The sequence below is a fragment of the Brassica napus genome, chromosome A6 (assembly GCF_020379485.1).
Source record: "Brassica napus cultivar Da-Ae chromosome A6, Da-Ae, whole genome shotgun sequence".
Classification (NCBI taxonomy): Eukaryota; Viridiplantae; Streptophyta; class Magnoliopsida; order Brassicales; family Brassicaceae; genus Brassica; species Brassica napus.
The window spans coordinates 20,787,184-21,060,707 of record NC_063439.1 but is presented as its reverse complement, the minus strand read 5'-3'; the positions used below and the strand labels follow the sequence as shown (position 1 = coordinate 21,060,707).

At 34.0% G+C, this 273,524-nt stretch overlaps 42 protein-coding genes, 6 long non-coding RNA genes, 1 other non-coding gene and 3 pseudogenes across 67 annotated transcripts; 30 read left to right on the top strand and 22 right to left on the bottom strand.

The window, feature by feature from the left end:
- Positions 1-4,497: 4,497 nt before the first annotated feature.
- On the bottom strand, positions 4,498-7,453 carry LOC125575881 (ankyrin repeat-containing protein BDA1-like). The gene is made up of 2 exons (XM_048735054.1): positions 7,301-7,453; positions 4,498-6,867 (listed from the first exon to the last, which is right to left on the bottom strand). The coding sequence occupies exon 2, from the start codon at positions 5,402-5,404 to the stop codon at positions 4,703-4,705; it is 702 nt and encodes a 233-aa protein (XP_048591011.1). The 5' UTR covers positions 5,405-6,867; positions 7,301-7,453; the 3' UTR covers positions 4,498-4,702.
- Positions 7,454-9,601: 2,148 nt separating this feature from the next.
- On the top strand, positions 9,602-13,911 carry LOC111197846 (sphingoid long-chain bases kinase 1-like). 2 transcript variants are annotated; one of them, XM_022687640.2, is made up of 9 exons: positions 9,602-9,853; positions 10,005-10,599; positions 10,702-11,076; positions 11,262-11,355; positions 11,461-11,498; positions 11,916-12,062; positions 12,177-12,276; positions 12,451-13,382; positions 13,468-13,911. In XM_022687640.2, the coding sequence occupies exons 2-9, from the start codon at positions 10,138-10,140 to the stop codon at positions 13,615-13,617; spliced, it is 2,298 nt and encodes a 765-aa protein (XP_022543361.1). In that variant the 5' UTR covers positions 9,602-9,853; positions 10,005-10,137; the 3' UTR covers positions 13,618-13,911. The 2 variants fall into 2 exon arrangements, with proteins under 2 accessions (XP_022543361.1, XP_022543360.1); XM_022687639.2 differs by having other exon boundaries at positions 9,635-10,599.
- Positions 13,912-14,125: 214 nt separating this feature from the next.
- LOC125575880 (ferredoxin-thioredoxin reductase, variable chain, chloroplastic-like) lies at positions 14,126-18,026 on the top strand. The gene has a single exon (XM_048735053.1). The coding sequence runs from the start codon at positions 15,297-15,299 to the stop codon at positions 15,843-15,845; it is 549 nt and encodes a 182-aa protein (XP_048591010.1). The 5' UTR covers positions 14,126-15,296; the 3' UTR covers positions 15,846-18,026.
- A 338-nt stretch (positions 18,027-18,364) lies between these two features.
- LOC125575879 lies at positions 18,365-22,709 on the top strand. Its single transcript, XR_007314424.1, has 3 exons — positions 18,365-21,930; positions 22,054-22,194; positions 22,286-22,709. It is a non-coding gene; the product is annotated as an uncharacterized LOC125575879 (long non-coding RNA).
- A 2,945-nt stretch (positions 22,710-25,654) lies between these two features.
- On the top strand, positions 25,655-31,158 carry LOC106348331 (katanin p80 WD40 repeat-containing subunit B1 homolog KTN80.4). Its single transcript, XM_013788053.3, has 20 exons — positions 25,655-25,809; positions 25,907-26,036; positions 26,119-26,226; positions 26,493-26,623; positions 26,768-26,885; positions 26,968-27,194; positions 27,336-27,438; positions 27,584-27,654; positions 27,738-27,812; positions 27,976-28,119; positions 28,197-28,530; positions 28,606-29,103; positions 29,180-29,239; positions 29,321-29,445; positions 29,653-29,787; positions 29,902-29,976; positions 30,071-30,183; positions 30,320-30,436; positions 30,527-30,595; positions 30,680-31,158. The coding sequence occupies exons 3-20, from the start codon at positions 26,196-26,198 to the stop codon at positions 30,744-30,746; spliced, it is 2,493 nt and encodes an 830-aa protein (XP_013643507.2). The 5' UTR covers positions 25,655-25,809; positions 25,907-26,036; positions 26,119-26,195; the 3' UTR covers positions 30,747-31,158.
- Positions 31,159-34,308: 3,150 nt separating this feature from the next.
- On the top strand, positions 34,309-36,895 carry LOC106352016 (high mobility group B protein 7). Of its 3 annotated transcripts, none has more exons than XM_048735052.1 (7): positions 34,309-35,777; positions 35,865-35,938; positions 36,017-36,062; positions 36,146-36,200; positions 36,299-36,343; positions 36,438-36,521; positions 36,614-36,895. In XM_048735052.1, exons 1-7 carry the CDS (start codon positions 35,722-35,724, stop codon positions 36,737-36,739), a joined length of 486 nt encoding a protein of 161 aa, XP_048591009.1. In that variant the 5' UTR covers positions 34,309-35,721; the 3' UTR covers positions 36,740-36,895. The 3 variants fall into 3 exon arrangements, with proteins under 3 accessions (XP_048591009.1, XP_048591008.1, XP_013647162.2); XM_048735051.1 differs by having other exon boundaries at positions 36,611-36,895; XM_013791708.3 differs by having other exon boundaries at positions 36,608-36,895.
- A 90-nt stretch (positions 36,896-36,985) lies between these two features.
- Positions 36,986-39,225, bottom strand: LOC106348332 (LRR receptor-like serine/threonine-protein kinase FLS2). Its single transcript, XM_013788055.3, has one exon. The coding sequence runs from the start codon at positions 38,952-38,954 to the stop codon at positions 37,191-37,193; it is 1,764 nt and encodes a 587-aa protein (XP_013643509.2). The 5' UTR covers positions 38,955-39,225; the 3' UTR covers positions 36,986-37,190.
- A 2,027-nt stretch (positions 39,226-41,252) lies between these two features.
- LOC125575878 lies at positions 41,253-42,601 on the top strand. The gene is made up of 3 exons (XR_007314423.1): positions 41,253-41,823; positions 41,916-42,199; positions 42,299-42,601. It is a non-coding gene; the product is annotated as an uncharacterized LOC125575878 (long non-coding RNA).
- Positions 42,602-44,398: 1,797 nt separating this feature from the next.
- On the top strand, positions 44,399-45,576 carry LOC106348334 (mitochondrial intermembrane space import and assembly protein 40 homolog). Its single transcript, XM_013788057.3, has 4 exons — positions 44,399-44,620; positions 44,820-44,857; positions 44,945-45,070; positions 45,142-45,576. The coding sequence occupies exons 1-4, from the start codon at positions 44,491-44,493 to the stop codon at positions 45,340-45,342; spliced, it is 495 nt and encodes a 164-aa protein (XP_013643511.1). The 5' UTR covers positions 44,399-44,490; the 3' UTR covers positions 45,343-45,576.
- A 53-nt stretch (positions 45,577-45,629) lies between these two features.
- BNAA06G26130D lies at positions 45,630-49,445 on the top strand. The gene is made up of 10 exons (XM_013788056.3): positions 45,630-45,979; positions 46,097-46,331; positions 46,437-46,523; positions 46,628-46,797; positions 47,227-47,366; positions 47,530-47,701; positions 47,808-48,399; positions 48,482-48,594; positions 48,733-48,976; positions 49,074-49,445. Exons 1-10 carry the CDS (start codon positions 45,777-45,779, stop codon positions 49,299-49,301), a joined length of 2,184 nt encoding a protein of 727 aa, XP_013643510.1. The 5' UTR covers positions 45,630-45,776; the 3' UTR covers positions 49,302-49,445.
- Positions 49,446-53,636: 4,191 nt separating this feature from the next.
- Positions 53,637-55,126, top strand: LOC106352018 (putative GEM-like protein 8). Its single transcript, XM_013791709.3, has one exon. The coding sequence runs from the start codon at positions 54,309-54,311 to the stop codon at positions 54,948-54,950; it is 642 nt and encodes a 213-aa protein (XP_013647163.2). The 5' UTR covers positions 53,637-54,308; the 3' UTR covers positions 54,951-55,126.
- Positions 55,127-56,338: 1,212 nt separating this feature from the next.
- LOC125610002 lies at positions 56,339-58,782 on the bottom strand. Its single transcript, XM_048781643.1, has 9 exons — positions 58,456-58,782; positions 58,094-58,361; positions 57,786-57,900; positions 57,585-57,709; positions 57,356-57,437; positions 57,146-57,257; positions 56,895-57,058; positions 56,706-56,826; positions 56,339-56,629 (listed from the first exon to the last, which is right to left on the bottom strand). Exons 1-9 carry the CDS (start codon positions 58,780-58,782, stop codon positions 56,339-56,341), a joined length of 1,605 nt encoding a protein of 534 aa, XP_048637600.1.
- A 13,879-nt stretch (positions 58,783-72,661) lies between these two features.
- Positions 72,662-73,782, top strand: LOC106348340 (GEM-like protein 7). The gene has a single exon (XM_013788060.3). The coding sequence runs from the start codon at positions 72,952-72,954 to the stop codon at positions 73,591-73,593; it is 642 nt and encodes a 213-aa protein (XP_013643514.2). The 5' UTR covers positions 72,662-72,951; the 3' UTR covers positions 73,594-73,782.
- Positions 73,783-78,056: 4,274 nt separating this feature from the next.
- Positions 78,057-80,040, top strand: LOC106348341 (annotated as a pseudogene).
- A 3,353-nt stretch (positions 80,041-83,393) lies between these two features.
- On the top strand, positions 83,394-84,575 carry LOC106348337 (putative GEM-like protein 8). The gene has a single exon (XM_022687637.2). The coding sequence runs from the start codon at positions 83,842-83,844 to the stop codon at positions 84,478-84,480; it is 639 nt and encodes a 212-aa protein (XP_022543358.2). The 5' UTR covers positions 83,394-83,841; the 3' UTR covers positions 84,481-84,575.
- A 35-nt stretch (positions 84,576-84,610) lies between these two features.
- LOC106348336 (F-box/LRR-repeat protein 2) lies at positions 84,611-86,702 on the bottom strand. Its single transcript, XM_013788058.3, has 2 exons — positions 86,172-86,702; positions 84,611-85,844 (listed from the first exon to the last, which is right to left on the bottom strand). Exons 1-2 carry the CDS (start codon positions 86,497-86,499, stop codon positions 84,955-84,957), a joined length of 1,218 nt encoding a protein of 405 aa, XP_013643512.2. The 5' UTR covers positions 86,500-86,702; the 3' UTR covers positions 84,611-84,954.
- A 238-nt stretch (positions 86,703-86,940) lies between these two features.
- LOC125575504 lies at positions 86,941-88,179 on the bottom strand (annotated as a pseudogene).
- A 191-nt stretch (positions 88,180-88,370) lies between these two features.
- On the bottom strand, positions 88,371-90,200 carry LOC106348338 (superoxide dismutase [Fe] 3, chloroplastic-like). 3 transcript variants are annotated; one of them, NM_001315781.1, is given in 8 exon segments: positions 88,401-88,767; positions 88,868-88,891; positions 88,983-89,009; positions 89,097-89,170; positions 89,265-89,436; positions 89,504-89,695; positions 89,784-89,873; positions 89,975-90,061. In NM_001315781.1, coding segments are annotated over 8 exon segments (792 nt in total). In that variant the 3' UTR covers positions 88,401-88,641.
- A 41-nt stretch (positions 90,201-90,241) lies between these two features.
- On the top strand, positions 90,242-92,973 carry LOC106348342 (dihydroorotate dehydrogenase (quinone), mitochondrial-like). The gene is made up of 10 exons (XM_022687636.2): positions 90,242-90,535; positions 90,702-90,784; positions 90,865-91,188; positions 91,274-91,529; positions 91,607-91,795; positions 91,885-91,914; positions 92,055-92,192; positions 92,302-92,339; positions 92,420-92,519; positions 92,706-92,973. Exons 1-10 carry the CDS (start codon positions 90,389-90,391, stop codon positions 92,778-92,780), a joined length of 1,380 nt encoding a protein of 459 aa, XP_022543357.2. The 5' UTR covers positions 90,242-90,388; the 3' UTR covers positions 92,781-92,973.
- LOC106348343 (probable prefoldin subunit 5) lies at positions 92,951-94,224 on the bottom strand. The gene is made up of 3 exons (XM_013788064.3): positions 93,870-94,224; positions 93,713-93,790; positions 92,951-93,208 (listed from the first exon to the last, which is right to left on the bottom strand). The coding sequence occupies exons 1-3, from the start codon at positions 94,155-94,157 to the stop codon at positions 93,119-93,121; spliced, it is 456 nt and encodes a 151-aa protein (XP_013643518.2). The 5' UTR covers positions 94,158-94,224; the 3' UTR covers positions 92,951-93,118.
- A 2,170-nt stretch (positions 94,225-96,394) lies between these two features.
- Positions 96,395-97,855, bottom strand: LOC106348344 (transcription factor TCP7-like). The gene has a single exon (XM_013788065.3). It carries the CDS (start codon positions 97,680-97,682, stop codon positions 96,921-96,923), a length of 762 nt encoding a protein of 253 aa, XP_013643519.2. The 5' UTR covers positions 97,683-97,855; the 3' UTR covers positions 96,395-96,920.
- A 4,782-nt stretch (positions 97,856-102,637) lies between these two features.
- Positions 102,638-105,117, top strand: LOC106352019 (putative cysteine-rich repeat secretory protein 61). The gene is made up of 2 exons (XM_013791710.3): positions 102,638-103,847; positions 104,561-105,117. Exons 1-2 carry the CDS (start codon positions 103,521-103,523, stop codon positions 105,011-105,013), a joined length of 780 nt encoding a protein of 259 aa, XP_013647164.2. The 5' UTR covers positions 102,638-103,520; the 3' UTR covers positions 105,014-105,117.
- Positions 105,118-106,657: 1,540 nt separating this feature from the next.
- LOC106348345 (protein ROLLING AND ERECT LEAF 2-like) lies at positions 106,658-109,824 on the bottom strand. 2 transcript variants are annotated; one of them, XM_048735050.1, is made up of 4 exons: positions 108,744-109,824; positions 108,219-108,445; positions 107,911-108,134; positions 106,658-107,839 (listed from the first exon to the last, which is right to left on the bottom strand). In XM_048735050.1, exons 1-4 carry the CDS (start codon positions 109,765-109,767, stop codon positions 107,155-107,157), a joined length of 2,160 nt encoding a protein of 719 aa, XP_048591007.1. In that variant the 5' UTR covers positions 109,768-109,824; the 3' UTR covers positions 106,658-107,154. The 2 variants fall into 2 exon arrangements, with proteins under 2 accessions (XP_048591007.1, XP_013643520.2); XM_013788066.3 differs by having other exon boundaries at positions 108,738-109,822.
- A 5,312-nt stretch (positions 109,825-115,136) lies between these two features.
- On the bottom strand, positions 115,137-116,059 carry LOC106442086. The gene is made up of 2 exons (XM_013883817.3): positions 115,817-116,059; positions 115,137-115,500 (listed from the first exon to the last, which is right to left on the bottom strand). The coding sequence occupies exons 1-2, from the start codon at positions 116,042-116,044 to the stop codon at positions 115,201-115,203; spliced, it is 528 nt and encodes a 175-aa protein (XP_013739271.2). The 5' UTR covers positions 116,045-116,059; the 3' UTR covers positions 115,137-115,200.
- A 6,065-nt stretch (positions 116,060-122,124) lies between these two features.
- Positions 122,125-123,619, top strand: LOC125575875 (NEP1-interacting protein-like 1). The gene is made up of 5 exons (XM_048735049.1): positions 122,125-122,430; positions 122,585-122,763; positions 122,857-122,940; positions 123,019-123,177; positions 123,294-123,619. Exons 1-5 carry the CDS (start codon positions 122,304-122,306, stop codon positions 123,414-123,416), a joined length of 672 nt encoding a protein of 223 aa, XP_048591006.1. The 5' UTR covers positions 122,125-122,303; the 3' UTR covers positions 123,417-123,619.
- A 1,241-nt stretch (positions 123,620-124,860) lies between these two features.
- Positions 124,861-125,747, top strand: LOC125575874 (heavy metal-associated isoprenylated plant protein 27-like). The gene is made up of 2 exons (XM_048735048.1): positions 124,861-125,145; positions 125,254-125,747. The coding sequence occupies exons 1-2, from the start codon at positions 125,086-125,088 to the stop codon at positions 125,638-125,640; spliced, it is 447 nt and encodes a 148-aa protein (XP_048591005.1). The 5' UTR covers positions 124,861-125,085; the 3' UTR covers positions 125,641-125,747.
- Positions 125,748-128,247: 2,500 nt separating this feature from the next.
- Positions 128,248-130,201, top strand: LOC106348346 (lysM domain-containing GPI-anchored protein 2-like). The gene is made up of 4 exons (XM_013788067.3): positions 128,248-129,060; positions 129,461-129,584; positions 129,689-129,876; positions 129,961-130,201. Exons 1-4 carry the CDS (start codon positions 128,394-128,396, stop codon positions 130,068-130,070), a joined length of 1,089 nt encoding a protein of 362 aa, XP_013643521.2. The 5' UTR covers positions 128,248-128,393; the 3' UTR covers positions 130,071-130,201.
- A 2,049-nt stretch (positions 130,202-132,250) lies between these two features.
- LOC106450481 (protein NLP1-like) lies at positions 132,251-136,992 on the bottom strand. Of its 4 annotated transcripts, XR_007314419.1 has the most exons (6): positions 136,768-136,985; positions 135,417-136,412; positions 134,760-134,807; positions 133,703-134,666; positions 132,610-133,521; positions 132,251-132,510 (listed from the first exon to the last, which is right to left on the bottom strand). XR_007314419.1 is itself a non-coding variant. In XM_048735046.1 (5 exons), exons 2-5 carry the CDS (start codon positions 136,269-136,271, stop codon positions 132,770-132,772), a joined length of 2,619 nt encoding a protein of 872 aa, XP_048591003.1. In that variant the 5' UTR covers positions 136,272-136,412; positions 136,764-136,992; the 3' UTR covers positions 132,507-132,769. The 4 variants fall into 4 exon arrangements, 3 of the variants coding, with proteins under 3 accessions (XP_048591003.1, XP_048591002.1, XP_048591004.1); XM_048735046.1 differs by having other exon boundaries at positions 132,507-133,521; positions 136,764-136,992; XM_048735045.1 differs by having other exon boundaries at positions 132,507-133,521.
- Positions 136,993-137,616: 624 nt separating this feature from the next.
- Positions 137,617-140,155, bottom strand: LOC125610001 (zinc finger BED domain-containing protein RICESLEEPER 2-like). Its single transcript, XM_048781642.1, has 2 exons — positions 139,690-140,155; positions 137,617-139,286 (listed from the first exon to the last, which is right to left on the bottom strand). Exon 2 carries the CDS (start codon positions 139,282-139,284, stop codon positions 137,617-137,619), a length of 1,668 nt encoding a protein of 555 aa, XP_048637599.1. The 5' UTR covers positions 139,285-139,286; positions 139,690-140,155.
- Positions 140,156-143,413: 3,258 nt separating this feature from the next.
- LOC106348348 (ubiquitin domain-containing protein DSK2b) lies at positions 143,414-146,588 on the bottom strand. Its single transcript, XM_013788068.3, has 8 exons — positions 146,188-146,588; positions 145,011-145,748; positions 144,677-144,891; positions 144,487-144,600; positions 144,305-144,360; positions 144,048-144,079; positions 143,821-143,910; positions 143,414-143,720 (listed from the first exon to the last, which is right to left on the bottom strand). Exons 1-8 carry the CDS (start codon positions 146,420-146,422, stop codon positions 143,572-143,574), a joined length of 1,629 nt encoding a protein of 542 aa, XP_013643522.1. The 5' UTR covers positions 146,423-146,588; the 3' UTR covers positions 143,414-143,571.
- Positions 146,589-149,918: 3,330 nt separating this feature from the next.
- On the top strand, positions 149,919-151,216 carry LOC106348349 (probable serine/threonine-protein kinase DDB_G0281745). Its single transcript, XM_013788071.3, has 2 exons — positions 149,919-150,240; positions 150,836-151,216. The coding sequence occupies exons 1-2, from the start codon at positions 149,989-149,991 to the stop codon at positions 151,025-151,027; spliced, it is 444 nt and encodes a 147-aa protein (XP_013643525.1). The 5' UTR covers positions 149,919-149,988; the 3' UTR covers positions 151,028-151,216.
- Positions 151,217-152,800: 1,584 nt separating this feature from the next.
- Positions 152,801-154,344, top strand: LOC106348350 (homoserine kinase-like). Its single transcript, XM_048735044.1, has one exon. The coding sequence runs from the start codon at positions 152,927-152,929 to the stop codon at positions 154,046-154,048; it is 1,122 nt and encodes a 373-aa protein (XP_048591001.1). The 5' UTR covers positions 152,801-152,926; the 3' UTR covers positions 154,049-154,344.
- A 1,696-nt stretch (positions 154,345-156,040) lies between these two features.
- LOC106348351 (mitochondrial phosphate carrier protein 1, mitochondrial) lies at positions 156,041-158,783 on the top strand. 2 transcript variants are annotated; one of them, XM_013788074.3, is made up of 7 exons: positions 156,041-156,253; positions 156,379-156,522; positions 156,839-157,188; positions 157,275-157,318; positions 157,975-158,189; positions 158,289-158,413; positions 158,497-158,783. In XM_013788074.3, the coding sequence occupies exons 2-7, from the start codon at positions 156,382-156,384 to the stop codon at positions 158,549-158,551; spliced, it is 930 nt and encodes a 309-aa protein (XP_013643528.2). In that variant the 5' UTR covers positions 156,041-156,253; positions 156,379-156,381; the 3' UTR covers positions 158,552-158,783. The 2 variants fall into 2 exon arrangements, with proteins under 2 accessions (XP_013643528.2, XP_048591000.1); XM_048735043.1 differs by having other exon boundaries at positions 156,041-156,522.
- Positions 158,784-159,553: 770 nt separating this feature from the next.
- Positions 159,554-162,764, top strand: LOC106348352 (calcium-dependent protein kinase 6). The gene is made up of 8 exons (XM_048735040.1): positions 159,554-159,803; positions 160,035-160,792; positions 160,907-161,050; positions 161,264-161,416; positions 161,502-161,617; positions 161,691-161,858; positions 161,943-162,167; positions 162,244-162,764. The coding sequence occupies exons 2-8, from the start codon at positions 160,090-160,092 to the stop codon at positions 162,352-162,354; spliced, it is 1,620 nt and encodes a 539-aa protein (XP_048590997.1). The 5' UTR covers positions 159,554-159,803; positions 160,035-160,089; the 3' UTR covers positions 162,355-162,764.
- A 2,438-nt stretch (positions 162,765-165,202) lies between these two features.
- On the bottom strand, positions 165,203-168,065 carry BNAA06G25860D (damage-control phosphatase At2g17340). Of its 3 annotated transcripts, XM_013788078.3 has the most exons (12): positions 167,521-168,065; positions 167,198-167,263; positions 166,903-166,969; positions 166,759-166,827; positions 166,529-166,669; positions 166,324-166,452; positions 166,140-166,226; positions 165,987-166,061; positions 165,828-165,905; positions 165,671-165,748; positions 165,514-165,576; positions 165,203-165,427 (listed from the first exon to the last, which is right to left on the bottom strand). In XM_013788078.3, exons 1-12 carry the CDS (start codon positions 167,676-167,678, stop codon positions 165,347-165,349), a joined length of 1,092 nt encoding a protein of 363 aa, XP_013643532.2. In that variant the 5' UTR covers positions 167,679-168,065; the 3' UTR covers positions 165,203-165,346. The 3 variants fall into 3 exon arrangements, with proteins under 3 accessions (XP_013643532.2, XP_048590998.1, XP_048590999.1); XM_048735041.1 differs by having other exon boundaries at positions 166,759-166,969; XM_048735042.1 differs by having other exon boundaries at positions 165,828-165,854; positions 166,759-166,969.
- A 229-nt stretch (positions 168,066-168,294) lies between these two features.
- On the bottom strand, positions 168,295-169,241 carry BNAA06G25850D. The gene is made up of 2 exons (XM_013788080.3): positions 168,825-169,241; positions 168,295-168,759 (listed from the first exon to the last, which is right to left on the bottom strand). The coding sequence occupies exons 1-2, from the start codon at positions 169,002-169,004 to the stop codon at positions 168,586-168,588; spliced, it is 354 nt and encodes a 117-aa protein (XP_013643534.1). The 5' UTR covers positions 169,005-169,241; the 3' UTR covers positions 168,295-168,585.
- Positions 169,242-176,062: 6,821 nt separating this feature from the next.
- TRNAI-AAU lies at positions 176,063-176,136 on the top strand. Its single transcript has one exon. It is a non-coding gene; the product is annotated as a tRNA-Ile (tRNA).
- A 4,880-nt stretch (positions 176,137-181,016) lies between these two features.
- On the bottom strand, positions 181,017-182,603 carry LOC106350558. Its single transcript, XM_013790428.2, has one exon. The coding sequence runs from the start codon at positions 182,601-182,603 to the stop codon at positions 181,017-181,019; it is 1,587 nt and encodes a 528-aa protein (XP_013645882.2).
- A 53-nt stretch (positions 182,604-182,656) lies between these two features.
- Positions 182,657-185,741, top strand: LOC111198921. 2 transcript variants are annotated; one of them, XM_022688261.2, is made up of 3 exons: positions 182,657-183,395; positions 184,021-184,085; positions 184,190-185,741. In XM_022688261.2, the coding sequence occupies exons 1-3, from the start codon at positions 183,113-183,115 to the stop codon at positions 184,190-184,192; spliced, it is 351 nt and encodes a 116-aa protein (XP_022543982.1). In that variant the 5' UTR covers positions 182,657-183,112; the 3' UTR covers positions 184,193-185,741. The 2 variants fall into 2 exon arrangements, with proteins under 2 accessions (XP_022543982.1, XP_048590996.1); XM_048735039.1 differs by having other exon boundaries at positions 184,021-185,741.
- A 4,946-nt stretch (positions 185,742-190,687) lies between these two features.
- On the bottom strand, positions 190,688-192,505 carry LOC111198920. The gene is made up of 2 exons (XR_002653045.2): positions 191,076-192,505; positions 190,688-190,954 (listed from the first exon to the last, which is right to left on the bottom strand). It is a non-coding gene; the product is annotated as an uncharacterized LOC111198920 (long non-coding RNA).
- An 8,337-nt stretch (positions 192,506-200,842) lies between these two features.
- Positions 200,843-209,524, bottom strand: LOC106352024 (glutathione S-transferase F4). Its single transcript, XM_022687631.2, is given in 5 exon segments — positions 200,843-201,561; positions 201,563-201,585; positions 201,697-201,745; positions 209,082-209,224; positions 209,382-209,524. Coding segments are annotated over 5 exon segments (831 nt in total). The 5' UTR covers positions 209,476-209,524; the 3' UTR covers positions 200,843-201,039.
- On the top strand, positions 203,250-206,655 carry LOC125575872. Its single transcript, XR_007314418.1, has 2 exons — positions 203,250-205,408; positions 205,482-206,655. It is a non-coding gene; the product is annotated as an uncharacterized LOC125575872 (long non-coding RNA).
- Positions 209,525-209,678: 154 nt separating the features above from the next.
- On the top strand, positions 209,679-217,001 carry LOC106447043. 4 transcript variants are annotated; one of them, XR_007314415.1, is made up of 9 exons: positions 209,679-209,890; positions 209,956-210,039; positions 210,166-210,285; positions 210,377-210,507; positions 211,084-211,317; positions 211,414-215,441; positions 215,541-215,652; positions 215,768-215,910; positions 216,060-217,001. XR_007314415.1 is itself a non-coding variant. In XM_013788081.2 (6 exons), exons 4-6 carry the CDS (start codon positions 210,409-210,411, stop codon positions 211,655-211,657), a joined length of 480 nt encoding a protein of 159 aa, XP_013643535.2. In that variant the 5' UTR covers positions 209,679-209,890; positions 209,956-210,039; positions 210,166-210,285; positions 210,377-210,408; the 3' UTR covers positions 211,658-212,231. The 4 variants fall into 4 exon arrangements, 2 of the variants coding, with proteins under 2 accessions (XP_013643535.2, XP_022543355.2); XR_007314414.1 differs by having other exon boundaries at positions 209,798-210,039; positions 211,084-215,441; XM_013788081.2 differs by lacking the exons at positions 215,541-215,652; positions 215,768-215,910; positions 216,060-217,001 and having other exon boundaries at positions 211,084-211,220; positions 211,414-212,231.
- A 2,268-nt stretch (positions 217,002-219,269) lies between these two features.
- LOC106401158 lies at positions 219,270-220,719 on the top strand. 2 transcript variants are annotated; one of them, XR_007314417.1, is made up of 4 exons: positions 219,270-219,816; positions 219,894-220,019; positions 220,139-220,227; positions 220,320-220,719. It is a non-coding gene; the product is annotated as an uncharacterized LOC106401158 (long non-coding RNA). The 2 variants fall into 2 exon arrangements; XR_007314416.1 differs by having other exon boundaries at positions 219,280-219,816; positions 219,903-220,019.
- A 3,402-nt stretch (positions 220,720-224,121) lies between these two features.
- LOC125575871 (thioredoxin reductase 2-like) lies at positions 224,122-226,946 on the top strand. Its single transcript, XM_048735038.1, has 2 exons — positions 224,122-225,805; positions 226,651-226,946. The coding sequence occupies exons 1-2, from the start codon at positions 224,755-224,757 to the stop codon at positions 226,719-226,721; spliced, it is 1,122 nt and encodes a 373-aa protein (XP_048590995.1). The 5' UTR covers positions 224,122-224,754; the 3' UTR covers positions 226,722-226,946.
- A 794-nt stretch (positions 226,947-227,740) lies between these two features.
- Positions 227,741-229,043, bottom strand: LOC111198822. The gene is made up of 2 exons (XR_007314413.1): positions 228,824-229,043; positions 227,741-228,730 (listed from the first exon to the last, which is right to left on the bottom strand). It is a non-coding gene; the product is annotated as an uncharacterized LOC111198822 (long non-coding RNA).
- A 3,130-nt stretch (positions 229,044-232,173) lies between these two features.
- On the top strand, positions 232,174-234,436 carry LOC125575869 (plant intracellular Ras-group-related LRR protein 5-like). The gene is made up of 3 exons (XM_048735035.1): positions 232,174-232,916; positions 232,997-233,910; positions 233,994-234,436. The coding sequence occupies exons 1-3, from the start codon at positions 232,355-232,357 to the stop codon at positions 234,108-234,110; spliced, it is 1,593 nt and encodes a 530-aa protein (XP_048590992.1). The 5' UTR covers positions 232,174-232,354; the 3' UTR covers positions 234,111-234,436.
- Positions 234,361-236,158, bottom strand: LOC125575870. Of its 2 annotated transcripts, none has more exons than XM_048735037.1 (7): positions 235,605-236,158; positions 235,283-235,324; positions 235,143-235,209; positions 234,989-235,038; positions 234,885-234,914; positions 234,749-234,811; positions 234,361-234,642 (listed from the first exon to the last, which is right to left on the bottom strand). In XM_048735037.1, the coding sequence occupies exons 2-7, from the start codon at positions 235,307-235,309 to the stop codon at positions 234,520-234,522; spliced, it is 360 nt and encodes a 119-aa protein (XP_048590994.1). In that variant the 5' UTR covers positions 235,310-235,324; positions 235,605-236,158; the 3' UTR covers positions 234,361-234,519. The 2 variants fall into 2 exon arrangements, with proteins under 2 accessions (XP_048590994.1, XP_048590993.1); XM_048735036.1 differs by having other exon boundaries at positions 235,556-236,134.
- Positions 236,159-237,390: 1,232 nt separating this feature from the next.
- LOC106447046 (probable E3 ubiquitin-protein ligase ATL44) lies at positions 237,391-238,322 on the bottom strand. The gene has a single exon (XM_013888892.3). The coding sequence runs from the start codon at positions 238,223-238,225 to the stop codon at positions 237,548-237,550; it is 678 nt and encodes a 225-aa protein (XP_013744346.2). The 5' UTR covers positions 238,226-238,322; the 3' UTR covers positions 237,391-237,547.
- A 13,623-nt stretch (positions 238,323-251,945) lies between these two features.
- LOC106447048 (serine/threonine-protein kinase/endoribonuclease IRE1a) lies at positions 251,946-255,541 on the top strand. Its single transcript, XM_013888894.3, has 7 exons — positions 251,946-252,319; positions 252,396-252,636; positions 252,827-254,022; positions 254,164-254,336; positions 254,479-254,725; positions 254,810-255,113; positions 255,199-255,541. The coding sequence occupies exons 1-7, from the start codon at positions 252,180-252,182 to the stop codon at positions 255,343-255,345; spliced, it is 2,448 nt and encodes an 815-aa protein (XP_013744348.2). The 5' UTR covers positions 251,946-252,179; the 3' UTR covers positions 255,346-255,541.
- Positions 255,542-262,313: 6,772 nt separating this feature from the next.
- Positions 262,314-263,936, bottom strand: LOC106447050. Its single transcript, XM_013888897.3, has 2 exons — positions 263,705-263,936; positions 262,314-263,428 (listed from the first exon to the last, which is right to left on the bottom strand). The coding sequence occupies exon 2, from the start codon at positions 263,391-263,393 to the stop codon at positions 262,593-262,595; it is 801 nt and encodes a 266-aa protein (XP_013744351.2). The 5' UTR covers positions 263,394-263,428; positions 263,705-263,936; the 3' UTR covers positions 262,314-262,592.
- A 3,090-nt stretch (positions 263,937-267,026) lies between these two features.
- LOC106447051 lies at positions 267,027-271,653 on the top strand (annotated as a pseudogene).
- Positions 271,654-273,524: the final 1,871 nt, after the last annotated feature.

Sequence of the window (273,524 nt, the reverse complement as noted above, 5' to 3'; positions counted from 1 at the left end):
GAACCTTGCTGACAGCTTGTGACACAATCTTCTGCTCACTGATTGTTGTCTATAAGGTCGCAGTTTCAAATAAACTTTCATACCCACTTCAAACTCCAAGTCACGCCTTCTCTTATCAGCGTTATTTTTCATAACCTCCTGCGCCCTTAACAAGTGTTGTTTAACATCCTGCAACATCAAATCTCTGTCACGTAACATTGCTTCCAGCTCAAAATTCTTCGTAGATCCTTCCTCAAACCGTAATAAAGCCGGAGGGTCACGACCATAAACCATCTTAAATGGAGTGCACCGCGTCGCCGTATGATAAGAAGTATTATACCAAAGTTCAGCCCACATCAAATACTTGGACCACGTCTTCGGATGCGCAGAAGCAAAACATCGCAGGTAAGTTTCTAGGCAGCGATTCAGTGCCTCGGTTTGGCCGTCTGATTGAGGATGAAAAGCTGTACTGAAGCGTAGAGTAGTACCTGCAGCTTTGAAACAATCTTTCCAAAAATTACTAAGGAAGACCTTATCTCTATCAGAGATGATCGACCGTGGAAACCCATGAAGTTTCACCACCCCATCAACGAATTTTTGAGCAACATCAGCTGCCGTGAACGGATGTTTCAATGTAATAAAATGGCTGTACTTACTCAATCGATCAACCACCACAAAGATTACGTTCATCCCTCGAGATACCGGCAATCCCTCTATAAAATCCATAGATATGTCTTCCCATATCTGCTCTGGAATCTCAATAGGCTGCAACAATCCGGCTGGTGAAAGCGTCGAGTACTTGTGGGTCTGGCAAATCTCACATGCTGCTACGTAATCCTGAACGTGCTTCCTCATTTTAGGCCAGTAGAACGTCGCCTTAATCCTCTGCAACGTCTTTAACACTCCTGAATGACCCCCTAACAGACTATCGTGACACTCACGTAATATCATCAGGATATGCTTCGAATTTCCCGGTAAGAACAAACGCCCTTTGTAGAATAACCTTCCTTGTACCAACGTAAAGCCCGCTTTAGGTGCTTGCCCACTGCTTACTTTCGCAATTATCTCCTGAATGTCGACATCTTGATCAACCTCTGCATATATATCCTGAGCCTGTAAAGACGTAGGTACCGTTAGTGACAAGCAACGAGGTAACACTTCTGCTGCAGAGTAGTGAACAATGCGAGATAACCCATCTGCTACACGATTCTCTGATCCCACTTTTACTCGATATCGAAGTCATAACCCAATATCCGCGTCAACCATCTCTGGTAGTCTAAAGTTACTTCACGCTGCTCTAGCAAGTACTTGAGGCTCTGTTGATCTGTTCTGACTATGAACCTTCGTCCCAACAAATAATGCCTCCATTTCTGAATCGACAACACAATAGCCATTAACTCCCGCTCATAGATTGGTTTCTGCATTTCTTTCTCGGTTAAAGCGTGACTGAAATAGGCTATAGGGTGCTTCTCTTGCATTAGCACTGCACCTAACCCATAACCCGACGTATCTGACTCAATTATGAACACTTTAGAGAAGTCAGGAAGCGCTAAAACTGGTGTAGATGTCATCGCCTTCTTCAGCTTCTCAAACGCTATCAGTGCGTCATGTAACCACACAAACTTGTCCTTCTTTAACAACTATGTTAGTGGCCTGGCCAACATCCCATGGCTTTGTACAAACTTGCGATAGTACCCAGTTAAACCCAAAAATCCTCTAACATCCTTCACTGTTCGTGGAATTGGCCATTTCACCACTGCTTTTATCTTCTCTGGATCTGTTGATACCCCTTTCGCAGAGATACAATGCCCCAAATACTCAATCTGTTCTTGACCGAAAGCACACTTCTTTCTGTTCGCAAATAACTTGTGCTTTTCAAATACCATCAACACTTCCCTCAGATGCTCCACATGCTCTTCCAATGACGAACTATATACCAATATATCATCAAAGAACACCAACACAAACTTTCTCAAGTACGGTTGAAATAACTCGTTCATGAGAGACTGAAACGTAGCCGGAGCGTTCATTAAACCAAATGGCATGACAGTGAACTCGTAATGACCCTCATGTGTTCTAAACGCTGTCTTCTCAATGTCTTCTTCCTTCATCCTTATTTGATGATATCCTGATCTCAAATCCAGTTTTGAGAAACACTTCGCACCATGAAGTTCGTCTAATAGTTGATCGATCATGGGAATTGGATACTTATCTGAGATCGTGGCTTGATTCAACATTCTATAATCCACACAAAATCTCCAGCTGTTGTCCTTCTTCTTTACTAATAAAACAGGACTAGAATATGGGCTGTGGCTTCGTCGGATTGTTCCCGTAGCTAGCATTTCTGTAACACTCTTCTCCATTATCTCCTTATGGACTTGAGGATATCGATACGGTCTTACTGAAATAGGACCACAACCTTGTTGTAAGATAATGCCATGTTCTCTGCCACGTACTAGAGGAAGCTCAGTCGGTTCCCTAAAGACATGCTCAAACTCATTCAACAATTCTCTGAGTTGTACTGGTACCTCAGACGCAGGTTGTATTGTCTTCAATGTTTTCTCCTTTGGTGGTAACGACTGATCCCCAATCAAAGTCACCTGTTGCCCTTGGTAGTTAAAGGTATACTCATGTTTCTCCCAATCTACTTGACATTTCCCCAAAGTTCTCAGCCAATACATCCCCAAAATGACATCAATATTACCTAACTCCAATACAATGAAGTCCGTAGTGAAAGACCAACCTTGGAGAGTTATTTGCACATTTCGACAAACTCCCACTCCACTGACGGAAACTCCTGTACCCAACAACACTTCTAACCCTTTGCCCTCCTCTGTAACCAACTTCAGTTGAGCTGCTACCTTTGGCGAAATGAAGTTATGTGTAGCTCCACTATCCAACATTACCAACATTACTCGTTTCTTGATACTCCCTATCAGCTTTGTTGTTGTTGGTGACCCCTTACCCAAAAAGGATTGCAAAGACAGCGTCTTTAGCTGAGGTTCCCAAATGATTTCTTCGGTCTCTCCTTCCTTATCTTCCTGATTAATCAACTCCATCTCCAATCCGTTCCACACCGTCAAAACTCGTAGTGAAGCATTTGGACATACCCCGTTCACCAAATGTTGTCTACTCCACTTAGCATCACATTTGAAACAGAGCCCCAGTCGCCTTTTTTCAGTAATCTGCTCTTCCGACAATCGAACTGCCTGCTTCACATTACTCTGCTGCGTTGGAGTTGTAGTTGTAGTTGTAGTCGATGGCATCGCTTGCTTCTGTCTCCAACTACTCGTAGGAACATAACTTGAATACGACTTCGAGTTTGTATTCACTGCTCCACTTCCCTTTACTTTCCTCAATTTCACCTCTTTTTGTATAACACTGAACAACGAGCTATCTTCCATCTGATATGCTGTTGCAATCATATCAGGCAGGTCTACTGGTTTACACATTGTGACGACTTCCCTCATCTCTTCTGTAAGACCATTCATAAAGATCCCTTCACGTTGTGTATCAGAAACTCCCGAAGCTTGCGTTGATAAATCCTCAAATTGATGAATATACTCTGAAACTGATCCTGTTTGACGAACCGCGAAGAAAGGTTGACTAGGATCTCGCAGCTTCACTCGACTAAATCGAGCAATCAATCTCTGTTTGAATTCAATCCAAGTCTCAAAAGGTCGCCTCAAGATCTCACTGTTAAACCAGCTCAGAACATCACCTTTCAGACTAACTGAAACCAATCTCATCTTCGTCATCTCATCGTACTCCCCCATGCGAAAGAATCTTTCCGCTACTGCGATCCAACCATACGCATCCTCTCCATCGAAAATCGGCAGCTCAACGAGTTTCATCATCTCACGGTAATCACTTAACGCGTTCGGAATCCTAACTTCTTCAATTCTAATACTACGGCCAGGTTCCGAAGTTGATGTATGTACCTGATCGGTGCTGGTCACCGGAATCTGATTGGGATCTGCAATCGTCGGAGCCACCGTGTTCTTCGTCAACAGATTGAACAATTCGGTGAACTTATCTTCCAACCCCGTCATCGAAGCTCGTAACTGCATCGTTGACTCTTGTTGTTCGGCGTAGTTCGACGCCACCGTCTGTGATAACGATTCCAACGTCGTCGCTCTCGTCATCTCTGGTTTCGCGATTCGTTCGTTCCAGAACGCTCCTCACGCACCAATTTGATAAGAACTTGTATGTATTATAACCAAGAACCTCCCAACCTCCCTCTCTTAGTCTCTACACACAGAGTCTAAGCCTCTTCTTGAATCTCACAAATCGAGATCTCAAGCCACAACTGATTCTAACTGAATGAATAACAGAAACAACTAACGAACCCCTTATATAGTGAGACTCGTGTACAATCTGTTAACTAACTAACTAACTTGCCAGCTCATCACTCCTATGAGCCATTCCCTCGTTGATACGTCTCTGCCTCCTCGAGATATAAACCCTTGTTGGCATATCAGAAGCCCACATTGATACTGCCAACACAGCAGTGATGAAACTAGATGAGAGCAGATCTTATCCATTTTCATGTACAAAGAGAAATATGTATGATGGCCGGCCTTGAGATTTCGAAGGTTATAGACGGTTCAACAAGGATTTCAATAATTTAAGGGCCTAAATTTATTTTTTACATATTTAGAAACCTATTTATATATAATTTTTTTTTCAAAAATTCTGGGTGGAGAGACTTGAGACCAATGTTTCATCCTGCTTGGCCCATGATCAACGATGTGTTTGAACAAGAATTTTTGATAAAAGGAGAGAGACATGTTACCTCAGTTTGATTTGTTAATGCAGCAATATGGAAGATTGTGTTACCATCTTCATCCTTCCAGTCCAAGATGTCCTCCCTGTTCACTCTCTGAACCCATCCCAATAAAACCTTAAATGCCTCAAAGTGGTGATTCTTCACAGCAATGTGCAAGGCTGTCTCGCACTTAATCGTCAAATCTTCTACGGAAGAAGGACAAGCAAACAACAACTCACTCAACAACTCTGCATCACCTATTTGAGCCACGTGATGCAAAGGGGTGATCCTTCCTCTTCCCTTGATGCTGACTAAGCTACTGTCAATTGCTATAAACCCTCTCACCATCCGAATATGGTTGGCTTGTAGTGCTAAATGCATTGGGCTATAACCTGACACGTTTAGCTTCAGAGCAAGAGAAGGCTTAAGGGTCATCAGTTCCATGGCGAAATGAGTTTGCCCTTTCTCAGCTGCAATGTGTAGTGGCGTCTCACAAAAAGGCACTTTATCGAAATGTCCTAGAATTTCTGGATCTTCAGCGATAAACCCGTACAGTCTCTCGATATCCCCGTCTTGAGCTACCTTCTTCAACCTCTCATAGACATTCTCATCTTGAGAAACATCTGATACTCTATTAACGTCCACAACAATCGACATGACTTTGACCCAAGCTTCTGCCTCCACAGTTTTTTTTTCAGAGATCCTGCAAGACAGATTTGAAAACAAAACACAAAGTCTCCAATCAACTACCTGTGTATATCAAAAGACTTTGTCAATTTCTAGTACCAGACCACTCATCATGTATGAGGACTTTGATTATATTTTTTTTTTATTTGAGGTCAACTTATATACACAAACCATTTCTTTTATTTTGAATAATATTTTGATTATCAAATTTCTTTTTGACATGTTTGTCCAAGTCTTGGTCTGGTTTGCTTGAGTGTACTCGGCTTGTTGGAACAAGGATGGGCAATGATCCTGATACCTTTCGCTCTCTGTGGCTCTTGGATTGGATGTCCTCATCATACCCTTGTCCTTGAATTTTGTATATGCATTTAGATGGACTGACTACTTTTGGTTTGCATGTTTGCAAGTTAAAGCGTTCAACAGCAGAGTGGTTGAAACAACCATTAACTAGAGTTTGACCCGCGCACCCGCGCGGGTTTCGATTCGATTCAGGTTGGTTTTCGGATATTGGGTAAAATGGCTAATTGTTCTTGTGCCTTGTTCGATTCGCAATTGAAATATATAGTTTGTTGTTGGTGACTGTTTTCAACATGTCCGGTAGAAAGAAGAAAGAGTTCCATCAGTTCTGGATTTGCCATTGGCATTTAGAAACATGATAGCCTTTTGTTGCTGGTAGCTTCCGTGTGTATAGCCAGTGCCACCGGAGAGGAGAAAAGAGAATTCATCCTTTCTCTCTTTTGTTGAGCTTGCTTCTTATCAACAGATTTGCGAAGATGAAAAATATGATAAGACTATGATTTAAATGAATATACATCTTTCACACCATTTCTACTTGTTTACATGTTTTTTATCAATTCACAAATAAATGACCAGACACCCATTTAATTGCCTATCTCAGTAGAAAAACATAACATAGGCCTTCATAGCAAAACGATTCAAGAAAAACAGCAAATCATAAGCACTATAGGGCTCTGCCGTCAATCTCTTCAAAGAGAAACATGATATCACTTTGCTCATAGGGGTACACGTGAGAAAGAGATGAAGCATCTCTAGCCTCCATTCACCCATTGCGCCTCTCACTCTTGTTTCTTCCTTTTCGCTGCTTCCGCTTACGTAAAGATGTAAAGATGTTATTCTCTTCCAGAAGCTCATTTTGTAACCTTGCATGATACTACATTACTATTTCAATATATATATATATATATATATATATATATATGTGTGTGTGTGTGTTCTTTCCAATGCAAGAGTCTTCTCTTCTTTCTCAACTCAAAGTCCTGTAAGCTCTAACTTTTCTTCTTCAGCCAATTTTACCACTGCATCTACTATTTCTTGTTCTCGTAAAACCTCTTTGTCAAAGCTAGCGTTGATAATCTTCTCGACCTTAGGAACCAGCGTGTTATGGGCAGAAACCACATATTCAGCCATCGCTTCTGCTTTAATCATAAGTGACCTATTAAGGTCAGACCTTGCTTATGGGAAACAATATGCTAATGAGATAACGATACGATTCTCAGACCACCACACAAAACTACCAATGATGATTGAAAATCTTAGTGTATTAGATCTTTTAACAATCGCAATGGGATCTGATCTATTCATATGATCACACCAAATATCAACTTTTTAAGGAATAATCAGAGGAAGGCCATTCGTGAGACAAATTGGTGGAGAGTGATTCTTCGTTGGTTAACGGATTGGAGGCCATCGATTGAAATCCCAAAATCAGATGCTTAGGGTTTTTTTTTTTTTAAAAAGATGCTTAGAGTTCATAACAACATGTATTTTTGCATCACAAAATTTTCCCATTCCAAAATCAAAATTAGTTTATTATATAAATATGAAAAAGCAGATAGATAGACATACCTTGAATCCTCTCTTCGTCGCCTTCGTATTCAACCAAATCTTCTGCCATGAGGGATGAGTGAAGAAGAAAATATTACGGTAAATAAAAATACATAGAGCATTAACAGATCTAAAATAAAGCATTTTCTGATTCGTTACACGTTATAAATATGAAAAAGCAGATGTCCTCATCATACCCTTGTCCTTGAATTTTGTATATGCATTTAGATGGACTGACTACTTTTGGTTTGCATGTTTGCAAGTTAAAGCGTTCAACAGCATAGTGGTTGAAACAACCATTAATTCTTTTGTCACTGATGTTTAGTCTTGTTAAGTACTAAATAATTGAAACTAAATAATTTCAAAAGTAGGGAATTGGGATCAACGGCTGAAATGCTCCTCTTCCATAAGATAGTGAGAAGCCCCAAAACTAACATATACTGTTGATATTGGGTCCCGGAGTTCATATACCTCTGGGCTCTGGCACTGCAATCATAGCTGAAAATGGAAACAAAATACCTTACCAGGTACCAAAAATGACGATCGCTGTTGTTAATTATCTTCCGAGCTGTCGATACACCTGATTCTCAACGTAATGCTTGGCAACAAGACCAGGGAGTTTGACTATGTTTTCTACATTTTGCTCCTAAATAAGGATGTTCTTCTGGTTCAATGGGAAAGGTTTACCGAATTGAGGTTGTGAAGCCCAGTGATTAAGAACTGGACAAGAGTAATAAGGCCCAACTGATTATGAGATAATGTTCTGCACATAATGAAATTCAAATGATACCTGCAATCCGTATTAAATTTGATTTTATAATATATAGATTTTTTTGTTCTTTCTCCCAAAACAACACGATCTAAATATGTTTCCAGACATTAAACAGCCTTTTACGGATTAATCAAAAGTATTGGCTACATTAGCAAATCGCAACTAACCAACTATGGTTCATGATTACTTACAAACAAAAACTTATTCTCTTCATACTAACTTTCTTATAAAGAGGCGTGTGTTTTCTTTTTTGGGTCAAATAATTTGCACAAGACGTGTTACAATGTATTAAGAACCTGCAATGAATATTCCATACCCATTGATTGTAGTATCATTTATCTAAATATAATTTCAGAGTTTATTTAAGTAATACAAAAACAATAACAAAGCAATAATGGCTTTTTGATGTCCCAGCTTTTATAATGTAGAAGATGCTCTCTTTAACAATTCTTATACACGAAGCATCACTTGTCTGTTGGTCGAATTCTAAATTAAATGAACCAAACTAATTTTCCACTTCAATTATTTTTATAAATTCTTTACGGCAATAGTCCTTTTCGACGAGGGACCATCTTCCGTCTACCAACTTCTTCCACTAATCCTTCTCTAATCATCCTTTTAAATTATATTAAGGTTATTACCAAGCTAAACCATGATCAACTAAACATAGCATCATCGTCGTTTCTCTAACAGCTAGCTATTTTTAATCAAGAAAGGTTATAGTATATTGACAGCTAAGCTAAATCCATGTAAGAGTTTTGTTTGTTTGTTATATCATGCAGTCAGCATATTCGATGGCATCTAATAGTAACACGACATGGTAAACCGTAGTAGTTCAGCACCATTCACTTGGAATTATGATATCATTTCTAAATTTGGTATAACGGTGTTGACTTTCTTAGTGATTTACAGCTTTTTCTTTTTAAAATATTAGTTGTTTTGTGTCTCGTGATTTATTTCATAAAGGATAAAAATATATTATATCAATAAATGATTTATCAAGAAAATATAAAGTGAAAGTCGGTGATTTAGGTGTTGATTTTTTCAAAAGATCTAAATGGTTACACATATACATATGGAGATTGCATGTTTAACGTAGAAAATAAGAATGATAGGTTATGGTTTATGTTCTAAGTTATTTTCAAATCGCATTTATGTTATACGAATTCCATAACATTAGAAGATGATTTAGATTTTTGTTTCTCATTGCGGTATGAATGTATTTTCCTATCATAAAATAATTCCCATATAGCAAGAGTTTACTAAAGTTACACTAACTTTGGATAGTGTGATAAAACAAGTTTAAAGCTATCTTAGATAACATTGATATTTAATGGCTTTATAAAAGGGTCTCCCATTTACAAATATATTCCACAAATTAGTATATAGTTTTAATCAGTAACTCAAATCTAACCACTAAACATGAATGCATTAATAACGGGAATTTAAAATTTTATCTTGCGAATAAAGCAATTGGGAGGATAAAATATAAAAATAATAAAACGAGTTAAAGAAAGAAAGAAATAAAAATAAAATTAAAATATAAATTTGGAAAAAAGAAGTCCAAAAAAAGGTTGTGTAGTGGAAATAAATCCGAAAGGAGGGGGCCATAGGTTTCTGCTGTCAAGTCGAAATCCAATCCGAATCGAATCGACTCGACTCGACTCACCATCTCCGCCATTCTCGTCTCTCTCGTCTCTCTCTTCAATTCTGACAGTTTGATCTGAGATCCTCCGATCCGGCGCCGTTTCTCTGCTAACACTTCCCTCTCTCTCTCTCTCCTCACCGAGCGAGCGACTAAGGTAAAAGACCCCGAAAATAGCTGAAAACAACAGCTCACAAATCTCATCCTTATTCGTTTTCATTTCTCATGATCTGTCGCCTAGTGTTGTTATCCCGATTTGAATTTCCGATCAAATGCGTGTATATGAATCGATCCCTATTCTCTTTCAGGAACGGATCTCATAATCATCTCTCTGAATCCGTGTGTTGACCAGCTCGAAACGCAGATCGCTTTTTCTTTTTCTTTTTCTTTTTTTGGTGTATGCCTCTCCCCATCGCAGAGAGATTTAGGTAGGTCACGGATATGCCGAAGAGCGGCGTGAATCGGAACCCTTCTTTAAGAGTATCCATCCCTCAGGCGCAACAGTCTCTCAGGCGTTTAGGTTTATGCTCTACTGGCGGAGCTGCTCAGCAGCAGTCGTCCCCCGTGGTGTTCCCCGAGAAGCGGAGCAAGAAAGCTAAGAAGATTAGTGGTAACGATGATTCACAGGTGAAACCGAAAGCAGCAGCTGATGAGCATCGGATTGATATTGTTGGTGGAGGAGGAGGAGGGGATGAGAAATCTGATTTGTTAGGTAGTCTTGTTTACGCCGGGAAGCTTGTGTTGGATAAGAGGAAGTCTGCTAGTGGCAAAGACGCCGCGACGGAGGTACAGCAGCCGTCTTCCGCTGACGTGTTTAACAAGAAAGCTGTTGATGCGAGGCTTACGAGTAAGGCTTTGGTTTGGGGTGGTTCTCACTTGCTACAGCTTGACGATGTTGTTTCGGTAAATAAATTAAATAAAAAAGTTCATATCTCTTGTAGTAGTATTTAGCCTTGAAACAGAGTCAACTAACTTTTTTTTTTGTTTTTGTTTTTGTTTTGGCAGTTGACGTACAATGTTGGTCTCAGGCATTTCACCGTGCATGCTTATCCGATTGGAAAGGGCTCTTGTGCTCTTTCTTGCTTCACGAAACCGAAGAGACGCCGCAAAGATTTTCGTTTTATTGCACCTACTGTAGAGGAAGCGGTCCAATGGGTGGCTAGTTTTGCAGATCAACAGTGTTTTATCAACTGTTTGCCACATCCTTTAGTCTCAAAGAAACAGGCTTCTTCCGAGTTGTTTTCGGTCCCCATCGATACTCCTCCTGAGTTGGTCTTCAGGTGTAAGAGTGCACCCAAAATGCTTGTCATATTGAACCCTAGGTCTGGCCATGGACGATCGATCAAAGTTTTCCACGACGTAGTGGAACCGATTTTCAAGGTACCTTATCCATCTACCTTGTTTTATCATTTCTTAGGTACTAATAGAACATAGGTTTCAAATGAAGCTGTCAACATCTTCACTACCCTAAAAACATTTTCATTTCTCTAATTGCGTCATGCAAGTTTTATTAAATAAGTATGTTTTTTCTTGTATCTTGTATGTGAATTTGTAAAATCTCACAGCTGGCCGGGATTAAGATGGAGGTTGTCAAAACAACTAAAGCAGGTCATGCCAGAGAGTTGGCTTCCACTGTCGACATTAGCTTATGTTCAGACGGTACGAATGCTTGATCGATCGCCGCTTTACACATTTCAGCTTCTAATATGCGCATTTTATCGTACATATCTACTATTACTTATGAGATCTCAATCATTTTTCCAGGTATAATTTGTGTTGGTGGTGACGGAATCATCAATGAGGTGTGATAATTAGATTTCATCAATTTGCTGATTACTTTTCTCTTTTCTGTAGGAGTTAAGTTTGAGAAGTACTTCATGCTATACCATACTTCTTTTTTCTTATGTGCTCTATTGCTTGCGCACTACCGACCTCCTGAACCAATTTTTAAAAGTGAAACGAACTTTATTGACTTGTTTCAGCGTGCTCAGGCCACTTTGCAAGCATGCTGAACTATTTTAAGAGGCCTTTGAGTGTAGGGAATTACTTTCTCGAGTGAAACACATGCAAATTTTCACTGTTAATTTTTCTTTCGAAGTAGAACTCTTTAGATAGATTAAGATGCATGGAAAATGCAGTCTCTGATGCTAAACTATCCTACATTCCATTTAGTTGGAATGAACTCTCATCTCATGCTTTGCCCCTTTCCAATGTTGCAGGTTCTTAATGGTCTATTTACTCGAAGCAATCAGAAAGAAAGGGTTACTATCCCAATTGGGATAGTACCTGCTGGATCGGATAACTCGTTAGTTTGGACTGTTCTTGGTGTTAGAGATCCTATTTCTGCAGCACTCTCTATAGTGAAGGTAGTTTGAGATAATATCCTATTGGACCCTGATGTGGTTTATCCGGCCACCAACATTATTTAGTCTCCCACTTAATTTTACGTGTTCTTAGCGCAATTTTTTTTTTGGGATTAGGGTGGCCTAACAGCTACTGATGTCTTTGCTGTTGAATGGATTCGTACGGGTGTTATGCACTTTGGAATGACTGTCTCCTACTATGGTTTTGTTAGCGATGGTAAGTGAGAAGACCTGCGTGCTTTATCTTGTGAGAGGTTCCACTGGGTATTTCTGCTGAGAAGTATTCATTTTGTACATATCTGTAGTTTTCATGCATATAACATTCGTCGGCTTCACTTGCTATATCTAAAATTCATGGGTTATAAACTGCGGTGTCATTATTTATTTGCAGTTTTGGAGCTCTCTGAGAAATACCAAAAACGTTTCGGTCCTATGCGTTACTTAGTTGCTGGATTCCTCAAGTTCATGTGTTTGCCAAAGTATAGCTACGAAGTGGAGTATCTTCCGGCGCAAAAAGAGGATGCAGAAGGGAACACTGGACTTGAAAAGGAAGTTGTTGATGTGCAAGACCTTTATATGGATGTAATGAGGAGATCAAGCAGAGAAGGAATGCCTAGAGCCTCCAGTTTATCAAGTATTGACTCTATAATGACCCCAAGCCTAGGCGAGCTAGACACATGTAGCAGCACACATGCCAGCAACGAGCCATCTGAGTATGTTCGTGGAATAGATCCTAAAATGAAACGCATGTCCTCTGGCAGAAGAGATGTCGGAGCTGAGCCAGAGGTTATTCATCCTCAAGGACAGTCAACAACCCCTAATTGGCCAAGGACAAGGTCGAAGACGAGAGGATGGATGGGTTTAACATCCGTGCAGGATCCACCTCCTTCAACTCGATGTTCATGGGGAAACACCGGTGCTCATGACAGAGAAGATATTTCATCTACTGTATCCGACCCGGGTCCAATCTGGGATGCGGGACCCAAATGGGACAGTGAACCGTCTGCTTGGGATGTAGAAAACCCGATCGAGCTGCCAGGTCCTCCTGAGGATATAGAGACAGGACTGAGGAGGCAAACCATCACACCAATATATGAAGATAAATGGGTTGCTAGAAAGGGACATTTCCTCGGCATCATGGTCTGTAACCATGCTTGTCGGACTGTGCAGAGCTCTCAAGTGGTAGCTCCCAATTCAGAGCATGACGATGGTACAATGGACATGATTTTGGTTCATGGGTGTGGAAGACTGAGGTTACTGAGGTTTTTTATCCTTCTGCAAACCGGTCGACACCTTTCTCTTCCGTATGTCGAGTGTGTAAAGGTAATTGTTTTTCTTCTCTATGGTTTAAAAAAAAAAAATGCTGAAGTATAGACTAAAGAGTGTGGTTGATCAAAAAATGAATCAGGTGAAGTCGGTTAAGGTAAAGGCGGGAAAACAGACGCATGACAGTTGTGGTATAGACGGAGAGCTGTTTGCATTGAACGGAGAAGTGATATCGACTATGCTACCGGAACAGTGCAGATTGATCGGTAATGCTCCTGAACGACATTCATAGGTAAATTAAATCTCATCAAAGTTATATGTGGATGGAGGGAGAGAAGAGAGAGTTTGGGTGTTTATATATATATCTGGAATTCTTTTTGGGATTTTGTTCTGGTTCGGCGTCAATAGCTATGTATGCGGTAAGAGAAATAATGACACACTGTTGTGATCACAATCCTTCCTTGAGTTCCCTAAAACACTGAACCCTTTGTATATTCTTTTGCTCTTTTTTTGTTTCATGTGTGTGTTTGAGTTATATATATGTACTATATAATGTGTTTTCCGACAATAATTTGTGTGTTTCCTATGTTTTCGCTTGAATTCGTTAACTCACATAGGTTTGTTATGGAGTTCCACTGGTTTGGTTTAAATATTACTTTGGGTTCTATGTAGATGATTTTAAAAGATTCGTAAATTTTGGTCACAACAACATATGCACAAGTTTAATTGTTTGAACTTCCCTATGGCTTATTTAAAACATATACAAGGAAGTGATCTCATATGTGGGCATGTGTACGCCACACTTGTCTTACATACGCAGATGATGGTAGTAATAAAGTATTGAAAGATATTTAAGTTGCAGATAGATAGATTCTGTGTGTCTGACTCGAAACTCTAAAAGCATACTTGGAGCCGCACGTTCGTCATCCCGTGTGTCCCTCTTGTTGGTCCTTTTCTCCTTTCCTTTTCACTACTTATATTTCACTCTTATCCTTAGTTCAGCTATCTTCTTTCACGTTTGTTTATCCGTCTCATTCACACGTACGTTTCTTTGTCTTCAGATTTGATTGCCACACGTCTTACTTCAGATCATACTTAAATAGCATCCAATAAAATGCATTTATTAGCAGCAGCACTATAACATAACAAAACCGAGAACCAGTATCCGAAATTATAAGTTTATATCCAATTGTTAACAAAAACGATTTAGGTGTTCTATAACTTTGTACCAAAAATCATACTATTTGATTTTAAATATTGCAAACTTTCATCTTTCAGCATAGGGCTGGGTATTCAAGTACTCTTTGGGGTATAGATAATATCCATTTGGATATTGGTTTTTTTGAATTTTAAAAAATGATCTTATCCAGGTATTACAAAAAACCGAGTCAAATTATATAAATATCTAAAATAGGTTTATAATTTTAATTTAAATATTAATATTATATATATATATATATATTTATATGTTTGGATATTTTGGATACTCGCTGGGTTCTCTCTGCGGATCTGGTTCGGTTTCGGTTTTTCAGGTTTTGAGAAATGATCCCATTCGGATATTTAAATAGGATCCTACCAGGTCGGATACCCCATTTTTCGGGTCTGTTCGGGTAAATAATTGGGGTATGGGTATTATGCCCAACCCTATTTCAGCTCGTAAACAGGTAAATCATCTCCATTTCAAAAGTTTAGTACGAGCGGTAAAAGAACACAATTATTTACAATATAATAAAAGAGACTGAAGAAGAAAAAGGAAACAGTTGTTAATCTCCTCTCGGACTCAGATGAGTAGCTCCGTCACTTTTGTCACCGGCGTTCACTGCCACCGTTCGCCTTCCGACGTCTCACGACTATCTCTCCGTCTCCGCCACTAAACCAATGGTGCTCAAATCTCGTATCGTCTCACAACATCTCGCGCTCATCTCCTCTCAACCTCGCATCAAACGCGCGAGCTGAAGAAGAGATTCTACGATGACGATTCGTTGCAAAGCAGGCGTAAAATCCGCAGATTCCGATCCTTCGTCGTCTCCGTCATCTGAGGAGGAGGTCGAAGCTGAAGCGAAGGCGAGCGTAGGATCATCTAGGGTTAAGGTAACGGCGCCGTTGAAGGTTTATCATCTAAACCGCGTCCCTGAGGTTGATTTGGAAGGTACACTGAAAGATTACGTCGCCGTGTGGAAAGGGAAACGAATATCAGCTAATCTTGAGTTCTTTAAAGAGGTTGAAGGTCGTGGTCTTGTCAAGTTCGTCTCTCATCTCAAGGAAGACGAGTTTGAGTTCGAGTTCCTTGATGATGATGGAACAACAATAAAGGCTATTTCTTTTTCTCTTTTAAAGAGATGTATGTATACTTCTAGCCATCATATACATAATAGTGCTGTTCATTTGGTTGCCGCAGCATCTCTGAGCTCGATCATAATAGTGCTGCATTGGCGTCTGCGTCTGCAAAACGAACAACAACCAAACAAAAACAAACAGACGCAGCTGCAAACGCATGCCAAACGAACAGAACAGCACTAGTAACCTCCATTTGTTACTATTAATTCATCGATTGCCTTAGTCCCGTTAATGAGTTCTCACTGTTAGTGATAGATACATGTATAGGAGACTCTTTGAGGATTTAGAAGAAACGAAAAGTTTTGATCTTGATAAAAGATTCTTGGTTCATAACGAGAATGCAAGCTGTGTTTGTTTTAAACCTCTTCCATGTCAAGGCCAAGTTTTAACAATGGGGGAGTTTACTAGATTTGGAGCCTGCAAAAACTCTTTCATGTGACTTTGTGATTGCGAAACTTTGTTCTCTCTGTTGGATTCAGGTGTCTTTTTAGCATTTGAGTGTTTTGTTTCTAATGTTTGTAGAAGACAGGTCAGCCACGTGATCGTGGTGCTGGTCATTAATGATATTTAATCCTGCTGCGTATTGTGGTTGCATTTGATCTTCTAGTGAAATTTGTGGACAAATGCAATCTATCTACATTGTTCTTGAGTATGTCGTCATCAATCGCGTTTGATCTTGGAGATGATCGATATTTGTTAGTCTTCGAAACCTCATGGATTCTCAGATAAACGTCTGAAACATGTTTATCCTTCAAATAACCATCCATTAGTTATCCAAACCATTTCAGATTCCAAATCATAACCAGTAAAAATGTGTGATCGATAGTGTAGGAGGAGAAGCTATCAACACCAAAATAAATATTCTACCTACACTAATGTTAACATCCCGACTGTTTCCGTTCGTGAGTCCCACTCTTGGTATGCAAAAGACTTGTACGAAAACAATATAGTTTAGGTAGAGAGCATCGTCACATATCGTTAGGTAGACAAACTTCATCATCGAATTTTCTAATAATTAATTATATCATGACTTTGTCGTTAATTATTATCCAATGGAGAAAAAAAAACTTAGTATCTAATACATTACGTTGAATTTGCCAGAAATGTTATTGTTGCTCTCGACTCTAACGTTTTAACTACATCCATGTAACACGTCTTCCAACCTCCTAACACATTCAACGTTTATTTAAAATTGGAGTGGATGGAGATTCGAGGTTCAAAACATTATAACTATATTAAAATATGAAAAGAATTATTGGATTGCAAAACTCAGATTTAGTGACAGCACATCTAGGCCATGCCAGGGTATACCATGGTGGCAATGATTGATTTTAACTTTTTAATGATCAAGAGTGCACTTTGAAAAGCAGGCATAATTATATTAGAAGGGACATGTAATTTAAAGTCAAAACGCTTATATCCGTAATTTTAGGTTTATGTTTCAAATTTTGAGTAATCATTCTATATTTTTCAGTGGTAGTGTGATATTGAATCGATCGAAAGGGATTTGAACTGCTGGTGTTATAATTACGTGAAGTTGCTAAAGAGAACATATAGTGAAAAGTAAGTTATATTATACTAGAATGGATATATATAGCTAATAGTTTGTGGTGCTTGCTCAATATTCGTTTTCACCTGAGTTCATTACTTGCATAATATATTGCGAGATCAAAGTTATATCACTTAGGAACCCTTAGGAATAACTCTTGTTAGATCTATCAATATTCATGTTTTTTATAAACATGGAATTTCCAGTCCTTGTACTTATAATCTTTCACAAATCCTAAGTCAGCTTATATATATTGATTAAAAAAAACTTTCGGATAATAAAAAAAATTGCTTAAAAGAATTTGAACTATTTCACAATTTCTATGTGTCATCTTTGCAGAGGAACCATGCTAATCTAAATTTAAATTTAGGACACCAAAAAAAACGAATCTCCTTATACTACCACTAAGTTACCAACATTTAAGTATATCAATATTCATTTATCAGTCAATATTCTTGTTTTGAATATAGTTTGAGCAAATATCTTAATAATTGTTTGCAAAATTTCATGGTTAATCTTAACATGTTTACCAAAAAATGCATGGTTAATAGTCATTTGGAAGCTAATAAACGTGTTTCAATCATCTTCCACATCAAAAACATTTCTTATACATAGTGACTAGGTGATAACCCGCGCCTTGCGCGGAATAAAATTATTAATTTTAATATTTATAAGTTAAGAAGATATTAGATCTGTTTAGTGTGGACATCGATTTGATTTTAGGTTGGATTTTTTTAGATTTAACTCTTTTAAAATATAACAACCATTCGGAAGCTGTATTTATTTGGGTTTGTTCGATTAAACTGATTTTCGTTTTTCTTTCTTCCGGTGATAGATTGCAGTTGGAATATATATCGATTATAGCAAACTTTATGTAAAAAACTTGATATCTTACCTGATACAATCAGTTAGATTTAATGTGATCATCTTCATTTTTTAAATAAATATATAATAAATATCTTAAGCAATCATTAATTGAAAGATACATCATTCTTCTATAGAATTCGGTGTAGATAATCCTCCATCGAAAATTCATAGACTTCAGTATATGAGTGTTTCAAACTTATTATATTATCAATGGCTAATAAATAAGGGCGACATACTATAAGTTATAAAAATAGAAAATTCAAAGTTTTTATTAACTGATCAGAAAAATTCACCAGCATCATCGTAAATATTGTCAAAAATTTAAAATAATTTTGATTATTATTTAAGTCAACCTCGGAGTGGTATTGCCAGCTTTTGTATCTTTTAGTGTGACCATGTTGACATTAACAACCATAATAAACGTTAGCATGACCTTCTTTCTCATTATGTTAAAAAGACTTACCGGGTTGATGGGTCACTGGGTCGACCGCGGGTGAATCTTGGGTTAATAAATAAATTAATTTTATTATATAATAATATATTTGCTATAAAAATAAAAATAGAAAAACTAAAGTTTAATATTTTCTAAATATTTTTTTAAACATAAAATAATAGTTTGGATATGTATATATTTTATGTTTAAAAATATTTAGAAAATACTTAACTTTAGTTTTTCTATTTTTATTTTCATTTTACATACAAAATATCAAAAAATAGTTTAGACTATTTAAAATTTTCTGTAACAAAGTAAAAGTTATGACATCTAAAAAAATTTAAGATATAAAATTCATAAATATTTAAATTTCTTATTTGAATAATAAATTAAACTTCAAATTCAAAATAAACTCAAAGTGAGAGATCATTGTAATAAATTGTCAATAACGGAAATAAACTAACATCAAATCACATTAACTAATTTTGGTTTTCTCTACCATCGTTCACTTCATTTTCTTCAGGTGACATAATGAAATCTTCATCAAAATCTAAAAATCACAAATATAAAACTGAAAAGGAAAAACCTAACTTTTTTTTTTGTCAGCACCTAACTTTTTAATTGGAAACTTAGAATACAAACATAATCTGAAAACTTAATAAAAAGTAAAAGTTATTTATTGGTTCAACCGACGGTTCAATTGGTATCGGGTTTCGGGTTTTAGTGATTTTTTGCGGATTTTTGTGGGTTTCTTAATATTGAGTTTTTCACAAAACCCAAATCGGATTTTTTTCTGGGTCACCGGGTTTACTGGTTCAACCGCGGATCCGGATCGGGTTTCAAAACACTGGTTAAAAGTGTTATTTTAGAGTTCTTTGTTTTGTTTCAAAAAAGAATCGGTTACGTACGTTTCAAACTTTCAACGTATTATCACACTCAATTCCAATATATCGAGTTAGCTGTAACATGAATATATTTGGGAGTATGAAACAATTTATCTTCAAAATATGTAAAATATCACTCTTTCAAAACATAGCTACGGGCTAACAAACTCTCACATTTAATATGATATTTACATTTCAATCAAACTCAAGGTTTTTGAAATATCAGAAATCTTTTGTATATATGTTATTAGATTATTCCTTCGTAACTTACACATAAACACCTTAAATTATTATATATTCAAATAATTTTACAGAACTAAACCAAAATTGAAAGAAACACTTAACATAAGCAAAAAAAAGCACTAAGTCGAAAACAAATTAAACCTAAATCAAAATCCAAATTTCATCGTCATCATCACTCGCACCACAATTAAGCTTTGTCTTCACTTTCCGGTGAGCAGATGCGTAAGCACCACCACCGTACCACCACCACAACGCAACCCTTTCCGTACGCTTAAAAATACAAAACCATAGAGAGAGAGAGATTGACAGGCGAGTTCATGGGAAAGAGAGGCTGAGAAGAAATTGATGACCGTAGACGTCGTTGTCTCTGCCACGCCACTTCCGCCGAGTTTCCGCTTCACCCTCTCCGTTTCCATTGAAGTCAAAGAACGAAACATAGTCTTTATAATTAAAGTATCTTATGTGTTGCGTTTTTGTAACTTCTCTAAAAAGTTAACAGAGACGCAGTTTTTGGTATTGCATTATTTTTATCTCGTGTGTTTTAGAATTGAAGCATATAAAGAAACAAATTGTGAGAAGGGCTATCTAATCGACACGTGGCAAATGTAGTGTAAACGCATTAAATGCAATGCATCCCTTTTAATATATAAGGGATAGTATTATCTCAACCTGTATGCAGAAATATATTGCCTTTGTTTTTACGTAGTTGGTTTCTACCAACTTGTGATTTTCTTTCTTATTTTTAAAATATTGATAGAGTATAATTAACTATGTTATAAAAACAAAAATATTATTTTGTGTACCCAAAGGAGATGTTACGAGATTTAGAGTCGGTGTACTTTGTGTGTCATGTGTGAGATGATGGGAACTGTCATGGCCCCCATGCAATTAGTTCGTCCGTTATTATCAAAGCCAAACCTTCTACCATTATTATTGTTGCGATTCAATCCAACGTTGGTCTATATCTAATGTCGCTGTTATTTATATTTTCATATTGGATCGCTTATTCATCCTCACACTTCGTTATCAGTACCTCTTTTAGACACTTTATAAAAACAAAACAGTAGTCAAAGAATTTACATAAACCTACTATACTAGCGGTAGACGGTAGTTTTATTTTTGATTTTGAAGAATTATACTAATTGTTTATTAATGAGATGGGCAAAAGAAATATATATATATAAAGTTAAGTTTAATCTCTCTTTAGGGCCTCCACGTTGGATTACACCTCACTAATTCGGATGCTGTCAAGCTGACACGTGTCCTCTTTAACAAAACACAGCGTTTTATTAAGGCGCTTTTAAACTCTGCTTTCTATAGACAGCGAGATCAGCCGCAAAATTTTTTAAGGGTTTATTGTTTTTCCACGACGAATCGAAGAGTCATTTTCTTCTTTGATCTCTTGAGTGTCTATATTTCTCTAAAATGGCTAATTCATCAATCCTTTTACTTTGATTAATTTTGTCGAAATTAGACATTCTGTAAACAACGTCTCTTTTTGGAGACTCCGCCATACAAACTCACCGATAGAAAATTCTGGAAACGTAACGTTTCCAATCGTCACCTTCGATGGGCTCATTAACAAGATCAGTGATAACAATGATTTCGATTTTGGTTTCTGGAAAATGATTTCAATTTTGGTTTTGTTTGTTAACTTAGCTTACATTTGTTCATGTATAGATTATCATTTTTTATTCCAGAGTTTTTGTGTATCGATGAAGATTTAGATTTGTTTGTTGATCTCTTTGATTGTTCCTTTTGATTTCATCAGTTTCGTCACCGGAAATCAAGTAAGCAAATCATGAACAGGGAGAGATGGGTTTGGGTTTGATCTTGGACTCGGGGAAGGATGATGAACCAGATCCATATACTCGCGGATATGGTAGTTACTTAGTCTCGGACCCGATATGCTTCTTTTTTGAAGAAAGGCTCTTACTTGGCTTAGACCATTGTGGAATAAAGATCACTTTCGCCTGATTTTTTTTTTTAAATGTCCTCAACTTCTCCATCTTTAATGCTGTATTTCCTGTACTCTCCAGTCTCTTTGTTATGTAGCTAAGTGCTGGTCTTCTCATCATCAGATGTTGTGGTCACTTCTTGGAAGGTATGTAAGAGTTGTTTCTCTTTCCCAAGTTTATATTAATGTCTCAACTGATACTTAGATTCATGCCTTTTTTGTTCCCATGATTATATTAAAGGGAATGCTCATGATTCAGTGCTGTACAGTTATGGACATGGCTTCTCAAGGTTTTGCAGCGAAACTTACCAAGTCCCAAGCCAAACAAATAACAAGTACTTTGTCTCATATTCTTGGCTTTCTTGGAAACAAACACCTAAGTCATACATTTACATGACGTTTCATTTCTCTCAAACACATACGATGTGTTTCTCATTGCTAATGCTCTGTGCCAACAGATTTACCAGAAGTTGTTCATGTCACACTTGATAGTTTATATGAACTGACAACCCCACTCAGATTTGGGCGTAGGCCTTTCTGCTGCCAATCCGAAAAATCTTAATATGGTGAAGAAGTTATCATTGGCAATGTTAACACAGGTACGTCTGTTTATTTTTACATACCTGTCATATCGCTTATGGTTCCTCTACCTTAGATCTCAATCAATAAAAAAATATTCTGATATTCCAGGAGTGTGGCCAAAATCTGAAGTCTTTAACGACAATGGGATCGGAGGGCTGCCAAAACGCTGGGAAGGAGGTTGTGAATCACGAGAGGATTTCAACTCCTGCAACGAAAAGCTCATAAGAGCCAAATATTTAATCAATGGGTTCCACCCATTCCTGGAACACAGTGTTTGCACTTTGCATATTTTCTTAAGTTTTTTCGAGAGGTATCTTTTCCAAGTACTATCTCCATCTAAACGTTTTCTTTGTTTTTCAAAGGGCACTGACCATGTTATAGTTATTTTGGTCCTCATGATTTGTGAAATTACCAATTAGGTTTACCCATTATGAGATGCCTTTACATTTTTGTAAAAGATTTTGCTGGAAATGAATTTTAAAGGAAAGACACGAGACCATGTTAACATTTAAAGGATTCTTTTGTTCTTTAAGGTCAGCCCATGTTATATTTACTTCAGTTTTGTGCTTAAAAATCTGCAAAGGGAGAAAACAGTTTGTTGATGATCGTTTGCGTCTCTGTCAGTCCCTAGGTCAAAGCAAATCTTAAATCTCCTATTTTTTATTTGATTTGTTGTTTCATGGATGCTTATTTTAAATTTAAAGTGAATTCCAAGTGAAACTATGTACCGCCAAAAAGTATAGGTAACCTAAGCATTATATTTGTTTTCGTCCCTGTTCTAAGGTCTATGTTTCATTGATTTTGAGGCATATTGGATCACTTATGTTGCTTTGTAAAACTATGTTCTGTCCAATGGAATAAGGCGTGTCCAATGGAATAAGGCGTCTCTCTTGAAAATATATTGGATCAAAGTAATTATATTTCCGTTGGTCTGCTAGAAATTTGGTGTAACAAAACAAATCCACATTTAAATTTTCGTAACTATACAATTTCTATGTGCATCCCCTTCCGAAATGTAAAACATAATATTCTATTATTTCAAAGTCTTTCTAAAGAAAAAAAAGAATAATATAAGGTTATACAATACGTCTATGTAAAAAAGTAATATAGTTTCATATATATATATATATTCAAATTTTAGTTATTTTTGATAATCGTAAAATCATTGATGTGTGAGTGAAATAAAATTAATATATTTATAAATCTACTCTTCAAAAATTTCATAGAAAATATCCTAAATTTATAAAACTCGCTTAAGAAACATATTAGTAGTAAAACCATGTATTTAAGCAAATTAAACAAATTTATGATCTTTAGAAAATAACAAAATAAAATTAAAATATATTTATAATTACAGATGCTCTTTCATATATAAAATGTTTCTATATTATTTTTAATTTATTGTCCCGCCCGTAGGGCGGGTTTACCCTAGTACTACATATTACTGAAACATTATTTAACATTTAAAGTACATAAGAACTTATTGACAGGGGTCCATGATAAAATAAGATGAAATTTAACATCTAAGCAATAATCACATATTAATGATTACATGTCCATTACCATTATAGCACCGACAGTAGTTTCATATAATTCAAAAAAAATAAAATTCCTTAAGAATCTAATTTGCAAAACCGGGAGCTCAAAATGCGTAATGTAACCCCTTCTTTTTATGATTGAATTAAAAAAACTATGATTTGAAATGAAACAACATAACCTTGTTTCCTACAGTCAGAATCTATATTTGTCTATATTGATGATAATCTTTGAATACCAAATGGGATATCTTATATATTAAAACAGAAGTCACAACCTTAATTCATGTGTGATATTTTAAAAAATGGACTATTTACTAGAATTGGTCACATTATATTTTTCAATCATTAGTAATCTTGGTATTAAATAAGAAACGTTACTAATATAATCTGTTTTATTCCCCTAAAGATCGGAACCAACTTATCTCACAGTTATGTTTTAAGAAAACTACTATTCCTTTTGGTTTAACGCCAATTTGAATGATTAACATATATTACTCTTTCTTTTTTCTTGGACGACACATATATTACTTTTATCATACCCATATCAATGATAAAATAAAATCATTCTACGAAAACATATGAAAAAATCAAGATTACTTTTGTTTTTCAGTATGAATACTTTTGTTTTTTCAGTCAAAGACTATATAACTCTTTAACTCGTATTTGGACCGGGTTTATGATTGTAAGCGACACAAACAAAGATTATATGATTGTAAGCTTTGACCTTCTCAAATGTTTCCTATATTTTTCGAAACAGAATCAACTATAAGCGAATGAGGCATGAGGAGGTATGTGATTTAAATAAATACCTTAACGTATATTACTAAATGCTATGATTGTTTTTTGAAAAGTTCTAAAACGTCAGAAGTATTTTCATTTTCCAGAAACTCTAACCGATATTCACTTCTGGAGGAGAGGAGAATTGGTTATTATGGTACCTGAATTTCGTCAAGCTGTTTTTTTTTTTGCTTACTTATGGATTGGAGTTATTTTTATAAGTTCTTATGTTAATTTTGGACTTACCAGAAATTTTTATTAGGCTATCATAATTGGATTTAAATAATAGATGATCTATTGGATTTATAGATTGTATAAATTAAATAGATATAATTTAATGTTGTAATAGTATACCTTCATATGTTAATTATTTAAATATTTCTCGATGTTAACTTTTAAAATTATAAAGATTTTTTTTAAATAACAAAAATCATCATTATCTAACAATAATTAATCTATACTACCTTAAACTAATGAAAACAAATTTAAAACAATATAGTTTATTTTAAAAATTAACAAAAACTAAATGTTTAATTATTTACTCGATAATATAAATCTATGAAGCTAAAAGTTTAATTTTTAAAAAAGTTTCTAAATTTATAAAATGTTACAATATCTTTGAAGATGACAATAAAACAATATTTTACCAATCTTTATATATATAGTTATGATTTCAATAATGAAATAATAATCCAAAAAATATATATATAAGAAGATACAAATACATGTGAAAGTTTCAAACAATCTATTCAATAAAAAATATACAGTAAAATTATTATATTTTAAAAATTGATAGACAACTTTATATATATCATAATATATACCAATTTAGAATTAAAAACAAAATGTTTATAAAAAAAATAAATGAAAAATAAATCCGCGCTATTGCGCGGATCGAGATCTAGTATTCATTAATGCTGCTAGTAACAGAATTTGTATTCAAGGTTGGCGTCACTGGTGATTAATGGTAAAAAACGGAACGATTACATTTGTTATTCTTTATAGTAAATGTAAATGCGAATGTAAGTAAATACGATACTAACGAGAGAGGCATGAAACAATTGAGGATAGCCTAAAAAGAATTAAAATTTTTGGAATTTGAAATAGAGAGAGGGAGTAGGAGAAAAGGAAATAAAAAGAAAAAGATTTGACCAAAAACAAAAAAGAAAAGAAGAAGAGACTCTCTTTCTCTCTACTGCGCCTCCTTTTCGCTTCTCTTCTCTCTTCTTCCTCCTCCTCCCTTGGTGCTGTGCTCTCTGTCATTCTCTCTCTCCGTCTCTCTTGGCCATTGGAGAAAGATAAATCACTTTAAATAAAGTTAAACTCTTTCTAATTCAACTACTACTACAAACAAACAAACGACGTTTTTTTTCGATTTAGATATTTAAAAAAAAACTGTTCCTTTTGTTTAAAGACTTCTGCTTTCAGTTTGCGAACCCCATTTCATCACTCACCAACCAATTCGATTCATTCGAGGAGGAATCAGATTTGCGTTATCTTTGGGTTCAGTAGAAGAAGCATAACAAGTTTAGCCCTTTGAGACGGTACCGTGTCTTGTCCTTCTTTAGTGCTTTCTCTCTTTCTGGGTTTTTGATCTATTTCTTTTTTTCACTTTTGAGATTTCAGATTGGGTTGAGAGATCTTGGAGAAAGTTTAGTGCTTTCTTTGGATTTGAATGTCCCCTACTACATTGCAAGGGCTCCATGACTTCTACCAAGCGAGCCTACAAGCTACGTATCCTTTTCTCTCGGTATTCTCTTTTAGGGTTTGCTCTAAGAGTCTCTTGATTAGCTTAGTCTTTTTAGTACTCTACTCACGAGATCTGTTATCATCTTTTGTTTTTTTACCCGTGGAGTCATTTAAGACCCTCTCGAGATTTATGTGTTTAAATTTAAGACTGTGTCTGTCAAGTCAAGTCAAGTTTGAACTTTGACTAGAGAGTAGAGAGTCTCATCTCTGGTAGCATTTTGCTTTAGCCTTGACTTTTGTGTTGTACAAAGAGGAATTTGTGGCGCATTCTGCTGCTGTTAACTGTCTCAAGATCGGAAGGAAGTCATCTAGGGTTCTGGTTACTGGTGGGGAAGATCATAAAGTCAATCTCTGGGCTATTGGTAAGCCCAACGCCATTCTGGTTAGTTCTCCCCGTCCTATCCTCGCTTGCCTTGGTGCACTATATGTTCGGTTTTAGGATAAGTTTCTTCTTGCATATAATCTAGTAGAGTGGTCTCTCTCTCTTTTTGAGTGTTTTATAATTTCTTATCTATTTTGTGGTCAGAGCTTGTATGGGCACTCGAGCGGAATCGATTCAGTGACATTTGATGCTTCGGAAGTCTTAGTTGCAGCAGGAGCTGCTAGTGGTACCATCAAACTTTGGGATCTGGAGGAGGCAAAACGTAAGTTCAGCAGTTTATAACAAATCCTTATTGTTTGGCTCAGTTTTGACTTATGCCTTCTTTCACTTGCTTCGGTGTCTAGTTGTCAGGACTCTCACTGGCCACAGGTCGAATTGCATATCGGTGGATTTTCACCCTTTTGGTGAGTTCTTTGCGTCTGGCTCACTAGACACAAACCTTAAGATATGGGATCTACGGAAAAAGGGTCCCATCCATACTTACAAGGGTCACACTCGGGGAGTCAATGTACTCAGATTTACCCCGGATGGTCGATGGGTTGTATCTGGAGGAGAGGACAACATTGTGAAGGTTGGTTACCTCTCTGCATTTGAGCTGAATAGCTTTTAGGACCACTGTATTGTTGTTCTGAAAAGCAATTAACTTGGAACCTTTTTTTTTTGTAAATCTTTCTGTGTTTAATGGATCTGATATGCAGTTTGTCTGTACCAGGTTTGGGATTTAACAGCTGGAAAGTTATTGACCGAGTTCAAGTGTCATGAAGGACAGATTCAAAGCCTAGATTTTCATCCTCATGAATTTCTTCTGGCAACAGGTTTGTATTATTCTTTGAGATTTTGTAACACTGATAACAATACACAGAGCTTATAGGCTAAAAAGTAAATGATCACAAATGTGGTAACCAGCCCAGCCCAGCCAAAGCTTGTTAGTCATATACCTGTTTTTGCCTATGGTAACAGGTTCAGCTGATAGGACTGTAAAATTCTGGGATCTTGAAACATTCGAGCTAATTGGTTCTGGTGGACCTGAGGTACAGCTTCTTTTATGTTAGACTCAAAATTGGTGGCATTTTATTTATCAGTCTTACCTTTTAATATTCCCATTTTTCGCTAGACGTCTGGCGTCCGTTGCCTGAGCTTTAATCCAGATGGGAAGACGGTGCTTTGTGGATTGCAAGAAAGCCTGAAGGTAAATTCTTTCATACTTTGATACAACAGTGTGGCTACTACTAATTTTTTGCATAAATGTTAAATCAAAAATCATCTCTTGAGGATTCATTATTTAGCTTTTACTCTCCTTTTGAATTCTCTCCTTACGTTACTTTTGTGGTCTAATCCACTGCAAATTGTAGATTTTCTCGTGGGAGCCAATTAGGTGTCATGATGGAGTGGATGTTGGATGGTCAAGATTGTCAGATATGAATGTTCATGAGGGAAAGCTTCTTGGTTGCTCATACAATCAAAATTGTGTAGGCGTTTGGGTTGTAGATCTCTCGGTATTGCTCTCTCCCTACCCTATTTTCAATTCTTTTATTCCTTACTCCCCCCAACTCATTTTCGGATACATTGCCAGCGCACTGAGCCGTGCAATACTGGAGATGCTGCTCAGTCAAATGGACAGCCAGAGAAAAAGTCTGGCTCAGGAAGAGATTCAGTAGTTCTCAATGATAATAACTCAAAGACTACTATTCCAGGCAAGCTGTCTGTTTCTCAGAACGTAGATCCTTTGTTGAAGGAAACAAAGTCTCTTGGACGACTATCTGTTACTCAGAACTCTGATCCTTCGACAAAAGAAACAAAGGCCGTTGGAAGGTCGTCAACATCCCACAGCTCGGAATCAAAGCCTCTAGGAAGGTTGTCAGTTTCTCAAAACTCAGACGTTGCTAAAGAGTCGAGGACATTATCATGTATGCTTCTTGTCTCTCTTTACTATTTATATCAGCGCTGGTTAAATGATATGCCATTGTTTTGTCTGTTTGAAGCTACGGGAAGTGTACCTAACACTCCTCATAGGGTCAGTTTAACCAGTGTTTCAAAAGCTGCCGTCTCTAATGCTGCAACGTCAAGGAGGAATTTCACAAAAGCTAACCCAAAGGGGAATCCTGTTAATAAGGCTGCAGATTTTATTCAGGTGTTTGTCCCCAGAGAAGACCCTAGAGTAGAGCAGGCGACTGAATCCAGGGCAGAACTTGACATTATTTCAAGAACAATGCCTTATTCGTTGCAGGCTGCTGATTCTAGAAGGTCGCCTCCTAGCAGCAAAAATAACCAAGATCTGCCAAACGCTCCGGTTCTTGAAATGTCAGAGTCTCAGCCAGTTGAACCAAGTAACATACCGGATAAAAGTACATTTCCCGGTGGCAAGGGTGGCATGCGGGGTGCAGCTGAGCGAAGCATCAACGATTTTAGATACAAGAGATATGGCAGGAGTAATTCAAGGTCACGGATGGGATCGCCTCCAAGAAACCACGATGAAAACTGTAAGTTGCTGTGTCTGTTGAGTTTTTAAATAGATGATGATGTTCTCTGTCCTTAAGCTTTTAGTCTTTGTTTCAGATGACCTGGTAAGCCACAAATCAAGTAGAGAACCAAGTCCAACTGAAAGTCGAAAAGGAGGTAAATATTCCGATCCAGCTTTCACCTTCTTATTGAAAATGAGTTGTGGTCCCCTTACTCATGTGTCTCTTACCATATCAGGAAGATTCCAGTCACTCGTCATAAATAGGGAGAGAAGAGGAAGATTTTCCAACTACGAGGGACCTGTTTCTAATTTTCCGGGTGGAGGAAATGCGGCGGCTCCTAACATCCACCCTTCAAATATGGTAATAGCCTTAAAACTCTTTGTGCTTTCAGGTTGAGATCTTTGATGCTATAACACACTTAACTGTAAAGTAATGAACAAAGACGTAGCTACGTTTTCTGCTTTATTCAATCTCACATGTTACTTACTGCCTTCAGAGCATCTTAATAGACATACATATTCCTCTGAGATCCAGGCATAATAGATAATTGTATTTCCTTCCATGTAGTTCAAGCAGAGAGGAAACCATATGCCAGTTGAACAAGGGATCGAGTCTCCTTCTGAAGATAATATTGTTGAAGACATAATGGGGAAACACGATCAATTTGTCAGCTCTACGCAGTCTCGTTTGGCTAAGTTACAGGTAACATGATGAAAGCAATCAAGTTGTGATAAAATGTTGTTGGCTCCATCCTAACCAGGGATTGTATAGACCTCTAGTTCTTTCTTTACTCAATTTCTTTTGGCCAATTTGCAGGTAGTTCGTAGATACTGGGAAAGAAATGATGTTAAGAACACGATAGGTTCGATGGAGAAGATGGCTGATAATGCTGTAAGTTTCCCTCTATTTCTACTAATAGAGTGTTATTATCTGAGAAAAAGATTAGCAGCTCAAGCAACTCTTCTTATTCTTTTTTTTTTTACAGGTTACCGCGGATGTGCTGAGTATAATAATCGCGACAAATGAGATTATGACACTGGATACTTGTACCTCCCTTCTTCCCATTCTGGCAGCTCTTCTAGCAAGTGACATGGATCAGTAAGTATTCACTTCTCTTAAGAAATAATGGCAGAGTCTTCGTCTGAACAGAGTTGAATCTTTGCGAACATAGATACAATACATTTGCGGTTTGCATTCTTAAATTTTTCTAACGATACAATATTTTATATTTTAGGCATTTGAGCGTTTCCTTGGATATGCTGCTTAAGCTGGTTAGAATGTACGGGTCACCAATTTACTCATCACTGTCCGCTCCAGCATCTGTTGGTGTAGATATCGAAGCCGAGCAAAGGTTGGCTTGTTTTTTCAACCTTATCTCTGCCATCATGTATCTTAATATCGATAGCATACTCTCATGGAAACATGTTTGACTGCTATGTAGGATCGAGCGCTACAGCCGTTGCTTTGTGGAGCTAGAGAAAGTTAAAGCCTGCCTTCCCTCGCTGTCAAGGTAAAAACCTCATAATCTAGTAAACGTGAAGGTTTCATAGGTTTCTCATTAATGATGTAACCATCTATGTTGGGCTTTGTGTAGAAGAGGAGGTTTGGTGGCCAAGTCTGTGCTTGAACTCAACTTGGCATTTCAGGAAGTTTCATCATAATCACTCCGAATCCCAGAAAAGCACAGAGCCAAAGCCCATCTTCTTAGTGGCATCATCCCAAGTCCTGTGCTTGTTTTTTTTTTTAAATGTGGATTTGGTTCCAAAGGGGAGTCTAACAAAAAAAAAACTAAAGCTGATGATACTCTTACTAAGTTAACCAAAAGAGTTTGGAAGGCTAGATTCACTCCCGAGTTGGCTGCGTCTGGTGGCCACTAATCTTTGTCTTTGCTTTGGGGAAGTGTATTGCTCTAACTATGGTGTGTGTAGAGAGAGCCGTATGGGCTGTGTATTGCTCTCCTAGTTCTTATATGAATACTAAAAATATTTGCTCTTTAGAAATAGACATGTTCAGTGTTCTTCTCTCAACTCAGCAATAGTATTTTTTTTATTTTTAATGGTTTCTTGGATTTTATCTCCCGTCATCAATCTTATGTTCTACGTTCTTAATTTATGAGCCTACCATCAGTTTGTGACCAATCAAAGGGATTTAATTTAAATCCTAAATGAGTGACTAAAACTTCTTCAATTTTGAAGAGAGAGATCTTAACTGTAACCACCATTAATGCACTCTGTTACATTTGATGATCACTAAGAAATATTTGACTGTAACTAAGGTAGGTGAAGAGGCAAAATAAAAATGTACATCATCTATAGATAAGATGAAGAAGAAAGAATAACTTATGGAAACTTAAAGACATAATAAAACAAAACATGGAAGAGAAAGGACAGACTCTAGAAACTGCAATGAACCAAACAGACTAGAGATTACTTGAGGAAACGAAATTGCCAAAACGATGTAACGGAATTGTCACCAACTACCTAATAAAAACAAAACAATTTATTTGAACATTTTTTTTTGTTCTGATATAGTTAGAAAAAAATGGAGAAAATGAAAATGACAGTGAAGAAGAGTAGTAGCAAATCCCATGCCTCTGCTCTGCGCTACGTTAAGAGACAACGACCATACAGTCTTTTTTGCTGTACAACTTACTCTTCTTCACCTTCTAAAGATCCTCCCATTATTTTCCGAGACCAAAACTAGTCACTTTCTTTTGTCTCTTTTGTAGATTTAGATTCTCTTCTTGGATCTTTATTCTTATATATCGACCAGAAAATCTAAGCTTGGTTAATTATCTCGTATGTACTTCTCCTGATTATTAACACATACGATTGGTGAGACCAAAACTACATCCATTTAATTAGTCTTTCTTTCGGTCAAGACGTAAATTATCTTTCACAGCGAGGCAGCGACTCAAGATGCATGTAAATATGTAATGGATGAGATATGTAATAACTCAAGGTTTACATTATGGTGAACAGTATTATATGTCAATAATAATGTAAACAAATTAATGACATGATATGTAGGCATGAAGTAAATACTAAATACTGAAGAAACAAATTTACAACAATATAATGCCACAAATTAAATAACAAAAAGTTGCAACTTTAAATGCAAAACAACATTTTGTAATTTCAGGTTGATGTGAAAGTCAGTTGGTTAAAAGTAAATAAATATGGTGTTTTTTAGATATCAAGAGAGTATTGTAGCCGCAATAAAAACAAAGTTAAATCATCTCTCCACAAACTCTCTCGACCCTTTGTTTCTCCGGTGAAGCTCCGGTGTCTGGCCACTTCCGCCGGCGCCGGAGGCGCGTTCTTTTCTCTTATTGTACTTTTCCTTTTGCTGCTCCACCACCTCTTCTCCTCTTCGTCTCTTTGCTGTTGGATCTGGGTTTCTGGCTATTTGCTGGGTTAAGGCTTCGTTCGCGAGGATCTCGGCCTGTCAGGTGGATTGGGTCTCTCTGGTTTCACGGCGAGACAAGAGGTGAGATTTTGTGGTGGTTTGTGGTCGGATTTTAGGGTTTCAGGCGCGGATCTGTTTTCCCCCTTTGGGTCCGTCGTGGTTCTTGTTGTGCGTATGGCTCCGGTTCTGCAGGTTCTGGATCTGTGGTTGGTCGGTTTCGGTGATTGGTTTCCCGCATCTTTGCGGTTAGCGGTTCGGTTCTTCCTCACTGCAGCCATGGGAGCACCGAAGGATATCATTACCTCGGTTGCTAAGAACAGACTCTTTCTGGATCATAGGAAGGGGTTTGTGTTCTTTGGGGTTAAAAGTTCATCAATGTTGTTGTCGAGTTCTTATATCTTTGGACTTGAGAGTTTTGATCGATATGCACCAAGGGAGTAAGGTTTTGGTGGGTGTGACTTAGCAGTCTTTTTTCTAGGGGTAAGGGTTCTAGTGGTTGCTTGTCGTTTGGTTCCTCTCATATGAATGTCTATGGAGAGGTTTGGTTGGCAAGGCTTCATATATATGGTGTTTGGGCGAGCTTCTTTCTTTGGTTTTCAGTAGTAGATGCATTCAAGGCGTGTGGACTGAGCAGCGGTTCCCCTTGTCGAGATATGAAGCCTCCGGTTCTTGGTCTTATCGTTTGGCGTGCGAGGCAGCAACGATAAAGTGTGGTTGGGTGCGGAAGTGGAGGTTATCGGGTGGTGGGCTATAGGCAGCAACGGTAACTCCCGATCATTTGGCCCTTTCTTAGTTAAAGTCTGCTAGGTTTTCTGTTTTGGCTCCTGCATAGATGTTAACCTATTATGTGTTTCTACTGTCCTTTAGATCTTATGTTTATTTCTCGAGTCATCCCGGTGTGGATTCAAGTCGCCCGTGTGTGGGTTCTAGTTGCCGCTTTCTATGGGCTCTTGGTTATGGGGATATTTCGTTTTGGTGTCAACTTTTGTATGAATTTTGGTATTTCGATTATGAATGAATTTCAACTTGACGGAAAAAAAAAAAAGAGAGTATTGTAGTCTGAGATGGTGGTTCAGCTAATAAAAGTTGGTTTGGTCGCATGGAACTATTTAACTACAAGCAAATTTTACCCACTCTTCTATATGATTGCCTACTTCTTATCGCCGATTTTTACTGTTTGGTGGATTACTGTTAGACGGTTAAAAATAAATACAAACATCAGAAGATTATTTATAGATAAAGGTGTACACGTGTAAATGTATAATCATAAAATATATCTAAAATTAAAAAGTGAGAGGTCAACATCAATGCTTCTCCTTGGTACAACTCTACAAACAAAGACAGAGATACTGCTTTTATAAGTAGTCTTCCTTCTCCACAATTGACTTTATTCACTTCACACTTTTTTAACTTTGCAGCTCTCTTTCTCTCTCTCTCATTTCTCACTTTCGACCAAAAAAGAGGAAAGCAGAAGAAAAATGGGATGCATAATGGTAATGGAGCTAGGGAAGAAGGAGAAGAAGCTAATGAGAAGTATTTTATGGAGAATCAGAAGAGAGATTAAGAAGATGAAGAAGAAGATGAGATCCCCAAGAGACAAGAACAAGAAGCAGACAAGTTTCAACTACGATCCTCTTAGCTATTCTCTTAACTTTGATTCTCTTTAAACCTAAAATATGTCTTGTTGCTGTTTGTTTATTTCAAAATCAGTTTGTGCGATATAATGTATGTTTCTAATGCCATGTCTGTTGTCTATGCTATGTATTAGCAGCCTATTGGGTTATTATTAACAGCTTTTTAAGTTGATTATGTTCCACAAAGCTAATCTTTAACGTGAGATATCACTAATATCTATCGTTTTAAAAAGAAGAGAATAGTTTTGTAGTTTGAATTTAGTTAATAGAGGTAAAAAGTTAGTCTATAATCTCCCAATGATATCATACACTGTAGAAAACACAGAAGAGAGAGAGACTACAACTAATCACCTATCTAATCATTTTGACGCAAGATTCTTTTAATCAGTAGATAATATATATATATATATATACTGTGGAAATGAAGAGAAAGTTAAGATGATTAAACCTTTAGATATTCCGCAAACCCAATCATAACTTGGATTTATAAATTTTTACTATAATCGGCTTCCTAGTCTAAAGTATTTAAATGTGTATATATTTGTTTTACTATAAAGTTTTAAAACTATACACAAAAAGAAAAGGAAGATTTGAAAGATAGAGAGAGAAGGATGTGAGATTCTCTGAGAGGGAGGGGCACAGTAAGCAAGAAGTGAGTGAGGGTAAATTCACCTTCCCATCACCCTAAAACCCTAAAAGTCTTTTCAGCTCTGCAACACCCCCACATGCCTATATATCTCTCTCTCTATTCCCTAGCCTTTCTGATCTCTTAACTTTTACCGTTAGGCACCCACTGTCCCGTAATTTTACTATTATCTTAATCACAATTACTTTGGATGAGTCCTTGCATAAAAAAAAAAAACTCCTAGTGTATTTGGGGTCTTTCACCTGACCACTTAAGACCATGATTAACCCAGATTTTTAAGGTAGGACTTTTAGCTTAGGCTAAGAACCGTTTCTTAGTTTTTAATTAAAAAAAAGTTAAGAACTGTCTCTTAAATAAAAGATATAAGAATTGGCTCTTAGCCGAAAAATATATATAAATAAAAATAAAAAGTATCAAATTATAAATTAAGAATCCCAAATTAAGAGTCCGAGTTAATCATGCTCTAAGGTATCAAATGAAAATCATATTCCTCTCTATATATTTTGTTGGGAGTTTAACTTATATACACTCTATATTGGGCCGGACCATTATTTTGTTTCATGTAAATTAGTCAAGGACCATTTGAATATACTGTATTATTGGGGCATAGTGGAATATCTAGCTATAAATGGGCCATACGGCCCAAATACCTTAAACCCGAAAAACCCTAATAAATAAAGAAAGAAATTGAGGCCGCGAAGATATATATATCACATCGAATGACAGTACAAAGCGAAGCTAGACCGTTTATTATCATCGCGTATGCGAAACGAACGGTGGATTAGATCGACAGCTAATAAATAAAAAAAGCAGCGAAAAAAAAAAGGAAATCGCGGGAGGAGTATATAAGCGCCACAAAACAAGTTTCGTCTTTCCCTCTCACAGCTTCTCTGAAACTTTCTCATCGAGAGATTTGTTAACCTAACTTCCGATCGAGATAAGAAAGAGATGACCAACAGCAACACCTTACTCCGCCCCAAATTCGTCAGCGCTTTCGCTATATGGTACTCACTCATTCGATCGAAGATTTTGTTGTTCTAGTTTAGGGTTTAGGTTTCTCACAATTTAGTTTAATAATTAAACGATTTCAGTGAAGGATGCAACGAGAAAGTAACTGTTAAGTATAGACGTTTGCACAAGTGCAGCCTCCACGCCGCCAAAATCGGTAATCTAATCTCGCGTTTGCGTTTCTCATCGATCGTCTCTTTAATCTCTTTTTTTTTTTGCGTTTCTAATGAATCAGGAACTGAGGCTAAGAAGAAACCTCCTACTGCCTTTTATTTTTTCATGTAAATATTCATCTTTTGATCACTTTTGTCTATACTGAATAGGGAAGAAAAAAAGCTGATTTATTCTTTTCCCTTTTTTGCAGGAATGATTTCCGCGAAACTTACGAAGAAAAGAATCAATATGTTAACCTTAAGGATGTAAGACTGTACAACCCGAGCTTGTTGTTACATTCACTTGACTAGCTATCTGATGGTTTTACAACATGACTATGCTGTTGTTTTATATGGTGTTGTAGGTTCCAAAGCTTGGTGGTGAAATGTGGAAGTCTTTCACTGAGGACGTGAGTCCTTTCCTGAGGAGTTTCATGTTGCCTATTTTCTTATTTTTTATCTTCTTACTCTCTGTTTTGTTCTGTTCCTTGATCCTTTTTTTAGGAGAAGAATGTTTATAGGGATAAAGCTGCTCAACTTATGGAAGAATATAACAAGTCGCTTGAGAGCAACGATGCTGATGATGTAGTATGTGTTTCTTTGTTTAAATGGTTTTGTCTTTCCTTTTTGCTCATTATTTACATGGACTCTCGATGATATTGTGACTTTTCCAGGAGGAGGATGAGGAGAAGGAAGTTGATAACAAAACCGATGCGCCAAATGGTTGTCAAAACGGTAGAGGTAGAGGTAGAGGTAGAGGAAGACTTGTTCGGGGAGGTCGTGGTCGGCGAAGTGCGTTTGGCTAGTAAGCACACATTGTCGATCAGGTCTTACCAAATACTTTTAATTCGGGCTGTTTCTATGCTTTTAATCAGAAGCTGATTCAGTCTTCTCGCTTTATCTCGATGTATGATCTTTCATGCCACTCAGTAACAGACTTTCATAAATGATAATTTCTATTTTTTTTTTAAAAAGGGGTAAAGAACAAGAATGGGAGATTTTTGATGACTACTAGAACTGGAAGTTATTATTTGGTTTACATGTTCTGCTGGTTGAATCAAAGTGATAATAATTTTATTTAGATTAAAACAGAATCAAAGATGTATAGAAGTACAGATTAAAACAATGGAATAGGAAGTGAAAGAGTAAAAGACAAATAGAAGATATCATCTATTTTTTTTGAAGAAAATGCGTAAAGTGATGGGATTAAGATCAAGTCAGCGGTTGGACTGGCCACTTCAAAACGTGTGTTTGCTTTCACTTCTCAGTCTTCCTGCAAGGTGGTAACGGCTTGCCACACAAGCAAAGGTTATGCAGATAAGCAGCTGCAGGAAAGATGTTGAATGGTCTTCCTTGTGGAATCAGTCCGCACAGTTTGTTGGCCCTGAAACTCGCATGTTTCACTGCCTTGATGTTCAACAAGCTGTCTGGGATTCTTCCTGTAAGTGCATTGATCGAGAGGTCAAGCCAGTTCAGCTGGGCGAGCTGTCCTAAAGCTTGAGGTATGACTCCTGTGATGTGATTCCTTGAGATGTCTAGTCTCACAAGTTCAACAAGGTTTGATATTGAACTCGGGATTTGTCCACCGATTTTGTTGCTCCCTATGTTGAGTACTTTGAGGTTCGAGCTCTCTGCGAAGTCAGGGATCCTCCCTGAGATTTGGTTGTTGGTGAGATGTACCTCTTCCAAGAACCGGCTTGTCTTGTTGTTTAACAGGCTTGAAAGCGACCCTGTCACGAGATTTGAACTTAGATCAACGGAAGACACCCCTTCCGGCAACTTGAGCTCGGAGAGATCGAACTTGAGCTGGTTCTTTGAGAGCTTTAGTTTCTGAAGACTGCTCATGTTGGTGAGAAGAGCTGAAACATCACCTGTGAGAAAGTTATCAGACAAGTCTAGCGAGGTCACGTCGTGCGGTCTTGTTAGCTTCGGAAAATCCCCTCTCAGTTTGCAACCAGCTAAGTTGATCTCTGTGAGTGGCTTGTCTCTGATCCAGCTTGGAACTTCTCCAAGATTAAGGTTGTTGTAGGAAAGATCTATCGACAGTAAAGAAGGAAATCCTCTGCCTACAACAACAGGCAGAGGATCAGAGAAATGGTTTCTGGAGAGATTGAGAGACCAGAGATTCTGCAGCCTTGTAATGGATGCTGGTATGTGACCAACGAACTTGTTGCTGCTCAAGTCAAGGATAGAAAGCGACTTCAAATTGCTGATTCGGTCAGAGAGTGGCCCGGTCAGATCATTTCGCTCCAACGACATGTCTTGAAGCTTCCCCAAGTTATAAACAGAAACTGGTATTCCCCCGGATAGTCTGTTGCTAGAGAGATGAAGAGTGGTTAGATCCCGAAACTGGCCTATGAAATCCGGGATTGGTCCAGACAACAAATTGAAGCTGAGATCAAGAATCTGAAGCTTGAGGAGGTTCTTGAACGCCACAGGGACTGGACCTGACAGAGAGTTTCGAGCCAAACTCATCGTGGTAAGGCTTCTTAAGCTCCCCAAACTAGCCGGGACAACACCTGAGAAGCGGTTTCCAGCCAATGAAAGAGATTCCAGCATTGGAAGGTGGCCTAAGCCAGTAGGAACACTGCCACGGAGAGAATTATCTTCTAGCGCGAGCTGGGTAAGACTAGTTAAGTTTGAGAAGCTGTTGGGAATCGAACCAGTGATGAATTTGTTACCACTAATGACCAAAACCTGGAGAGATCCGAGACTCCCCAGTGAAGGTGATAATGTGCCTTTCATGTAAAGAGTAGGTTCGGTCAAGGAGCTTTGCAGCACCAAGCTTGTGACTTTCCCTGTGGCTGGGTTGCATAGAACGCCTTCCCAGTCTCCATTGCAACAATCTTGGCCGACCCATGAAGACAGAACTCCAGTTGTGTCCTCGACGATGCTTGATTTGAAAGCGAGAAGTGCTGCTCTGTCTTGGCTTGAGCAGATTACTTGTGATGAGGAGTGAACAAGATTATGAAGAAGAGATGAAACAAACAAGAGATTCAAAACCCATCTCAGGTTTTGCATTTTGGGAAAAATGGGTTTTGGTGATCAGCTTAACGCAAAAGTGGTTAAAAATAAAGATTTTTGCTCGGACAAAAGAAACTGACAGGAGTTAACTTTGACTTGAATTTGGATAATTAAAAAAAAAAAACTCTTTATTATTGTTCCTTCACTTAGACAAGAAGGTATAATGATCCATCCACAAAAAAAATAAATAAAGAAAAAAACGAATGAGCTGCAAAAAGTATTTTCTTTTTCACTTTAATCAAACAATTGATGGATTAAGTCTGGTTGGATCTAGAAAAATGATCCACCTTTACTTATAGCCTTGGTGAAAAAGAGTATAATATTTGTTTTTTGAAAATTTACAAAACAAGTCTTGAAGAGATTCACATGGAGAATTGTGACCGTTGGATGAATCACGAGGATCCTAGTTTCATTTCGAACGTTGGAGCGCAGATCAGTTTGAAAATTGTTTACACTCCTTTGTTTTTTACATTAGAAGTATTCTTCTTCTTCTTTGTGTCCAAGCTCTCAAGAGGACATCATTAAATAAATTCATGTGAATTCGTGATATAGGCCACTGTTTGTCTCATGATAAAGTTATAATAAATCAACCATACAGTATAATTTTTCAAATAATGCTGTTAAATCAGGATTATATACCATCGGTTGAACGTAAAGTATTTGATCTATATGTTTATGTTCATAACCATGTCTTAATGATATTGATAAAACCCAACACACGAAGATTCTTTTTGTCTGAAAGAGGAAATTAATAGACGATAACCAGATGACCATAGTTTAAATATCTTGTTGTATATAGAGATGTCAAATGGGCTGTCCATGTCCAATGGGCATGTCCAAATGGACAAAGCAGTTTATTGGACATTATTTTTTTTAAGTCCAAATTATACCAAGTCCAAATTGTCCATACCAAATTGGACCATTCCAAATGGGTCTTCCGCAGAGTCCAATTAAAGAACCAGTGTTAACATACAAAAATTCATATTTAATATATTATTATGTGTTGTAGAATTCAAAAGCATAGATACGATTTTGGCGGGAAATCTCGATTTACGGTTTTGGAGAAAAATCTCGATTTTACGGTTTTGGCCGGAAATCTCGATTTTATAGTTTCGGTGGGAAATCTTGATTTTACGGTTTTGGCGGAAAAACTTGATTTTACGGTTTTGATAGAAAACTAGATCTACGGTTTTGGCGGAAAATCTCGATTTTACGGTTTTGGCGGGAAAATCTCGATTTATGGATTTGGCGGGAAAACTCGATTTACGGTTTTGGCGAAAAAAACTTGAAAATTCGATTTTACGGTTTTGGCGGAAAAACTAAATTTACAGTTTTGGTGGAAAATTTCGATTTTACGGTTTTAGCGGAAAACAAGATTTTACGGGTTTAACGTGAAAATGTAATTTTACGGTTTTGGCGAGAAAACGTTATTTCACGGTTTTAACGGGAAAATATAATTTTTACTCAAATACATTAACCCTAGATATTTTAAAATTTTGGGCCGCCCATGTCCATTTGGTTTTGTCCATTTGGATATGAGTGTATTTGGGCCTCGCCCATTTGCACAAAACAAAATTATGGTCAAATATGGGCATGTCCATATTGGTTTGGACATGGGCTACCCATGGACAGCATGCCCATTTGACATCCCTAGTTGTATATGTTGGTTGTAACAATCAATTCCTATTCTTATTTTAAATTTATTAAGAAAATAAACGAGACTTGATTACCCATTGAACACCAAACTTTTTTTAGCACTTGAGGATATAACTCTTTGATCGTTGAATATTCATAGCGATGTTACTTCTGCCAACCTGTTGATTTGTGATAAATGTACTTCATCACATCATAAGACAATTTAAGATGGAAATTAGATATGGGTCGCTGAACTTACAAGTCAAAATCATTTTGAATAGTTATAGGCAATACTAGTTTTGGCAGCTTGTTGAATTGATATACATCTACTTTTATATGACAAATGAAGATGGAAATTAAAACATTAGATGTGGGTCGTCCAAACTTTAATATCAAAACCATCATTAAAGTAACACAAATCTCCACTACAATAACAGTTTTGGTCGAAGCTACAAAATTTATTTTTGTAATGACAATAACACAACTCCCAATCCCATCCATTATGTGGTCACCAGAGGCAGCTTTTCATTCACCAATAAAAATGCTAGAAAGTAATAACTCACTGTAAATCATTCAATAACAACTTGCTACATTAGACCATCATTAACGCAGGTTTTAATGACGCCTCTTAAGGCAAATAAAATAAAAAAATTAATAAAAAAAGAAGAAAAGCATAGACTCGCCTCTTCCGTAAGGCGTAGAAGGCCCGCCTCTTCGTTGCCACGCGTCAAGCATAGAGACGCTCTCTCTTTGGTCTCTCTCTCTTTCTCTCGAAATCTCTCTCGACGAAAGGGATTCGGTTCTCCTTCACGAATCCCATCCTCTTGATCTCTCCAGTATCCCATGGTTCCATCTTATCTTCTTCAAATCTTCTCATCTCTCTGTTTTCCTCGTAGATCCCTCTGTTTTCCTTTCTATCCTTCACGACACGGCTGAGGATCAGGGTTTGGGGCTTTTGCGTGTGAGTGATTGGAAGATGGCTTTGATTTAAAGGTTGGGGCTGGAGGTGAAGGAAGGGTTGTTGTTGTGGTGGCTTTCGAGAGGGATGACGGAGAACTTGTTTCGGTGGAAGTGATGAGGACGACACTTGTTGCAGTAGTGTGTTGACTGATAAAGATTTGTTTTTTTTTTCTCTATTGGTTGGGGCAAAGAAGGGTCAGTGATTAAGCAGAAGACAAGTGCTTGTCTCTAGTTATTGATCCAAGTTCACTCAGCTCTCTTGGACTCCTAGGTTGGTTTGTTTGTTGCATTTTGCTATTAAAAAAAGAAAGAACTTTGTGGTTTGATTGTTTTGAAGATCTAAGTATGTGATATCTTCTGCAGGGTGTTTTTTTACAAAGGACTTCTTACAGATGAGGAATGTGATCATTTCATCAACTTGGCACTATCAATCAATCAATCATCTTCTTGATTATGCTTTTTGTTTGTTTGAGAACTTAGTGATGATGATCATGGAATGTTTTGAGACTGTGTGACTAACGTCAACTACTTTGTTTTTTTAGGCGAAAAGGAAACTTGAGAAGTCAATGGTTGCGGATAATGATTCAGGTGAGAGCGTGGCAAGTGGAGTGCACACTAGTTCTGGAATGTTTCTTTCCAAAAGACAGGTGAGAGCTTCTGTTCTGTAAAGGTTTCAAAATTTTGTTATTTCTTAATTTACATGGAGAATTCATTGAAAAGCTGAGTTTGTTATTTCTTTACAACAGAAGATGAGTTTTGCAGAGAGATAGAGCTTCTCGCCAGGCTGCATCACCGCCATCTAGTTGCTTTGAAAGGCTTTTGTGCTAAGAAGAACGAGAGGTGAACTATTATTACACTTTTGCCTCCTTTCTTTCTCCTCTGCTCATCAAACCTGAGAGTTTCCAGGTTCCTTATCTACAAATATATGGCAAATGAGAACTTGACGGATCATCTACATTTTATGCTCATGACTCCTAAGTTTTCTTGCTATATTGTAGATTTGACTTCAGAATTTTTGACTTTTTATTTAAGAACCTTTAGTTTAGTTCTTGCATTGGAGCACTAAAATTAATTGTCTCTTAACAAAAGTTTTTAGCTTAACTTTATTATTTAAATATTCATTAAGAGATCCTAATGGGTTTCATGGTTAATGATGCTCTTATTGTTAATCTTTACTTACTTTCAAATATGAAAAGTTACTCTATTCAAATCCTGTTACATATGATATTAGTATTATCCGTGATCAGTCTACTATGGTTAACTTTTAACCAAAAATATGAATTCTTAATCATTTGGTGTATATATACTGTTTTTATATTCTTAAATAATATTACATCATCAGTTTCGTCAAGGCGAGAATAATACTAAATATGATTCTGTCGATAGCGAATCTAGAGAACACAAGCAAAATGAAAATATATGAATTTAATATTTTGAGAGTTTGATTTTGAACTTTATTTGCTGTTCTTCGCTGTAAGGCTTTTGAGTTCATATTGTTTTTAATTATCTTTCTCTCAAGTGTATTTCAAAAGCGTCAATTGCGGCTTGATAACGGTCCGTGTAGGACATTACCAAGCATTATATAAATATATACACACATTAAAATAATTTGTTGTGATTAATTTGAAAAAAAAACTATTCATAACCTGCCGCATAGACATCGTAATCAACAACACAACATGTATATACGACAGTATGAGCCTCAAATGTGGTGGACGTCCACTGTTTTAGATACTGCATGGACGTAACGAGCAACGGTTCGCTCTGCTTAGGAGTTGATAAACCGGGTTTGGGAAACCGGTTCCAAGTTCTCTAAATCATTCAATTCCACATAATGAAATGGTTAAAGTTATTAATGGTGTACTGGGATATTGGTTTCGCGCAAAAAAATAGTTTTGTTTAGTTCAATTTTAGTTGGGAGGAAGCCAAAGTTCAAAAAAAAAAAATTAGTTGGGAGGAATAATTTACGTCATATCATATTAGTTATTTATTAGTAACGGCTGGTTTCAGATTTAGAAAAAAATTTAAGAAACAGTTTCTTAATTAATAAAAGTGGTTAAAATTATATTATTAGAATTGAAAAATGTTTCGTCTTATAAAATGGATAAACATTTCATACTAACCCAAAATAATTGGGCAAATCTCCAAAATAGCACATTTCTAAGTTTATATCATAAAAATAGCACTCAAAAACTAAAATGACCAAAATAGCATTTTATCTTTGGAAAAATTTAAAATTTAAAATTTTTCAAAATTTGAAATCTTATTCCCAAAACCTCACTTCTCAACTCTAAACCCTAAAACCTAAATTCTAAACCCTAAATTCTAAACCCTAAACCCCACCCCTTGAATGCTATTTTTGTGATTTTTGGCCTTGAATGCTAGTTTGGGAACAAAAATTTAATTTAGTGCTATTTTGGTCTTTTTCTCAAAATTAATTAACGTAGAGAATTTTGAAACGCAGAGTAAAGTGTATGGACTTTGACAGCTAGAATCGACCATAGTGGGAGTCGTTACTCGTTAATAAGCCAAAAGAGTTGACAAAAAAAAAAAAAAGAAATCAAAATGGAGTGTTTCTGGGTTTTATATTAAAAAGTGTTTTGACCCTACTTCATGCCCGTTTGACAGCCTAAGCAAAGATTTAGAATCATTGTACTTCTGTTTCGCAGTTGTTTCTTGTTGGATGAAATTGAACTTTTCTCTCTTTCTTAGGGGGACCCTTTGGAAAATTAACAAGAGAAATTGATTCTTTCTTTCTTCTGCCCGCTCGCTCATACAAAAGAGCAGAGCTTTCGAACGCAAGCCCAATAGATCATAAAGCCCATATAATGATAATCTGGGCCATGTATAGATTCCATTTCATTTTTGCGGGATCTGATTCTCGTCGTCGGCTGGCTAACTTGGGAGGTTTTTGGTCAGACGGAGGAGAAAGGAAGAGATGGGTCAAGCTCAGAGCAACGACAACTCTGCCTCATCCACAACGCCGACGAGTAATACTCCTCCTCCTTCCACGAATTCGCCGCGGGATTCTAATGGCGATGATACTTCGATGGGGTCTCTCCTTGCAGGTTCGGCTTTCTATATCTCCATCGAAAGGAATGGCCTGAAAAGTCAATTTTTTTTTTCGTTTTAGTCTATGCTTGACTGTTGGGTATGATTTTTGAAATTGCCTTTGTAGTTTCTTTCTGTACCATTTATTTATAAGCTCTTTGTAGTTTTTGTGTTTATTTTGACATCCTTGTCCTCTCCATTAATATAATATTACAGAAGCTGCAGCATTTGGTGAAGGTGACAATGAGAACGAGGTTATTCCTCCAACTCTCTCTCTCTTACTCTGTTTATTCGCAAAGCTCTTTTCTGAGTTTATCTGACAAAGCACCAATTTCCATCAGTCGCTTGAAGCCAAGGCACAGAAGGCTCTCGATTGTCCTTGCATAGCTGATCTCCGTAATGGATCTTGCGGGTCTCAGTTCACTGAGGCCTTCCGTTGCTTTCTCATCAGCACTGCTGAAGAAAAGGTAAACTTTGCTACTAGATTGTTTAGGCTGATGGAACCAAGCAAGTGCTGACAAAACATTTGTTGTTGCAGGGATCAGACTGTGTGCATCCATTCGTGGCATTGCAAAAATGTGTCAAAGCCCATCCAAACGCATTCTCTAAAGAGGTTCTAGAGGGCGAGAAAGAAACCGAGAAAAAGGAAGAGCAGCAGCAGCCTGTGCAGCAAGACCATAGAATCATCCCTCCTCTCTGGGCAAAGGACCCTCCTCGCAGTGCCAAATCCAAGCTTTAGAACCTCAACAACAGCACAAGAAGCTTATTCTTTTCTCTCTTCTTTTGATCTCTTACGAACAACAAATCTGAAGAAAGTAAAAGAATACATTGTGTGGCCGTCCGTTTGCTTCTTAGTAGTTTACATTCTCATGTATCGCGTATTCAGAAGCTTAACCGTTTGGTTTAATCCACAGAGCAAGTTCCGTATCATAATAATATAACCGTCCGGTTTAATTCGGTTTGATTTGAGACTTTAATTAGAAGTTAATAATAATAAATGCTTTCTAATTTTTCGTTAAAACTGCAAAAGCGTGGATAAGGATCTCTCACAGTACTCTCAATAGAGATAGATAGTTGCGTGACTAACGAATCTGCGAAGCTTGCACTCGAAGGAAGAAAGGAGTAATCTGAGAGGCGTTCTAGGTTAACGATCCTTATCCGATTGATTCCGCGATGGAAGAAGACGGCGGCGATGCGAAAGTCGGAATGCTGGAGAGTTTCATGAGAAACCAGCAGAACTCTCTGAAATCTCTATTCCACCGCAAGAAATCCTCCGCCGGTCGTGACGGAGATGGTTCTCCGTCGCCTATCGCTTCCCCGAAACCAATCCCTCAGCTCTCGCTTCTCGCCAATTCCGTCGTCTCCCGCTGTTCAATGTATTTTCCTCGAACACATTCCATCCATATGATCTCTCCTAGGTTTGTTTATACTGGCGATTGCATCTTTTAACTGATTGATTTAGGATTTGTTTTCGTGCTGGCGATTGTTCACAGTATCCTCAAGATTCCAACGCAAGATTTGCAGCACCGATTTGATGTAGAGTTGCCTGAGAGTGTTAAGCAGCTCTTGACGTACGCGAGGAACTTTCTCGAGTTCTGCTCGTTTCAGGCTCTACATCAAGTAATGAAGCAGCCTAATTACTTAAGCGATCAAGAGTTTCGTCAGCTCATGTTTGATATGATGCTTGCTTGGGAGACTCCCAGTGTCACTAGTGAGAATGAGAGCAAAGTGAGAAGAAAGAACTCTATCTTGTTGATTTTTCCTTCTTCTTCTTTAAATATTAGAGATATTTGGAATGATGATGCTTTATTATATCTTATTTTCCAATTTTAGGATGCAGTGTCTCCCTCCACGCAGGACTCTGAGGATGAGGACGGGTGGTCTCTGTTCTATTCAAGTCCCACATCTATGGCAATGCAGGTTATTTCCATCTTTAGACTTCTTTTGTTTATGCGTTAGTCAAAATTGGAAGGAACTAACAGGCTTTTTTCTTTTTCTTCCTGGAAATATGCTATGCTTAATAGGTTGATGAGAAAAAGTCTGTTGGACAGGAGGCGTTTGCAAGAATCGCTCCGGTTTGTCCTGCCATTGCAGATGCAATCACCGTACATAATCTTTTTGATGCACTGACTAGCTCTTCAGGCCACAGGCTTCATTTTCTCGTTTATGACAAGTACATCCGCACACTTGACAAGTATGAACAAACCACCTTCTTTAGTTCCTCAATTTGTTTTTCTGCATTTGTTGACTTGTTGCACCATCTGACAGTGTTATCAAACGTATTTTTCATGTCATTTTTTGTACTTAACTTCGCTTTACTTCTCTAGCATCGCTTTTACTCTATTCTTACATCAAGCACACTCATGATTCCTTAGCTGGCAACATATAATGTCAATACTGTGTTGTTGCTTGTTAACTAATATTGAGTTGAAGTTGAATTATACCGGTGGTTCAATCAGTGATATCAGAACAAGTATGAATCTTTTTGGATATCACGGGTCTGATTTAGAATGAGATCGATCCACAGAGAAACCATGTTTTTTTACATTTGATTGCGGATGTTTATTTCCTCCAAATATCTAGTTTCTCTTTTATTTTTCCTCACCCGTTTTCTATTTTGCAGAATTTTCAAGGCGGCTAAAAGCTCTCTTGGACCTTCAGCTGCCAGTCTTCAGCTTGCCAAGGGGGAAATAGTTCTTGATATAGATGGTGGCAATCCTGTTTTACCAGTTTTCAAACACGTGGGCATCTCAGCATGGCCTGGTAAACTTCTGGAGATATCTCTGCATATATCACATTTTATTTATGCTGACCTTCTGAATTGGCAATAAAATCTACATTAAGAAAAAGGAGAACCCGAAAATCGTGGTTTAAGTTGGTTTATTTTGTTTCCGTTTTAACAAGTATCAAGCATTTCCTTTTGTAGGAAAACTGACACTTACCAACTGTGCCCTGTATTTTGATTCAATGGGTGGTGGTGATAAGCCCATGCGATATGATCTCACTGAAGACACAAAACAGGTCATCAAACCGGAGTTGACAGGCCCGTTGGGTGCTCGTATCTTCGATAAAGCCATCATGTACAAATCGATTATAGTGTACGTGTGCTGGTGAAATACAATGTTTTTGATCTCTTGTTTAATGACCATTCACAATATCTTGGATATATTATTCCTTTTGCGTTATCTTCTTTTGTATGTACAGGCCAGAGCCGGTATATTTTGAATTTACGGAGTTTAAAGGAAATGCTCGTCGAGACTACTGGTTGGGTATATGTCTGGAGATCCTTCGTGTGCAATGGTTCATTCGAAAATACAACTTTAAAGGGATTCAAAGATCAGAAATACTTGCAAGGGCAATCCTTGGCATATTCCGTTACCGTGCAATAAAGGAAGCTTTCCAAGTCTTCGCTTCTCAATACAAAACATTGCTTATATTCAACCTAGCAGAAAGCCTTCCTGGTGGAGACATGGTCTTAGAAGCTCTATACAGACGAGTTTCTCGCATAACCACCGATGTTCTGTCTGATGTCAGTTCTGTTCAGTATATGAAATGGCCTTCAAACTTATCTCCAGTCTCACTCATATTGCTTGAGCATTTTGGATTGAATCTAGAAACTAGTACGAATATGGGTGAAGAAATGACAATCGTAGGGGATTTTTGTGTTGGGGAGACGAGTCCATTGGAGATAGCTCTGAAACAGTCCATCCTAGACACCGACAGAGCTGAAGCTGCTCAGGCGACTGTGGAACAAGTGAAAGTAGAAGGAATTGACACTAATGTTGCAGTAATGAAGGTATCACGAGATACTTTCCATTCATCTTTAACTTTTGTTTTTGTCTCCGTTGTTACTATATTAACCAATAATCTCATTGTAGGAACTATTACTCCCTTTCATCAAACTAGCCTTGCGCATAAAACTCTTAGCATCTTGGCAAGAGCCTTATAAATCGACAGTGTTCGTGATCTTGGTGAGCTATTTGATAATCAGGTATGATTTCATCTTTATAAGACATGATGACAAAGGATGATAGAGTTCCAACACATGATAACTCATGAAAGTGATGATGCTATGTTTTAATCTGCTGTGTAAGTGTAATGACATCAACGATCTTCTTATGTTGTGCAGTGGGTGGATCGGTTTCATACTACCATTGGTATTAGTCCTGGTGGCTATGGTAATGCTATGGCGTAAGCAATTCAACAAAGGGAAAGAGCCAAAAGCCGTTCGAGTCAAAGCTCCACCGAGTAAGAACGCAGTGGAGCAGCTACTCCTACTACAAGACGCAGTCAGCCAATTTGAGTCGCTAATTCAAACCGTTAACGTTGGTCTCCTCAAAATAAGAGCCATTACGCTCGCAATTCTTCCTCAGGTAGAACGTTATCGAAACATGATGATGCTTAAGATAAAATGGTCTCTGCGGGTAACATAATAACTCTCTTGTCTCTTTTTCTGTCGTATGTTTTCAGGCGACGGATACATCGGCTATATCGCTTGTGATTGTGGCAGTGATCTTGGCGGTTGTTCCGGTAAAGTACTTGATAACGATGGCGTTTGTAGAGTGGTTCACGAGGGAAGTTGGGTGGAGGAAAGCGAGTAGTGACCGGTTAGAGAGGCGGGTTAGAGAATGGTGGTTTAGGGTGCCAGCAGCTCCGGTTCAGCTCATTAGAGCCGATGAAAGCAAGAAGAAGAAATGATACTTGTCTCTCTCACGCGCATTGGCTCTGTTTCATCATGCAGATGTTTTCTCTCTTTCTTTTTTCCAGTAATTGTTCAGGTTTATTCGGAAATATGAAACACGTAAAACTCGTTTCTTCAATGGAACCATTTGAGTTACTGCATTATGAGTATATATAATATGGTACAACAGTCAACAGTAACTATTAGATGAAATCTAAGTACTATTAGTTCACTCGCAATTCAGTTGTAGCGATCTAGGGAAATGATGTAATATATTTTGATTTTGAACAATTTATTGATAACCAGATATTCATTTTATACTTGTTTCTCAAATTCTCATGTTAAAAAAAAAAAAAAGAATTGCACTATCAAGTACATATTCTGATAAGTGTCTAGTTACGAACTTATGATACGACAAAGAGAATACAGTATACTAGGTGATAACCCGCGCCCTGCGCGGAGGGAGAATTTTTTTAAAGTATTATAACTTTTAATATGTAGACATAATAAAAGTTAAAGTCATAGTAAGAAAAATATATGTAAGAAAGTACGGATTATAGCTAAGAATTTTAGTATGTCAATATAAATTTATATGCGATGGACTTTAAAATTAAATTGTATATTTGTTTGCATGCGGATAAATTATAAATATAATATTAAATGAAACATAAACAATAGTCTAATAAAATATAAAAGGAACAATGTATAAGAAAACAAAAGAAAATGAAAAATAGAGACAAAATAACTGTTGTCAATAATGCCTTCAGAAGTCTTCGTTTGCAATCCTATTATGAGCAATAGCAAAGAGATCATCTTGAGAAATTAAAAACATTATTTAACAAAATATGTGAATGCATGTATTACCTCAATCGTAAAACATCAATTTCTGGAACACCAGTGGGGTCGAAGACAATTTTGGAAAATCCATCAATGTTAGTAACCTTCTTAAGTCGGTCTTATTATGAAATATGAAAATATTAGCAAAATATACATATAATATCAGCATTTCATAATCTATTGTATATACAATAAATACAATAGATTACTTTGTCCCCAATTAATTTGCCAACACTGTAAAACACATAATACTATGTCTGTAATTCCTCACTACGAGTCTATTTCTGAAACCGATATTAATGATGGGAAATTAATACCGTATATACCACTTGCCTGCTTTATAAATTGCGTGATGCCTGGACGTGAAATAGGTAAGAAAAATCACTCTTGGTCACGCAAAATATATTTCAGAAATATTCCCGATCGTTTAAGGTAAGTATTTCAATTTTTTGAATTTTGTTTCCTTGAATACATTAACAATTCAATTGTGTTTCCTTAACATTTTGAAGCATTAAGTGTTTATCATAATTGGTTATTTTCGATGAACTGAATTAAAAATATCATAAAACGATTTGATATGAACATTCGTATAGGTTATGATATAAACATTATGATAAACAATTTGATATTAGTATTATGATAAACATGGTTTATTTGTTGCAAGATTAGATATGAACATTCGTACATGTTATGATATGAACTTTCGTGCAGGTTAAAATAATCAATTCAAACCGTAAAGAACTTAGTTGTAGCACGTTTAAAGAATCAAATATTGTACTTAAGCGTAAATGACTTACCACATGATCATCGCCTCACAATCAAACCGTATTTTGTTGCCTTATTTAAATGAAACACTTCCAAATTTTCGAACATACCATAAAGTCTCTCTTAGGAAGGAGTTAATATGCTGCCTTAGTTAAATCTCTGTTTTTTTTTTGGAATCTGAATTTAATCAAGCATTAATGACTTACCATAAACATAATCCGAAAGTTATTTTTGAAATCCGAAAACCATATAGTATAATGTAATAACAGTGGCATTTGTTTGTAATTATTCTAGTTGAGAAAGGGTTTTTTTAAAAAGTTGGTGAGAGTGCATGTGGTGATGACACCTTGGAAATGGCACTCATGTAATAAACACATGAGGCCAAGGTTTATTTTTATCAATGCTCCTCCTTTAATAAGAAAGGGATAGGTAAAAAAGTTTTTGTCAACGTATATAGTATAGACCTGTGAATATACAATTTTGGATTTTGTCAACGTAGTATTTTTGTAATTAAGAAAATCTGCGTGACAATGCACGAGCGAGAGTGCATGGAAAGGCCAAGCCACGTACATGCCGGAAAAGCCTGGAATCGTCCTCCGGCGACCAGATATTTCTTTCAGGGTAAGGCAAATTGTCTCTCGTCTCACGTCACATTTCTTTCTTTTGATTTTCTAATTTATAAACTTTTGTTAATAATGTCAAATTACGTCACACACACGTCGAAAAATATTAACAATTACATATTTGAATGTGACCCGTCATGTTCTGTTATGGATCTTCTTTTTCTCTTCACTTTTATTTATTTGTATCTTTTCTTTGACCAATCAACCATTTCCCCAATCCCCACCCAAGTATATAATTACCAGTCGACATACATATTCGATTGGTCGTATATTATTTAGTCAAAATATCTTATCCGACCAATGGCATCTCCAAACCCTACTCTACTTTTGACTCTAAACTCAATTATGGAATAAAATCTTCTCCAACCCCACTCTATATTCAACTCCAAAATGGAGTAATGGCTAGGATTACTCCACTTATAGAGTAATCTTATCCATTACTCCATTTTGGAATTGAACTTTTTATATTTATAAAATTGTCATTTTAATCTTTAATATTTTTATTTCATACTTAAAATAATATAATAACATGAAAAAATATAATACTCTGCAAAAGATTACTTTATAGTTTATATAAAATATGCATAAACTCATAAAAGTCAAAACTAAAAATAAATAATATAAAATAAATATAATATAAATAAGTAATTTAATAATTAATTCGGTAAATTGTTTTTGAAACTACCAAAATCGGTGAAGTATTATTCAAACGGAATAGATGAATTTTTTAATCTTGTGGGTCAAAATTTTGATTGATAACATCTGTACTTGTTGAACTTGATATATGTACAAACAATAAGACCCAATACATAATTCAAATTACAAAACAAAACTTTGTTTTTTCTTTATGTTCTTTTAATGCATATAAATATTTTTGAATTAGAAAAATTCCATATGATAAAATCTGTACGAATTGAAATTGGAAGATAATCTCTAGTTGTATTTTAATGATAAATATTGAATTTAAATAAAATATATTATTATAGAAATTTTGTAAACATAAAGTAGTTGAGTTAATTGTTAAATGTTTATAAGTTGAAGGTACTACTAACAATTATTAACTAAATGTAAAAATAAATATTTTGTTTGGAGTAAAAAATGGAGTAATACATTGGAGTAAAACTAACTGCATTTTGGAGTTACACCATTTTGAAATAAAATTTGGAGAAATACATTGAAAATGCTCTAAGGACAATGACTATAAAGCTCGAAACTGAATGGTTTGTAATATTACTAACATATAGTTGAAACTGAAAATAACCATTCTACAAGATCAATGGGTGATGCTTAAGGTAATGCATAAATATTGACTGTTTTAACCATTCAGATATAGAAGAATATCACTGTCAGTCATTTGATTCCAAATATTGTGTACAACGACTCAATAATGAGAAAAATAATATTAATAATATCAGAGATAAGACATCGAAGATTATTCAGGGTTTGGTAGAATCGACACTACGTACCCACTTCAAAAAAAAAAGTTTGCATCTTAGATGTCGTTGTGACATACTATATTCCTTCTTTAATTATATAAAAAAAGACATATATTCCTTCTTTGAATTTAAATGTCTTATTAACAACTACGGAATCATTCATGTCTTAACAACTAACTAATCATTCACCTTTTATACTTTCCGAAATTCATGTATTTATAATCATAGATAGCTAAATACAATGTCCACTAAATTTCATCATGCAAATTTATAATAATAAATTATATTATATTTTCATTAAAACTAATATGGTATATACACCATGTGAATATCACATGGGTGACGAATTGATGAAACAACATGTATATTATATGGTGGGATCCAATTCAAATGGATCTCCTTTGTGTGTGTTTTATTTAACTCTCTTCATTCTTCTTTATTGCTTTATATATGAAATAAATAAATTATAACCGATCTTTCTTATCATAGCATGAAATTAAAGTAATAAAGACATCTGAAAGTAGCATTGCCAACGCAGAAAGCTCCAAAGCCACGACGTCCCCTTCTGCATGGCTCTATTCGATCGCTCTCACCTATTTTAAAAGTTTTACGTAATATCTGATTTTATTTTATCTTGTTTCGTGTTTCAGTTAAATAGGAAACATATCTCATCTCCTATACATATATATAGATTTATGTGAAAAATTAAAAACAGATTAGAAAAGGAGAAAAGAAAAGTAAAAAAAGAAGAAGCTTATTTTGCCAACTTGTAGGTTAAAAAAAGCTTATAAAAGAATAAAAGTTTTTCAAAAAAAAAGAAAGAATAAAAGACTAACGTCATTCCGAGTTATCATCTTTCTTTTCTTTTTAAACTTTTTCTTAAAAAAAAAACATTTTAGGCATCTTTAATATCAAACCTTTTAAGTTTAAATTGTTATTCGGATCATCAATTTGAATGAAATGCTAAGTTGTTTTGTTATTTGTAAATCAGAAACAAAAACCTAAAACACTTCACCAGTTCTTGAGATTACTTCACCAGTTTGTGTCTTTACATGGATTTGGTAGTTGCAAAACCTTTATTTATTCATTTTTTCTCAAAAAACAATAAAGAAAATCAGAGCATATGCTTGATCTTCTTATTGCCTCCCAAAAAAAGTGACTTTATGTATGCCTTGATGACCCATACATGACTCATGCTTTACCACAAAGGTCTCAAGACTCAACAATTCAAAGCTTTGTTCAACTGCCTCTTGTCTATTCTTTAAATAGCCATCCCACTACACGGTTTCATAATCATCATCACTCATAATCTCTATCTCTCTCTCTCTCTTACTATCTCAAGATCACTACTCAATCCTCTAAGATGACATTGAGCACAGTCCACCAACAAGTTCTTGCATTACCAGCAGTCAAGACTGCTCCTGCAGGTTACTTGCCTTACCCAGCTTCCATCAACAAGCTCCAAATCCCAACTCCTTCCAAGAAGTCTGAACAAAGCAAGAAAAAATCGATTCTCCGAACCAATAGCTTCACCAATGGAACTAAAGATCAAAGCAAGTTAGGACCAAAGCTAACTGAAACAGTCAAGAGAAAGCTATCCCTAGGAGCTAAGATACTTCAAATGGGAGGCTTAGAGAAGATCTACAAGCGGCTCTTTAGAGTCTACAATGAAGAGAAACTCTTCAAGGCCTACCAATGTTACCTATCAACAACAGCAGGTCCCATTGCAGGCTTACTCTTCATCTCGTCAAAGAAGATTGCTTTCTGCAGTGAGAGATCTATCAAAGTGGCTTCACCTCAGGGAGATCTGACTAGGGTTCACTACAAAGTGTCAATCCCTTTGTGCAAGATCAAGGGAGTGGACCAGAGTCTGAACACAAAAAAACCATCTCAGAAATACATTGAAGTAGTCACGGTCGATGGCTTTGACTTCTGGTTCATGGGCTTCATGAGCTACCATAAAGCATTCAACTGTCTCGAGCAAGCACTTTCTCTCGAGCAATAATAAGCCGAAGGTTGAAGAGAAAATATTTCATTTCTAATTTTTTCAATCCAAGAATGTTAATTTGGAAAGAGCCTAGAAATTCAGACAATATTGTACAAACATTTTTTTTTTATTAGAGCTTTAATGTTATTGTTATCCGTTGTTGACAAGAGCATGAAACTGAATATATTTACTGATACTAGAGATTTTGCCCGGGCTACGCCCGGGTTTATACAAATAGCATTGTATTTAATATTTACATTACAATATTATATCTATTTATAAAAATATAAATAGTAATTTAAATTAGAAATGAATAAAACTTGCAATTTATTGTTTTTATCATCTAAAATATGTATGGGATGATGAACACATGTGAAATGAATTAAAAATTGTTAAACTTTAGTTATCATCCAAAATATATATTTTTTACATATTTTGGTTAGTTTGAAAATATATTATTAATCTTAACATCACATTTTTTATACTTATTATTCAAATCATGTTTAATATTTTATTTCTGTATTATTTAATTTTTATAATATACTTTATTACTATATAATTTATTTTTACATTGTTTTCTATGTAAATAGGCAATAATTATTGTTATAGGCCAATGTAAAAAAACTTTTCTTATTTTAAAACAGAGTTTATTCGGATCTAAATTTACGTCTTCAATCACCAATGACAAATATTATGTTTTCTTCTTTTGTTACTTTGAATACATTATCCTTATTAATTTATTATATATCGAGCGATATTATATTATATTTAGGAAATTCTTAATAAAAACATGTTTCCTTCTTATATATTTGGAGATGATATTAAGATGGAGATGATACTAAGATTTTTTTTTGTTGGTCGATTCGAAGCAAAAAGCGGAGGTAAAAAGTTATGGTTGAACAAAATAAAATATAATTATACAAAACTAATCTTGGTCATCAAAAAAATTACACAAACTAATATGTACAGTCTCAAAATAAGTATACATGCATTTTGTCTCTAATATCTTACACACCAATCATAATTCATCAATCATAATTCATAGCATATTATGATGGTTCATATATTTCAGTTTACATCAGTTATAATACAAAATAGTCTATAAATGTTTTACAAAGCTAGTAATTATTATGAATTCCAATGATGCCAACAACTCAAGTCATTATCAAACTGAATGCAAATATCTAACAAAAGCAAAATTTTAAACAAAGAAAAAACAAAGTCTTCACTCAAACATGAAATAAAGAATACGACCACTCAGCATGCATGAAGTGAGTGGAGTAGTCTCTAATGAACCAAAGTCTGATATTTGAAACGAAAGAAAGCATAGTCTTTAGGTAAACGTAAAAACAGAAATTAAACGCAGCAATAACAATCACTGCATGAGAGAATAGTCTGAAGCTGATTTAGCCACTCTTGGGGCGCTTGGCTTCTCCTGACTCAAGACACTCAGATGCTTTCCTAACCATATCACCCGCAGCATCTTCGAAGCCTTTTGAAGGATTAGCCTTTTCTTCCAAGTGTTCTATGGGCTGTGGAGCTTCTGGCGGGAGTATCTTGGTGACAGTCAGGGTTTGAGTCTTGCCTGTCAAGTTATGGTCGGAAACCTTCACAATGAATCTGCGCTTCTGCCCTATTGCATCAAGTAGAGCTTGCGGCACCGGCACACAATGGTCAGCATCCACACCAGCATTGGACTAACGTTAAAAAAAATCAAAATCAAATAGGTATTACTTCAAATATCACGCTATGAATAGTCAGGTATGAAATTACCTCAAAGTAACTGGCAACTAATTCTGACGCATGCTTTCCGGTCAACTCTTTGCCAGCATCACCAAGTACAACAAAAACTGCTTGCTCACTCTCATCATAAACAGAGATCTTTGTGAGGTACCTGCAATGAAAGAAGATTAACTATTAGTACTGACAAAACGAAAAAGAAAATTTGTATACAACACTTACTGAGGAACGCCTGTAACTTCCCTTTTCCCACATTTCTTGCTGTTACAAATCAGAGAGGTAGGCCCTTTTACTGCCTTACTATTACATCCTCCGCAAGAAACGTAATACCAGGCAGAACCCTGGACAACATCATCGATAGTTGCTGTGCATTCAAACCAAGCAATCTTCATGGTATAAAAAAAACAATCTTCATCAATAATCAGGAGCATGGAAATGAATGTTTAAAAAAAAACAGAACAACTCTTATATACCTTAGAACCTTCCTGCTTGATGTAAGAGAATATCTCCCCTAGAGTCACTGTCTCAGGCTTGGTAACGACCTCAGCAGCAACCCTATTAGCAATGTCCGAGTTAGAGCTCAACCTGAGGAAAAAAGGAAGCCAAAATTATGTTAGAAATGAAATCGTGTAAAATGACAAAGCAAAATTTGCATGAAAATAACCGAGCTCTCAAATGAATACCATTCAAGATAATCTTTGCTAGGCTGGACATCAGCATCCATGAACACTCGAGATGATGACATTGTAGTGAGAGCGAGTGTTCCTGTTAAAAAGTATGAATAAAGATGACTATCCATAATATAATCTCTGTCTCAGCTAATAAAAATAAAAAGACCTAATACAGTTAAATTTGTGATACGACAGCTAAGTTATGGATATGAACATGATGTTTTATAAGTGATATTCTAACCTCCAAGGTGTTTGGGGTTCACAGTGGTGACTAACAGAACGCTTGGGGTGCCTCCATAAGATTTGAATTTCTGGCAGAAGTCGGATGCAGCCTTGTCCCATATGTAGAGCTTCATCACAGGTCCACTACATAAAATGAAACAATCCCGTATATATTAAGGACAACTCACAATGAAAACGTCTAACAAATGGACAAACTTACTCATGTGTCTGAACATGAACACATATATGCCGCTTCTCTGAGATGTCAACCTCGTCAAGAACAATATGGTCAGAGATAGTCTGCCCATTCACCAGCTTCATATGGCCAACATAATCTGTTATAAAATCAAAGAAATCCGCATACATCAAACTTCTAAATCAAACGTAACTATAAAGTGCTCATCAGTTGTTCAAATATTTCAATTACTCTAAGTAACGAACAAAACTCAACGGACTAATACTCGTTTGAGGTGATCAAATATATCTAAAGATTTAAGCTAAAAAACATCAGTAATCCAATAGACTTACCATAAAGGTCACCCTTAGAGTCGCAGTTGGCCCTAAACTCCTCATAGCCGTGGAACCTGAACCTATCCTCTGGAAATGGGACCGGAGGGTTATCAAGAACCGCTAAATCAGAATTCCAGGTGAATGAGACGGTGGCGATATGATCAGCAACTCGATATTGAACTTTGCTTCTGGACCTGAAGAAGTTTTTCAGCTTATACACGACCCCATCTGTCAGATCAAAGGTCCCGACCCGTCCGGCTGGAACAAAACCTTGAATAGCAGTCCCCTGTAGATAATATCAAAGCATCGATTAATATAGATACCATCTCAATCGAGCAATACTAAACCTATAGAAAAAATAAAAAAAATTTGAGACTGACCTCTTCATCGATAAGAAGCATTTCTTGTCCGATGAGTGTTTTCGTGAGTGGATTTCGAGCCTCCCAGAAGTGAATCAGACGAAACCTCAATTCCGCTTCGCGTGGGCCGAATGAGACATCTCGGAATAACATGACTTGGTCTGCATGCACGGAGGAGAGATCGGTAGCAACGTTTGGTTTCACCGGAACAGGAGATGAAACATCAGTCGTCGCAATCGCGGAGGAAGCGATGGACTTCCCATTTGGTTTCACAGTAGCAGAGGAGGCGACGATCTTCTTGCCGGTCTTGCGGTCACTGGAGTCGGAGGAGTTACCGGTGGGTTCCATCGGTTGAGTGTCTTGAGTTTTTTTTTCTGAGAGAATAATTTCAATGGAGACATAAGTTAAGAAAAGAGATATATAAATAGAAAAATTGAAAGGAAGGTGAAAAGAAGCCATTGAAAGAGTTGAAACAAAGTCTTGATTAGATCAATTAGTGATGAAGTAATTGTCTAAACGGATTTGCAGAGGAGGGGAAAGGAAGAGGTGGAAGTCGAAAGGTAGGGGAAGAAGGATTTGGGTTACGCCGTCTCTGCGTCTCCGTAACAACACAACACAGGTGGGCCAAAATAAACAAAAGCCCAAACTTAGTGGGTTGCAAAATACACCCGAAGCCCAACTTGAACCAAGTCGTTGCTGACATGGCTGAACGCTAATTTCTTACTGGATGAATTTCTAGTCCTACGTGGACCATCTCAGAAGGCTTAGTATTTGCCTTTTAGTATAGTTAGATTATATATCAATTGTTTCTAACAATTTGATTGATTTAATTAATTTGTTTTGGTGGATAACTTAAAACGTTTTCATATAAATCGGGAAAAGCAAGCTTATGTTGTTATATATTTATTTGTGTAAATAGAATCTATATATAATGCTAGTGTAATAAAGAAAGAACATTATTTTTTGTAACTCCAAAAAGATACATTATTACAATTTGAAATTAATCAAAATTGAATAAAATGGTAATTAAATATTTGTAACTCTAATTGTTTTTTATCTTATTTAGTTGGATTCTCATGAAAAGAACTCTATGATTTTTCATATTTATCAATGTTCTCACACATTCAAAGAATATATTAGCTTAGTCACTTACTTTTTTTTTTTACAAAACAGAGTATCGTAGTCTTGAAAGTTTAATTCATATTATTGTAATTGTACATAAGAGTTTGTGATTACATACTTAGTGATTCTTGTATATGTGTTCAAGAAAGTCTCAATTGCTTAGTGGTAACTGTCTTATATTTATGTCATACTAACCCGGGTTCGATCCTTTCCTTCGCATTGTTTTTTCATTTTTTTTGAAAAAATAAATGAGATGACGTGGCAACTTCGGGTTCTCTGATTGGTTGATTTTTCTATCCTATGTGGACATCCTCTCTACTCCTCATATAACCCTTTTAATATAGTATATAGATCATCTGTTTTCCTTAATTCACAATCCCATCATCCACCACAAGATGCGTTGAATTTAAATGTGAAATTAATACTTCCTCCGTTATTAAAAGATCAACTAGGTTCTTGTCCGCGCTACGCGCGGATAGTATTTTAATTTTTTTTTCCATATTTTTGTACTATTATGTCAATTGTTTAGTTTTATAAAATGTTATGTTTTTACTGTAAATTTGGAATTAAAAATCTAATTTTTCCTTACTGTAAAGTAAGTTAATTTTGTTTGAATCTTACCACAATACATTATACATGAAGAGAATATAGTTGGTCTTTATATTCTTATTTGGTGTAATATTGAAAATTTTGATGGTTTGTTTAAATGATTTTTTTAAATTATATATTTTAGGATTGATTTTCGTGACTATATTCTATAATTATCTGAAAACAATTGTTTGTCTCATATAGACATCCACATAAATATGGACTTATGATAAATTTGTTCATTGGAATATTTAGTTTCACTTTCAGCTTTATTTTCTTTTTTGGCACCCTCATGCTAGCTTGTGGGGTAGCCAACTTGGTGCAAAAAGATTTACAAAAGCTGATCGAGATGCGCGTGATCGGACACCTTTTGCTAGGCTATTCGTACGGAATTTTAAAGATCTAGGAATATAAGCAATAGAAAATTCAGAAAATTCTTTGGATACAGCCTGTATTTCGTCGAGCTCCGAGTCCAACGCAGGCCAATCTTCCTCCTTTTGAATGAATATAACCAGTTGTTCACAGTCAATTGAAAGACCATCTCTCTGTCTCCAAACTTCAGTATCACTTGCATTGCCCATAGCAAACCTTCAGCTTCCGCTTGCAATGGTGATTTGGTGCGTGTATATCGGCCCTTGCTCCAAACAGCATTGGAAAGTCACTATCCATTAACACAAAGCCAAGTCCAGAAATGTCTCTTTCATTTATCCAGGATGTCTAGCAGGAGCGTTTCTTTGCGGAGGAACAGTTGTGTCCGTTACCTCAACTCCCATATCAATTTTCATAATCTCGTTTACACGTTGAGCTATCCTCCAAAACTCTGCTTCAATTTTATTCGCTAATAGGAAAGACATAATTCCTACGATACTATTAATGATTTTTTTTTGTAACACCGATACGACAAACTTATGTTTTATTTAACAAAACTATTATTTCAATTTTGTATTAAAGAATCAATCATATTTTATATTATCCATAATTTTAGTAAATTTGCTTGTTTGTCATGTTTTTATTAGGTTTTAGCTAAATTAATGATTTATTATTTATTTTTAGCTAAGTGGTTAATTTATTAATTTAAAAAGACCCTTGATGAATATTATATATATATTAAAAATGAATTTTATTTTAGTAATATTAAATTTCTATTTTATATTAAAACTTAGTTAGTTTTTCTTATTTTTCATATTTTATTAGGTTTTAGACTTTTAGATAGGTTATTGATTTATTATTAATTTCTAACTGATTCTCTAATGTGTTAATTAAAAAATACCCTTAATGAATTTTATATATAATTAAAAATGAATTTTATTTTAATCATATAAAATTGATATGTTATATTAATATTAAATAATTGATTCTAAAATAATATAATAAAATTATCAAAAAAAATTAAAATAAGATAATTCTTATATATATTTTGTTGTTATCTGAAGATAATATTTTTATTATAAAAGTTAAAAAGAAACAAAAAATTATAATTAAATATTATTAAAGAAAAAATATTTATATAATGATATTTTCTAAACTATTTCTAAGATATGAGTGTTTAAAAAATTTTTAACACGGGATGTTTAGAATACAGAATTATGCTTATGAGAGAGTGGCTCGGGAATGAGCTTCAAGATGGGTCGAATGGACTCTGAAAATAGCTTTTTATTTTGACGCAAGCCCAGTCCGGATGACATGGCATCTTGGTTGGTTCATAATATTTTATCCATGTGGCATGGCTTAGAAAGAAGGGATTTAGTCCCTTTTATATAGTAGGATATTATAGTTTTTTCACACTTATTAAAAAAACATTTAAAATTGTATTTTCCAATATATTGTTTTTCTTAATTAACTATTCTCAATAACTTTTAACCAATGAGATTTTATTAAACACAATTGTATTTTTTGAAAAGTATAATTTTTGACATGAAAATGTAAAAAATGTATCTTTTTGAAACAATTTTTTTTCTCTAAAAAATGGATCTATAAGGAATAGAAGGAATACCAATTAATAGCCGTTCCATTTCTAATAACCAATGACGTTTTTAGAATGTGAATAAGGCCGAATCTAAAAAAAAGTGTTATAATTAAATATATAAATAGGATTTTAAAATTTATAGTTTCGGGTATTTTTCAAAGTTATTAATCATTAACTTTGAAAACTAATTTTTAACGTTGATAATTATGTTATTACAACTATGAGAAATATTACAGACGATTCTACAACCAACAATTTTACATGTCGTATGAGGATTCACGTCTGACTGCATCACCTGAGTGGGATCCATGCTTGACGGTACTCCTTGCACCATTGTGCAGATCTCTTGTACGCTTTTTCTCCTTTAATTCACATAATTCCGTCTTCTCCGGAAATTGAAACCCAGACCTATTAGTGTAGAAGTATTAATGAACTTGGTCAAACCACTGGACCAAAGGGACTTCCACAAAAAAAAACTAATTTTTTAAAAATATACTGTTAATACTTTTTTGAAACAAGGTTCTGAAATACTTTCAGAAAACACTGTTAATAACTGAATCAATGTCGACATCAGTTCCTGAGGCCTATATAAGATTGCAAAAGTTAACCAATAAGATTGTTACATCAGAAACTCAAAACTGATCTCGAAAAGATCCAGCAATTTTTTTAAGATTCAACAAAGTTAGTATTTGTTTGTTAACTAATTAGTCTGAATGTTTACGGAAACCAAAAAAGGTAATAGATCTTTATTAGGTTAGTATGAAATTACAGAAATAAAGGCATCAGAAATTCACAATGCCAACACATAAAGCTTCCAAAGCCACACAACGTCCCCTTCTGCATGATATAATTTGCTCCACAGATTCATAAAGCGTTACGTAATTTTGATTTGATATTTTCTTGTTTCATGCATGTTCCGATTCATCAGGAAACATATCGTATCTTCTATTACTTCCACAAGAATTGACACTTTCCTCTCTCACACGCATTGTCTCTGTTTCTAGACATGCTTTGATTAATGGTGTACATGAAAGAACTGTACACATGGATACTATCTTTTTGTTGTCCATTATGTGAAAACATGCAAATGTGTGTACTAGATTTATAATTATTTAGGTGGATCATATGTATCTTACATCATCTAACTATCTAGATATGCTTTTGATTATCATCATGCTGATATTTTCTCTCTCTTTTTTTCCAGTAATTGGCCAGGTTTATTCGAAAAATGAGACGCATGAACTCGTTTTTGCAGTGGAACCATTTGAGTTATTTCATTTTGAGTATATAATATGGTAAAACATAAACTAGTAGATGAAAGCTAAGTACAATGAGTTCACTCTGTTAATGAGAAGAGTCAATTGTAATGATCTAGAGCAATGAAAATCAAGTATTATCTTCTCTATTAAAAGAGAAGTACCATTTTTATCTACTATTTAGAAGTCTACTCGGACCATTTCATTAATAACATAATATGACATAATAATTAATAGAAATATTAATAATAAATTAATTTTAACTATAGATTTGAATTTTATTTTCAGTTATAACAAAATCCGTTGAGAAAAATCTAACAAAATCCTACTAAATTTTTAAATAATTTTTATTAAATATTTCTTTAATTAATTTCGTAGTTAAGTAATATAATGCTTTCATTTAAATAAATTATCATCTATCACTAAAACGGATTCAAATTTGTTAATCATGTCAGATTTGTTTTATACAAATGAAGTTATTAACATATGTTAAAAATTTATTTCTACAGCTATATATTTTCAAAAATCATATGTTGAAGAATATTTTTTATTTGATTATTTCAAATTATGAAAACTTGAAAACGTAATAAAAAAGGTAAAATGTATAAAACAAATCCCTATATTAATAAAGTAATAAGAAACTTAAACAATAAAATTAAAAAGTTATAAAATAGTAAACACTAAGATATAAATTGTATATTTAAATTTATATAATAATATCAAAATTAAATATTTATAAAATGACAATATACCCGCATTATGTACGGGATAAACTCTAGTTATTTACTAGGGACAGAGTCCTCAGCGCAAGCACGGGATTATTGACTTTTATATTATTTTTTTACCCAGAAAGATCCACAAGTACCGTGTGGTCGTTTTGTTGCATCATCTTTCGAAGTGAATGAAGTTCTTTACTCCAACTGCAACATTAACCACAAACATGATATGCCAAACACATTTAAACACTTTTACATTTTTGATTGACTCCTATCAATTTTGAATTCTTTTTTTTTAATACCAAAATTTCTTAAATCATTCCTGGACTATATAATTTGTTTATAGTTTGTCAAAGTATAGCAATTGGACATTAACTGTTTTATTTTTTTAATGTTGTTTGTTGTCAAGAGTTTTATTTAGTGTTAAATACTAAGTTGAATAATACTTTCATGGAGATCAGTTTGTTCATCCTTATGAAACTTTGTATGATGTTAGAGCATCTCCAACCCAACTGCAAAATAGAGTAAAAATGTAATTATGAACAAAAAAAGAACATTACTCCATTTATAGAGTAATAATTTCTTGTTTGCTCATGATACCATTTTCTATTCTAATTTGCAGTAAATTACGCAGTTGAGTTGGAGATGCTCTTAATGATATTGTAAAAAAAAAACTACCTTTTTAGTTGTCAATTTATATAACTTTTGTTGAACATATCAATTTTATGTGTATATGCATTTTTTGATTCTACGTTTTATTTTAATTAATTTAAATTTAGAATATTCATTGTTTGGCACTTTGGCTAATTCTCACTGAATATTTTTATTATTTTCGTACTTCATTTATTAGCATATATGAATATTCTCCTTTTTTACTATGACATGGAATTTACGTAACTATAAAATAGGTTTTCATTATATAAAACTAAAATATATGAGGACGGTAGTTTGTGTTTATTTTCCTTCTTTTCTACTTGTAAGCTTAATAGTATGACTTGCATATATGGTTTGACTCATCTTATTTGAAAATGATCAAATTTTGATTAAACAATAATGCATGCGAAATAAAATTATTTGAAATTATTATCCTAAGTTTATGTCGATATTTTGAAATCGATTGTTCATAACATTCTTATGACTGAGACCATTTCCTTAATATGTATGATGTTCCACTATTAAACTTAATATAATAACTTTAGTATTTTATAACATAAAAATGAAATAGAAGTGTATAAATGTTTTATATAATAGTGTCCATATTTTAAACATATAAGATAAATTATTTCCTTATATTTTGGTTTTCTTAGTATTTTTGGATATATGTTTTGTATATAATTTTGATGATAGTAGAATATGTTTGTTTTATTTTTTAGGGAATTTTTAACGTTAAAACCTTTCAACTAAGTTAGTTTTTGGTAAAAACCTCCAAACTAGTATTTAACGAAAAAACTCCAAACTAACTTTATGTAATGAATTAAATCCTAACATGTCATAATTACTATTACTACCGGTAAATCTGTAGTTTAGAGGTTTCTACATTAAGCAAACATAGTTGAGGGGTTTTACCATTAAAAATAAAAAAAATTCAAAAAAATTGAAAATTATATAATATTATCTAAAAATTAGTAACTTAAAATTTCAAAATTAGCGTTTTTAATTTTTTTTTGTAAATATATGAGTTTGATGTGTTTTTAATATCAACATTATATATGTATAAATTAAAAATGTTAAAACCCTCAAAATATAATAAAAATTATCTAAAGATTTATTATTACATTTTTATTAGATAAGATATAATTTTTTTTATATTTTATTTTCTTTTACATTTTTAATATTTTAGTAATTTTATTACATGTATATCTTTAGATAATTTTTATTATATTTTCTGGGCTTTTATATTTTTAATTTATACATATATAATGTTGATGTTAAAACACACATCAAAATCATATATTTACAAAAAAAATGTCAATTTTGAAAATTTAAGTTACTAACTTTTAGTTAATATTATAAAAATTTGAATTTTTTTAATATTTTAGATTTTTAATGGTAAACCTTTTCAATTATGTTTACTTAATACAAAAATTCCTAAACTAAAGATTTACTAGTAGTAATGGTAATTATAACCTCCTAGAATTTTATTCAGGGTTTGGTAGAATCTGTTAAACTATATAATCTAATCTCTCCTTGATACATTTACATAAGTTAGTTATTTATGTTATTACACAAAGAGTTGTAACTCTTCAAGTTGTGTCCTTTAATATAAAGAGTTGTGTCTCTTATACTTGTATTGATTCGATCTCTATATAAAGATCAATCATCTGTTGTAAACATATTACCGAATCTCAATAATACAAAAGTATTTTCAGAAAAGTTTATAAGTCTGAAACGTCTATCTTATTCTTTCTCTCGAACTCGTGTGTAACACACTGTGATCGTTGTGTAACACAAGCGGTTGGTAAAAGATTAACATGGTATCAGAGCTTTACGTTTGAGAGGACAAAGAAAAAAGCACTAGTAAGAGAAACACTTGGCGTGGAGAAAAGGAGGCTAGAGGATTTTGTCATACGATTTTGGAATCACTCGAAACGATGAAGAATCAAGTAATCCCCATATTTGATGGAGAGAAGTACGACTTCTGGAGCATCAAGATGACAACCATTCTCAAGACCAGGAAGTTATGGTCTGTGGTTGAAGAAGGCGTAGCAGCCCCACCAGCACAAGTGGATGAAACCCCTGAAACAGCAAGGGCAAGATCGCTTAGAGAAGAAGCGATGATGAACGATACATTGGCTTTGCAAATCTTGCAAACTGCTGTATTGGATCATATATTCTCACGGATTGCAGCAGCATCAACATCCAAAGAGGCGTGGGATGCATTGAAGGAGGAGTATGAAGGCTCTCCTCAAGTTCGTTTGATTAAACTTCAAACATTGCGAAGGGAGTATGAGAATCTGAAGATGTATGAGAATGAAGACATTAAGGTCTTCACAGATAAGATAGTTGAATTGGCAAATCAATTAACTTATCATGGTGAACAGAAGTCAGATGTTCAACTCATACAAAAGATACTCATCTCTCTCCCAGCCAAGTTCGATAGCATAGTCAGTGTGTTGGAGCAAACAAGCGATTTGACTTCAACAAAGATGACAGAGTTGATCGGGATCTTGAAGGCTCATGAAGCAAGGCTGGCTGCAAGAGAAAAAAGCACCAGTGAAGGAGCATTCGATGCTCGTGTTAAACACAAAAATTCTGGTGTTACACAAGACAACTCAAAGCGCCAGGGAGGCAAGAAGTGGTGCGGTTTCTGCAAGAGAAACAACCACAATGAGAGCGAGTGTTGGAGGAAACAGAAGAAGGAAGATCCAAAGAAGGATCACAGAAGTAACAAGGAGTGTTACAATTGTGGCAAGTTAGGCCACTTTGCAAATCAGTGCTACTCAAAGAAGAAAGAGAAGGCACATCTGAGTCTCGAAGAAGATTCAAATGAAGATCACATGTTGTTCAGTGCGAGCGAAGCAGCAACAACAGTGATGGAAGATGTCTGGTTAGTAGACAGTGGAGCAACTAATCATATGACAAAGGAGGAGAGTTACTTCTCAAAGCTTGATAGGAGTATCAAGGTTCCAATAAAGATTGGAAATGGAAGCACAGTCATGACAGCCGGTAAAGGAGACATTACCGTCATGACCAAAGGTGGCAAGAAGACCATCAGAAATGTATTCTTGGTTCCGGGTTTGGCAAAAAATTTGTTGAGTGTTCCACAAATTGTTTCAAGCGGATACCGGGTGAGTTTCCAAGAGAAGAGATGCATCATAGATGATGCAAAAGGAAGGAGGATAATGGATATCCCAATGACTCACAAAAGCTATCGAATCAGGATGAGTTCGGCTCAGGTAGAAGAGGCCTTGAGCGCTAGTGAGCAAGGAAAGATGGAGACATGGCACAAGAGACTTGGTCATGTAGGCGACAAAAGGTTGCAACAAATGCAAGACAAAGACTTGGTAAAGGGATTACCAAAGTTTAAAGTCAAGAAGGAAGCATGTGAGGCGTGTAGACTTGGAAAGCAATCACGCAAAAGCTTCCCAAAGGAATCTCAAACTAAGACAAGAGAGAAGCTTGAGATTGTACATACGGATGTATGTGGGCCGATGCAGCACCAGTCTGTTGATGGAAGCCGATACTTTTTGCTATTCTTGGATGATCATACTCACATGTGTTGGGTATACTTCATGAAGCAAAAGTCAGAGACATTCTCACTGTTCAAGAAGTTCAAAGCAATGGTGGAGAAGCAGTCGGATTGTACCATCAAGACACTGAGATCAGATGGAGGTGGTGAGTTCACTTCACGAGAATTCAACCGGTTCTGTGAAGAAGAAGGAATCAATAAGCAAGTCACCTTGCCTTATTCACCACAACAAAATGGTGTAGCGGAGCGCATGAATAGAACATTGGTGGAGATGGCTAGATCGATGTTGGCAGAGCAAGACTTACCGCTCAAGTTATGGGCAGAAGCGGTATACACTGCCTCATATCTTCAAAACCGTCTGCCATCAAAGGCAATAGAAGAAGATGTCACTCCTATAGAGAAGTGGTGTGGACACAAGCCAGATGTGTCACACATGAGAATGTTTGGTAGCATATGCTACATACATATCCCAAATCAAAAGAGGAGGAAGCTAGACGTCAAGGCAAAGCGTGGAGTCTTTGTTGGATATAGCAACCAATCCAAAGGCTATAGAGTTCTCATTTTGGAGAATGAGAAGATTGAAGTATCAAGAGATGTCGAGTTTGAAGAAGAAGAAGTGGGATTGGAAAAGGCAAGAAGAAGTGAGGAAGACATTGGAGTTGTCTATGGAAGACTCTCACTCGCCTGAGGATCAAACCGAAGTTGCATCCAGTCCTGAGGAACAAACCGAAGGTGCATCCAGTCCTGAGGAACAATTTGGAGGTACTTTCAGTCCTATTTCTTTTCAAAATGATGATCATGATACTAGTAGTGGAGATGAAGAAACTTCTGAGGCACCAAGGAAGTTCAAGTCCATGGTTGATATCATGGAAAGGGCACCGAGAGTAGAGCTTGATGAAGCGGCTCAAGCTATATAAGCTTGTCTTCATGCAAATGAAGAACCATACACTTATGATGAAGCGTGTGGTACCAAGGAATGGAGAGAAGCAATGAATGAGGAGATAGCCATGATTGAGAAGAACAAGACGTGGGAACTAGTGGACAAGCCAAAGAAGAAGAATGTGATAAGTGTGAAGTGGATCTACAAGATCAAGACCGATGCAAACGGCAATCACATCAAGCACAAGGCGCGGCTAGTTGCAAGAGGGTTCTCTCAAGAGTATGGTGTTGACTACCTTGAGACGTTTGCCCTGTCTCAAGACATGATACAATACGAGCCATACTTGCCTATGCGGCTCAGATGAAGTGGCAATTGTATCAGATGGATGTGAAGTCAGCCTTTCTCAATGGCGACCTCAAGGAAGAAGTGTATGTCACACAACCGCCTGGGTATGTGACACACGGGAAGGAACACAAGGTGTTAAGGCTACACAAAGCTTTATATGGTTTAAAGCAAGCCCCAAGGGCATGGTATGGAAGGATAGATTCATACTTTCTTCAAAACGGTTTTGAGAGGAGTATGAATGATGCGGCCTTATACATCAAGAAGCAAGGAGGAGATGTGTTGATCGTGAGTCTATATGTGGATGATATAATCATCACAGGAAGCAACATTCAGAGCATCAACACATTCAAGGAGAACATGAAGAAAGAATTCGAGATGGTGGATCTTGGATTGTTGAACTACTTTCTTGGAATGGAAGTAATTCAAGACAATGGAGGCATATTTCTTTCACAAGAAAAGTATGCAAACAAACTTGTAGACAAGTTTGGGATGCGAGACAGCAAGAGTGTAAGCAACCCACTTACACCACAAGGAAAAGGAGTTGAGGATGACAAGGAGTATGGAGATCCGACTAAGTATAGAAGCATCATTGGAGGGCTTTTGTACTTGTGTGCATCAAGACCTGATGTGATGTATGCAAGCGCCTATCTCTCAAGATACATGTCATCACCTCGCATGAAGCACTACCAAGAAGCCAAGAGGGTGTTAAGATATGTCAAAGGAACATCAAACTTTGGAGTGTACTTCACAAGCGTGAAAGAACCAAGACTTCTAGGCTACACGGACAGCGATTGGGGTGGTTCTAAGGAAGACAAGAAAAGCACTTCAGGTTATGTGTTTACTCTTGGATCAGCCATGTTTTGTTGGCAGTCAAGCAAGCAACAAACAGTGGCGCAATCAACGGCTGAGGCAGAGTACATAGCCGTGTGTGCAGCAGCAAATCAAGCAGTGTGGTTACAAAGACTATTTGAAGACTTTGGTCAGAAGTTTGAAGGAGGCATTCCGATCTTATGTGACAACAAATCAGCAATAGCAATTGGGAAGAATCCGGTGCAACACAGAAGGACGAAGCACATAGAGATCAAGTACCATTTCGTGAGGGAAGCTGAGCAAAAGGGAATCATTGAACTGAAGTATTGCAAAGGGGATGATCAACTAGCAGACATTCTCACAAAGGCATTGGGTGGTTCAAGATTTAAAGATCTAAGGAAGCAGCTTGGAGTCAAGTCGAGATATGATTAAGGAGGAGTGTTAAACTATATAATCTAATCTCTCCTTGATACATTTACATAAGTTAGTTATTTATGTTATTACACAAAGAGTTGTAACTCTTCAAGTTGTGTCCTTTAGTATAAAGAGTTGTGTCTCTTATACTTGTATTGATTCGATCTCTATATAAAGATCAATCATCTGTTGTAAACATATTACCGAATCTCAATAATACAAAAGTATTTTCAGAAAAGTTTATAAGTCTGAAACGTCTATCTTATTCTTTCTTTCGAACTCGTGTGTAACACACTGTGATCGTTGTGTAACACAAGCGGTTGGTAAAAGATTAACAGAATCGACACTACCCACTCCAAATAAAAATTTATGTTCGCATCTTAGATGTCGTTGTGACATATATTCCTTATTTGAATTTAAATGTCTTAATTACAACTACCGAATCATTCATGTCCTAACAACTAACTAATTCAGGATTCACCTTTTCGAAGTTCATGTACCTATTTATTATCATCTATACCTTAATACAGTGTCCACTAAATTTTATCACGCATACTTATAATAATAGATGATTAAATTATATATTCATTAACTATTTATGGTACATACACCATGTGAATATCACATGGGTGATGAATTGATGAAACATGTATTTTATATAGTGGATCCAATTCAAATGGATCTCCTTTTGTGTTGCTATTTAACTATATTTCTGCTTCTTTGTTGCCTTTTTATATACTAAATACTCAATAAATCAATTATAACCGATCTTTCTTATCATAGCATGAAATTAAAGTAATAAAGGCATCAGAAAGTAGCAATGCCAACGCAGAAAGCTCCGAAGCCACGACGTCCCTCTTCTGCATGGCTCCATTTGCTCTTGCCTATTTAAAAAGTGTTACGTCATACCTGATTTTATTTATCTTGTTTCATATTCCAATTAACTAGGAAACATATCTTATTATACATAATTACATATATAGGTATGTGAAAAAATAAAATCAGACTAGAAAAGGAGAAAAGAAAAGTAAAAAAGCTTGCTATTTTGCCAACTTGTAGGTAAAAAAGCTTATTGGACTAACGTCAATCCGAGTTATCATCGATCTTTCTTTTCTTTTAAAATTATTTTAAACAAATTTTTGTGGGCATCTCTAATATAAAAGTTTGAATTGTGATTTAATATTTAAGGATCATCCATTTGAATGAAATCATAAATAGAAAAGGGGTAGGATACGTTTTAAGATGATCCATAAACCATAAAATTGCACTCCTAAGTTATCTTTATTTGGAATCAGAAACAGAAACCTATACCACTCCACCAGTTCTTGAGATTTAATTTACCAGTTGAATCCTTACATGGGTTTGTTATTGGGTAATTCTCCTAAATAGATCATTTTCAAGTTTTGATCACAAAAATAGACCACTAGGAAGAAAATGACCAAAATGTTTTATTTAATAAGTAAAATAACTCTAATATCCTAGGTATATTAAAATAATAATAATAAATAATAAATAAATAATAAATAATTTTTTTATAGTTTTAGATTATATGTTTTCAAATTTGAACTTTTTTATAAATTTTTTCTTTTTTATAATTTTTTTTTCGATTTTATTTTTATTTTTTTTTCAAATTTTCTTTTTGTAATTCGAAAATACTTTTTGAAACTATTTAATTTTTATTTTCAAAATTTTAATATTTATTTTTTATTTTATAAAATTGTAAATCACAATCTCAAATCTCCACCCGTCAACTCTAAACCCTAAGGTTTAGATTAGTTAATCTTAGGGGTATAAGTGTATATTTACCTCTTTAATGAAACATTTTGATCTTTAGAATCTATATTTGTGATATAAATTTTTTTAGTGCTATCCTAGGGTATTTTCCGTTTGTTATTTCAAAGCTTTTTTTTTTATTTATGTCTCCTTTAACACAATGATTATTATTTTTCTCAAAAATAATAAAGAAAATTAGAGCATATGCTTGATCTTCTTTTTGCCTTTAACTCCAAGAAAGTGACTTTATGTGTGTCTTGATGACCCATACATGACTCATCCTTTACAACAAAGGTCTAGAGTCTCAACGATTCATAGCTTTGTTTTAACTGCCCCTTGTCTCTTTGTCTTTCCCTTTAAATAACCATCCCACCACACAGTTTCATCATCACCATCACCCTCAATCTCTCTCTCTCTCAAGATCAAGATTCAAGATCATTACGCAGTCTTCCAAGATCATGAAAATGAGCAGAGTCCACCAACAAGTTCTTGCATTCCCAGCAGTCAAGACTTCTCCGGCAGGTTACTTGCCTGATCCAGCTTCCATCAACAACCTCCAAATCCCACCTCCTTCCAAGAAATCTGAACAAAGCAAGAAAAAATCGATTCTCCGAACCAATAGCTTCACGAGCGGAGCTAGAGATCAGAACAAGTTAGCGCCAAAGCTGACCGAAACAGTCAAGAGAAAGCTATCCTTAGGAGCTAAGATCATTCAAATGGGAGGCTTAGAGAAGATTTACAAGAGGCGCTTTAGAGTCTACGATGAAGAGAAACTCTTCAAAGCCTACCAATGTTACCTGTCAACAACCGCAGGTCCCATCGCAGGCTTACTTTTCATCTCATCAAAGAAGATTGCTTTCTGCAGTGAGAGATCTATCAAAGTGGCTTCACCTCAGGGAGATCTCACTAGGGTTCACTACAAAGTGTCAATCCCCTTGTGCAAAATCAAGGGAGTGAACCAGAGTATGAACACAAAGAAACCATCTCACAAGTACATTGAAGTAGTCACGGTCGATGACTTTGACTTCTGGTTCATGGGCTTCATGAACTATCAGAAAGCATTCAACTGTCTCGAGCAAGCACTTTCTCTCGAGCAATAACAAGCCGAAGGTTGAAGAGGAAATATTTCATTTCTAATTTAACCTATTTTTCAATCCAAGAATGTTAGGAGCAAGCCTAGAAAATTCAGACAATATTGTACAAACTCTTTTTTTTTTAAATTAAAACTTTAATGTTATTGTTATCCATTGTTGACAAGAGCATGAAACTGAATATATTTACAGACATCATCTGTTTTTCTTAATTCACAATCCCATCGCATTCACCACAAGATATGCGTTGAGTTTCAGTGTGAAATTAATACTGTTTGATAGCCATTCCCATTTCTAATAACCAATAACGTTTTTAGCATGTGAACAAGGCCGAATCTAAAAAGAAAAATAACTTTTTTAATAAATATATAAATAGGATTTTAGAATTTATAGATTCGGGATTTTAATATTTATAAAAATGTCAAACATATATAGATAAATTATTAAGTTTTAAAACTACATTATTAATTTTTTAAAATATACTATTAATACTTTTTAAAACAATGTTATGAATTAGTTTGAGAAAACACTGTTAATAACTGAGTATATATTGCCATAAGTTCTTGAGGCCTATATAAGATTCCTAAAGTAAACCAACAAGATTGTTACAGCAGAAACTCAAAACTGATCTCAAGCTTCTGAAGCTTCATGGCAATAAAATTTTATTTACCTCCTCCACCCTCCCCCCCACTCTCTTCCAATAATACTTTTTTAAAACAAAGCTCTAAATTAGTTTGAGAAAACACTGTTAATAACTGAGTAAATATCGCCATAAATTCTTGAGACCTTCTTAAAGTCAACCAACAAGATTGTTACAGAAGAAACTCAAAATTGATCTCAAGCTTCTGAAGCTTCATGGCAAGAAAGTTTTATTTACTCCACACCCCCCCCCCCCCCCCCCCCCCCCCAATAATACTTTTTAAAACAAAGCTCTGAATTAGTTTGAGAAAACACTGTTAATAACTGAGTAAATATGGCCATAAGTTCTTGAGGCCTATATAAGATTCCTAAAGTCAACCAACAAGATTGTTACAGAAGAAACTCAAAACTGATCTCAAGCTTCTGAAGCTCATGGCAAGAAAGTTTTATTCTTTTTATACAACGACAATTAAATCAAATCGGAGGGAGTACTTCTTAGTTAATTAATTAGTCTGAATGTTTACGGAGGATAGTAATTAATTTTTTATTAATTTAGTATGAAATAACAGAAATAAAGGCATCAGAAAGTGATAGACCATATATTTTACCCATTTTTAATCATGGTCTATAAGTGTTTTAAAGTGTTTTAAGATACAATTATTATGTTTTGGAGTCTATTTAGAGTATTTACAGGTTCAGGGACGTTTAGGAGAAATATGGTGATTTTGGAGTCTTTTGGAGCCTTTGGAGGTGCAGAGTTGCACAGACGCGTCAGATGTTTAGCTATGGATGAAGACCTTCTGACTGTTAGATTGAGCCCATATTTTTACACACGATAGAGCTTTGAGTTAGCTTTCGAATTCCACCGGTCTCAGGTCAATCAGCATCCTGTAGCGGAAGTTATGCCTATTTTACTGAAGAGTGGTCAGTCTGCCTCGCGAGAGGAAGCTGCCGAGAAGAGGAAGCCGCGTCGATCAATGGAGATCCCAGATTATGTGCCTTGTATATTTTATGACTGCGTGAAGCCCATAAGCCACAAATTACCAGAATGCCCTTGGACGACCAGAAATCCTATTTATGTTATTTCTAAGCCATTGTTGACGACTACACGCTTTCTACACACTTTCATTTTCTATTGTTTCTCTTAGGAGAGAAGGGAGGAACTCCTATCAGAGTCCTCCTGGAACTCCATTGGTTTTATTGATCTGTTTCATTTCAGTTTATATCTATTCATCTATGATTTCTGTTTTCATTTCTGAGTAGATCCTCCTGTTAGGTTTAGGGTTCATATATGTTTGTGGGATTAGCCCCAAACTATAGATCTGCCTTGTTGTGATATTCATGATAGATTTGTATTCATTGCTTGTTTTAGAGTAATTAAATAGAACTTGATCATAGGATTGCATACTCAAGCACCCTTGTTATCCCATCATGACATCTATATATCATATTAGGACTGCTAGAGAGGGCTAACCGCCAATTTAGTATCTTAATAGGGCATTTCATACTCGCGCATAGGCCTGGCTAGAACCCGCCGATCGATGTCTTCAACTGACTATCGGTCGACGTAGGCAAAGGTGTATCGGTCGATGTCCCAATAGGACCATCGATCGACACTCTTTCGTGTTAACATACTAACCGTTGAGACACGAGATCTAGCTTGTTAACCAGTGAAACATGCGACAGCTGATCACTGAGTTAAGCGGTTGAGCTCTAACATATCATGCATGCAACAATTAGGCATCTATAGATATTATAATCTCCAACACCTGAATAGAAACCCTAGATCTAACAACCATCCTTCCATCAAACAACCCTTGCCAAGCTGAACAATTATCTTGTTCATCTTGTTTACTGCTTTCTAGTTTGCTATATTTATTTTACTGCTTTAAAACCTATTAGCCTAGCTTAATCATATAACTATTAGATCTAATCGGTTTCCTAGTTTTTTGTGGATTCGATCTCTAAGTACTATAATTCGACCTCTTTTGATGAGAGTAACACTCTTTATGATAATTTGAGTGATATCAGAAAGTCACAATGCCAACAGAGAAAGCTTCCAAAGCCACACGACGTCCCTTCTGCATGACAAAATTTCATACAGCGTTACGTAATATTTGATTTGATACTTTCTTGTTCCCTGCATGTTCCGATTAATCAGGAAACATATCGTATCTTCTATTACTTCCAATGTTCCACCAGAAATGACACTTTCCTCTCTCACACGCATTGTCTCTGTTTCTAGACACGCTTTTAATTATCATCATGCCGATGTTAATTTTCTCTTTTTTGTCCCACTAATTGGTCAGGTTTATTGGAAAAATGAGACGCATGAACTCGTTTTTTCAATGGCACCATTTGAGTTATTTCATTTTGAGTATATAATATGGTAAAACATAAACTATTAGATAAAAGCTAAGTACGATGAGTTCACTCTGTTTACCAGACGAGTCAACTGTAATGATCTAGAGCAATGAATATCAAATATTATTGGATTTAAACAATATTTATGATCATTTTTTTTTGCTAAATTTATTTTTATTTATCAATACTCATTCATTTTTTATATTGTTTCGCATGTTAAGAATTGCACTATAAAGACTACAGAAACATACCTCTGTTAAGTGTTTAGTTATGATTATGAAATTATGATACGACAAAGGGAATATAGTGTATATAGTTATAGACTTCTTTTTTCAACGTATATAGTTATAGACTTATAAATATATAATTTTTTGGTTTCTGTTAATGTATATTTTTTATCAAAAAATAAAGTAATTCTTTTAAATAGTCTTTTTAAGTTTTTATCACCAAAATAGCCCTTTAAAATGACCAAAATAATTCATATTTATTTTTTTTAAAGAAAATTTACCTCTTAACTTTTCTAAATTAATTATTCTTAGGGTATAAATGTATATTTACACTCTAATAAAAATATTTATGGTCATTTTTTTGTTTAATGACTATTTTGTGAAAATAAATTAAAAAAATATAACATAGAGAATTTCTCAAAAAAAAATTGTAATTAAGGATATCTACGTGGAGATGACAATGCGCAAGCGGGAGTGCATGGCACATTTACGTGCCGAAAAAAATGCCTGAAACCATCCTCCAATGACCAAATATTTCTTTCATGTTAAGGCAAATTGTCTCTCACGTCACATTTCTTACTTTTGATTTTTTAATTTATAAACTTTTGTTAATAATGTCAAATTACATCACACACACGTCGGAAAATATTAACAATTGCATATTTGAACGTGACCCGTCATGTTCTGTTATGATCTTCTTTTTCTCTTCACCTTTATCTATTTGTATCTTTTCTTTGACCAATCAACTATTTCCCCAGTCCTCACCAAGTTTACCTGTCGACATACATATTCGATTGCTCGTATATTATATAGTCAAAATATCTTATCCGACTACGGACATGGACCCCGAAAATGATGAAGACTATAAAGCTCGAAACTGAATGGTTTGAAAATATATAGTTGAAAATATACATGATACAAGATCAATGCATGGGATGGATAAGGTAATGCATAAATATTGACTATTTTAATCAATTATACAATATCGAAGAATATCACTGTCGATCATTTGATGTCCAAATATTGTATACAACGACTCAACAATGAGAAAAAAATATATTAAGTTTACTCTTATGATAAGACATCAAATATTATCCACGGTTAGGCAGAATCGACACTACCCACTTCAAATAAAAATATACGTTCGCATCTTAGATGTCGTTGTGACATATATTCCTTCTTTGAATTAAAAGTGTTAACAACAACTACCGAATCATATATGTCTTAACAACTAACTAATCATTCACCTTTTATACTTTCCGAAATTCATGTATTTATAATCATCTATAGCTAAATACAATGTCCGCTAAGTTTCGTCATGCATATTTCTAATAATAAATTAAATATATATTCATTAACTTTTTTTTGAAACACATATATTCATTAACTATATATGGTACATACACCATGTGAATATCACATGGGTGACGAATTGATGAAACATTTTGTATGTTTTATTTTACTATTTTCATGCTTCTTTATATGAAATATATAAATTATAACCGATCTTTCTTATCATAGCATAAAATAAAGTGATAAAGGCATCAGAAAGTAGCAATGCCAACGCAAAAAGCTCCAAAGCCACGACGTCCCCCTTCTGCATGGCTCCATTTGCTCTAACCTATTAAAAAGTGTTACGTAATATCTGATTTTACTTTATCTTGTTTTATGCTCCAGTTAACTAGGAAACATATCTTATCCCATATACATATATGTGAAAAAAAATAAAATCAGACTAGAAAAGGAGAAAAGAAAAGTAAAAAAAAAAGCTTGCTATTTTGCCAACTTGTAGGTAAAAAGCTTATTGGAGACTAACGTCAATCCGAGTTATCATCTTTCTTTTTAAAAACCTTTACAAAAATCTTGTATGGCATCTCTAATATCAAAACTTTATAAGTTTAAATTGTGATTTTCATCATCAATTTGAATGAATTCTTAAATTGAAAATTAAACGTTTCTAGACATTTGAAGAAGATCAACAAAATTGCACTCCGAAGTTGTTTTGATATTTGAAAATCGCAAACAAAAATTTAAACACCTAACCAGTTCTTGATATTACTTAACCAGTTGTGTCCTTACATGGATTTGGTAGTTTGAAACCCTTTATTTATTTATATGTTTATGTATCTTTTTAACTATACTATATTACACCCAAAAAAAAATCTTTTTAACTATATGATTATTTTTTCCTGTAAAACAATAAAGAAAAATAGAGCATATGCTCGATCTTCTCATTGCCTTTAACCCCAAGAAAGTGGCTTTATGTGTGTCTTGATGACCCATACATGACTCATACTTTACCATAAAGGTCTCAAGACTCAACGATTCAAAGCTTTGTTTCAACTGCCTCTTGTCTCTTTGTCTTTCCCTTTAAATAACCATCTCACCACACAGGTTTCATCACTCACAATCTATCCATCTTTCAAGATCACTACTCAATCCTCCAAGATGACATTGAGCACAGTCCACCAAGAAGTTCTTGCATTCCCTGCAGTCAAGACTGCTCCTGCTGGTTACTTACCTGACCCAGCTTCCATCAACAAGGTCCAAATCCCATCTCCTTCCAAGAAATCTGAACAAAGCAAGAAAAAATCGATTCAGCGAACCAATAGCTTCACGGACGGATCTAGCGACCAGAGCAAGTTAGGACCAAAGCTGACCGAAACAGTCAAGAGAAAGCTATCCCTAGGAGCTAAGATCATTCAAATGGGAGGCTTAGAGAAGATTTACAAGAGGCTCTTTAGTGTCTACGATGAAGAGAAACTCTTCAAAGCCTACCAATGTTACCTATCAACAACGGCAGGTCCCATCGCAGGTTTACTCTCATCTCATCAAAGAAGATTGCTTTCTGGAGCGAGAGATCTATCAAAGTGGCTTCACCTCAGGGAGATCTCACTAGGGTTCACTACAAAGTGTCAATCCCTTTGTGCAAAATCAAGGGAGTGAACCAGAGTCTGAACACAAAGAAACCATCTAAAAAATACATTGAAGTAGTCACGGTCGATAATTTTGACTTCTGGTTCATGGGCTTCATGAGCTACCAGAAAGCATTCAATTGTCTTGAGCAAGCGCTTTCTCTCGAGCAATAACAAGCCGAAGGTTGAAGAGGAAATATTTCATTTCTAATTTAACATATTTTTCATTCCAAGAATGTTAATTAGGATAGAGCCTAGAAAATTCAGACAATATTGTACAAACTCTTTTATAACTCTCCTTTTGTTATTTATATTCATTGTTGACAAGAGCATGAGATTGAATATATTTACTTGCATCATCTATTTTCCTTAATCCACAATGATGCGTTGAGCTCCAATGTGAAATCAATATTTAATAGCCATTCCCATTCCTAATAACAAGGACGTTTTTAACATGTATAATTGGAGTGGTCGAACAAATTAAACTTCTAAAAATTAAATTTAAAAATAAATGTATAAGTAAAATTTTAAGATTCTAGATATATTTCTAAGTTTTGGACTTGCAATTTTTTTTTATAAAAAATGGTAAACATATATATATATATATATATATTGAGAACTCACTGAATCAATTCGAGGTGAATCGATCCTCGGTTAACATGGAATCAAATCATACTCTCTAACCTCACAATCACTCAAGATCAAACCGATCTAATAAAGACAAGAAAGCAATAGAGAAACACAAGATTGATAATTCAGGATATCTCTCTGATATGGAAAACTAATCCCTGGAGCCAGACTCAGTCTAGCAAATCCACTAGAACAAAGGACACCACTCGCAAATCGGAGATGGTGATGAACAAGGAATATCCGTAGTCTCTCTCTATTTCTCTGATTCTGTTTCGCAATGAGTCTAGCTTACTCTCTTTTATCTAATCCCTTTTTTATATGAACCAAAGGGTTACAAGCCTAACAAGAAAGTAAGTGTTAAACCAGCTAAACAAACTCTAACCGGTCTAACCGACTCCTAACTAACCTAGATAACAGATTTAACCACCTAAGTTACAATGCTCAATAAATATAAGTTTAGATCACATACCAACAATATATTATATATATGAAATTATTAACTTTAAAAACTACATCATTGTTTGTTTAAATTATACAGTTAATATTTTTGAATAGGGTTCAGAAATAATTTGAGTAAGATTCCAATAGTTAACGAAGTTTGTTCCATAAGAAACTCAAAGCTTCTATAGCTTCATGGCAAGAAAGTTCTATTTGACCCCTCAAAAAGAAAGAAGTCGGAGTGAACGTGCAAGAAAACATTCAACAAAAGGTTATACGTACTTGTTAGTTAATTAATTAGTCTAAATATATAGTATTTACGGAAACCAAAAATGGTAACAAATTTCTATTTAGTATGAAATTAAAGAAATGAAGGCATCATAAGGTCACAATGCCAACGCAGAAAGCTTCCAAAGCCCCCCTCCCCCAACACACAACGTCCCCTTCTGCATGACTCAGTTTGCTCCACAGTTTCGTAAAGCGTTACGTACTATTTGATTTGATATTTTCTTCTTTCATGCATGTTCCGATTAATCAGGAAACATATCGTATCTTCTATACATATTTAGATATCTTTTCAAAAATGAAAACTTAGGGTAAGAAAAGTAGTGATAAAATAAAAAAGGTTGTTTGTTCAAAAAAAAAAAAAAAAAATAAAAAAGGTTGATGTTTGGCCAACTTGTAGGTAGTGATTAAAAAAAAGCTTGTCGGAGACTAACGTCATACCGTGTGGTTTTTTTTTGTCAACACCGTGTGGTTATATCGCTCTTTCTTTTTAACTTTTTTTTGGGTTCTTTTTTAACTTTTTTTGGATCTCTAATTTTAATATTATTTTTACGTATAACTTTTTTTTAAACGTCTGATTAATTATGCTATTACAACGATGAGAAATATTACATTAGACGATTTTACAGCCGACAATTCTAGCATCATATGATAATGCATGTCTGACTGCATCATTCTGAGTTGTCCTATGAACTCTATTTTCGATGATACGCCATGTACCATACTGAAAACCTCTTATAACTAATTTCTCCATAATCTGCATAATTTGCGTTTTATGATATTTGAACTCCAGACCTCATGGTGTAGAAGCTTTAATAAACCCTTAATTAAACCACTAGACTAAGAGACTTCCAGATTTACGTATAACTTTAACATGTGATTTTGATATATAAAACGATCAATCAATTTGTAAATAAAATTAACATCTACAAAATTTTAAGAGAAATTATCTATCTATACTATTATTTATGAAGTGATTTGGCTTATTTGTCATGATTTCCATGATTATAGATAATTTTGCTTATTTGTCATGTTTTAATTAGGTTTAAGCTGAATCATTAATTTATTAATAGTTTTTAGTTGAGTGTCTATAATTTATTAGTTTAAATAAGATAACTATAAAATATGTAATTCGATATATAATTATTTTGATTTTGCTTATTTGTCATGTTTTCCATGATTTTAGTCAATTTTGCTTATTTATCATGTTTTTATTAGGTTTTAGCTTAGTCATTGATTTATTAATAATTTTTAGCTGAATCACTAATTTATTAATTTAAAAAAATATCCGTAATAAATTTTATATATAATTAAAAACGAATTTTGATTTAATAATATTTAAATATGTATGTTATATTAAAAAAATTATTTTCTTATTTGTCATATTTTATTAGGTTTTAAGCTTTTATATAGGTCATTGACTTATTATTAGTTTTTAACTGAGTATTTATTAATTTTTATATATAATAAAACACGCATTTTATTTTAATAATATTAAGTTTATATGTTATATTAAATAATTAATTATAAACTAATATAATAAAATTGTGAAAATATATTTAAAATTAAGAGAATTCTTATATATATTGTGTTGCTATCTGAAAATAATATTTTTTTATTATAAAGTTAAACAATTTTTTTATTATAAAGTTAAACAACTAAGATATAAAAAAGTTTATAATTAAATATTAGTCAAACAAAAATATTTATATAAAGATATTTTCTAAACTATTTCTAATATATGAGTGTTTTAAAACTTTTAACACAATAATAATTACATAGTTTGATGAACGCTTTTTGACATATATAAATAATTTGATGTTTGATTTAACTATTTTAAAATCATAAATAATAACTTAACTTGTGACTGAGTTCAAAACAAGGTTTCTTGCTTTTAATTTAAACCAGTTTAAGTTTAATCCGTGAAACACTATAGCTTCAGTTGATCACCACTAGAAAAATGAAAAAAATAAACAAAATAAAAAATAAAATTTCATTTGAAGAATTGAAAAAATATAGAAATATGAATTTTTGTTCAATTTATTCCTTATCAAAATTGCATAGAGAAATTTTTTCTTATAAATTCATTCTTCCATGGGAAATTTAGAATAAAAAGTGGGATCTACCTTTCAATAATTTGACTAAAATTTCAACATAACTGGTATAAATTTTGAGGAACAAAGAATTCACCATAATTTTTTTCTTTCACCATGTTCACCAGTTAGAGTTTTATAATGCCGATTTTTGGATTAATAAGACATAAAATAATAAATATTCGTAAGATGATTATGCCCGCATGTGCGGGTAAAACACCTAGTTGAAAATATTTTACAAACTGTTTTGCACTGCTGAATAGTTTTTGAAATTTGGAAAAGCAAACTCAAACAAAAATACTAACACATTTAATCAGTTATTGAACTAAAATATATTGTAAAACCTTGATTTACGCATGTCTTGCAAAAAAAAAAAAGGAAGCAAAAACAGAGCATATGCTTGATCTTCTTCTCATTCATTGCTTTATAACACCAAAGAAAGTAGCTTTATCTGTGCTACTTGATGACCCCATATCCATGACTCACCCATTACCACAAAGCTCCTCAAGTCACAACAGAGCTTTTGTGTTTTAACTGCCACTTGTCTCTTTGTCTTCCCCTTTAAATAACCATCTTACCACACAGGTTTCATCATCACCATCACTCACAATCTCTCAAGATCAAGATTAAGATTCAAGATTCAAGATCACTACTCAATCCTCCAAGATGACATTGAGCACAGTCCACCAGCAAATTCTTGCATTACCAGCAGTCAAGACTGCTCCTGGAGGTTCCTTGCCTGATCCAGCTTCCATAAACAAGCTTCAAATCCCATCTCCTTCCAAGAAGTCTGAACAAAGCAAGAAAAAATCGATTCTCCGAACCAATGGCTTCACCAATGGAACTAAAGATCAAAGCAATTTAGGACCTAAGCTAACTGAAACAGTCAAGAGAAAGCTATCTCTAGGAGCTAAGATAATTCAAATGGGAAGCTTAGAGAAGATCTACAAGAGGCTCTTTAGAGTCCACGACGAAGAGAAACTCTTCAAGGGCTACCAATGTTACCTATCAACAACCGCAGGTCCTATCGCAGGCTTACTCTTCATCTCATCAAAGAAGATTGCTTTCTGCAGCGAGAGATCTATCAAAGTGGCTTCTCCTCAGGGAGATCTCACCAGGGTTCACTACAAAGTGTCAATCCCTCTGTGCAAGATCAAGGGAGTGAACCAGAGTATGAACACAAAGAAGCCATCTCAGAAGTACCTTGAAGTAGTCACGGTCGACGGCTTCGACTTCTGGTTCATGGGGTTCTTGAGCTACCAGAAAGCTTTCAATTGTCTCGAGCAGGCGCTAAACAATAATTAGGAGAGAGCCTTAGAAAGAGACAGACATTATATTGTACAAACACACATTGTTTTCAAGTGGTGAATATATATTTTAGCTGATCCTATAAACATACATACATGTAGATCTCCTCCTAGCATTTCAAACAAAATGCAAATCAAAGAAAGCTTCATTGATCACAACAAAAGCTTTAGGACAAACACACACACTTTGCTCCATTGTATTACATTAGAGAATCAGATTTCTTCAAATATCAGATCCAACGAAAAATACACACACACACACACTTACTGAATAATAATCAAAGGAGCCGTCACAACCAATTATACAATGCACAATAATGTACAAAAGCTTCAGAGAAGGACTCACTAATGGACCATAAGCCATGAGTCCACTCATACACGTGACAGAGAGAGAATAGAGAGAATAGAGAGAGAGATCACAGAGGGTTTAGGGCACACCACAGACAATCTTCCCAACAGCAATAATCAAGCATCAAAGCAGAACATCTGGCTCGGTTAAACTTCCAGAAAAGTTAACTTTACAACATGCAGGGAACTCGAGGCCAGCTTCACTGCATCTAACTTCCGTCACATGTGGAAGAGACCTCACATCCAAATACTCCAGAGAGCTGCATTTCTCCAAAAGCTTGCCTATCCCTGCAACTGTGATCTTGGGACAGTTGCTCACCTTCAAAACCTTCAACCCCAAAACATCTTCGCTCCCCAAATCCCGGAAAGCATTGTCTGTGACCTCTTCGCAGCAACCGATATCAAGAGCCTCCAAGCTCTTGCACTGCTTCAGGACGCAGGTAAGGGAAGAGTCAGTTACATTCAAGCACCAGTCCATCCTCAGGTTCTTGAGGCCGTCTCTGCAAGAATCCGCCAGCAATACGATTGACTCATCAGAGATGTCTCTGCATCCACCGATTATCAAAGTCTCCAGATTCTTGCAGAACTGAGCCAGGGAGGATACAGACTCGTCCCTAACTTTGTAACAGTCAAGCAACTTGAGCGTCTTGAGCGAAGAAGCACAAGCTTTGGCCACAGAGGAAACTCCAGCGTCTCCCACGTTGCTGCATTTGTTGATATCCAAAGCTTTAATCTTTCTGCATCCCTTGACAAGATCAGCGAGGCCTGAGTCGGTTATGTTGGTGCAGCCTTGGAGCCCCAGAGCTTCCAGGTCACGGCATCTCTCGGAGAGTGATTTCAGTGTTTCGTCGGTGATGAAGCGACAGCCAGCTAGATGCAATGCTCTCAGATCATGGCAGCCTTGCGCAACGGCTGAGAGTCCTTTGTCCGAGAGCTTTCTGCAGTATGATACATCAAGAAACTGCAGAAGAGAGAGACATCGCCCAATTGAGGCTAAACCAGTATCTGTAATACCTGTTCACAGTAGTCAAAATCATAACCAATCATGACAAGATCCATTTGTCAAAAAAAAACATCCATACCAATACAAAGAGGCAAGCAATCATAGAGATGTTAATTAAAACAAGGTCATAGTTCCCCTCTTTTGAAGAGGGTCTTAGACTAATCATGAGGAGAAGACTCACAATCCTAGAATCACTTAGCTTAAACAAACAAACAAACAGATAAAGAGAAATCTAACACCTATACTGTCTTAAAGATTCTTCCTTTTTAATCAGACATGAAACACAAATAGATAAGAAAGAGGAAGACTTTATTGTTGTTTCCAAATCAAGTAAGTACCTTTACAGGTATGGAGATTCAAGACTCTGAGGCACTTGAATCCCTGGGCGATGACAGCGAGATCAGAGTCAGTGACACCTGGATAAAACGACCTCGAGACTGACTGAGACAAGTCCAGCTCCACGATCCGAGTGAACCTGGAGGCGAGGCGTCCGAGCATGTGCGGACCAGCACGCGCCGCCAGCTTCTTCCGGTCGGTGCTCTGCAGATACAGCCACCGCTTGCAGACGAGACCGAACACTTCCTTGTCCTTGTCCGTGTCTAGCCTCGACAGTATCCATCTCAGCTCGTCGTCGGTTAAAGCATCGTTAACGCAGACCGAGGCCATCACCCACCAGAGAGAGAGATGAAGGATCAAAAATGAATCCGAGTTAGGATTAGGCCTAATCTAATCTCTCAGCTGCTGTCTTCTTCTTCCTCTGTTAAAAGGGGGGGGGGGGGTGTTGTTAGATTAGATGAGCCTTACGGATCGTGTGGTACAAGGAAAGGCAATAAAGACTAGGTATGATGTGAAGATGACGCAAAGATCCTCCTCATCTCTCCATGTTCGGGTGGATGGGGGCAATTCAGGAATTTTAGTAACAAAGGAGATGCGTCTTATCATTGAGCACTTACAATGGCGGTCTCCTTTGTTTTTGTTTGCTCTCTAACACACATACACTCAAAAGTCAACGAATTGAGAGATTGAGAGAAGACATGTGTTGCTGTCTTTCTTCCTTTACTTTAGTTGCTGCTTGTCTTCTTCCACCTTTTGGCTTTCAGATATAAATTATGAATATTAAAAAAAGTTCCAAATTTGTGTCTAAAGTTATAATCTTTTGTCTTATAAAAAAAAGCACAACTTTTGTAACCGTTATTGAATCTGTTATACAATCTGTGTGAATCAATTTAACTCATTACTAACAGCAGAATCTCTCTAGGTGTGGATACTCCTTCCTTTGCTTGTGTTAAAAAAAGCCTGTGTGGGTCTTCTACTCACATATGATTAAAGAAAGGGAATACCAGAACTACTCCTCATACGCTATCCTCTCATAGGAAAAACCGCCACACCACAACCGTGAACAAAACAGCTGAAACAGGATATTACACAGCATACATAACCTGTGTCCCAACCGACCAGAAGAGAAACCCGCAGTAACTCGGATGCCTCATCAGTCTATACACACCGTAGCCTGTGATGCTCCTCGTGGTTGGTCTTTTATCAAGTGTGTGAACGATCTCCCCGCTGTTATGATAGCTGTTTTCCTGATGGTTTCGCCGATGATGATCATCATTACTTACGAGTCCAAAGCTGCTGACCCACACGTGTTGTTTCAGTTCGGGTAATCTCGGTGAGGTGTTCCAGCAGGGCCAAGAGCATGGCTAAAGCGTAGTGCTTGCTGATCACAAGTGAGGTTAGAGTTACGTTTGACTGACCGTCCGTGAATGGCGATGGCTAGAATGTATTCTGATGTGTGGAAGAAGGTTAATGAAGATAACTGTCTGAAGCCCCGTGGTGTCACTGAAGATATGTGTCATTTTTTTCATTAATCAAAGAAAGTCTTTTTATTAAGAGTGATGATAATCTCTCATTCATTTCGAGACTCAACCGCAGACCTGTGAATGAGGTAGATGCATAGTGTACTACTATCAGTAATGGATCCAAGAACTGCATAACCACCTGCGAAAGAATTAGCCGAAAAGAGAATACTCAATTAAACTAAACCTGAAGTTTCCAAAACACTTAATCTATGTAACAGCATGAATATGAAAGAGGAACAAGTTGTGGTACCAGGAAGGATATGATCTTGATCCAAGTGTTGAAACTTTCCCAAAGAAAAATATGATCTTGATCCAAATCAATCTCTTAACCTATGACAGTTATCCTAGTATCAGTTTGAACACATTTAGCAACCATTCAAAACAACTACAGTGTCCACTGGTTGATCATAACAATCGCAAAGATAATCAACTTACTTGCTAGAAAAATAAGATATGAGGAAATGAACAGAGCCGAGAATCAGAGAAATACGTAAAGGAGATGGAGAGCTTCTGCGAGAAACGAATTGGTGTAAACAGGGAACTATGCGACGCTGAGGAAGAAGACAGAGAGAGATGATGTTCGAATGTAAGGAAGAAGAAGAAAGTTTTATACCTTTTCTGTTAAAAAAAAAGAAAAAAAAAAAGAGGATTGTGCCAAATAACATTCTGAGAGATGAATAAAAAGAAGACCAAGGAAGGAGAAGAAACTACTCTCGGTCACGTGCAGCACATATCATATAAGAGATGGTGACAAGTGTAGCTATTTTAACTTGGTTGTCTAAGGAAATAACACTGGCATATTAGACTCTCAGTTACATGAGCTAAAAAGATCGGTCACATGAGAAAGTACTTGCTTCTTGTTTGGAACCTCTGTTGCAAAAATTAGACTCTGCCTAAGCTTTGTAAGGATATGGACTCTCGAGAAAGAGTAACTCTTCTTTTTTTGAGCTTAGGCAATTGGGATGTTGGGTTCACCAAGATTCACAAACGCCTCAGCACGTGCCATCCTACTCATTGCAGCGTTCCACGACACCAAATGGTTCAGAAACGTGTTTATGTACTTTCCCCTCTCGTTCTACCACCACCACCCCCCCCGGTAAAAAAAACACTCATCAGCCTTTTCTTGAATGAACATTAAGAACAAAAGACTGTTGAAACTGAAGCTAGCTTGTTACCTTGTAGTCTATGTAATAAGAGTGCTGCAGATAAACGAAATGAAAACGAAATATATATTAGAAGATTCATTTCAAAATGTTTCTTGATGGAAGAGAGGAGATAGTATTATTATACCTCCCACACATCCAAGCTGATGATTGGCTGTAAACAACAACAACAAAAATACATGTGATCAAGAGGAAACATCACTTTATAACAAGAAAAAATTAATGAGACTCTCTCACATACAATATCGTCCCACACTAGTGGGTTAATGGCGTTTGAGGTTTTCACCACTTCAAGTCTTCTCTCTTCCCTCTTCACTGAAAAAATAAAATCAAGTTTCCATCTTCAGAGTCATTCTTTTAGTTTCCAGTTAATCTACAACAAGTGAAAAAGCTTGTAAAGTCATCTCACAAACAAGCCAAACCCAGCCAGAACCAAACTGAGTAAGAGCAGCATTAGTGAACTTCTCTCTGAAATTCGTAAATGACCCAAAATCTTTCTCAATCTGCTCAAGAACACCCTTTTGAGGCATGTCTCCACCACCAGGTTGCATCGACTCCCAGAAGAAATCATGGTTATAGACCTTTAAAACAAACAAACATTAGCCTGTGTACATAGAAGAAGAAGCCAGCTTAGAAAGTAAAGTTCACCTGAGCAGCGTTGTTGAACTCAGGCAAAGGATTCCCGTTGTTGTATGTGGCCTTGATAAGCTCTTCCATGGTGTATCCATAGAGTTTATCATCTTTCCCTAACTGTTTGTTTAGATTGTCCACGTAGCCTCGGTGGTGTTTACCCCAATGCACTTCTAGTGTTCTTTGACTCATATACGGTTCCAAAGCATCCTAAGATCAAGTAACATACTAACATGTAACTGCAAGAAGCATAAGCAACACAAAGATAAAAAGCGTCTTGTCTCATTTTAAGACTTACAAGAGGATAAGGAGGGGTCTTGAGACCATAGTAAGCTTCAACCTTTAAACCACCACGTGACCCAAGAGAGCGTCTTCTCTGCTGATTACTCTTAACAGAAACCAAAAACACACGAAAATTCAAAAGCTTTAGTGATTAAAAGATAACAGAAGCAAAAACCACAAGGGGATTTTCAAATAAAGGAGACGAACCAGATGGACAAGCTTGGAGGATTTCAAACGAATACTAGAATCTGAAACAGTACAGAAACTGCTGGTCGTCACAACACAAGAAGCCATTGTTAGAAAACAGAATTGCTTCTTCACTCCGACAGAGACCGACCTTATCAATCTGTTTGTTCGGTCCGGTTAATATTATAAATTAAAAAAAAACCTAGGGAGGTTTCCGCTCCGGTTAACAAAAAAGAACCGGTTAAGCGAACCGGAAGGAAGGTGTGCAGCAGCAAGGGTTTTAGCAAATTCTCTGAAACCGACCATCGCAATAGCGTAGCCTCCTCTGCCATCAAGCCGTGAGCTCAAAGCCTAAAACCCTCTTCTTGTAGCTATCTGGGTTGTCTGAAAAAGCAATCCTTTGCTTCTAATTCTGTTGACTTTTAGATCAAACTAATGGCTGGAAGGGCTGCGACATCGTCGGCTAAATGGGCGAGAGAGTTTTTGCTCAGAAGGAATCCTCTTGGAGCGATTCGAAACTCTTCTTCGGCTGCTCCTGGCGCGGCTTCCTCTACACCTAAAGTCCCTCACTTTTCCAAAAAAGTAAGCACCTTTGTTGATCAATCTCTTTGTTAAAAAAAATCAATCTTTTTAGCCTGTCTACTAGAATTTGTATCATCAAATGCTTATTTAGTTATAGATCATTTTGGCTCTTACAAGTGCAATTCAGTTTCTCAGTTCTCAAAGTATGTAGCTTTGAAATTTTTAGGGAAGGATATTGACAGGAGCTACCATTGGTCTGGCCATAGCTGGAGGAGCTTATGTCAGTACTGCAGATGAAGCAACCTTCTGGTACTAGTGCCTGTGACATTACATATCTTTGTCTTTTATTCTCCTTGTTAATTTTGATCCATCTTGTGTGTGTTGGACAGTGGGTGGCTGTTCTCAGCAACAAAGGTTGTTAACCCTCTCTTTGCTCTTCTGGATGCTGAGTTTGCGCACAAGCTGGCTGTCACGGCCGCTGCTCGCGGGTGGGTGCCTAGAGAGAAGAGGCCTGATCCACAGATCTTGGGACTTGAAGTTTGGGGAAGGAAGTTTTCAAACCCAATAGGTCTTGCCGCTGGATTCGACAAAAACGCTGAGGCTACAGAGGGATTGCTAGGACTTGGGTTTGGCTTTGTTGAGGTTGGCTCTGTAACTCCAGTTCCACAAGAAGGCAACCCTAAACCACGCATCTTCAGATTACGTGAAGATGGGTGAGAATCTCAAATCCATTGACCTTTATAATGCTCAACAGTTTCAACTAAAACACTGAATAATCTTTGCTTCTTGTTCTTTCAGAGCTATTATCAATAGGTGTGGGTTTAACAGTGAAGGGATTGTTGTGGTTGCAAAGCGGTTGGGTGCTCAACATGGTAAAAGAATGTTGGCGGAAACATCAGGCACTTCGTCATCTCCAAGCGATGAAGGAAAACCAGGGGGCAAGTCTGGACCTGGTATACTTGGAGTCAATCTTGGAAAGAACAAGACAAGTGAAGATGCAGCTGCTGACTATGTCCAGGGAGTTCATAACTTATCCCAGTATGCTGATTACTTGGTAATATATATAGAGCATTCATTTGATCTTATCTACCATAGAATCATTTTGCTCATTTTTTATTTTTCTCTCTACAGGTTATCAATGTTTCATCACCAAACACAGCAGGGCTGAGAATGCTTCAGGGAAGGAAACAGTTGAAGGACCTTGTAAAGAAGGTACAAGCTGCCAGGGATGAGATGCAGTGGGGTGATGATGGTCCTCCTCCTCTTCTTGTGAAGATTGCTCCTGATCTATCCAGAGGAGAGCTTGAAGATATTGCAGCGGTGAGTTGTAATTTAGAAAAAAAAAAAACTTAAAAATTTCCACCAAGTAAATGGCTCTTACAACATTGTATTGGTATTGGCTTGTGTAGGTTGCTCTTGCTCTCCACTTAGATGGGCTGGTAAGTTATCTTGATACACGAAACTAACCTATGTTTCTCTAAAAATGTCAATGAACGTTGAGTTGAAAAAGCGACCAAATGTTTACAAAAATTCTTATGATGATGATGATGATGATACTGTATTTGTTATTGTCTCATAGATCATATCAAATACAACAGTCTCGAGGCCAGATCCTGTAAGCAACAACCCCGTGGCAACAGAAACAGGGGGTTTGAGCGGGAAACCGCTCTTTCCTCTCTCCACCAACATGTTAAGAGAGATGTACACTCTAACACGAGTAAGTTTTTTTCTTAATCTAAAAAGAGATGAGAGTAACTATTGTTACCAAGGAACTAAAACATTTCTGATTCGGGTTATTGGTTATTTTCATTGACATCTTACATTAGGGAAAGATTCCACTTATAGGCTGCGGTGGTGTTAGCAGGTAAACGTCTTAACCTGTTTATAGACTATGAGGAAAACAAAACACACGAAAAAAAAATGATTCAGATGATTTTTCTTCAGTGGTGAGGATGCTTACAAGAAGATAAGAGCCGGAGCTACTCTTGTTCAGCTGTACACTGGGTTTGCGTATGGTGGACCTGCTCTCATCCCACAAATAAAGGTATCTCCTTTACTTTCTCATTAAGTACTGGACTTTTCTGGGATCATGGAAGCTTAATAGGTATGAGAATCTGTCTAAAAGCTACATTCACAACGTTAAACTCTTTTAAGATAAAACATACATGAATCTTTTTGGTGGAACTGAGAAAATCGTTGTTGTAATATTCATCACATCTTGGTGCTATAGGAAGAACTAGTGAGTTGCTTAGAAAGGGATGGCTTCAAGTCGATTCAAGAAGCAATTGGTGCAGATCACAGATGATCGATCAAACACGAACAAGAACAAACTACAGAGAGGATAGAGAGTCCTTTTCTTACAACAACAAAAACAAAAGAGTTGTATTTAAATTTCATTGATTCAGTTGTTTCTTTCTGCCTAAACAATAACATTGATGGCTTCTGTTTCTTTGCTCTTGCTTTATGGGAAATAACTAAGCAACAATTGTTCTCTTTGATATTACAGCACAAAGTTCTTATAGAACACAAAACATATCCCGATTTGAGATCATAAGATTCGTTACCAAACTGTTCAGACAAAACAAATGTGCAGAGTCACAAAACGTCAAAAAAAGTAAAAGCCACGAGAGAATGAATGAATTTTCACGACGTGGTTGCAGCTTGCAACTGTCGAACTTTACCCTGCAAGACCATCCCGGCTTCATCTGCCACGCTCTTCTTCTTGGCCAACACCTTGCATTAAACAACAAACATTCTTAAAACATCAACAAAATTATCGGGTAAGCTGTAGACATAGGTCTTGAAACAAAAGGGTATTGGAACAACTTGGCAATTATGCAAGATTAACGTTACTAAATATGCTCATTGAAGGACAAAGAAACAAGAGTCAGAAATAATAACAAGTACTGGAACATCAAATCAAATGTGGAGTGAAAAGATGGATACACTACTAAAAATGAATGCTGCATCTATGGCTCTAAGGAGTGTTTGTTAATGTGTATGAAAGAAGAACCAACCAAAGGCTCTTTTAGCAACCTTTTTTACATTTACACTGGATCAGTCACAAAAAGATCCTATAATGTTGAGATCAAAGAAAAATAGTAGTTGTAAAATCCAATTCCATTCGATCCACTTACTAATTACACAGTATTGGTAAACGTTAATAAGAACTTTGTTGTATGAGGAAACTTGTAAGGCATAATCTATATGCTTATCAGGATCTACCTAAAAGCATACCTCAAAGAGTTGTTCATAGTTGGATTTCAACAAGTTGATCTTCCTCTGACAATAGTCTTTTCCATCCTCCATTGTTTTCTACACACATATTCAACTTCTTCACAGGCGGAAACAAACGACTGCTAATCACACTTCTTTATCTATATATGTATTGTACCTCGATGAAGTAACCAGTGCCGATATCAACTAGAACCTTATCAGCTTCGTCAAGTGTCCCAGGCACGTAGAGAGACGCGGTGAGTGGTACGAGCATCTTCTTGCCTTGAGGTCGAAGAGAGAGATCGTTTAGAGCTCCCGCGGCGGATTCGAGGCGAGCGTTGGCTGTGCGGATGTTGTTCAGACTGTCCTGGAGGAGATTCACTTCCAGATCCGCTTGCTCCTTCAACGCTTTCAGCTGATCGATCCCCATCTTCTCCAGCTCTCCTCTCGCCGATGATGACGCCATTCTCTCTCTCTCAGCTGTGAACTCTGCGCGGCGAAAGCACTTCTCCCCTGCGAGTGACGAAGTCTGGCCCATTAAGTTGAGTTAGCGTTAGAGACGAAAGCCGGCCCATTAATCCCCATACTAAGGCCCATATAAGTCCATTTAACCGCGCGAGAAAGTTTTCCTGACGTTATTTTAAAAAACATTCTCAACCTTACACACTGCCCCTCCTTTACTATTTTTATTTTACCTCGAAGGATAAGTGTCGATATTTATTTTAGGGTTGATTGAATTATATTCGTAGAATTTAAAAGTCTGAGTGTTTCTATAATGATTTTTAGTAATCAATTCCTTCTGTTTTTTGGTAAGATTTAAAGAGAAACTATTTGACAGTACATTTAATACGGCATAGAGCTGGTAGATTGAAGCTATTTACTTACATGTGTCGGTCCAAAGTGCCATATAGACAAAATAATTTTATTAATATTATCATTTGCCAACCTATAGAAATTATTTTTGGTAGACAAGAATGGGACCATGTACATTATTGGAGTTGGGGTCATTTTAGATGATTCGACAATAAAAGGTACGGTATGTTTTGATACGAGTTGATTACTTTATATCCCCACCTATAATTATTTGCATTCTATTAGATAGCTGAGTGTTAATTACTCTAGTACTAATTAAGAAATAAAAACACCAACTTTTATGTTAAGATCTTTCCATTAATGGAATTCTTATTTTATGGCAAATTGTTTATTTCGTTGATTGGTTAGTGCCACCTAAATTATCTAAGAAAATCTATCTAATCTTTTTTTGGTCAGCAGAAACCCATCCAATCAACTTTGATAGTATTCATCAAAATAGAATTGTGATAAATGAACAACATTCAATAAATATAGCTATGATCGAAAATGTGAAACTACAATTAACATTATCTACGCATTAAGTCATTAACTGTAAATATAGCATACTTTTCAATTCTAACGTCATATGCGTTGCATGAAATTTTTTACTACTTCAAGCTTTGAATGTATCATCACGGGGAATTAAACTATACTTTTAGTAACTAACTTTCTTTTTCGCACCTGTCCTTCACCAAGATTTGAATTACAATAGTGAATTTACTCTGTGGCCAAAACAAAATAAAAAGCATTAAAATAATCAGTTAGAAATTTTGATTGTGGATGCGCCACATATTTGAGTAGCTGCTACTCTGAGACAAGAGACATTATCATGGCTTTGATCGGTAACTGTGTGGAATGGCGGAATAGGCGATTCTGCAAATATTTTATCAATCAATAAAAAATTATGAAATTAAAAAAACACAAAAATGCAAACTTGCATTTTTACTAACAAAATTTTCAAAAAATATTCCATTAAATAGAAAAGTGAATTTTACTAGATTATGCCAGAAAAAATTTACAAAATCAACGTTTTCATATTAATAAATTATATGATAATGCTATCTTAAAATTTAAAATACATAGCAATATTTTTTAATGATAAATAGTTATATCGTAAATAAAGTTATAATATAATTTGCACATTATTAAATGTCAATATATTATTAAAACGTATTGAAAGATAAACTAGATATTTATAATAAGAATTAAAATATTTTTAAATAAATTTTAGTTATTTTCACATTTTGTAATAACTAGCTTAATTATTGATATTTTTATTGTTATAACAAATTAAATACCATATAAAATAGTTTAACATGTACTCCACCATTTTGTAAATTTTAAAATTTTTTACGATTTAATTAATTGTTCCGCAGCTTAACTGTTTTTTCTGCTATGATTACCAAACGGAGCCTGTAACTCTTATACGTTCAGTTTTGCTAGAGCTTATGCCTCTTGAACAAAAATATTGAAAACCTGTTCTACAGATACCCTGTCACCTTTTGGTTTTAAATTTTCAGCAGTAAAAATACGAGTCAATCTGACTAACGTGACATAAATTCTTACGAAACAAGTGGGCAATAAAAGTTGAAGAGATTTCAAGACAGACGACACATCTGCTTTGTCTTTTCTATACTTACTTAATCTTCTGTTCTTGAATTCAAATCGAAACGCGAAACCCCAAGAAGATAACCTTCTGAAACCCACAATCCATATATCCAGAGAGAAATAGAAGTGATGATAACTATGTTCATCCATTTTTCCAGTTCGATTTCAGCGAGACAATCACACTCACATAAAAGCTTTTGTCTGTAAAATAAATGCAGAGAAAGGGAACCAAACAAACAAACAAACACCAAGAATGGAACATTTATTAAAATGATAATGTGGTTAACAGCTTGCGCAATTTGCTCGCCACAGTTGTTGTAACACATTACACAATTAGCAACAAAAAAAAACAATATAACATAATATAGTATCTGGAATTTTAGACGACGGCTCTGTTTCGCCGGAAAAACCAGACAAGAAGGGGGCCAAAAAAAAAACCTCCGCGGTTTCTTCATTACCCTACACGAGGTACTTAAAAGTAAAATCTCGGTTCCGATGAGATATCGATCTTCCACAAAAAAAAAAAAAAAAAAACAAAAACCTCTCTGACACACAGGTTCTTAAACCCTAAACCCTAGTCTTAAACTTAAACTTAACACACTAAATCACTCTTTGAATCATTCAACCAATCTCAAAAAACTAAGACACACACATATAGAGAGAGAGAGATAAGCCACTCGAGTAAAACAATGCAGGAGAGATTGATCGATGACAAATAGAGATTAATATTTATATACCAAACTAAAAAAAAAGAGCTTTAACTTCATAATCAACGCTGGTCATCCTCTCTCCGACCCGACCCGGGAGCTCCACCAGATAAAGAAGCAAGCAAATTAAGATGACCCGGAAGATAGTTCCCGACTCTAGCCGCCGAAGCTTCACCCATTGCAGCTTGTTGCTGCTGCTGCTGGTGTACGAACAGTGCAGCAGCTGCCGGCTGCTGCTGCTGCTGCTGCTGTTGTTGCAAGAACATCTCTTGATGAGAGGCAAAGCTCCAGACTTGTCCGAAATCCGGCCTCGCCGGAACCGCCCAGAACCCAGCCGGCGTAGCAAAAGATCCCATCTCGTCTTTACCGCCTCCGGAATCCTCTCTCAGGCGTTTTCCGAGTATGAACGGTTTATGATCCAACGAGGAGGAGAGAGTGCAGTTCGTGGAAGTGGAAATAGTGGTGGAGCTTCCTCGGACCGATACCGACGCGGTGGAGAAACTCGCGGGAGTTGTGCCGGTTCCCGTCGCGGCGATGATCGACGGCTCGGCTTGGCGGAGGAGCCACTCGATTGTTTGGCCGTCGGATTTGTGGCCGAGCTCTCTCGTGAGCTGGAACACGCGAGCCGCGCAGATGATCGGCATGCGGATCCTCCTCCCTCTTCCGTCGACTTTGCTGTGTCTATCTTTCGCCGGAGGTTTCTTCACGACGAGACCTCCGTCTGAAGATTGTTTCAGATTCTGCTGTTGTTGTTGTTGTCGCTGGTGTTCGATTAAAGAACCGTTAGAGATCATAACTCCGTCGTCGTTGTTGTTATTAGACATGGTTCGTTTTGGAAGAGAGAAAATGGTGGTGGTTTCTTTTGTTTTAATCAGTTCTCTTTATCTGAAACACATATTCAGAGGGAGGGAGGAGAAGCTAATGATTGAGAGGCAGGAGCTGGTGGAGACAGGAAGGAGAGCACATGGGTGGTGGGTCCTCTTCACAGCTCACCTCCCTCTCTCTGTTTTTTCTTTCTTTTCTTTTTTAGAGGGGACTTTTTTGTCACGACGCGGTGACCTTCACTCTCCTTACCTCCGGTGACGGCCACGCTCCGGCTATGGAATTTAAGCCAGGTGGTGGGTCAACCCAGTAGGACCCGGTCCTTTCTGCAGGCTGTTACGTGCATTTAAGAGGCGCGTTTCTCCTATGCTATTTTCCCAGCCACGTCACCGACGCTACAACAGTAAATCACTCACCTTTTACTATTTACTTCGCAACTGCAAGTCTGTAACTAGTAGTAGGTAGGTCGGGTTTGAATCTGGATACTATCTATCACACAGGCCCCGTATGTATTTGGATGCTTTTTTTGAACATCATATTTGGATGCTTAAAACACACAAAAAAAATTGGTAGACCATAAATCATTACATCAAAAAATTTGATATTCTATAATTTCTATATAAGAACTTCTTACAATTTCTAACGTTTAAAACAGGTGCTTTGTAATTGTTGGGGAAAAAAAAAGCAGGTGCTTTATAACCTTTAGCTCCAAAAAAAAAAACTTTTAGCACAGAGCCAGCCATGTTGCCACAGTAACATTTAGCCACTGGATAAAAATGTATTCTCCATTCAGTAAAACTCTTACCAGTTCAGTTCCACAGAACTTGTTAAGTTCGGTGGAAACTAATCTGTTAAATAAAAGTGATTTACATCTTAACTATTGAAAAGACTGAAAAAAGGAGTCAATCAGTGAGGTAATTGATTGGTAAGTAGACTTTGACATCAAAACTTATTAAGTTATCGGTTTCTATTTAAATTTATAATTAGCTATTTTCTTTGCCACTCAATTTAAATATCTGCAGTATCACGTGTTTTACGTGAAATGGCAAATGTCGAAAACTCTATTATTCAAATTCCTTTGTCGACAGTTGGCGGATACGCAAGATTTTGTTAATAAGTTTATCTTTATTCCAATGTTTTGGCTGATTCTGTAGCCAAACATGCTTAATTTGCTTAATGAAAATTTTAGTTTGAACAAAAAAAAAATGCTCATCTATCCAATTTTTTTAAATCACAATCTCAAATATACAAAATATTTCTCTATAAAAATGATAAATTTCTAAAATTAACATTTTTAAAAATTTATTACAAAAATATAACCTATTGATCAAATTTTTTAAAGAATACTCATTTATCAACAAAAATTATTGTTATTTTAGTTTGAAAATCACAATCCCAATCTATATTAGTTCCCTGTAAAAATGATAACTTTCTTAAAATAACATTATTTAAAAAAAGTTATTTAAAAATATTACCTATTAATCAAAGATTCTAAAAATACTCATCGATCAAAAAATATTCTTGTTATCTTAATTTCTAAATCACAATCTCAAATCTACAATAGTTCTCTATAAAATGATAACTTCCTAAAAATATTATTGTTTAAAAAATTATTTAAAAAATACAATATGTTGATCAAAAATTCTAAAAGAATATTCATATATACAAAAATTCGTGCTCTCCTAATTTCTAAAAATTAAAAAATTATTTGAAAAATATAATATGTTGATCAAAAATTTTAAAAGAATACTCATATATACAAAAATTCTTGCTCTCCTAATTTCTAATCACAGATCTCATTCTAAAATATTTTTCAATAAAAATAATGACTTTAAAAAAATCGCATTTTAAAAAGTTCATCGCAAAAATACAATGTATTGATCAATTTTTTTTTTGTTATCCTAATTTCTAAACAAAATATCAAATCTACAATATTTCTCTATAAAATGAAAACTTTTTAAAATTGATTTTTAAAATATTCATTTAAAAAATACAACATATTGATGAAAATTTGTAAAAGAATACTTATCTATCAACAAATATTCTTGTTATCCTAATTTCTAAACCACTATCCCAAATCTCAAATAGTTCTCTATAAAATGATAAATTTCCAAAAATAACATTATTTAAAAAAGAAAACATATTGATCAAAAATTCTAAAAGAATACTCATAAATCAAAAAAAAAGGTTCTTGTTATCCTAATTTCTAATCACAGTCCTAATCTACAATATGTCTCAATAAAAATAATAAATTTCGCAAAAATAGCATTTTTAAAAAGTTCATCGAAAAAATATAATGTATTGATCAAAAAAATTTATCCTTATTTCTAAATCACAATATCAAATCTACTATATTTTTATTATAAAATAATAACTTTCCAAAAAGAGAATAGTCTTAAGAAATTATTTTAAACAATACAACATATTGATCAAAAAGTCTAAAAGAATACTCATCAATCAACAAAAATTCATCTTATCCTTATATATAAATCACAATCTCAAATATACAATATTTTTCAAAAAAAAAGATAATTTTCCAAAACTAGCATTTTCTAAAAGTTTATTTAGAAAATACAACCTATTAATCAAAAATTCTAAAAAATACTCATCAATCAATAAAAATTCTTGTTATCCTCATTTGTAAATCATAATCCAAATCTACACTAGTTCTCTATAAAAATGATAACTTTCTAAAATTAGAAATGTTTAAATATTATTTTAAAATATACCATATTAATCAAAAATTCTAAAAGAATACCCATCTATCAACAAAAAATATTGTTATCCAAATTTCTAAATCACAATCTCAAATCTACAGTAGTTCTCTAAAAAATGATAAGATAACAAAAATAGAAATGTTTAAAAAAATACAATATATTGATCAATTTTTTTAAAAAAGTTCATCTAGTTCTTGTTATCTTTATTTCTAAATCACAATTCCAAATCTACAATATTTCTCAACAAAAATGAAAACTTTCCAAAATAGCAATTTTGAAAATTTTATATAAATATAATAACTTGAAAAATTATCATTTTTAAAATTTTATTTAAAAATACAACACGTTGATAAAAAAATTCTAAAGGAATACTCATCTATCAACAAAAAAATCTTGTAATCCTAATTTCTAAATCACAATATCAAATCCACAATAGTTCTCTATAAAAAATTTTTTTTTCACAAAATAGAATTGTTTAAAAAGATTATTTAAAATTACAACCTTTTGGTCAAAAAAATTAAAAAATACTGAAGTATCAACAAAAGTTCTTGCTATCATAATATCTAATCACTTTCCCTAATCTACAATATATCTCTTTAAAAATAATAACTTTTAAAAAGTTCATCTAAAAATACAATCTATTGATAAAAAAAATTAATCCTAATTTCTAAATCACAATCTGAAATCTACAAATTTTTCTATAAGGTGATAATTTTTCTAAAATAGCAGTGTTTACAAATATTATTTAACAAAATATAACCTTTTGATCAAAAATTCTAAAAGAATACTCATCAATCAACAAAAATTTATCCTTATTTATAAATCACAATCGCAAATCTACAATATTTTTCTATAAAATAATAACTTTCCAAAAATAGCATTTTCTAAAAGTTTATTTAAAAAATATAACCTATTGATCATAAAATTCTATAAAATACTCATCTATCAACAAAAAATATTATTATCCTAATTTTTAAATCAAAATCCCAAATTTACGTTAATTATATATAAATAATGATAAATTTCTAAAAATTGCATTGTTTAAAATAATTATTTAAAAAATAGAGCCTATTAATCAAAAATTCTAAAAGAATACTCATTAATCAACAAAATTATTTTTAGCCTAATTTCTAAAACAAAATCCCAAATTTTGAATATTTCTTTATAAAAACGATTACTTTTCAAAATAGTATTTATTAAAAATTAATTTTTAAAATACCATATATTTTAAAAAAATTTTTGAAAAGAATACTTACCTATCAACAAAAATTCTTGTTATCCTAATATCTACATCACAATCCCAAATCTACATTATTTCTGTATAAAAATGATAAGGTTCAAAATAGCATTTTTTAAAAAAGAAATATTTTAAAAATATAACCTATTAATAAAAAAAATTCTAAATTAGTACTTATCTTTCAACAAAATTTTTTTATCTTAATTTCTAAATCACAATCTACATTAGTTCTCTACATTAGTTCTCTATAAAAATGATAACTTTCTTAAAATATCATTGTTCAAAAAAGTATTTAAAAAATATTGCCTATTAATAAAAAATTCTAAAAAAAATACTCATCTACCAACAAAAATGCTTGTTACCTTAATATCTACATCTTAATCACAAATCTTCAATAGTTCCTATAAAAATGATAACTTTCCAAAAATAACATTTAAAAAACAATTATTTTAAAAATACAACCTATTGATAAATAAATTCTAAAATAACACTTTTCTATCAACAAAAATTCTTGTTATTCTTATTTCTAAATCACAATCTCAAATCTACAAAATTTCTCTATAAAAATGATAACTTTCCTAGAGTAACATTTTAAAAAAGTTTATTTAAAAAATAAAAATTATTGATCAAAAGCTCTAAGAGAAATATTCATCATTCAACAAAAATTATTGTTATCCTAATTTATAAATCACAATCTCAAATCTACAATAGTTCTTTATAAAAATAATAACTTTCAAATTAAAGCATTTTCTTTTAAATTTTTTTTAAATATACAACTTATTGATCAAAAATTCTAAAAGAATACTCATGTATCAAAAAAAATTCTTGTTATCCTAATTTATAAATTACAATCTCAAATATACAATATTTCTCTATAAAATGATAATTTTCCTAAAATAACATTTTCGAAAATTTCTAAATTATAATCATCTATTAACAGAAATTCTTGTTATCCTAATTTCTAAATTATAATCCCAAAACTACAATAGTTCTCAATAAATTGATAACTTTTTGAAAAATAGTTTTGTTTAAAAAGTTGTATAAAAATACAGCATATTGATCATAAATTTAAAAGAAACATTCATCTATCAACCAAAAAAATTATTGTTATCGTAATTTATAAATCACAATTCTAAATCTACAACATTTCTCTGTGAAAATGATAACTTTCAAAAAAAATAGCATTGTTTAGAGACTAGAGAGTAAACTGGGAAATTGAGTTTTGCAGGTTTGAAATCTAGAGTATCGATAGGCTTGGGATGTTACCATGGGGATTTTGAGAAAGTCTTTAACGCTTTTTGTTTGATTATATTGTGAGGTGAATATTTTGCAAAGCAAGATTTGCTAAGATTTCTAGAGTCCTGGTGTTTTCAAACATTTCTATCATTCCTGAGTTTTTGTTTGCTTTTATTTGAGGATAAGTATGGAATAGTTTAATCAATTAAGTCATGAACCAATAATAATCTCAAATTTATAAGGATTAGTTTTCGTTTGGTTCAAATCGTATAAGGTTATGTAACTGTATATATGTTGATGTGGTTTTATTTAAGTTTATTTTTCGTTCAGTTTGATTTACAATAACTTACCAAACTAACAAAATTTGATTCAAATTTAATAGCCACAACAAGTAAGTAATAAGTATATAGTACGATTATAAGAGTTTAAGTTTTTTTCAATTTTGACTTTTTCAGTTCCCTTCCTTCACCGCATATACCAAGTCTCAACTCAACTCCGAACTCTTCTCTCGTGTAAGCGAACACAACAAAAACGAATTATTAACATAATCTTTTCATCCAAATATTCGATAAAAACCAACCAGCTATAAATTCCCCAATATCTGAACCTACAAAAAGAAACACCTTCCCAATTCCAAAACATCCTGAACAATGTTTTCATCATCTGTCTCAGAACGTACCATTTTGGTCCCGATTTTGGCCGTAGTAGCCACACAACTCTTATTTATACACAGTGTTGCGTCTGTAAACGATACCAATGCGTATTTATACCACAAATGCTTAGAGAAGGATGGAAAATATAAGTCAAAGAGTCTATACGAGGAAAACCTCAACAGTCTCATCTCTAACACTTCTGTAAAAGATTACCTCTATGGCGTTTATGGTTATCGTCCTGATACTGTCTACATGGTTATCCAATGCCGTGGTGACTCTTACGGCTCCAAGTGTGATACATGCCTCTCCACTGCTTACTCCGAGGTAAACATAACTTTTATTAATTTGTTTGTTTGGGTTTGTGATTATTTTAGTGTAAAAATGTAAATGCTAAACAGAAACGTTTAGAAAATTTTAAATTTTGCTTTTAGCTATACATTACGAGTGAGGTAATTTAATTGAGATCATATGGAGAGAACTTAATTAGAGCATCTTCAATGGTAAGATACTCCATGAGAATATCTAACCAAAAACAAAACTAATATGTTTTTCAAAATTCATGTCTAACTTAGATTTAAATAAAAATGTGAATGTGTTTCTCACAAATTATATTTGGGTATCTCAGATGAGATACTTTCTTCCTAATTTACATTTTCTTTTTCCAAATTTTTAATTTTTATTTTCAGTACAAATTTATGAAGACAGGCGTGCACCAAAGAACTAAATACAATCTCTATAATTAACTTATTATTGGTATGATAATATCTTACTAATTGAGGAAAAGATTAGTTGATAAAGGGACTTATTGTACAAAAAGATTCAGAACAAAATATGTTGGTTTATAGAAGTGTAAGTTTATTAAGTGTAAGTTTATTAAGTATTAATTTAATAGTTGATTTTTCCATCCTCATTAATATTCAAAATAGATAATTTACAAAAGTATAAATATTATAGAGATGAAGGTTCTACTATTCCTTTGGTGCTATTTTATTCTTTTTATTGTGGTTTGGTTAATTATATGTATGTATATATGACAGCTACGTAAAAGATGTCCGATGAACAAGGGGGCAATCGTATGGTTTGATCGATGTCTTCTCCGGATTTCTCCGACCACTTTCATAAACGAGATGGATCTCAAGAACAAGTTCTATATGTACAACATGAAGAAAGTGAGAGATCCGGCGTCGTTTAACGCTAAGACAAAGGCTCTTCTCACCAAGCTGACAAAGGAAGCCACTCGTAAAGGTTCAGAGAGGTCTCCTGCACAGGAGTATTACGAGCCAGGGGATATGAAGCTCGACGGGAAGATGAAGCTGTACGGAATGGTGCAGTGCACGCGACTTATATGGAACACAGATTGTAAGAAATGTTTGGATACGATTATTGGGGAGCTTCCTAATTGTTGTGATGGTAAAGAAGGAGGAAGAGTAGTGAGTGGGAGTTGTAACTTTAGGTATGAGATTTACCCTTTTCTTGACACTCAAAGATGAGAGCTGCATGTTCTTTGTGTTCTCCTTCATTGGGGATGCTATAACATGTTTTATCAAGAGATAATATTACATGTTCTTGCTGTACAATTAATGTATTTAGATTGTGGTATAAGGTAACTAATTGGCTCGACTGTATGCACAACATTAATATCCTTTATTGGTTGTGTTACCATTTATTTGCTTTCAAATATGGAAGACTAAAATATATATATATATATATATATATGAAAGACTATCAAGTCACAATACATACATGATATATTACCATCATAGTGTTGATACAAAAAATCATGATATAATGGTATGATACATCCATTATATATTAATTGAGAAACATTACAATATTTTTTGTATCAACACTATGATGATTCTTAGAATCATTACAGAAATATATTGATCCATCTAAATATATAATAAGCTTTTTATTAAATTAACCATAAATTTATCATTAATGTTTTTCATTATTTTATTAAATACAATTAATGATTTTAAACAATAAAGATCTGATAAAACTAGTGTATCTTCTGTCATATTTGTTTAATTTTAAAATATTAAAATAAATTAAACAACCATATTAACTATATAATAAAAATTTATATATTTCTGTATATGTTATATTTTGAATTTTTAATAACGACGATAAATTACTAAAATTGTTAAAAATCTCACATTCAAATTTTGTGCTCCATTGTTTAAAACTTTTGTTATGACAAGATAAAAATGATTACAAAATCATATAAGTAGAAAATCTCATTTAATAAGTATTAAGATTATATATATATATATATATATATATATATCGTTTTAAATTAAAATATATACCATATAAAAATACATAAGTATTTTAATTTAGAAATCTACTTTGAACATTTTTTTTTGATAAAAGCTTTGAGAAAATATTGACAAATTATTTTTAAAAAATTAAAAATTACTAAAACTATTAATCCCACAATGAAAATTTTATTATTAATTTAAAGTTTTTGCTATAATAGATACAAATGATAAAAAAAAAATCATATGAGTAGAAAACATCATTTAATAGATATTAATATAAAATATATTATATATATGTTAGTGTTATTTATATTTAATTCTATACCATATCAAATAGAAAATAAATATTGTTTGGATTAATAAAATTTATTTATATGTTCACACCAATTTAATTTTATACATAATAATTATTGAATTTTTAATTATTCAATATATATTTATTATTTCATAATATATTAAAACATATAATACATAGAATAATTTTTATATATAAAGTTGTGCGGGTATTAACCTAGTTTTCTTGTTATATCTCTCAGCTTTGCTTAAACCTCTAAATCACTGGACTGATATTGAGAAAAAGGCCTAAAATTTTAATTCTCATGCAATCTTAAAAATCTTCTCTGCAGTTCAAACTCATCAAAAAATGTGAATCTGCCAAAGCAGCATGGAACACCTTGGTCAAGTATTAAAAGGACTTACTTGGATTATTTGGTATCATGTTTTGAAACCTTATGGATGGTAGAAGATGAGTTATTTATGAGTTTTATTGCAAAGCTGAACGCCATTACCAATGAAGCGTATGTACTATGTGCTTGTTAAAAAATACAAAGAGAAGAAGCTGGTCAAAATGCTCTTCTCAGCCTACAGTCATGAAAGTGACAATAAGATCTTGCTTGAGTTGACAAGCGGGTTTCATGAATCAATGTTAGTATTTTGCGAACTTTTGTACAGATTTAAAGAACCCTCATAACATTTTCAAAGCATTTTATGTTACTAACTTACTATATGTGCAAACTAATCATATCAAGAAACCGTTAGGAAATATGAACACAGAAGAAGAATTCTATACATCCCTCCTTCACATCTGTAACTAAAATCATCTGTTGCAAGTTATCAAGCATGGTATATAGCCAACCATCCAGTTCTCAACTAGCACAAGCACTCGAGCATCGACCCATCTCTTATCCCATGTCTTAGCAACCGGTTCTGGCCTGAGTCTTGGAAAGACGATATGTTACCTTCCCGGTGATTCGATTCAAGTCTGGGCTCCGGTCTACAGACCTCCACGGAGCCAAGTCAAGGCGATCATTGCAACCATGGGCAGGCATGAGAATGATCATCTCCACAAGTGTATAATCATCTTCTAATTAGTCTTCCTCTGATTCTTGAGAGCTGTTTTCTTTTTCAGCAGCACGCTCCAAGAGATCATCATAAGCCCTCACAGATTCCGCTGAGAACCTCTCCATAGCTTCAAAAATACGCCGAAGACTACCCTGTAAACTTTCGTTACTAGTGTCGCTTCGGTCTCCGCCTGAACCAACCAGAACCATTTTGCTTTCCATTTCTTGAATCTCTTTCTGTATTCTCTGTTCCTCACCACCATGCCCTATCATCCTCTCCATCGTTTCTAACCTATCTTGCTCCCAAAGATGAAGCACACTGGCTGTGAATCTGCGCATGGCCTCCACAACTTCCTTCTCAGATATTCTATCTAAAGCTTGCTCCCACTGGTTACAGATCACGAAAATCATCGGAGCCCCGAGACGACCAGGAGAAAAAGGAACGATTCCATCAGGAGTTTCCTCAGGTTCGTAGATTAAACACTTCATAAGCCAACTATTGAGTCCTCTTACAAAACCCTTTTGCACGCTAACCCAGCCTGAGAATCTCAGAATCCAGTTTATAAGATCATGCCCAAGCACCCTTGTAGCCTCGAGATGATCATCAGGGAGCTTTTTGCTCGCTCTAATGGAGCCTAAACCTCTGGCTTCCTTAATAGCTTTACACTGGCTTCGATGGCAGTCAAGCATGGATTTCCACATTCTGCTCAGCCTGGAAGAGAGAAATGAATGAAATAAAGAAAGTGAAACACAGATTGAATCTTAAACTTGTTCCAGCTTTACCCTTGGATCAATTGATTCAGTTGCAGCCATAGCTCTTCGTCTCTTATCTTGTTGATTGTAACGGATATTTTGTCAACGACTTGGATGGCGATCCTTATCTTGGTGGACAAACTTCTCACGAATCTTCTTGTTGAATCTACCTTGGGAGCATCGGTACCTCTTTCATCCATACGCTTCAGCTTCCTTAACTTCCTCTCGTGTAATAAACGCAGTTTTTCCTCAGCCTGCTCACAAAAACTGAAGATCAAACCACCACAAAAATAAGAAGAGAAGTATGAACTAGCTCAGTGAGGAACGAACGAACATACCTTGACTTCTTCGTAGAGCTTCTTCTCCCATAGGTGTAGCTTGTGCAATGTGGAAGACAGATTACGAGACCTTAATGCAAGCTCTGCCTCAATATCTGCGTATGTAGGTGCAGCTGCTGCCGCGGAAGAAGAGGCTTTAGCTTTCTTAGAGGTTGATGGTTGAGACGACGAGACCACAGAAGGCGATGGAGTTACTTCTTGTATCATCTTTGACGAAGCTGCTGCTCCTATACGTGCACAGACAAGTTTTGTAATAAACTAATAAGAATGGTTCCAACACAGTAAAGCTGAAAAAAATTATTTCACAACACACTAAAGCTAGAACAGAATCATATATTTCACTAGATGTGTTACAAAAAGAAAAAAATTCACTAGATTCAAACTTTCTGCAACACAATCATATGTTGACACAAAACCATAAATAAATTCACTAGATTTCGACAAAGAATCAACCTTTCTGCAACTGAATCATCAAAATCCAAATAAAGAAGAAAGATGATGATGATGATGAAAGCTAACCATAACCATGTTTGCGAGCATTAGGATGTTGTTTCCCCACTTCAAGCAGCACAGCAATCTCACTTGCTGACTCTGCAGCTCTAAAGAACTGAGCTTCTATCTCTTTCGCAACCTCAGGCACCCCTCTCCTGACACCACCGCCACGTGGCGCTTCCTCTCCACCACTCTTAACAACTTTCTTCTCCACGACGTGAACCTCGTACTCCTCCTTGTCTTCTTTCTCAACCGCCAGGCTCGGCCTAGTCTGAAACCGAGAAGCCTGACCACCACCACCACCCGGCGGCTCTTCCTTGTCGTCCACGGCCGGAACCGGAGCTTTTCCGGCGACGAGTTTCTGCTTCCCATGAACTTCCTTCACAACCTCGCGATGGAAATCGTCTTCCAAATCGGGAATACCCTCTTCCTCCCTCACCTCTCTCGAATCATCCTGAGTAAGAGTGTACGGAGCGTAATCGAAAAGGTTCAAGAAGTCCCAACCCTCCGTCCTCGGTGGCGGCGGAGGAGGCGGTTTCGAAGGTCCGTAGCTCGGGTATGGATTATCATAGTTAGAGGCTGACGATTCGCCCAAGTAAACTCTCTGAGGGCTCGAAGGTCTCTGCTCGTAGACGACGGAAGGAGGCATCGAGCTGTTCTTCATGTAGTTCATATGCAAATACGAAGACGACGGAGGATCCGGATTCGAGTAACGGGTAAAACTCGGATCCTCGTGGAGAGGAGATGAGTGATGCAAGGAGTCAATCTCGTCGGAGTCCGAATCGAATTCGATATGACCCGACCCGGAGTCCGCTCTCTTGGGTGAATCGTCGTCATCTTCTTCCGGCGGGTGGTGAGAGTCTTCTCCGGCGAAGCGGTGGTGGTGATCGATGAAGGTGTGAAGAGACTGGGCGACTACTTGGAGGGACTGCGTGTAGGAGAGGTGGGAGTCGGCGAGAGCGTAACGCTGCTGAATCGCGGTTTGGAGGAAACCGCAACGGTCGAGACAAAGCGCAACCGCAGGAAGGTCGTCGAGCTTGGAGGTCGTACAACCCATCGTAAAGTATATTCTCCAGTGATTCGAGAATCAGATAGTTACAAGAGTTTTCTAGTTACAATAATCAAGAGTTTTAAGGTTTTTTTATTTATTAGAAAATGAGAGAGAGAGAGAGGGACTTTTAAAAGTTAGGTGAGATAAGTAAAGTCTATATGAGGTAAAAAGATGGGGATAGTAAGAAAGTAGAAAAAGTATTATTTTCTCGAGAAAGTTATCAACTTTTTAAAGGGGACATCACCTCCAATGCCCACCCTCCTTATCGGTCAATCTTTGAAGGACATGAAACAAAAAAGAAAAAATATAAAATGGCAAATTGCTGGAATTTACAGTTAACCCTAAGGAAGGTAAACTATTTACGGGTTTTACCAAGTTTAACCGGAGGGAAAACCGAATCGAATTGAAATACGAACCAAAGATCATAAATTAGACTTAACCGTTTCCAATCCAACTTAAACCCTCCGATCCAATCTCGATTTTAACCATCTCGAACCCGAATCCAAATAACCACTCAATTTCGATTTAAACCAAGTCTCCCCTTTATTTCCATTTCCCCTCTCTATCGGAATCCCCTCTCTCTCAACGGTTTTCCCCAAATTCGAAAACGTAACCCTAGATAAGAACATCCCACTCCCCTTCGATTCCTTCGATTTCCCTTCGATTATTCACCGAAAACGTGTGAATCATGGTTGAAACTAGGCTGGGTAAGAGAAAGGATAGGCCTCCTCCAACGGATCCTCCTCCGCAAAAGAGCGGGACCTCGAAGAACTCGAAGAAGAACAAACCGAAGAAGAGTTCCAAGAAGAGAAAAACGACGGATGAGGAATCACCGGCGGTTGATTTTGTTGGAACCATGGGAGTTGCGGAGGAGAATGAAGTAGAAGAACCGGCTAAGGATGTAGAAGATCGGGAGAAAGAGAAAGAAGAATCGGAGAAGGAGAAAGAAAGGGAAGAAGAAAATGGAGACGAAGATGAAGAGGAAGAAGAAAATAGCGATGAATCTCAAGAAGAGAAAGACGAAAATGGAGACAAAGATGAAGAGGAAGAAGGAAATAGCGATGAATCTCAAGAAGAGAAAGACGAAAATGGAGACAAAGATGAAGAGGAAGAAGGAAATAGCGATGAAGAAGTAGAGAACAAAGATGAAGAAAAAATCCAAGAGGAGGAAGACACCGGAGAAGAAGAGAACGGGACTCCCGAAGAGAACAGAGGTCAAAATGAAAATGAAAATCAAGAACAAGGAGAACCCCCATTGGAAGCGGAATTAGGAAATGTTGATGGTGATGGTGAAGGGGTTCTCGGGCAAGGAGAAGAGGTAATAAGTGTAGAACTTGAATAGGGTTTAACTAGATATACTAGGAAAGGCTCGGATAACTTAGGAGAACTATGTTTTAGTACTTGCATAACTGATGTAGAACACAATGTTACTTGCAGGAATTAGAGGCAACCGAGGCAATCAAACCGTTGAGGATGTACTTCTATGAGTCGGAGTACAAGAAACAAATAAAGCTAGCGACCAAATGTTTCGTCAAAGACGTTATGGTTACATTTGACAATCTGGAACCGCCGATGAGTGATACTGAGAGGAAGTGGTTTGAGAAGCATCCACAATTCTGTCACGTGTTCCACCTGGAGAAGGACTCAAACCACATGGTCCAAGGAATGTGGATGTTGCTATTGCGGACAGTGGATAGCTCGAAGAGGAAGGAAGTGTGGTTCATTGTGAATGGTGTTCCCATCCGCTATGGCCTGAGAGAACACGCTTTGATCTCAGGTCTTAGCTGCCGCAACTATCCACTTGGGTATAAGGAGTTTGGTGATAGAAAGTTCGTGAAGCGCCATTTCAAGAAGGGAGAATCAATAAGGCTTGAGGATGTCAAAGCGAAGCTGTTGGCTATGGGAGAACACAGAGACCGGCTGAAGATGATGGTTTTGTTCTTTTTAGGAAGTGTTATCTGTGCGCAAACGAAAGTAGGAAAAGGCGCCAGAGATGTTTTGGAATTCTTCCAAAGAGCTGTGGACGATCTCGAGTTCTGCAAAAACTTTCCATGGGGGAGGTACTCGTTTGATTACATGGTTAAGGAGATATCGCACACCATAGATCATTTTGGAGGTCGGGTTAGAGAAAAGACTTTATGGCCACTTCCAGGTTTCTGTCTGCCACTGGAGGTAAGCAATTGAAGATAATAACCTTATCATTTGTTAATTTTATTGTGTTAAGTGTTTGTACATGATTGGTATGTAGTTGCTTGCTTTTGAGGCAATTCCCAAGTTGGGATTGAAGTTCAGAAAAGAGGTTGAAGACGTCGATGTAGACTGTCCTAGGATGTGCAGATCAGTCTTTAAATCAACAGGGATGAAAGGGTTTTCACTTTCAAAATTGAATCGGGAACTGGACAAACTGGACAAAATAACGGTATGTTTCTTCCCCTACAAACTTTGAAAATGTTGTAGCATTATACTAACATAAGATTATTTTTTGGTTTAAATTTTTTGGTATCAGTCACGGGATATCCACAGCATCCTTCCTACCAAGACAGAAGAAGAAGTAGCTCTTTTGGAAGAGATGACTGAAGAGGAGGACGACGTTGATGTCGATGATATTTCTGTTGACAGTTGGGTAAAGCGTCTTGCAGAAGGACATTCAGTCTTTTTTGAAGAGATGTATGATGTAGACGTTGCTGCGCGTGATCCAAATGCACAAGAGGCTGTCGACGAAGATCAGGATGACGAAGAAGGTGGAGAGGAAGGAGGCGCAAGCCAGAAGAAGATGATGGAGGAGTTGATCAAACAAGTGAAAATGTTTGGCACTCAGCTAAAGAGAGTTAAGAAGACAATGGACAAGTTTGAGGAAAGGATGGTGGTTCCGTTTGAGGCGTTTATGAAGAAAGCTATGGATGAAGGGCAAGGAAGCAGGGAGTGAAGAACTCGGTTATGTATTTTGTAAACTCGGTTATGTATTTTGTGGGAAGTTGGACCCATTATTTTGTTGTTGTGTGGATGTTGAAAACCTATTGACTTATTAGGTATGTTGGATGGAACTTGTTCTTGTTATATTTTGAATGTGCCTCTTAAGGAAAACTAGAAAAAGTAGGATAACTTAATGAAAACTAGGACAACTAGGAGAACTTGGAAAACTTAATGAAAACTAGGAAAACTAGGAAAACTAGAAATACTAGGAAAACTAATTCTTCAACACCACACTTAAACTAAGCATACAATTCTTCAAACTTCCTAACAATGTCATCTTCTTCATTTTCGTCATTCCCGCCCCCGCCCTTCCCTGTCTTCTTCTTCTCCAAGTGGCTTTTCATTTCAGAAATGGTCTTCTGTAATTGCTCAATCACTTTATCCTTCTCCTGGATTTCATCACGGGCTTGAAGCAATGCTCTCCTTTGCCATTCTGTACCAACCTCTTCATCGAACCAAGAGAAGTAATTGCATTCATTTCCAAGCTGCAATAAGGTCAAAATTCAAACCCAATTCAAATTCAGATGCCATTATATCCAGATTCCATCATATATTCATACCTTAAAACGCGGACAGCCATAAAAGTGTCGACCAGGATTTTTCTCAGTCCAAGCTTGCCTTATTTTCGCCGGCAAGCCACAGTGACACAACCTCAGACAAGAAAATCGGCAGCGGCTCCTTTGCGATAAAGACGAACCCGAACCCGAACCCACTTCCATCTTCACTTTTTCCATCTCACTTGCTCGGCGAGGGGGGAGAGAATTCGATTCTCAAATAGAGAAGAGAGACGAGAGGGAGAGAGACACGAGAGAGAGGGAGAGGAAATGGGGGGAGAAATAGAGAGAGAGAGAGGGAGAGATGAAAAAGGGATAAAAAGTCAAACTGAAAGTACTTGAAAAGCTTTGGGAGGGGAGTAAATTTGTGTGGTTGAGATAATTGCCCAAAAAAAATTTGTTCATAGTTATACCCAATACTAGTATTCCCAACTTTGGTCATAGTTATATTTTTGTCGGTTTCTAATTTATTTAGTGTTACTAATCTATTAAAATTGGTTATCTAGTTTTACCTTCAATATTACTAGTTTAAATTGTTATATATATAGTTCCGTGCAATTATATTTAGCGAATAGATATAACTCGAAAGTTTCGTTTGTAAGATGTCTTTGGCCAACAAAGTGTTATTGGAATTGCAAGGTCTCGTAAGGGATACATGAGAGTTTTTTTCCTAAATTTCAGAAATTGATAACCGAGTTTTATTATAAATATATGTTAGAGTTGCGAAAACAAATATAAAACTATGATATTCAGGTTTTGATAGAGAAAAAACTATGAGATTCGAGTTTTGATATAGATAATACTAATGTCATTACAAAACAAAGTAGATTTCAAGTTTTACGCAGTTTTCCAAGTCATACAACACGATACAACACGAAATGAAACAAAGTTCAAGAGCTTACACCACAAATCAAGTACCCAAATGCATTACTCGAAATATGCATTACTCCAAATTCATCCAAATTTAAACTCTTTTCCTTCCTTGCCGCTTGATGCGATATGGAGGTATGATCTTCACCTCCTTGATCTGATCTGGTACATTCCAAGAAGCCATGTCGGGCACAACATTAAGTGTTCTGGAATACGCCAAATGCCACATTTCCGTCCAGTAGTATTTTGAGCACAACTCATGGATATCAAGGCGCCTGCCATCAACATTCCTAGCGAAATAGATATAAGCTGCCAGTCCATGCAGACAAGGGAACTTTTCATAGTCCCACACCTTGCAAGTACAAGTTTTTCCAACCAAGGTCGCCCAAAACACCTTTCCTGCAGTGTCAGTGATCTCGTACTTAAGCTCGTAACGATCAATTTCCCGCACAGGTAACTTATGTGCAACAGCCCATAGATCGTGCAAGTAGTTCTCAACCCGAGGCACTAGTCTTGTATTCATTGATCTAGAAACAACATCCTTCCGTTGAGTGAACCAATCAGAGAATTTCCTAATGATACAATCCAGCATTGGTATTAAGGCCCACCTTGTTGCCTCTTTAAACACGTTCTTCATTGATCCCAGAGTGTTGCTTGTATCCAAGTTGTACCTATCACGTGGGAAAAAAACCCTTGCCCATTTGTCCTTTTCAATACCACATTCCTCCACATACTTGTACGCAGCTGGACATCTTATCTTAAATGAGTCGTAAGCAGAATTGAAGTCATCAACCGTGTAATATCTGCCCAACTCCATAAGTTTTTGCCCGACTATATTCTTGTTGACGTTACAAGCATGCAATTTCACCTTTCCTTCAAATGCCATAAACAATGACCATGGTGAGCCTGTGGAAATACGTTTCCTATGGCGAAGATCAAGCTCTGATGAAGAGTACTAATGAAACCAGTTCAGAAGAGTCTGGTATAACACTTTTAAGCATCTCGAAAAACCAAGTCCAACTAGCAAGATTCTCACCATCTACTACTGCAAACGCAAGTGGATAACTCTGACCATTAGGATCCTGAGCTTTCGCGAAACTAAAACACCACCGTTCTTCAGACGTATCCCCTCCACAGCTATCACCTTCCTCATAACTGCAAACCCTTCAATGCAAGCTCCCAAAGCTATGAAAAGGTACTCAAATTTACTTCTATCATCCAATTTCAAACAGGTTTTTGTCCCCGGATTCACTTGCTCTAACATGTACAAATAGCTATACAACATCTTGTAGCTCTCTTTCGGACTACCAGGTATATCTCTGACGTGATTGCTCATTGTGTCCTGCCAAAAGGAACCAACAAAAGAAACTCACTACAATTTCCCCTACTATTATCCTGCTACAGTTTTACCAGTTATTCGAATTTTTCCTTGTTTTCCTAATTCTACCAGTTGTACCCAGTTATTCAGTTTTACTACAATTTATCAAGAACAATTGAATAATCTAGGGTTTATCCCTATCCCTCAACTCCAATTCACCTACCGAAATTCATTATACCGAAATTTACCCCGAAACTAAACAAAACTTGTCACAATTACAAATCTATTAAAACCCCCAAAACCTACTTCCGAAATAATGCTCGAACAGAGCATAACTTACCGGCAGCGTTCGAGAAGCTGAGAGAGAGAGGAGTGGAGGAGGAGTGGAGGAGGAGTGGAGGAGGGGTGGAGAGGGGGAGTGGAGGAGGAGCTGCAGGAGGAGCTGTAGGTTGGGTGGTCTGGGGGGGAGGGGAGCTCGGGGAGAATCGGGATTCACTTTTTTCTTTTTTTTTAGACCAAACCAACAAACATAAGAACCACTTTTAATTTTTTTTACAGACCAATCCATCCCATCCAATTCAGATCCGACCAAACCCGAGTTATGTTGGATGCCGATTGGTTTGGGACATTCTTGGTTCCAATTAAAATATGTCCTTTTGGTCTTTTGACATATTCATTAATGCTTGATGGGTATAGTATATTTTATGGTGCATAGGAGATTGATTGAGGAGGAGATTGGGCATTGGAGGTGATGTCCCTTTTTAAAGTGAGGTTACAAATGTTGATGAGAAAATAAAGAAGAAAAGGGAAAGTTAGAGAGGAGGAAACCGAAAGAACTTCTTTTACGTATTAAAAGAAAAACGTTCGATACTTTGGTCGCTTCGGGTTTTATGTTTCATCTAAATCGCCGACAGTTTATCTCTTCGTTTGGTCTTTAGATCGGTTGTTTCAGACTTGTATCCATCCATGTTTGGATTTGTAATGTGGTTTGATTAATAAAAATTTAGATGACAAAAAGAAAAGACTAATTCTACTTTGGCTTAAGTTTGAATCAGACCAAAATCATTGAATTTTATTATTATTTATTATACTAATATTAGATTTAGATTTTGATCATGGTCGTCTTTCTTCTACTCGGTGATTTTCTAATCGATTCATATTTTGATTTAGTCGTTAAACGATGTAAGATCTTTAATTATTAAATGGTAACGTAGACAATGGTTGTAACTATAATAAGTTATGCATGAATCACACACCACACTTCATAAAATACAACAAATTTCTTGTTGCGGAAGGGTGAAATGATGATGTAACCAATGGCCTTCAACACAACATACTGCAAAAATATTGAACATGCTTACGTCCGATTTGTTGTAAAGCTTGATATTGTAATTACAATATTATCGCATATCATTGGAGTTTGCTTTCCAGTTCCAGTTTACAAGATCCTTTTTCAGTATCTAAGATAGGAGCTAAAAATCTAACATAAAGAACGATCATATAATCAAAGTATCACCACCTTGAGAGATAAACTTACTTTCAAAACTGTTTTTTTTTTCCAAGTTTACACAAACTGAAAGAATGAGAGTTCGTTTCCAGGGCTAATATCTCCAGCATGTTCTATCTTTGTGGACAGATCTCCAACCCCTGCGACCTCTATAGGTGCTGTAGATAATGGCTCAGCTTTAAAGACTAGACATGTTTTGGTCTTCATAATTACTCATGTATGAAGCTGTCGAGTGACTAGTGGTTTTGAAGCGGAATAGAGTGGCTCCAGAGGTGCTGACACTGCTAAAACCACCAAGGGTCTCTGTTGGTAGCTTTCTACATTTGCCTTTCTTCTGCTTCACAATCATTTGCCATTTACTCATTTTGTTCATGTGTGAACCATCTGCCAACATCAACAACATTAACTTCGTGCTTGGTGTATCCCCTATCAAGCCTCTCCAGCCTAGTTTCATATTACTAGAGGAAACTTTGCACAAAGTTTCCACTATTATTAATGGGTGGTTCCGCGATATTTTATGGACACAACTTTCTCAGGTAATGGTTCTTTTTTTTTTGTTGGTAAAAAGTCTTATGGTTCTTTGTTATTTGCATATGATCTTTTTTTTCCTAGGTGCTGTTATTATAGAAACCGAAATGAACTTTATCTATTTTCTGTTAGTTTCATATGCACACTTTTATATTAAGAGCAACATGTTTCAGTTGATTATATTTACCACAATTTCTTGGTGAGTCTAGTATCCATAATACATATGTTTTTAAAGATTTGTTTTACAATTGTAAAATGTAGCTAGATCTTGACCCGCACAACCGTGCGGATGATTATTTTTATTTGTACACACATAATTATTTGCTTTATGTGACTAATTGTAATATTTACAATATTACTAATTGTTTGATATAATATTTTAAAATACAACAATTTTGTAGTTCACATACAATAATTAAATTTTAGCACTACAAGAAAACAGCGACATACTGAAGGAAAAAATCGTCGGTATGTCGTCGGAATAACGCTATTCCGACGACATACCGACGAAAAAAGTCCTCGGAAATAACTCCTCGGAATTTCATTTTTCCTCGGAAATTCCTCGGAAATTTCCGACGGAATTCCGAGGAAATGAATTTCCGAGGAAATTCCGAGGACCACAAGTTCGTCGGAATTTCCTCGGAATATTCCGAGGAAGATGTCGTCGGAATATCCCGAGGGATACACTTCCTCGGAATATTTCCAAAATTAAAAAAAAAAAATATAAATTTATTTTTTTAAATTGAAATTCGAAAATATAAAATAAAATTGAAAAGAAAACATATTTAAAATACAAAAAAATATAAAATAGTTTTTATAAATAAAAAAAAATGTTTTATAAATACAAAATTAGTTATAATAAATATAAATTTTTTATAAATATGAAATCATCTTTTATAAATACAAAATAGTTTTTATAAATACAAAAATAATAAAATAGTGTTTATAAATCAAAAAATGTTTTATAAATACAAATAGTTTTAATAAATATAAACATTTTTATAAATATGAAATCATCTTTTATAAATACAAAATAGTTTTTATAAATACAAAAATAATAAAATAGTGTTTTTAAATCAAAAAATGTTTTATAAATACAAAATTAGTTTTAATAAATATAAATATTTTTATAAATATGAAATCATCTTTTTATAAATACAAAATAGTTTTTATAAATACAAAAAATAATAAAATACTGTTTATAAATAAAAAAAATGTTTTATAAATACAAAATTAGTTTTAATATAATAAAATAGTATAAAAATTAAAAAAAAAGTTTAAATAAATCCCAAAACAGTTAATAATTACAAAAAATAGTTTTAAAATATTTAAAATGTTAAATAATTACAAAAAATAGTTTTCATAATTTAAAAATGTTTAATAAATATAGAAATTTATATTTTATATAAAAATACAAAAAACGTTTTATAACCACAAAAAATGATTTTAAATATATATATGATTTTTACTTAAAAAAGTTTTATAGATTTTAAAAATGTTTAATAATATATAAATGAATTTAAAATGCAAAAAATAGATTTTATATACAAAAAACGTTTTCAATATATATATATAATTACAAATTCGATTTTTATAACCACAAAATTAATAAAACTAAAAAAAAAATTCAAATCAAGTGAAATACATAATCAAACTCGATTTTACACAAATCTAACATTCACCCTAACAAAATCTATAAATCTCATTCCAAAATCATCAAATCTACTTAAACCATACAAATCTAACCTAAAAGAGTGGGATAGGGTTCATACATGAGGATTAGGGTGGAAATCGCGAGGGAGAAGAGAGAAGCGCCGGAAATCGCAAGGGAGAAGAGAGGAGTCGACGAAATCGCAGGGAAAGAGAGAGTGCGGCGGAGAGAAATGAGGAAGAAGGTCGGGCTCGACCTAATAAAATGAGGGGTCCGACGGAAATTATCCGTCGGAATTTCCTCGGAAATATTTACTATATCCGTCGGAATTTCCTCGGAAATCATTAATTCAATTTTCGCGAAATATTTGGCGGCTTGGTTTACCCGGTTAAATGAAAAATTCCGAGGAACCAGGTTTCCTCGGAATTTCCTCGGAAAATCCGAGGAAATTCTGAGGAACCAGGGTTTGGGGTTTCAAAACATCGATTATTTTCGCCGTATTTCATTTCTTATACAATTATAATGCATACCATTGAGGATTCTTTGTATAGATGATCATAAACCATGAAATAACAAAATTTCAAAAATAATTGTAAGTATTCCCTTTACCGTTTGTTAAAGTGTATAAGTGTTTCTCTTATGTTGTGTGGTTTTCGTTCATGCAATCGTAAAAGTGTTTGTTATTGGGTAAAACACCAAAGTTTGACTTCATAATATGGTTAAGACACTTAATGAAGGTTATATACGTGTTATTCAATCCGTAAAACGTTGTTTTCGGTTTAAACCCCAAGTTCCTCGGATTTTCCTCGGAATTTTCCGAGGGAATTCCGAGGAAAACTCTATCTTCGTCGGAATTTCCTCAGAAAATTCCGAGGAAATTCTGAGGAAAAGGAATGTATAATCAAATCCCTAAATCGACAAGATCTATTCCGAGGCAATTCCGAGGAAAACCTTTCTGCCCTCGGAATTTCCTCGGAATTTTTAAAATCCCCCAACGGCTCTCTAACGTCTATAATATTTCCTCGGAATTCATCGGTTTTTTCCGAGGAATACTATTTTCCTCGGTATTCCGTCGGAATATTCCGACGAAATGAATTTTCCTCGGAATTCCGTCGGTATATTCCGAGGAAATTCCGAGGAAGCCAAATTTTGTGTTTCCTCGGAATTGCCTCGGAAATTCCTCAGTATATTCCGAGGAATTCATTTTCCGTCGGAACGTCCGTCAGAATACCGCTGTTTTCTTGTAGTGTAGTGATAGCATATTTTATATTATGTGATACAAAATTCTGAATTGAAATATATTATTGGTTAAGGATCAAAATTTTAATTGAAAAGTGTTATATTAAATACAAATTTAATATAAAATTCTACATGATTTTAGTTATAATTACAAAATTAATTAGATATTTAAAAAGTTTTTTTATTTAAAATGAAATATACATTTAAGTTTTAAATAAACACGAAATTAACAAATATTTTATATAAATATTAAGTGAAAAATGAAATATACATTTATCTAAATAAATATGAAATTAATTAAATATTTAAAAGGTTTATTTTAATGAAAATGAACAATATATTTAGGTTTATTTTTTTGTTTCAAAATAAATGTCATTTTACAATTCTAATATAACTTTGTATATTAAATTCATTGTTTACCCTTTTGAAAACTAATAAACTTTTATTTAAACCATTTTCAATATTTTATACATTAAATAAGGATATATTAGTCTATTACACACTTTTTTTTAATCTTTATGAAAAATATCAAAACGAAACTTAATATGAAGCATGAAGTAATAAAATTATGGTTGTGAATTCTCTAAGTAGGTGAGTGATTAGTGATGATTCCATTAGTTCTTTGGGGTGCTTAATTTTCATGTATTTATTATTTTCGGTTTCAGGATAGCCCAAGGAAGAATGCATAGAGCCTACCTAGCTAAATTGCATATGGAGAAGTCAACTGTTATCGATCAGAAGTCTGGAAAGAGCACAGATAGCAGGTCTAGTACTCGTACTGTATCAAGTTAATTCTCATAAGCTTCCTACTTCTTCTCTTTTACTGACCTACCCCGTCCTTCTCCTCAATAGGGTCCGAACGAGCTCAGGGACATTTCTTCCAAGAGGACGCGACAAAACCATCCGTGAAATCGAGAAAAGAATGTAGTATTTTACATTCATACCAGTTAGTTGACCTTTTCTTAATTACTACAATATGAAGAGCATGGGGGAAGGTCTTCAAGTTGAAATCAGGCAGATCAGATGTTGAGGAAGGTGGTTTTCCTGCAGCCAAGGGAAACTATAGCGCAGTGCCTAGGTGGAACCAAAGATGGGGGGTGCATTGCTTTTCTGGAGCACGACACCTGATGCGACTCTAGACTCGTCTAGTCTTCATGGTGAGTAGATGAGTTTGTAAATTGATGTTTGAAATGGGGATGGGAGGAAGGCATACTGTGTTTGTGTATGGTTGATTCTGAGATAATCAGTTATTTGGTCCACTTTGGGAAGGTGAGTGTGCTGTAATCAAAGGGAACAAGTGGTCCATCCAAGAAGAAGAAGGTTGTTGGCATTGTACGGCTTGAGATACGTTTGTTGAAATATAAATTATTTTATATGGGATTGAGAGCATTTTGTTGATGAAACATGGTTGGAGTTCGTGTTTCACATATCTTACAAGAAGTATAATAAAGCGTGGTTGTAGTGTTTGGTAATTGGAAAGACGAGTAAAGGGGACAATGAGCATGTTCAATAATGAGGAGAGGGAGCAAAGAGTGGCGGAGGAGGAGGAAAAAAGGGTTTCCAAGAAAGAAAAAAAGGTCAGAAGAAGAAGTGGGCCCTTGTGCTCGCCTCATTCCTTTAATTGTAAAAAAAGTCAAGTCTTAACCACCCTTTATAAAATTCAATCCACTCTTGTTGAAGATTAGTATTATTCTTGTAACTTGCTTAACGCAACGCGTGATTGTGCAACGATAAAAAGAAATTTATAGTCAGCGGAGAGAGAGAAGAAGGTTCCTTGCTCATTGGTTAATCTCCACCTCTTGTCCATTAACAAAAGGCCAACAAATTAAAAAGAAAGAAATCCAAAAAAGTCATTCCCTCCTCTCCTTCATTCCTCTCTCGGGGCCTTCTTTGGCAAAGAAAATGGATTCTTATCATCATCTCTCTCCTCTCTCACTCCTCCATCGGATCAAAGATTCCTTCCATTCAGCCGTTTCCGCCATCCTCGCCAACCTCTTCTCCGCCCTCTTCACCTTCTTCTTCGCTCTAGGTTCCGTCCCCTTCCTTTTCTTCTAATATATATATATATATTGTTTTATTCATTTTCCAAAGAGAAATTTATCAAACAATGTAAGGAGGAGGAGGAGGAAGAACACGTTATACATTCATTGTTTTTTATTATTTTATTTTGGTTGATATTGCAGTGGGGAGTTTGCTAGGAGCCTTGACAGGGGCTTTGATCGGCCAAGAAACAGAAACCGGTTTCATGAGAGGAGCAGTCGTTGGTGCTATTTCTGGTGCTGTCTTCTCCATCGATGTCCTTGAGTCTTCCCTCCTCCTCTGGCAATCCGATGAATCTGGTATTGCTTGCCTTCTCTACTTGGTAAAAACCTCCTCTTCTTCTTGATCTCCTTCTTTTCATTAATATTCTGATTTTCTCCTTTTCTCAACCTATTTTCCATCACCACCAATATAGATTGACGTCATTGCTAGCCTTTTGAGCGGGAGGCTTGTTCGCGAGCGTATTGGTCCTGCAATGCTTAGTGCTGTCCAGAGTCAGGTAACTATACCTTTGTTTGATGCATCATTCACTCTATTTCTCATCATCCTATTTTTTTAATAATAATAATAATAACAGATGGGAGCTATGGAGTCACAATTCCAAGACCAAGATGATATCTTCGGCACTGCCGTTTCAAAGGGTCTCACAGGGGATTCTCTCGACATGATCCCAAAGGTTCTAATTACAGACAACACCTCAGGGGAGGATATGGTCTCTTGCTCTGTATGCCTTCAGGTTTCTCCTCACTTTCCCAACTAAAATAGTAAATGATAATTTTCAGCGTACAATATGATGATGATAAGTGGTTGGAAAGATCTAAATTAAATATTTGACTGGTGGTGACGATACAGGACTTTCAGGTGGGAGAGACTGTTAGAAGTTTGCCGCATTGCCATCATATGTTCCATCTACCTTGCATCGACAAGTGGCTTCGCGGGCACGCTTCTTGTCCCTTGTGCAGAAGACATCTTTGAATTCAAACCCCTCTCATCTTCTTTGTAAATGAGGTATATAAAACCCATACACACACTACTAGTTGGTGTTACTTAATTATTTAGGTTACACATCAACCATTGTCACTTGACTCATCTCTTAGAGATCCTGATTTTCTTTTTTTATGTAATATTCATTCTTGGCTTTGGCTTGATATTCCATTTATAGAAGAAATTTTTGGGAATAGGTTTCCATAGGCTACTCTTGGAAACTTAAGAAGAGAGATACCACATTTTAAATTGACAAGTCCGAGCATTAAAAAGAAAAGAAAAAGATTAATGGTATCCAACAAGTTAGTAGCTTATGTTTAACATTTTACTATAGGAGTGAACCAAAAAGATATATAAAAACAGAGGATGCAAAACATATTTTTGGTTGGTATATATTAATAACTACAAGTTGGTAGGAACCTAGTTTTAGAGTTTCTAGGGTAAAGCAGCAATGCCCACCACCACGGGTAGAATACACAGGGGTTTTTGAGAGAAGAGGCTCTGCTGAGAAGATTGGTGTTCAGGAAGAGAAGAACCACAGTGATGTCGTCGTCGAAATGCCTTCTCACGCCTCTCTCAACATGCGAAGAGGTGCAATCACATTTCGCCTTTTTTTTAAACCAAGGTTGAGATCAGAGTATCTCATCTCTCTTTTCTTTGCCGCTTTCACAAGTCTCTTTCTTGCTTTCCCCTGCATCAACATTCTCACTTTGATCATCTTTATGAAATTAATGTGACTGTAATTGAAATTCGGATTGTGTTTCTCATCTCTGATGGTTCTGAATGCCTCCTGGTTGCTCAGCTTCTCCCATAGTCCGTCTGATGCAAATATCAGAAACTGGTCGACTCGTTGGAGATTATGCATTGTTATCTAGGGTTCCATGCATCTTTTCAACTGGCTCCCACAGTCTGTACTTTGCGTTCAATGGTTTCATGTTGAACTCTGATACACATCTACTATGGATCTTGATACCTGCAAGGCCCAGTCCGAGGCATAGGCAAATGAATCGATTGTTTAGGCATCTCGATTTTATACAACAATTTTAGTTGTATTATAAGTACATATAGGATACTAAAAACAATTATGCGAAGAATGTGGGTATAAATTTGTATTTGAATGTAGGGCATCATAATTTTTTTAAATAAAGTTAGACCGGCCCTAATCATGATATTTTACCCGCCGCTAGTTTCTTTTATTATGTTTGGTTGATAATTCCATGTTGTCATTGTGTACAAAAGTCAAAACTTTTTTTTTTAAATAAAATATATAAAATCTACTGATGAATGAAAAATCAGATACGGTTACAAGCTTGTTTTAAATAAAATGTCGAAATCAAACTAATACAAGACGAGCTTCGTCCACCTAATAAATTCCGCACAAAACTATTACAAAAGTCAAAACCTGCTCGGCGATAAGGAGGGTTCCACCTCCAAATAGGCGGATAAAATGCTTGGGTTTGCTTGCTCCTCACACACCTTTCTCAAATCAACTAGAAAGCTCTACAACAAAACAGCTGGCAGTGACGTACCCATTCCCTCACTCGTCCACGTGTAAAGTGGCGACCTTGTCTCGCTGCTTATGCATATGTACTCTAGATTTAGCTTGATCAGTCGACGGTCTGAAAAGAGAAGGAAAAAAAGGGTAAACTAATCGGCGTTGATGGGCTTCGTGGACCTCTGTTACCGGGAACGCCGCCACAGAAAGCTCAAGCAGTTCCAGGCACTCTTCTCATTCTATAACATACTTCTTTTTCTCTTGCAATTTATTTTGATGTAGTAAATTAAGAGTGTGTGTTGTGTACCATGTCGACAATAACAACAAAAAAAGAGGGTGGAGATAAAAGTGAAGATGGACTGCGAAGGGTGCGAGAGACGGGTGAGGAAGTCGGTGCAAGGCATGAAAGGAGTTACCAATGTCACGGTCGATCCTAAACAGAGCAAACTAACGGTCGAGGGATTCGTCCAACCCAACAAAGTGGTGCGACGGGTGATGCATCGGACGGGGAAGAAGGCGGAGCTGTGGCCATACGTGCCTTACGAGGTGGTGCCCCACCCTTACGCACCTGGTGCCTACGACAAGAAGGCCCCTCCTGGCTATGTTCGCAATGCACTCGCCGATCCTCTTGTGGCCCCGCTTGCTCGTGCCAGCTCCTTCGAGGTCAAATACACCTCTGCCTTCAGTGATGACAATCCCAACGCTTGCACCATCATGTGATCATTTGCACGACCATCATGTCTTTTTTTTTTTGCGTGTGTGTAATTTACACTGTTTTTAAGTATCACAAGTCGCTTTAAAGGGTATATATGTGTGTCAATCAATCAATTCCACTGAAATTAATAGGCAGAAACAAAAGAAAAAATAGGTGAAGAGATGTATGAGTAACAAGAGAAAGAAGAAAGAAAGGTGAGACGCCATGAATAGACCTAAACAGAGTATAGCAGAACTAATGCAATTTTCTCTTCTTAAACCGGTTTACTCCGGTTAACCGATTGAATCTCATCATGATGAGATGAAACTATATAAAAACATTTACAACTTTCACTCTTAAGAGAGATTCTCCAAGTGTAATCCTGATATTTTGGGAAATATTGAAAACCAAGTCTATGAATCAAAAGAAACAAATTTTTATGTAACTATGATAATTTGTTTATGAACATTTTCTATTTTAATTAAAAGAAACAATTTTTTTTCTCACCGATCTTACAACTGTTATATGTTTTTATGTCTTTAGCAAATTAGAAAAGGAAAGAAACCATAACCAAATCTATAGTTAGTTAAATTAGATAAGTCTTTGAGAGTGCATGTAAATAATCCAACAAAAGAAGATAAAATCCTATTCCGGTATGTATATACGACCGTCTTTTTAATACCAAAGTAAACTAGGAAACGAGTAATTAGGTTGTATATATATAAACAACTTAGATAAATCGACTCTCACCAATCATAACCTAAATCTACAACAAGCTTTTTCGAACATCAACAACAAGAAAGCCCTAAAGCCCTGATCGAGTTTCTCTTCCACAATGGCGAATACTTGTAAAATCAGCTTTATCTGCATCATGGTCCTCTTGCTCTTCACTAATCACTTAGCTCTTTTTTCTTCTGCACGGCTCCGATTTATAGAAGGTCAAGATCTTGTTCACGGAAAGCAAAACAATCTTTTGAAACTTGATGAGATTGAGAAAGCTGATAAGGCACGTCTCGATTACTTGTTTGGCATGATTGATGATGAGGCCGAGACCAATAGCGCTGAGGAGGTTGATTGTAGCTTGCCTCCGTGTTGCTCCAAGCCTCTATATGTTGAAAGGTCTTATAAGCAGGTGCTCATAATCTATGATGATTTTGCTTTTTCGAGGCATATGAAAGAGAACAATACATTTTCATTGGCGGAGATGAAGTAACTGAATCAATAATAGCATAAGAATTTCGAAGTTTACTGTCTTTCTATTTATTTATTTTTTGGTTGTCGTTTACTTTTTATGGTTAAATAAGTCAGAGTTTAGGGTTTCACACTTAGGATAGAGTTTCATTAAAATTTAATGATTAATATGAGAATTACTTGCCATCTGAATTACGTGTTATGCACTTAAACAATTATATTTTTATAATAACATAGAAATATTTCATACACCGTAATATGCTATACATGATGCAATTTACTCCATAATCCTTCTGATTTGTTTTATGCCTTTTAAAAGAAGAAACCTGTTGAGGCGACAGTACCTCCCTGTTAGATTCAAGCTAACCCCAAGGAAAATCCGCATTACACTAGCTTTCGCACAACCTCTGAAATTAAAGCAGCATTACACTAGAACTATCAGTTAGACTATCTCCACTAATTGATCATATATAGCACTAATCAGACATTGTATACAGCTACAAGGTAGAAGTATCAGGAGGCACAAGCCGCTGCCTTCTTTTAACAAATCTTCTTTCGTAATATTCAGTTCAAAAGAGAGACGTGATTTTGATTCTAAGTAAACTCTTTAAGTGTGGCACAACAAATACCCTTGAAGAGCAGGAAACACTTAAAAATAGAAGCTTAATCAAATCATCCGTGTTCCAAAAAAAAAAAAAATCAAGTCATCCCTAGCTTTGAGACAATGATATACGGATGTCTTGGTTTCGTATACCTGTCAGTGGACCGAAATATATTTGATACTATGGCACACGTGTCGACAACCAGAATTCAAACTCAAACAATTTTGCTAAACATCTCCATTAACCATAGGACTTAGAATCAGAGAGACAGTTTACAGACCTTCAAGGTAGACGAGTTAGGTGCATGCTGAAGCATTTTAACTGCAAGTCATCAATTATTCCATGTTTTATAATTAAAAAAAATGTAAATGCAGCAGCTCCTTAATTCCTCTTTAGGTGTTTTCCGTATTAACTTGACCATTCGTCTTCAGTCACCTTCACCATGTAATAACTCCACCTTTTAGTTTAATGAAAATGGCCCTAAATGAATTCGTGATGTTCCGTTTTTAGTATAGCTGTTTTCGAGTCCATCTTCTTCCTCGTGGCCAATTATTAGTTATCATTTTTTTGTTAAAGGATTTAATTATTAGTTATCATAATTTATTCCAACAAAGTATAAACCATCGTTACCTTACACAAATCATTTTTCTATCCTCTTCTATTCGAATCTTTCATTGAAGTGTTTAGTAGACTTTTGGTATACTAATAGTCTTTATCATGACATTATTAGCCGAAACAAAAAAAAATATCATTACAATAATCATCATATTATTATGAAATTATCGACAAGTCACGGCGTGTTAATGTAAACTACTAAACGCAAGTCTGTTGGAAGTCTTGTGTTCTCATTTATCTTCTCTCAAAAGTCAACGGTCAAACTCCAAAAGTCTCCTCTGGCCAAACTCTCTTCCTCGTCCTTTTAAACCACACAAATCCGTCTGAGAGAGACACACACCTGACAACTCTCCGGCAACTAACAAACAAAAATGGAAACTTCCCGTTTTACCCTCCCCCTTCTTCTCCTCGCCACCTCCTTCCTCCTCCCCCTCTCCGCCCAAATGACCGGCAACTTCAAATGCGGCTCTCCCGGCGACTCAAACAGCACGTGTCGCTCTCTCGTCGGCTACTCGACCAAGAACGCCACAACGTACGCCAGCATCAAAACCCTCTTCGCCGTGGAGAACCTCCGCTCCATCCTCGAAGCCAACAACCTCCCGCTCTCCACCACAGGCGCTCAGCGCGTGAACCCAAACCAGGTCGTGCGCGTACCGATCCCTTGCACTTGCTCAAACGGAACCGGCGTCTCCACCGATGTTCCGGTTTACACCGTCAAGCAAGGGGACACGCTCTCCGCCATCGCGTCCGAGCTGTTCGGAGGGTTGGTTCGTTTCCCGAGGATCAGCGAGATGAACAAGATCCCCAACGCGAACGAGATCGTGATCGGTCAAAGGGTGTGGATCCCTTTGCCGTGTAGCTGCGATAAGGTGAACGGTCGAGATGTTGTCCACTATGCACACGTGGTTAAATCCGGAAGCTCCCTCGGCGCGATCGCTGCTCAGTTTGGAACTGACAACGGGACGCTGGCTACGCTCAATGGGATCTCCGGCGATGCTCAGCTCCTCGCTGATAACCCTCTCGACGTCCCTCTCAGAGGTACAAGACCAGTTTCATTTGACTATCTAGATGGATAAATCTAGTTGGGTTTGAATTCGAAAAGTCTGTTACTTTAAGCTGTTTCATTGGACGAATCTAGTTGGGTTCGATGTTTTAGTACTAATTGATTATTGGGTTTCTGAGTTTGGTAAGAAAGTTAATTTCTTTTTTACTTTTTAACTCAACGTCCAGTTACAACAAAAAGTTGAAAAGTCTGTGACTGGCAGTTTCATTTGACTATCCAAATAGACAAATCTATTGTTGTTTGAACTTGAAAAGTCTATGACTTTACCTGTTTCATTGGACAAATCTAGTTGGGTTCGACGTTTTAGTACTAGTTGATGATTGGGTTTCTGATTTTTTGAGATAAAGTCATGAACTTTTTAACTTTTTATTGCAGCCTGTAGCTCTTATGTAAGGAACAACTCGTTGGATGCTTCTTCTATGCTTTTGCCTAACGGATCATACTCCATCACTGCAAACAATTGCATCAGGTGCTCTTGTGATGCGTCAAAAAATTGGACGTAAGTGATTCATAATCTTGGATTTTTGTTTGTTTTAACATGACACAAGATTGGTTTTTTTGATAGATTATGATGGTTTTTGGGTTTTGTGTGTTTGTGATCAGTCTAAGCTGTGAAGCTTCTCAGCTTAGGCCTACGACCTGGCAAACTTGCCCGCCTACACGATGCCCAGGAGGAGAGAATTTGCTTCTAGGTAACACGACTAGTACCTCTTGCGGACCTCGTTCTTGCGCCTATGCTGGTTACTCGAACCAGACAATCCTCACAACCCTTTCCCCGGATCCTTGTTCAGGTTTGTTTGATTAAGGTTCTTACACATTTTTTATTGTGAAGTGGTGATTATTGAGTTAATATATGGGTACATTCTGATGACCAGGTTCTGATGGTTCTACACCTTCAGGTAACTATGCTTCAACGTTCAGCCCAAGCTTCAGTTTCGTGGTGTTGTTTATTCAGTGTGCTCTGTTCTGTGCATGCCTTCTCTAGTTATGTAATAATTTTGTGTTTGTGAGTGTGAATTTAAAGTACAGTTCGTGATTGAAATAAAAACATTGTTCCACAAGAAGCATGGCTTTTTGTGTTTGTATCTATGTATTATATTCAAAATAATTTCAACTTTTGACAATGGTACCAAACCTAGAAAAACAGTAACTAGAGAAGGCATACAAATATATCATCAACAAGAAAATAGTTTGAAAATTCCTCAGCTGAAAAGACAACTTAACATTGCATCAACTCTTGCTCAAAAAAAAAACATTGCATCAACTCATCATCTTACACGAGAAATATCAAATAATTAAACCCATAAACCATATTACAAAATTCTAGTCACAGTTGAGAATTCAGACAACAAAACATGAACATGTCTACTAATGACAGGTACAGGTCAGAAGAAACTGGAAAGAACCTAGCAAAACCCGAAACTAAGGACGATGAAACAAGAAAGAAAACTGTTGTTGTGAGTTCAATTCTCCTAGTGATAGCCTTCTGATATATAAATACTTCAACAATAATTAATTTACAGTAACATAGAGTAGGAATGGACTAGCAGCAGTAACTTTCCCCACTGTACTCCTGCTCTAAGCAGTAGTGTTTGTAAGTTTACAGTCAGATACTTAGTCCTGTGCTCATTGAGTGGCATACTTTTTGATCACTGATATGTGGTGTTTTTAATACCAATACATGTGCACAGTGAGCTCATTTTCAGTCCTAATTCGTGTTTAATTTACATCATTCCAGGTTGGGAACAGGTGAAAGAGTAAAGGAGAGAGTTTCAGGAAGTCAAATGCCGTTTTGAAGGATTCAACGTGGAACAGTCATTTAGAACAACCCAAGGGTTGCTCCCGAAGAGATCAAGCATTAGACTGCTCCCGATCATTAAGGAAACTTCCTATTCTAGGAGTTTGCCCTAGTTTCGACTTTCTCTTTCTCTTATTCTCCTATCACTAGCGCCTCCCTATAAAAGGCAGAGGCTATCGTTTTCTTTTGGACACACTAGTTTTACAAGAAACCTAGATTGCTCTTTTGGATTTTTACGCAACTTGTAAGGGAGAAGGCTCCATCTCTCATTCTCACGAGAAGATTACCCTGAACCCTTTGTCTTTTTACTTATTTTATATGCAGTATTATTCAGAAATCTTGCCTGTGTCATCCTGCTTTATGATTGAGTAGTAGGTTAAGCTTGCTTAGGGTTGTAGGGTGTTAGCCGCATGAACTGAGCACAAATAAGTGATCTCAACTATCTTCATTCATATTGATCTTACTGCCTGCATTGAACTGATCACTTAATGTTGGATCTATGATTTAATCCTCTAGCTAACCGTTAGGAGATAAGTCGACCTATATTGAATGAGCTTAGTATCCCTAATCAGCGAGAGTAGATATTAGGGTATTAAGTGAACTAATCAGATCTCGCATCTAAAGCTTGCTTTCGCGTCTTGTTCCAAGCGAGAGCTTAGGATTCAAGACCGACACGCATAGGGAATAAGATCACGATAGTGAGTTGTTCCAGCTGAGTGATCTGAGTTCTAGACCGCATTTCATCGCACTTGAATAGTTGTTCAGTTCTGCAATTAACATCCGATCATTGATCCTAAGCCAGCTTCATTTAAATTGAATTCAAATTACCTAGGCATTCTTGTTACTTTTGTCACAATTAATTCTCAAAACCCACTTGTTTCTCAGCTTGACATTGAACTCATAAGAGTAAAGAGTAAACTGGTCCTCTGGATTGAATCTCAAATATTACAATTACCACTGTTAACTTGACAGTAGCAAGAATTCATTTTTAGTGTATCAATCACTGTCTCCATGCTCTAAGCAGTAGTATATGAGTTTAGCCTTACTATAGTTGCTATAAAGTAACTAAAATCTCTTACGGAGGTTAATATATCCCTATAACAAAAGTATCTGACACTGATAATGTTCAGGAATTCCAATCTATTTACAGAAACCTTCATGTTTGGTGGAACTGTATTTCATAGTTGGACCTTCATATTTTTTCTTTACAGCTGAGCCAGTAGAAGCAGACAAGAAGATATGTTTGGACACAGATATGCTGTGAGAGAGACGTTTGCAAGGGTAGTAAAAGACGTTCGGTGTGTGCACTGAGTAAGATAAATAGATAAATTGACATCAATTGGTGAACACAAGTGGCAAGACCAACCTGGTGGAGAAAAGAGCCGCACCCTTTCATTACCGAGTTTGAACACAACCTACATAATTGGAAAAATATGTAAACTACTACTATTATTGTGCTTTTTGTCCGCACAGTTTCTAACAATAGGAGTTTGAGTGGGTACAAAGCGGCAATGTTTGTTGATACATAGACATACATATTGTTCTTCATGTTTAACAAAGATCAGTTAAAGTGTGTAGATCATATTCCATATAGTGAAATGGATATTCTACACTCCTGGCACATTCCCTGAAATCAGACATTTTTTAAAACATAAACAAGTGAACACACACATATATAATACTGTAATTCAGTTTATGTAGTTGCAAAGATACCAAAAATACTTGCCTATATACAAAAAAATCTGTCCAGACCATGCAGAAGACCAGTTACTATTGCCACTTGCAAAAATGGTCTTCAAGGTATATTTTACCCACAATTAGAGGCTAAAATAGAAAGTGCCAATCTCTAATTCAGCAGAATATTTCTGGTGCTTTGAGTGGGTTTATCAGGATGCACCAGTGCTACCAAAAGAACCTCCCAGTTTGACTTGAAAAGCGTCGTGCAGACTTATCTTAATTGTTTGGCTCTGTGATGATCTATGTATGTCGATACATTCCTCGAGATCCCCTTCACATTTCAGAAGAACCCATTCCTTATCATCATCCAAGTACTTGAGATCAAACCAGGAAACGTCATCTATGCTGAAACGCCTAGCAATCTCTTGCTCCAGCTCTCTGTAGCCCCAGCTCGGAGGCAAAGTAAACCGTATTATGGCCTCACCAAACGTTGCTTTCACTTTAATGCCCCCTCCAGCTCTTAAGCTCTTGTTGCTACTACTACCTGCTAAATTTTCAAGAAGAGGAGGCTCCTTGAATGTTTTATGAAGTTCGGCCTCGCTGTGAGCTTTCTTTAATACAGCATCAGCCTCCTCAGCAACCTGCAGAGTGTTTGCAGTATTGGTGCTTGAACCAGAGCAAGAAGATGATGGTGACCTTGGTGCTGGTTGTTTATCCTCTGCCAAATGCTGTATCTGTTCCTTACTTTTCAAGGAAGCGCCATTACTGGACATATTTGGGGAGCTCAACGCTGGGAAGCTTGAATAGAATGAATCGAGTGGGAGAGATCCCTGCGCACCTTGAACTGAGTCCATAACGACTTGCAGTTTCTTCAACGAATGCCCAACCTTCTTGATTTTCCGGGAAGGCCATCTTGTTATTCCGTGGTGCCTGCATATCCTTTTCAAGGTAGTTGGACAAACTGCAACATAAGAACTAAACTTTGTCACATCACTGTTCAAGTGACCTCTGGAACGAAATTAATATTACATGATGTGGTTTCGGGCCTGAAGGATTACGGGCTTTGGCCCCGAACCTCCTGGTATTTGGAAAAAGGAAGAAGAAGCAATAACTATGTTTAAAAGTGTGCAGCAATTTCTTACCACCAATGCTCTTGGCTGCATCCTTGAGGCTTCCTGCAAAGTATTGTTGAAGAACCTCCAAGCCAATGATCTTTTCATTTTTGGATCTTCTCTTGTCCCCTGGTCTTCTACTCCCTAACATACTCCCACCACCAGTCGAAGCTGGTTCGGTACTTGGACCTGCGTCGACTCTGAGTCCTCCTGGCTCAGCTCCTGAAGGAACATTATTGGGGACTGAATCAAGCTGACTGTTATCCATGCCAGATGAGAGCTTGGATTCATCTTTTTTATCTTTACCCTTCTCGTTAGCCTTTATCATTTGGGAGGAGTCTTGCATATGAACTTCTCTCAAAGATCCTTCGGTTTCTGCTCCATTTACTGGGCTCTCTGAGAGTACCATGTCCTCTCCATCAGGCAATACGACTTCCAACTCTAAATCTTTGTCAATGACAAGATTTGAACTCCTGAAATCCTGCTGCAGAGTCACAGACAGTGACTTAAGCATCTTCTCTTTCGCTTCAGTGTCAATACAGGACTTTGGAAAGAAGAACTCCAACACAAACTCGACCAAACCATTGCTTTTGCCCTTCAACGGGACTGCTAAAGCAGCGTGTAGTCCAGACACTTTAGCATGGTGCGAAAGCGCGTAGTTGGTCTTACTAAATATGGTCACTTCAGGCACAAAAAACAGTTTGGTCTCCTTGAATGCTTTCCCAACCATGCCTTCCCCTTGGAGAAGATGGTATTCAGAACATGCTTCCAGAAAGCATTTGCTCTGTTCATCCAGGACAAAGCAAGCAGAATCGATTGTCGAAACGCACTGAGAAAAGTTCTCATCAGAATGTCGAGATCCACCTTTCCCCTGCCGATCACACGGGGCCCATGACAAAGCTAGAGGGAGATCATATGATCTGCAGACTGAGGCCAAGAAATCTGATATCTCAGGTAAAGCAGCATAGTAGAAATCATTATACACCTGCAGAAACTGGAAAAAAAAACATGGGGTATGACCTTAGTAAGTAATGCATGTCATTGTTTCTAGGACCTGTGAATGAAGTAAAGAGTAAAGTTAATGCACCTCAGTGCTTGGAGTTTTCAAGTTACTTGAACTCCTTAGATCCACAGCCTGCAAAAATAGAAGCATCTTTAAGATATTGTGATACACTAACAAAACTTCTCACTCTTGTCACATACAAATTGATAAGGAATATGGATACAGAAAGATAGATGAAAGCAATCTCAGTCCAAACATATGCAGAAGAGAACAGATGTGTAACACTAGTATTTCCTTAAACTCAATAACTCTGAAATCTTATTAATACTCAAAAGTCGTCTCCAAACCAGAAATACTTTAAAAAAATCATTTAAAACCGTTTAAACCGAGTCCCTTTAACAGCCATCCAGGGTCAGGGCCGTAACGGAACCCACTCTGATACCAAAATGTAATACCCGTATTTTCGTATTTAATCTCGATAACTCAATCTCTGAAATCTCCATTTATTAATACTCAAAGTCGTATCCAAAACCAGAAATACTATGAAAATCACTTAAAACCGTTTAAAAATCGAGTCCCCTTAACAGCAAATCCCAGGTCGGGGTGTTACAAGAAGATCCTTTTTTTTTTAATTCTTTCTAAAGAGCACAAACAGGAGGCCCTCCACTGAAACAGACATTCATTCTAAGGTCTTAGTGGTGGAATTTGTCTAAACATGTGTGGTAAGAGAAAGAGAAAAACCTCAAGAGCTTTACAGATATTCTCAAGTTCTGGCCGGTAATTCATCTTCTGAGTTGTTGTGATGATCTCAACAACACCCAAACAAGTCCCACTACCTCTTTCAAACACAGGGACAGCAAGCGACCCACGGACATCACACTTTTGTGCTTCTTTGATGCGCGGATACTCTTCACTCCTAAAGAAACGTACATCAGGAGTCCATTCAGGCAGTTTCTGCAGGAAAACACGGCCGGGGAGACCAACATCTTTCGAGCCCTCATCAGCAGGGAAGTTATAAGTCTCTGAAACATGTCTGTATTTCGCAAGGCTCGAGTATTTTTGGTTGAATAAATGTGGCTGAGCCAAAGTGGTCAAGAAGTTCTTCCCTTCCTGCTGAAATGGCACCCATATCTGCACAAGGAAGTCCTTATCCGGCACGGCCTCGTCGAGACCGCTTATAGCTCGTAAGAGTCTCTCCTTCACAGATGAAGAAGGGCCTTCACTTCCTCTTGGAGCAATCCACCAACGCCTTGCCACCTCAGCTTCCTCTAGTAGAAACTTTTCTGCTTGCTCAGAACTTGTTGCAACCTGGTTTAGAGGTTCTTGATTCGCCCTTCTCTCTGTTTCTTCGTTGGAAACGTTTTCTTGAAATGGGTTCTCAGCAAAGTAGAGGAAAGGGGTGTTGTCATTCATGGCGTTAGAAGCTGAAGCGGTTTCTTCTGACTGTTTTAAATCGGTTGTCTCTAGCCAACATCCATCAAAAAAGAGCTCATCCAAATCCAAATCCATAGGCATCTCAGGGAATGCCCCAAAGCTAGAATTAGGTGAAAACCCACCATTTCCTTCTCCTCCATCACTGCCACCATCATCTTCCATTTCTGAAGATTTCCTTTTTAATTCTTTCTAATATAGCATCCAACAGATCCTATTCCTACCAGATCCTCAAGCTCTCAAAAACTGCTCAGATACAAGGTGCAAAGTCCAGAGGAACTAACGCTCCTTTACTTGGAATGCTATCTGAAAAAAGATGCAGAAACATCATCAAAAAAACTCATCCAAGAACAAGAGAAGAGAAAAATCAAAATGGTGTTTTGTAAACTTTCAAAGATTATGTATAAGCAGCTTCGCTTTCAATGGAGAGTTGACTTAAATGATGGTATCAATCAAAATAAACTTCCAAGCACAAGATTATATCCCCTATGCACATGGAAACTCTCCAAGAGGACAATCATTGAAGCTCTTTATCAGTAAATCAAAGAAAGAAAGAAAATCTGCTGAGGAAAACAGTAGACCCAATTCTAATTGAAAACCCATAAAAGAAGGTTAATCAAAGAGATCTGGGTAAAAGTTTCAGGCAGCAAAAGTTACCAACTTTATCACAAAGCTTCTGCCTTTTGTTGAATGTTTTTTTTCTACTGTTCTTCTTCTTCTTCTGGACAAAATTGATTGATATGGGCTTGAAGATTCTTTACCGAGAAGTGGACCCGTGACAAGAGCATCCACTACTCTAGTCACACGTATACAGCTTTGTCTATATCTGAACTAAAAGAAAGACGCAGCTTATTGGTTTATCAGAGACAAATCAAACTTGATCTGCTCTTTTGTTTTTTTTTGTTTTTGCTAAAAAATCTGCTCTTTTGTTGAATGCTGTTTTCTTCAGTTCTCTCTATTTCTGATCATAAGAGAGAGAGACGGAAAAAAAAAAGATTTTGTTTGGAGCTGAGTTGATAAATGATCTTGTTCTTGTCCTGCGGCTCCTGCCCTCTTTGTTCAAATTATTTTCCCCTATAGAATTATTTTTAGAATATATTGATACGTATAATAATAATAATATTTAAACTAATTATATAAAAGATTTTTAATCGTTTGTGTTGATTATGTATACGTAATTACGTATTCTTTTCTAGTCGGTACTTCTAATATTTGGTTCTATCAAAGGATCCGTAGGAGAAAGATTCGTATGGAAGACATGTCTTCTCGTATTGTGCAGGTGAAGGATTCTTACAGAAGACATGTCTTCTCAATTCTCATGTCTTCTTACATTCGGCAGGTGTCGCGAATACTATCGACTTTCAAGAGTTATTTTTCAGTTTATGATATATTCATTATTCCTGACTTACATCCTAGCAGGGATGTTAAAACGGGCTTACCCGCCCATTTACGTCCAAGCCCGTTTACGTCCAAACCCGTTTAATAGATGTCCATTTACGTCCAAACCCGTTTAATCTTCAAGTGGAGATTCTGTGACAATCTCTTGTGGAGTTGGTGTGAGTGAAACACCTGAAGAACTTGTTTGAGACCGTTTCTGATAGTCTTTGTAGAGTGCAGACAAACTATCCTTGAGTTCTTTTATCTTTAAACTTGAAGTAGAGGGATCCAATTTCTTATAAGCAGCTTCAAGCATCTCAATCTTTATTCTTGGATCTAAAGCTGCTCCCATAGCCAAGATTACACTGTAACTTTTCCAGTATTTATCAAACTTAACTTGCATCTCTCTGGCCATTTCTCTCACTCCATCATCATCACATTCTGCATATCTCTTCAATAACAATTGTATCCTCCATACTTGTGTGAAGTAGACATTCGAAGTAGGATACTTTGAACCCGAAAAAGAAGTCGTGATAGCACTGAATGGCTTCAAAAGGTCACAGATTTTTGCCCCACGTTTCCACTCATCCTCTGTAGGCAACGTCTTATACTTTGGATCATACAACTCCATGCTAGCAAATGCAGCCTTAAACTTGAGAGCTCTGAAAAGCATCTCATATGTAGAGTTCCAGCGAGTAGGAACATCAAGTGACAACCCCAATCCACTTGTAATTCTTACTCTCTCTACACATGCCGCAAATGCTTCTTGTCTTTGTGGCGATGCTTTCACATATCTAACACTTTCTCGGATATTATGCAGAAGACTGTTCGCTAATGCTAAGCCACTTTTCACTATGAGGTTTAGAATATGAGCACAGCATCTCACATGTATGTGTTTACCATCAGACAACAAACCTCCATCGCTTCCACCAATCATCTGAAGCTTACCCTTGAGGATTCTCAGCATACTGTTGTTGTTGGTGGCATTGTCCAACGTCATCGAGAAAACCTTCTTCTCCAAACCCCATCCCTTCAATGACTCAAAAACCTTATTAGCTATTTCCTCACCAGTATGTGGAGACTTCATCTCACAAAATTCTAAGATCTTGCTGTGTAATCTCCAGCCATCATCAATATAATGTCCAGTTAAGCAGATATAACCCATGTTTTGAGGACGAGCTACCCATAAATCAGCGGTGAGACAAACCCTACCACGGTGCTTCACAAACAGCCCTTTCAACTTCTCTTTCTCTATTTCATATCTCCTATAAACATCAAGAGCAGCAGTCTGTCTACAGATATGTTGAACGTCAGGATTTAAATACCTATCTCTTTCTCTAACTTTCTCATATTCCACGTATCGAAATGGTAGATCATGGTAAATGATAGACTCAGTAACCATCTCACGATCTACCATATGATCATACACATGCTTATCTACCTTCTTAGGCATCTTAGAACAAAACTCTAAATGCCGTTTCAACTGATTTGTACCATGAGTCTTACCAACCACTAATTTTGAATCACAATGAATGCACTTAGCCCTTTCTTTTCCATCCTCTTCTACCCCCACTAGTACAAAATCTTTCCAAACAAGTGAAGTTTTTCGACGCTTACGTTGAGGTTTCGCTGCTTGTGTTGATGCAGTGGCTTGTGGTTCACACTGAACTTCTGCTTCTGCTTCTGTTTCTGTTTCTGCCATTTCTTCATCTATATCAAATTCAACATCTTCATCATTCATGTCCATGTATTCACGTTGAGCTTCAAGAAGCGCCATTGTGTGCACAGTATCATAGTCCATCTCTGCAAAAAAAAAAAAACATATTTAATTATTAAAGAAACATATTTAATTATTAGTGGCTGCAAGGGACTATCAAAATTTGTCTACACAATGACTCTTTAGCTAACGAAAAACTTGACAAAACTAGTAGAAGCTAACTCACACGGTCACAGCGAAGAAGATGTTCATACAAAACATAGTTAATCATGTTGGTTATCGGTTCTGTTCTTGTTTCCATATACATATTGTAGTCAAATGATCACTCAGTGAAAAAAAGAATCACATACCACTTTTAATCTCAGCTTTGGTTGCAATTTTTGAGACTCCTTTGCATATGTTCGTGAAACCTGTTCACAAATCAAACCATTTTTAAACAAACCCACAAATTAATTGAAAGAACACTTATGAAATCAGTTTGAAACGAACCTTGATTGTATGATACGAGGAAGACACGAGCTGGAGAGAGTGAAGAAGAAGAAGTAGCAGACACGAGAATCTCGTGACGAGATGAAAGGAGGCAAGGAGACACGGAGGTGAAGAACAACGACTCTAGAAGACAAATCAAAACCCTAGAAGCTTCGTGATTCGAATCAGAAACTCATTTGGAGCAGTTTGATCTTTCGTAAGGAGGCAAAGAGCCAAGGAGGTGAAGAAGGAGGAAGAACAACGACGATAGATTAGGTTGAAAAAGAGAAAAAAAAATTAAATGAATTTAATGGGCTGTCCAGTTATTTTTATCAAAACCCATTTATTAAATGGACACATGTGGACAAACCCGACGAAGCCCGTTTAATATTGTTAAGTAAATGGACTTTATATGGACACAAAAATTAAACGGGTTTGGACGTAAATGGGTAGGACAAGCCCATTTTAACATCCCTGCATCCTAGTTTGAAAGCTTGAAACTCTGTATAAAATGGAGGCTGCATGTGATCGGTATATAATTTCACAATGGCAGAATAATTCTTGATTATGCATTTCGTTTCCCATTCTCATAAATCTTTAAAACTAAAAGTTCATTTAACATCCTGGATTTGCCATTTATGGTTGGGTACACTGGATTAAGTAAACTTAGAAAATATCATCGTCAAATGTTCCTGAAATTGTACTTTTAAAGTACAATGTGATTGATGAATGATGTAAATGTTAATAGCTCAGTTGGTAAGAATCTCTTCTATTGACCCCTCAAAGTCAAGTTTAAGCCCTATTATTTTACAATGAATGGAAATTTAAGAAAATTATTTAAAATAGTTTACCTAATCAAACTATTATATAATGAATCAACATAAACCATTAATGTATGACGATTTTGTGCCAGGCCGTTTGTTTAAGTATTTTTTTTGCACACGAAATTATAAAAAATGATTTAGAACGGTTCCTCCTTTAGGTTGTTTAAGTAGGGCTAACTAACAAAACCGTCAAATAATACTGAATCAATGTGAATCATTGATGTTAGAAGACTTCGTGCCGGGTTGTCCGTCTTAGTATTCTCCACAGAAAAAAAAAAAAGTTGTTTAGAACTGATTAGTTAACCAAATTCCATGAGTAGTGAATCAACATGAACCATTAATGTTAAAAATGGCATGCCAAGTTATTCTTCTTAGCTAGTATTCTTTGCATGTATGGAACAAATTTGATAGCAGTTCAAATCTTCCTTTTAAAGTTCAACAACAAAAACTTGGAAAACACTTCAGAAGTTGTCTCAATCATAAAAAAAGAAACATTTTATCACTTATATACACGACAACAATACTAATACAATCCATTAGGTTTTATGTTCTGCTCTATTTTTTTTATTTGATATCTTTAATAATATTCTAGTGTATGAATTAAATGTGAACCATATCATGCAAAGTGAAGCTTAAAACAAAATTGAGCAACGATGTAAGTAAAGGTAGTAGACATGCTCTAGTCTCCAATCGATTGGACACTAACACATAACATTCTTAAGTAATTTCATATCAAAAGTGTTAATGCTACATTTGTCTATATCTGATGAATATGTAATTGGACACATTACAAAATCTCTAAAGGGTCACGCTTAATTAAATGACTCTCAATGATCTGGGAAGCCGTCGTCCTTCTTTATCGTACGATTATTCTCTGTTAGTCGCGTCCAGGACATGACCAAACCAAAGGCCACTGAACTTTTTAAATAATCTTCACTTCCTTTATAAGACTTAATTTACATGTGTAAATATTGTTAGTTGAATCCTCGTGTACATCATATATTTAACATTATATACACATCCTTATCGCACGATGTATGATGTATCTCTCTCTTTCTCTTTCTGTTTTTTTTCTTTTTCCTTTTACAATAAGGATAGCTTTCGAATCAAAACCTGGATTAATCCCGAGACATGGACAAAGTCGGATAGTGTTGGCATTTTCCGATATCTATAGCGGCAAGAAAAAAGACAAACGATGTTCATAAACAGTAACCTCGATCGATCCTTAATCCTTATTCTTGACCCACATATAACCAAACTTATACTCATTCGAAGCTAACCACTGGATCATGCGCTCTTCATTGCCTCTCTCGTGTCTATTTGTTAATTAGATATGTGTTAAATTTTCTGAACTTCCAACTTAGAACCAGTTGATGGTAAATGGAATGGATCAAATTACTTGTTCTTTCAAAATTTTTGATGTGGAATTTATGTTGACACACTCTTTATAAATTAAAAGGTTATGATCCATTCATTGCTACATAATTATATACCCTTCATCGAAATAATGGTTCTTCTAGTCATTAATATTGCAGAGTGCATACCACATCGTCACATCCTAGAGCGCAAGCCACTTTTGAACCGAATTATAAGAGTATGTAGATCAATTATTAAACATTTTTATTAGTTAGGTTTAGGACTTTTGACAATTGTTAAATTTTATTGACTTCCAACTTAAAACTAAATGGTGGTAATTAGAATAATTCAAGTTTTTACGCACTACTTTGTCCTATTAAAACTCATGTAAGAATTTACATTAGGGTTGGCAATTTGGGAGACTAATCGGTTCGGGGTCAGTTGGGTTTCAGATGTTTGGATTTATGAATTTCAACCACATTCGTATATTGTAAAAGTTTGATTCGGATTTAGTTGGGTTCAATTCAATTTTAGTAACATTTCCAAAATCCAGATAATCCCAATATAATTTTGGGTTTTCAGATCTTAATCAGGTTTTCAATTCTAAAATATTGTTATGTACTTAGTTAAACCAGGAAACCAAATAAAGATCTAGTGAAACAAAAGATCAAAAATAAAAAAAAATGGAATGAGAAATAAGAAATAAGAAATAAGAAATAAGAAATGGGTTTTCACGGTTCTTTTTGATTCTAATGTAATTTTTGATAAGTGAAACTAGAGAACTAGAGAGTAATTAAAATCAGTGAAATTAGAGAACAGAACTCAAAACTATGTGGAAGTATATCATATCCGAGATTTTTATGTAGAAAGTAAAAACAATGAAATTAGAGAACAACACTCAAGTGTAATAGATATTTATTTTAGGTATTAAATGAAATTTTAAAGTATTTTAAATACTTATTCAAGATTAAATATGGGCTTAGTATTAGTATTTTCTGAAATTATGAATTTTTGTATTTTTCAGATATTCATTCGGATTCGGATTTGATTCAGAAAAAATCCATGAAAAATGATTGGATTCGATTTAGATTCATTTTTATCGGTCAGAATTCAATATAGATTTTCAGATTCTATTTATCTGTCCACCCTTACTATTCAAAGTGAGTATTAAATATGCTTCCAATCTTTTGATTTTCATCAATTTTTCTTGATTTTCGGTAATTACTTTCATTCCCTCATTCATAAAAGAGGTCTCGTAAATGGTTTGAATTTCTTGTAAACAGTGGAAATAAACTTTGTGGAATAAACTAAAATTATAATGGAAGTAATCAAGTCGAATCAAAAGTCAAAACTAAACTTTTTGTTGTTTGATACGGTTTCATTTTGATTACCCACGATATTTATCCTAAAGTGCAACAAAACCTCATTGGAATCTCTAACGATTAAAAACACATCACAATGATCTCTATAAGATGGACGTAAATGTAGTCATTCCAAGTTCCGAAACATGTTGCAACACAACTCAAATAGAACTGAAAGATGAAACAACGAAGACCCAAAATATCTATCCACAAGTTTCACGATCCTATCATAAATATAAATTTATAAGAATTCCATAAATATCATCATTACTGAAACACATTTTCAAAGGCTGTTTATTCTATAACTGAGAGAATACCACAGACATGGATGAAACGAGACAAATCAGTTCACGAACCTTCTGCTACTGGCCAATACTCCCCAAGAGTCGTTCTACAGCAGCGTTAACGTTTCCATTGGTTGCAAGCAAAGCCCTTATGTTCTCTGCTCTGTCATAGAATCCCATTTCTTGCAGCTGTTGCAACTGAGTCGCAAAGCGTTCTTCAGGAGGAACTGGAACCAAACAAAAAACATGCTTCAATAGTGGGAACCATCTCAATGGATACATGATAAAACCAAAAAAAGAAAATGGTATCACTCCAGTGAGTCTAACCATTAGGTTGGTTCGTGCTACCCAGGCCACCAGCACCAAGACTGCCAAACATATTCATCAATAAATCCAGCCCTGCGTTATTGCCTGCCCCTATAAACATTGCCAACGTAATTATTTACTCAATAAGCTACAACATTAAAATAGAAGCAAAGTACAAAAAATGACAATACTAAGTGAAATAACTAAAGCCTTTATACTTCAGATGCATATAATATCTATAAGAGTACCTGCTGCAGCAGCACCAGTTTGCCCCGGATCCCTACAGAGAAGATGTATTGGGAACATAAATACAGATTGATGGAAAACAAAGAGAGCTCAACAGCTTCTGTCGAAAGGCAGGGCCAAAAAGAAAGAACAATGTTTATGTTTCTATTCAAGTTTATTTCAACGATTGAGATGCTTTGATGCATCACTCATAATTTTATCCATATCATGCTTGATATTCACACTATTGTCTAACAAGCTAAGGGGGTTTAACACTTACTGGGTGGTCGTATTCCTATTCTGAGAGAACAATGATTGCTGTAGAGTCATCATTTGCTAAAGACCAAAAAAAACACAATCAATAACGTTAGGCTGAAGAAACTTCATCATTTGATAATAGATTAGAGACACAGAAATGTTTCTCTGGAGCTCTGGAGGGACAGCAAAGGTGGCCCAACTGACCTGCATCATCTCCGGGGAGCTAAACTGACGAAGGAAATCTGGGTTCTGCATCATTTCCCTCAACTGAGGATTCGAATCTAGCATGGTTCGCAGTTGTGGGTTGAGATTCATCAGCTGAAAATAAAGGGACGCCATTAAAATACATGTTCCCAACAGCAGCAATGTCTTAAAAGTTTCTAGGTCTTCTTACCTGGTTCATGTATTGTGGATTGGAAAGGACGCTTTGCATCATCTGGGACATGGCTGGATTTTGCAATATCTGGCTCAACTGAGAAGCATCTGGAGTGACACCAAGAGGTGAATCCGCTCCAAGCATACCCAGTCCACCAAGCCCTCCAAGACCACCAAGACCAGTGCTTCTCGCATCCCCACCAGAATTTGTACTTCCAGGGGCATTCGTCTGGCCTGTCAAGTAGCCCCACAATATGTTCAATAATATTTATTGCATTAGGAGTAGAACCTAAATTAGAAACAAGTAGCCAAGTAACACAGGCGACTAAAAGGGTGAGAATGAAGTTCCTTACCAGCTGTAGCACCCCAAGGATTAGGAAGTGGATTTGCATTCGGAATACCATTTCCTGTCCCCGTCTCAGCATTCGGTGTCGTAGAATTATTAGAAGCAGCATCGGTAGTAACACCCTGGTTTCCAAGGAGAGCAGCAAAAGGATTAGAAGCCGCATTGTTTCCACCGTTCCCAGGCATAGTCGTAGCATTCATGAGCGGTTCCTGGACATTCTCATACATACGCCTAAGATGGTTAAACCCCTCAGGCATAGACTCAATATTACTCATAGCCCTATCGGTATTCCTCATCATCTCACGCATCAGCTCCGGGTTCCTCGCCGCTTCCAAAGTCTGCCTAAGGATGCTCGGGTCATTGAGGACATGGCCAAGCTCAGGGTTGCGATCCACAAGCTCACGCATCTGAGGGTTGCTCATGATCATACTCCTCATAAACTCAGGGTTGTTCATTAGACTCTGAATGGCTGGTTGGTTCATCATATCTCTAATCATGTTAGGGTTCTGAGCTAGCTGTTGCTGTGCCTGCTCAAGATCAGGAAGACCAGCTCCGAATAGTCCAGACATAGCGTTCCCACCACCTAAAGGATTGAATCCAAGCCCGGGAATTGAGCTGTCGTTTGAACCAACACCTCGAGTGACACCAGGGGCAGTGGCTTGGGTTGTAGCTGGAGCAGAAGGTGGTGGTGATGATGCAGGCGCCGAGCCTCGAACCATATGAACGGTGTGATCAGCCTGCAAACCTAGATATACATAGAATAGATAAATCAATTAAACCTAAACATCCATCAAAATGTAATTGGGTCACTCCAAGATTGAAACTTTATGCGATTTCAATCCAATTAAATCCACAAAACATACAGAGAATAGATACGGTAAGGCTCATGAGACAATCATTTTCAGACAGAACATAAATGGAACATTGTATCTTAGCTAAACATCCATCAAAATGTAATTGGGTCATTCCAAGATTGAAACTTTATGCAATTTCAATCAATTAAATCCACAAAACATACAGAGAATAGATACGGTAAGGCTCAAGAGACTATCATTTTCAGACAGAACATAAATGGAACATTGTATCTTAGCTAAACATCCATCAAAATGTAATTGGGTCATTCCAAGATTGAAACTTTATGCGATTCCAATCAATTAAATCCTCAAGAAGGTGAGAAACCCAACCATAGCTGAGGAGCGTCTGATCGTCTTTGAGGATGCGACCCTTGTAAATCAGACGCTGCTGATTCGCTGGCACTTCGCTGTTCTGCGCCACCAACGCTTTGAAGGCCTCCACCGTGGAATCGAGACTCGTGCTCACGCTAAATTTGGATCCGTTCGAGCACCTGACGTTCACGGCAACAACATCTCCTCCTTCACCAGCAGTCTGCGGCTTACTCGAATCTCCTTCTCCACCCATTTCTATGTTTTAGATCGTCCGCGAATAAAGAAGAAATCAACGAAGAGGAGGAGAAGAGTCGAGGAAGCTCTTAAAGTCGGTTTGGGTAGATTTCTTGAGGAAAGGGATATAAATTTTTCTTTGGTCGAATTAGAAATGAGAGAGAGAGTATGGAGAATTGAAGAGAGTGACGTATTGTTGGCTCTCAACGACCAATCAAATGACTTTGGTTTCAGAGAACGTTTCCACTAGAACCGCTCCGGCCGGGTCGGATTCAACATTCAGCAACTTCTGATCTGGCCGGGTATTCGGATCAGCTTTGGCTAAAAAACAGATCGGATCCAGGTATATATAGAACCAAATATTAGAATATCTATTCGTGAAAATTTCATTAAAAAAAAGTACCTCTACTAAATTTAGTTAAATTTTTTATTACCGAAATTTTTTTTGGTATCTAATTTAATACCACAACTAATTATTTCGTTCATTTTAATACACAAACTTCTAAAGATGTACCACTTTTAATATCCAAACTTTATTTATTTTAAATGAAAATACTAATAAGTTTCAACCAAAATTTTAAAAATCTCCAAAATCTAAGAAAAATAAGAAATTTTATAATTTATTTAAAGATTTAGGAAAGAAAGTAAATAAATTAGTGGGAAAATGCTAAAAATTAATTTTGAAGAAAAATAAATAAATTTCAAAAAACGAATTAATTCAATATTTAAAACTTAAAACTTTTGTTACAAAAATTTAAGATTATACAAAATTTAATTACTTTTATTTCTCAAACAGAAAATAAAATTAGAATTTTATGGGACTTGTTTGTAAATTTTGGAGAGTTTTTAATGTTATTTTGAAATATATTAGTATTTGTAATTAAAATGAACTAAATCTGGATATAAACATGGGCATAGTTTTAACGTTTATATATTAAAATGAGAAAAATAATTAGTAGGGGTATTAAAATGGGTAACGAAAAAAATTGAGTATTAAAATGTTTAAAAAAATTTAGTTGAGGTATTTTTATGGAATTTTCCTATCTATATTATTAAAACAGAAGTCATGACATCTTTCATGTGTGATATTTAAAAATGGATCATCCTCTATAATGTTTATCAAATTTTACATAATTTAATCATCATATCTTTTAATAGCTTTATCTTTTATTTAAAATACAAATAAATATTGTTTAAGAAAAATTAAAAAAAAAAATTGAGAATCATTTTAAATTTTATTTTCGAAAATCAATTAATTTAAATTTCCACTATCATAAAATATAACTAGAATTTCAAATTAAATTTATTTTTGTTTAATGAACGAAAATTAAAATCGTATAATTTTTTAACTATATTTTAATGATAATAAATATTTAAATGAATTTTCGGAAATACATTTTATAAAGATCTTAAAAAGATTTTGTTAGAAAGAAATATCTATTTTTATTTTAAATAAAATAAAATAACAAAAAAACTTATTCAACTTTGTGTATTTCAAGCAATTTTTCAAATAAGTTTTTTACTACAAAATTGTTTTGCATGTACAATATATTATAGTTTCTTAAAAAAAAAAATATTTTTTTGTTTTTTTAACAAGATCTCACAATATTTATTCCCTATTATGTAGGTCTAATTTAATTTGATTTCCATACACATTTCAAACATAGAAAAATATTAAAATGATGTAAAATAGTATTGTTATATAATAATGTTCTCAAAATAAATATTTTTACAAAAATTTATAGTAACAACAAGCCACTTTGATATAGACATTATAGAGTTATATAATACATATAAATCACATTAATTTAGTGATAAATTTTGTTATATAAACTAAAATTTTTTATTATAAGAAGAAAAAACTCACACAAATGTGCAGGTCAAGATCTAATCTAATCTATTAAAATAGAGTGATATTTTATCTATTGTTTTTTTGGACTATTAAAAAAATTATAACAGTCCAACTAAAATAGATCTTACTAATTATTAACATACAATGCTTTTTAAATCTAACCAATATCAATTAACCATACATACTCGTGATATCAATTAATACGTGTGTACGTAAGATCATTTAAACTGACCACTTCATTTAATTTCTTTAACAGAATGGGTTATTTGCTAGAGTTAGACCATTTCCATCACCCCTCCATAATTTACTGCAAAATGAACTAAGAAATAGAGTAATGAAGAAACAAAAAAAGTGATTACTCTATAAATAGAGTGATTTTTTATTGTTTGTTCATACTCCATTTTTCACTCCATATTTGGAGTAAATTATGGAGTGGAGATTGAGATGCCCTCCTTTTCTTCATCGTTTGTTAACTTACCAAATTTTTACAGTAACAAGAGCACTTTCAGTGGAAGGTTCTACTTTTTGGAGTTCTAAATTTTTATATATATATATGTATATATTATATATGCATATATAATTATGGGATCCATTATTTTAGTGGAAACCCAATCCAAATTAGTTTCTTATAACAAATATTCTTCCATGCTACTGAGGTTACAACTAAACCGGATTGCATAATGTCTAAACAGTCATTTAAATGTATTCATAACTTTAGTGGCATTTGTACGAGAGAGTGCAATAATAAGTGGAATGATTTGGGAGAAATATTTATATATATATATAGTATACTCATATGATTTTATGATTATTTGCATATTTGTATAGCAAAATTTTACACCTACGATTTTCTTTAATGTGGAATGTTTAGTGGTTTCAATAATTTATAATATTTTTAAACAAAACAATGAAGATTTCAAAATTAAGGTATTAACTTTTTAATATATGTTCAACCCAGATATCAAAATATAAATATGTATTTTCATATAATGTATAGTTTAATTTAAACGATATGATATGATATGATATATATTAACATAAACACTTATTAAAATAAAATTATTAATTCATATTATTTTATAATCATTGTATCTTATTATAGAAAATAATTTAAACTTTGATCACAAAAGCTTATGTGAGACTTTTAATAATTTTAGTAATTTATACTCGTTTTGAAAAATTCAAAATACAACATATACAAAAAAAATCTAACTTTTTATTATATGACTAATGTAATTAAACAATTAAACAAAAATGATAGAAAGTATACAGATTGTTAGCAAATATTTATTATTTAAAATTAATACTCATATTAGGTAATTCCGTAGATTTTTTTTAAGGAAAAAATATATAATAATTTCAATTTGATAAATGAATGGTACATAATGAACGTACTATATAATATAACATTCTTTAACAATTTAATTTTGGACTAATAAAATTTTTAAGTGATTCTTAAGTTACTATGTAAGCCAAATTAGCATTCAAATTACGTGACTAACTTTGATACTTTTTTAATTTGTATAAACTACAAGTTATAATTTTTTTAATGTTTCTCTATTAATATATCGAAGATGTTTTGCTTTTGTGGGCCGACAGAACTTTCGATTTATTGGCTAGCCAGAGTCAAAGCCTTAAACTTATTAGGCCCATTAACATAACAGGAAGCATCAGCTTCAAGAAGCTATCCAGATAATATTCTTGGTTGGTGAGGAGAATCGATTACCGGAGCCATGGCGTCGCTCTGCTCTGCGAGGTTGCTTCCTTCTTTGTCGCCTGATGTTCTGAAGAAGATGTCCTCCTCTTCTTCGATGCACCACGACTCGCGTTCGCTTGGTTGCTCTTCGCCACGTGTCCACGGTTTCTCGTCCGTCCGCCGACCTTCACTTAGCAATAGAAGAGGGAATAATAGTCAGCTGCAAGTTGTGGCTATGGCACCCGAGGAAGAGAAGCTCACTCGTCGCAATCCTCTCGATTTCCCTATTGTGAGGTTCCCTTCAATTATATTTCGGATCTTTCCCACAGTCCGTAACGTAACCATTTTGTGTTACATTCTATGGCTTAGCTATGATGGTGTATTGCTGACGAAACTGACCCTATTACTTTTTGTATGTGATGAATATCTGAAAACTATAGATTGGGGGTCTTAGACACAGGTAGAATCAGTTTCATGTTCATAGGTTTTCAGGTTGTGTTTCTATTTGAACCAGTTTGTATCATAAATTAGCTTACTGTTTGGTTATTTCTTTGTCTATCTATCAAGTGTTAAACTCATTTGTTCTGTGTCTGTGTATGCTCCCTATTCATGTTTCTATAAGTGATTGTTAATATTCATCATTTCTTTGCACTGCTCCAATTGTATTATTCTTAGTTATAACTAAAGGATCAGTCTGATTCTTTTTTTCTGTAGTTTTGGTTATGAATAATACTTGAGAATCTACATGTACGTTAAGAGCATGTTCTTATTGATTCGAGGATTTGTGCTTGCCATTCTCATAATCGAAGTGGACACTTGACTAGAAATGCATGCTCCTTTGTTATCTTTTTTACATTTTCAATTTGATTGTGATCTACTGTTAGGAGTGGGAGAGGCCTAAACCTGGGAGGAGACCTGATATTTTCCCCAAGTTTAGCCCAATGAAGACACCGTTGCCACCACCGATGCCTTATGATCCTCCAGCAGAAGACGAAGAAGAAGAGGAAGAGAAGAAAGAAGAGGAAGAAGAAAACCCTGACCAAGAAGAAGAGGACCAACCTGAGAAGCAGCAGTAGATTTTTATAGTTTGCGAAAAAAAAAAAGGGTTGGAACGTCGAGATCTAAAGAGACTTTCTGTTTCTGATTTTTGTAGTGTTTTTGGAGGTGGAAAAAAAAAATTCATTGTTCTCATATTTAGTTGCTAGTTTTAAATCTCATACTCATGTACTATATTTCGTGTAATAATGTCAGTCTTGTCTCCATCATTTACGCTAGTGCTTCGAACTTGTTTGTAACTTCGTGCCTAGAAAAGGTATCCGGACGAGAAACCAATCCGAATTAAGAGCTACCAAACAGGACTGGATTCAACGTAAGTGTTCAAAGGGATCCTAGACTATACCAAAAGAAATGTAATCAAACTTGACCTGAACAAAGAATCATCATTTGACCATCTAAAAATATCTGAAATATTAATATATATTTTAAAAATACTATTTATAATAATATTTGTGATGATTAAAACATTAATTAATTTGTGTAACTTAACTATTTAAATTATATATTTGGATGCTTTGGAAAGAAGATAATAATTATTATTTTCTATTTAACATTTTTTAACTTTGCTATGAGTTTTTGGAATTTTTTTAATTTTTATTATAAATAAAAAATAACTGACATTATTGTTTCAATAAGTCAAATATTCGGTACAATTTTAAAGTTCATGTATTAAGCTAACTAATTAATTATTTGGATTAAACTAGGTAACAAAAAAGAAAATTTATCAAAGGATATCACATACAGTAGAACCTCTATAAATTAATAATCGATAAATTAATAATCTCTTTAAAATAATAAATATCTTCGGTCCCAATTTGGACTGGTTTAAATTGACACAAATCGATAAAATAATAAGATAATATTTTTTTAAAAAAAAATCTATGTAAATATATGGTCCCATTAAAATTATAAATTCATAATTTATATGTATACATATTTTATATAAGTAAGAACCTATTTTTATGTTATTTGTTTTATTCACAATGGAATTATCTTTATATTTTCTTAACACTTAATATATTTTTGATGAGATTTAGTAATATTATATCTTAAACCACATTTAAGTTCTATGTAATATATATTATATACACCAAATAATATAATAAAATTGATATAAATGTCAAAAATAACAATTAATGTCTATAATATATATTATCCATGACCGAATACCCGAACCGAAACCGATCCGAAATAGACCGGTTCGGTTCGGTTTCGGTCCTAGACAATTTATCCGATGGATATTAGTTTTAATTATCTATGGGTATCGGTTCGGTTCCGGTTTTTACCCGAAACCGAATGGGTACCCGTTTAATCCGAATTCTATGCTTAAAAATATATAGATTTTTATCTTCTGAGGGTCGAATCCGGGTTGGATAGGCAAAGCAACACCTATAATACCACTATACTAATTCAACTTTATTGTATTTAATATATGTTACTAATATATATACGATTTCTATTTACTTTTCCTTTAAAAAATAAAATAAATAAATAAAAATTAGTATATAATTATTTTATTTTGCAAATATTTATATAATTCACATAAGAAACGGGTATCCGGAACCGATCCGAAACCGGTAGTACCCGATCCGAAACCCGAACTAAAATCTACTAAGTATTCATTGGGTATAGAATTCATTTATCCGAAAAACCTGGATCCAATTAGTTTCTATCCGAACCCAAACTGAATATCCGAAGTCCCAGCCCTAGGCGCTGTTAGGAAATTTATTAGTTCAGTTTTTTTAAAAAATCAATACTATTTATACCAAAATATTTTGAAATGAAAAATAACCAAAACTCTCCAAAATCAACTAAATTTATACCACTGGGTTAGGTGGTCTGTGGTCACGTTTCTTCTTCATCTCTCCTCTCTCTCTCTAGCTTTTTGTTGTCTCACTTACTTTTGTGTTCCTTCATCAATGGCCACCACTCTCTCCTTCCACTCTCCATCCAAACCAACTTCCCATTTCCATTTCCAGCTCAAACCCAAACCATCGCCGCCGCTTTTCGCGAAAGTCTCCTTCTTTCGATGCAGAGCCTCCGTCCAAACCCTCGTCGCCGTCGAGCCGGAGCCCGTTTTCACCTCCGTCAAGACTTTCGCGCCGGCGACCGTCGCTAACCTAGGCCCGGGCTTCGATTTCCTAGGCTGCGCCGTCGACGGCCTCGGCGACCACGTGACTCTCCGCGTAGACCCCTCCGTCCGCGCCGGCGAGATCCTTATCTCGGAGATCACCGGAACCGCGACGAAACTCAGCACAAATCCTCTCCGTAACTGCGCCGGAATCGCGGCGATCGCGACGATGAAGATGCTAGGGATCCGATCAGTCGGGTTGTCGTTGGATTTGCACAAGGGCCTTCCTTTAGGAAGCGGTCTAGGCTCGAGCGCAGCTAGCGCCGCCGCAGCCGCCGTGGCGGTTAACGAGATCTTCGGCCGGAAGTTAAGGAAGGAGGAATTGGTTTTAGCCGGTTTGGAATCGGAAGCTAAAGTCTCCGGTTATCACGCGGATAACATCGCGCCGGCGATCATGGGAGGGTTCGTTTTGGTTAGAAGCTACGAACCGCTTGATCTGAAGCCGTTGAGGTTCCCTTCGGACAAAGATCTCTTCTTTGTCCTAGTGAGCCCTGAGTTCGAAGCTCCGACCAAGAAGATGAGAGCTGCCTTGCCTGCAGAGATTCCGATGGCTCACCATGTCTGGAACAGTAGCCAAGCGGCTGCTTTGGTCGCGGCGGTGCTGGAGGGAGACGCGGTGATGCTCGGGAAGGCTCTGTCGGGGGATAGAGTTGTGGAGCCGACGAGGGCTCCGTTGATCCCGGGGATGGAAGCTGTGAAAAAGGCGGCTTTGGAAGCTGGAGCGTTTGGATGCACGATTAGTGGAGCTGGACCGACGGCGGTTGCGGTGGTTGGTGTGGAGGAGAAAGGAGAGGAGATTGGAGTGAAGATGGTGGAAGCTTTTATGAAAGTGGGGAACTTGAAGTCTGTTGCTTCTGTGAAGAAGCTTGATAAGATTGGTGCGAGGCTTGTCAGTAGCATCTCCAGGTGATGTTTGAGATATTCATATGGTAATAAAGATTCTAACTTTAAACTTGTACCCACTCGAGAGATAGAGAGAGAGAGAGAAAGTATAGAGATGAGATTGTTCTTTGAGTACAAGGACAGTGTTCAGTTTCTTGTGACATGCCTTTGGTTTCTTCTGAGACTTTAATTTTAGAGAGGGCGTTGTAAAAATGTGGGGATTCATGGGACGTTTTGAGTGATTGGATGTTCAATGATTTACACGTTTGTGATTTGTATTTGGAATGAACTGGTTCAGGAGTTTAAGTTTTGGTTTTCGGTTCAGTTTCTCTTCTGCGTCTTATCTAGAAAAAGTTTTGAACTTGAATCTATTCTGTAAAATATGCAAAAGCAGACCGATGGTAGCACTTCTGGTCTGCTCTAAGTCACGGATCACAGCTTTGGAATGCGATCAATAAGTGACATTGTCACAATCAGGCCTGATCAATACAAGACTAGAGAGCTAGACGACCTGAAGGAAGTTTGTTTTGCAACTGATTACCGGTCAGCGAAGCATCAGGAAAAATCAAATAAGAGAGGGAATCAGTCAAGCTATACTGAACTAAGATGAAGATAGAAAAGTATTGATGTGTATATAACACTAACAAAATGAGGCAGCAACAGAGACATGATGTATTGATGTAATAAAGATAGGATTATTATGCATCACGTAGGCAGAAATGAACTAACTGTGAACAACTTCACTTGTATAACTTGGTCATTTATGTAAAAAAGTGAACAGCAAAAAAGGCACCAATGTGTGTTCTTTTCAATATCTTTGTATCTTGTGTAGTGAATAGCAAAAAAATCTGCCACATTTCATGTTCAATCTTATTGTTACTTTCTACATAGTTGATTAGTTGAGCAATTTTATAAAGAAAAATATCTAGATTTTGCGATTAGTTTTACACTTTTACTTCTTAAACAGTATCTAAAAAAACTCTAAAATCCAATTGTGTGATTCCACTAATCACCCTTTTTTTTTCCGTCTAAAGTTTATTAAAAGGCAAAGCCCATAAAAACGAAACCACAAGGTTACAAAGATAAAGCCCAGAAACACATGGGCGAACCAAACCGTAAACCATTTTTGGGCCGCAAGCCCATCATCCTAAACCCAAAGGCGCCGCTTCATTCACTCAAGGTTCGTGAACGGGACGCGTGTCAAGATCCTCACTGCGAGGGACCACGCATCACCCGGCCGCCACGTGTTGACCGAACCACCATCAGAGAGGCACGCGTCGAAAGATCGAAACCCCACGACTTCACCGGTATGCAAACCACCGTCGCCACAATCCTCGGAAATCCACCGGAAGTCGACAACCGCTTCCGCCAGGATCAAAGAGAAAGCGCGACCAAATCTTCACCCTGGAGCCCAAAACCGTCGAAGCTATTGATCTCGAAACATCGATCTACGCTTTAAAATACATCAAACGTCTACGATCGAACCAAAAATCAACAAGGATATTCAGAACGAGAGTCGATTGGACAAAGGAAAAGCAAAAGCGTAGATCGAGAACTGATTCCAGATCAAATCGGAGAAGAAGCCGGAGAAAGGACGGTGCTATCAGAGCCACCGCTTTCCCGGAGACGATAGCCGGCGAAATCCGGTGCTGTTAGAGCCACCGTTTCCCGGAAACTAAAGTTGGCGACAGCGGTGTAAAAGGTATCACCGCTTCCCAGAATCAAGCTCGCTAACCGAAGATAAATTGATTGAACCTCCGGAAGAGATTTCATCTCGATCCTTCCTCTGTGACTGGTTTTAGAGAGAAGACAGAGCAAAAGGAGAGAGAAATCACTATAAACGTCTAAAAATGATTCCACTAATCACCCACTATATTCAAAGCTGATATTATATATTGGTATCTCATTATTTTATCTTTGTTATTTTCGTAAACAGTGCAGACCTAAAAGGCCCATGGAAAGCCCAACTGGAGAGAGGAGTCGTTAAAAAATTCCGGCAACAGTAAGCAACGAATCATCTGTAAGCGCCGGCATGGAAACCTAAATAGAAATCAACTTTTTAACACACAAAAAAAAAAAAAAAGATTCGATTTTTCCGCCTAAACCCGTTGCCGAAAGCATGGAACTTTCTTTTCCAGAATTAAAACAGAGCGTTCTGTTTCCTTCTGGGCCTTGTCTTTAGCGTCCGTGAGACGTGGACAAAGGATCGCCATCAGACACGAGAACCCTCCACGTAAGCTCTTTCCCCTCTCCTCGTGACGTGTTTCTTCATTTCTGGGTTTTGGGTTTCCCCTAGAAAACGCCAATGAGCAACTCTTTTTTTTTCTGAGGGCTAACGATTCGAAACGATCATTATAGAAGATGACAAGTGTCAAGAGGAAACTAGACGATGAACTGTCGTCTCCTTGGTTCTACACCGTTTGTACCATGGGAGGAATGCTCAGCGCCGGAACAACACATCTCGCTATAACCCCTCTTGATGTTCTGAAAGTCAACATGCAGGTTCTTGATTTGTTTCTCTGCTTCTTGATTTCTTGAAATGGGTCTTGGCCTAATTGGATTTTGATGCTAAAGATTCAGTCTTGTGTTCTCAAATTGGATCTTCATGATTGAACAGTCACTCTTTGTTTCTTCAAATTGGTAATTTGATAATAAGTCAATTTAATTTTGATGCTAAAAATCTATAATCTTGTTTATTTCTCCTAATGACTTAACCTGTTTGCTCTTTGTGTTATGTAATGATGTTTAAAACTGCTAATTTTGGCTAGCTTCATTGGTTCAGAACATCAATGACAGATCACACACTCTCACTTTGCAGGTGAATCCTGTGAAGTACAATAGCATTCCCTCAGGTTTCTCCACTCTCTTAAGAGAACATGGCCGTTCCTATCTCTGGAGAGGTTGGTCAGGGAAGCTCTTAGGCTATGGCGTTCAAGGCGGATGCAGATTCGGACTCTATGAGTATTTCAAGACACTCTACAGCAATGTCTTGCCTAACAACAACAGAACTTCCATATATTTTCTCAGTAGCGCTTCTGCTCAGATATTCGCAGATATGGCCTTGTGTCCTTTTGAAGCTATTAAAGTTAGAGTTCAGACGCAGCCCTTGTTTGCCAAAGGGTTGCTTGATGGGTTTCCAAGAGTATATAGAAACGAAGGTCTTGCTGGGTAAGCCCTTGTTCTCAGAATCATTTTGATTATCTGTCACTTCGCGTTTGTTTTTTTTGAGTCTTTATCTCTCTCTCCAAATGCAGCTTTCACAGGGGGCTTTTCCCGCTCTGGTGTCGCAATCTCCCATGTAATACATATTCTGTTTTACTCTCTTCATGCATTGCTTCACTAAATCATTCTGAACATTATCATCCCTCTGTATCAGTTTGATCTTATTCTAGTTTAGACATTAGCTTGAAGATATGAAACAAATATTTGAGCTGTGGATTGCCCATTAGCTTTTTTTTTTTTTGTGAAATTGGTTCTGTTCTCTACCAAAACAGTATCTTTAGGGGTTATTTTTGTTTATTCTTTTTTTTGGGGTTTTTTTTGGGTTTGGGTAATTTTCGTTTTTGGTTAATTTGGTTCTGCCACAATCAATGAGCCGAAAATATTTTTCGGTTCGGTTTTTGATTATTTTTAGTTTTATACTTTTTGGGATTTCAGTAAAATTATTTTAAAAATCTGGATAAGTTATATAGCTAACTTCGGTTATTTTCTGTTATTTTTGGTTAGTTCTGTTCGGTTATTTTGGTTGATTTCTGTTATCTTTGAGTTTTTCGGTTTTTCTTTTCTTTTTTTTTTTTTTTGAAATCGTAAACCAAACTGAAAACCGAATTTTCAATCTAAACCGAGCTCAAAACCGTAACCAAGCCGAAAAACTGCAAATTTTGGTTCGGTTTGGACAAAATCTGCAGGCCTATGGTGATATTCTTATTGATTATGTCTCCTATGTGGTTTCAGTTTCTATGGTGATGTTCTCAACGTTTGAGCAGTCAGTGGAGTTTATATATAAGAACATTATCCAGAAAAGGAAGCAAGATTGCTCTAAGTCGCAACAACTCGGTGTCACATGTCTAGCTGGCTACACTGCTGGAGCCGTAGGTACAATCATCTCTAACCCCGCTGATGTGGTTGTTTCGTCTCTTTACAACAACAAAGCCAAGAATGTGTTGCAGGTAGTCACTTAACCATCATTAATAAATCAATCTTGAAAATCCATTCCACCGAGAAAGTATTCTTGCGTGACATTTTGCTTACTGCTTGATGAGCTTCAGGCTGTGAGGAACATTGGGTTAGTTGGTCTTTTCACCAGAAGTCTTCCTGTTCGAATCACCATAGTGGGGCCTGTCATAACCTTACAATGGTTTTTTTATGACGCCATCAAAGTCTTGAGTGGATTGTAAGTAGTCTTCTCTCCAAATTTCCATATCAGAAGCTCTGATTGTCATCTAACCAGTGATTATACGATTGTTGAAAACGTAGCCCTACAAGTGGAGGAGTTGAGAAACCGGTGGATGCAACTAAATTAGCAGTGTGAGGCTTAGAAGAGTAGATTTATCATGTCAACATCAGAACCAGAAACTCAAAACATATTATTATGTATGATTGTTATGCAAGTAGATACCATCTTGTGAGTGTGTCGTGTAGCGGTTCAAATGACCGTTTTGATATGTTTTTTTTTCCACTGCAAATGCATTTGTTCAACCGCTGGATTTGGATTGTAAGTAAAGTGCCAATAATTATATTTTTTTAAAAGGAGAGTTCTTATATTGGTTATGTTACGGACCATCTCGGCTATCAAAAAAATGATTTGAGAGAATACTAAACTCCTCTTCATTCATTAATATTATAGTGCTAAATAGATGTTTGTGTTAGAAATGATTAAATGAATAAAATTTTGGTTGGATTTATGAGTTATCTTCTACGATCTAGATCCGTAATAACAATGTTAATACTGTGCATATATTTATATTTGTGATAACGTGAATCTATCACAATTAGGCGATGGTATTATTTCTATATTTTGTATAATAAGTATGTATAATTTGACTTTCTATATTAAAAAAAAAAGGAATGGACAATAATTATCTATAGGAAACAACTGTAGTCCGAAACTAAATTCGTGGTCACGTGCGGAGACATGCGATCCTATAATCACTAGCCGACAGTGACATGTCTCACGTCTCTGTCATTGTAAGAAAAGAGATGATGATGCAAAAAAGGCAAAAAATGTACAATCTTCATCAACCAATCTGAAAAGTCAACATAATAAGTCTTAATTGCTCTTAAAATCAATTAGTCGTCAACTGTTAGTTGGTAAACTAACTCTTAACTATATGCATCTAACAATAGGTATTCTTGTAACGAGCTAAGTTGGGCATTGTAAGCACATCCCAACTCTAATAAAGCTACAACGTTTGGCTTATAATCATTCTCACAAAAATAACATTTCTTGTTTACAAGATTAACAATTTTAAATTCGCTACTTTGCAAGTTGCAACTATCATTAGACCAGATGATTAAATAATAATTAAATGGGAAACGAATGAAGAAGGTGAGACGAAACAACGTTTAGGTGATGAGCACTAAGACCCCCTTTCCTCGTTTGCACCATCCTCTCTCCTTCATCATCATAACAAATCCACAAAAGAATAAATCTTTACACTCTGATTGTTGATTCAGCGCATCCACTAGCACATTCTCTCAACAATAGTAATCAGAATTCTTAATCTTAATCCTAATCCTCTGTTCTGCTATTTTGGTACAAGATCCTCTGTTCTGCTATTCAGGTACAAGATCCTCTGTTTTTGTTATGTTTCTTTTTATTATAGATTCCTCATTTATTATTTCTTTTGATTATTTTTGGTCAAATGGTCGATGAACAAAATTTTATGATTTATGATGCTTGATCTGATGTGGGGGATCTGATCTCATTCCAAGTTCGAAACTTCTGAAAAAAAATTGCTTCTCTCTTTTTGATTTGGGTTTCTTATCTATTTTTTTTTTCTCTCCATTAATAGTGTTTGTTGGATGAAGAGAAGAAGAAGAAGCTGAAAATTGTAAATATAAAGTTTCATGGGCAATTCATGTCGTGGTTCTTTCAAGGACAAAGTCTACGAGGGTAATAATAGTCGTCCCGAGGAAAATTCAAGAACCACCACCAACGATCATTCTCCGACAGCAGAACAAGACTTCCCCAAAGAAGATTCGAACAACAATCCCGTTCCTGTAAAAGAACCTTTTATACGGCGTAACATGGACAATCAAGCTTACTACGTTCTTGGTCACAAGACTCCCAACATCCGCGATCTATACACCTTGAGCCGCAAGTTAGGACAAGGACAATTCGGGACGACGTATCTTTGCACCGAGGTCGCCACAGGGGTTGACTACGCTTGTAAATCTATATCCAAGAGGAAACTGATATCCAAGGAAGATGTCGAGGATGTCAGGAGGGAGATTCAGATAATGCACCATTTGGCGGGTCACAAGAACATTGTTACGATCAAAGGAGCTTATGAGGACCCTTTGTATGTTCACATTGTGATGGAGGTTTGTGCTGGTGGTGAGTTGTTTGATAGGATTATTCAGAGAGGGCATTACAGCGAGAGGAAAGCTGCCGAGCTGACCAAGATTGTTGTCGGTGTTGTTGAGGCGTGCCATTCTCTTGGTGTCATGCATAGAGACTTGAAGCCTGAGAATTTCTTGTTGGTTAATAAGGATGATGATTTCTCTCTCAAGGCCATTGATTTTGGTCTCTCTGTTTTCTTCAAACCAGGTAATGTGGTATCTTCTTTAGTGTCAGAGCATCTTAGGTAACCTGTAGAGCTTGATCTATTATAGAGTGTTCATTTTGCTTTGCCTAAATGTGTTTTATTTATTATAATTTCAGGCCAAATATTCAAGGATGTTGTTGGAAGTCCATATTACGTTGCTCCAGAGGTTCTTTTAAAACATTATGGTCCAGAAGCTGATGTGTGGACTGCTGGTGTTATTCTCTATATTTTACTAAGTGGTGTCCCTCCCTTTTGGGCAGGTATGCGTTACGCTTAAAATGTGCTTCTCTTAATGCCATAAACTAGATTTTTCTCTTTTTTTTGAAGTAATGTTAAATTGCTTTAAAAAAACTGTTTTGACAACTTTAGTCCGAGAAGATTACTATCTATATCTTTCCTTACAAACTTAGATGACCAATAAGATTACCATAAACTAGATTTCCTGAAGTTTGGTTTTGTGTTAATGGAATCAGAAACACAACAAGGAATATTTGATGCTGTCTTGAAAGGGGATGTCGACTTTGAGTCAGACCCGTGGCCTGTTATATCAGACAGTGCTAAAGATCTGATCAGCAAGATGTTATGCTCTAGACCTTCTGAACGCTTAACCGCTCATGAAGTCTTGCGTGCGTATTCACTTTATCTTCAATAAGTGGTTTACATTTGTTTAGCAACCACACAACATAATAAGACTATGTATCTTTTGTTCAGGACATCCATGGATCTGTGAGAACGGAGTTGCACCAGATAGAGCACTTGATCCGGCTGTTCTGTCTCGTCTCAAACAGTTTTCTGCAATGAATAAATTAAAGAAGATGGCTTTAAAGGTGAGTGAGCTTTGTATTTTGGAACTTTATTTTCCACATTTATTTGAGATTTAACTTAATTATGGTTAATCAGGTGATAGCTGAGAGCCTCTCGGAAGAAGAGATTGCAGGTTTAAGAGCAATGTTTGAGGCAATGGATACTGATAACAGCGGTGCAATCACTTTTGATGAACTTAAAGCTGGATTGAGAAGATATGGCTCAACTTTGAAAGACACTGAGATCAGAGATCTTATGGAAGCGGTAACAATGCATCCTTTTATAATACACTACTTCATGTCGCTATATAAGACAGACAATGACAATAGTCTTGTTGTTGTATCTTAGGCTGATGTTGACAACAGTGGTACAATAGACTACAGCGAGTTTATTGCAGCGACAATCCATCTGAATAAACTAGACAGAGAAGAGCATCTCGTCTCTGCGTTTCAGTACTTTGATAAAGATGGAAGTGGTTATATTACCATTGATGAGCTGCAACAATCGTGCGTTGAACATGGGATGACCGATGTTTTTCTTGAAGATGTAATCAAAGAAGTCGATCAAGACAATGTAACGCTTTGCTTCTCGACATGTTTTAGACCGATGTTTGTGTCTTTTTAAGCTGATATGGTGTTTCTTGATATAGGATGGACGGATTGACTATGGCGAATTTGTTGCGATGATGCAAAAGGGAAATGCTGGTGTTGGGAGACGAACAATGAAAAATAGCCTAAACATCAGCATGAGAGATGTGTAGCCACATACACAATACATATCAGAGTCTTTGGAACATTTTCTCGGTGAGGCTGCAAATGTTTCCACAGAATCAATATTTGCAATCTTCAATCCCAGAGAAGGCTGAAGAGATAACTGGATTCATAGATGCAAGAACGCAGGTGAATCCCTTGAAGGTTTGAGTTTAAAATGTATAAGAAAACCCACTGTTTCATCAGTAGATGTGAGGACTGTTTCTGTTGTCTCTCTGTTTTGTTTGTTTGTAACGATTGTTAAAAGTTTGGTGAACATTGTTTTATCTCCATTGTTTAAAGCTTTGACCTTTTTTGGGTTTTTGAGAGATCAATCATCTTCCATTTGATAACAAATGTAATTGCTATATAAGTTGTGTGATTTCTAATGCATATTTCTAATTTAATTTATGTAATGACACGGCAACGAGAGTAATATAAAGTATAAACACTGTGCTTCAAGCCGAGGTCTATCTCTTCTTTTGTTACAGCCGAATACACAAAACATCTGCCTATGAACACACAAACATATTACATGTATATGAATATATGAAAAGAGCAATAATTTAATGATGTGGAATGTGGATTATGATGAGCTAATAAGTCTCAATAATGTCATCACAGTGATGTCTTGGAACCAAAGTTCAGGTTGTTCCAAACAGGTCAATCATACGTTGGTCCCAATATGGTAGATTGGAACGTGATAGGGAAACCGGAAACCCATGTGCTCCCACTGGTTAATAATCTACCGGAGCATATTATACTCTTCACGTTTCACAATATATGCATTGAATTATTTTTTGTTACTTTTCATTATTATATATTCCATAAAATGGTCAAACTGAATTCATCCTTGTACAGTATATTACAAGAGGAACATTATTACCAACTAGCCTTACAAACATAAATTATTAACAGAATTATCATTATGCTAAAGTGTCAGGATAATATGCTCTCTCACATCTCTAAACTAAAAAACTATTTTTACTAAATTAAAATATCATTGGCAAATACCAATTATATATAGAGGATACAAAACATAGTTAAAGTGATCAAATTAGGTTTCATTAAAAGTCAAATAACAATTATACTTCTTTTCTATAAATGTATTGACAAGCATCATGGTGGGTGATGGAGTTACACTTGGAGCATTCCGACAAGGGTTACTGAATTTTCTCGAAATTATTATTTAGTTAATTCACATTAGAACAACATAACCTTATTAATAAATCATTTACATGGAAGTGAGTTCTTCAACTAGAAGAATGAACACAATCTAAAGAACAGAAACATACATCTTTCCCGCTGATCATAAAAACCAGTTTGTCTTGGCAGATACGGTGACATGTATGACAAATCGACCGAGAAACACTACTGTTGTAGTAATCTCTTTAGTGAGACCATCCACTTTGATCCTATGACTAGGTTTCAGATAAGGATATTTCCCTATCATGCATCCAATATGTAGAGTGGTGATGCAATCGTGGTAGATGTAGTACAACATCTCTACATTTATTTCTTCTTCGCATATCTCACCCCATGAAAACTGCTTAAATCTCTGGTAACTTTTATCACAATATAGAGTGAGTGGATGAACGTCGTGCTTGTATTTTACCAATCTTGGTAAAGTCACACATTTGAACTCCAACCGGATGTAGCACATGACACAGTACACCACATTCGTTGAATATTGATCACAACCCTTGCACAAATATTCAAAATTTGAAGTTGAATTAAAGAGAGGGTGTGGAGGGTGGGCTATATCCAATGGATCCGTAAAGGAAGCACAATTTACATCGATTTGGAACCCACAATCCTTTTGACTACACTGATACATGAATCCATAAGATTCTCGGTGACATATAGAGCAAGTGAAGAATCCCTCTTCGATATTCATCATGTCGATTCGTAAGATTAATGGATGACGATGCAAAGAACTTTCCATCTTCCGGGGAAGACTCCCACATGCCTCGTGGAGAGCGAAATCACATTGCCTGCAAGACAAGAAACGACCAAATTCAATTGGAAGAATGCATGCCTGACATACATGGTCTTCTTTTCCTTCATGTACCAATAGGTCATGATCATGCCTGACATAAAATTTATTAATTATTTTTAAGATCTAATTCTCAGAAGACTTCCTCTAAAAGATTTCTGGAAGAGTTCGATTTTGGCAGAAAACCTAAATTCTTCTAAAATTTAGACGGAAGTCCTAAATTTTGTCAGAATTCTTATGTGAATCTTCCAGATCCTATAATCAAATAATTAAGCAAAAAACATTTTCTTAAATTTGTAAAATACTTAGAAAGTGTTTAAATCAAGTTATTAGATATTCAATAAACACATATAGGTCAAATTAAAAAAAAATCAAAATCTAACCTAAAAATACCAAAAATACTATAACATATGTTACCAAACCCTAAACCAAAGATTATCATGAATTAATCTACATTCACTCATCTATGTTGAAAATAATTCAGTTTTAGTAAAACAAAATTTACATCATTTAGAAATGTTTATTATCACATGATTTCAATTTTTTTCCAATCAAAATATTTTATAAAAAATTTTAAATTATTTTAAAAATCTACTGAACGAAAAAACTTACAAATACAACTTCTTTGCAAGTCTTTTCACACGGAGGGTTATAATGGTAAAACTCAATACATGTTTTTATTTGGTCATAAGAAGATTGTTGTAATTTCTCTAGTTTTTTGGATTATTTTTTGCATTTAATTGAATTTGAAAGTACATTTTTATATTCAAAATTAAGTTTAAGTCATTTTTTGCAATTTCACTTAAATATATTGTGTCCCATATAAAATATTTTTCTAGATCTACCCCTGCACACCACGACTCTATTGGTTAAATGTTTTATTAAAAAAAAATATAAAACCTGAGATACTCAATTTAAGCAAGCACAAATCTCAATTCTCAATTTTTGTAAAAAATAATCACACTGTTGGGGAGAAGTCAAACAGAGAGAAGATCACTGAGATAAAATTAACTCTGAACTTCATTGTATTTGAAAACACAGTCATAGAGCCTCCCTCCAAGAAACTCTGCTACTTCAATATGCTTCACCTTCATAACAAAAGGATGGCACATGGCTAAGGAGAAAGAAGCAAGAAAACACTAAAACATTTCTTTTCGCTAGTAAAATTACCTACCATTCCGATCTTGAGAGAATCACACTTGAACTGAGCATAAAGGTTAGTCTCAATACCACGACCCTGATCATGAGAACAGCCACAGTTAACAAAGCCAAGACTAGTTAAAATACTTGTTCAAATGCTCTTCACTTTCACACTATAAACTGAGACTCACCATGCCTTCTATGATGACCAAGTCTGCATCAGCTGAAATGTCAGCAAGCTCCTGTGACACTCTTGACAGATCTATAACCTGAAACATGTTTTAAAGAGGGAGAAGAAGGTAAACAAAAACTCAAGAATCTAATGAACAAAAAACCCATTTCTCTTACCGCTAAGTCGTTCCCTGAATTTGCTACCAGAAGCTTCGAAGTATCAACGCCTATCAGTTGGCCATCCTCATCATTCAACTAGTAAATCATGACTACTAAATAAGAATCACCATTTAAAAAAAAGGCTGAAAGTATCAAGAATCATTTCATTCAGTTTACCTGTGACAAGATCTCTGTAAGCTCGGTATATGTTACATCGTTGATGGCTGGCAGATCGTTAGCAGCCAGCACCACCTTCAAAGGGAAGAAAGATGAAGATATGTAGCAGAGTTTTAGAATATACTCTGGCATCAATAGTCAAAAGAATGAAACCTGCATTCCTCGACGAAGCATCTCTCTTGCAAACGGCAGTATACCCAAAATGATGTCTGCACCAGAGTTGTCAACAAAAATCACTGCCTGTCATCAAAAACAGAAACGAAACAAATGGAGTTTGTCAAGCGGTCTCTATCTCTGAAGTATGAACAAAGCAGCAAAACAAAGGAGTGAGAGTGACCTTCTTCCAGCGGTTCTTGAACCAGTTGGATTGGAAGCTGTCCAAGTCATCAATGACCCAAGGTCTCGGAACCAAGTTTTGAGAGGTAGCCAAGAAAGATAAACCATCTCTTGAAAACACCTCAGCAAGCTTTAGAAAAAAAGACAAGAGCCTGTAAACAATAACACGCTTCCCGTAGGAATGTACAAGAAAAAGAGAGATTTACCTGAGCAGAACCAAGATCGAAGATGTTACCAGCAAACATCCCTCTCACCAAATTTTCCAAACGCTCTCCTTCATCTTCAATAGCATCACTCAGGCTGACAACTTCAGGAAAGAGAGATATAGCCTTTGCATTCTCTTCATCCTATTGAATATGAACTCATTATAATCAGAGAGATAGAGAGTATCAGAGAACTGGTGCTATCTTAAAACCTCAAGATAGAGAATTCATACCTTCACTTTCTTGAATATGTCCATGAATCCTAACTCTCTGAGTAAATGCTCACGAGCTCTGCCGAGACTCTGTAAACAAACCATAAAGCTCCATGTAAAACAAAGCTCATCACTACAATTCAAGGGGCCATTCTTCTGACTTACAACGCCATCTGGTGGACCGCCATGGCTCTCTGGATCTTTCTTCCAGTCTTCTAGAATTCCCCCATATCTTCCCATATTCAAAGTAAGATATTAAACGCAAATCGAAGAGGCTTAAACACAATCTCTGAATTGCATACACTTCAAGAGTACTTCAGAAATTATGATAAACACACACACACAAACAAGCAGGACACAAAACTCGTCTACCTTATGAAGGTGACACTAGCAAGAGATTTCTTAGGATACAAAACCTTGAGTAGTAAAATACCAAATACATACACACACAAAAATGTACCTTTCTGCAAATTGTTGAGCTCTTGCAGGAGCATCTGAAACAGTTGTATCACTTTCTGCACGTTTCCTGCGAATGAAACAGATTTCGAAGATTGAGATTTTCTAGTTAATATGTTTTCTATAAGCTTTCAGAAGCAACCCTATCGTTTCCTCCTCATTTTACTTAAGTAACAAAGCTCATGAAAAATCCAGATAAGTCAACGCTACAACTACCAACGAGAGTTTCCTGTTAATTCTTGATTACAAAATCAAAGCACCCGATCAACATGAATAATCACTGGTTAACAAAAAAAAAACTCAAGATTAAAGAGAGAGAGAAGGAACTTGAAAGAAGGGATGGAGTTGGCGAAGACGTTGATCCAGGAGATCTCAGTGGGAGTGGCAATCTTGGGATTATCCGAAGGGAATCTGTAAGGAATGGTGCAAGCCCTGTAGTTTACTTCTATTGGCTTCGGTATTAGTGGAAACGGTACCATCTCCATTTCTACGAGTCTGTGATCTTCTGCACCCTATTAAATGTCATTTATCTCTGACGACGCTAGCCTGCTATCTTCACCACCACACGATTAGATGTCTTTATGTCAGTTGTTTGTATTTAAATCCAGATAGTGTAGCCAAGTTCCAAACTTTGTGGTGTTTATAGTTTCCACAACGAGATCAGACAGAGAAGATCAGGAAGTAAAAGGAGTTAGGGGGTTTTTGGGCTTCAAAGACATGGAAAACATGACACTGAGTTGTCTTTCTGGCCAATCCAAGTGAACTTGTTTTGAGGGTAGACGTACATAAATCAAAGCCAGTGCTTAAGTTGGTGTGGAAGAAGATTCACATGTGTCCCTTATGTTGTTGATTTCAGACAAGATATTCGCTTAACCAAGCTTTTTGGAAACTGGCAAGTGTTGTTCAATATTCGCTTAAATAAGCTGGAGCTCCTGTTCCCTGCAGCTATCTACTGAACAAAATATACTGATGCCATCTTGGACTCGGGAGAAACCTCTTCGGTAATCAAGCAAGCATATACAAGTTCCAGTATACAGGAGTTGACAACTGAAAAATCAGCTGGAAACTTATGACTAGTACACACCTTGACAAGTAAAAAAGAGTTGGTTAAAGTAGTCAGTTGATCAAAATTCAATCCAAACCACAACATCCAATCCTTGAATAGACCAGTAAGTTTAGATTCATAGCAAAAAAAGATAAAACTAAAGGAAGGCAGACAGATACTTCCTTTCCTTGAGTGAGAATTAATCTTCCAAGAACATAAGATCTCCAAACCAACACTGAGCCCTAGAATGTTCTTCATAGGTACCACAACACAGTGTAAGATATAGCAGGCACATCAATCAAACAAACCCTAAGCATGAAACAGCACTGTAAAGTGACTTTGTGCGCTCATTTCTTGGCCTTGGAGAATCTAAGACACCGATACTTCTCACCGCTGACAGTAATCTCCAGAGCGCCGTCTTGATTATCCTGGTTCGACGCAGTCCCCATGAGAACGCTCTTCTCCTTCTCCAGATTCTCTCTCTCCATCTTCAACCTCGCTTCCTGTCTAGCGATCTCCGTCTGCAATCAATCAATCATAAAATCAGCACATTTCTCAAAACCCTAACATTTCAGGTATAAATAACCTCGCGGCGAGAGAGCTCAGCTTTCCAGGCGGCTTCTCGCTCAGCGACTTCGCGCTCTCGCTCCTCGATGTAGCTCTGCATCTCCCTCTCCTTCATGATCCGATCTTGTATATCGGCGTCCAGAGCTTGCTTTAGCTCCTCCACAAACTTATCCACCACCACTTTTATCCTCAGAGACATTATTTTTAATTATCCTTCACAAAACTTCCTCACCCTAACCGCTTGCATCAGTCTAACGATTTTCAGTTTTCTGATTACGGCGGCGAGAGTATGGTGGATTCGGATCCTTTCTCTGCGTGCGACTTATGGAGGACAGAGACCATTCACGATTTGTGGAATGTATTTGGGCTCACCTTATTAGCGGCCTGCATAACTTCTCGCACTTGTGGCAAGAAGATTTTCTGAATTATTATTTTTCTGGCAAACAATTTTATTACAAAATCCGTTTTTATTTCACATTAGGGCTGTTCAATATGGTAAAACCGAAACGTACCGAACCGAACCGAACCGAAATAGACAATATGGTTTGGTTTTGGTATATACCATATAAACCGAATGGATATAATTTTATAAAAACCGTAGGATTTGGATATGGTTTGGTATATAACCGATTAAACCGAATAAACCGAACAAAACCGATTAAAAGTAGAAACATGTAAATATGTATCTATTTTATAACAATACATGAAAATCTATTTGTTACCTAAGTTAAATTTGTGTTAATAAGTAAAAAACCTTAATTTGCAAAACACTTGAAATATAACTAAATAACAATACATCGCAATTCAGACATCTTGTTTTCTAAGTTTTTTTTGATATTTTTGCTTTATTTTAGTCTTCACTAAATTAATATAAAGATTATAATTTTGATGGACAATAATTAATGGAAAAATTTCAATTTAAAAAGCATGACTTTAATGAACACTAAATATGGAAGAGTAGAAAAACTTTTCTTTCATGTTTCTGTTTTGTTTCATATTTTTATTTTCAAAATTTCAAGCTTTGATTTTAGTTATAGATTTGATTATTTTATTTGATGGTAGAAACATTTTTACTTTTTTGTTCATTTATTTGAACATGCAATATATTTTTAATATATGACTGTGTTGACAATATGACTCTAAAATTCATATCATATGATCTCAAACAAAATAATTATGTTTTTTGGTATAAAACCGAATAAACCGAAAACCGACGGTATATAAACCGAACCGAACCGAAGTAAATATGGATTTAGAATGGTAGTTATATTTTACTAACCAAAATACCGAAAACCGAAAAAACCGAACCGAAACCGAACCGATATCCGGATTGAACACCCCTATTTCACATAGAAATTACAGAATCCAGTAAATATAAGATGAAAGTATTATATATCTATACACATAAAGAATGATTTTTCTCTTTATCATGATGTCACCTCATCAAGAGTTTGTATAAAATATAGACATCTAAGAGTAAAAATTTAAAATTTAATAAATTACAGGCAATTCTCTCAAATAATTTTTTTTTTTAAGTTTTTGTCACAAAAACAGCCTACAAAAACGAAAATGACCAAAATAGTTTTTTTCTTTATTTTGAAAATTTTAATATTTATTTTTTAAAATTTAAAACTCTATCCTCAAAACTTCACACCTTAACTCTAAACCATAAGTCTAGATTAGTTAACCCTAAGGTAAAAATGTACTTTTATTCTTTAATAAAAAAAATTTTAGTCATTTTTCTCATTGAACGCTATTTTTGTGACAAAAACTCAAAAAAACTATCCTAGAAAATTTCTCATGAAATATTCTAAAAATGATTTTTATTATTTAAACTAAAATTACTAGCAAAACATTTAACAGGGCATAAATTTTTAGTAACTTTTTTTTCAAGCCAAACAAAACTTTGACATTATTTTTTATTAATAGATAATAATTTAGCGAAAACGCATAATTTAATTATTTTTCACATAATTAAATTTAAAACATACAATTTTTTAAATAAAAAAACAGAAAGAGAATATTCATAAAAATAGAAAAATAAAAACAGATTTACGTTCTTGTTTCTTCACGAAATATCAAAACTCAAACCAACAAAAAAAATGAATTTCACAAAAAATCAATTCCTCTGACCAGCAAATTTATGTTTAAACTAAAAAGAAAGATAAAACCAAAAACCAATAATAAACACGTAATCAAAATAAAGATTTAAAAATATTAATTTGGAAAACAAAAATACAAAATAACCAATTAGTAAAATGAAATAATATAACTTGAGTTTAGTGAAAACTTTATTCAACAAATAGTGACTTAAAAAAGTTTAAAATATAAATACAAACTTTTAAGAACAAGTAGAAAGTTGCTAAAAAAAAGAACATATAGAAAAATTTCTAAGAAAAAAGATCATTTAAAATTTTGTTTTCATGTGAATCTTATGAAATTTGTTTTCCTTTTTTAGTCACAAACTCAAACATAGAAAATTAATTAAAAATAAAATAATGAAAACACAACTAAAAATTGATATTCTTTTAGATGCTAATAGCATGATTTGTGGTCGTTTATTTGATTGGGTTTTAGAAAGGAGAAAAAAAAACAGAAGAACCACGCTGAAAGAAAAAAAACAACTTTCAAATATTAGAAAAATATAAAAGATTACAAGTATTAACTGTTAGATTTATCAGAAAAAAAAATTACCAATAAATGAAGGCTTTATTTGTCAATTAACTAAAAATGGGTAATTATACTAGTTATGTTGAATTTTTGGTTCCTCAAAATTTATACTAGTTAGGTTGAATTTTTAGTTAAATTATTGAAAGGTAAGTCCCGCTCTTTTCTTCTAAATTCCTATGAATGAATGAATTTATAAAGAAAAGTTTTCCTCAGCAATTCTGATCAAGAACAAATCGAATAAAGTTTTCTATTTTTCCAATTCCTAAAATGAATTTTTTTTCATTTTATTCATTTTTTCATTTATATGGTGGTCTCCAATCAAAACCTTAGATTTTAGAGAGAGAGAGGAAAAAAATGAAAAGAGAAAGGGTGTCTTTTTAATGTATATATGGGGCAATTCCTCGTAAATCTCTTATATTTTAGTTGAGAAACATTACAACTTCTTTTTGTAGTCACATGTCATTACTAAGATGATTCTTAGAATCATTAAAGAAATATGTTGGTTCATATAATTATACAATAAGTTTCTTTAAACTCACCATAAATTCATTTATTAATATTCATTATTATTTTCTTAAATAAAAGTTACGGAATTGCCTAATATTGCTAAAGTATATATGATAATTAATGATTTTAAATAATAAAGATTTGATAAAAATTAGTATATCTTATGTCATATTTGTTTAATTTTAAATTATTAAAATAAATTAAACAATTACATCAACCATATAATAAATTTTAGATTTTTATGTACATGTTATTTTTTTTAATTTTTAAAAACAACAATAAATTACTAAAACTGTTAAAAGTATCACATTCAATTTTTTTGATCCGTGGTTTAAATTTTTTGTTATGACAAAATCATATAAGTAAAAAGTATAATTTAGTTAACTATTAAAGATTAAAATATGTATATATATATATATATATTGTTTTAAACTAAACTATATACCATATAAAATATATAAATTTTTTAATTTTGAAACTTTGAACAATTTTTTTTTGATAAAAGCTTTGAACAAATATTGACAACTTATTTTAAAAAATATATAAATTACTAAAAATATTAATCCCACAATAACTTTTTTGTTATCAATAAAATAAATTTTTTGCTATAAATGATACAAATGATAAAAAAAACCATATTAGTAGAAAGCATCATTTAATAGAAATTAATATTAATAATATACTTTGTATATATCTTAATATCATTTAAAATTAATTATATATCCTATCAATTAGAAAATAAATTATTGTCTGGATTAATAAAATTGATTTATATGTTTGCACCAATCTCAATAATATTATTTGAGAAATCAGTTTTCTATGTGTCGCGCTAACGTTAATTCTTACGACAGTTATTTATATAGGTATCCTTAAATACTATTATTAAAAAAATTTAGTTTCCATTTTAGTTTTTCCAAATAAAATATATAATAAAAGAAGAAAAAATTATAAGGTTTCTAAACGAATTTTGTTTTTAAAAAAGATAAAATATATGTTTATATAATATGATTTTATAAAAAAAATGAAAGTTCACAAAATAGTAATATTCCGTTTAAAACATATTTTTACAGTAAAAAATATACTTTCAAAGTAATAAAAATACTTTCTTTATATCTATATTTTTTAGATGAAAACAAAAAAAATATTTTTATATAATTTGATTTAATGAAAAAAAATTTCACCAAGATAATCTTGATATTAAAAAAATAAATATTATATCTTTAAAAACATACTTTATACAATATAAAATAAATATATTTCCAAAGTAATATAAATATTTTATTTATATCTATATATTTTCTTAGATGAATACATAAAATACTTAATAACATAAACGATCATATGTTTAATTGACTAAAAATATTTTATAATTATTATTATTGAAATATGTTTTACATAATCTTTACATGACTATAATATCTTACAATTACAGAAAAAACATATAAATTATATTTTACTTATATAGTATGATTTCACAAAAACAATCACAATTTTACTGCTGATTTTTAAGAGATGTTGAAAATGGAACCTAAAATATTTTTTATGATAAACATATTTTGATCAAATAATTAAAAAATATTTTTAAATAGAATATACTTTTAGTGAGGTATATCTATTATACTTTATTATTATTATAAATACTTTTTCTTAATATTTTGTGGGAAATTGCCACAAATACCACATTCATAGTACCATTTTTCATGTCTACACTAATCACTTTTACCTTCACTTTTAATGAAAGGTAAAAAACACTTATACCCCCTAGGGTTTATAGTTGAGGGGTGAAATAGGGTTTTTGGAATATGAACTTTAGGATTCTAATATATATATAAATAAATGCTTAAAAAAATTAAAAAAATTTTAAAAATAGTTTCAAACATAATTTTTGATTTTTCAAAAAGAAAATTTGAAAAAAACAAATAAATAAAAAATCGAAAAAATTCAAAATATATATATATATATATATATATATATATATAAAAGTTCGAATTTGAATAAGTATAATCGAAAACACATTTTTTTATTTAAATAATGATTTATTATATATATATAGAACAAGGGTATTTGAAAATGTTATATTTGAAAATGTCTCTTGATGAAGAAGTTATATTTGAAAATGTCTCTTTAGTGGTGGTAAAGATGAAAAGTGGTAACATGAAAATGTTAAACATGAAATTTACCCTATATTTTGTTTCTTTTAATTTTATGTTTTCTTTATTTTTGTGGAACTTAATATACCCATAATCAAAATATCCAAACAAATCTGAATTCTCATTTTAAGATTATTTAAAATAATTTCAGTTTACTTTTCAATAAATCTAAGGCATACAATTATTTAGAAGTTAGAAAAAAACTTAATTATTGTAAATACTGATATTCGTTCATGAGCTTACAAAAATATATCAGCTATACTTAGGTTTTCTATTGATCATCTCTTTATTTTCTAATATCTTTTAAAAATTAACATATAATTTTGATAAATATTATGAAAATACATGCATATTTATGCGAGAAATAAAACTAATTTGATTTGATTTAATTATACTTGAGTTTGAATTTGAAAGAATATATATGTAATTCAATATACTCCACAACATTAATGACTCGACTAATCTAACTTATATCCAAAATCAAAGATCTAACTACAATAAATATAATTTTATTATAAGAATCTATTTATTTTTATACATATAAATTACATGTTGACTCGAAACATATTAATAAATAAAAATAAAAAAAATTAACTAATTGTTGCAATATAGTTTTATATATATGCATGAGACTTCAAAATATTCGTTATTTTCAGACAAGAGGAAAGGCTTGCGGTGCTGAAGATGGAAGGTAAAGAAGAAGCAAGATCAAACGGTAAGTTCGAACAAGATCCCTTGTCTGCCGAAAAAGCCGAAAAAGAACTGTTAAAACTCATTGGCGGCTCCCGTAAGGCAAGAGATCGATCTTTATTCAAAAAGTTTGGGTTGGTTTTAAAAACTGATCATATTGATGATGATCTTCTTGATGATCTTGAGGAAGGTGAAATCTTTTAGCGTACTAGTACTAGTATCGTATCATAGTAGAGTTTGCATATAAACAGTGTTTGGGTTGGTTTTAACAAGTGATGATGATGATCTGCTTGATGATCTTGAAGAAGGTGAAATCGTTAGAGTGTCTAGTATTCTGACTATCTATTTCTTTCTTTCTCTGTTTATGATCATGTAGAATTGTTTGATGGCTAAAGGTTCTTCGTTTTTCTATAGAAAGTCTTGAGTTTTACTTGTCTTCTTTTTTTGACTGCTTTCAAAATCGTTAAACCTATTCAGAGTTGCTTAGTCTTACTGGCTTCATTATTACATGACCAATGACTTCGAACATGTAACTTAATTATGTTACTCATCATCTACGTCAACCAATTTTTTGACCATTCATCTCTGAAGGTGTATAACTGATTTATTAGATAACATCAACTTGATTTGACTGCTCATGTCTTTGCTTAAGCTTCATTGGACATTGCCTTACATTCGTTGGTTCTGTTTTTATTTGGTCCTTTTATCCTTTGGATCTCTCTTTGATCTTTTTTTCTTTCTGTTTCAATGAATTTTGTGAGGTCATGGCTTATCTTATCCCACATTTTCTCGTGATACTTAACCATCTGCATGTAAGAGGCACTCAATGTCTAAATATAGCAATTATGAGGAAAGGCTGATTACACTATCTTCTGTCAACAATGGTGTAACCGAACTCTGTTTCTTACTTAGAATCCACCTTGATCTTCCGTCTAACTATTTATGCATGCTTTGTGTTCATCAAATGTGGCAGATCTTCGGGATGACGAACATTTCTTCATTGACCACCCTGTTGCTGTACATATTAGGCTATTACCAGTGCTCAGGTAACACATAATTTTCTTTCAAACTGGTTCTGTTTTACCCCGTTCATGAATCATTTTTGGTAGGACGATCTTCAGCATTACTGAAAACATAGAATGTTGTAAGTATCACATTTTTGAATAATAATACCATACTCAAAGATACAACATTTACTAAACTTTTGTTATATAATGTTAAGTCGGGGTATTGAACAAATGGCCTATTAGCTCAGTTGGTTAGAGCGTTGTGCTAATAACGCGAAGGTCACAGGTTCGAAACCTGTATAGGCCACTCCATTTTTGTGTCCTTTTTTTTATCACGCATTCTTTGTGATTTAGGACTGGTCAGGCCTTGGAGGAGCCAAGCTTCATTCTCTTCACAGCAAACGCACAGAAACAAGGCTATGTTTCCAACGACAGTAACAAGGCATTACGCTTCATGTTTGCTTATAGCTGATTGATCTTAGTCAAGTAGAAGATCCAACGCTAGGCTTTCCACACACACCTACAAAGATCAGAGGTATCAACATAAAGAATGTAAGCGCTGCATGCTGTCTACACCCACCTGTCTATTGTGGTTTCAGGCCAAACGTTTCCAAGATCTGATCGAGTCTTTCTATACCTGATGTCTCATCAACTTGAATTGATTATTAGAAGGCTTCTTTTGGTTTGACTTAAATGTCTTCACTTGTTAGTTCTTTTAAAACAAACCCGTTTGTTTGACTTAAATGTCTTCACTTACGGTTTCCAGAAGATGACGAAGAACATACTGTAACTTAAATGTCTTGGTCTTATAATCTTAAAAGAGATAAATCTTAAACATGCAAATCACACATCATCTCGATCAGATCTTGGAAACGTTTGGCCTGAAACCACAATAGACAGGTGGTTTGCATGTTTAAGATTTATCTCTTTTAAGATTTTCCTTTGATGCTAATAGCATGATTTATCGTCTTTTATTTGATTGATTTTAAGAAGAAAAAAAATAACCGTCGATTGTTAGAAAAATAGAAAAAGATTTTACCAAAAAAAGGAGTTTTGTTTTTTTTTTTTTTTTTATATATCAACTTATTTTATTAATTTGAATGAGACAGAACATAATCTTCTTGAAGAAGTGTTGTTATGTTGTTTGGTACATAATAATGAAACAAGAATGAAGTTCGAGTTGGATTTGAAGTTGCCAACTTATCTGCAACCTTGTTTGATCTCCTGTTGATCCATCTGTATTCAACTGCTTCAACCTTCTTACTCCATTCGCGTATATCCCTTGTCCAGTTGTAAACTTGAAAGTTGAGCTTATTATCTTGAAGAATTTCTTTTGCTGTTCTGCAATCTGTTTCCATAATTATTTTACGATATCCCAAACTCCAACAATGCTGAAGCGCCATAAGAATTGCTTGAAGTTCACTTTCCAGTGCTCTTTTTACTCGTTGGCCTGTAGCTTGTACCGCCCCTCTATAAGTTCCATTTGAATCTCTCACAACCCACCCTGCAGTTGTTCGCGTTTCCTCATTAATAAAACTTCCATCTGTATTGCATTTAAACCATCCTTGAGGAGGTCTTATCCAGTGTCCTTGTGGGTGATCCGTTGTTGTATTATTCCTCCGAGTCCCCTCCATTGTATCTTTATCCTCAATCTGCATCCACTCCTTTGCATCACTTTTAGCATAGCGCAAGATGTTAATCCACTGTGTTTGTTTTTGTTGAAAAACCAATACATTCCTTCCTTTCCATAATCTCCATAATATCCACATTGGTAAGTCTTGAAAATGACGTAGTCTTGCTGATGTGCAGATCTGTAAACAGGCTCCAATCTTATCTTCTAAAGAGGCCGAAGGATTGAGGATCGTTAAGTTTGATAGCCCTGAGGCTCTCCATATCTGCTTCGCATAATCGCATTCAAAGAATATATGATCTTCTGTCTCTTCCGCATTACAACAACGTCGGCATATGGCATCTCTTATCACATGCCTTCTCTTCAAATTGCTTCCTGTAGCAAGCGATCGGGTCAATAATCTCCAAAGAAAATGTTTCAGTTTGGTGGGAGCTTTGGTCTTCCAAATCTTTGCTTTAAGTTCTACATTCCCATATGTTGGTATCGGTTGGTTGTCTCCCGGTAAATGAGAACCAAGCCAATAACCTGACTTCACTGAGTAAATTCCATTATCATTATAATGCCAACCTAACAAATCCTGTTTCGCCGTTGGACTGATTTTGAGAGCTAGTATTTTGTCAACATCTTCCTCTATAACTTCCTGTCGAAGTTTCTCAATGTCCCACTGGTTCCTATCCCGCAAGAAAAACTGACTTACTTTGGCGTCTTGAGTTATCTGTTGACGAGGTCTTGGAGCTCGAGGAGGATGATCGGGTATCCATGGATCTTCCCACATGTTTACATGCGATCCATCACCAATAATATATCGCAATCCCTTTGTGATTAAGTCCCTGCCGTGTAGGATTGACTTCCATCCATATGAAGCTTTCTTTTTCAGTGTAGCTTTGAGAATATCACCATCAGGGAAGTATCTAGCTTTAAGGACCCTTGACATTAAACAGTTTGGCTTCTGCATAATCCTCCATACCTGTTTACTCAGTAGAGCTTGATTAAAGATTTCCAAATCTCTAAATCCCAACCCACCTTCTCTTTTAGGTACGCTTATTCTTTTCCAACCATACCAGTGAAGTCCTTTTCTATCACCTGCTCCCCACCAAAATTGAGCTAGAATCCTATTTATATCTTCACAGATTTCCTTTGGAAGTCGAAAAATATTCATGGAGAATATTGGCATGGCCATAGCGATAGCTTTTAACAAAACTTCTTTGCCTCCCTGAGACAAATACTTCTGTTTCCAAGATTGAGTTACTGCCTTAACCTTCTCCACTATATAAGCGAACATCTCTCCATTTTTTGATCCAAATTGCTCTGGCAACCCCAAATACTTACCAAACCCACCTTCATTATGAATTCCAAGTATGTTTCTCATCCTGGTTCTTACTCCTGGTAATACTTTATTCCCAAAGGTGATTGATGACTTACTGAGATTAATGGCTTGTCCCGAAGCTACCTCATATTTGTGGAAAATATCTTTTAGCTTCCTTGCAGCCTTTACATTTGATAGGGAGAAGAACAAGGAATCATCCGCAAAGAGTAAATGATTCACAGGAGGAGCTTGATTCGAAATCTTCACTCCCAGCAAAGATCTATCGAGTTTTGCTCTATTCATCATATGGGAGAGCACTTTAGCACATAATATAAATAGATATGATGACAATGGATCGCCCTGCCTTAGTCCCCTCTCTGGAGTGATGTAACCTTCTGGAGCTCCATTAATCAATACTGAATATCTCACTGTAGTTATGCATGCCATTATCCAACCAACCCATTTCTCATCAAAACCCATTTCCTCCATTGTTCTCTTGAGAAAAACCCACTCTAAGCGGTCATAAGCTTTTGTTATATCAGTCTTAATCGCCATATAAGAAGTAGCTTGACGCTTCCTTGCTTTCAGACTGTGGAAAATTTCATGGGCAACCACAATGTTATCTGATATCATTCTTCCGGGTATGAAGGCGTTTTGATTCTCTGATATGATAGAGTCCAGATGTTTTTTGAGCCTGTTGACCAATATCTTTGATATTATCTTGTATGAGACATTACAGAGAGCAATCGGACGAAATTCTTTCATTCCCGTTGGAGGATGGATCTTTGGGATAAGGCATAGGTTTGTATGATTGATCTGAGGGTCCAAATAATCTCTGTCAAAGAAGTCCTTTATCTCCTTCATTATTTCTGGCTTCAAATCTTCCCATAACTTGTGATAGAAGACTGCCGTAAACCCATCTGGTCCAGGAGCTTTGTGAGGACCAATGTCAAGTATCGCTTCCAGTACCTCTTCCTCTGTTATCGCTCTAGTTAGATCACGATTCATGCCTTCAGATACTCTACTTTGAAACCCATTGAAGACTGTATTATAGCTATTCTGATCAGTCTCCTCTGAAGCATAGAGGCTTTGAAAGTAATTCTCAGCCACTCGTGCAATATTTTTATGTCCTCTGTGAATCACTCCGTTGTCATCTTGTATAGCTCCAATATTGTTTCTTGAACGTGTAGCCTTTGTGACAGCATGGAAGTAACTAGTATTACGGTCACCAGCACGTAACCACATGACTCTACTCTTCTGCTTCCAATAAATTTCTTCTTCTAGGTAGGCTTGATTCAAATCTTCTTTGATGCCTCTCCGTTCCTGTGCTGTGACTGCTTGATCGACCATAGCTTTGTCTAGTTTGCTTCGTAGAGAACTTATCTTTTCCTCTGTGTTGTTGCGATTATGTTTTTTCCACAATGATATGTGCTGTCTACATCTGCTCAATCGTTGTACCAACGGAATTTTCACTAACTGAGCCTGTCCAGTTCCTGTCCAACCTTTAAACACCGAAGCTTTGAAGCCTTCTTTGTCGAGCATTCGACTATCAAACCGGAACTGTCGTCTTGGTACCTCTCTATCTGCACTGATGTATGTGAATAAGGGTCGATGATCAGATGATTTCTAGGAATTCAGTTTGAGATGCAGGGAATATATCAAACCACTCTGCAGTTGCCATAGTGCGGTCTAGGCAGCATTCCACTTGATGAGTGCCTCTTTGTCCAACCCAAGAGAAGCGATTCCCTATCGTAGGCAGATCAGTATAGTCGCACGTTCTCATCAACTGTCTAAACTGGTGAAATGATGATTCAGGTCGTAGTCTTCCACCAGCCTTTTCGTGATTCCCAAGAATCTCGTTAAAGTCTCCAAGTAAGAACCAAGGCTGATTGCGCCTAGTTGTTCCAATACGAGTTAGTCTTTCCCAAATATGATGTCTAAATGCTGGGTTAGGATGACCATAAACAAACGTATAGTAGAACTGAATTCCATTAAAGAGAACATTACAATCAATGAGATTTGCAGAAGCAGATAAAACTGAAAGCTGAACAGATTGCTTCGAAAATAGAACTAAACCACCTCCTATACCCTGAGGTGTTACAATAACTGAATCCAACATCTCTCACGTAGTCATCTTGTTGCTTTGTTTCTGAAAGGCAGAGAATGTCCGGGAGATACTTTCTGTTTATCTCCTTAAGGCGTCGAACCGTCGAGTCTATGCCCAGTCCTCGACAGTTCCAGCAGGCTGTCCTCATGGTGGCAGAGGTGGTTCTGGGCCCACCGCGCCTCTCTCTTTGTCAGACACACTCAGCTCTGATCCATCGCCCTCACACACTTCTGTGCTTTCCCCTGTCATCATTTTCTTACGCTTAGAAGTCTGCTCACCGCTTGTTTCTCCCCTTTTTGTCTTTGAGAACATTCTTACATTATCAGTTGCGCTTGTTATCCAGGCCTTTCTCTTCAAACTTGACTCCTCTTCATTTGACATTAAGAGCCTCTGTCCACTCGGGTAGAGAGGATCATACATCTCATCAGTATCCACACCGGAGGGAAACAAAGTGTGTTTCCCATTACCACCCCAGAGGTACTCATCATCCGCTTCCTCCTCCATTGTTCTGATGTTCCTTTGATATTCCTCGTGCGTTGTATCCTCTGGCTCCTCTTCTACATCTCCATGATGCCCATCTGCCTCCACAGGTTCAAGTTGACCATTTGCCTCCACGTTTTGATCCTCAACCATATCATTCTCATCTTGCTCAACATTTGCGTTCTCGTTGATCTCTTCAATGATAACCCCCTGATTTGGAACCATCACTGGGTCAGCAGCCTCATCTCCACTATCATCGTCTTCTTCAGCATTACCAGCGCCACCATTCTGAATCAGACAGGCCCCAGAGTCGTGTGTGATCAGACCACACTCCTCACAGAAACCGCGTAATCTCTCATACTGAAGCCGCAGTAGAGTGTTGACTCCCGGTGAGAATTGGAAATTCCTCATAAACTTCAGTGGTTGATTTACATTCCAATTGATTCTCACTCGCACATACTCCATAAGGCCACCATTCTCCTCACTGTAATCCATCTGTATGTAATCTCCCAGCGTACGAGCAATGTGAACAATGACATCACGGTTCATGAATTGAAGTGGAATCCCCCTTATTTGGATCCAGAATGGAATATAGTTTAGCATTTCCATATCCATGAGAGGAGTCCACCTCTGAAGTACCAACATACGATCAGCAAAAGCCCATGGTCCTCTCCTAGATACCGTATCCATCGCTTCTTCGGTGGGAAACACGAACTGGAAACGACGCCCCTCAATGATTCTGCCACGAACCACACCATCAAAACCCCAATTTCGCGGCATAGTCGCTACAATTGCTCGTAAGTTCTGTTTGCGAGGCATCACCGGGCGTCCAATCAGGATGAACCTGTTTTCCTCTTCTGCTCGACGCACCACCGCTGACGGTAATACGAATGGAGCATCATCAGCACCAAGATTGATATCTTGTAATGCTCTCCGAATATTGTTAGCCATAAGGTTTAGAAAAATGAAGAATCTCCAGAGACAATGTAAGAGATTTGAGTATAAAACAGAGAAGTAGGAAGAAAATCTGTTAATTACTTTCATCTGTATATATACAGTCAAACCCGAAAACTGTCGCCAAACTGCTTCATCACGATTGCCTCTTTCAAACAACGTGGAGATATACAACATCGTGACCGATTTCCAAGGAGAAACCACCCAGTTGTCTTCATAATCATCATCAACCACCCAAATCGTGGCGAGAAACCGTAGAAATTGATATCGTTTCGAAATCGCCTTTTTTGTCGCCATCGATTTTTCTTTTTAAAAAAGTCGTGTGAGCATTTATGGTTATCATAAGTGAACCGTAAAAATTTAAAAGGAGTTTTGTTAAAAAAAAAGGAAGAAAGGAGAAATTAGTAACGGTTAGATTTTAATAAATTTTAGAAAAAAGGAAATAACTAGTACGTTTATGATTAGGTCATGAGAAAAGCAAAAAGGAAACAACTATATTAACGGCTGGATATTTGACTAAAAGGAAATAACCAATAAGATGATCATGTATTCAAAAAAGGAAATAATATCCATTGCAAAACAATAATCGAATTTTGAAAACGAAAAAGGAAATAGAGAGGGTCCCATTTAACAACCTATATATAAACACACCGAGTCTCCTACAGAAATAGATTTTCACATAGACACTCTCTTCTCTACAAATCCGCGATTTAGGGTTTCTTTTTCGGCATTGATTTTTCTTCATTCTTCTTCTTTATCTTTACTCTCTCACTCTCTGTTTCAAATCCAAAGCCTAGGGTTTTGCAATGACGACAGCAACAAGTCTGGGTCGTGACCCGTTGTTCTTGTCCTCTTCCTTGTCAAAATCTGATCGTGCGGCAGCGATAAAGATTAGGTTTGCAGATATAATTGTCAAGTCGAGTAGTAACAAGTCTGAGGCTATGATGACGATCAGAAGAGAGAAGAGACTTCTTCAGGAAAGGCAGCTTGAAGAAAAAGCCATGATCGAGGAAAGGATGAAAGTCAGACAAGAGGAAAGACTTGCGATAATCAAGAGGGAAGAAGAAGAAGAAGCAAGATCATCAAACTGTAAGTTCGAACAAGATCATCCCTTGTTTGCCCAAATAGCCGAAAAAGAACTGTTAAAACTCATTGGTGGTTCCCGCAAGGCAAGAAAGAGATCGATCTTTGCTTAAAAAGTTTGGGTTGGTTTTAAAAATTGATCATATTGATGATGATCGTCTTTATGATCTTGAGGAAGGTGAAATCTTTTAGAGTACAAGTAGTATCCTCATAATTAATGATGATCTTCTTGATGATCTTGAAGTATTTTGGAGTCTAGTATTCGGACAGTCTATTTTTTTTTCTCTGTTTATGATGTAGGAAACATGTTCTTTATAAAATCGTGTAGAATTGTTTGATAGCTTATTGGTCTTTTGTGTTATAAAAGTCTTGAGTTTTACTTGTCTTGTCTTCTTTTTTACTTGCTTTCAAACTCGTTAAACCCATTATTTTCTTAGTGTTATTGGCTTCATTATGCATGACAAATCACTTGGAACATGTAAGTTGATTAAGTGACGCATCGTCTCCATAAATCATGACAAACAGTTATTTTACAAACTAATTCTCTTTGGGATTTATCCAATTTGATTGACTAGATAACATCAACTTGATTTGACTGTAACAAGGCATTACGCTTAATGTTTTCTTATAGCTGATTGGTCTTGTAAAAGTAGAAGATCCAAGGCTAGGCTTTCCATCGACCTACAAACAGCAGAGGTATCAACATAATTGTATATACTTCTGTTTTGTGTCAGGATGAATTTCTAACAGTTTAAGAAGATTCATATGGTAACCTCTGGTAGTATGGTTGTTTCTTTCAGTGATAGTCGCAGGTTGTGGCCCATGGAATGGAAGCTTCATTGTGCAAAGGCTAGTCTTGTTTTCAAATAGCAGAATATCTAATTTCTCTCAGCGTAATCGCCATCAGAGTACATTCCCTTGGATCCTGAGAAAAGGTCGCTTCCTTAAGGGTTGTATTGATGATACTTGTGTAATGATTATTGAAGGATCAATTGGCGGTGTCTGCCAAGGCGGAGGCTAGTTCCATAAGTTACATAATTGCTCAGAATATTGTTTAATATTGCCTCACCGTTAACCAAAGTCCCAGTTTATGCCCAAATTCTAGATGCATGCTTTCAATACTTTTGTGGTTTTTGGGCCAAACTTTTTCAAGATTTGATTGAATCTGTAACGCCATAACCATCCATGTTTCAAAGGTTCAAATCATTGTTTACTGCTTTTGTAATCACCTCATGATATTTTTTCGTGTGTTGGCCTCACATGGTATCGCGAATCACTTACTATAGACCATCCCAACTTGAAGAACTTTACTATTTTATTGTTTTACAATGAGTTAATTTCTTTTTTTGAAGATGTGATATTTTGTCAGTGTATTGCTTATTTCCTTCTTTGTTTTCTAAAATCCAACCGTTGATAACTGGTTCCTCTATGTTGGTTTTAAGAAGAACTAACAAGTGAAGATATCTTTTATAAAAACAGAACTAACAAGTGAAGACATCACAACAAAAGAAACGTTCAATATGTATCCAAATAATCAGTTCGGAATTAATGAGACCCCTGAGGCCTAAAAAGATTCTATAATATCCCAGTTTGGTGAAACTAATGAAATTCGTGAGGCCAAATCAATTTTCTTAAGTCTTTTTATATATCACAAACCCGGATATTATAGAATCTTTCTAAGCCTCACTGGGTCTCATTAATTTCGAACTGATTATTTGGATACATATTGAAGGTTTCTTTTGTTGTGATGTCTTTACTTGTTAGTTCTGTTTTTATGAAAGCTATCTTCACTTGTTAGTTCTTAAAACCAACATAGAGGAACTAGTTATCAACGGTTGGATTTTAGAAAACGAAGAAGGAAATAAGCAATACACTAACAAACTATCACGTCTTCAAAAAAGGAAGTTAACTCATCGTAAAACAATAAAATAGTAAAGTTAAAATTGGGATGGTCTCTTCTTTGGAGATTATACAACCGTAAATAATTGTGTATTTCCTTTTTTCCACCTTTTTCTAAATATCATTGATTTATTTGTTTCCTTTTTTTTTAAATTAGATGATTTATTTTATTTTGTTTTATTTTACTTTCAAGAACGAATGAATATATGACAAATAAAATAAATGAAATTTAACATGATTTATTGAATTTGATAAATATATATTATAACAGAATTTCATACTAATTGATAAAGTATATTTCCGAAAAAAATTTGAAAATATGTTTTTCTGTTTTTGGATTTAGCTATTTAGCTAAATTCTCTCTCTCAAGTCTTGTATTATTAAGTTGTTTTAATTAGTTCAAAGTGTCCATATTTGGGTTCTAGTTGTCCAATTTATAGATTTATGTTTCTCAGTATATTTTTCATTTTTCGCTACCCTTTGTATTTCAGTTTGGTTCTTTCAGTATGAATCAATATATATATCTTCAGAGAAAAAAGGCAGCCTCACACTTCTGCATAATATATCATTCTCAAGGTCACACATTAGGTCAAGATTTGGTTATTGAATATTACGTTGAGATTATAATAAATGGCTCATTAGCTCACTTGGCCAGAGTGTTGTTCTCAAGGTCACTTCTGCATAATATATCGATTCTGCATAATATTTCATTCAATTCTTGTTTAATCTCAAAACCACAGATCGACAAGAAAATATGAATTTTCTTTGTTTTATTTATTCAAGTTTAGAGATTCTAATTATTTGTAATTTCTGAAATGTGTTTCCACAAAATTTATTGCACTTGCATTATATAATTAGTTTTGTCATATTTTTGTGGTACAAGTGTTCATGGTTAATATGCTATATATTTTAATATGTAATATATATGAAAACAATTTTTGTTTAGTTTTATTATATATATATAGATATTAATTTTTGAATTGGTTAAATGTTGAAAATGACTTCATTCATAAATATGATTCACAGAGAAACTCAAAACATTTGATGGTCTGGTGGGGGCAAGAAATACAAGGTGTATCATTTCTCCTTTACATGTGGAATTGATAGCTTTTATCTGGGCAGTAGACTCCAATCTTCGAAAGTTTCAAGTGACATTTGCAACAATTTGTTCTTAACTGGTGAAAATCGTTTCCGAACCAGAAAAATAATCCGAGTTTACAACATATTTGGGAGCAATTCAACGATTTAGAGAAACGTTCTCCACAGCTGAGACCATCCATGTCTCTCAGATTTAAAATACAAGGGCATACAATATTCAGCCTCCTACTTTGTCTTTATGAATGCAGAGTCCAATGTTTGCTTAGTAAAATCTAGATAGAATCTGTTTATAATATTGATGACTAAAAACTTAAAAATTATTATCCTATAAACATTATCTTTGTTATTAGCTTTTTCTGTTATTACCATTTTTATTGTTTTTTTATCATTTTAAATATGTTATAATAATTATTAATATATAGTATATTTGAAAATTGCATCAGACCCCTAAAAGGGCTCGCACGGGACTGACCATGAGATTTGCGAACAAAAATTAAACTTGGATTTTGTTTAACTGCAGGATTTTAGTACTTCATGCAGCTGCCGATCGTCATTTTAACTTTTAATAATGTGACAAGACGAAAAAAGCAAGGGAGGAGGGGAGAAGGCTCATGTATAGTCATTTCACGAGTAAACAATGATGATGTAATCATTTGAACTATCCAGAACCACAAAACTATCAGTGCATAATACATCCACAAGTAAACAATGATGATGTAATCATTTGAACTATCCAGAACCACAAAACTATCAGTGCATAATACATCACAAGGGTATTTCCAACCTATGATACTATTTTAAGAGACAATTAGCTAGATATCCTAAAATGAGGTCCTAAAATGATTTCTATCTATTGAGTGACATAAAAGGTTCAAGTTGTATCTCTTTGGTTTGAAATAGACGAAAATGCCCTCGATGCTACTTGCGACTTTCTCTCTCATTTGACACAAAACTCTGCGACTTGCAGTTTTTGTCTTCTGACAAAAGTTTCTGACGCGCGACAGGTGAAACAAAATAGTGTCAGAGCTATAGAGATGTAATTAAGATAGGTTTGTAGTTAGTCCTTTTCTCTACATTTTTTCTTTTATTTGTGAGTTAATTTTATGGTTTTTTATCATATTAATAGAAATCTAGTTTTCTTTCTCATCTCTTTCATTTATCATTCAAGCTTATAGAAAAAAAAATCAGACTAATTTTACAATGTTTTATATAAAGATCAAAAAAACATTGATGATTTTTTTACGAAGATTCCAAAAGATTCATTGTTTTTGTAAAAAACCATAAAAAATAAACCGAAGATCGTAGATTTAAAGTAGTAATTCTATGGAAGAAAAAATATGTTAGTTGTTACAAAGAGGTTGTGGCTAATTGATAAATGGTTTTCAAGATTACAAAATAGTTGTCATTAGCTGATACATGAATTGTTAACCAGTACATGATTGTTAACAAATAAAATATTCGATACATAATTTGTTAGCTATTACGTAGTTTGTTATATGATACATTGCTTTATACCAAATGAGTGACCACTACTTTGTAGCCAAGTTTGTAGCAACTAACAAACCATATATTCGTTAACAAATCATGTACCAGTTAACAAACCAAACCATATATCAGTTAACAAACCATGTATCGGTTAACAAACAATGTATCGGTTAACATCACTTATTTAATAACATTTTGTAATATTTTGTTGCAGTTAACAAACTTGTATCATTTAATAACACTTTCGTAGCAGCTAACTAGAAATATATCTCGATCAGCAATTTCCTAACCATAACCACCAGGATGGAGAATTTGAAAGCCTTTGTTGTGTTCCAGGAACTCATCTGAGACAATGATTCACTCATCTGGAACTCATCAGTTAACACTGCATATATCAATTAAAAAATCATTTATCAGTTAGTAATTCATTTATAAAAAAATATATTAACTTACAAATCATGTATCCACTCTTTTATCAGTTAACAAATCATGTATCAATACAATGTATAAACTGATAAACAATTTATCAAATCATTTATTAATTAACAAACCATATATCAGTTAATGAAAAGTTTATTTGTATATTCTCAATTATTTATTTTATTAAGTAACAATGTTTTATTATAATAATAACTTACGAAATATGTTTTTCAAAGAGTAGAAAATGAAAAAATTGATAAAACTAAACATAAAATGGTATCAGATAACTAAGTAAAAACTTGGTTAACATAATTGTTATTAAAATACGTATAAGCTAATAAACAATGTATCATCTAACAAAACATGTATTCGCTACTTACGACTTATTTTGGGACGGGTTCGTCCGCCGGAGGAACAAGAAAAAAATCAAACAAACCATGATGACGTTCTCTTCTAATTTATAAATCAAAGTCAGTAAAGAGAAATATGATTAACAACAATGTTCTCTTTTTTGTTCTTATGAGATACAATATTAAAGAGAGAGAGAAAGAGAGCTAGAGCTTATTATAAGAGAGAAGAAAGATAGCTAGAATCTAGTAGACTGATACACTGACACACTGACTGACACACTGATACAACCGTCTGTGAGTGGGTTGATAGGGTTGCAGGGGAAGTAGACTCGTAGGTTTGTAGGGTCAAAACGGGAATATATAATTCTCTTCTTCGGTTGAGGTAGGAGTTTAATATGGTGGTCTAAAAGGGATACAATCACATATTATCTCCTATTTTAATGTCGTTTTAGCAGTAAATATTTTTGACTCTCCAACCATATCACCAAATAATACACAAAAAATATTATTCACTATTATATTATTAAACAAGATTCTCTTAGTTTTTAATTGTTTAGTAAAATATTTATAATATTATAACTAAAAGATATTAACCAATATTAATTTAAATGATATTTCTATTTCACCTTTTTAAAAAATATTTATAATTTAAATATAAATATATTATATGAAAAACCTTATATTAAAATATTATTATCAAAACAAACTCTTACATTTAACAATTAAAAACACATAACAAAAGCTAGATTATACAAAATTTAAGAATTAAAAACAGTTTACAAAAGCTAGATTACGTTATCTGATTGTACGCAATGTTATCTTTTATGTTGTTTTTTTTAGTTTTAATTTTGTAATTTAAATTTTCAGTGTGTAAATTAATTTTTTTTATGTATTTTCAACTAGTTTTTATTTGTTTTCATATAAATTAATATTTTACATTAAATAAATTTAAAAGATAACAAAACAAATATGACATATTTACTTTATTGAGATATCATATCCAGTGATAAAAAATAATAAGATATATAAAATATATAAATAACATATAAAAAAACAGTTTTGAAAAAATAAAATACAGTTCCTTTTACCGTGTGGTTGGAGAGAGGAAACCGCAAATGTTGCACTATTTTACAGCTATAATGTTCGATTGGACTTGGCCTAAAGTTATAACCCCACTTCTATAGAGTGCATTAGTATTGTTATACCAAACACTCACATCCGATAGGTGCGATTGATCATTAGCCCCAAACACTTTACTGATTTAAGCATCTTATAGCATTCAAAAAGAAAATTCTTTATTTTTGTACGCAGGGCTTTTAAGGCCAGTCTTCTTGTGTATGCTAAGTTGTCAAGTAATATCTGGAGTCCCAATGCAGTTTTTGTAGCGAACAAAAATCCTACCTAAACTTAACCACTATTCCTTTAAATTAAGATGCATCATTCATTCGACTATTATAAAAATCATACATGCAAGAAATATCAATTGATCCTAACAACTATTTAATTATAACATTGATTAAAATATCAAATTTTCAATTTTACCGTATAAAAACACTTTGACATTTTTATGCATATTTTGAATAACATTGCTAATATGATTTTTGCCATTTAGTGTCGTTTTCCAATGTTAGTTTCAATTCAACTATGGGGATTCTTGTCACTGTACAAATTTATTAAAACTGTTTAAACAAAAAAATAATTATTTTTAATAATAAATCCACTCTTGTTCAATGGAGTTAACATTTTCAAAAATAATATAAACTAATGGTGAACTATAAGTTTTTATCTAATTTGAGAACAGAGAATTTATATTTAAAAATACAAAAAAATTATGGCGATTTAAAATGATTCATTTTATATGAATAACATTAACATTGCTTGTTAATAGGTTTTGTTAAATTAAAATGTGATTTGCTTCATAACTGGAACATAATCGAATTGCATAAATGTATGTAACGAATGTGATGAAATCCAATGACAAAATGATTCTTAATTTTTTTTCCTAAGTATTTAAATAAAAATGCAAGTTATAAATAAGAAGACTAATGTAGGTAAAACTAATTTATTTTTTATTATTGAATACTTTAATATGCGTCACTGAACAACAATCTCTAATAAATTAAGATTTATTACATTATTTTGGAGGACGAGGACATATAGCATCACACGAAGCTTTGTCTTTCCAACATTTGCGTCCTGGTCCTGGACAACACCAACAATCTTTTTTAAATATATGAAAACACCCAGCCTGAACACAATTTGATGTTATGACTATGTTTGAATCCTCTATTCCTTTAACATTCGTCTTTGCACCTTCACATATAAATCATCATACATCAACCAAACAAACATTAACGACGAAAAAAATAAAAAACATTTTGAGAAAAAATTAAAGAAAAAACAAAGAAATATAAATGATAAAATATATACATACACTGATGTAAAGCAAAGAAAGAGAGGATGAACATGAATATCAAGGATGCCTGTATTTTCATGGTTTTGACGTTTTAAGCAATCTTGTGATGTGCTTCTCCTGAAAACTGTGATTTTATATTCTTGGTATTATTTATACAAAATAAAATATTTAAGATAAATATAAAGTATGTTATGTCACCAAATAATTTTAAAGAGGCAATATATTTATCCATTAATTATCATTTTGACTAGTCTTTTTTTTCTTTACCTAACATATATGCACATATATTTTCTTCTTATAGATTATTTAGAAAATCTTGCTGTATAATTCTACCATATCAATTTAAGTGGTGTTTAAAGAAAATATTTTTGCAGCGATTATTCACTATTCTAAATAGAATTTAATATCATTTGAATTTCGTGACTACTTTTTTATTGGTTGAATTAACTTTATTTAATGATATTCATATGTAACCAAGATAAATTATATAAAAAATAAAAAAAATATTAATCCATGTGCAAAAACATTAAATACCACTTTTAAACAAAATATCCTTGATGACAAAAAGCACAATATTGTTAATGTGTTACTTTTTTCTTTCTTCTTTGTCTAAATAAGTGGTGTATAAGATTCCACAAGTCAAAGAAAAAATTAGGAACATTACTAAACCAGATATGATTGACCATTGACTATGACCATTCGATCTATAAAGTATGATTATTACAAAAAAATTATATTTAGAAACAAAGGTTAATTCTTAAAAGGGAAAATTCCATAAAAATAACGCAACTAAATTTTGTTAAACTTTTTAATACCCAAACTTTTTTTATTCCCTAAACTAATTATTTTTCTCATTTTAATACATTTACTTTTAAAATATGCTCATTTTAATACCTAAAGTATGCTCATGTTAATAATAACTTTCAAACAAAACTTAGAAATCTCTAAAATTTCAAAAAATCTTAAAATTATTAAATTTTATTTTAACTTTTAAGAATAAAAGTAACTATATTTGGATAATCTTGAATTGTTTTTTTAATATTAGTTTTAGTTTTAATTTCAAATTTATTTTTGTTTTTTAAAGTTTAAAAATAATTTATTTATTTTATTCAAAATGTTTTTTTCTAAATTTTAAAATACTATCCAAAACTTAGTTAATTTTATTCTTAAAATTTAAATAAATTTTGAAAATTTTAAGATTTAAATTTTAATTTTAGATATTGTTTAAGCTTTGTCTGAAACTTATTAATATTTGGTTTATTAAAATTAGTGTAGTTTGGATATTAAAATAGGCATAGTTTTAAAAGTAAGTGTATTAAAATGAGAAAAAAATAATTAGTTTGAATATTAAATTGAGTAGCAAAAATGTTTGGGTGATGAAAAGCTTAAGAATATATAATTGGAGTATTTTTATAGCTAGATAAACTTGTTACAATAATCTTATATATTAAAACAGAAGTCATGACTTCTTTTCATGTGTGATTTTTTTAGTTTGGACCATTCCTAGAAAATATCATATTTAACATAAGTTCATTATTATATCTTTTAATATCTTTATCTTTTTATTTGAAATACAAATGAATATATTTAAAATATTCTAACAAAATCTTTTTAAAATCTTCTTAGAATCTTTTTAAATTTACTTTCAAAAATTAGTTAGTTTTAATTTAAATTATCATAAAATATAATAAGAAATTAAAATTGAATATAGTTTTGGTTTATAAACGATAATTTAAATAAAATGAAATTAATTAATTTCACAAATACATTTACTAATAATTTTTAAATATTTTGTTAGAAATAAATATTTATTTTAATTTTATTTTTTTTCAAATTTGTTTTCTAATAAAATAAAAATCATGACTTTTTGATGAATGATATTTTTATTTGGACCATCATTTAAATTTTATATTAAATGTGTATCACTAATGCTAATATACATAATATTTTTAACTACTTTAATCATAATATCTTTTATATCTTTTAATTTAAAAAAAATAAAAATAAAATTCTAACAAATCTCTTGAAAAAGATTATAATCAATACTATTAAAAGGGAAGGAGTCCTAAAAATCTACTTATACAAGGTTGTTGCACCTATTTATTTTTTAGTCCAATCTATTATATACAACTAAATATTATTAACTATCCCCTATTATATAGCAACCAAATAATATCTTCTAACATTTAAATAAATCTCACCCAAGATCACGACTATCAATTTAACATATATATATATATATATATATATATATATATATTTGATATAAACGGCACCAAAATTTCAATACGTAGGGGTCATTGTCATATATACCATCATCCTCCATTAGATCAAAATTTTCTTACGAGATCAACTTTTGAAATATAAATGAGACATGTCCTATTAAACATTATTGATCAAACCTGGAGAGTATTTTTCACCCAAAATTTTATAAAACGAATCAATGAATTTGCTAGGTCTGGGGTTTTTGGACCTAAGTAGGTATTTAGAAAAACATTATTTGGGTTCAGATCGGTTTCGTTTGGATATGAATGGTTTCGACTCCATAATTCAAATACCTATTAAATATATGTTATTTTTTGTATGTAACAGGTATGGATCCGTTCAGATATTTAGGACTCAAATAAAACTCGATAAACATAAATATACTCGAAACACAAAAAAATATCCAAAATCTAAACAAATACCTGAAAATCAGAAAATACTCAAAAAACCTAAAATTGTACTTGAAATCTGACCCGAGGAACCAAAAAATACCCAAAATTTTATCTGAATACCCAAATATATTTTTTAAATTATACTCAAAATCCAAAACTATAACCGGAAATTCAAACCAAAACTCAAAAATATATGTATACCAAAAAAATATCCAAAATACACAAATATATATAATTTACACAAATATTTTGGGTACTTTGGCTCCCAAACGGGTTTCGGGTAAGTCTCAGACGCGAACAGAGACCTATATTTCCAAAAAAAATACGTATTTTTCTCTGGATCCGACGCAAACCGAACCAGAATTTTCGAGTTGATTTTGGTTTGGTTTTTCGGGGTCCATGTAAAATACCCATGCGTAAGAGAGAATTACATAAGATTTATAATGAATTCCAAATAAAGTAATTCATGAATTATATAATATTTTTAAAAATTATTTCTTTTATATAAATTCGACTTTGTAACATAGTAATATAACACAATCACACAATACTAATTCATATCAAAATTTATTATAACAAAAGAACCCGCGCTTTCAAGCGCGGGTCAAAATCTAGTAAGATCTTAATTGTCATAAATTGAATATAAATATTTTCAACTAATTTTGCAATTAGTAATGAAATGTTACTAAAAGAATAAGATTTTATCTTATTTTATCAATTTTATAATAATATCTATCATTTTAAAATAAAAATGTTATATTGAACAAAATATGATAAAATTATTTTAAATTGATAAGTTAACATATTTTATTTTCATTAATATAAAATATTTATGCTAAAAATATAATATGTTGGTAGAACGGGTTAATATTAGTAAACAATATAATACATGTATAAAAATTTAACTTATCTTAAACTTTTTAATATACAGTAATTTATTATATAAAATTAATAAACATTACTTAAAAATATTGCGATTTGAATTACGGATCATGATTATAACAAATTAAATACAAAATTGTTTTCATATATGTTGTTTCATGCATTAAAAAAATTAGTTTAGTAATCAAACGCAAATTCAATAAGACAAATATATAATAAGCAACATATATATGTGATGATTTTAATTAACAGCATGAAAACTATAAAATTATTATATTTGACATAATTATACAAACATTTAAATATGTGAGTAACATTAAAAATATATTATAATTATGTAAAACAAATATCTATATATATAAATGTGAAAATATATACCCGCACGGTTGTGCGGGTAGAAATCTAGTCTTCTCTATTAAAAGAGAAGTATCATTTTTATCTACTACAAAATAGTCATACTAGAAGTCTAGGTCCATATATTCAAATAATTTTGTTGTTGTTTGCATTAGTTTATTTAGTGTATAACATTTCTAAATAATTATAAGGATGTTAATAACAAATCTATTTTAACTATAAATTTAAATTTTAGTTTTAGGAATAACAGAATCTGTTGAGAAAAAATCTAACAAAATCTTCTTAAAATTTTAAATATTCTTTTAATTAATGCACTGATTAATTTTGCAATTAGTAGTATAATATTATTATAAATTAATTCTAATTAAATTTTTATCATAAACAAAATAATGATTTTTTTTGCTAATTTTATAAATTTTATAAGTATCTTCTACATTATACTAAAATAGAAGTAATTAATGAATTACATATTAAAATTATGTTTTTTTCAAACATATTAAAATTATGTTGAATTGGTAAACCAATATATTTTGAAAATATACTTTCATTAAGATAAATAAATAAAATATCATTCACCGTTTAAAGTGATTAAAATATCATTCACCTTTTAAAATAATTAATATTCATAAATTATGTAATAATTTTTACAAAAATAAAATTGTTAACATATGTTAAATTTTAATATTTAGAACTATATGTTATCTTTTTAGTTCTTTTTTAAATGACAGCAATATATAATTATAAATTATTATATACAAAATAATAAAAAAATTTATATTTATAAACGTGCGTGTTAAAATCTAGTACATCTTATATTACATTCAGAGAAGTTGAAGGGTTTACTGTTATATTAAATAGTTTCGGGCCAAAAAGACTGTAATATTTTACTGTAGTCTAGCTGTTTTTACCTGATTTCTCCTTCATAACGTCATAGGTTCGAACTTTCATCCTACCCATATTTATAATGTTTTTAACATATTAATTATTGGCCTTAAATATTTTAGGTTTGAGGTCCATCAATCTTCAACCTTGGCCCTGACGACATTATATTCATATTAAGAAGGTTTCTTTTATTGTGCCTTAAATTAAATATCTTTGCTTGTTAGTTCTTAAAACCAAGTCCGCTTGTTGAGTACACTTGACTACTTGAGTCATGCGATCACAACTTAGAGGAACTATCAACGGTTGGATTTTATAACAAGAAATAACTAATTCTAGACATTATTTTAGAAGTGGTTTATAACATATATCTATTATTAAAAAAGAAGTTTCCATTAAAAAATACCCCTTAGTTTTTAAAGTTAACTAGATCTTGATCCGCACCTCCGTGCGGGTGTTGGATTTAACTTGCGTTCAATGTAAATATATAAACCATTGATTTTATAAAATGTCCATTTATATTTTTATGTTTTGTAAAATATATTTAGAGTAGAATATATTATATTATAATATAGATGTTTGATAATAATTTTTAATCTTTACATAATATTATATTTATAATTTTATAACTTGATGCAATTTGATATAATTATAATATTCATATATTAACCTATTGATTTTTTTTGTTTATTTATTTAAAAATGATTTAATTTTTACAGTAGGTTTTTATGAATTATTATTAATTTTATGATATTTGATTTTCTTGAAAATTGTATTGAAGTAGATTAATATATACTATATATTACAGTTTGTGTTTTTATTTTCAGCAAAAAGAAATAACAATTCATTGTAATTAATTTAATATTTTTTATTTTAAGTGAAGTGGCAAATTTGTAAATAAGAAAGAAATACAATGGCTAAATGTGTAAAAAAAAATATTTAATCTGCTATCCGTGTTTTCAAACAATTTTCATTTAATATGCTATCCAAGTTTCCAAACGACAAAATCTGTAAATGAGAAAAGAAATACAATGACAAAATATGTAAATAAAAAAATATTTAATCTGCTATCATTGTTTCCAGACAACTTTCATTTAATCTACTATCTAAGTTTTCAAACAGTACCAAAATGTACTTCAGTTTTAATAATATAGACTAGAACCTGACCCACGCGCCAGAGCGGATATGAATTTTTGATTTTTGGTTATTTTTTAACTAAATGATGTATTTGTAATATTTGATGTATTATATTTATCAAATAAATAATTTCTTTGGCGTCTTAAACTATCTATTTATGACGAATATTCGATATCATATAAAAAATTGAACAAATAGACATAATATTAGAATTGTAGACGATATATAAAAACAATGGTTATTAATGTAAAATATGAAGAAATATTATATTATGACTTAATACGGCATAAAATATTATAAATTAGTTATACATGTTTAAAGAAAATACAATGATTTTTAAACTTCTATGAAAAATTTAACATATAAAAAAGGGCGATGAATTATTCATCAAATTGTAAATAATTTCATAATTTTATTAATAATAAATTATTTATAGTCTTTGTTTTGTGTCAAGATAATTATTAAATGATATGTTAAAGGTCATATTATGAAAGCCCATGTTGTAACCGTTTTTTTCCGGGAAGTGTAACGAAAAAAGTTGTCTTTAACTCTTTGTTTTGTTTAAGTTCTGTGTCGGTAAAAGTTAAAAAAATCTTTTTTTTATCAATGTTCAATTTGAAGCTTGTTATGCGAAAATCATACGAAAATATAGGCAATTGGTTGGAATCGCTATATCTTTATATTCTTGCAAATTTTAAATTTATTGCAAGTGTATAACAAAAAAACAGTGAACTCATTATGGATTCAAATATTAATAAGAGAAATTGGGCTGTATAGCCATCAAACAAATTATAATTCATTCTACGACTAAATACCATAATACACCAATACACCATGCATCTTTTATATAATAATACTACTATGCCCTCTTACACAACTGGTAAAACATGTAAACAAAAAACCTAAATTAATAATACTTACCTAACATACCTACATCGTTGCCTTTGGAGAATCACATACTGAGTTGGTTCTTCCCTATTTTTGATCCACAGTGTAACCTCAAAAACCATTTATGGAATAGCTTTGCCTACGAGATGCCTATCTGCAACGGCTCGCTTGGCTACTGAGGGGAAGCTTTGCGCATCTGAAATTTATGGAGTTGCCGACAACGTAAACGGCACCACCGCGAGGTTTGTCAACTCTTCCTTCAATCGTCTTGATCTCTTCGGTTTATGAGACTGTTACATGTACTATTCCCACGGATGATGTCAGTTATACATATCTTTCTTGTTGTGAATGTTCTTAAGTTGATCGGAGAAGATAAACAATTTTTGTAACATTGTATTCTATACTATTTTATGTGTATTGAATAAAAATGTAAAACAATATGTATTATGAATGTTTTATTCATGTTATGTAATGTGAAATAGTATGTTACTATACTTATTTATCATGTATCGTTCCATTGGATGATTAAAAAAAATGTTATTTTGTTCACCAATATATACTATACTATGTATTTTGTTCTATTTTATTTTGGTTTAGGGTTTTTATTTGAGTTTAAGGTTTAGCGATTAAGATTTAGGGTTTAGTATCTGTAAGATATGGTTGAGGTTTGATAGTGACCCTATCGTGTATCTTTCCATTTGACGATTAATAAAGAGTTCTATTTTGTTCACCAATATGTATTATATTATGTAATTTGCTCCATTCTATTTGGGTTTTAGGTTTGGGTTTATGGTTTAGTGATTAGAATTTAAGGTTTAGTATTTTGAAGGTAAGGATTGAGATTTGGGTTGTGGTAAGATTGAGATTTGGATATGTTTAGTATTTATGAGTTGTAGGTGGAGTTATAATCCTATACTACTTCGTTGATAAGGAATAAAATACTCATGCATATGTATGTGGTCAATAAAAGTATACGTGAATGGTTCCTCTTTTTTAGGGACAATGAGGTGGATATACAAAACGCAGACCCATTATAGAATAGTGGGAAAGAAGTGACAATGGAGGCTCAAAGCTTACCTCAAACGAAATGAAGAGACGAAATTACCTTTTTTCTCAGACCCACCCACTGACTGAGCTAAGTCCACTGACATACGCAGCTGGGTCCACTGATACACGCAGCTGGGTCCACTGACACACGCAGCTGGGTCCACTGACACACACAACAGAATCAACAGTTGTTTTGACAGCTTTTTCTTTACAACTTTTTTAAAGGTGATCACATTTTTTTGAACACTCAACTTTTTTTCTTATTCAATACTTTAGTATTTATTAATATATTAATGTATGACTTATTTTGATTATTATACTTTATACAATTATATATAAATGTGAAAATGTATTTGTATATAGAGTTATGATCAAAACAATATGCTATATAATATTAAAATATATGTATCGCTACATACTTTGTTAGACGTCAATAACACATATGGTACAAAATATATGCAATGCTACATCGTTAGTTAGCCGTTAATAACAAATAATGTAAGAATCTAACAAATCGTGTGCCTGGTAATAAATATTGTAACAACTAACAAATCAATTACCCAAAAGAATGTATCATCTAACAAGACACTTCTTAGCAGGTAACAAATTGTGTACCTGGTAATAAATAATGTAACAACTAACAAATCATTTACCCAAAACAATGTATCATCTAACAAGTCATGTATCCAAATCATGTAACATCTACCAAACGATGTAACAATTACATGTTTTGTTTAGCCGTTATAGAATAGTATTCATGACCGTTATAGAAACATAGTCATGAGTTTGAAATTCTTCAGTTTTTCTTTTGATATTAAATTATTACCAAGTCATCTTCTTAAACACGAACAATTTTATTTTAGAACATTCACAAGAAAAAGAAAAGAAAATTATTAAGATTGAAAAAGCAATTATCATGATTTATAAAAAAAACAAATTGATTATAAAATACAGAAAATCAATGGAAGAAAAGATAGAGAGTTGGAGAAAGTTGAGTTTACGAGAGGAAACAGAAAGCTAGAGTGAAGGAGAAGAGAAGAGAAAAGTAGAAAACTGAAAAATCATTAAAAAAAATATATAAATCAAAAGACATCTCTTGGTAACTGCATTGTCAAGTCTAGGGAAGGTTTTTTTCAGCAAGTGGCAGTGACTCTGATACATCTCCCTGTAGACCTGTGCATAGAGGAGTAGGGGCAATTATAGAAAGGAAAAATCTTGTTTATGAGATATGGTAGATGTTTAATAAGGGGGTCCAAAATGATTAGAAACACATATTATCTCCTTTTTTTATTTGGAAGAGTTTTGAAGTGCTCTTGACCTTATATTCTATTGGCCACGTTATTTACTCCAACACAATTACCTGATACCTACAAAGAAAAAAGACATAACCGGACATTTTATGGCATAAATGTCAGAAATTACATTATTTCAAAATCAATGACATTCACCTAATTTGTATTCAAAACATGGCTAATTCACAAATAAGCCCTTAATAAATTATTATGTAGATATTAATAGTATTATTTAAAAAGAAAATAAACGAAGATCTGAATCTTGTTAGATTTGTTACTTTAAATATTTAAATAATTTCGATGACAAAAATGTATTACAATAATTTTCAGTATTTATGATGGATAATTTAGTCAATTCACATATTAGAAAATGTAGTTTTCAAAAATAAAAATAAATAATGATATAGTTTTCAAATTAAAAACTCATATAAATGTATTAAATCTCAGTCATCCTATATTTTTATATAAACCTAGAAAAATAAACCACAGTCTTCCTATATTTTATATATATAAACCTAGAAAAATAAACTGAATCAGACCCAATCGGAACCAGATTTTTTGGATAATATAATCAGTTCCTAGTTTTATTATCCATACTTAACTGAAATCGAAGAATACAATATGAAACTTTAATTTGAGGATAAAAATATAACTTTAAAAACAAGTAGATTTTGTATTCCTTTATTCATATACATCAGACATACATGAGCCAGCACACAACGAATCTTATAAGATGCATATCATGCATTCCACAGCAGTCAACAAACAACAGAAGCTTACTTTAGAAACAGCACGCGCTTACAAACAACGACACAAACACAACACACAGTTTTCTTTTGCTTTCATTTATTTCCTTTGCTTACCAAACCAAGACTTTGTTTGTTCACAAGGCATCTTGATAGCCTTTCCCGTAATATCATCTTTCCTTTGCTTACCAAACCAGGACTTTTCTTGATCACAAGCCATCTTCCAAGCCTCTCTACCAGTAATCTCATCCACCCACATACGTACTCTAGGTCGATTTTCCAACAATCCTTTTGTTGGAGTTTCCAAAAGGTATTGTATATTGGGTAAGTGGTGAAGATCAACCAAAGTAAAGGTATTACAAGCCAAGAATCTAGATTCTCCGAGTCGTTTTTCATAGACATTTAGAACCTGCTCTAGTCCAGCCTCGTTTTCTTTGACTACCGTGTGGTCAGTCTCTAGACCGTCGAGAGGTTTAATGACTTGCTCCCAAGTGAGTCTTGATGCAAATGGATCGAACTGGTGAGCTTCGATTTCCATCCACATTGTTAGTGTTGCCAGTGTCTCCTCGCTTTCTAAACTCAGAAGCTGCGTGCCTCTTGCGCTATGAAGATATGCGATCGATGTATTGTGTGATGGCTCGAGACTCTGCAAGGAGAAAGTTGAAATTGAAGTTAGCCTAAAAATAGACTAAATAATAATATAGCAAACGATTATCAGGATGTTGCTTAGTTTAGTACGTAATTTAAATTTAATTACCAAACAGCTTAACGTTTTCATCTTCAAAAACTGGAACTTGACCAAATGGCTGCATCAATAACAGCATTGTTAAAACTTGAATCCTGTTACAAGTAATCAATCTCTCGGTGAGTGTCCAGGATTCAGAAGCTACTAAGACATGGACTTTGCACAGGATGAAAAAAATATATAATGCAATGTATATAACATACAAAAATTTGATTGCTTATACTTATGATTGATTCAAAAACTTTGCAATACTTGGTAATGGACCAGAATTTACTACTTAGATATAGATCATAAAATTAAGAAATTGATGTACCGGACAAACGAAATTGAATATAGATAGTATTGGCTCAGATTAATTTTTTTCCCTATCCGAGTCAAGATGATGCCATTCTATTCATTTAGAATTTTGTTCCCCTCTCACTGACAGAAAAATATAATGGCAAAACTAACATATTAAAGTTGGACCAATCTCGTCGAAGACTATTATGGCCAAACTAACATATTAAAATTGGCTTCGTTATTGTCTGAAAAATATTAAAACAAGACATGTTCTTGGGTTCACTCCCTAGGGTGAACATTTAAGTTCACCAACCAATAAAATTTTGTTATTTCATATTCGATATCTTTTAAAAAAAAACAAAAAATTGTAAAATTATATTATATTTTTAAATAAAAAGGTAAAAAAATAAATAAAAAACAATAATAATTACAAAAAAAAAGAATTTAAAAAAAATATATTTTTAACATCGTCAGCAGAACACTAAACCCTAAATCCAAACCTTAAACCTTTGGGTAAACCCTAAACCCTTGGATAAATTATGAAATCTAAATCAAAAACACTCAAGGGTTTTTAGATTTAGTGTTTTAGTGTTTAGTGTTTTTGATTTAGAGTTTAAGATTTATCTAAGAATTTAGGATTTACCCAAATGTTTAGGGTTTATCCAAAAGTTTTAGGGTTTAATGATTTTTCTGACAACGTTAAAAATATTTTTGAAATTTTTTTTTTTTATAACTACTATTATTTTTTATTTATTTATTTTATCTTTTATTTTTAAAACATAATATAATTTGACAATATTGTGTTTTCTTTTCAAAAAAATATCAAATATGAAATAACAAAATTCTATTGGTTGGTGAACCTAAGAATAACTCTTAAAACAAAACTAACATGTTAGCGTGGTCACATTAATGCCCAAATATTTATATTTTGTTTTTGGAAACGAATACTACTAAATCACATATAAATTTGCATATCAAGCCAAAAGGATATAGACAAATCATAAATTTAAGGATTGATTTATGAGTAATTATTCTTATTTCCCAAAATTTTATACTTTGACAAAGTATGTATTGAATATACGGTATATTTAATACTAGTAAATAATGAGTTGCCATAAACCAATTCCACAAAATTTGTAACTCACTTGTATTGTGGATCTAAAAACTAAAGTGGTCAAATATGATCTGGTTTATGAATGAGTTTTATAGTTTAATATGTTACTCAAATATAAAACCGGACCAGTTTAACATAATGGTTTGTGAATTTCAAAGAACTTTAAAGAACTGCACTGAACATAATAGTTTGTGAACTTTATAGGCACATAGTGAAAAACAAATCATTAAACTGATTCTTGTACAACTCATATGTTTATCTAAAGCATTTTTCCTATTTGCCTGAACATACGTAACTAATTTTATTTTAAGTTTGTAAAATCTCCTTGTGTAGAAAGAACTGTATTGAAATTGTGCACGTGAATAATGACCAATATTATGCTACATGATTAGTTTCGTTCGTTAGTGCTACATGGCGACTATAAACTCACTGATATTGTGCTACAGTGGTGGAACTTGAGTACGAATTATATGGTTGAGATTGACCAAACATAATATTATGAAATACACTAACTTTAACATATAAAGGATAATCATTTTTATAAGATAATGTTTTAAATCAAACTGTAAGATAAATGTTTACAAACGTTGTCGACGGTTTATAATTTAATGTAATGTTATTTAATTTCTCTAGAGAAAAAACTTAGACTAAGGTTTATCCAAATCTATACTATATTAAAAGGGGTATATGAGCTCCATACAGCATGTCCACGTAGGACAATTAAATCGACCAATCACGTTGAAGCGTTTAGCCACGTCAGATGGGCTGTGACCAATCAAAACATTTAATTAATACACGTTGGATCTCCTACACTACGCTATTGATTTCGTATGGGTTTCGATGTGGTTCCGCTGGGCTTTTGTTCTTTAACAGTGGGCTTTGATATCATATAGCTACAATCTATCGGTATAATTTAAAAAAAAAAACAACCTAGCCGGTGAACACCAGGATCTACGCCTCTCTTCTCTAGCTCTTCATCTTCTTTGTTTGTTCTCTATCGTTTCAGATTTCTATGAATCTCCGTTTCAGAGTTTTGATAACACATTCAATTCACTTCTTATACCTTATCTTCATGAGATCTTCTCCTTCACCTCCCTTTGTTTTCCATCTTATATAACCCCTTTATTGATACTTACATCAAACCTGCGCAAGGACGTTCTTAGGCAAACTGGAGGCTTGGAAGAAAGCGACAGCCTCAGCACCACTGATACGACCATCTCCATCCAAATCTGCTCTCCTGAAATACGTATCGAACAGATCCTGGCTCCCCGTCGGCCTCGGCGCCGCCATTTGATCCGGAAGACAGTGTCCCACAACAAGATGCGTGGAAAAGCCCTAACACATAAGGCTGGCCGACTCCAATAGTTAGATCACCGCATCGCATGGGGGTTCGATTGGAAGGAAGGAGAAATGAGATCGGTGGCGGTGAAGATAGCGACGTTTACGAGAGGCGGAGAGGATGATGATTCTCCCGACAGAGAAACAATCCAATTTCCCGGGGATTTGAGATGGAAACCGGTACAGCCCTTTATTGATACTTACATCAAACCACATCGTAGAACCTCTATACAATAATATCAAGCTATGGGCCATGGAATCGATTCATACCTCCGGCAAGTCTCCTGTAGCCTTATAATTTTTTGTTATAGAATTTTCAATCCTGATGGTAAATTGATTTATCTTCTGTCGACCGTCTTAACTGGTTCGAGGTTCCATTTCTACAGGATTCTGTCACATTTTGACGTTGTGGTCCATAGAAGAGTTCGAGATAAGTTTTGCAAAGCTGTCACCTTTTAAAATTAAGTAGTGAATCTGACAGTGTTGTAATTTTCTTACTTGCTTCAACTCTACTCTGATTCTATTGAAAACCATTTCATATACAGATTCTCTTCGCACCAACAACAGAGAAATGGTTGTCGCTAGACCTGGGTATGTGTTCTTTCTTAGCTCTTGAAAGTTTACTTCAACAAGCATATTTTATCTTAACGATCCATAAATGGTGTAGCAAATAAAAGTCTTAGATCAGTTGGTGAGACAAATCTTATCTTATTTTACGATCATGCTGACCCAACTAGAACAAGAGATTCAATGGGCCAGAATACAAGTAAAAAGTCTACCTGTCTTTTCGTATAAGTATGTACCTATATAATTATTTATTTCACCAAATGTCTTAAAGTAACTATTTTGATTACTGATGGTTATATAGTTTGGGCGTATTCATTGGAGGGTTATATAGGATGAGATCAACAGCAAGGTTGATTGGGATGTCTCTTAGAGGAGGAGATCAACAGTAAGGTGGACTACCCATTTGTCCCGGCAACATCAGCTCTGGTACGTAACAGTTTCATTTATATGACTGAAAAAACCGTAGATTCCGAAAACTGAAAATTTGTGAACAAATGAGGTGGCTGGAGGAACAACAGAGGCTGTTTACCAAACTAAGTGTGGCGACCCAAGAGCAAAACACCTGGCCGAGAACGAGCTTACGATGTTTGTTGATGTGTGTGGAGAGGAATATAGTTCAAGGCAACTTCAGAGCAATAACGTTTACCCGAATTAGATGATTCTTTTCGCTTTACAAATTTTTCATTTAGTTTTCAGTAGCTAATCGCACATTTAATTTTCAAAGCTCTGTGCTAATGTTGTTGTTGATGTGTATGTTGATCATTTGGACAGGACCAAACTACTTTAAGATTGATATGTATATGCACACGTTAAATTACATAACGAGAATATTTCAGGGATAGGATCAAGAATGAGATTCCTTCATCTTTGTTTAACTATTTAAAATTTGGAATAAATCTCTCAAAATATTGGTTGGTGTGTCTTTCGTTTGTAGAGTGTAGTTGAAGTAATATTTTTGTTCTTTATAACACACTCAATCACCAAAAGAACTTTATATCAAATATTGTATTGTGTTAGGGTAAAGAATATTCATTTCATGAATTACCAATATGTTACACTTTAAAAAACAAACAATGATGAGATTCCAGATCTTATTCACTACAAAGAACACATAAAAGAGAAAAGAATTGATCAACTAATCACCAGGGGAGCAAAGAGACAAAACCAAAGCAGAGAACATGTTCACGTATTTGTTTTAAGGAAGCAAAAGGAAAAAAATACACCTCTTTTTTTGTAAACCAATGTAACAAAACCAATGTAACCAGATTTACTCTATAAATATCGTTAAGCAGTGACTATGAGAGACGAGGGAAAGCAAGCAAGTTTTAGGTGAATAATTGTTTCTATATATTTTTGAATTATGTGAAAGATTTCTATTGTCAAATGGCATCTGATATTGCAACTAAAAATGTTTTTATTTATTCTCAAATCTAACACTACAACATTTTGTAAAGAAGCCAAGCATTCATATTGCTAAGTATATTCTATAGACGAAGGACCCTCTATCTTGGACAACATCTCCTATGTTCAAAGTCAAGTTAAATAGTGTTTGTAGAATTCATAACCAAATAAAATTGTGGGACACAACCAAACCGAGAACACAACTGCGTAGCACAAAATATAGAACTACAATTTTAAGATGAAATATTAAAAACATAATAACACATAAACACTAGAAAAAAACAAAAAGAAAAAAATATATATATATCCACAATTAGCTTCTAAGCAATTATTTTCTTCTCTAACTGCTCATCTAAAATATAATATAATTACCCGAAAAATAAAATTCATCAGACCCAATCTGATATATGCACATATTAAAAATTACATCATCACCTCCATCTAGATCAATAAATCACACAAACTTCAAAACATCACATAATAAACCTATTAAAAATAAGACACAACAAAAGAAATCAGTTTGTTTATAGCCTTAAGGACTATAAGAGAATGAAAAAAAGAAAGATTAAAAAAATTGGTGACAACGAAACACATGAATAGGAAAGTTTTGAACATGGGTCAATCATAACATCCAAGTTCTTCTGATAAAGCAATGGGAAGAACAAACAAAAGGGTAAACACACACCAAATAAAATGAATAATATTTTCACCAAATACATAGCCAATAGATTCGTCACTTTACAGTTATTGTCAATAAGATCATCAGTTAACTCCTAATTCATAAACCTAACAAACCCTTATCATAATTAACAATGTAGGAGTAGCAAACCAAACCAATAACAATGTTTATCAAATCAACAATTACATAGTATAGTACTTATTTTAAGATTTATAGTATTTGCATGTTTTAACTGTATGTGGACATTAATTGCAAAAAAAAAAAAACAAGAACGAACATTTTGAAAAAATCATAATATATTTATCATTTGATTCAATTTTTCCACCACTAATTGGTGAATATTAAAAAAAAAATGCAAAGGATTGAGGAAATTGCAAGACTCAAAAAAAGACCAACATACATAAATGTTGAAGGAATGAGCAGTTTATGAAGTATCAAATTTTATAGTTCTTCCAAATGACAAGAAATACCGACTAACACGTCATCCTTATTTCATTCAGATCAATTGAATGATATAAATATTTCCAATTAAGGAAAATGTAGCAGAAATACCTTCTAGAGAAATTTAGGGTTCGAACTTATGGTTATTTCCTAAATTTAATTAGCTGCTAACAACATACCTATATATTTGGTTTAGCTTATTTAAATTTAAAATACAAATTTTATCATAAACCTACAAGTATATGTTATAGGTCAAATATACATAATGCAGGGTATATATCTTCAAAATCCATAGAAAAACGGAGGTTGTTATTGATTTAGTTCTGAATAGGTACACACTAAAACAACAAATAATATATATATATATTTAATTAAATATATAATTCTCCAAAATTTATTCAAGTGATACACAATAAAAATTAAGATACTTATGCATAACATTATGAAACAGACTCCTAAAGAAGATAATCGAATTAATAATCACTGGTAATGAACCAAATTAATTGTGAATTTAAATTATATAAACTGTTTTTTTTTTCAGAAAAACTTAGAGACTGTTTTACAGTTATTACTTATTAATAAAAGTTTATAAACACTTCAAGATTAGCATTAAACAAATGTTGATGTCAACTTTTAAGGATTTTTTGGTGACATTTTTAGTATTGCTCCAAAGTGGGCAGCAGTCATCAAACATCATTGTAAGTGTCATCATCTATTCATCTCATATAGATTCTAAATACCACAAAGAATTTCTAATACCATAATTTAGAACTCAATTGTAAATAAAAAGTGAAAGCACACTGATTTCAAGCAAAAATATAAATCTATAAATATCTACTATGTTAGAATTGTGATTAGAATAGTGATGTGGTGTGTTCTTAGATTGGCATGTGTAATACATGGTTTATTTCTTTAGCAACCAGATGGATTTTACTTATGATTAATAATTTGTTTTCATGATAACCCAATACATAAAATAAAATATATTTGGATCATTTTGCTCAAAAAATATATTTGGATCATAATTTAGAATTAACTATTCTTTGTTCATTTCACATTTGCTCATCTTTCCCTATGTATTTTTAGATAGTACAAATGATAAATTATCAGTTTTACTCATTTTTAATTATATATATGGTTTATATTTTTTTCAAGGGATGTAATATTTACGCATTATATATATTAAATATATTGATATTTGTCTGACCCCGGGCGTAGCCCGGGCAAAATCTCTAGTTCTTTATAAAGATGCTAAGTAAGCACTGAGAAAAAGTTTAGAGATGACACATCGGTAAATTTATTTCGTAATTAATATAAAATTGAGGTTATATCTTTTTTAAAGATTCTCAGATAATATATAGGAAATATCGTCAATTTAATAAATGTATGTAGGTTGTTCACCACGAAGTCTTTCTGTAAACATGGTCAAATAGGAGGACCATTAATAACTAGATGAAATTGTGGAACATGAGAGTGTAGTACATCAAGTTAACACAGACGAGAATTTGACCTTGGTGTGTAAATCCCACTCTGAAGCTACTAAGAATCTTTTGTTTTCTTGGCGATAAGAATACTTACGTTGAGAGAGAGGAAAGATTCACTTTTGTGTTCACCAGATTTCAAGTCAACAGTAATGGGCTCATATAAGAGCCCTTTCTCAAGGAGGACAGCTAGAACACGCCTTGTGTTGGTGGAGAAAGGATGGCCATGAACCTTGTAACCTTCTCACATTAATTAGTGTTAAAGTTATAGAATAATCGAAGAAACGAAATTCAGAAATGAGAAATCATGCATCATCTTATATTATTATTACTTGAAGTCAATCAAAATTACCAAAAACAGAATTAACATCTGAAGTAGGACCTATATATCTCTTACCGATCTTTTTTACTTCTGCCTCACGCTTCCAACTTGGCATTAGCTTGGACACCAACCTCCTGTAGTCCATCGAGAGACGATTTGTATATCTCATTGATTAGCCAGTGATATTTATACCTCAAAAATATACTGTAATATCTTTATATATAAAATACAGTTTCCTCTCTTCTTAGGCATGCCACATGGGATGCCAGCTAGATAAGTCGTTGCCTCAAAGCACGACACGTGGCACTTTGTTTCGAAACACATCGTTTCATTAAACGGGAAATTGTATGGGCTTTGGCATCTCACGTTGCCCGTTCTTCAGTTCTAATGGCTGCAGAGTCACCGTTCTCTGAGCGATGCTATAATTTTCTAGGTTTTCCGATTCTTCGATCTAAAGGAGACGGATCTTCTTAAATCGGCGTGACGATTCGGTTCGTTGAGGGTTTTGATCATGTCCTTACACCTTCTTCCATCAATCGAAACGATCGAAACGAAATTCTTCCAGATCCATCGGGTATAAAAAGGTATGATTTCCTTCACTCCAAATCATCTTCTACATCTTTGAATCACTTTTGCAATCAATCTTCAGGAAGATCGTCAAAGGATTTTGACATGGTGGAGATCGCTCCTCCTGCGTTTGCTTCGGGTTCGACAACTCTAGAAATCCAAAAAGGTTGAATCTTTGTATCCTTTTATGTAGTTTATGTACCTATTTTCGTTGACTCCAGCAACAAAAGATCCAGAGTGGTACTTGAGTTGTTTCTTATAAATCTTATCAATTCCAATTATTGTGAGTCAGAAACAGAGCTTCTCAAACTTGGGAGTGTAGGCTTCCATGGAGGTAACGTGATTGTAGATCGGAATGACATAAGCAGATACTGGAGCGCTTCCCTAAAGAGTTGGACAACCCTTGAGTCAGGTATTTATTCTATTGATTGATTCAGACAGCGGATTGATTACGATTTAAATAAGATTCTCAAATTGTATATTACTTTGTTTTTCTATTATAGTTAATATGCACATTAAGATAATGCAAAGATGAATGTCTGAAGCTCAGTCTTCGGTTGCAAAAGCTGAGGAAGATAATGATGAAAAGTATGAACCATCATCTCAGGCTCTCAGCTATCACATTGCTTCTCAGGTCTTTCTCTGACTCTCTTTCTCTATATTTCTAATTGTCCCAAAACTTTTAGGTAAGATAGACGATTCTATATATAGGAGATTCACTAATTTTCTTGGTGCATTTTTGAAGAATCTTCTGAACATATGTGTCTGTATATACTTCTACAATGTTTAGTCTAATGATGGTCTTAAGTGGCAAACATACTTTTTTCTGTGATTACAAAACTTGAATTCCTAAAATCTATCTTCACTTAAAACTTGTGAAGAGTATCACTCTAAACAACGTATTTTATTTATCGTTGTAGTACATGGGATTTCCATTACGTCTGGTTTCAATCGCGCTCTCTCTATGTGATCTAGCTAGCATATATGTGCCGTAGCTGTATTGTATTGTATGATCTTTCAAAAAATATATGTATTAATTGACTTCACGTATGGAAAAGAATGTTGTTATTAGATGAGAACATGTTAGTGTAAATTTGGTTTCACCTGTTGACTTCACCAGTATGCTCTTTCATGGTGTACAAGCTCCATGCTATCAACTGGTCTAACTATTTTCATTTGGTTTTAGTCTCAATCCGTTCATTCATTGCAGGAATTCAGAGTAGTTATACCAAGACCTGAGTTTTTACCAAGCTCATATGTTCAAAGCACCTACGATTACAGCCAAAAATGGTTCTTCCTCTCCGTACGGTCTCATGCTCAACTGACATTGGCCTCCCACTGTGTCCTGTGAGTATCATTACCCAAGCATCTGATATATTATCTTAAACCTTACTGTCTTGAAACTCCCATGAGTCAACTATAATGTTTTGGTAAATAATTGAAGGTAAGTTAGAATTTGTGCTGACAAAAAAAGTTAAAATTTCTTTATTTGGTTATGAAGCTCTGTTTTTCTATCCTCCATTATTTTTTGGGTCTACAGATTTGGGCATACCTGCAAATTTGATCACTCCATGAGCTCTTCTTCTTCTTCACTAAGCTACATCCCGATGGTTTCTTCAGTCACTGATATGCCCCTCACGCCTTACCCTCTTGAGTACTCATTGCTCAGCACATTAGCTCTATCATCATCATCCTCAGATGAAAACGCACAGGGCTTCACTCTCCGAGCTCCAAGTAAACTCAAAACCACAACACAAGTGGTGGCTCTGAACCGTTGCTGCTGAAGTCTCTCCGTCTTCTTCTTCGACCACCAGCCTGAGCCATTCTGATCCTGCTGAGACCAAAAAGAAGACTCAGTTAGCATTGAGTTTAAGACTTCGAAGTTAAAGATACGAAGCTCAAAGGGGAGAACCTCGCTCTATTTTAAACCCAGGTTTCAGGACTGGTGTTGCGGTTCCTGTTGGTGTGCCAAGCAAAGACGATGCCTTCAGGACTCATCCGATGAAATTGCTGAACGAGAGGAATCTCAAGGGTACTTTCTTTGGCAACTACAAACCCAAAACTGACATTCCAGGGGTTGTCAAAAAATACATGAACAAGGAGTTGGAGCTTGAGAAGTTCTCACTCGCACAGTACCATTTTGCTGAGATCAACCGGGCCTTTGCTTACATGTTGAAGAGAGAAAGCATCCATTGCATCATCAACATGGGTGCTTGAAACCAACATTCTCCTACCAATAATGTATACTTTGTGTGAGTGTTTAGTAGACATCTCTTATTGCTTTTGTTTTTTAAAGTCTAATATATTACCATATCGTTGTAATAGTTTTCATTCTAATAAAAAAACATTACATTTCCCTTTAAGCGTGTGTGTATTCAACATTCAGAATGCAAACGAACTAACCGTAGTGACTCAAAAGGTCTGCCTTTACCTGTTTTCTCACGGTTTACCCTAATATTAGCAACCCCCCCCCCTTCCCGATGGAGTTGGAGCTTCAGAAGTTCTCACTCGCACAGTACCATTTTCTGAGATCAACAAAGCCTTTGCTTACATGTTGAAGAGAGAAAGCATCCATTGCATCATCAACATGGGTGCTTGAAACCAACATTCTCCTACCAATAATGTATACTTTGTGTGAGTGTTTAGTAGACATCTCTTATTGCTTTTGTTTTTTAAAGTCTAATATATTACCATATCGTTGTAATAGTTTTCATTCTAATAAAAAAACATTACATTTCCCTTTAAGCGTGTGTGTATTCAACATTCAGAATGCAAACGAACTAACCGCAGCTCATGTCTTCCACATCGAAAGAAACAAGCCTGAAGATACTGTCACCGTTGCAGGAATGTACTCAACTATCCCTTATGCAATCTCTCAAGTTAACCATGCTCAATACTCTTCTTCTGCCATATCTTAAAAAGAAGGTGAAGGAGAAGAACCTTTGTAACATAGTGTTTGGAAGTTGTTGGAATCAAGTAATATTTCTTTTATTATATGGATTGTTTCTGTTTGGTTAGTAACAACAACAATAATAACAGTTTATGGTAACAATATTATACTTTTGATAGGAAATAATATTTTCTTTCAAAAACTTAAATGTACTATGTACTATTGTAATAAACTATCTTATATTCACCAAATCTTTTAAAGAATGTTAAATACTTCATAAATAATTTTTAAAATTGATTCATTTCCAATTCAATTAATTTATTGACATCAATATGTTAACAAAAAAAATCAAAATTCATGTATCAAAATACAAAACATAAATTTATCGTAACTTTTAATATTATCATGACATCATATTTACATACAAAAAACTAAATTTATAAATATTATTAAAAGTCTAAAAATAAATTACAGAAAGTATTAGAATAAACGAAAAAATCCATCATCCCAAATTAAAAATAAGCAGAGCTCGAAGACATGAAAAAAAAAATTATATTTATGTTCATCATCTTTATTTTTACTTGCTATATATGGTTCAGTAAAATATAACCTTATTTTAAATATTAAAAATTACCCACATTGGAACTACAAAACACATTAAAATGATAGTATTCATTTACAAAAAAAAAACTACAAAATATTAAATTAAAACTGTAAAAATTAAGAAACTAATAAAAATAAAAAAAATAGAACCAAACTATTTATGTAATAGTAAACAAATATACCTTAGCTTCATAAGTCGTAAATTACTTATGCATCAAAGGTACCTTCTTTCAACTAGGCAGCAATCTTAGACGAATTGAAATATTCGAAATGGAATATTATACATATACATTCAAGTGTTAATTTATAATATAAACAATTAATTTAATTTTCAATATTTTATTCGGCTTTTCAGTATCATATTCAACCTAACATAATAATGAAATGCAATGCAATTATGTAATGTCCAATCCATTCATACAAATGATAATCATGAAAACCACCAACATATTCTTGAGAGCCCAAAATATACTAACTGATAATTAACCAATCAACTATGGGTGTAAGCACTTAACATGTGTTCTTCCTCGCAAATGATGCCAATGTAAGTCTCATATGCTCAAGAGTTTGGTTAGGAAACTACCAGTGAGAGCAAAAGAAATGTAACTTTAAATAAGGGTTGTGTGGATATATATAATTATGATTTATATCAAGACGTGAAAAATGTTTTTGGAATCAGTGGCTTACATCTATTTTTCTGCAGTTATTGAATTAAAGTTCCCGACAAATTTGCTAATGAGTGATATTGTTGCTTTCTTTAACAATGAGAACCCTTCAGTCGATGGTGTTAACCTTGCTTCTAATGATTGATATCATCTTTTTCGTTTTGGATCATTGCTATTATTTTTTTTTCAGATATTATTTGAGCTCTTGGTTAAAGGTGAAACTGCCCAAGGAATGATAAAAGAAAAAGACTTGGTTTAGGCAAAGTATATGCTATTCAGAGAAAAGCTTACTCCGAGCCATTTTGAAGGTTCATTGAGAATATACTTCAGGCTTACCTTACTTTAAGAGATTTTTTTTCTGTATGTTTCTGATAATCGATCATGTCGAAATAAAGTTAATGGTTATAAGAGTGGACTCTCAATCCCCAACCCAAATTGAGTAGTACCGAAGTAGAAAGTCACAAATCAACAATACCTAAACAATACCTATTAGATAAATATAAACCCACTAATTGTTATATTCTTACTATAGAAAACAAGGTGTCCACCAATATATTCTGCCAAAACTTCAAAGGCACCCTAACCATATTATAGGAACCTTAAAATTTCAAGAAATCTCATAACTAAACGTACTTTACAATCATGATGACGTTTTTGTTCCCGATACGAACCACTCACTACCCAATCGGACAACCCAACAAAGCCAACCCATTATACAAAGCATAATCTATAATATAATGAGGGAGTTTCTCTCCTCCTGAGGTGACACGTCAGCACTTTTTAAAGGGGCCGAATTTGTTTTCGTATAAGATTTACGTCGCCCTGGCTTTAACAACTAAAATCTACTTGGCCCAGTGATATAACCCGCTCATAATAAAGCTTGAGTGTACGGGTTCGAAGTCCCCTGGCTTCCTTTTTAATTTTTTTTACGTTGACGGAAATCTTATTAGGATGACATTCGTTAACGAAAATCCAAATACTGTCTTGAATGGGCCTTTGACACCTAATTTGTTTTTTGGTCTAATATACATCATCTTCTCGAAACATGTTGGTCGATCGAATCTAGCCATCTAGGTTTGACTGATTCATAGAGAGAAGCGCAGATTGTTTGTTTCTGATTCCATGAATCGTTTTATAACTCTTTTCCTCTACGTCTCCCATATTTACTCCGTCAATCAATGCCAGTTCACGTTCGCTACACCTCCTCCATTCCGCCTTATATATACGTTATCTTACGAGAGGAACCCAACGGCCCTCATTCTCTCAACAATTCTTCCTCCAATAAAACTGTATTTCACCTTCTCGAAAATGATTTCATCCGCTGCTCCAGTTGCCAAAGCCGTCGTCTGCCACTCAACGTTAAAAAAATGGCAAGTTCATGGGAATCAGCTTCTCTTCCTTGATGACAGGGTAAAGACTTCTTCGATCAATTGCAACATCTCTTCCAGATCTGTTTATAATCGCCTATCTAACTCTTCTTTTAAATATCTCATCTGATTGAATCTGCAGAATTCAGAGATCCACGGCTTCATCCCCGCTGGTCGTAGATATCATCAAGGTTCAGTTCATCAATGTGTGGAACTGCGTTTTGAGATAACTGGGTGCATCACATACTACTAAGGTATCTTCTAGCTGAATTTTCTCTCCTTCAACCGTGTGAATAATTAACAAAGTAATAACATAAAATTCATATATGTATTTTTTTTCTCCTTTATGTGTTGTATATAAATCCATAGGTTGAAGGAAAAAGGGAGTGTGTGTAATCACATCCCTCAAATCCGCGAAGGAAGATCTGGAGGCATGACTCAGCAAGGAGAATTTATAAACTCTGAAGGAAGAGTTAACAGAGACTGATACGAGAAACCCTGAGTTATACAAGGTGAATAAATAATAGTATTGCCTTTCAAATTGGTTCTAATTCAGACTACCGTTTTACCATGTAAGCGACTAGAAAGCAAGAGACATGACATGAGTTTGAGAGAATTTTTTCAGAGATTGTTTTGTCATAGCAACCATTTTTTGTAATAGGAACTTCAGTCTGCGGAGTCAACTTGCAGCGGAACAGTCGAGGTGTTTCAAATTAGAGGTTGCAGAGGTAAGACAAAAGATTAAGACACACTTGAAAATAAACTGGAACTCCTCCACCGTCAGAGAGCCGTTGCGTCTGACCAAGCCGCCGCCAATATGAATGGAAAAAGACAAAGCTCTGGTAGCGTCTGGGGATGGCTTGCTGGAACTCTTCCGCCAAAAGCATGAATCCCCCATGAAGTTACGTTTTTTCCAGCACTTCTCTTTTTCATTACCAGTCTCATCTTTAATATAATGGATTCTATAAGTATACATTCATGAAACCTCACTGTTGGTCTTTAGTGTAGTTTATAAATCCATAGGAGCCAATTTATACGTAATGTACTGAATATAGTCTTTGTTAACAGGTGAGTGGAACTGGACAAAGCTACTCAAGAACTGAAGAGATCAACAATGCCTTTGCCAATGAAGTCTCATGGGACCGATCTTCCATGTCTTCTACTCAAGCACCAACACATAGACCAAGTAAAAGAACATATGGTGCGATCCAAACCGTTAATTTCCTTTGCTTAAGGTTCTGTCTCAGTCAATGGTAAGGTTTGCAGTTGAACTGTGGTATTCAGGTTTTACTTCTTCTTTTTTTGTTATTACATTCATGTTTAGTTTCTAGAATGAGGGGGAAAAACAAAATTGTGAAAAGAGACAAAAGAGCAAGAGCGTGTTCACAAGTCAATAAAGATTGACATTTGGAAGAATTTTTTTTTTTTTTCAAAGAGTAGTTAGTAATCTTTATATTCTCTTCTCTTGGACTTTGTCTCTGCAAACATAGTTTTATCATTTTATGTATGTGTATAACAAGTCATTTGCAAATGTAAATATTATTCTTTTCAATTCTTTTTTCAGGATTTACTTTAAAAAAGAAATAAAGAGATACACATCATACATAAGTTGTCATAGTTATGTAAGTAATTGGTTGCATCTACAGTCGTATGATATTTTTGATCTCTAAGTCATTTTGTATGTCGTCTAAATCCACCGTTAGTGCATGTGCTAATTGTATTTAATTTTGAAAATACAAGGTTATATTAATTTTTCTTCTTGAAACTTCTTTTATTAATATTTTAAAAGGTAATTATTATTACCTCGCTTTTTATGAACGTATGGTTCAAAACTGGTACCAAGCTGTTCCGAACACTGGAGTCTGAGTGGAAAGGGCACAGCCTAATTCTAAATTCTTAAAATCTTATACTCTTAAAAAGAAAATACGAATAACCAATGTTCTAAATTGTTCAATGATGTGTTGTTGGCTGCATACCGTCCAACTTTTCTCATAAATACTGGGCTAAGCTGTATAAAGTTTTCCTTTCCTCTTATAAAACAAACAAAAATATGAGTCTAGATTAGACTCTAATAGACTAAATCTTATATATTGTAATGCTTTTGATTTTCTAAATTTAGGTTTAAAGTTCTGAGGTTTTCAAGGGATTTATGAATTGTTTTAGAATCAGACTTGAGTAAATCTAGATAAGTATTTTTATCGTTAATTACCAGTTGACATTCTTAGATATTTTGAGCCTGATGATTAAGCTAATCTGTTATTTAAAGAGCATGAAAAAACTCAAAGTCCAAAACTTACAGTTTCTTTCTGTTTTCTAAACTACGGATTTGATTTGAGGATTATAACATTTATAGATGCGACAAGAGTGCAAAAAGGAAATGATTACACCAATTTTTTTTGCTAGCTGTGTTATTCCCGTTACATGCAACGAAAACGGTTGACTCTGTTGAATCTGTGACCAGCATCTGAACATGGTACCAATATAATGGAATGTTGCGATTTTTTAGTGATTTATTGTCATAACATACATATATAGGCTAGAAAAAATGTCTTAAGTTTAAATTTGAATGAAATACCACAAAACAGAAATTGCATTATAGACATGGAAGCCTGTGTAAGTGAAAACACAACATTCTGTACACAAAATTATCCAATACATCACCAACATTCTCGGCCCCGCGCTTGCGCGGGGGCTATGCCCCTAGTATGGTTAAACAATAGAGAACTCATCTCTGAAACAGCACAGATTGTAAGGTCCACAACCACGGTTATAAGAATTTTTTTTTAAAAAAACATGGTTAACAGAAACAACTATTGCAAACATTATCACATATAATCCCTCCTCGCCTAATACTTTCTAAAAGACAAAAATCATTAGCACACATTTTTTCAAATGCAAACCAAAAACACAAACCACAAAATCATACAAAAAATAATATTCTAGATCACAAGTAAAGTATATTCCGCCCGTAGGGCGGGCCGACCCTAGTATAATATATACAGAAGGGAGGAACATTTTGCTTTGTCTGACATCCACGTAAAGAGTCATCACCTTTCTTGTGTTACAAGAGATGAATTGTTTTAGTGATACAAATATAAACAAGAGATCCTCATGTTGCACCCCTTTAAAAAAAAATATATATATATATATATATATATATATATATATATATATATATATATATATTTTAGTAAAAAAATATAAACAAGAGATTGAGAGTCGAGTCTAAACTAGGGCCCCTGAAATTTAGGAGTCTTGAATACCCAAACACATGAGATACTTTTAAATACCAAAAATATGTTGGGTAACTGCATTCAATAACTACACAAGCTTTAGTTAATTCTCTATAACAATTTAAGAGTTATGATATGTTATATTCCATCCGTTTCAAAAAGATGCATATTCTAAAAAAAATTGTTTCAAAAAAATTTATATTTTATATATTCAATGCAATTTTTGTCAACTAGTAATGAGAAATTGTGAAGTTCAAGAACATTAATTGCATTTTTTATTTTTTTATTGATTTAAAATATAGGAAATATAAAATTATAAAAAACCATGCAGTTATAACTAATTTTTAATCTGTTTTACTAAAAAATGTAAAAAAATTTAAACATGTATTATTTTGAAACAGAGGGAGTATATTATATAGGACTTTTGGATGAAAATGCTCTCTAAAATATGGTCTCTAAAAATATGTTGGGTAACTGCATTCAATAACCAAAAAAAAAATTAGTTAATTTAATTCTATACACACAAGACAACTTAAGAGGGTACAATCTTATATAATAAAACAGGGTTTTCTCTCACCTCCTGCTGCCACGTCACTCTGGAGAGATGGGCGTTTGGCCCCACGTGTCGCACACCAGAGCATTTGCGTTTTTTTTTTCCAGCCGGTTTTCGTGTGTTGTTCCTCGCTCTTTATTTCTTAGATGAATTGAATTGTGTTTCAAAGGCTTTAAGTTCCATTTGGATTCATTGTGTGGGCCCATCATTATACAAGAATCTCGGCCCGGCATGTCTTCTAGGGCTGTCTTAGCGTCTTCATGGTCAAGCTAAATAGTCGGCGCCGTAAACATTCAGGTGTTCATGGTTTCCGAAAGAAAAATCTGTAACCTTTTCCCCTCTCTTTAGCTCCACCATCAATCCAGTCGCTAAACTACACTCCACCTCCCCTCCCACTCACTCCATCTCCCTCCACCTTTTCTGTAAACCGTCGATGTCGTATATATAACATCTTCATGCTGCAAAGGAAACTCACAGTTTTGGCATCTCCCTGTAAGTTTAGCATGTCAAATAGGAATACGAAAGGTGCAATCTTGTGTCTTCTTTCTCAAAATCAAGTGGAGAAACAAACGAAATTTGTCTGAATCAGAGGAGAGAGAAATTAGCCATGCAATTCTGAAATATCTCATAAGGTACAATCTTGTGTCTTTTTCTCTTTATAAATATGTTTGTAAAATTATATTTTGTATCTAGCTGATTGGGTTATAAGTTATAACAGAGCGAGGAAGATGACGAAGATGACAAAGGAAGTGGCGAATGGAGTGCTGCTCTCTGGGGTTATAGGTTATAAAAGTATATGGTTTCTTCTCGAGCTCAATGGTTAATAGCACGGTCGGTGAGAAACTCTTTCATCTTCTTCTTGGAGAAATGATTCTTGCAACACTTGATGGATTCGTAATATTATCCTACTAATATTATATCCATCTTGAACCTGAACTCTGTTTTGTGTGACAGGCTAGGTTTTTGATGTTGTTGAAGTAGCAGGAAGGAACGTTATGAAAACATCTTCAACCTATCATGACTACTGAAATTTGTGATCACATGTAAGTAGTTTTTTTAAATATAATACAAAATCCATTGGTGTGTTCAGTGTTATATTGATCGGATGATTAGCGTAATTAATATGATTTTGTAGGTATGGAGCAAAGACATCAGAGGTGACAAACGCAGGGCTTCGAGCATGAGAGTGTGCCCTTGGAACGGCTTGAACAGTTTTCAAGATCAGACAATCTAATATCCCAAAGAGTGCACTAAATCCATCATCCCTGGCTAAAACCGCAATTAAAACGGCTTTTAAAGAAAATAAGAAGGGGAAAAAGAGTCTAAGTAGATGTTGTGTTGTTTGTACATCAGTCTCTTTGCCTTAGTGCAGAAGCAATAGCAGATTAGAAAGATTACGGTTTTGGTTTTTGTTGTCGGGGCATGTAATTAGCCTTCTTTGAGAATCAATAGTTATACAAACATTGATACATTTTGAAAATATTGGGTTTGATTGTCATCATTTTCTTAAATATTGGGTTTCTTTGAGTAGTGAATGTTCTTTTTGTTGCTCTCTTTTAATGCACCCGTTGTTTTAGGATAAGCAAGTCAACGTGATGTTTTTTTAAATTGTAGAGAAATAATTCAACTGTTCTTTGCAGCATGTCAAATGGGAATACAAAATTTTTTTGCCACTAACGCATGTTACTGATTTCGCTTCCTCAAAATTTTGAATCTAATCAGGACTATGATTCTTCAAGATTCACAACCTACATATGCACCCTGTAAAAAAAGGACGACGTGCATTTAAAACTCCAAGGCAACCATCCGGCATTTGCCTTTCATGATTAAAACCAAGCTCCCAAGTGGCAATGTTACATTAAGATTTACTAAACCCTGAAATTCATATCAACACACAACCTCCTAAACAACTACAACTCTATCTTACTATCGTCCACTACCCATGAACTAAAATGTCTAGAAAAACAAATATAACAACAAAGCTTTCCCAACTAAAACCAAGCAACTACAACTTCTAGCCGCAAGATGATCACAAAAAAAACACATACATTTACATGTTATCCATTTGGAACATTAAGTTTACTTTATGTTTTAAGTTCAAATATATTTACTTTGGTGAAGCCATCAGTTATTTATTCTATTTGTATTAAATCGATAAGCGAAACCATTTATGCAATTCCTCTTTGACCAAAGCAACTTCAAAATAAAATAATACACTACTATCACTAATCACTATCAAATTGATAAATTAAAAAAATTGAACTCAAATAAAATATATAAACCCGGCGCTACTATCAAATGGATAAAAAACTAATAATTTTGAATTCATTAGAGAATAAAACATACGAACCCGGCGCGTAGCGCCGGAATACCACTAGTATATAATAATTATAAGATTTTTGGATGATAATACCTTCTAAAATTTAGTCTCAAAGCGACAACCTTCTAATTCTCTGGTCTCTTCCTCTCTCCTTTTTTTTTGTTTTATTCCTTAACATTAACATCCTTAAAATTGTTTCACCTATCTCAAATTATTTGTTTTCATTCTCTCCAACAAAATTTTTGTTTACAAATGATTATGCTGGACAAATATATCTATATTTTTCACATATGTTATGAACTTACTCTTTCAACTAAACAAATATATATTTCTCAAATGATCATTTTAAAATAAAAAAACTATCCCAAATTTATTACATCTAATATTCATATAGTATAGAATATATAGTTTGGTTTTAGATAACTTTGTATATATACTATCTTATGCCGTTTTTAATAAAATGAAAATCCTTATATATTATCTTTTTTATTCAATTTTTTTTTAAAAAAATTCTAGCTATCAAGAAGAAAATAATTAATTTTGTAGTAAAATGTCACATCTTACCTCATGATTATTACATGAGTATTTTTGAAAAAACAAATCACCCTATGTAGACATTTGGCAATTTACGTAAATGTGTTAAGCAAGACTTCTAATTCAAGGTTATAATTTATACAACTAGGATAAGACATGCGCCTTGCGCATGGTGAGTTTATTTTTATATATTATATATTTTTTTTTTATATTTGATCATTTTATTTATACATATACAATATTTTTTGTTGTTATTATATAATTTCTTTCCGATGGATCAGATTAAGTTTTATTAAAAATTATGAAACAAAACCATAATTAATATATCATGGGTTGATCGGATTCGATATGAAACAAAAACCTTATTTTTCCATTGAACACATTCTTGGAAAAAGTGACATATTGTTTCCACAGTTTAATTATTTTGACATTTATCTTCCATATGATTTTGAAAGGTTTCAGATCAACCATCGAATTGATACATGTCATTTTAATGCTTTTAGTCGTATACTTAAGGAATACTTACATTTTTGATAATTTATAGTCGTTTTAAGAAATTCAAAATATAACATATAAGAAAAATATAACATATAAGGTTTCCTCATTTTTGTATTTTAAAGTTTTAAAAAAAAAAATTTAAAATATAACATATAAGGTTTCCTCATTTTTGTAATTTAAAGTCATTTAAAAAAATTCAAAATATGACATATAAGAACAAATCTAATTTTTTACTATATGGTTAATGTGATTGTTTAATTTTTTTAATAATATATAATTAAACAAAAATGAAGAATGATGCAAAAATAATTATCAAATATTTATTATTCATAATTATTAATTGTCGTATATATGTTAATCATATTATGTAATTTCGTGTTTTATTTAAGGAAAGAATACACACTTCTTATATTTTAAGTTAATATAATGTTCCTTAGTAATTAGATTTGGACCAACATTTTTTTCAATTGATTCTTAAGTTGCCACGTAAGCTTAATTGACATCTTAATTAAGTGACATCTAAACAGAATCACTTTTTAGTTAGTACAAATTTAAGGTTACAATCTTTAACCTTTTAAATGATTCTCAATTAATATATAGTGGATAAGCTCTAGAACGAGTTCGATAAACCCAATCCAAACCAGACCCATATAGATAAGTCCACATGAACCAAACGAAAAATAAAGACAAAGCCCAAAATGCTGAAAACGAAAAAGAGTGAGTGACAAAGAGTGACTAACAAGTAGGGTTATGGAATTGAAGTAGGGTTATAGTCTACAGAATTTCTCTATAAACTATGATATATGTCAGTAATTTGCAGGAGTCATCCCAGGGAGGGGGAATAGATGCCATTGTTTCAAACTTGGGGAAATTACATCTTTACCACTTTCATGCTACCACTTTTCATTTTTACCATCACTAATGAGACATTTTCAAAAATACCTTCTTCATTAAGTGACAAAAGACTCTTATGTCCTTATTATTTATATATATAATAAAGTATTATTTAAATAAAAAAATATATATATATATATATATATATATATATATATATAAAAATAAAAAATAAATTTTTTTTTTTTTTTATTTTTCGAAATATACTTTTTCAAATTCGAATTTTTTTATAAAACTTTTTTTTCAAATTTTTTTTTTCGAATTTTTTTTTAATTTTTTTCAAATTTCTTTTTGAAAAACGAAAATTATGTTTGAAACTATTTTTTTTTAATTTTTTTTATATTTTTTAAGTATTTATATATTTATTAGAATCATAAATTTCACATTCCAAAAACCCTACCTCACCCCTCAACTCTAAACCCTAAGTCTAGATTAGTTAATCATAAGGGTATAATTGTATTTTACCCTTCATTAAAAGTGAGGGTAAAAGTGGTTAGTGTAAACATGAAAAGTGGTACTATGAATGTGGTATTTGTGGCAATTTCCCTTCAAACTTTCAATATTACAACTTTAAATATTATGAGATATGGGCTTATACTATAAAGCAAATTACTCCCCATAAAGTTTTTAGATCATTTTTAATGTATTTGTTGCCTTTTGTCTAAAATAAAAATAAAAACTCTACGACGAAAACGTATTTTCTTCTAAAAATGATGACATAGATTATGGCTAAATGTGACATAAACAATTATATTTAATGATTATTTATATTTTTGATAATTTTTTTAGAATATGATAGTAAATTATACATCATTATTAAAGTAAATATATTCAAATATGATATTAAATAATATAATAATATAAATTATATTTTACAAATTTTGAAATATTATTTATCTCTATTTCTTATAATTACACAATTATTATATTAAAAATGATTTTCAAATTCTTACAACTTTTGAAAAAATTATAAATTTTTAATCGTAAAATTATTAGCTTTTTCTATATCTAATTGTAGTTTTTGATAATAATACAAATTTTATATTACTTTTTTATCAATTTTATAAAATTTGAATTAATATATTTTATCCAAAAGAAATAGATAAAAATATATCTAAATGATAATTTTAAATATATACATATCTATTCTTAAATATAATTTAAAATAAGTATATATTTATTTTATTTATTTTAATTTTATGTTCAATTAAATCAAAATTTGTATTAAAATATTGATAAGAAAACACCTAGTTTTATTTTATAATTAAAGCATTTGAGGAGAAAAGAAGATTCAAATAAAGTGTGCGTCGTATTATAGAATTACATGTGTGTTGGTGTCGTCTCTATGAGCCAATTAAAGTCTATATTAAGCAAAGCAGGAGCCCTTCTACTCGGATCCGCTCTCTCCGCGTCTGCTCTAAACGCGCCGTCTCTATCCTCCTCCGCCGCCATGGAAACTCACAAAACCAAGGTCTGCATCGTCGGAAGCGGCCCCGCAGCGCACACGGCGGCGATCTACGCGGCCAGGGCGGAGCTCAAGCCTCTCCTCTTCGAAGGATGGATGGCCAACGACATCGCTCCCGGCGGCCAGCTAACCACCACCACCGACGTCGAGAACTTCCCCGGCTTCCCCGAAGGCATCCTCGGCATCGACATCGTCGACAAGTTCCGGAAGCAGTCGGAGCGGTTCGGCACCAAGATCTTCACGGAGACGGTGACCAAGGTCGATTTCTCCTCGAAGCCGTTCAAGCTCTTCACCGACTCGAGGACCGTGCTCGCCGACGCGGTGATTATCTCCACCGGAGCTGTGGCCAAACGGTTGAACTTCGCCGGATCCGGCGAAGGCGCTGGAGGTTTCTGGAACCGGGGGATCTCGGCGTGCGCTGTGTGCGACGGCGCGGCTCCGATCTTCAGGAACAAGCCTCTGGTGGTTATCGGCGGCGGAGATTCGGCGATGGAGGAGGCTAACTTCCTCACCAAGTATGGATCGAAGGTTTATATAATCCATAGGAGGGATACGTTTAGGGCGTCGAAGATTATGCAGCAGAGGGCGTTGTCGAACCCTAAGATTGAAGTGATTTGGAACTCTTCGGTGGTGGAGGCGTATGGGGATGAGGATGGGAAGGGGGTTCTTGGTGGTTTGAAGGTCAAGAACGTTGTTACTGGTGATGTGTCTGATTTGAAAGTGTGTGGATTGTTCTTTGCTATTGGGCATGAGCCGGCGACGAAGTTTTTGGATGGGCAGCTTGAGCTTGATGAGGATGGTTATGTGGTGACTAAGCCTGGTACGACCAAGACGAGCGTGGTTGGTGTGTTCGCTGCTGGAGATGTGCAAGATAAGAAGTATAGGCAGGCTATTACAGCTGCAGGAACTGGTTTGTTTTTTTTTTCACTTCTCTATTTTTACGTTTCTAGAAAATGAGATTACTTTTTTGGGAATCATGACTCAAGTATATCATAGAGTTTTTAGCTTTTTGAAAGTCATTAGCATTTTATGATGGAACCCTTTCAAAGTGCATTCATTGCTTTGTTTACCATTTGATTTGTGAGACCATTTTAAGTGGTTTTCGGAAGTATTTTGTTGAACTGAACAATTTTTTTAATTGTTTGATTTCTCTGTTCAAAATGAGTTTTGAAAGTCATTAGCTTTTTATGGTGGAAAGAACCCTTTCATGTTCTCAAAGTGTGTGGCTTTGTATATCATTCGGTTGAGACATGATTTGTGTTTGCTATAGAGTGTTCATGTGGTTAAAGTCATTAGCTTCTTATGGTGGAACCCTTTCATGTTCTCAGAGTGCCTGCCTTTGTCTGTATATCATTTGATTAACTTAAGTAAGTAGTTTGAGACATGATTTGTGTTTGCTATATAGTGGTCATGTGGTGTGTGGTTAAAGGGTATCTTCTTTCATACTCACACTCTTTAGTAGACTAATAGTTGTCATTAGTTGTTCTTTAGAAGCCTGCAAGTTAAATTAAACTGTTTAGATTTTTTATCTTAATGTTCTCTTGTTACAAAGAAAAAAATCAGATATATTTAGCTATTTACACGGTATGGTGTGTGGTTCTTTGAACTCTGACTAAGATGTAATCAGATTGTTCTCTAGTGGCTACTTGGTTCTATGAAACCCAATTTGACCTTTCTCGACAGTGATTACCTTCAAATGTTTTCTTGTTTTTCACATTCATACGTGACTCTGATGACAACTAATGGATGTTGCAGGGTGCATGGCCGCTTTGGATGCAGAGCATTACTTACAAGAGATTGGATCTCAGGAGGGTAAGAGTGATTAGAGAAGATGTAGGACAAGGACCAAGCTGTTTCACCAATAAATGGTCTTAAAAACAATAATATTTGAGGGATTTTGAGTAGACTCTTGTTATGTGCGTTTGCAGTTGGAGTTGAGTCTGGATTGTGTGCCAAGTTGTAACACTTTTGTAGTCACAGCTTCGACCCATTGTTCTTGATTTATTCCTCAGGTGAGGACTTTTTAGTTAATTTGATTATGTTTTCTTATAGCTTCAATTGAATCAATGGATTGATGCAGTCTTAAGGGCTTGACAAACTATGAAATGGGTTTTTCTAGACTTGAATCCGGATTATAACACGACATTAGAACAGACAAAGAGAATACGAACTCCTGTCAATAACTGTATGTAAGCTACGGCCACTTTTTCAAGAAACTATATAAATGGTGATTGATCCTTCATAGCTGATGATTCTTTGATTTATTCCTTGTTATTTCTCACCTTTGGAGAAGCATACACACTCACGATCTGCTTTCCTTCAAAAACTGCTCTCTATGTTACCATGTCTATTTAAAAAACACATACACAAATACTCTCTCTCCATCTCTTAGTAGATATCTTGTGGCAGCTGGTGATGTATCTGTGAATTGCAAAAATGAATCTGAGCTACCTCATAACTTTGAAAGGCTTGCACCAAATTTCATATCTTGTGTGCTCTTATTTGCCATATTTCATACAATGATGCTTAGCAGACTTAAGGTACAAGAATCTAGTTAATTATCAAATCAATTTCTATAAACAAGTTTGGTTACATGGATGCTTCTTAAATCTTAAGGCAGTAGTTCTTTGTATCCGTGGGAAGAACTGATTACTTGCCTCTGCGCCGCATGGTCTCATCTCTGCGGGTTCAAAATCTTTCCATCTTTCCCTTATATCTTCTTTCACGTTCTTAAATCTCTGATGTGTGATATTCTTGAACTGATTCAGGCTCATTTAGAATTATCCCTGGGAAGAAGATTCACTTTCAAGAGATATATAAAAAGATCTCGAGGATGGGTGATAGATTTATGATAATACGAATTCTGTATTTCTCACTCAATCAATACGAATCTCTCAATACAAGTACTGATTACAAATTTTCAATATCAAAGTACTACGATCTCATAGCGATCGACCTGCGACTCATATCGTCAACAGAATTAGAATGATATCAAGCATAAGGAAAATAGAAACAATATGACTCTTATTTATACTTCCTTCAACTCTGTTTCATAGTAAAGATTCTGAATCCTTCAGTGTCTTTATTTTACTCTTCTTCTTTATTCAAAACATCACCCTCCACAATTTTATTCTTCAATCTCTTCCTCACATACGCCTTCTTGTACTTATCAATGAGATTGCAAGTACAAGTGGCGGAGCCAGCCCAATCTCTTGCATGGGTCAATCTTATGGTTAACATTTTTATAGGGTCAATGAACTAATATTGCAATATTTTCCTAGCTCTTTTTATAAGAAATACAAATTAAAAAAAAATTAACATAACCCCATGGGTCATATGACCCCCCTCCCACAAGGGTAGCTCAGCTGTACAACACAAACCAATCATTGTTTGGAAATCAATACCTACTGTGTTCGTAAGAGAATCTCTTTCGTCCTACGTATACAAAATTTCCAAGAAGATTTTGTCAATAAGAAGTCTTGTTGTTAGTGCAAGGTTGAGACCGATGCTTTTAATTTGATTGCCCTCAATTGCTTCTTAATCTTATCCACACCGCCTTGTGTAATAAGTAGAACGCTTATTCAAACTCTTTCTATAGTAAAACACTAATTCAAAACTCTTAAATGTGTTTCATATTAAAGAAACGATTAAACGGTTAAATACGACTAAGTAAAATCAAAAGAAGCACTGACATAATTTAGTTAATATCTCATGAAGCAGGTGTCGACGTTTACTTGCGGTTCACGGTAGAGCTACGGCCACGAGAACTTTCAATTTTAGATATAGTTTCAGCTTCCTTCTGTTTTATAGCGTTTTCCAAACCTTCATATGAAGGCTTCAAAACCCAAAAAAAAAAAAAAAAATAAGACAATCAAACAGGTATCAAAAAAATCTTAAGAAATTATCCAAAAAAAAAAGGAAGAAAAACCTTAGTGTAATCAGAGAAAGTAGGCCATGAGTCCAAAAATGCGGCATATTCTTTCCGACTTTCAATTAAGGCATCACGAAACATCTTATCTTCCTCATCTAACATCTAAACATATAGTAATTTGACGACAAAAAAACTGAGTCAGTGTTTCAGAATAAATTAAACAGATGAATGAATGATTTATAAACTCACCATAGCAACAGAAGGAGGATTAACCGGAGCAGCACTACGATCCATGTTAATTACCAGAGCTAACAATGCCGGGGATTTGTACAAGACTGCGGCGAAAGAAGATTTAGGTTTCGAGTATTATTTTCTTGAGAATATTTTCGTCATTTGTTATGAAGATATTTTTTCTCTGGTCCATTTAAACAGTGGGCCTGTTTAAATGACATAAATTTTAGCTTTTTCAAAAATATTTAAGTTACCCGCAAAAAATTATTGAAGCTAATAACGCCTAACACCAATTAAAAATATTTATAATTTTGTCTATTCTTTAATTTCTTTTATGAGAAACCTGTTTTCAGAAATTATGATTTCAAATTCGAAAACTATAACTCTATCTTTTTAGGTTGGACATGAAATATGGTTGGAAATTTTACTCGAAAAAACAAAATTAAAAGTGAAACTTTTACACCTTTTAATATTTCCTCATATTTTTTTTTGTGGCTTGTTGTTAGGACCATCTTCAATGGTCTCTAATTTTAAGGAAAAAAACATAAAAAATTAGAAAATTTATCTCTATTATTTTGAAAAAATTAAATTTATGTATAAACTAGTTGAAGTCCCGCACCTTGTGCAATATATCTATATACCTAACAATTTTTAATTCTAATATTTATTTTTATAAAATAATAATAACTAAATTAGATACAAAATTTAAATTATTATAAATTATAAAACTTCAATATTCATATTGGTAATCAATGTACTAAATTATGTTTTATTGGATCAAAATCTTTTCTATAGTAATAATTAAATTAGAAAATTTGTATGTGAAATTAAATACATGTAGTATTTGGACTTAAAAGAAATCATGTGGTACTGGAAAGGATTATAAAAAAATCACAACTATAAAACATTAATAAAATAACAATAGTTTAGGAGTGTTCAATCCGGCAAAACCGAACCATTTTAAACCGAACCAAACCGAAATAGGGAAAACGGTCTTGATTTGGTAGTATCAAGTAAACTGAATGGATGTTATTTTTTAGAAACCGCAGTATATGAATATGGTTGAGTATATTAAGCGATCAAACCGAATAAACTAAAGAAATCGGTTAATTCAAATATATTAAAATACTTATATATAAATTTTGTATTTCATAAATATTTCCTATAAAAATCAAAGAAATGGCTATAATATTAATCATTAAAATCATAAATTAATATAAGATAAAAGTAATGATTATATTATCAGTATATGTTGTTAATATCAATTGTTAATATCTATTTATTAATTAAATGTCTTAAATATCATGATAATTATATATTAAATATATTTTTTAAATAATAGTATATATATATCAGTAGCATAATTCAATATTTATTAATTTTCTTTAATATCATAATAAATATATAGATTTAAAAATAAAATTTTAAATTATAATATTAATTAAACTAATGATTTATTCTAAAATCATCGAAAAAATGACAAGTAAACAAATTAACTAAAATCATGGAAAAAATGATAAGTAAGCAAACTTTTAAATAATAATATTAATTAAACTAATGATTTATCTTAAAATCATAGAAAAAATGACAAGTAAGCAAACTAACTAAAATCATGGAAAAGATGACAAGTAAGCAAATTCACTTCTCAAATAATAGTATAGATAAAGAGTTGGCTAAAATAAAATATAATTAGAGTATTATTAGAATTAATAATAAGCAGTAATAATATAGTATAATTTGAAATACTCTTTTTGAAGATAGAAATGGAAGTAATTATTAGAGAAATGCAATTTTGTGTTAACCTCATTTTGAAAGAAAATTTGAAGGTAACCACTAATACCATCTTTTTTTTTTCCCTGAAAATTCATTGATTCATTGAACTAAACGTTCCAGAATTACAACCTGATAGCAAACAAACCACAGCTATCTCCTATCATCACCTGCAACAGATTGCAGGGAGCGCCAAAAAAACAACTAGCCTATACCCACCAAAAAAAATTAGAGGCCACGACTTTCATTGACAAATACCTCAAATAACCACTCCGGATGACTTCTAGCAACATAAGATTGCATCAATCCTAGTTTGTTAACACTTTGAGCTATGAAAGTTGCACCTCTATTTTGTCCTCTAGAGACCACCATCCAGCGTGCCTCTCTAATTCCAATTGCTTCCCTCTCTATTTCTCCCACCTGAAACAATAACGAGGGCCATGCATCCGGCCTATTCACTGCACCAAAAAGATCTCCAAATTCTCCTGCAAACATCACTTTGTTGTATCTCATGCTTCGCATACTCTCAACTGCCCATAAGATAACTTGTAGTTTTGCTCCATCCCTGGAAGTGATATTTGAGAATGCCCTTCTACTATGGCAAATAACCACCCCTCTTTCATTCCTCAGTACCCAGGCCGCTCCCATCATCGATCCCTCTTTGTTCCAATCATATGCAATATTACACATCAACCACTCCGAGGGCGGGGGAAACCACTAATACCATCTATCTGCTTGTAAATCAATTATTTTGTTATTTTCTTAATTAATGATCCGGTTAGTGTACACTACTAGGCCTATACACTACTTTATACATTTGACTACCGGAAACAAGTTTTTTTTTCCTTTCTCGAAATTTTTGCTTTTAACAAAATAGTACAGTTATTGAAGAAAAATATCCCAATAAATACTTTTAAAGTCGCTAATTTCAATAATTAATTATTAGAAAATGGTAGTTGGTTGCAAGAAAGGAAAAAATATATATATGCTTTGCCAATACCAGTAGTTGATGTTTTGCTAATTTCATTGTAGTGGATCACTCGTATAAAATATAAAAACACACTCTTTTATGAGAAAAAAAAATACATAGAAAACCCGGATAAAGTGGAAAGAACGTGACACACTGACATACGCCGAGTTTATAGATAAGTGATCGAGAGTGACTCACCTTCTTCATTCTCCTTCAAATTTTTTACTCACTCATGGAGTATTAAACTAATTCATGTTTTCTTAATTTGTACATCATATTATATATCGATTATGTTGCCGACAAAAAAAATAACAATCATGTTAACACTTAATTAAGGTTTACGTCGAGATTAACAAGATTATCATCAAGTCAAGGTAAAATGGAAAAGGACAGCAGGGAAAAAGTTGTCATTATACTAAATATCTTTTTCTAATTATTAAATTAATTATTTTGCAGTTCGAGAGGGAGAGAGAGAGACTAGAAGAAGAAGAAGAATGAGAAGACGAAAGAGAAAACAAGATCATAAGACAGAGAGATAATAATGGAAACAGCTGTTATTGTCTGAGGCTAAACATCATCTTCTTATTTCAATCCAGATTTGTTGCTCGTAGAAGACGATGGATAAACGTATGGATTCGATGAATCAGGTGGCTGAAGAGATCATGAGAATCCACAGATCCTTACCGTCAAGACCAGAGATCGACGACGTCGAAGCCGCGACTTCTCTGATACAGAACGTTGAGAAGGACGACCAGAACCGCTTGGACGCCATTGATAGACAGGTCAAAGGCTCCGAGGTTCCTCGGGAGCTTTTCGACGTGTTGCGGGAGATGAAGAGAGGTCTCGTTCGTTTCCAGAGCAAAGAACAGAAGAGAGAAGCCGCGAAAGTCCTCGATCTCGAGTCTGCACACGTCTTGTTCGACGAATTGATTCAGAGAGCTTCTAATTGCATTGCTTCTTCCCCTCCTTCCTCCAATGTCAAGGAACCGGCACCTGCTCCGGTTGTTTCTCCGGCGAGTTTGTTTTATCCCGATAAGGCTCCTGTCAAGTCCAAGGAGATGTTCACGCGCGACGATACGTTTGTTTCCAAGGTCAAGTCTTCGCTCTATAGCGACGGTTTGTTAGCTCCTCGCAAGCCTCAGGTTTTGGATTCTACACTTGAGGCTAAGAAACTCACCGGTGAGTTTCGATTTTACCGAACTCTTGAACTGTTCTTTGAGATAGAATCTCATACTAATCATTGTTATGGTTATGTGTAGGCCATGATGGGGAGAAGATGAGTCTCATAAAGCTTGCTACTTTGATTGAAGTGTCTGCCAAGAAAGGTACTCAGGAGCTGAATCTGCAGCACAAGCTGATGGATAATCTCGAATGGCTTCCAGATTCTGTAGGCAAGCTATTGAGTCTAGTTAGGCTAGATCTGTCTGAGAATTGCATTATGGCACTACCAGAAACCATAGGAGGGCTATTGTCATTGACGACTCTTGATTTGCATTCGAATAGAATTGCTCAGCTTCCTGAGTCTATAGGAGATTTGCTGAACTTGGTCAACCTGAATCTTAGTGGAAACCAGTTAACGTCTCTTCCATCATCGTTCAGTAGGTTGATCAATCTAGAGGAGCTTGATTTGAGCTCTAACAGCCTCTCTGTTCTCCCTGAATCCATCAGTTCTTTAGTGAGTCTCAAGAAGCTCGATGTTGAAACAAACAATATCGAAGAGATTCCGCACAGTATCTCAGGCTGTTCTTCCTTAAAAGAGCTCCGTGCGGATTACAACAGGCTTAAAGCTCTTCCGGGAGCTGTTGGGAAGATAGCCACCTTAGAGATTCTGTCTGTTCGTTACAATAACATTCGCCAGTTACCCACGACAATGTCCTCCATGGCTAACCTCAAAGAGCTAGACGTGAGTTTCAACGAGCTTGAGTCGGTGCCAGAGAGCTTGTGTTATGCTACAACGCTTGTTAAGCTTAACGTTGGGAACAACTTTGCCAACCTGAGATCGCTTCCGGGGCTAATAGGCAACCTTGAGAAGCTGGAAGAGCTTGATATGAGCAATAACCAGATCCGTTTCCTTCCTTTCTCTTTCAAAGCGCTTTCGCAGCTCCGTGTTCTTCACACACAGCAAAATCCACTTGAGGAGCTTCCAAGGGATGTAATCCAAAAGGGCGCTCAGGTTATTTCTCTCATCGCAGTTTCTTTTTGTCCTTGTGTGACATCTCTGTTCTTGTACCTGATTGCTTTTTACTATCCTCTCAGGCTGTGGTTCAATACATGAATGAACTAGTGGAGGCGAGAAACACCAAGTCTCAAAGCACAAAACAGAAGAAGAGCTGGGTCGACAGTATCTGCTTCCTCTGCAAGTCCACCAACTAGAGAACACATGAGGAAGATACTTTAAACCATACTCTTTGACAAATTCTGACCTTTTTATCATCAGGTATATTTGTTTTCTCACCGCTTTCAAACGATATGAAAAGCTCAAACAAAGAACCCAAAATGTATAACTTGTATTCGTTCATATACCTGACTGGGTCCCGAGGTAAAAATGTCATTCAATTTCGTAATCTCAAAGTGATTGTATTCTTGTTCCTCTTGATGTAATTCAATTCTTGTTTCCTTTAGATGTACCAAAACCCTTTGCATACATTTTGAGACCATGACCGGAGTTGTGAATACAATGTTTAATATTAATGAGACAATCACAGCCTTCAGCTACTTAGTAATTAATTAGTTTGGTTCCTGTTCTGCACCAAATCAGATCGTTTCTTGTGATCCATTTAGCTCATATGAAACTCCACACAGATTCTTCATGAGATTCACAACACGTTTCCACAGGTTCGGGCCTCTCAGCTTTTTCAAGTTCTCTTTTAAGCTGTTCCACATTTGCCAGTCCATCCCTGCAGATCTGAAGCAGCATGAGAAAGAGATTAATTACAGAGATCAAGCACAATCCTTTTTAAAAAAAAATCAACAAATTTTGGATGCATTAACACCATTTCTTGTGTGTTTACCTGCAGATTCTCGTCCAACTCTTTTCTGCGTTCTTTCACCCTAGCCAGCCTAGCCCTATACTCCTGAGACATTACAGGTCAACCGATATAACTATGCCTTTTCAAAATCAAATGCATAACACCATTGCTTGCTTACCTCTTCAAAATACTTCGCTTTAGCCAACGCCTGAAACATGAGAAAAAGAGACATAAGAAATCAACTGTAACTGTGGCCTTTCAAAAACACCAATTCTTGATTACCTTTTGGGATTTTTTACTCAACTCATTTGGATAAATGGTCAAAGCATTATCTGAAGTAAAGACAAAATAAACACACACATCAAAATCCCAAAACCAACTGCTACAAAATCATAAAACTAATTGAATGACCCAAAGATCTTTTAGTGCCACATACGCGTGCAGAATCCAAGACCAAAGATTGCTGATACCTTCAAACCTCTCCACAATACTCCCTTCTTCTCCTGCGACGAGAAACCTAAGATCAAGCAAAAAGAAGATGAAAACAAGAACAAAAGAAGCAGAGGAGATTGCTACCTTTAAGAGAAAGAGAAGAGAGCCCATGATGTTCTTGACACTCTGAAACAAGAAAACAGAATCACTATAAGCAAGAAAAAAACACAACTTTCGCAAGGAGTATTGTCTCTTTTAGGAGAAAAGCACGAGTCTTTAAGCACTAAAGCACGAGTGATCTTATGGGTCTACATGACTCTGGACAAAACGACCCTAACAACAAAATCGAACACGAACCCTAAGAACAAAACCGAACAACAAAGTCAGACGGGAAGGAAACAGAGAGACGGTACTGACTGTAGAAAGAAAACAGAGGGTATGATTCAGGAGGAGATTAGATGTTCACTCTTCGATTTTGAGGCAGTGAGGGAAGAAAGCAAGCAAATGTGTGTCTTGTGTACCGTTAAGGTAGAACGCTGGACACCAAAAAGGGAAGAGAAGGGGGTGGTCCTCGGTCTTACTCGGAATTAAAATTTTGTTTCGCTTTCTGGAAAAAAAAAACTTAGAATTTGCTTTTAATTCTTTGTTCTATTTGCTTTTAACAAAAAACTCACAAATCTTAACCTGTTTAATTAACTTTTAATCAAAAACATAAAATTTACCACAACTTTGTATTACTAATTTTTAAAGATAGATATATATATATTTACTTTGAATTAATAAACATAAAATTTACCACAACATAATAATTTTATATATATTTATAGATAGATACATTAGCAATTTAAAAACCATTATAATAAATCATTGTTCATGCATTTAATATTTGATAATAAATTACTTATATATAACAAAGTATTTCATCACAATTTAAATACTTTTTATCATCTAAAATAAGCTTGAAAAAATATTTAGTAATAAATTAAAGATAAATATTTATATATTCCAAAGTTTTTCATAATAATAAAATTATCTGTATTGCCTAAAGTAAACTTGAAAACACTCATTTATATTAAAAAACTATATACAAAGCTATATATGTATTTATCTTTCTATCCTAAATTTTTTCGATGTAAAATATTTTTTGGATAACACAATATAACTAAACTATTTTTTAGATTCTAATAATTATCAAATTAATGAATTTTTTTTTAGTTTATGGCTAATTTTATATTATATATTAACAAATTTAGTTATGCATTAAGAGTAACAACGTATTTAGCCGATTTAAATTTTTAATGTGAAAGTTTGAATGTAAAATTCATTTTGAAAATAATAATATAGCTGTTAATAATGTAGATGGCCAATAAGAAGAAGCCTCGGACTTCAACCAATATTTACTGGACCCATTGTTTACCAGTTAGACAGGAGAAGCAGACTGTGAAACCATATGGGCCTGGACTTTGTCGGATGTATGGCAAAGAGAGCTCGCTTAATCTCCTCAGCAGGCGGGATGGATGTCAACGAGGCGTTAGTCGTTGCCAATATACAAGGCTCGAGAGTTGGAACACCTTCTCGGTTCCGTCATGTCCAGTTGACATGAAAATTAAAGAATTTAAATGAGATTTATGAACATGATCCGAAGATCCAATAAATAGACCGAACTCGAATTCTCAAATGCCGAGGCCTAAAATATCAACTTTTCCTTTTGGTTCACCATTGTTAACTGATCCGTTATATCTGTTGGGCTGTGTTTGTTGCAAGGCTCTAGAAACCCATAGAGAAAAGTGGCTAATAAATTATGAAATTACTAATGATTCGACCAAAGTGTAAATAAAAATATTTATTGGAGTAATGTATACATCTCGTTAACCCTTTGTAACTGTTCATACTTCAAATTAACCGGATATGTCAACATTTATGAAACATATTTTTATATTGCAGAATTTTGATTGTAAAACAGCTTTCACTATAGAGTCTAGACAAGAGAAAAACAAGTTTTATCCAAATGTAAGAGAAGTATTTGTATTTCCCTGGAAATAAATTTGGTAGTTTTCCGGAGGGACCGAGGGGGTATGGACTTTGTGTTCAGGTATCACATGGCCGTCTCCAGAAGCTGTCTAATCTTTTTTTTTGTTTTGTCACTGCAGAAGCTGTCTAATCAATAATCAATTTATTTGTGTAATAAATTCATTTATATTATATAATTTACTTGTAAATAAACATCAAGAACTATAAACTCCTTTGATAAAAAAAAAAAGAACTATAAACTCCATCTAATTGATTTAAACACGATAAATTACAAGAAAAATCACACAAAAGATCTCTATTTCCTAAGAATTTTACTAATGAAACTCACTTTACATACTTTCTGAATTAATTATTCAGATACTTAAGAAAAAATAAGTGTTAAGGAAGAAAAGTAGGAATAGAGGAAGTGAGCTGCGACGAGTGTTGGTGATGTTGATGATCTTTCATTTGACTCCCCGCCGTGGAAGCGTGACCGCACCGGTCACATCTCACCGGCCTAAGAATCCGGCGACAAGAAGGACACGAAGACCTAGAGACAAGCCATTTGTCAATACACTCCACGTGGAAGGAATGGCCACAGAGAGGAAGCACTCTGATCTCTTCGCCGTCGGCGAAATCACTGAGACAAATCGCACATTCCGTCGAATCTCCACCGTCTTCGGCGGCGGTGCCGGAGGTTGATTCCGCCGCGGTGAAAGTGGATCTTGGGAGAGACTGGAGAGCTTTCTTTTTCAGGCCTTTGTTCGCCGACGGAGAATTTTCTCCGGTGGTAAACTGCCGGAGCCAAGCGCAGCGTACGACGGCGGCAAGGCCAGCTACGCATATGAGAGCGCAGAGAAGAGCCGACAAGATCACAACCATGTCGGATTCCGCCGCAAGCATCTGCTCCGACGGTTGTGGTGGCGTCGCCGCCGTCTCGAGGAATCTTGCCGGTCGAGTCATTTTCCAGTTTCTTTTTCTTTGTGTGAGTTTGAAGACAGAGGAATGTGAGAGTGATGAAGATAAGAAAGGAATCTTGATCCACGTTATAATAGAGACGCACAGTGATAGATACATCTAATATAATTTTTTTTTATAATATCTGCACAGATTCATAAATAAGATATTTTATATTAAACAAAAACCATATAAGAATATCAACGAAAAAAATTGGACGGACGTGAAATACAATTAGATACTAATTATTCTCAAAATTAATGGCTTAACTAGCGTTTACATGCAATTGTGCATCTGCTTAATTCGAGTATTGTTATTTGGTGTGGACACATAATCTGGTTACAGCTTGAAAACAAATAGTTTGCTCTAAAAATAAAATAGTTTGCACTTAACCAAGATGCATCTAACTATGTCCAACTACTTTGATGGGTGAAACCATTTAAAATGGTATCTTTTGTGTATTTTCAATTTGATTAATGAGAAACTTCTGTGACTGATGAGTCGATGTTGAAATTATCACGACTTGTTTCAATTTATTATACGTATATTTTTTTGTCACGGATATTATACGCGTATTTAAAGAAGATAAAGTATGCTTTTATGTTTTGGTAGAAAAAAGAAAAGTAGGGTTTTATGTAAGTTATGTTGCGCAAAAATAATAATATTATGTCAGTTAAAATCGTGTGTACTAAAACACACTTCATTATTAAATTCGAGCAGAAAAAATATTTTTTTGTTTGGTCGAACAGGGATAGATATATACTAAAATTGGAAGGAAACTTGGAGTAAAAATAAAATGGAAGAAAAGATGGGTAGGTGGATTGGGTTTATAGGTTCAGTTTTTACGAACACATTACCAGAAGGTACGAGCAAGCTTCTTTCTTACCTAAACAACTACACCTACCTTCGATTGGAGCCCTTTTTTCTCAAATTTATCCTTTTTCATAATAAATGAACAGAAGGGAAATCAGTCAATCACAAATGAAGGATCAGCTGGTGGGAAATGGTGTTTAAAGTTGTTGAATATTGTGTTTGAAGTATAAATATCGACTTAGAAATTCAAATTGAAGGATTAAAAACTAAATAAAAATGTCGCGGAAGTGAAAAGTACTGATAAAAATAAAACAGTGAGTTCAAAACCATATACGAATGACATAGTTAAATATATACGATCATATTTATTTTCGGTTCCATAGTGAACTTTACTCTAAAGTACTTAACTGTTCTTTGTCAAAAGAAAAAAAAGAACTTAAATTAAATAGAATAAACGTTATTAAACCTAACTAAAATAAAAAAAGAAATAAATACGATATAGAATTCTACGTACACACTTTGACTCTTTTTGCTAATTTTTAATTTGTTTACATCAAGCTCTAAAGTTATTGCTATTACTAGTGTTTCTGCCCGTGCTATGCACGGTTCGTCTATTGTTTTTAAACTTTGTTTGATTATATGTTATCGTTTTCAATCAAACTAATTTATTACTTTTATCAAATATTCTATGAACACTGGCACATAATATTAGAAGTGCATGTATTCAAACAAAGCTGTTGAAAGCTGTACAACAATAACTATGAAATTATTTTAAAATGGATACATGTTTGCAATATTTATAATTTACATACATTATTGTTGATGTTAAAATAATATATATATATATATATATATATATATGTATATATATATATACCAAACTATAAAATATAGTTTAAAATATTTACATATATTATTCTAATATAGATTTTTTAAAAATAGTTAGCAATACTATATCTGATCCATTACATTTTTTGTTGATGATTTCAGAATAGAAAATACTAAATTTAACATACTATGAATTTGAAAATATTTTGCATTTAATACTTTTATTTTAAAAATTTTAATTATTTACAGTTTGAAATAATGATTTTATTTTTTCATGTTTAATTGCCTAACATTTTTCTTGAAAAGCACACAATTAAATAAAATTAGCCCAGATTACTTATTTTGCTAGTTTGGATTTTTAAGATTAAATTTCATAAACTTAGTTTCTTTTAATTAAAGAGAAAGGTGCTTTCTTAAATTATTTTAAGTCTTTCAAGAAAATTATTGATTTTAGCTAAAAATATTTTTAGTGTTCTTAGATAGTTGTTAAACCTGATCAGTAAAAAGTATGAAAAGTTCCAAAATTAATCACAGAAAAATCTAAACAATATTTTGATTTATCACAGGATTGGCTAAGAAACTTTTACAACCTTAAATGGTCAAGCAATAATTTACACCATTAATGTAATTAAGTGTCAAAAGTGATCCAAGATGTAATAAACTAATAAAGTACTTAAAAGTATTTCATGATGTAATATTCTCTTAAATATTAAGCCCCTGATTTTTTTAAGGACTGTAAAATAGATAAAATATTTTCACATAAATGGTCAAAACGTTTTTGCATTTACCTTCTTAATCCATTCGTTTATGCTTCTTCAAAATCAGTATCAGCTTTGATGCTTCTTCAGAAACTCGTACATGTCTGCAGCAAATTAAAAGAATTTGAAAATTATACAATAGAAATATTTATGCTATATTTTTTACTTTGATTTTGCAGCATAAATTTCATATGAACTCCTTACACACTTCCATTAATACATGTAAATTTTGGAAGCTCTGCAACAAAATCAAGGTTAAATTAATTTCTCCAAAATCACTGTACCAATATCAATTTCTTCTCTACACGATTATAAACTCGACCTTCACAATCCATGATGCTTTGAAATAGGTTTAAAGACGAATGTATTGCGCCATATCAATCAAAAAATTGCTGAGAATGAACATTTAACTATTAATCTAGACAATGAAGAATAAAAGTTTCAAATTGATTCATAAAAGAGTTGGAAAGAAACCTGGTTAAGATCAAAACTGAAAGCTCAGGAGAGAAAAGGATTAGTTGTTTTGCTTCATTGAACAACTGGACATTGTAAAAGAAACGTTTTAATGAATCTCAAGAAGAAAATGGTTGAAGAACTGATTTAAAGTTCATTTATTTTTTGACTTAATTTAAAAAAAAAACAGTTTAGATGAAAGAGGCTGAGATCGTGGCCTTGAGCGAAACAAATTAGAAACTGATGATACAATTTAATTTGATAATTACTGTATTAATGATGTTTTTAATTAGAATTTTAATTAATTTTGAATCATAAGCCATGTGGCAAATTTTGATTGGTCATGTGACTTGTGCTTTAGTATATAAGGGATAAACTCCCCCTCCCCCCCCCCCCCCCCCCCCCCCCCCCCCCCATTTTCGAATTCTTTTTCACTTCAGTCCCTTACTTTTAATATATATTTTTTCTTTTGAAAAAGAGCTTAAATATTTAATATATTTGCTTATAAAAAATACTCAATTCTTTATACTGCGTAAACAAATCTTGTTTCAAATTAGTTATATATACAGTAAAAACTTTTTTTTAACGCTAGGTAACACATTACATCATCATATAATTTCTAAATCAATTAGATCAATTAGATATGATGATCAACTACCTGCAATATATGCAATATTGATGAACAACTTCACGAATAATGATTCCACGATAAAGTTCTCCCCGAAACACTTTAAACCACGGATGGTTATGCATGTACAACATCTCGATGGATATGCTCTCACCGCAACAGGCGACCACAACGAACGGCTCTGCTTACAGTACTCTGAAACCTCCAAAAGCTTCGCATCCTATAATCTGCAAGAAATTGCATAGTTTGGGATTCGAACCCCAGACCTGGGTGTAGAAACCTTTAAACCTTAACCAATATACACTAAAAACTCTATATATTAATAATGTTAGGATTATGATAATTTATTAATTTGTAGAATTATCAGTTTAATGAAAATTCATTTTAGATTTATACTCCAAAAATATATTTTTAAAAAGTGAAAAAATATTTCCTTTTCATCTATTTCATAAGATTACTAGATATAATTTAGATATGTAGAATACCTACGATAGAATACAAATGTGTTTTATATGTAATTTAATAAATTATAACTAAAATATCGAAATAAAATATAAGTTATAATAAAATTTATTTTGAAGAAAATAAATCAATAAAAATCTAATTATGATTATTATCTTATTTTCATTATTACATTTACACTGAAACGAAAACCTAATTAAAAATTATGACACTTGATCTCTAAGATAAAAGCTTCGAATGGTGATAGGTCGTATCGCCGTTAATAATAACAAAAATATATATATATACATATATATATATATATATATTTGTTACTATTATAACCGCATCGCAATTGTTCTGCAGTTGTTCTGCACATTACCATTCGGGCTCTAAAATAACCTATATAAAAGTTGAAGCATTCCATCAAACGGAAAATATTATTCTATCAGTTTCATTTTAGTTATCATTTTAGATTTGTGCACATAGATTAAGAAAATATTTAATTTTGTACATTTTCTATATAAAAACATTATTACCTATACATCTAACCATACCAAAAGAAAAATAAATTAGATAATATAATTTTAAAAATACTTATTTTGTAACAAAAATTTTATTCTATAAGGACAATTAAATGAAACAGAAAAAGTAGTAAATTATTTTTTGTAAAAAACTTGATTGAGTGAACATCCCCTGGAAAAGAATATTAGAGACCTTGAGAGATCATCTTCTAACAAGAGATGTATCATGGCCGACCAGCATGAAGAAACTTCGGATCGAAAGAAATAATTTTGTTTAGAGCTCATGTAAAAGGAACGATTGATAATAATTTGCTGTACTTTAGGTAATGTCTGAGCCTGATGGAGACTCTAGTAATGTGGTCATATCGAACCACATAGAGATCTTCTGAACAATACTAGAAAAATAGTGATGTTCGTTTGGTTGACACAAATTTTTACGGCTGTGTCAGTGGTAATTTTTTTCATAAAGTTTATTCGATTGATTGACGTGAATAGCTGCGTCTGGATGCTGCGTCCGGTGTATAGAAAGCTGCAGCTATTAAACGAACATGGCTATATATCTAAAACCCGATCATATTCTATGCTACAAAATTATGCTGTAAAAGATAAGATAAATATTGCATTTACCTATTTCACAGAAGGATAGACGCACAAATCCAAGGACACTAAAGTCTAAAGTATACTCCACCTCCTAGAATTTAACCGACCATTTATTGATAAACGAGCTAATTTAGACGCTATAACCTTGAAATTCACACTTCGATTTTAATAAAAATTGGATCTTGTATTTTTTTTGTATAGCCTAGGTGGGATCTGGCACCTATACTTACTACCAACTCAAAGCTTTGAAAGTAGATCTAGGTGTCCCAAAATTTGGTAAGGAAACATTTTTTTTCTGTCATAAACGTAAACAAATTTGTAAACAAATTTATGAAATTTTTCAAACTAAACTTGTAACTTTGCAATTCATATGAAAGACGAATAACAAATATGGATTTTTTAAAAACAATTTTTTTTACTAAAACATAGATCTATAAAATATATATCTTTTGAAACTGAAAGAGTATTATATAGAAAAAAATACCAATGAATCGAAAGTGCTCTTATTTGTAGTACCACTAAAACTGTGTTTAACGTTTCTACTTATTTTAAGTGAATTGATATTTCTTGCATGCTTTAGTGGATTATATACTTTCCGGTCAAATCGCTTAATTACCATTTTCGGTATAATTTCATCTATTGAAAATGCTGTAAATAAATATCTAAACATTGCATCAAAAATCAATTTGGTTTAGTCGATTTGTTAGTTTTTTTATAAAACAAATTTCAGCGTTTATATACGCTTTTAAATACACATTAATTTGGTAGACCTTTTATGGAAAAACTAATATCATAACTTCGTAAGAAAATTTACTCTATTCGAGCTGAGTTTTGAAGTCTACTCTAATTTTCATTACAAAATTTCGATCTCAACTATTGTCCACCACTGATTATATTCTCAAAGTAACAAAAACGACATACCAAATAATGGTGCACATGCGCTTGACTGTCCCTTCAACCTTTTATTTCCAATCTTTATTTTTGCTCTGCTAAAGCGAAGGATGCCTTTTAGTTTTAAGTTATCTGTGAAGTACCAATCACAGGGATTTTGTAAGGAAACCTTTTATCATCTTTAAGATATCAAATGATATGATACTTCATATCCCATGTGCTCCCCCACCTGCACATAGCTTATCCATCACCTATCTCAATTATTTGCATCATTATGTAATGGTGTATGGTCACTACCAAACATATATAGGATAAAGCAAACCGAATTTTTTGGTAGCTTTTCCCATCAGAACTCGATTTTAACGTTTAATATACATCTACATATCTTTAATCACGGTCGAATCATTTATTCAATAAAGAGTTATGTTGTTTCTTTTTACAAAAGCGATGAATGTATTATAAATAAGTTAACTATGGGTAATTTTCTTTGAGTTTTGATGTTATTTTAGACTTCTTTATACGTACATACAGCACGGCTAAAGGGTTAATGATAGCATATATTGGAAACAATGATGATTTCATACCTGTTCATTTTGGGTAAAAGGTATGATAATGTAAAGTGGCACAGTGTAATTAGGATATCAATAATCACTAAAGTGATCCTTAAATAAATTGATTAGGTAATGCGAATAATAGCCTATATGATACATGTAATTCGGATAAATTAAATTATGCCGATATAAATAATGGCCATATTTTGATTTGTATATTTCAAATAGTTTTATGTAAACTAGAGATTTTTTCCGCGCTTCGCGCGGATTATGTCTTATAAATTTATTTTATTTATAATATTATTTGTTAATTTTTTTCTTTTATATTAACTTCTTGTTTTTCCAATGTTAGTTTTTCTTAATTTAAATTTATATGTTAATAATTTTTCATTTTTTTGTTGTAGATAGAGAATTATATTTTTTATTGATGGTTTTTTGTATGTGATAGTGACATAAACTTTTTGAAATTTTAAAATAATATTATATATAGTACGATTAACACATTAAAGAAGAGAAACATATTCAGACACATTTTACACAGGTTTTATATGCATAATTTTAAACATTATATATGTATATATTATAAGTTTGAAACATGTAAATGCTTTCTAAAGCTAAATACTTGTTCTGAGTTTACATAACTTATCGAAAGTTTTATCTCTTTTTAAATTCAAATCACAGAAAAAATATAAAAAAGTCAGTATAGATAGGTTTTTTGGGCTTTTAAATCAACACTGAAAAATTACATGAATCAGATAACAACAGTTTTGTAAACAACTGGATAAAATTTGACCGAGCCAAAGATTTTCACACAATATGTTCTTTCTTCTTCAAATTGCGAAGAGCCTATAGGCACAAGAAAAAAATCATAATTTTTGTTTTCACTTATATAACATTTTTTCTCCTTTACACACAGAGTTTATTACACTGCTATAAGCAATGTAGAACTCTATTCATATAAGATTCACATCTATGCATTTTGACAAAGAAGAATTTCAGCCATCTTTAGTTTCGGAATGTACCAACTTCAGTCATATACACTATATTTTCTCTATGATTCAAAACTTATAATTTTAATATATGTGCAGATTTCCATGTGAAAAGGCACGCACGCCATCTATCATTCAACCTATTACTTTTTCCAAAGTAAACACTATAATCCTCGTTTGGTTAGCTCCACAAACTAATCTCTTTGGATCAGTTTATCAAAAAATATGGATACTAATGTCAGAAAAGAATATAAACACTATCAACAATACATATTGGCACAAGAATATTTGGTTCAAGGAACATATTCCACGTAATCCGTTTATATCATGGCTGGCTTTGCGGAGAAGACTGCCAACCAAGGATCGCTTGAGGCGTTGGGGATTAAATGTCTCAGGAACGTGCGCCCTTTGTAATCTGGAAATAGAGACTCACCATCATCTCTTCTTTGAGTGCTCTTTCTCTCGCTTGATATGGGAGCCTTTTGCTGCTGAAGTTTGGATTTCTCCTCCGGCTGATCTACACTCTGTTGCAGCCTAGATCAATCAACTTCGCGTCAACGTAGATGCACATGCTACTCCAGTCATCAAGCTCTACTTTCAGTCATGTCTCCTCACCTTCATCAGTCATCCTTGCCTCTTTCGACCGTATGATGCGTGACCGTCTCCTCTCTTACCCGGTAAGTTCTTCTTTCTCATCTTCTCTACTTCTTTTTATATTTCTTGTATAAGACTTCCTTAAGGCTTTTTTTACCTTGAGTTGTTGTTGGTTGTTTTTGTTTCCTTGCTGTAATAAGTTGTTTAAAAACAACAGTGTAACCTTTTAGAAAATAATAATCTTAACATCTTACCAAAAAAAACAACAAATATTGACTTATTTATGTGAATATATATTTTATATTAAATCATTATAGTGGACGAATAAAACACCATAATTTGTACAACAAATTTTCTTAGATTCACCTCATCATACTCACCATTTTACCATTTTAATTACATAATTTTACATGAGCTTCTTCATCCTTCCCGGTTATTTTCTCTTTATTTATAACTACAATATAATGTTATAAAGTATATATATTATAAATTAATAATTTATTTACCCTTAAAGTCTAACTATTAAAATATAACATAATTCAATATAGATATATGATTCTATTAATAAATTAGCAGTTACAAATTTGAAATTTCTAGAAATATCAAAAGTTGTATGTTAGTTAATTATTTTCTAAATGATATTTATTTTTAATTCTTTTTAGATGAGAATATTTTGGCTGAGGTGGATAGTCTCAAAAGCCTTGAATTTAGTCCCTTTTATATAGTAGGATTTGGATGATTTTGTTCCTTTTTTTTCTGTTTTCTCGTAATCTAATCCTAAACCAACTAGTCACACACACTAAGCATAGCAATTATATCTAGAATAATTTGGTAATTCTAGAAAATTTGTGGGTTTTTTTGGGTTAAAGGTGGTATAAAAAAGGTTTTTTTTTTTTCAAATATGATTCAAAACTCAAAGTTAAACATAAAACTAACCCATGATTTTTTTTTTCCAATTTTTATTTGTTCTATTCATCCTAAAAGTTCAGATTATTTACGAAAATGTCACAATTTTTTTTCGAAAATAAATTTTTTAATCTCTCACCTTCATCTTCTTCAAGTATTTACAATATTGATACTAACAATATACCCACCACCATGAACAACCAATTTGAAGTTCTTAATACACCTAAAAATCGATTTTGACTCCTTCTATCTGATTTCTTAAACAACATCTCTTTCACTTTCTTTATATTCATCCAAAAACCCAAGATTTTTATTCTAAATCTTTTTAAGGTTTATAGAACCATTTAAGCTATGATTCGTGGTCATTAACATGTAGGTTGCTTTGGTGGTGAAGTATTGTGTGGTTGGAGAAGCTAAAAAGTTATCTCACTGATTAAAGCTATGAAATCAAAAAAAAAATCTAGATCTGTCCGTTAGAAGACTTGCGTGTAATTCTTCTCTAACGAGAATACTTACACGAAAGTCTTTTGGTTAATGCATATGTTAGTTTTGCAATTGATTTTATTTGTGTCTTTTAGAGATGACTTCTCTGGAAGTCTTCCAGTTTTCTTTGTTTTCAAAAAAATTAGAGAAGATTTCCCGGTAATTCGTCTAGGATAAACATGTTAATTTTACATTTGACTGGATTGTGTCAGAAATTTGACTTTTCCGTCCACCAGAAAAATAAAAATAAAAATTTTAATTTTTATTAGACGACTTCCAAGTAAATCGTTGCAGGTTACTTTTGCAATTGAAAAATAAATTTTAAATATTGAATTTTATCCAGACAACTTCCATGTAAGTTTTCCAGTAGACGACTTACACAAAAGTCTTCCAGGATATTATTCCGATATTTTGGTCAAACCTTGGTTATTACAGAAGACTTCTGTGTAAGTCGTCTACCGAAAGACTTACATGGAAGTCGTCTGGATAAAAAAATATTAAAGTTTTATTTTTCAATTGCAAAAGTAATCTGAAACGACTTACATGGAAGTTGTCTAAAAATAAATATTTAAATTTTATTTTTCTGTTGGATGACTTACATTGTAAGTTGTTTAGGAAAAGTCAAAAGTTCTGACACATAAAGTCAATTGCAAAACTAACATATGCATTGACCAGAAGACTTCCAAGACCAGAAGACTTCTGTGTAAGTCTCCTGGACGACTTCCGTGAAAGTCGTATACGTCAACGTTTAATAAAATTTCATTTTCTCTATAACTATAAATACTTTTTAACATTTTCTTGCTAATTCATGTATACTAATCAATATTGGAGCTCCTGGAAAAAATTTATAGATTAATTGGTGATAATTATGAGGTTAACAATATTCATACTTATTAATGTTTCTAGCTAATGAGAAAAGAAGTCTTCTACGTTAGTTTTTGTAAAACTTATATTTTCAACTTTAAGATATATATTTTTTAATTTTCAAAAGTGTGAAGTAACTTCAAGAATATCAAGTCATATGGTTTAGTGTGTCTTCTTAGATCATAAAATATACTTTTTAACTTTCATAAAATTTGAAATTTTAATTTTCACCTAAAATTTGAATTTTCCGCTTAAATTTGTCCCTTATATTTAAAATTTTAGCTTGAAATTTAAGTCTTCTGAAAAGTCTTCTAAGAAGTAGATTTCTCAGAAGATTTCTAGGGAAACTGTCATAGGTTTGAACTAATATAATGTCTGATCTTTTGTGAATTTGACTAAGTTTTTTTTGAAAAGTTTTTTCCATTAGTTGTAGTAAATTCGACTATTTTTTTGTATTATTGTGTTTTGCTATTGAAGTTCGACTAAATTTGACTAATTTTTTCTTGAGAATTTTTCCGAAAGTATTCAAATGGCTTCAAAACATAGAAAAACTTCAAAAATAAGGTAAGATCTTAAAACAACCAAAAGAACTTGCAAAAAATAAGAGTTTTAAGCGACAAGAAGTTACCAAATAAGAAAATATGATTTATAGATCTACCTTTTAAAGAGTGAGAGATGAGAACCATGTAATGAAAAACCTAAAAAACAAGATAAATTAGTGAGAATGACATGAGACAAAAAATGATAAATTGATATAAAGTTTGGTGTTTACAAAAAATGATAAATTATAAAAAGTAAGAGCTTTAATCAATAAGAGGTTACCAAATGAATAAAAATCAGACATATAAACTTACCAAAACACTCAGATCTTAAATAAAAGAGGAGACATGGGAGAAGACTATGTCATAAGTCTTTCAAAGTCTTCTAGTGCATTAAATGTTAGAAGACTTCCGAGAAGACTTCCCTAAAAGTCTTCTACATCTGTTTCATATCTGAAAAACCTGTATATCCAAAAGCATTCAAATGTCCGCAAAACATAGAAAAACTTCAAAAATAAGGTACGAACTTAAAACAACCAAAAGAGTTTTCAAAAGGTAAGAGCTTTATGCAACAATAGGTTACCAAATAAGAAAATATGATTTATAGATCTTCCTTTAAAGGAGTGGAAGGTGAGAACCATGTAATGAAAAACCTGTAAAAACAAAATAAATCAGTGAGAAGACATGAAAAAACTATAAATTGATATAAAGTTTGGTGTTTTTAAATTCAAAGACATTAGAGAGAGGTTGGAGAGTTTTAGAATTGGAAACATTACGTTTTTGTTGCAGCCATTTAAGAAGAAGATAGATAATTTGTAAATTTTTTTTATAAAGTGAGACAAATTTTTAAATAAAGTTAATTTGTTTTTATTCAGAAGACTTTCAAGTAAGTCTTCTAATAGAAGACTTCCTAGTCTTCTAGAAACTAAAATATTTTAACCGGAAAACTAAAATATTTTTAGCGGGAGTTAGAAGAGTTTCAAGGAAGTCTTCTAACTCATAAAATACTAATCACCAGAAGACTTCCCGGAAGTCGTCTAGACCCTAAATATAAATCCTAAACTCAAAAAACTAATTAAATAGAAACAAACACTTCATTAAACTTACAAAATGTTTAATATACACAAAACTAAACATATATATGTCAAAATCTAAATTTTCAAAAAAATGTTAAGTTTCCAAAATCTAACCCTAAGAATACATACAATACTACAACATATGTTGTCAAACACTAAACCAAAGAATATCATGACTCACTAGTTTTACTCGTCTATATTGAAAATAATTCAATTTTATTTTATTTTAATTTATATCACTTACAATTGTTTATAATTACATAATTTCAATATTTTTTACAAAATTTATAAATTATTTTTAGTATCTTATATATGTGATGACTTACATAACCTCAGACGACTTACAAAATCTGAGAAGACTTTACGGAGTTATATCATAAAAATGAATTATGGTTTTTTGTTTGGTCATAAGGAACTGGTTGTAATTTCACTAACCTTTTGGGTTACTTTTGCATTTGATTCAAGTTTGGAATACTTTTAGGGTTAAAATCAAGTTTTGAGTCATATTTAACAAATTCTCCTAAAAAAAGTTGTATCTAGAAACAATATTAAAGTTTCAAAAATTTACTGCCAATTATGTAACCTTCAAAGGAGAAACAAAGTAGTGGAGAGATCTACCCATTTGTCAACAAGCTTTCTAAGAAGAGCAACACTAACTGCTAATCACACAAAAATGAAAAAAAAAACACTTAGAGCATCTCCAAAAAAAAGTTTCTATTTTAAAGTTTGCAAAACTCTATATTTGAAGTTTCAAGGTGTTTTTTTTTCCAAAAGCAAAATTTCAAATTTAACTTGAAAATTATTTGTAATTTACGCTATAGTCCTTATATTTTTTATAATTAATATAAATCTACAAAATATATTTATTAATAACTAGCACATATATAAAAACACCAAACACTTAGAGCATCTCCAAAAAGATTTTCTATATTTGAAGTTTCAATGTGTTTTTCTCCAAAAGCAAAACTTCAAATTTAACTTGAAAATTATTTGTAATTTACGCTATAGTCTTTATATTTGTCATAATTACTATAAATCTTTAAATATTTTTATTAATAACTAGCACATATATAAAAATATTACAGTAATATTACTTGATAAAATTTTACAATAAAATATAAAATTATAAATAGAAATACATAATTAAATATTAAACTACAAGAAAAATACCACATTATTCCATAAAATTATTTCCGTGACGTTTCATTTTCGGTTACATAAAATTTGTTTCGACAATATTTTAGAGGTTCCGGAGCAAATTTACTAGAGTGTTACTGTTGTTGTAATATTTAACTTTGTGTAATAATTATGTTTTAATGTATCTTTTTAAAAAAGTTTTTCTATTAACTTTCTTTTGTAATATTCTTGTTCTCTAATTCTAGTTTTAAAATATTATAAATATTATTTTATAACTTTTATTTAAATTTATGTGTAAAATTTGAGTTTATAAAAATTAATTTGGAACTTTTGTGATATACGCAAGTGTTAAAGATTAAAACGATAAATAAGAAAATACTTCAAAATCATAAATATGATGATGTGTAATTAATTATAAGAACCAAAAAGATGAAATTTCAAATTTGGAATTTTGAGTAGTGAAACTTCATATTTGAAGTTTCACTCTTTAAAACTCTAAATTTGAAATTTTGAAATTTACTTATGGAGAGCAAAAAATTATATATTTGAAGTTATAGAGTTTCTTTTGGAAATGCTCTTAATCTTGTTTAATTACATCGATTGGCAAAGTTTCTCAAAATCTTCTTTGAGGTAAAAAAGTTCCTGAGGTTTATTTCTGTAAAATCTAATTAGTTTGAGGTTTTAATATTATTTCTCATTTCTTCAGTACCTTTCTATCAAAGTAAAAGAAATTAACGCGTCGGCTCGGCTCGAACGCGGCTTAATAGTTGGGAGGGGGGAAACGAAACTCGACGGCAGAGAGATCCCAAAACCGCAGTCTCAGACCAAGCTTCGCATCTCTCTGTTGACTTTACCCACAAGTCAATTCCAAAACCCTAGCTTCTTCTCCCCCCTCCCGAGGATTCTCAAATCCTTATCTTCTTCTTCTTCTTCTTCCTCTCTCTCTCTCTTTCTCACAGATCAATCATCGTCTCCTCTCTGATCCATAAGCTCCCGACGATGCCAAGATGCCACTTTCTCCGCCATCTCTTCCTCCTATTATTGCTAGTACTGTCACCATGGACGCCTTCTTGCGCCGCTGAATCCTCCAGTCTCATCTCCGTATACGGACGAGCCGCTAGCAGATCGCTCTTGTCTTCGTGAGTTTTATCTTATAATAATGATGTTTTGCTTTCTGTTATTGGTTGTGATGTGTCTTCTGTCTTTTGTAATCAGTGAAGAACCAAACACGGAGCTTGTCGTGGATCTCTCCGGGAAAGTGTCCTTAATCATGCACCCATCGAACAAACCAATCTGGTCTTTTTCATCAGGATCCCCCATTCATTCCTCCTATCAGGCTCCTCTTAGTGTTGTCAACAACACAGAGAACGCTACTGAGATAAGCAAAGCCTTCGTTGTTGAGTATATAGACAACTACTCTGAGGTTACTCCCACTGATGATGGCTATACTAGAAAGGTATGAAAGCAATGCCGGATGAAACACTCGTCACAAGCCCCCAAAATTTTAGAAAAAAATTATATTACATAGGCCCCAAATTCGTTAAAAAAATAATAATTTTGACCTCTTGAAATCTTTACTAAATCGTCTACGTCCTCCAAAATACTCTGTTTAACTTCTATCTCACACATTTCTTTAATAAGTGCAGACGATGGAGGATTTGCTTAAGGAGATGCCGCGTGTGACTGACGATGGTCTAACTCTTGGGTCCAAAACATCTACTACTTATTTAGTTGATGCCTTATCAGGGAGGCTGCTCCATGTTTATAAAACCACACAGTCTTCAGGAGATAACAAGAACACTAACGTTATGGTGAAGCCCACCAGCGCTGATAATCTGGTCAACCTACAGCTTCTCATCACGCGGACAGACTCCAAACTAGAGCATTTTGATAAGACCTCGCAGAAGCCTGTGTGGAACGTGACGGTTTCTCACTTCCGAGCTGATTTGCGCTGCGATTTGGCTTTCAATAGAGACAAGAACCTCGGTCCTGAGATTCTCACTGGTATCTATATGCCGTTGCGGTGTGGTGGGAATCACACTGACATACGTGCGCTCGTTAGATCAGGGGTTTTCATCAGGGTGCCTCAGGATCAGCGAGTGGGCTATGAAGCGAAAATGCTGCCCTCTGCAGCAACCAGAGAGTCGAGGAAGTTATGGGAACATGATGTGTTTGCCAAAGGTTTCGGATGGTCGCCGGTTAAGTTATTGGTCCCTTTGTTTGTTCTGTGTGCTGTTGTTATCACTGTTTTCATAAAAAGATCTTCGTCGAGCGGTGGTGATTTGAATTCAAAATCTGGACCTACCAAAAAGAAGAAGAACCGTAAATCAAGGCAGTCAGAATTTGAGCTCATTGAAGGAGGTCAAATGTTACTAGGCTTCACTAACACTCCAAACGGTGCAGCTGATGGGAGAAAGATTGGTAAGCTGTTTGTATCGAATAAAGAAATCGCAAAGGGAAGTAACGGGACTGTGGTGTTTGAGGGTGTTTACGAAGGCCGGCCAGTAGCTGTGAAACGGCTTGTTAGATCCCATCACGAGGTTGCTTTCAAGGAGATTCAGAACCTCATTGCGTCTGATCAACACTCGAATATCATTAGGTGGTACGGTGTGGAGTATGACAGGGATTTTGTTTACCTCTCTCTGGAGCGTTGTGCGTGCAGTTTAGATGATTTGATCAAAACCTATTTAAATGTCTCTGTGACTAAAGTTTTGGGAAGCAGCGGATCTACAGAAGCTGCGAATGAGATCAAACTGGTTTCCTTGGAGGGTGGTGTTGCGGAAGGAAACAATTTGTGGAAAGTGGGAGGCCACCCGTCTCCTCTCATGCTAAAACTAATGAGGTTAGTCTTGGCTTCAGGCTCTATGCATATGTCATAATATTCCTGGACTAAGAAATGGTAGCAACCTTAGTGAGATGGCCTTGATAAGTGTAGGCTATTAAAAAACTTGTTTGCTGATTAGCTTGTACTGTTGTGATGCAGAGATATAGTTTTTGGGCTTGCCCACTTGCATGAGTTGGGAATAGTTCATAGGGACTTGAAACCACAAAATGTATTGATAAGTAAAGGGATGAGTTTGAGTGCAAAGCTTTCTGATATGGGCATTAGCAAGCGTCTAACTGGGGATATGTCATCCTTGGGTCATTTTGCCACAGGTAAATTTTTGTGTGTTAAGAACATAATTACAAGAAAACATTTGCTAGTGTCTAGACGTGTGGATGATTGTTGGCTGAACATTTTACGATGCTTATGAAACTACCTTTATATATATATATATCTGCCGTTAAAAAATTGCAGGTTGTGGTAGTTCTGGTTGGCAAGCACCAGAGCAGCTTCTTCAAGGCCGCCAAACACGAGCTGTGGACATGTTTAGTTTAGGATGCATCCTCTTCTACTCCGTAACTGGTTGTAAGCATCCATTTGGAGACGATCTTGAACGTGATGTCAACATCGTGAAGAACAAAGTTGACTTATTTCTAGTAGAGCATGTTCCCGAAGCTTCAGACCTGATCTCTCGTTTATTGAATCCAAACCCTGATTTGCGGTAATGGCTATTTTCTTCTCTAACGACTCAAAATATCACTCAACAAAATCCCAAAATTTTTAATGTGGTGCCTGATGTTTGCAGTCCTAGTGCTAAAGAAGTATTGCTCCATCCAATGTTCTGGAACTCAGAGATGAGACTGTCTTTTCTCCGGGATGCTAGTGACCGAGTAGAGCTTGAAAACAGAGAGGCTGATTCTGAGATCTTGAGAGCAATGGAGAGTACAGCTCCAGTGGCTATAGGAGGGAAGTGGGATGAAAAGCTAGAGCCTATCTTCATTACTAACATCGGACGATACAGGCGTTACAAGTATGACAGTATCCGTGACTTGTTACGTGTCATCAGAAACAAATTGAATCATCACCGAGAACTTCCTTCAGAGATCCAGGTTTGTCTTTTTAAGCAAAACCCTCAAAAGACTGTAAGGCACATGAGGTTAAACTGGTTATTTTGAAACTTTTTAAATGTCTTAGGAACTTGTCGGAACGGTTCCAGAAGGATTCGACCAGTACTTTTCTGTTCGGTTTCCGAAATTGCTGATTGAAGTCTACAGAGTCATCTCTGTGCATTGCAAGGAAGAAGAAGTATTCAGAAAGTACTTCAAATGCAACAACATGTAATATAAACCAATCCGCTCTCCAGCCCTTGTTTGTAATCCATGTTTGTTGTTGCTACATATAACATAAAATTAACTGCTATCTATCTAAATTGATTGCTGTGTGCGTTACTAATCTATGTAAACATAATATATCTCATGTAAGGCTTGTGTTTCAAATGACATTATGCAACAAAGAATAAGATTTGTATATTTTAATGTTTGTTTTCGTAGAATCTAGCAGAGAGAGAGTACTTGCGAATTTTTGTTTTAATATGCAGGATCAGTACGAAAGAGAGATGATGGATAGTGGGATCCAAGGTGATGATTTTAATGGAAGGGCTTTGCAGAAGTTGGTTCAGTCAATGGTGCTTCTGGAAAAATGCTTCATAGTTTGGGTCTTGTTCCCGATGTTGTGACGGTAACTAAGGTGAATGGAAGTTCTATGCAGTGTGTCTGAGGCACTCGAGGTTTTAGAGAGAGTGGAATGCCAAGGAAGTAAAGTCGATGTTGTAGCTTGTAACACCTTGCTAAAAAGGTACTATGCGCTAGGTACAGTTTATTGATTGCTGAAAAAACTACAATCCGTTGCTTGAAAAATTGTTGAATGGTGATTTTCAGATGGCTTGGTTGTTTTTCTTACGAATGGTATTGTCCTTGAGTCTTCTGGGTGGAGTTTACTGATGTATTTGTCTCAGCTTATTGCAGGACATAGTAAAAACTTAAAGCTGAAGGCAGTGACAACCTTGTTTGAGGTCATGGTACTGCATCTGCAACAAATACAAAGAACGGTCTAAACAAAAGATGGTTGTTCTGAAAATCTGTTTAAAGCAGAGAGCTTAAGGAGAAAAGGAGAGCCAAAAACATTACAACACCATGAGAAAAGGGCAAAATGGAGAAATGTACAACATTAAAATGGGAAAATGTTTGAAGCACCCATCCATCAATTAGAAGAAAAAAAAGACAAGACATAGCAAAGAGTGGAGAGAGTCTCCTCCACTTTTTGAGGTCACAACTCATTCTGAGTGCTTCCTCTCTCTTTTTTATTCAAAAATCCACAACTTTGAAAACATAATCCACAAACCTCGGATCAAGCTGTGGAATTCAGACAGGGAAAGAGAGAAGAGAAATGTCGTGTTCATCCTCGTCTGGATCAGATGAAGAACATGAGGGCTTCGATGCTTACCGTAAAGGTGGATATCACGCCGTTAGAATCGGAGACCAGTTTTCCGGCGGACGTTACATCGCTCAGAGAAAACTCGGTTGGGGCCAGTTCTCCACCGTTTGGCTTGCCTACGATACTCGCACTTCTGTACGCTTCTCTCCGCTCTTATACTATCTCTCGTTTTACTTTGCCAACAAGATCTTAAATGCAGTATTCGAATTCATAAATATGTTTTTTTTTCTCCTTATGGTTCCCTGTAACCATTAGTGTGATCTGTTTTGGTGCAAGATCTTGGCTTCTTATGAATTAAATCTTTCAGAAAAAAATACATAGTTCTGAGTTTGTGGGGATCATGGTTCTGGATTTTGTCACTCTACTCTCTAGTTTAACAACCATTGCAGTTTGTTTAAGGAAGAAACTAGTGCTCTGCGTGTTGTGCACGTATGCGTATTAAATGCCACTTTATGAGTGTTTCATCAACTATATGCTCATCTCATGTTTTCTCTCTCTCTTCTGAGGTCAAACCAGAGAAGAGGAGAGTTCTTTACCGTCTCTAAAACAGGAAAACACTTTTTATTCTCTTACATTCTCTGATGTTTTGCTTAGAATGGAGGAATGTATGTTCATGTCTATAGATTAGAATTGGAGCAATAAAATTGGAACTGAAACTAAATTCTACAGCTGCTTTAAGGGTTCAAGGACTGACCATGAAATTTTAGGGCTATGGGCGATTTAGTAAAAGTTTCAACAAAATCTTATTTTTTTACAAATCTGGGAATCTAATTCCTCTGAAAATTTTGGAATGAAACATTCGCTTTGCCCAGGACCTGCTCTGGCTCTTTCACAATAGGGATCCTCTTTTTTTTGGCTCTTGTTTCCATTAATTATTGTTTCTTAGGGAAAATGCCTAGGAAGGTAACACTTTAGTTTGCGGATTTTCTTTGCCCGATTCTTGCTTTTGCGCCTGAGAAACGACCTACTGCTCAACAATGGATGCAACATCTGTGGCTGAATCTCGGGACACAGAACATATTGAAGCTCAGATGAGGAACTTGAATATCAAAGGTTGACGACGTGGGAAATTTTTTATCCTATTTTTGGCTTACAAATGATATACTGTATATCCTATTTTCATTCCTTGGTTCGTTTTAATTTGAGTGATTTTTATTCTTTATTTGTTTCTACTTCAATTTTTTACTAAATTTTGGGGAGATATGAATATGATCAACGACTAACTATTTATTTTTTCGGTTCTCAAAAAAAAAAAAGTTCTCTAACATATAAATATGTATTTTATGTCATTCACGGGTATAACTAGCCCTGGGCTTTTCAGTTCTGTTTCGGTCTTTTCGGTTCTTCAGTTTTAGAGGTTTAGGATAACAAAATTGAGAATCAACTTATAATCAAGGTAATTTTGGTTTCCATTCGGTTTCGTTTTTTAGTTAAATTTGGGTTAAGAAGTCATAAAACCGGGATTTCAGATTAAATATCATTTTCCGATAAATTTTGGATAATTCAGATACTTTTAAATATTTTGGATAAACAATATTCTAGTAATTCAATATTTTGGGTATATTTACTTATAAATAATATTTTTAAATTATTTGATTATTTGAAAATTATATATAGTTAATATTTATAAATATATAAACATATTATAGAAATTTGGGTACCCTTTCGATTCTCAGTTTGGTTTCGGTTCTAGAGATATAAGATCCACTAGTATAATTGATAAGATCCAAACCCGAACCAAACCTCATTTTCGGTTCCGTTCTTCGGTTCCGGATAAATTTTCACATGCCTAAGGGTAACTAAGTATCGGCATACAGATATTCAGTTGGGTTTAGATCGGTTTTCATCGGGTCTAAGTCATTCCGGTCTTAAATATTTGTATCCATCTAAATATTTTTAATTTTTTATTTGGTTCCAGATTTGTTTCTTTTGGTTCTGGACCAGTTTGGTTACAAATATCTTATACCTATAAATACCTGAATTTTTGGGATATAAGTCGGATCCGATTTGTTTCGGTTCTTTTATCCAAATCTTGTTAAAATTTAGATGAGAACTCATTATAATTATCTAGATTTTTGTAAAATAACCAAAATCAACTATTAATAGTTAAAATTAAGTTGTGAAGTTGAAATTAATTTTCCAGATATTTTTATGACTCAAAATATTTCTATTAGATTTCAGGGAATATTCAAACATCGTTTTTGGCATTAAAAAATTGTCTCATCCGAGGTCTGTTGTAATTTTTACATTACCAAATATTATATTTACTCTTTCTAGGCATACAAAAAATATTTCTTAATTATCTTTAATAATTATGTGCATTGAAACACTGTTTGCCATATAGTTATCTACATCACGAATTTCAAAATGTGACATTATGTGAATTTAAAATTAAGTACATTAACAAAAATTTAAAAAACAGTTTATTTATTTTAAAAAGCTTATTTGCAACAAAAAAGTATATATAATATAAACCATTAAGTTTTATCTTCTATATGAAAATAACTATTTATACTATCATGCTACATTATGAAAGGATGAAGTTGGTTTCATTTTTATTGCTTGAATGATGATATTCATCTCAATGTTCAAGCAATAGAAATATTATTTGGGTTTATTAGAGATGAAGTTGATTTCATTTTTTTCCTTTTATGATTTTCGGTGTAGATCGATTAAATATTTTTCAAATCCAATGTCTTTTCATGTATCATATGTAGTAAGCACTTTCATGTTTCTTTTAACTTTTCTCAACTTTCATTTGTAATCATAAAGATGAAACTCTTTTCGACACGATAGTGGTTTCTAATGCGTCTATGTCCACGTTCTTCCTAATTGTTATAATTGGATTATGCAATTTCCACTTTTGGAAATGAAGCATATTCAGTAGAAAAAGATTGATGGTTCATTGCCAGGAGTTGATTATTCTGTTTCACGAGGTCTTGCATCAATTCTGAATATCATGTTCATTCACTTGTGTGGTAGTATTGCTGCAAGACTATATTTCCTGGTTGAAATGTTGAGAGCGTTTTCTCTAACATATCATAGTTACTTACATAACTATAGTTACTAACAGTTTGTAATCATAGAATCAGATATTGATCCACTCATGTTTATTTTTTGGTAAGATCACTTATGTCTGGTAATCGAACATTTTTCAATGATTGTCAAAAATTTACAAAATTATTTCTGTAATATATTCATATTTTAAACTACCAAAATGTGATGTTATACAAATATCATGACTTTTACATTTTTCTCAACAAGATTTCTGAATTATCAATAGCTTCTAAAATCCGGTTTTTCTTAGGTGCATATTTGCACAAACTGTCCATCATATAAGTATTCCACATATATCGATGGTAATATTTTTGAGTTCTGTCAAATTTGAGATGATCGCTGTATTTATATATAGTAATATAAAAATATGATAATGATAATTTAAAGGAATAACGTGAATGCAGAATTTAAAGGTAGAAGCTAAAGAGTATATGTTAAAAAAAAATTAAATGCAAAATTAGAAAACTAAAGTACAAAAATTAAATGAATAATTTAAGTGCAAAACTTAAAAATCAAAATTTAAATGATATTAGAAACAAAACCACCCGTTTCAACCACAATCTAACATCACAATTATATTTTTCTCTAAATTTCAGAGTAAATAGTTCTCTAGATGCGATAGGCATAGTATAACATATGATCATTTGATCGCGTGATTAAAAGTTCATCATTTATATATAATCCTATGTATAGTTTACTGGCTAACGAATTACTCTCTCCGTTCTTTAAAATTACATATTCTAGAAAAAAAAATTATTTCAAAAAGATCTTTTTTTTTTTATTTTTTTAATACATGTTTTATTAACTAATTGCAAACTTCAAAAAACTTAATTGCACTAATTGATTTTTTATTGGCTTAAAGTTATTGAAAAAAAATAAACACAAAAAATTATACAAATTTACTGTATTTTATTAAAATGTGTGAAAAATATAGAATATGAATCTTTTAGGAACCGAAGGAGTATATTTTAACCAAATATATAAGTTATTAAACAGTATTAGTCAACAAAAGTGTTATTAAATAGTATATTTCGTAGTGTGTAAAACTTTATTCTGTCTTTTATTTTGTAATTTATTTTGTAATTTATTTTGTAATTTATTTTAATATCATTATTTTTAAAAAGAACAAAAAAGCACGAAAAATCAAGTGAAACTTCAAAAACATTAGAAAAACTCAAAACTTTAACAGAAAATAGATATAAAGTTTAAGTTAAGTTGTGAACAAAAAAAGAAGTTTAAGTTAAGTTTTTGTACATAAAGTTATGGTAATTGGATAAAACACTAAAATAATAGGCTTTTCAACATTAAAAATTAAATAAGTAGCGTTAAAAACATGAGGTAGAAAAAAAGTAATTAGCTAAACAGGCTACATGACAAAATGAGTTTTTTACATTTACGCCACGCTAGGACAAACATTTAAACGTGACAGATCATTTTTGTGGCTACCTTTGTCTTTAGAAATCGCATTTACTTTTGTCATTTGCATCTCAAGTTACGTATGAGCACGTGGATCTGCATGTGCCCAAGTTGTCTTCACTCATTAAAATCCAAAAATAGAAATAACAAATTTATTTTCCTTATATATAGATTTACCGCTCCGACTTCATATAAATATATAATCATTTATATCATAAAGTGCCAAATAAATTGATTGTTTAAAACTTCTTTTGTTTTCACCAGAAGTGTCATAATATTTTCACAAATCTTAAAAAGACCATTCAATTTTTTATATTTTATCTCTAACTGATTTATTCTTTTATTTTATTTGTAATTAAAGATTAAAAAATATTAATGGTAAAATTTCATTACAACTATATTTAAAAACAAATAATACTGACATTTTAAATTAAAAATTAATATATAATAGAGAAAATATTTGTAGATTTTTTTCTGGAAAATATACATTTCTCAATAAACATAATTTAATTAAAAAACCCAGATTTATTTTATATAAAATCAGAAATAGAGTTAAAATTGATAATATATGAAGTAGAAAAAATAATTTATTATCTACGAAGAGAGAAACACCTGAAAACTTTAATAATTAAATTCATTAAAATTTGAGTGATTGTGATTTTTTTTTCCTTTGAGATCTGAAGTAAGTTTTTTTCCAGTACAGTACAATGTTAAATTTCATAAACAAGATTTGACCTATTTTTATTCAGGGTCTAATAAATACCATTTTTTATCCATAGCTAGTATCACAAATATATATTACTCAAACTAAAAATACCAGTTAAAGCGGTTCTAAATACTTCCTCTATTTTAATTTATTTGATGTTTAAGGAAAAATTTTGTCGCAAAAAACTGATGTTTTTACTATTTTAGATAAAAAAAACTTAACAATGTGATATTTATAACCAATTGCATAATACTGCATTTTTATTGGTGAAATTAATTCTGAGTAATAATATTTTTATGTAACCAAGACAAATTTTATAAAAGTTGATATTTTTTATTCTCTGCATTAACTTAAACATCAAATCATTAGAGTAGTTAACAAACCCACCAAAAGTCTTGAATAAGATTTTGGATGGATTTCTATGAGAAAGATGGAACTGGGAGAAGAAAATGTCTTAAAACAAAAGAAACATAAAACCCATTTTATTAAATTAGTTTCTTCGGTTAACAAACCCACTAAAATTTGTCTTGAATAAAAAGAAAACGTTTAAAAACAAAAGAGAGCCATCAGTTTTATTAAATTCGACTCTCAGCTACAAATCCCAATAAATAGTCATAGGTTCAACAAACACTCACGATGATTCAACTACCACATATACTATATAAAATCTACTCCTTATGTATCTAGCAAATACTCCTATACAAGCAGCATACATCCAATCACATTACCCAAAAAAGCAGAACCAAGGAAAATAAGAAACAACATTCGGATTCTACTGAAAATAGCAATGTTTCTGAATCTGCACTATTTTTACCTCTTTTAGGTAAAAGAGTTGATATGAACCTACACAACTTTGTCTTCTGCTTCACACACATTCCTGTGACTTTTAGATCGTAACACTTCCATTGTAGTCCTGCTATGATCTCACCTGACCCACACCACCATTAGAACCTCCCGTCCGAGCCAGGGAATTTGTGATGATTCCGTTTTCTTGATCCTTAGAGGCACACATGCTCAAAGGTAACTTCTTTAGCTTCACTCTTCCTCTTCTTTTCCCCAATGTTCTACTCTCCTCCCCTGTTTTCTCCTTCCCATTAACTCTTGTTCTGTCTACTTCATCATCCGTGGAGGTGTCTGAATCCACAACACCAGCAACATCATTCCCATCGTACATAGTACTACTACTAGTCACTGCGCTATTCTCATACGTAGCTACACTCTTTAGCTTCTTGTTTCTATGCCCGGTCAATACTCTAGGGGAGTTGTTTATAGCTCGGTTCAACCTACGCGCTAAATCCTCATCTTTCGAATACATAACATGAACGGGGACATGTTTCTTCTGCTTGTTCTTCCTCTCCTTCACCGTCTCAGCCGGAAAAGAAGCGAACAGTTCCAACGCGCTCTTGGCTGCAGCTACGGCCTTTGAAGCAATGATGGCTTTCTCATCAGCTGCGGCTCTCGCCGCCTTTGCGATCTTTACCGCTAAAGCAGCAGTTGCTTTTAGCTCCTCCGGAGACCGACTCTGGCCGTCGGTGAGTTGGGAAGTCAACAGATTGTCGAGATGGGTGTGCACAACGGTGGAAGCAGAGGAGGAGCCGTTTGAGTATGAAGTAGAAGATGAAGAAGATCCGTTGGAGTTCTGTTTCTTGAATCCGGCGAGTAATCGCTTCCGTGGAGGTAGAAGCAAATCGGAATCAAGCTGATTCATTGTCGCCATTTTTTTTTCTTCAGACAAATCTCTCTACCGACCAGCTTAAACCCAGAACCGATGAACAATACAGGTCATAAAAATCAAGATCAGAGTTCAGCAAACAAAAACGAATCCAGAGCATCTTGTTATCCAGGGAATCCTCAAAACAAATGATCCAAATTAAACAGACAACAACAACAACAAAATAAAACGAATCCAAAAGCAGAATCTCGATCATATGACACTCGATCAAAGATCATTTCGTAACAGTCAAGAGTACAAGAATCAAATATGAAACAATTACAAAGAGTGGCAGATGCACAAGCGGTTCTGTGTACCTGAAACCTTCTTTAATTTCCCCGTTACTACAAGATGAATTCACGCGGCTTTTGAAGTTGCTTTATCATCTATGTTAATGGAAGCAACAGAGAGAAGAAAGAAGGAGATTAGGGTTTTCAGAGGAGAATGGAGGGGGGGAATATAGATAGATGGAGGAGGAAGGAGATTGTTTGTTTCCAATCTCTGATCCATTTTCGTTTTTATATGTAAACCCTACCGATCGATTTTTAATTCTTTTCTTTGGCTTACGTTTATTTGTTTATTTTACATTTACCCCTCTCTCTCTCTCTCTCTCTCTCTCTCTCTCTCTCTCTCTCTCTCTCTCTCTCTCTCTTTCTCTCTCTCTGTCCGTCTCCAAGACAAACGTGCAACAGAAATTTTTTAACCCGTCTTTCCCGTTTTATTACATTCCGACCAACTATATTAACGGCCGTCTAAATTTTCTAACGGAGCTACATAATTGGCATTCAACTATATCTGTTCTGGTCAGGTTTTTCGAATGTTCGGTACCATACTTTTAAGTTTCGTTCCTGTCTTACATTTTTACCAAAAAAAAAGTTTCGTTCCTGTCGATACTTAAAATGTACTATTCTTTTAGCAAAAAGAAAGTAAATAAAATGTTCCATTCTGGTGGAATTTAATTTATTCCTATCTCGGATTAGATTTTACCAACTATCTGTAATTACAAAAAAAAACTAAAAACATATCAAAAATGTATAAAATATTTTTAAATATATTAATTACTCGAAACCTGAAAACTACACCATCTATACATAATTTGGTTGTTCAATCTAATATTAGGCAACAAAAAACAAATAAAAGAGTGACATATGCTAAAATTTTATTCTATAAATCTATCTATACTATTATTTGCAAAATAATTGTTTTCACATTGAACTCTCACGTTAAAAGATATACATGATAATGCCGCAGTTACCCTTAATGAATTTTTATAATAATTTATTATATAACGAAAACGAATTTTATATTAATAATATTAGATTTATATTTTATATTAGATAATTGATTATGGATAAATATAATAAACTGTCGAAAACATATTTTTAAAAGGTAAAATAATTCTTATATATATATTGTGTTCTTATCTGAAAATATAATTTTTTTTAATTAAATACTAAACAAACAAAAACATTTATATAAAATTAAAATATAAAAATTTATAATTAAATACTAATGAATAAAAGACATTTGTATAAAAATATTTTCTAAATTATTCCTATATGTGAGTTTTTTTTTTTAAATTTCAACACAATAATAAGCATATATATTTGATAGATAAAAAAAATTTATATATAAATATTTATGTTTAAGTTAAAAATTTCAAGAACATAAACAATAATTTATCATGCTGGGTTTTCGAAATGATAAGATATAAACTAATAAGTATTCGTAAGAAAATTATACCCTTAATGAATGATAAATAATAAAAAATTAAATTTATTTTTTAATAATGACATAGTAATATATTGTTTTTAGATATCAAAATATCTCAACTTATGTCATCTTAATTATGTAATTATGTATAATAGTTTTTTTTCATTAAAGCTATTAGTTTATGTTAATAAAAAATTAAATTTATTTTTTAATAATGACATAGTAATATATTGTTTTTAGATATCAAAATATCTCAACTTATGTCATCTTAATTATGTAATTATGTATAATAGTTTTATTTCATTAAAGCTATTAGTTTATGTTAATTAAAAAAATTATTCTTTAGAATATTAAAATATCCTTTTTATGAAATCAATATATATAATATGACCACGTTTTATATTTTATAAATATTTCTTTTTATATATCTGATTTGAAAACCAATATAAAAAAGGAAAATAAAAAAAATCAAAATAACAAATATTATCAAAAAGGAAAAAAATGTTAATAATGACATTTTTATAATTTTTTTATAATTCATTAAAAATATTGTTGTAATTAACTTTTCTTTCAATTGACGTGAAATAATATGAAACTGATTTCTCAAATAATGTTACAGAGATTGGAATGAATTTTCTTTTACTTGATGAGAAAAAATATATATACATATATAATTTTTTTATTATTAAAATTAATTTATTGTAAACTACAATTCAAAGTTGTGTGCATCATTCTATTCTTGAAAAAATTTGAGACGGATTACATGCTGGCCTAATTACATGAGAGGAATTTTATTGAATATATAATTTAACGTGCCGCGAGATTGCAGTAAGAACTACAAAGTCCGCGATTATAAATTGCAGATAAGATTGACTGTGAAAACAACAACTGCATGTGCGAGACAGCAATTTCCTCAAAATATCCAGTGAAATTTTTTGACTTCAAATTATGATAATTACTCAGTTGAAAGATACAACAAAAATTTATATGATAATATTCAGATTCTTTATATAATTATATAACATTACTTCTTACATATATAATTGGATACTAGGTAATATTTATGTGCTCATACGCAGATATAAATTTTACCAAAATAAATATATTATAACTTATAAGAATAGATTAATATTTTCTTTTAAATTTTAAATCATTTTGTACATGTATGCTTTGTTATAAATAATATGATTTTTAAGTTAAAATAATATTATGCTATTTTAGTAAGATATGTTGTTTTGAACATATAATGTATATGTTTTCTTTGTTATAAATCATTTTGTATATGTATGCTTTGTTATAAAAAATATGATGTTTTCAGTTAAAATAATATTATGCTATTTCAGTAAGATATGTGGTTTTGAATATATAATGTCTAGTTAGTTTGATTATTATTTATATATATTGGATTGCATATACTTCTTTAAATTCAACTATAATTTTTGGTTCTTAATAAATTAAAATTTTGATTAATTATGTTATTTCTATTTAGTTTAGTTATTGTCTTAGATTTGTAAATATATTTTAATAAATTTATGTATAATTTAATATATGTTGTTTTGAGAATCAAAAGAAAAATTAAAATAATGTGTTAATTATGTTCAAAGATATATAAATGAATATAAGGATAATTTTTTGAAAACTCATTCATATATAAAGTTTTCAAAAGAAGTAAAACGTAATAATTGATGGAAGTTTTATTTTCATTAATAAATATGCTTTGAATCATTTCGAGGTTTTATGTATACAAAGAAATAAAATATTAAAATAAATAATATGTTGTTATTTTAATTAGATCGTTAGTTTTTGGTGTAAGAATTTGGATTGGTCTAGTTATTAATTTTATATGTATATATATATATATATTTTCCTTAAAATTAATAAAAAGGAAAATATTTAAAATAAAAATTACAATAATTAACTCAATTCATGAAGGTAATAATGTAATAAATTACTGTGATAATTAATGTACGTGCGACACATAAAAAACTGACTTCTCAAATAATATTATAGAAAGATCCAAAATATGAAAATACAGTATAACCTCTTTAAATTAATACTTTATAAATTAATGTACACTAAAAATCTCTATAAAATAATACAATTTTATAGTCCCAAATTGGGTTTTTGGTTCAATTAGTATATCGATAAATTAATATCTCTATAAATTAATAAAAAAATTATAGTTTTGGTGTAGTCCCAACATTATTAATTTATAAAGGTTTCACTATATCTCTACACATGTCCTATATTTCTCTAATTTTTTTGTTGGGAAGGTAATATTTTCCATTCATAAGTATTTTATTCTTTTATCCCCTATATATTAATCGAAGATTATTTAAAAATTTGTAACCTTAAGTTTGTATTAATTAAAAAGAGATCTTGCGTAGTTGTCACTTAACTAGGATGACAATTTAGCTTACGTGGCAGCTTAAAAATTAATTTAGCTTAAGAATCAATTGAAAAAATGTTGGTCCAAATCAAATTAATAGGGAACATTATATTAACTCAAAATATAAGAAGTGTGTATTATTTCCTTAAATAAAAGCTACGACATTATCTAATATGATTAACATATATATGACAATTAATGACTATGAATAATAAAGATTTGATAACAATTTTTGCATCATTCTTCATTTATGTTAATTTTATATTATTAAAAAAATTAAAAAATCACATTAACCATATAATAAAAAAATTATTTTTTTCTTATATGTTATATTTTGATTTTTTTAAAGGACTTTAAATTACAAAAATGAAGAAAGTTTATATATTATATTTTAGTTTCTTAAACAACTTTAAATTACAAAAATGAGGAAACCTTATATGTTATATTTTTCTTATATGTTAGATTTTTTCTTATATGTTATATTTTGAATTTTTTAAAACGACTTTAAATTACACAAATGTATGTTTTCCTTAAGTAAACGACTAAAAAAATTAAAATGACATGTATCAATTCAATGGTTGATCTTAAACCTTTCAAAACCATACAGAATATAAATGTTAAAATAATTTAACTGTAGAAATAATACTGTTTACTTTTTTTAAGAATGTGTTATGTGTAAAAATAAGATTTTTATGCGATAATTTGTTTAATGTCCAATCCGAGCAGAATAAACCTCTCGAAAGTCATCTGTCTCCACAACATAAATAGCCAAACAGCCATTCATAATGTTTCCTCACAACACAAATTTTAGTACTTCACCTCTTCCTTCCTTTTGTAGACATGTGAATGGAGCCAGTGGCTGTTGGGAGGGACCCGCCGCCGAGAATTTTCCAGACAATATAATGTCGAAGTCTGCCTCGTTCACGACAACCTCGGCCACTCTTTCTGCTATGTCCGGCCACTTCACAACGGAACATCAGTTTCTTTCCGTTCAATCCCGGGCGCTTCAGTTAGCGCCAATACTTTTCAACGGCTCTCACTGCCTCTCCCTTAACAGACGCGTCGTTATTGGCCTCCGGTTTCGAGAGCACCAATAGATTCGCTTCCCTGCCGCTCCAGCGCCTCCCTCGTAGTCCGACTATGAAACCTGTCCATGTGTCGGGTCTGTTTTTACCTGGTCCGATCGAAAGCGGGTTGGTTTCAGGTCCGGTCGGGAAAAAGAAAAAAGATAAAGCGAAGAAGAGGCGTACGTTTTCAAAACTCAAGTCGAATAAGGGATTTCACGCAGTCCAAACCATTTTCACCAATATGTTTTCTAACAACCTATCTCGATCAAAGAGGAAGGGGATCGAGCCAATGGATGGTTCCGATTCAGACAAAATCGAGTCTGCTTCGGAGGAGGAGCCAAAGATTCAATGGGCGCAGGGGAAAGCAGGGGATGACCGAGTGCACATCATCCTCTCGGAGGAAAACGGTTGGCTTTTCGTTGGAATTTACGATGGATTCAGCGGTCCAGATCCGCCGGACTATCTTCTCAACAATCTCTACACCGCCGTGCTCAAAGAGCTCAAAGGCTTTATAACGCCCCGACCCGCCCACGGCTAATGGGCCACCCACGTCCGCTCTCTCGGCCCATGGGCTCCATCCCGTCTGACGGTCGGTCCGTTAATTTTCCAAGGCTTAGAATCATTGTTTACTGACCCTGCAATCACCACCCGACCTTTTTCCGTGTTTTGGCCTCACTCGCACGCTATCGCGAATCACTTCCCGATAGGTCACTCATCCTTCCACTACTCCAACTCAAGCACGCTTAACTCTGGAGTTCTTTCAGGATGTGCTCCGGAAAAGGTAAGTCAACTTTGGTGACATAGGTAGCCAAATCAATTCTCTTAAGCCTTTTCACATATCACAACTCGGGATGTTACAGGCTTGCTATGGAACGATAAGCTCGAGTCCGATGATCTTGGATCATATAGCGAAATTAATGAAGAGTTTCAGAGTACACTCGAGCATGATTTTTATCCGGGAAAAGGAAACTGCAATATGATGAAAGGAGACGCTGTTGCTTGTGAACCAAGAAACAGAGCCGAGAATGTGAACAAGTTGCCATGGAGGTGCGAGTGGGAGCATAACTCAAGAAGCAACAATAAGAATCATAATAATTACATGGAGATGATTAACCACAAAGACGTCCTAAGAGCTCTTAAACAAGCGTTGAAGAAAACAGAGGAAGCGTTTGATCTAACGGTGGATGAGAATCCAGAACTAGATCGTGCGTTCTTGTGACGTTGATGGAAGGAGAAGATGTTTACGTGATGAGCGTTGGAGATAGCCGAGCGGTTTTGGCTTAAAGACCTGATCTCGGTAGGACGAAGTTGCAAAAGGAGCTTGATATAATCATAGAAGAGAGTCCATTGGAGTCCAGAGAATATGGAGCACAGCACAGACGTTGAAGACGTGAAGCATTCAAATTGTTCTGTTTCTGACCGACAGTAATTAATGAGAAACTGATTATATTTCTTTTTGTGATGCAACAGGAGGTGAGAAGAATCAACAAGGAACATCCCGATGATCCATTTGCGATAAAGAATGATAGAGTGAAAGGTTATCTCAAGGTCACTCGTGCATTTGGCGCTGGATTTCTTAAACAAGTATGTATAAACACGATCTCATTTAGACGTGTGTTATTTTTTTTTTTTTGAACAAAAGACGTGTGTTAAACACATGTTTCTTCGTTGTCCAAAACTTTGACTCACGTTCAATCGAGTTGTATATTTTCTAAACACTTTAAATTAGGCGAGAGCGTTCGGCTCCCAATCGGGTTTCGATTTTGTCCAATCAGATCTCTATTTTTTGGGTTTATCAAAATTAGCTCCATTCAGTTTATATGAAAATTTGGTTCGGAACCTGTTCTAGTTCTATCGGAGTTAGTAAATCTTCAAAGAACTGGTACAACCGGATGTACTTTCGGTTTAAAAGTACTTAATTTATACCTATTTTATAATCAAAACATAAGTAAAATCGGTTCTTCGGTTTTAAAAGTACTTGATTTATACCTATTTTGCAACCAAAACATAAGTAAAATCGATTCAAAAATAAGAAAAAAAAAACATCAAACGTGATCATTCAAAATCAAAACGAAAGATAAACATATTTATTGATAGAAAGCATAAAACGAAAAATCAAGTTCTCAAGAAATGAAAACATTAACAATAATATCTTAGTGTATTTTGGGTACATATTATAAATTGAGATCATGTTTGGTACAAGTTTTTTTTGGATTTTGAATGTTTCGGGTTCTACCAAATATAAAATTTAAGTTCAAGTTCGGTTCGGATAATATCCATAACCCGAAATACCATAAAACAAGATCCATTTTGTTCTTATGTCAGGTTCGAATCGGTTCGGATTCATTTTTATCAGATCGGATTCGATTCAGATTTTCAGGTTTGGTTTATTTTTCCGGCCCTACTTTAAATTATCTATGATGATTTATATGCCATAATGAATTTTTAATTAATATTGAAATATAAACATATAACTTATAGTTTTTGTAATTTGTAGTATTTTAATAATTTACTGTTATTATTATTATAAATTAACCTACAACAAAAACATGAAAATTCTTAATCTCGTTCTGACTAAAGTTATAAATTCAATTATTTTCATTAAATTAATCAGTTTATGAGTTTACGTGTATGTTATATGATATGAAAATGACTAAATATATTTCATTTATTAAAACATATCTATATTAATTCAAATTATTAAAAAAAAAATATGAAGCTTGATATTGATATGTGTATGATGATGTGTTACTATTAAATTCTTAGATCATTTCCACTTTTATTTTATGTGAGAAAATAAATTTGACTAGATTTTATTTTAAGGAGTACATTTAATTATAAATTATTTACTCACTTGAATTTAACATTGAAAATTTATTTTCCTTATATATATGGAAAATTAAAGTCTGAGGAAGAATATATTAATTTAAAAACATATATATGGATAAGCACAACTGTTTAAATTTACATAATTCTCGAGAAGTTTTTTACAAAAAAAAAAATATCATTAGATTTATGTGGCCGCCATCAATACTCATCTTCCTCATTCTATCGATCGTTTCAATCAACCACCTTCCTCTCGCACGTGCCAGAGGTCAGTGGTGTGTGGTATCTCCATCGGCGACAGATGCACAAATGCAAGCTAATATTGACTGGCTGTGTGGTCATGGACATGTTGTGTATACCAATCAAACCGGGTGGTCCCTGCTTTGAACCAGATAATCTTAGAAGCCATGTATCGTTTGTAATGAATCAGTATTACCAATATAACAGAAAAACCGAAAAAACATGTTATTTCAGTAATACCGATATATTCGTTTTTAAAGATCCAAGCTATGGTGATTGTGAGTACGATTATTAAGAAAAAATATACTAATAATGTTGATTGATAATTCGTGGAATGCATTGTAGAATGAATGATTTCACGAAATGTTTTTTAATATAAATTATATACATCATGCGAAATATTATGTAAGGTTAATAAAAATTAAAGTATTTCGTCATTCAGAATTTCAGATTTAGTCAATATATTTAACTTAATGACATCTTCAATATTTTTTGGGAAATTTGCAAAAAAAAATCACATTCTTTGTCCCTTGATTTAAAACCAACCTAAATTAGTTATTTTAGTATAATATTTGCCAAAAACCTGAATCTAACCCTTTAACTTGAAAACTTTTTTAGTAGGATAAATCTTCTCGAAATGCATTATTCAATTGGACATCATGTAAAATTAACCAATTACAACAAAAACATGAAAATTCTTAATCTCGTTCTGACTAAAGTTATAAATTCTATAATTTTCATTAAATTAATCAGTTTATCAGTTTATGTGTATGTTATATGATATGAAAATGACTTTATATATTTTATTTATTAAAACATATCTATATTAATTCAAATTATTAAAAAATTAATATGAAGCTTGATATGATATGTGTATGATGATGTATTACTATTAAATTCTTAGATCATTTCCACTTTTATGTGAGAAAATAAATTTAACTAATTTTATTTTAAGGAGTACATTTAATTACAAATTATTGACTCACTTGACTTTGACATTGAAAATATATTTTCCTTATATATGTGGAAAATTAAAGTCTGAGGAAGAATATATCAATTTTAAAAACATATATAAGGAGGATAGGCAAAATTGTTTAAATTTACATAAACATCAAGAAGTTTTTTTCAAGAAACAAAATATCATTAGAATTATGTGGCAGCCGTCAATACTCATCTTCCTCATTCTATCGATCGTTTCGATCAACCACCTTCCTCTCGCACGTGCCAGAGGTCAGTGGTGTGTGGTATCTCCATCGGCGACAGATGCACAAATGCAAGCTAATATTGATTGGCTGTGTGGTCATGGACATGTTGACTGTATACAAATCAAACCGGGTGGTCCCTGCTTTGAGCCAGATAATCTTAGAAGTCATGTATCGTTTGTAATGAATCAGTATTACCAATATAACGGAAAAACCGAAAAAGCATGTTATTTCAGTAATACTGGTATATTCGTTTTTAAAGATCCAAGCTATGGTCATTGTGAGTACGATTATTAAGAAAAAATATACTAATAATCTTGATTGATAATTCGTGGAATGCATTGTAGAATGAATGATTTCATGAAATATTTTTTTAATATAAATTATATACATCATGCAAAATATTATGTAAGGTTAATAAAAATTAAAGTATTTCGTCATTCAGAATTTTATATTTAGTCAATGTACTTAACTTAATGACATCACCACTACCTTCAATATGTTTTGGGAAATTTGCAAAAACAAAATAACATTCTTTGTCCCCTTGATTTAAAACCACCTAAATTAGTTATTTTAGTATAATATTTGCCAAAAACCTCAATCTAACCCTTTAACTTGAAAACTTTTTTAGTAGGATAAATCTTCTCGAAATGCATTATTCAATTGAACATCATGTAAAATTAACCAGTTACAACAAAAC

What these genes read in the sequence shown, in the direction of transcription:
- LOC106447043 (XM_013788081.2), top strand. Translation starts at nt 210,409, where the DNA reads ATGTCTGAAGCTCAGTCTTCGGTTGCAAAAGCTGAGGAAGATAATGAT. An exon ending in GCTATCACATTGCTTCTCAG is followed by an intron (nt 210,508 to 211,083) that starts GTCTTTCTCTGA and finishes CATTCATTGCAG; the next exon opens with GAATTCAGAGTAGTTATACC. An exon ending in TTGGCCTCCCACTGTGTCCT is followed by an intron (nt 211,221 to 211,413) that starts GTGAGTATCATT and finishes TTGGGTCTACAG; the next exon opens with ATTTGGGCATACCTGCAAAT.
- LOC125575875 (XM_048735049.1), top strand. Translation starts at nt 122,304, where the DNA reads ATGGATTCTTATCATCATCTCTCTCCTCTCTCACTCCTCCATCGGATC. An exon ending in CACCTTCTTCTTCGCTCTAG is followed by an intron (nt 122,431 to 122,584) that starts GTTCCGTCCCCT and finishes TTGATATTGCAG; the next exon opens with TGGGGAGTTTGCTAGGAGCC. An exon ending in TTGCTTGCCTTCTCTACTTG is followed by an intron (nt 122,764 to 122,856) that starts GTAAAAACCTCC and finishes CCACCAATATAG; the next exon opens with ATTGACGTCATTGCTAGCCT.
- LOC106450481 (XM_048735046.1), bottom strand. Translation starts at nt 136,271, where the DNA reads ATGGAAGATGATGGTGGCAGTGATGGAGGAGAAGGAAATGGTGGGTTT. An exon ending in ATATCTGTAAAGCTCTTGAG is followed by an intron (nt 134,808 to 135,416) that starts GTTTTTCTCTTT and finishes CTATTTTTGCAG; the next exon opens with GCTGTGGATCTAAGGAGTTC. An exon ending in TGCAGCCAAGAGCATTGGTG is followed by an intron (nt 133,522 to 133,702) that starts GTAAGAAATTGC and finishes CTTATGTTGCAG; the next exon opens with TTTGTCCAACTACCTTGAAA.
- LOC106348344 (XM_013788065.3), bottom strand. Translation starts at nt 97,682, where the DNA reads ATGTCTAATAACAACAACGACGACGGAGTTATGATCTCTAACGGTTCT.
- LOC111198921 (XM_048735039.1), top strand. Translation starts at nt 183,113, where the DNA reads ATGACGACAGCAACAAGTCTGGGTCGTGACCCGTTGTTCTTGTCCTCT. An exon ending in AGAAGCAAGATCATCAAACT is followed by an intron (nt 183,396 to 184,020) that starts GTAAGTTCGAAC and finishes GTTTTCTTATAG; the next exon opens with CTGATTGGTCTTGTAAAAGT.
- LOC125575869 (XM_048735035.1), top strand. Translation starts at nt 232,355, where the DNA reads ATGGATAAACGTATGGATTCGATGAATCAGGTGGCTGAAGAGATCATG. An exon ending in TGAGGCTAAGAAACTCACCG is followed by an intron (nt 232,917 to 232,996) that starts GTGAGTTTCGAT and finishes GGTTATGTGTAG; the next exon opens with GCCATGATGGGGAGAAGATG. An exon ending in TAATCCAAAAGGGCGCTCAG is followed by an intron (nt 233,911 to 233,993) that starts GTTATTTCTCTC and finishes CTATCCTCTCAG; the next exon opens with GCTGTGGTTCAATACATGAA.
- BNAA06G26130D (XM_013788056.3), top strand. Translation starts at nt 45,777, where the DNA reads ATGGAAGAAGACGGCGGCGATGCGAAAGTCGGAATGCTGGAGAGTTTC. An exon ending in GTGAGCTATTTGATAATCAG is followed by an intron (nt 48,595 to 48,732) that starts GTATGATTTCAT and finishes TATGTTGTGCAG; the next exon opens with TGGGTGGATCGGTTTCATAC. An exon ending in CGCTCGCAATTCTTCCTCAG is followed by an intron (nt 48,977 to 49,073) that starts GTAGAACGTTAT and finishes GTATGTTTTCAG; the next exon opens with GCGACGGATACATCGGCTAT.
- LOC106350558 (XM_013790428.2), bottom strand. Translation starts at nt 182,603, where the DNA reads ATGGCGACAAAAAAGGCGATTTCGAAACGATATCAATTTCTACGGTTT.
- LOC106348350 (XM_048735044.1), top strand. Translation starts at nt 152,927, where the DNA reads ATGGCCACCACTCTCTCCTTCCACTCTCCATCCAAACCAACTTCCCAT.
- LOC106348338 (XM_048781195.1), bottom strand. Translation starts at nt 90,061, where the DNA reads ATGGCTTCTTGTGTTGTGACGACCAGCAGTTTCTGTACTGTTTCAGAT. An exon ending in CCTCCAAGCTTGTCCATCTG is followed by an intron (nt 89,874 to 89,974) that starts GTTCGTCTCCTT and finishes GTTTCTGTTAAG; the next exon opens with AGTAATCAGCAGAGAAGACG. An exon ending in AGTTCAACAACGCTGCTCAG is followed by an intron (nt 89,437 to 89,503) that starts GTGAACTTTACT and finishes TTTGTTTTAAAG; the next exon opens with GTCTATAACCATGATTTCTT.
- LOC106442086 (XM_013883817.3), bottom strand. Translation starts at nt 116,044, where the DNA reads ATGGATTGGTCTGTAAAAAAAATTAAAAGTGGTTCTTATGTTTGTTGG. An exon ending in CAGCTTCTCGAACGCTGCCG is followed by an intron (nt 115,501 to 115,816) that starts GTAAGTTATGCT and finishes TCCTTTTGGCAG; the next exon opens with GACACAATGAGCAATCACGT.
- LOC106352018 (XM_013791709.3), top strand. Translation starts at nt 54,309, where the DNA reads ATGACATTGAGCACAGTCCACCAACAAGTTCTTGCATTACCAGCAGTC.
- LOC106348337 (XM_022687637.2), top strand. Translation starts at nt 83,842, where the DNA reads ATGACATTGAGCACAGTCCACCAGCAAATTCTTGCATTACCAGCAGTC.
- LOC111197846 (XM_022687640.2), top strand. Translation starts at nt 10,138, where the DNA reads ATGCCGAAGAGCGGCGTGAATCGGAACCCTTCTTTAAGAGTATCCATC. An exon ending in CTATGGTTTTGTTAGCGATG is followed by an intron (nt 12,277 to 12,450) that starts GTAAGTGAGAAG and finishes ATTTATTTGCAG; the next exon opens with TTTTGGAGCTCTCTGAGAAA. An exon ending in CGTATGTCGAGTGTGTAAAG is followed by an intron (nt 13,383 to 13,467) that starts GTAATTGTTTTT and finishes AAAATGAATCAG; the next exon opens with GTGAAGTCGGTTAAGGTAAA.
- LOC106348345 (XM_013788066.3), bottom strand. Translation starts at nt 109,767, where the DNA reads ATGGGTTGTACGACCTCCAAGCTCGACGACCTTCCTGCGGTTGCGCTT. An exon ending in TGCTCGCAAACATGGTTATG is followed by an intron (nt 108,446 to 108,737) that starts GTTAGCTTTCAT and finishes GTGCACGTATAG; the next exon opens with GAGCAGCAGCTTCGTCAAAG. An exon ending in AGCTCTACGAAGAAGTCAAG is followed by an intron (nt 108,135 to 108,218) that starts GTATGTTCGTTC and finishes TTTTGTGAGCAG; the next exon opens with GCTGAGGAAAAACTGCGTTT.
- LOC125610002 (XM_048781643.1), bottom strand. Translation starts at nt 58,782, where the DNA reads ATGGAACCCACCGGTAACTCCTCCGACTCCAGTGACCGCAAGACCGGC. An exon ending in TCAAGCAGGAAGGTTCTAAG is followed by an intron (nt 57,059 to 57,145) that starts GTATATAAGAGT and finishes TATACCATGAAG; the next exon opens with ATTGCTTGGTTTGAATGCAC. An exon ending in GAAGTTACAGGCGTTCCTCA is followed by an intron (nt 56,827 to 56,894) that starts GTAAGTGTTGTA and finishes CTTTCATTGCAG; the next exon opens with GTACCTCACAAAGATCTCTG.
- LOC106348349 (XM_013788071.3), top strand. Translation starts at nt 149,989, where the DNA reads ATGGCGTCGCTCTGCTCTGCGAGGTTGCTTCCTTCTTTGTCGCCTGAT. An exon ending in ATCCTCTCGATTTCCCTATT is followed by an intron (nt 150,241 to 150,835) that starts GTGAGGTTCCCT and finishes ATCTACTGTTAG; the next exon opens with GAGTGGGAGAGGCCTAAACC.
- LOC106352016 (XM_013791708.3), top strand. Translation starts at nt 35,722, where the DNA reads ATGACCAACAGCAACACCTTACTCCGCCCCAAATTCGTCAGCGCTTTC. An exon ending in GTCAGCGCTTTCGCTATATG is followed by an intron (nt 35,778 to 35,864) that starts GTACTCACTCAT and finishes AAACGATTTCAG; the next exon opens with TGAAGGATGCAACGAGAAAG. An exon ending in ACTGCCTTTTATTTTTTCAT is followed by an intron (nt 36,063 to 36,145) that starts GTAAATATTCAT and finishes CCTTTTTTGCAG; the next exon opens with GAATGATTTCCGCGAAACTT.
- LOC106348351 (XM_013788074.3), top strand. Translation starts at nt 156,382, where the DNA reads ATGACAAGTGTCAAGAGGAAACTAGACGATGAACTGTCGTCTCCTTGG. An exon ending in AGAAACGAAGGTCTTGCTGG is followed by an intron (nt 157,189 to 157,274) that starts GTAAGCCCTTGT and finishes CTCCAAATGCAG; the next exon opens with CTTTCACAGGGGGCTTTTCC. An exon ending in ATCAAAGTCTTGAGTGGATT is followed by an intron (nt 158,414 to 158,496) that starts GTAAGTAGTCTT and finishes TTGAAAACGTAG; the next exon opens with CCCTACAAGTGGAGGAGTTG.
- LOC125575871 (XM_048735038.1), top strand. Translation starts at nt 224,755, where the DNA reads ATGTGTGTTGGTGTCGTCTCTATGAGCCAATTAAAGTCTATATTAAGC. An exon ending in TATTACAGCTGCAGGAACTG is followed by an intron (nt 225,806 to 226,650) that starts GTTTGTTTTTTT and finishes TGGATGTTGCAG; the next exon opens with GGTGCATGGCCGCTTTGGAT.
- LOC106348352 (XM_048735040.1), top strand. Translation starts at nt 160,090, where the DNA reads ATGGGCAATTCATGTCGTGGTTCTTTCAAGGACAAAGTCTACGAGGGT. An exon ending in TAAAGAAGATGGCTTTAAAG is followed by an intron (nt 161,618 to 161,690) that starts GTGAGTGAGCTT and finishes ATGGTTAATCAG; the next exon opens with GTGATAGCTGAGAGCCTCTC. An exon ending in TCAGAGATCTTATGGAAGCG is followed by an intron (nt 161,859 to 161,942) that starts GTAACAATGCAT and finishes GTTGTATCTTAG; the next exon opens with GCTGATGTTGACAACAGTGG.
- LOC125575881 (XM_048735054.1), bottom strand. Translation starts at nt 5,404, where the DNA reads ATGTCGATTGTTGTGGACGTTAATAGAGTATCAGATGTTTCTCAAGAT.
- LOC106447050 (XM_013888897.3), bottom strand. Translation starts at nt 263,393, where the DNA reads ATGGCGACAATGAATCAGCTTGATTCCGATTTGCTTCTACCTCCACGG.
- LOC125610001 (XM_048781642.1), bottom strand. Translation starts at nt 139,284, where the DNA reads ATGGACTATGATACTGTGCACACAATGGCGCTTCTTGAAGCTCAACGT.
- LOC106348336 (XM_013788058.3), bottom strand. Translation starts at nt 86,499, where the DNA reads ATGGCCTCGGTCTGCGTTAACGATGCTTTAACCGACGACGAGCTGAGA. An exon ending in GAATCTCCATACCTGTAAAG is followed by an intron (nt 85,845 to 86,171) that starts GTACTTACTTGA and finishes TACTGTGAACAG; the next exon opens with GTATTACAGATACTGGTTTA.
- LOC125575874 (XM_048735048.1), top strand. Translation starts at nt 125,086, where the DNA reads ATGGGCTTCGTGGACCTCTGTTACCGGGAACGCCGCCACAGAAAGCTC. An exon ending in GAAAGCTCAAGCAGTTCCAG is followed by an intron (nt 125,146 to 125,253) that starts GCACTCTTCTCA and finishes CAACAAAAAAAG; the next exon opens with AGGGTGGAGATAAAAGTGAA.
- LOC125575880 (XM_048735053.1), top strand. Translation starts at nt 15,297, where the DNA reads ATGACGATTCGTTGCAAAGCAGGCGTAAAATCCGCAGATTCCGATCCT.
- LOC106348343 (XM_013788064.3), bottom strand. Translation starts at nt 94,157, where the DNA reads ATGGCGTCATCATCGGCGAGAGGAGAGCTGGAGAAGATGGGGATCGAT. An exon ending in GCACTGGTTACTTCATCGAG is followed by an intron (nt 93,791 to 93,869) that starts GTACAATACATA and finishes ATATGTGTGTAG; the next exon opens with AAAACAATGGAGGATGGAAA. An exon ending in ACTATGAACAACTCTTTGAG is followed by an intron (nt 93,209 to 93,712) that starts GTATGCTTTTAG and finishes GTTTAATGCAAG; the next exon opens with GTGTTGGCCAAGAAGAAGAG.
- LOC125575870 (XM_048735037.1), bottom strand. Translation starts at nt 235,309, where the DNA reads ATGGGCTCTCTTCTCTTTCTCTTAAAG. An exon ending in CTCTTCTCTTTCTCTTAAAG is followed by an intron (nt 235,210 to 235,282) that starts GTAGCAATCTCC and finishes TTCTCGTCGCAG; the next exon opens with GAGAAGAAGGGAGTATTGTG. An exon ending in AGTTGGACGAGAATCTGCAG is followed by an intron (nt 234,643 to 234,748) that starts GTAAACACACAA and finishes ATGCTGCTTCAG; the next exon opens with ATCTGCAGGGATGGACTGGC.
- LOC106348332 (XM_013788055.3), bottom strand. Translation starts at nt 38,954, where the DNA reads ATGCAAAACCTGAGATGGGTTTTGAATCTCTTGTTTGTTTCATCTCTT.
- LOC106352019 (XM_013791710.3), top strand. Translation starts at nt 103,521, where the DNA reads ATGTTTTCATCATCTGTCTCAGAACGTACCATTTTGGTCCCGATTTTG. An exon ending in TCTCCACTGCTTACTCCGAG is followed by an intron (nt 103,848 to 104,560) that starts GTAAACATAACT and finishes TATATATGACAG; the next exon opens with CTACGTAAAAGATGTCCGAT.
- LOC106348348 (XM_013788068.3), bottom strand. Translation starts at nt 146,422, where the DNA reads ATGGGTGGAGAAGGAGATTCGAGTAAGCCGCAGACTGCTGGTGAAGGA. An exon ending in AACTGGTGCTGCTGCAGCAG is followed by an intron (nt 143,911 to 144,047) that starts GTACTCTTATAG and finishes CAATGTTTATAG; the next exon opens with GGGCAGGCAATAACGCAGGG. An exon ending in TAGCACGAACCAACCTAATG is followed by an intron (nt 143,721 to 143,820) that starts GTTAGACTCACT and finishes GTTTGGTTCCAG; the next exon opens with TTCCTCCTGAAGAACGCTTT.
- BNAA06G25860D (XM_048735041.1), bottom strand. Translation starts at nt 167,678, where the DNA reads ATGGAGATGGTACCGTTTCCACTAATACCGAAGCCAATAGAAGTAAAC. An exon ending in TCGATCTTGGTTCTGCTCAG is followed by an intron (nt 166,453 to 166,528) that starts GTAAATCTCTCT and finishes TTTTTTCTAAAG; the next exon opens with CTTGCTGAGGTGTTTTCAAG. An exon ending in ATTCTCTCAAGATCGGAATG is followed by an intron (nt 165,428 to 165,513) that starts GTAGGTAATTTT and finishes TTTGTTATGAAG; the next exon opens with GTGAAGCATATTGAAGTAGC.
- LOC106348331 (XM_013788053.3), top strand. Translation starts at nt 26,196, where the DNA reads ATGACTTCTACCAAGCGAGCCTACAAGCTAC. An exon ending in GTAAGCCCAACGCCATTCTG is followed by an intron (nt 26,624 to 26,767) that starts GTTAGTTCTCCC and finishes TTTTGTGGTCAG; the next exon opens with AGCTTGTATGGGCACTCGAG. An exon ending in GATTGCAAGAAAGCCTGAAG is followed by an intron (nt 27,813 to 27,975) that starts GTAAATTCTTTC and finishes TGCAAATTGTAG; the next exon opens with ATTTTCTCGTGGGAGCCAAT.
- BNAA06G25850D (XM_013788080.3), bottom strand. Translation starts at nt 169,004, where the DNA reads ATGTCTCTGAGGATAAAAGTGGTGGTGGATAAGTTTGTGGAGGAGCTA. An exon ending in CTGAGCTCTCTCGCCGCGAG is followed by an intron (nt 168,760 to 168,824) that starts GTTATTTATACC and finishes GATTGATTGCAG; the next exon opens with ACGGAGATCGCTAGACAGGA.
- LOC106348346 (XM_013788067.3), top strand. Translation starts at nt 128,394, where the DNA reads ATGGAAACTTCCCGTTTTACCCTCCCCCTTCTTCTCCTCGCCACCTCC. An exon ending in TCTCGACGTCCCTCTCAGAG is followed by an intron (nt 129,061 to 129,460) that starts GTACAAGACCAG and finishes TTTTTATTGCAG; the next exon opens with CCTGTAGCTCTTATGTAAGG. An exon ending in TTCCCCGGATCCTTGTTCAG is followed by an intron (nt 129,877 to 129,960) that starts GTTTGTTTGATT and finishes TCTGATGACCAG; the next exon opens with GTTCTGATGGTTCTACACCT.
- LOC106348340 (XM_013788060.3), top strand. Translation starts at nt 72,952, where the DNA reads ATGAAAATGAGCAGAGTCCACCAACAAGTTCTTGCATTCCCAGCAGTC.
- LOC106348334 (XM_013788057.3), top strand. Translation starts at nt 44,491, where the DNA reads ATGGGTCAAGCTCAGAGCAACGACAACTCTGCCTCATCCACAACGCCG. An exon ending in GATGGGGTCTCTCCTTGCAG is followed by an intron (nt 44,621 to 44,819) that starts GTTCGGCTTTCT and finishes ATAATATTACAG; the next exon opens with AAGCTGCAGCATTTGGTGAA. An exon ending in AAGGTGACAATGAGAACGAG is followed by an intron (nt 44,858 to 44,944) that starts GTTATTCCTCCA and finishes AATTTCCATCAG; the next exon opens with TCGCTTGAAGCCAAGGCACA.
- LOC106447046 (XM_013888892.3), bottom strand. Translation starts at nt 238,225, where the DNA reads ATGTATCTATCACTGTGCGTCTCTATTATAACGTGGATCAAGATTCCT.
- LOC106348342 (XM_022687636.2), top strand. Translation starts at nt 90,389, where the DNA reads ATGGCTGGAAGGGCTGCGACATCGTCGGCTAAATGGGCGAGAGAGTTT. An exon ending in TCCCTCACTTTTCCAAAAAA is followed by an intron (nt 90,536 to 90,701) that starts GTAAGCACCTTT and finishes TGAAATTTTTAG; the next exon opens with GGAAGGATATTGACAGGAGC. An exon ending in CTCTCCACTTAGATGGGCTG is followed by an intron (nt 91,915 to 92,054) that starts GTAAGTTATCTT and finishes ATTGTCTCATAG; the next exon opens with ATCATATCAAATACAACAGT.
- LOC106447048 (XM_013888894.3), top strand. Translation starts at nt 252,180, where the DNA reads ATGCCAAGATGCCACTTTCTCCGCCATCTCTTCCTCCTATTATTGCTA. An exon ending in AGCAGATCGCTCTTGTCTTC is followed by an intron (nt 252,320 to 252,395) that starts GTGAGTTTTATC and finishes TTTTGTAATCAG; the next exon opens with TGAAGAACCAAACACGGAGC. An exon ending in ATGATGGCTATACTAGAAAG is followed by an intron (nt 252,637 to 252,826) that starts GTATGAAAGCAA and finishes TAATAAGTGCAG; the next exon opens with ACGATGGAGGATTTGCTTAA.